The sequence below is a fragment of the Platichthys flesus genome, chromosome 2, assembly GCF_949316205.1.
Source record: "Platichthys flesus chromosome 2, fPlaFle2.1, whole genome shotgun sequence".
Lineage (NCBI taxonomy): Eukaryota > Metazoa > Chordata > Actinopteri > Pleuronectiformes > Pleuronectidae > Platichthys > Platichthys flesus.
Window position 1 is genome coordinate 8,995,785 of NC_084946.1, and position 279,125 is coordinate 9,274,909.

Here is a 279,125-nt window from a genome sequence, read left to right on the forward strand (position 1 = left end):
ATCACACGCTTGTGGCTCATCCAGCAGGAGCAATTTGGGGTTCAGTATCTTGCCCAAGGACACTTCGGCAACTGATTTTCCAGTGGCTGACATCGAACTGTTAACCCTCTTAATAGTGGATGACCCACTGAACCTTTACCTCCACACAAATTGCCCTTGCGAGTCCAGGCTATTTGGTTGAATACCATACCTAGATACAATAACTTATACAGAGCCTTTTTTTTAACCTACTGCTCTAATATCTTAGTTTTTTTTTTTTGCAGAGGCCAAACTAATATTGTATGAAAAAGTATCAGAGCATATCAGCACACAATTAAACCCTGGTGGTTCTTCATCAGAAACAGAAGTTTGATGTAATACTGTGCAGTGAGTACACACCACATAAAAGTCAAGTACTGCCACCTGTGGGACATTTGTTGTAATTGCACTCTGTGTAGGAAGTTAATGACAGTGCTGCCTTCAGTGCTGCCTTCAGTGCTGCCTTCAGTGCTGCCTTCAGTGCTGCCTTCAGTGCTGCCTTCAGTGCTGCCTTCAGTGCTGCCTTCAGTGCTGCCTTCAGTGCTGCCTTCAGTGCTGCCTTCAGTGCTGCCTTCAGTGCTGCCTTCAGATTAGATTAGATTTCTTTATTTATCCACACAATGGGGAAATTCACTTGTTACAGCAATAATAGAAAAACAGAATTAAAGTAACAGTGCCGAAGCACAATAAAAAAAAGATCACAATATGTACACTACTAAAACTACAAATAATAAGAGTACAAGTGCTGCCTTCAGTGCTGCCTTCAGTGCTGCCTTCAGTGCTATGGGAAATATTGGAACTCCATTGGAACTTTAATATCTATATCTAAGTTTTCTTATACGCCATATTCTCTATAACACGTGCACTGAAAACAACATAGCACTAAATGTCTATATTTATAACATGGTCCAGATTTACCTCAATCTTTAAGACTATATTGATATTACTGCATAAGATAGTTTGAATTTACTGCCGCTACCATCGACATTTGAAGGCAGTTAAATATTCAAACATGGCGGACGCGGATGAGCCGTAAGTAGCTACCAAAGGAGCGAGCGAGACCAGTCATTAACTGCCCGAAAGATGCTTTCACTTATCATAAACCCATGAAGGCTCAGCATGAATTCTTTTACTCTCTCTTTTTAGGGAGAAGAAAAGAAGCAGAGTAGTGGAGCTGACTGAGAAGTTAGTGATGAATGTGGCAGAAGTGCCCGAAGGTTCGAGGTTACATGAGAAAGGTTAACGTTAGCTAGTGAGCTACCCAGGGCAGCTGCCTGTAAACACAGTGTAACATATTTCATCTGCGGATTAAACTATTGGCTTCGCTGTGCTTGAGTAGCTAACTTGAACACACAGTCATTGTTTGTGTTGTATCACTCGCCTCCATCTGAAGGTAGAGGTGCTTGCTCACTGTTGACATGTTAGCTACTCGGCTAGCATACTACTGCTATGTACTACTGGGTCAGATATGATATTTTTACCAAATATCCCTGAGGCTAATTATGTCAAACATATGTTAGAGAGCAGCCGACATGTGGCAGGCATCTAAACTCAAGTGATAATTTATATAATATTCCCATTTAGTTCCTCAACCCTTTGTATTACAGCACGATCTGCTGTGAACCGTGCACCCTCACTGTGTGATCATTAATCAGGGTTGAGTTTAGGTCTTGGTGGAGTAATCATCATACAGTTGTTTGCGTGCCTGCAACTCTGTACTACTATGGAGGTGCTGCTGCATCCTAAATGTACCCGTTGTTGTCTTCAGGATGGTGGTGGATGGAGGCAACGCTGGCACCTGTGAGTGGGCTGGTCGATGGAACCATATCAAAAAGTTTCTTGAAAGATCGGGACCTTTCACTCATCCTGACTTTGAACCAAGCACAGAGGTAACTAACGGGCTCTCAATGAAGCACCCACCTAAACTAAAGCTCAACAGTCCACTAATGAAACCTCATTTATGGCCACCAGATTTTGGTTTGGAACTGCATCAAATTGCTAAAACTCATAGATTTTAGTGACCGGAAAACACCAGATATGTTTCCATCAAGATACATAAATGAGAAATTATTGAAAATTGTCAAAACATGTCAAAGTCTAACACTATTGAAGAAAGTGAAAAACTAAATCCTGGATCTGCCCCTTTGTCTTAATCCTTCCCAGAATGTACTGTTTTTTTTCTTGGCCTGTGTCCCATCCTTCTACTAAGACTCATGGAACCCTATTCAGTGGTATTTGCATATTCAAATGCCAGGTGCTAAAACATAATCTCTGAGGCAAATGTATTTATTATTTCCCCATGTGCTTACCTTATGCTCATTTTCATTTATCATTTGATCTGTCCTGTGTCATTTACTTTTACTCCAATCAGTCTTGTCTGTCGTTTCTCACCAGTCCCTGCAGTTTATGTTACAAACTTGCAAAATCCTGGTGATCGGGGCTGGGGGTCTGGGATGTGAGCTGCTGAAAGACCTGGTATGATCACTATTATCACAAGTATTTGAAAGGTATCATTTAAGCTTTAATAAATGCTCCACATGTTCTTCTTCTTATTCCTCTCGTGGCCCAGGCCTTATCAGGCATTCACAACATCCATGTTGTTGACATGGACACCATTGATGTTTCTAACCTCAACCGACAGTTCCTTTTCAGGTCAGTATCATTATTTAATACTTTTTGAGTAAAGTTTATGACCCGTATTATTAAGTAAGGTACCAAGTAATTTTTTTTTCTCCTATAATTTTGCCCAGACCAAAAGATGTAGGTCGACCCAAGGCGAATGTGGCAGCGGATTTTATCAACAGTCGAGTACCTGGATGCTGCGTAGTACCGTATCCTTCTGAAAGTTATTGTTCGTGTGTCAGTGGTTCACAAACTGTTGCAAGATGTAGATGTTGGATAAAAACGCAGTTGTTCATCATGCACAATGAATAGGTTAAAGGGGGTGGAACTATTCTTAAACTGAGACTGAACTCATGGTACAAATGTCCATGATCTTCTGGCGAAAGAGGAACCGTGATACCTCAAGTGCTGCCACTGCAATTGTGCAACTTAATGACTTAATGACAAATTTTTCATCCAGAAGTAACACTTTAACACTAAATCAAAACTTTAATATTACATATATGGTCAGGTTTGGCTGTATTTTTTTAATACTGCACATTACTTGCATTTATTTGTCAATGAACAATTGAGTTGAATCATGGATTTGGAAAATTGTTATACTCCTGATAATTCATAATAATCAAAATGGAAAGAACAAGGCAGCCTTAAAGAAAGATCTGTATGATTTTTTCCTTTATGTTTTGTTCAGACATTTTAAGAAAATTCAAGATTTCGATGAAACATTCTACAGACGTGAGTATTTTTATGACTTTAAATGTTCTCATTGTTGGGAATAATGAGTTGTAACCGTACAGGCAGTTAATAGTTTGTTTTCATGTTCAAGGTTTATTATACTCACAATCATCTTCACTGAGATAAACTACTGGAGACCAAAAGAAAAATTGAAAATCAATACTGGCCCTTAACAGGAGCCAAAATTCACTTCACTCCTTTTGCAGAACACTCGCTCCCTGAACACTTCCACTTAGAACTGCTCACATAACATAATAATATGTGCAGAATTTTATTAGGACCAATTCTTTACCTCTGAGATCCACATTCTTATTTTGTAACACGAAATATTAATCCACAAGATTTTTTTTAGAGCACTACGGGTTTAACTGCATCATTACCAGACATTGGATTTGAATGTATTCATCTCTGTTTTCATCTAGAGTTCCACATAATTGTCTGTGGACTGGACTCTGTAGTTGCCAGGAGATGGATGAATGGAATGCTGGTAAGTAATTCCTCTTCATTGCAATCTTTGTTACTGCTCTTATTTCCTTGTTACATTTGCCAACTGCCTGTGCCAGTACTCTGTCAGTATTGTTTATAATGAATTCATGGTAATGCTGTTGGTTTTTGTGTAACCGCTCTGTCTCTCTGTGCAGCTATCTTTGCTGGTGTATGAGGATGGTGTCTTGGATCCAGGTTCCATTATCCCTTTGATTGACGGTGGGACTGAAGGCTTTAAAGGCAACGCCAGAGTCATTCTGCCCGGCATGACCGCCTGCATCGACTGCACCCTTGAGCTTTATCCTCCCCAGGTAAGGTAGCATTTCACCATGGCTAAATGGTTTTACAGAAACAGTTGGTGGTCACCTCTCTATAATGTACCTGTCTTTACAGATCAACTTCCCCATGTGTACAATAGCCTCTATGCCTCGTTTGCCAGAACATTGCATTGAGTATGTGCGGATGCTGCTGTGGCCAAAAGAGACACCTTTCGGAGGTATGTAATCAGCCTGCAGCACCTGTTATATCTGTTTAATGAACTTTATGTCTGTAATGAACAGTATGTTGAAGCTCAACTGCCATCTGGTTAACATAATCCTTTGTATGTATGTGTGTGTCAGATGGTGTGGCCCTGGATGGAGATGACCCAAAGCACATCCAGTGGGTGTATCAGAAATCTCTGGAGAGGGCAGCAGAGTTCAACATAACAGGAGTCACCTACAGACTAACCCAGGGTGAGTATCCAAGGCGCATTTAACTGTCACCACCAAAACAGGGCTTTTCCTGCAGTTTTTTCAGTCAATAAAACACAAGCTGTTTTCATCTGGGTTATTTTGGATACTTGATGTTAGTCTGTACTGTCTATTTCTGAGGTTCACTCCATTTAGCAGATTTGTAGAGTTTTCTATCTTTGAATTAGATTTTTACTAAATTTTGAAACTTTTTTCTGCTTCCATTTTAACGTTGCAGGTGTGGTGAAGAGGATAATCCCTGCTGTAGCCTCTACAAATGCTGTAATCGCTGGTAAGCAACAAAGATCCAGACAACACATTGTAGTAGAGACCTTTTATAGAGGATTTTATGACCCGCTAAATAAAAGTTAATAATTTCCACTCAGTACTGAGGATATTGACTTTCAGTATACAGAAATTATACAGGACTTTTTTTCTTCTTTATTTTGACACAGCTACTTGTGCAACAGAGGTTTTCAAGATAGCTTCAAGGTGAGAGCCATTTTTTCTTGGCAGCTTTATGCATATTATGTACATTTTTATATAAACTGCATGGTCCTTCCACCATTGCTCATGATTTCACCTTTTCAATTTGCAGTGCCTATATACCTCTCAATAACTACATGGTTTTCAATGATGTGGACGGCCTATACACATACACTTTTGAGGCAGAACGGAAGGTATGTCCCTCATCTGCATCTGCCTATTCATGTTCACTACAGTGATCAAGGAGCCTTTTGGATGAAGTGTGTTTTGTGTTCACTGTTGTTGTAGGAAAACTGTTCAGCCTGCAGTCAAGTACCTCTGGACTTGCACTTTGCTCCTTCTTCCAAACTCCAGGAATTGCTCAACTACCTCAATGAGAGCACTTCCCTGTAAGTTTGTCTTCCCCGTTGGAAATCATTACTGTTTATTACAGAATCGCTAACATCTCAAAAATCCAAATGTCATTCTTTTTTTTCCAGACAAATGAAATCACCTGCGATAACAGCAACAGTAGAAGGAAAGAACAAGACATTATATTTACAGGTAACTAACCCATGGTTGAAAGCCTGAGGCTACATCCACATTACTGTGTTTATTTTTTAATGTATATCCATTGCTTTGTTTACATCTGTCATCTTTTGAGGGCCTAAAACTGATTAGGTTGGAAATGCTGCTATCCCTGTTTTATTTATTACGATGCCGGGGCTGAGTTGTGATGAACAGGCAATATCTGAGTCATTTGGATCGGATTGGATCTTTCTGTTAAAATTTGTGTGGGGTATAGTAGAAGCCAGTAATGCCTTGTATGAAAACCACATCAGAAATAATGAATGTAGCCTGAAGTTCTCATTGTAATGTGAGATGTGTCCTGATGAAATGTCACACTCAAGTTTTAGTTTGAGCTCAAGGTCATCTTGTTTTGTTGTTACAGTCTGTCGCCTCAATTGAACAGAGGACACGGCCAAATCTCTCCAAAACTCTGAAAGGTGAGCTCCTGTATTTGTGCTTCCTAAAAATAGCTTTGCATACATTTTGAATTGGTCAGACTCTAGTGAATACATGATGAAAGAATAGGAGAGTAGTCTGACTTAGTTCTGAATATTTTTTTTCCAGAGCTGGGTTTGACTCATGGACAGGAGTTGGCTGTAGCTGATGTCACCACACCCCAGACCTTGTTATTCAGACTCTGCTTTACCTCATAGGATGAAATCAAGCACTACCATGTCCAGTTTTTTTCTTATTTCTTGGCCAACTATGGCTGGATGCCACATATTTAAAATGGTCTAAAAACTGGAGCAGTTTAAAGTGTGTCCAATCACAGTATAAATGAGAACGTTATTGTTTGTATTTACTTATTGACTAAATTTAATGTTTTTGCACTGAAAAGCCAAATTACAGTTAATACCTTGTCATGGTTTGATGATAAATCGTCTACAAGCGTTGAGGATTTCTGCATTAATGTGTAATTTGCACTACAACCTCAAGTGGTCTTTGTGCAAAGAGACAAACAGTGGTCAGTCTGCAAAAGATTATTCTGTACTCATTCAGGTTTTGAATATTTAAATTATTTATTTATTCCAAGACAGCTTTTCAGTTGCAGTTACCACTGAAAATGATGACTGGACAGAAATAAAATGTTTCCTTTTCTTAAAAAACACTGTTTCAGCGTATTCAATGAATTGAAGATCGATGGATTGTTAGATCTCTTAAAAATGTAGGTCTGGGGAATTCGGAGGATCACCATCTGCTGAATAAACTTGCCCTCAACATTTTTTTTTTTTAAATACATCATTATAAAACATTTTGTCAATAAGAAACATAAAATATGACCTTCAAGCATCATTCACAAATCACTCTAAGCATGGCTCGGGACTGATACAATTATCATGGTATATTAAATAAGCATCAAGAAAAATACAAATAAAATAGTTTTACATTGAAACAATAGTTTTGGATTACGACTTAACTGTTTAAGAGGTTTGTGAAAAAAAAACTTTTCGATCAGATCCTGATGTGTAATGACATTCATAAAACAAGTGTTATCACTACCAACAAATTTTGATTTGAAATGTTTGTGCATGAGGTATAATTAATCTGCATTTGTTCATGTCGTACATGACACTGGCGTGCATCACCACATGTTTGCATTGCAGTAATGTACTTCTTTTATTTTGTTGGGGACAACAAACTCCCTTCTTCAATGAGGTGTGCATGGATTACATTACTTCCTAAACCAGGAAAGCCGAAAACTAAGTGTGAAAATATGTGTCCAATCTAAAAACACTCCGTAAGGTTCTAGCTAGGAGATTGGAGGGCTTGTTTCCCCATATAATAGGAACAGATCAGAATGGCTTTATTCAGGGAAGACAGGGATTCATCAATGTTTGAAGAGCACTTAATGTGTTCCATAACCAGAGGGGATCTCTGGATACTGCTCTTCTATCACTAGATGCAGAGATATCCTTCCATAGGGTTGAAGGGCCCTATATTTTTGATGTTTACAACAGATTAGGCAGAGGTAAGTATTTCTGTGAGTGTGTTGAGAATACTAACCTGATGGCGGAAGTTCTAACTCATAATGTGGTATCAAAGTCCTTCTCAACCTGTGGGGGGGGGGGGGCCCACTGTCTCCTCTCCTCTTCATCTCATCTGTAGAACCGTCTTCATTCAAGAGTACCAAGATCGATAGAATAAGATTTGAGTGTTGTCTCGCGTAGACTGCATTCTTCCTCCGGACTGTTCTGCAAGATCAAACAAGAGGTAGACAAGAAACACCCCCTATGCCCCCCAAGGTAATCGAAGAACTGACCATTGATATCCTTGCCCATAAGCTCTACTGAAGATAATGGCAGAATCAATGAAGGTCCATCAGATCTTCCCCTGATGGACTAGAAATTTGAATACATTTAGTGACCTTACGTGATGCTTGATGCGCAAGGGAACTTGTTCAAACAATGAATTATTTCTCATAATTTACTTTTCTCTCTTTTATGTAGCTTTAAAAAATAGACAACTGAATTGACCAAGATTACACTAATAGTCTTGGTATCTAAAGCTTAATTGTTATCTGAATTAATCCTTGACTTTGAGATGAGTCTGCATTAATTCAGACTTTTTTTTTAGTTAGGAGACTCCAGTAATATATGTATATTCAATTTGATCTGAATTAAGATCAAATTTAATATAGATTAAATCCTTAATGATGCAACATGCAAAGTTACCGAAAACCACGTAATTCTAATAATGAGGCAGTTGAATACAAATGCCCTTTAAAAATTTGAGGATTCTGAGATTGAGATTAAGAGCCTCTGGCTCTTGCTCCATACCTGTGAAACAAATAGGCTCAAAACACCAATCACTGATTGTTTCCAATTTGATTAGAGGTAATATATTTAATAAAATGTTTTGACTAAATAAACTAAAATGTTGTTTTTCTGGATTCCTGCACTTTCAAATATCGTGGAATAGTAGTATATAATGTGCATCACCCTCGGACAAGGTCTACTTTTAAGGCATGTTCAACATTGTCAGCTAAAATGTAACTGTCATTACTTTGTTTATTTCTATTTTTGATATGGTTATACCTAGTTTTTACAGATTACCTTTACCAAGTGTGCATTTCACTGTTAAAATGTTGCTACTGTACTAGTTTATTCACCAACCAAGGCTGGCAGACAATGCCAGCTTTCAGTCTGCCAATAGGACTCTGTGATTGAATTTGCGATCACTTCATTTATTACGACTTCACGCACTGCGCAACTTTCCCATTGAAGCACGTGATCTGGAAGTGAGCTCCTTTAACGGTCACAGCGTGTGACGAAAAATCTATCTTTAATAAGTCTGTATCTCCTTCTTGTTGTGATGACACTCATCTCAATTTGAAGTTGATCTGATGTTAGCCCTGGTACAAATACTTTTCACTATACACCTATGTATCGATTTTTGTGAAGATCGGTCAATGTGAACACGTTCCGTGGGTCTCGGGGGGCACCCTTGAGCCAATTTGCGACGCACATTAAAAATTCCTCCAGAATACGTACATTTTCACCACTTTTTATTTATAAATGACATTTCTAAATAAAAACTTCTTCATAGGCCCTGTCACACCCGGATCATGACGTCATGGTGCTACGTGGAAAGGAAGTAGGTAGGGAGCAGGCTAATGCTAATGCTAACTGTGCTACAAGCAGAGAGCGACCAAAACAAACGGTGGCTGCCGAGCGACTTAGTCGGGAAACGGCTTGGATTTAGCATGGGGACGCTTCTGCTTTGGTGGTAGAGGTAGATCTCATCATGTGGAGTTGGACATAACCCTGCGTGTACACCACAGGTGGACATTATGCGTTTTTGAGAGAGAAACGCTTATCCTGCGAGCTGTGTCTCGGATTGATGTTGTCCCTGTGCACCAGCGATATGCGTCGGCTAACTTACAGCGTTGCTAACTCGCTCGGTGGTCGCTAGCTGGCAACACCCGTATACGCTACCGAAGGAATTCGACATTGCCAAAGATCATTGTAGCCAGTTGATAGTGACGTTGTCGAGAAAATAAATGCGGGTGAAGTGACCGTGTTTTGCTTCGCGACGCCAAAATCCCTGTTACGTCAGCGTAACCATTTGTGAACTTGCTGGTTGGTAGCTAGCTTAATATCAACATGAGCTGGTTCAACGCATCTCACCTGTCCAGCTTCGCCAAACAGGCGTTAACCACAGCTCAGAAGTCCATCGACCGTGTTCTGGACATTAAAGAAGAGGACCAATGGGGGGACATGACTGTGATGCCCTATGATGGTGAGTAATGTTGCTCATGGTGGTAACCGCTAATGTTTCCACTTCACACAGATGGGGGTCTAGGATTGTTCTAATTGAGGGGCCGCAATTAACACAGAGTGGCCCCTATATGTTCAACATGCATGCACACCTCCTGATTCAGTAAGGTGCACGTTTAAATCGTTCCCTGTTCAGCACTATAGCTCTGAGTCAAGCCTCATATGTTTTCAATGTATTTTAAATAATTTAGCTTGTTCAAGCACATTGTGTACTTCAGAAGTTCTTACAAATAACCCTACAAATAGTCACATTTATTGTTAGTAGTGACAAGTTTATTAATAAGAAAATGACTATTTAAAGGACAGGGACACTTCAGGGACCAATCAGATTTCAGCAGCAACCAGCTCCCTCCAGTCCCCTTGTTTCTCATATGTTAATGTTGATTGAGAAATTCTTTTTGCCAGATGTTAACTTGCCTGGAAAGCTGTCGTTAAGCGGAGGATGGGGGATGACGCAGTGGGAAGCATCCCCCGAAGAGAAGACTGACACTCCGCCTCCCTCCTCTGATGCCATCACTACGCCTGTCACCCGCACAGTTGTGGATGAATCAGAAAACTTTTTCAGTGCCTTTATGTTAGCTGTCGATGAACAAGATGCCACCCAGACCCAGGTTGTGTCTGTCGCTCCTGCTAAGTCCCAAAGGCGTCCTCGGGTGAGGGGAAAGAAAAAGAAAGAGGCTGGGATCCAGAAAGACTTTGAGAGTCAGAAGTCAGCATCCACTGATGAGAGTGATGAGGTTCAAACAGTTTATGAAAGCCAGTCGTTTGAGTTTGAGTCTGACTCTTCACCAGAATCACCTCAAGCAGACACCATCCTCCTGCAGCCAGTTTCTCCTGTTTCCTCTTCCAGTGATCTTCCGTGTAACCCTGACTGCAAAACGAGTGGTGTAAAACCAAATATTGGTTCAACAGTTTCCCTAGATCCAGAAACAGAGCAGGCACAGCTGCCATCAGAACACCATGTTGAGGAGGATACCATTGACTCCTCTGAACCTTCTGCTGCCATTTCCGAACTGAAAAGCTCTACACCCACTGATTCTTCGCCCCCTCCATCCGCTAAGGAAATACTCGTGGAGCATAAAGACTCAAAGGTTGAGGACCGTCAAAACGATACCCCATCCCCTCCAGTAAGTGCTTTTTCCTCCGGAACCTCTACCACCAGTGATATTGAAGTGCTCGATCACGAGAGTGTGTTGAGTGAGAGCTCAGCCAGCTCCAGACAAGAAACGGCTGAGGGGAAGGCTGCCCTTCACTTAATGCAGGGCTCTTTCCAGCTTCTCACTGCCTCCACTTGTGGAGATTTCCCCCGACTGGAGGACTACCCCAAACTCACAGAGAGCTGCGGCTCCTCCTCAGACGCGTTCGAACGCATCGATTCATTCAGTATGCAGTCACTGGATAGCCGGAGTGTCAGCGAGGTCAATTCAGATGATGACATCCCAAGCAGTCGGACACTAGCGTCTGTCACTGCAGGCCCTGCTTCTCTTACAGTGGAATCCGCTGTTTGTCAGAAGCAGGAAGATGGAATGGTGGACAAGGAAGGAGAGGAGGAAGACGAGGAGGGATTCACTGAAACGGCGAGGGAACAGTCTCTGGATGAGATGGAGGAGAGTGGACGGAGTGCAACGCCTGTGAATTGTGAGCATCCTGAAGAGTTAGTGGAGCAGGGTCAAGAATCGGAGGCAACCGTCACACTGTCGGAGCTCTTCTCCAACGCTGAAAAACTGATCACTCCACCAATCACAGAGGAGATGAAAAGTGTCTCAACAGTTCAGATATTGGAGTTTCAAAAGGTAACAACTTACGTCAACTTACTAAGAAACTATGTGAAGACTCTCAGTCATCCTCGTGGTATTTCTAAAGGCTGTAGTAAGGCATTTGGACTAGCTTGATTTTCTTGTAGACATTTCACTTCATCCAAAAAGCTTCATCTCATAACTGAAAAACTCTTTCGGGTATGAAGTGAAACGTCTTCAAGAACAACTGCAAATCTAGGTGTCTTCATTTAGCACTAAGTCATATGTAGTTGGTAATATTTTTAAAGATGTTTAACGCACATATTATACATATATTTTTTTGTTTTGGCCTATATTTGCTTAGTAGAGGTTTTTGTATGGGCAAGAGTTGGCTAAATATGATATTCTGCAAAATGTAAGGTTACAAAGTCCATATATCTCTGTTGGTCATGCTGAATACACAAATCCTTCATATTTTAACAAATATGAAGGATAGTTGTTATAAACTAGTTTTGTATGTACACGTTTGTAGCAGTATGCTAAAGCCTTAAAACCCTCTGAAAGAATACAAAATCTATGCATTATTAATTACCAGAACGATGATTATCAAGAAGCAACATTCCAAAGGAAACAGGAAACTCAGTATTTGCATAGAATTCCTCAGAATTCTAAAGAGTAAGTAACAGCTTTATTAGACTGTAACATACATTTCAAGGACTATTGTACAGTTATCTATTTTAAAAACATTAAAACAGCATAGAAGTTTTGTTTTCCGCCAAATAATTATGTCCAATAATTAGTTTTTCTATCGAATCTGGGCATTTCTAAAAATGTGTTTAAACACTTTTTTCTTTCTGGCATTTGACTGCTGTTGTAAAACATCCAAAAATGTTGCTGACATGTTTTAGGTCATTGATGAGCTGTCAGGTCGCCTTGAGAAGAGAGAGTCTCAACTGCTGGCAGTAAGCAAAGACAAGGCCAGGCTGGAGGAGGACTGTGACAATCTCAAAGAGTCAGTATAAGACACACATCTGGTTCACACCTGAATAATGTTGATAAGGCATTTCTGAAAGACACACAGCAAAGCATCTGGAAAGCTTTAAATTGTAATTTTTTTTTTTTTAACCTTTATTTATTCAAGTATTCATTAAACCTACAGTTGAGAAATAATGCTGAGATATTAAGTGATCTGTTTGAAAATAATTCATAATTTACTTTTTTTCAACAATGAGCTCTTTCACTAATGAGTCTGTTCGTCTCCCAGTGAAGTGATACGCCTCAAAGAGGAAAGCTCCACTGTGCAGTCTCTAAAGGATGAGTTCACCCAGCGCATCGCAGATGCTGATAGGAAGGCTCAGCTGGCCTGCAAAGAGAGAGATATAGCCAAGAAGGTAACTCATACTCAAGATCAGACACAACTTTCTCCTTCTCCCACTAATTATTTTCCCCCTCACAATAATTGTTATGTAATCTTTTAAAATATATATATTTTACAACTAACCTGCATGTATCTCTTTTGAGACTCAAAAAGTGTCCAAAGTTTCTGTATCAAAGATTCTTTTCTGTGCTTCAGGAGATAAAGGGCTTGCGAGAAGAGCTTTCTACGAGGCTGAACTCCGGTGACACAATGGAGATTATCAGGGAGAAGGAGGAGCAGATCAGAGGTCTGCTGGAAGAGGGTAAGACACGTTTAAAGATTAAACCAATTATTTACCTCCCTCACCAACTCACTACCTGTCTACCCAAAACGGACTGCACAGTCAACAAAACATGCCACGTAAAGCCAGCTGTTGATCAGGTCTTGCTGCTGCTTTTATGGTATCCATCTTGGGTCATGTAGCAAATGAAGAATTCTAGGGCTGCTGCATCCATCAATATTGTTGTGTTACTATCTATTTCTGCTATAAATGGTTGATTTAAAGAAAACTGTGTGGCACTTTACCTTACTGGTGACTTTATACCCTAAAAATACTTTCCCGTTTGAAATATCCTAAAATAATGCTCAGATGTGATGGGTATTTACTTTTGTGTTTTCCTAAGTATTTATTTGTTCCACTTTTAGGTGAAAAGTTATCCAAGCAGCAGCTGCAACACAGTAACATAATCAAGAAGCTGCGTGTGAAGGAGAAGGAGAGCGACGCAAAGACCATCAAGCACCAGAGGAAAATCAAGGAGCAGGAGGAAGAGCTCAGGCAGCTCCAGCAGGTCCGAATTCAGTCTAGTTTCTCAAACGGTCACATTCAGACTGAATTGTCTTTGAGGAGGAGTTGATCCATTGTTCAACTTGTTTTTAAAGGTGTTTCTTATGCTACCCTCTTTGAAAATAATGAGCCAAAAGCATCACACACAAGACTGAAAGATATTGTTTGTGAACTGAAGCCCTAATACCTCTAGAACAAAGTTATTGCCTACAGCACTTGCAGCAATAACATGTTAAACCTGTTCTTCTAACACAATGATGACTGTAGTCAGCTTGATCATGTCATTTTTGGTTCAGATAGTGTATCAAGCCTTAAGTCAACAACTATATATCTCCTGGCAGTACATAGTTTGCAATGTACACACCTTGTTCTCTTGCAATGTCCTATTTATAGTTCAAGAAAGCTGAAGAACGAAGGGCATTTCACTGTGGTGTATCGGTGCTTTTATTATTTGTTTATCTCTGGTTTCTCTTTACCTTTCATCCTATGAAATTGTGTACTACATGCTTTGTTGACTCAGCTGTTGCTCCCTGGTTACTGATGTCATGATGAGATAATGGGTTAGTATAATATTTGACCACAGTTCTGCCCATTTTTGTAATGTGTGTAGGTTCTAGAAGGGAAGGAGGAGCTGGAGAAACAGCACAGGGAAAACATCAAGAAGCTGAATTCTGTGGTGGAGCGGCAGGAGAGGGAGCTGAGCAGGCTGCAGTCAGACTCTGATGAGCTGCAGGAAAAAAACCGCAGCGTACAGGCTGCTCTGGACAACTCTTACAAGTAAACACTGCCATGCCCTGCCATTAAAAAAATACTCTGTATTACTGTAAATTACTGTATTACTTTAGTGTCAATGTTAACAGAGTACACAACATGTTATTTGGAAAGCGATATTCTGTATACTTTGTGCACACAAGCTTTATTTGATTTGAAGTGAAGCAATGAAACTAAAGTTTAAGTGTTTACTTTCACCTGTATTTTATGGGAGGGGGTTACATCTACATTTGATGAACAGTGTAGGAACTGTAGCCATTTACATTTGATATATTTAATAATAATAATACCGAATCACTGTTTCATTTCATATCCTTTGAGCTGGAGTACAGAGCCAAAGCAACAAATAAAAATATATAAAATCCCTCTTCTACTTCTACTCTCTGACTACCCTGTAAAAGGGGTCACGATGTTAATGATCTTCTTCATCATCTGTTGTCAGGGAGCTTGCAGAACTCCACAAGACGATTGCCAGCAGAGCCAGCAAGGATGAAGTAGCAGCTCTGAGCAGGGACACGCAGGCGAAGGAGCAGCTGAGTCTGGTTCTTGAGAAAGCCCAGGATGAGTCCAGGATGCAACAGGAGGCCCTGGCCAACCAGGTAATAACATGCTCAAGCAGTAGAATCTTATCAGTCGAAGGATTATCAGACTTATTGGATTGCTGCTCTGTGAGGGACCCAGCTCATACCGAATAAGTATTGCAACATGTACAGTGTGCTGTGGTTTATACTCCCCAAATCTTTATCCCCAAATATGAGTCAGTTGTGCAGCTTTAATTTTAAACAGATTTTTTGAGGTGGTGCTGGAGCTTTTAAAGCAACAGGCAACCGTTAATTAATTCTTCAGTGGACTCACTGTTTAATTTCCTCTGCTTACATTCACACAACTATAACCAGAGATGGACAGTAATAACTATTTCTTTAAAGAATATTATGATCATTTTGTTGGAGGTACATTGGACAGAAATGTAAACATAGCATTATGTTATGACATTTTTCTCACACTTTCTTTAATCTACATATTTACAGACAGTCATTTCCTAACTGCCAAGTACATTTCTTCATCTACTCTTTTTAATGTTGTGCACAGGTGGCTGACCTGAGGCTGGCTCTGCAAAGGGCGGAGCAGCAGCAGGCAAGGAAAGAAGATTATTTGAGGGAGGAGATCAGTGAGCTTCAACAGGTAACATATGCCTGATAGAAGGTCGCCAGGCATGCAGGGTAATTGTGTCAGGGCAGGGGCACGCCTATCTATTTTTTTCATGTCACCTTCCACAGAGGCTCCAGGAGGGTGAGAGAAGGAACCAGGAGCTCAGTCAGAGTGTTACCTCGGCAACACGGCCCCTTCTACGACAGATTGAGAACCTACAGGCCTCATTGGGCGGACAAACAGTATCTTGGGAAAAACTGGAGAAGAACATTTCTGATAGACTTGGTAAAAGACTGGAGTTTATCTATATTGTAAAATTCTTGTTCTGGGTTTGTACCCTGTAATAATGTAATATAAAAGAGTCAACCAAAATACTGTATTGTGCAAAGTGGGTAAAAACTGTATCTCTTTACTTTAACAGCCGATGCTCAGACACAGCTGGCTGTTGCTGTGGAGAAGGAGCGTTCAGCAACGGAGGAACTGTTGTCCATCAAGTCCCAGCTGGCCTCTCTGGATTCCCAGAATTCTTTGCTCCGCCAGGAGAAAGCCCGCTTCCTGGCACAACTTGATGCTGAGAAGAACAAGAGAGAGAAACTGGAGGATGACAGCAGCAGGTAATAGATTACAACTTTACATAGAGTGATGATGTACGTACATGAGCTGGTCAACTGGTTCTGTTTGTGGCAGAAGGGTGTGGGATAGGGCTGCAGGACATTAGGCAAACATGCAATAACCTTGTTGAATATTGTGATGATGATATGACTTGTGATTAATAACTGCAAACACTCCCTGGCTACATGGTTATTGTGTTAATTAAAGTGGTTATTAATCACAAGTAATATTGAGCTCCACAGCCTGCAGAGAAGGCACGCAGGAAGCCATGCAAAGCTCCACTAAGTCCACTTACATTGTTAATTTTTGGTCTTTTCATACATGTAGACCGCTCTGTCTGTAATTTACTGCTCCTCTCTGAGTCTCTACTATCTGCCCTGGGTTCTGCACGGGACGGCTGATGAATGTGCGCTCTCTGAACAAAGATTTAAGTAATTTAAAGTTCTGGGATATACATAAATATGCTACACAATTCTTTTATATAATCAACCACTCATAGTGATGGAATTGATCCCTAAAAGTTTCCACAGTAGAATTTAGTCGGGAGGAGGCGGAGCAAGATTTGTCCACAATGAGGATATATTTTCTATGTATCGTGCAGCCCTAGTGTGGGATAGATGGGTTGAGTTTCATGTGTATGTAAATCTATATATAGTTACACGTGTAGATCTAAATATTACCAATGTAATTGTGTTGCCAGGAGCCTAAATGCTTTGCAGTCATAGTATACGATGTATAAAGGAGTGAGAGCATCATCGTGGCTATTAAACTGTTTTTTTCAAACTGCTTCAGAGAATCTATAAATAGCAGAATTCCCTGACGGGGAATTTAAATCAGACCAGAGTGGTTAAAGTGCTGGGTGTTGTGGTGCGACACACCGGACAGGAGCCATAAGCTCAACGCCAATGCCCGGGGGTTTTGTCCTGTTCGTATAGTGTTATGGTTAATGTTTCAAAATCAAAGATTAAAGCATGTTAATCAGGCAACTCTCATAATAGGATCTGTTTAAAAGCTGAGTAAATCCATTAACATAGGTTGGCTATTTTATGGTGTGGTATTTAATTGATCACTTGATGTGTTTTTCTCAAGTTTTGTTTCTATGGTCTTCTTTTAATTGTCTTGTGTCTCAAATGTAGATGACATTTTACTAAGCCATAACGGCACAGTGATTTCTGCTTTATCTACTGTTTATAACTATTTATCAGGAAATGCTTGTGGTCAGTTACTGTCTGTGTTTTGTGGCTCTGTGTTGCTTGCACAGTGTATATGATGAAACCCTTACTGTTTCCAAAATGTTACCATTTATCTGAAAATAAACAAATCTTCTGTCTTAGGTAAAAAATATTGCACAACCTCATGCTGTTATAATAAAAGTTATAAATGCATGAGATAAACAGAAATGTCTGTTTATCTCATGCTGTTATAACTTTTATTTGACAATAAACCCACCAGAGACATATTCCATCAGTTCAGTCTTAAATACTGTTGATTGCTTGTAGTGACTTCTTGCTTGTTTTGTCAACGAAGGGAGCATGTTGAATTGGAAAATCTGAGAGGAGAACACAGTCGGATGCTGGAAGAGACCAAGAAGGAAAAGGTACCATCATGCTTTCTCCTACAACTGTTGTCTATGTCTATGAGACGTCTTCTTCACATACACATTTTTCCTTCTTCTACCAGCTGCTGCTGGCCAATCAGCTAGAAATGGAGAAGATGAAGGTGGAGCAAGAGAAGAAGAAATGCTACTTGGCTCAAGAGTCGCTCAAGGAAAAGGTTCAGGAGGATTTTTGACATTATTATCATCAAATCTCTTGCTTTAACAAGCATTTTCCCTTTAAACCACATATTTGTTTTAGTTTTTCTCTTGATCGGTTGTACAATTATTTCCATTCAGGAGCGGAAGGCTATGACCCTCTCTGTCGGAGAGCCCCCTGCATCCTCTACACCCTCCCTGTCCCGCTCCAGCTCCATCAGTGCGGCGGACACTACATTTCTGCACACGTCTCTTCTTTCCCAGGTACATACTGGGGGAGAAACTTTAAACTCCAGAAATGAAGACCATTTTCCACATACTTGGAATCGTGTTGCTTGATTGGTTTTATACTTTGTTGTATTCTCACACAGGATGACCCTTCAGACTACTCATTAAGCACCATGGCCATGTCTGTGTCCATGAGCGGAACCAACCTGTATGAGGCCGCCAGGCTGTCAGGAGGCTCCAGCATCATGGAGAACCTCCAGTCTCAGCTCAAACTGAGAGAAGGAGAGATCGCTCAGCTACAGGTAGCAATTCAGAAAAAATCGGCATAAAGTTACTTAGAACTTAATGTTCTAATTTAATGGTTCATCTATGGCTCTACCACCTGTCTATAAAATGGGTGGCTCAATAAATGTACAAAACGATTTGATATCATTTAAAAAATGCATTTTGTTAACGCCATCTCCTGCACACAAAAGCCGTCACTAGTTTTTTACAAGCCTTCTTTCTTCCCTTCTTCTGTTGAAGCTTGAAATCTCTGGTCTGGAGAGGAGTCGCTCTGTGATGTCAGAAGAGCTGGTTCGACTCACCAATCTAAATGACGAGATGGAGGAGAAGGTGATAGAGATCCCCAAGTTGAAAGTTCATCTCAAGGTGGGCACTGTAAATCTTGAGAATATTCCCAGAGATAAGAAAAAGTGAATCCTAAACAAACAAAAGGTCCTTTCTCATAACTTGTCTGGCTGTGCATTTCAGGAACTGGAGCAGAGGCACAACACCATCCTGCAGATGTACGGAGAAAAGGCTGAAGAGGCTGAGGAGCTGAGACTGGACCTTGAAGATGTGAAGAACATGTACAAGATCCAGATTGATGAACTGCTGAAGAACCAGAAATAAACAGTTTTTACCGTACTGGGACTTCTGAGATTTTAACTTTAATCTTTGTTAAAAGAAAAAATTTAACTTTATCTCTTATTTTATTTTAATTAATGATCATATTTAAGTGGGGTGTTGGGATTTTTCATAACATCATTGCATTATTACAGAATCAGTATGAAGGATAGCTCGAGTTTATGATTCAGGTGTCCATTTGAAATCGGAGGGAGCTAAAATAAACTTTGCTTTAGACATAAAGATCATGATTGAACCGTTGACATTGTATTGTATAGACACTTTATAGCTGTAGGAGCTGGCAATGTTATATTTGCACTACACAAAACCATCCTTGTTTATTTCTCGAGGGATAATCCGAGGGGTTTAAGAAGTGTATTAAGATTTGTACAGAGAAACATGTTTTTATTCTCAACTCCTTACAAATCACAAAACGTGGTTTAGACCTGTGAGTAGTCTGATTGAAAACTTGGAAAGTGTATTTTAAATTATATAAATATGTAAATGAATAAACATTTATTTGGGCTGTGAAATGTAACTGTCGTTCTTTATTTGATTTGTGTTAAATCACACATTAAAAGTTTTTTTCCCATCATATTCACACCTAATGATACGCACAAGATAATTACATTTCCACTTAATGAAGAAGTCCATATAATTGCTAAAGCTATACCAATATTTGTAATCACACCCATAGTCATTGTGAAGTGTGATTAATACAATTTCATTCAAATTTACATTTTGTATTTAGTTAAAAGAAAAGTGGGAATCAGAGTTAACCACAAACATTTCAGATGATGATTGGCAAGACGTGTTGACAACACATCAGACAACCAACACTTTGTGGATAAGGAGAACATTTTATTTTTTCATTTTAAATCACTACTCAGGTCACGAGTAATGTCAAAATAAAATGTAAACAAACAACAGAATATAAGGTGGGCCATCCCAGTCAAGAAAAGTGGATGGAGCCAGTAGTGGAAAAAACGCGTTAAAACAACACAAACAATACAACACAGTTGAAATAAAAAAAATTGAAATGGACGGTATTCATAACCTATAAATAGAGACAAAGGCTAAGGAGAAGACTGATGGAGGTATTTAATGACAACTATATATGAGACATGAACTATATAACGTCTTATCATTCTAAAATAGTGAGGAACAGGGTGTAACTCAGACAGACATTTTGATTGATCACGTTTGGATCAGATTGATTCAGACGTTGAACTTTTTAATGGTGTATTTTTACATTTCTTAAGGTTTTGTCTCATGTTCCTGCTCCAGCTTGGTTTCTAAATTAAACATTTATTATAAAGTGGTCATTCAAAGATGGGCTGAGGATTCAGTGCAGTCTAATAGTGTGGTAAACAGCGCCTCTCTGTGGTGGGGTCTGCACACTGCAGGCCGGTGTAAGGTTTCCGGTGTCATGGCGACCACCGGCACCACAGACCATAGATATATATGCCACAGACGCTTCAGTGAGGAGAGGAGCAGCAGCAGCAGGAGGAGGAGGAGGAAGAGGAGGAGGAGGAGGAGGCTGTGTGCTTAGGTAAAACGTCCCTCACTCACACTGACAGCAAACACTTTTATACTGTCAACATGTTAAAAGTTGTTTCTTGGTCCAGTTATTCTGCTTCAAAACCGACGCGACACATTAGCAAACACACGAGTTTCTCACACGTCAGCAGAGAGTCAAGCGTCGTTTTCTCCCACGTACACCTCTCGAAAGAGAAAATTGTAAGTAATGCGTTATTACTGCCGCATAGAATCAGTATTAACATTAGTCTGTCCACTCACTGACCGCGTTCAACTTCGACTAACTGGCTTCAAGCTAGCTCAGGACACAGTAGAGGCTAATTAGCTAGCTAATATAAAGTATGCTTTCACGCGGAGGACGAACACACGAATAAAAGGTCAGGGGACTCGTTTACTCTGATTGTCTATTGATGCCCTAAGAGTTTGTGAAGCCCCTCAGCACATCCTCGTGTGGTTGAGCTGTTAAATGAGATATCACCGATGAAGCGACTCAAAGTTTATTGTTACTGAACTCATCATCCTCCGCCCGTAGACCTCAGCAAGAGTTACAAAAAACTACCCCCATACTACCTTATTAACTTAGAAACCTCAGAGAGAGCCACACGTGAGGGATCTCTGTCCCAGGGCGATCAGATGTGCTCTATAGATACCACGTGTAACTGAGATACAATAACAGTATTCACTACATTGATTAGAAGAAAAAGTGTGTAACATAGTGGGAAGTTTGTCTACGTTTAGAGTATAAAGAACATGTCAATTTCTTATCTGAATTTAACTTTGTGAAATGTGTTTTCATGTTAATAATGAGGGGCTCAGACTTTATCCTTTTAACTCCTAGTGTCACCAGAGCTGCAGAAAAGGCTGTTGACTAATTTTTCTAAATCCAGCATCACCAGTCTCGGCTCCGTCACATGTGAAACGAGTTGGTAGACATTGTTATTTTACACATTTTGGTTAGAGCACAAAGGACACACTATTTATCCATCAGTGATTTTAGAAGTGAACTAGAAGGGAACTAAGTAGAGCGCATTACCCCACCAAGGCCCAGCTGTCCTAAGTCCCCTGCAATTCAATCAAGCTGCACTAAATAACACACACACATGTCAGTGCTCTCCCTACGTTAATTAAACTTTTCTTACTCACCTACTTATATCTATATATAATACATACAAATTTACCTAGTCGTTTTGTTCCCCCCTTCCTGTTCCATGAATCATTTCCTGGGTAAACTGTGAAAATGTGACAAAATCTCAAAATTGTAATGAAAGTGAAAAGAAGTATCATTGATCTCCCCCTTAATCCAGCATGACACAGGTTCTTCCCTAACTCATAACATATCTCTCTTTTATTAATCTAATCAGTATTTTTTGCGTAATGCTATGTGCAAAATAACACACCAACAGGGGTGGAAACAGAACTTCCTTGGTGTAGGGAGTAAAGGTCACACGTTTGATCCATCTGTGATTTTAGGAGGTAAAAATATATTTAAATCCATGCTGGGTTCAGAACATAAATGCTTGAGACTTGGGTCCTGGAAATAAGAGTGTTGTATAAACACTGGTCTGGAGCTGCAGATGGCACATTAGCACCAGCAAGGAGTTTTCATGCTGCCCCTCCGGTCTCAGTTCTGATTGTTCAGACAACAGTCGAAAAAAATGGTCAGCAAGACTTCCTGCAACAGGACCTTTCCTTCTGTGGACCCCAGATCCGCCTGGAGCTACATTCCCACACTTAAGCTTGTACACACACGCTTTGTATACTGTTGTGTTAGGCTCTCTCCCAAGATCAAAGAGAGCAAGTCTGAGTCCTTGTCCGTCTCTTCTTCTTTCTCAGAGGGCTGTGAAGCTAGGCAGCTGTCTCACATGTTTGTGTAATTCCGACTATGCTGCTATTGGTAGCGCTGGGAACAATATTTTCTCAAGCTGTGGTCCCCACTGAGGAGGCTGCGGACACCAACCACGAACCAACAGCACCGCTCCTCAACTACAGCAGGATCCCCCTGCCGCCAGAGCACATACCTTACTTCCTCTACAACAACAAGAGGATCGCCAAGCAATGTCGTCTGGACCCACTCTGCCCTTTTAAAGTAAGCTATGGACTTTGTCAGTGCTTTACTGGTCGTATAATTTATCATTGACTGTTTTTTATAATATGATTAGATTATAACCACATGCACCAACTGTATTGTTGGATATTTTTGTGTTTCATCTTTTGTCAGCTGGCTCATTATTTACTCATTTTCAAATGATTTAATTTCCGTATAAGGAGGTGCACATTGCTCTCCTGTAGCGAGCTAGAAGACTCAGAAAATGGTCCCAGCTCTTTGTTTTGTGGTGTCACAGATGCTTCATAGACTGACCGATGTCTGAGCCTCCTTAGATGTTACTCATTTGTTACACATCAGTATTATTTTTTGTTCCTCTACAATTGCAATTATAGTTGTAGTAAGAAGAGTATTTGGGGGATGCTTACTGTTATATAAAGTTATTTTACTTTTAACTATGTTACCACAACATCAGCTTAATTAGAGCATTAAATTGATGAGCAAATGTTTTTTATGTATAGGTAGCCTCTTCTTTTTTTTAAAGTTTTTATGAAAATCTCTCTCTCTCTCCCTCTCTTTCTCTCTTTCTCTCTCTTTCTCTCTCTCTCATACACGCACACACACACGTGTTACAACAGGATGCACCTCTGGAGTTGTCGGCCTGTTGGGGTTATGAAAAGAGCTGTGATCCAGAGAAGCGCTTCGGTTATCCAGTCTGTACCAAAGCTGACTCTGGATGGTACTGCTCCTCACATCACTGTCTTCCACACGTCATGTTCTCACTTTGTTCTTCTCATCTGTATAATGCAACACACTTTACATAATTTACATTCTACATTCTCATTTGAGTCACCTGTGATGTGTCAGATACCATGTAATTTTAAGTAACACAAATAATAGTGCTCCTTTATTCATAGGTAGTGATTTCACCCACTTTTAGTGTGCATCATTGATGATCTGTTGCTGATGTCCGTGCATCTCTGATCTGTTAGGGCTCGTTCACTGGAGGCAGCCCAGGAGCTTTTCTGGAAGCAGGCTGATTTTGGCTACGTCAAAGAACGTCTCTCCGAGCTCAAAGGACTCTGCAAGGCCAGCAATCCGGTTAGTGTGCTCATTTCCTTAGTTCCCACGGGCCTACTGAGGAAACAGGAAGAAACATCAGGTAGAAAGAGACCCAGTGTGTAACAGAAGTTCACAGACAATGGGCCTGATGGTCTCTGGAGAATGATTCACACACTGTTCAAAAGATACAGACACAACTCTCACAATTACTTCCATATTTCTAACCTAATGTTTTTTTCCAGGGTGACTCATCATTAAGATGCAGCAGCCACACTAGATTCTGTAAGGCAACTAACCTTTATCTGGACTTACGGAGTCCACGCAGAAGTCATGAGAGGTCAGTACAACTCAAAGTGACACAAGCTTAAAGAAAGCTTGACATCAACACTGATAAAAGAGAGCTTTTAACTCTTCACGTTTATCCCACAGGTACAAGGAGGACTTCATTCAGATGGGGGAGATTGGTGGTCACTGCAGACTGAACAAGAAAGCACTCGCTGCTGAGGGAGAGCACCTGAGTCCCTTGCAGTCCTGGTGAGAGAATACAGCAAACACTCCCTCTGATGTGGGTGTTTGGGATATGCTGTGAATGTGTTCATGGGTCATTAAATGGGCAATAAGTCAAGTTCCCTGACCGGGAATCGAACCCGGGCCGCGGCGGTGAGAGCGCCGAATCCTAACCACTAGACTACCAGGGACTTATTACCTATGATCACACACATTATTTAAATTTTTCCTCAAATAAACTCATAAAAAGACATGATTTCAGCATAGACAGTAGAGGCTCCTTGCCACTTGTGATTTTTATTTATTTAAAAACAAGTATACCCTTTTTTAACACAGTTACACAATTTAGTGGCCTACTGACATGAAAAAAACCTGCTGGAGCAGTGGCCTCCCTTTTAAATGTTATAATAATAGAGTCACCACTGACTAAAAGTAAATATAAATAAAATGTGAGTCATATATATGCCATTCCAATCATTCTAAGGCAGACACGACTGTAGTCACATTTGTTGCTGTGATCATATATCTGAGGGACTAAAACAAAAACACACATGGCCTCTTAATGCAGTGGGCCAGAGGCATGGGAACATGCTCAGCCAGGAGTTTTCGGGGTTGGGCTTCCAGGGAGCACAGGGCCAGTGGCGCAATGGATAACGCGTCTGACTACGGATCAGAAGATTCCAGGTTCGACTCCTGGCTGGCTCGTTGATCTTTTCCGTCACTGATTTGATACATGATATGTAAAGCATTCTCTACCAGAGTCACAGTCAGCAAATTCCATGCAGTACTGAATGTGAAATGAGACAAATCCGCTCCATACTGCTGATCTTAGGTTCCCCAGGAGATAGGCCTGTGGTCTTATTATATATATATATAGAGTACAATATATTCCATAATTTTTTATGTATGATTATTTTATGCCAGATATTCAGAGCAACATTTGATAATCGCTATGAAAATTAGTTTGGCCTTTTTTGATGCTTTGATTCCACTTTTCAGTGCAAATGCTGAAGTCATCAGTCTGCATTTCTGTCTGATATAGTTTAGTTATTGAACAACCAGAGTCAGACCTTTTTAAATCCTACATAAAGGAGCTTGAGCACAAATCAATTCACAGTAGAAAACAATCATTTTTAGGGGTTGTAATGATTTCTATTTCCACATCGTGCCGCCTGTGCAGCATTCCCACAGTATTTCCTATGATACTACATTTATTTGCTGTTTCTGTAGGTATGCTGAGCTTCAGACATACACAGAGCTGGACTTTCATCCCATAGAGGATGGACACTGTGAAATCATCATCGAAAAACCCACTGTTTTTATGAAGCTGGATGCTGGTAAATAACACAGATTTACCTGACTCAGTTTAATCAAAACAAGTAGCTCAAACCTTACCCCAAAACGTACCTGTGTACTTTTAACTTGACATTGGATGAAGATTTCAGCAGGTAATAACATGTTACTGCCTAAATATCGCAATATGTCATAGGGTCTTCCCTGACCCATATTTCATCCTTCTACCAAGCTCCAGGGTAATCTCTCCTCTATAGTTTTTGTGAAATGCTAACTTATTAACGAACAAACGCTGATGACACAACCTCCTCTTTTGAGGTAATAATGTAGTGAGAGCTTGACTTTAGTTTATTATTATTTAAGTCTGTACGCATGACACAGAGTGATGCCAGTTCACTTATTTTCTACTTTCACTGTGTGTGTTCTTCAGGGGTGAACATGTACCACCACTTCTGTGACTTTGTCAACCTCTACATCTCCCAGCACATCAACAACTCCTTCAGCACAGATATCAACATCGTCATGTGGGACACGGTGGGTTGGTATGAGATGTGGTTGAATATTCCTGCTATTTCAGCTCGAAATTACTGCTATTCATTGAAAACAGACTTTGTGGTTGCAACTTATGTCACTCTTCCAGACTGATGCAAAAGAAGACACATTTGAAAGATGCTCATGTCACATCTTTATTTATGTGTGAAATAAAACGTGAGGCAGGGTTTTCCATGTGGCCTGCCTCTAGTAATTGGTGATAGTCTCTTCTAGCTACATAAGAAATTAATTCACATTTATAAAATGAAATCCTCCTGCTGGGCTCAGTTTATAGGACATTAAAGTCTGTTCTTGAATCACAACACAAGATTTCAAAATGCAGATGCAAAAACGATTCATTATTTGTGCATAAGGAGTGATGTATTCTAGCTTCCTCTCTCTCTTGTCTGATGAAACACAAGAATCCAAAATGAGCACTGTAACCACGCAAGAAATCCAATCACTAGTCTGGCTGCAGTTTACAATGTCCACAGTTTTAGTCGAACAAGTCAGTGGCATGAGAGCAAGATGAAGACATCAAGGGGAACCACCAGTTGAAAAACAGAATGATTAATGGGGCAAGCCTTATCCGGCCCATTGTTCCCCCACCACGCATGGAGGTAGAGAGGAAAAAGGAAAGAGAGAGAAAGAAGAGGGAGGGAGGGAGAACTGACAGGGAGAAGGAGAGCAGCGACCTTTCATCACAGACCTTTAATCACAGACTAAAAACCAAACAGGATCCGACCGTCGGTTTATAGTGCGCTAACAGGTTCTGTTTAAAACTTAATCCTCAGTAAAGTAAAAGTTTGATAACAGACAAGTGACCCCAAGCACTGCTCACATCTGTTGATGATTTTCATTTTATTGCCATGTTTTTCATTTCAGCTGTGACACTAATTTAAATGTGACATTAATCAAAAAACTTTTTTTCTCTTCTTTTTTATGTCTTTCCTCAGAGTTTTTATGGTTATGGAGATTTGTTCAGTGAAACGTGGAAGGCCTTCTCAGACTATGACATCATCCACCTGAAGACCTATGACTCGAAAAGAGTAGGTAGAACGTGTTGTAGGGGGGTTCTTGTAAAGGAGTCATTCTCAAGTATGTGTTTTAATAATCAAAGAGAAACAGGGTGTAGAGAATGCACATACAGAAAAACGTTCACGGTCGCTGGATCACACTTAAGGCAATAATCAGAAAAAGGTCCACATATCATATAATTTTTTATTAAGCAATATTCAACTAGAGATCTTTATTGTCAAATCACTATCATGAATTAGAACAATTAAATATATAGACACAAACACATTCACTTTTCATGTGATTGAGATCTGCATGACTTTACAATCATGTAAGTCTACAACACTGATGTTCCCACATTAGGGACAGAGCCGGCAACTAGGACACATTCAGATCAATATTTGTCTGTCAAGCAGACAACAGGGAGAGAAAGAGAAAGTAAGTTGCATCAACAGATGCACCTTTTTATTCATTTTTGGGAGATCTGTAATTTTATTTCAGTAATCTGTAAAGGTCAAGCTTTTCAAAAGAATATTGTTATTGTATCCTCTTCTGGGAGTTTAATCACTTTCTCAGTGTAGTAGGATTTTGTTGAAAACTGTTAAATGCTTCTAGCCACAGGATTCTCCTGTTTGTGAATGTATCTGCTTCCTCTAATGTTTCACTAAATCTTGTGACAGGGTGTAGTTTTTCCTGTGTAAGCCAAGCTACAGGGACTTTAGATAATGTCGCAATTTTTTTGGGTGTCACAAGTAATCGTACCATTAGCTTTCCTATTTTTCACCAGAATGCAGATGAGTAAATAAGACACAAAATTAAAATTATATTGTGCAAACTTGTTGTTACCATCTTGATTTGCTGGTAAGAAATATCTAAATAATATCATTCTGGTATGTTAACACTTCTGATCTGGAGAAGTTGTTTTCGGTGGAGCACTGGGTTTGTGCTAAACAGGAAAATTATTTAGATAATAGGAAATATTATGTTTGCTGTATCCATAAACAGCAACAATGTTCTGGTTGAAATATATATGGCAAACTGCAAAGTTAGCATGTTCAATCACAGCTTGAATAAGTAATTAGTACCAGGCATCAACATATATTCAAAGTCCATCAATATTCTATCATGTGAGTATTACATGATGACATATACACAAACCAACTGTCCATGCTGAATACTGTCTTCATTACTTTCTTCACACTTGTCCATAGGTGTGTTTCAAAGAAGCAGTCTTCTCCCTACTTCCCAGAATGAGATATGGCCTCTTTTACAACACACCTCTCGTAAGTTACCAGCCCACACGTATATATGTGAGTGTGTCCGCTAACAGGACAAACATCTGATCGAATTGTACTGTCCTATTCTTTCAGCGTTGCCTTGTTTGTGTCTGCATTTATGTTTATTATTTCACATTTGGTGATACATTAATGCACAAACATGCAGTCAGGCTCAAATATTAATGTGATGTATTCAGAAACTCTGCAAGAGCTCATGTCATATAAATGATAATTCCAAGGAGATGACTATAAAGATGATACCACCTAAATATGTGTTTTCCTGTGGTTGCTGCCTTGATGTGTGAAATATTGATAGGTCACACTCAGGCTGACGCTCTTGATTGCCCATGGTGCACATGTCATGATTATATTCATGTGCTCAGATTTACAGCTGCAGTGAGAAATTCTCAGACTTGAGTAATGCATGGGCTCATGTGATATTCATTCCAGAGAGATAAGGAAACATGTTTACAATTGTCCTATTCCCAGTGTATTCTTTTTTTTCAATCACAGTCCAAGTGTGGTCAGATCAAATTTACTTTCAGGTAGATATTGTTAATCTCTTTGAATGACTGCATAACAAAATTATGATTGTAATACAATATTTTGAATTGAACGTTGAATAGCATGTGTGACTGACATGGACCCTTTGTGTTGTGTGCTGATGGCAGATCTCAGACTGCCACAGTGAAGGGATGTTCAGGGCTTTCTCACAGCACGTCCTCCACCGGCTGAACATCCTGCAAGTGGGGCCAAAGGTAGGAACATGGTCATTTAGGAAACACTAATTAAAGCTAGGGATGTTACTCCTGCTAAAGGCGGGAAAGAGTAGGCCACACTTCTAACTGATATGTTAAAGGTACGCCTCCAAAACACATGAACACACACTGCATGATAACTATTAGAAGCCGACTTTTCCTTGACTCAACCCTCTTACTTCTTTCGGGCAATCATCCATACAGTTGATATTAATTCTGAATATCAATATAGGTTAGAATAACCACATAGCTGTAGTACAATACATATGATCCTTATTAAAGTGCTGTCAAAATAATATGAACTCCGATGCAGAAATCACGTCTTTTTATTCATCAATTTGAGGACAGATCTCAGTGTGTGTGTAACCTCTGAACATACTGTACGATCAAAAAAGTGTTCATATTGTTGAGGTAAGGTCCCTGTGGTCTAGTGGCTAGGAGGCTATATATGTCCCTGTCCACTCTGTTAGTATGTTTTGTTTGTTTGTCATCAGGAATATGCAAATACTACAGATTTCAACATAATTTGGGTAAAGTTCTTGAAATTGGCCAAGGAACAACTGTTACATTTTGGTAATGACTCTTGCAAAGAAGTTGATCCAGGTATTTAATAATACTTAATTTAGCATTGGGATATAGCCAATTTCTTTGTCATTTTCACTGACTTCCCCTGGAATAACCATGGATCTTGATAAAAATAAATTAGGCACATTTAAAGGACTGATATCCATGAATGTGTGCACATTGGTGCAGCTTGATTGAATTTGAAGGCAAGGCCGGGTGGTGGTGGTATGTGGTCTCCCATTTTACCTTTTGTTTCAGAATATATACATAAGTGTGCTCATCCTTTTTGCAGGATTATTGCTCAATCCTGCTCGGATAAAAAACACAGCAGATATTTATGATGTCTCATTGCCTTTTTCCAACTAACCAAACTGAGAGTGATAACACAGTGTTGAAACCAGAGCCTGCTTGCACGTTTGCACATTTGGTGTTCTTTTAACACATGTACCAAAATAGCATGAGTGAAAGGAACAACTGGCAGAGTGTTGCCAAAGAAGTCACGGTTCGTTCTTTGCCTGTTCAAATCACTCAATTAAAAACTTTTCAGCACTTCTATAGAAACATTAACGTGTTCTGTGTCTCATTAAGTTAAGACCTGCTACAAACGTTCATCCACAAATGGCTCCACTGTTGCTGCACTAGTAATATCTTCACCTACTTACTGCATTTGTTCTCTCTCCATGTAGTAGTTTAAACAGCTGCTAATGCAGACAGTGTGTGAATTAGTAGGTTTCGATCATCTCCACAAATCTTTATGTCTTTGTGTCTTGTATTAGAGCCAACATGGTATAAGTTCTCTTCAAAGTTGGAAAGAACTTTCAGAATGTTTTAAGTAGCTGGCCTTCAGTCTTATAGTATAAGGGAAGCCCTGTCCTATATCTCTAACTCTCCAACAATCCTCATGGGACTTTTATGATCCCGGGTTTGAAGTACTTGACTGTATCTTTATGACCCGTAAACCCCTGATAAGTTCTTCCTTCCTGTGGAGCAACTCATTGGGAATTCATGGCTTTCATCGGAAATATGCTAAGAAGCTTTTCAGCGAGACATGAGGCCGCTGGCGATATCAGAGCAGCTACTGAATGAAAGGTCTCCTCTGCCTTGACCCTCTCCTCAGCTCCCCCTTTCATTCCTAGATTAATGGCACTGCCAGAGACCCTCAAACCGCTGCCCTCGTCCATTGTGCTCTGTTCATCCTCCTCTCCTCCTGTCTCCTCCTCCTGTACAGCATCTTTTTTAATACCTTCTATAACGTTTTTGAAACAAAAGAAGATGGATCTGTTCTGAGTACACATACACTCACTGCTTGTAGTGAGGTGCTATCGTTGAGGGTTGTTTAATATGTACCGGTGGTCGCACAGGCTTTATGTTGCTGTAATTGTCATAAATGTCATTCAATTGTAGTCATGTTATGATCCATATTAATTGCTCCAATATGCTACAAATGGGGACACCTAAAATATAAAAATGTAAGTACTCTGTCAGAACACAAGGTGGCAGTAGTAGAATGCAGAAAATAAACATCTCTGTACTGCCTGTGCATATCAGAAAAGTAAACCTGAGGTTCCACTTTAAAAAAAATACTTTTTAATTTGACTTTGGTTAATTTTTATCTGTTCATCGCTGATGTTTATAGGCATTTGAAGAAGAGGGCTTTAAATGATTTTGAATGAACATCATGCTTTCCCAGCCACTTGTCTTTTCTGTCCTTGGCTGATTGATTATTGGGTGCATCGCCTTTTTCAGGAGGGGCGTGTTCGTGTCACCCTGCTGGCACGCAGCACGGAATACAGAAGGATATTAAACCAAGTGGAGGTGAGTCCAGCCCCACCTTCCCGCCGTTCCTCTCTGTCCCTCTCCCTCTATCTTCCTTGCACTTGTTCTCCCTTCATCCTGTCCTCCTTTCCCTTTCTCCTGTCTTTCTCTTACCCTCTTTGTGTCTCATTCTCTTCCTTCAATTTATACACCTCTCCCGTTCCCTCAGCCCCTCCTCTCTAACATTGATTTACTGCCCGCCTCTGTTAAGTGCCTATTTAAAATCTTATTTGCTATAAACAGGATGAGTAAAAAAATACTGGCCTGTGATTTATATGGTCACTGCCCATATTTGTTTGCCCTCTCATTGATCAGACAACACGTCCCTCTGTTGTTGTTACAGCTGGTAAATGCCCTCAAGACCGTGCCTTTACTGCAGGTCAATGTGGTGGACTACAAATACAAGTGAGTTATAGAGGGCTACAAGAGCTAATCAGTGCTGCTCAGTGCTGTGTAAGAATAAAGAAGGTGTTAAACTTTATGTAATGGAATAGTGAACAGCGAAGATGATCGACGTCCGACTCCCTGTCTGTCTGTCTTTCAGGGATGTTCCCTTCCTGGAGCAGCTGAGGATCACCCACAACTCTGACATCTTTATAGGGATGCACGGGGCAGGTCTCACACACCTCCTCTTCCTACCTGATTGGGCTGTCATCTTTGAGCTGTGAGTGACACTTAATGTTTGCCTTTGTGTGTGTGTGTGTGTGTGTGAGAGAGAGAGAGAGAGAGAGAGAGAGAGAGAGAGAGAGAGAGAGAGAAACAGAGAGCGTTGGGTTTGGCACCACCACTTGGTGTATGTCTGCGAAATAATGTCTAATTAACCAGGCATTCATCACACCCAGCTACCTAGTGTAGAGCGACTGATTGAAGTGTGTGTGTACGGTAGCCACAGTGTGCATACAGTGAGAGAGAGAGAGAGAGAATGAGAAAGCGAGATGGAGCCAGAAAGAGTAAAAGTGAGGCAGACAAAGGAGAGAAAGAGATAAAGTGGTTGCATCTGTCCCTCCCAGATATAATTGTCAGGATGAGAGCTGCTATCGAGATTTGGCTCGGCTGCGCGGCATTCGATACGTGACTTGGCAGAAAATGGACAAAGTGGTCCCACAGGACAAGGTAGGGGAAACTCCCGTACCAGCGTTCAGCTCCTCAGCATGAGCTCTCCCAATTCATCACACCAATCCCTCCTAAACACACACACAGACACACATACACACAAACAACCACTTGCACTCCCATTCTCACCTTAAATTATTTGCAATTATAGACACAGCAGAACAAATGTACAGTCCTAATTTCCCTTTCATGTTGTGTGTGTGTTGTGTGGGTGGGCTTTCCGCTCAGGTGTTCTGCCTTGTTGTGTTGCTTCCCTATGCTTTTACGTTCATTCACTGTACACTCTCTCCTCTTACCCCTCTCGCAGGGTCACCATCCCACCCTCGGGGACCATCCGAAGTTTACCAACTACTCTTTTGATGTGGGGGAATTCATGCGGCTTGTACTGGAGGAAGCCGATCTCATCAGACAGCATCCCAAATGGCCTCACAGAGCCCTTCATGATGAACTCTAGACACACAGAGAGGATACAAACATCTGCCTGCTGAAGAACTTCCAACATGATCCGGCCTTTTGTTGTGATTAAAAGACATTGTGACTCTGGCAGTGGACGTTTAGCATTTTTATTTCAAAATGAGCTCATTCACCAGTGGTCTGACAGAACGTTTGTCACCTCCTGTCCACTGCTTTGATGAGTATGGATGAGTGAAAGCGGTATGGCCAAGAACTCGGGTTTGAATAGCTGTCATCAGCTCTATTAGTGTCAAATCAGTTGAAGGACGAGGCGTGTGCAGTCGGAGCGTCTGGAGAGCGATAAGATGTGTCCTATGTTTCTTCATTACCTCCACTGTGTCGACTTCATTCCACGCCGACAAAGTTAGCTAATGAGCAGCTGTTGCGGCGTCCTGTCACATGCAACATCTTGTCACATTCGATCAGTGTCACCTTGATGCAAGCCGACTCTGAGTTGTTGACAATCACAGCAGAGCTTCTGAGCACGTCCAACCGCACCACTCTAACGTAATATGTCGCACCCACATGCTGGATTTTTCACATATGGCGTAGCAGCAACCTTCTTACTTTGCGGTTGTGAAATCATGTTGTGATGTTCACTAAAAACACACAAGATAAGAGACAGAGGGTAAGTGAGAGACTCCAACTGTTAAGAGGCTTCTTTTGTATCCTTGAAATATAAATATCAGTATTCGTGTTATATGTACATGCAAGTGCAGTAATACTTTCAAACATGTTAATGTTAAGTATTGCAAAAGAAACATTAAAGTACTTGCTTTTTAAAATTACCTTTAACTTTTCAGTTTGTTTACATAGTTTTCTTTACATTTGTCACAGTTGTTATTTAAACTCAAGTCCATTTGGATTATTGTTCTGTCGATTGGACAGTTCTATCTATTTTATTGGAAGATTCTCTGCACTCGATCAAACGAAGAACATTGTCAGTGTGGTCAAACGATGAGGGGGCTGCCGCCAGTTGTTATCGCTCCTCAAGCCCTTTGAGTGCTGCTGCTTTTACACTTTACAGTAAATAAGTCTGGAAGAGAACGAGCACAATTTGCATGCAATCCGCTGCAATGCACAAGAGCATTTGAGAGATCAGAAGATCATTTCCGTGTTTCTTAGCCTCTCCATGAGTTTGATGTTTTATTTATCGATGAAACCAGTTTGAACTGAATCAGACCTTCTTTGGTCAGGGCTCTGCTGGTCTTGTGGATGATTTCATATTCTAAAGCTGTGTAACATTTTGAAATAAATAATTCCAAAAATGCTGAAGCATGTCTCCTGTCTGCTCTGGCCACATGAGGCATTAGAGATTTAATTCATATTAATATAATCAATCATCTTTTGATGTCTGACCTTGGGGGGAGGGGGCAGAAGAGTGAGGCCTCTCTCTTGCCAGTTCTTGCTGATGCCAGACAGCTCAATGCGGCGGGTTTCATTATTTTAGTAAGTTCAGGTCTAAGGAGGAAAAGAGCTCTTCGCAAAAGGGCACTAGTTCAGTTTTTACTGTCACCATAATAAATCTGGATGGCCTCAAAAGCTGCCAGTAGCACATTATAGCCACGCGGGGGCAGTACAACACCACAGATGAGTCCAAATCCTCAGCTTGCGCTGTGTGATGGCCCCTGACAGACTTGTATCAAACAGAGTGGAGAGCAAGACTGAATTCTGCACAAATATATCCACTGGGTCACAAGGAGGCGATGTTTGTTAGGGTGTGTTTGCTTTAATATCACAAGTTTGATGTCAGCAGTCGTGCTCCCGGCCGCTCTTTTTGCGGATGTTGTGTCTGAACTTTCTGAGTATTGACAGACACCGGGCCTGTCTGGGATGGACACTATTTATGGCCCTGCTCGGGTTACTGCCAGTGACCTCGTAAAGAAATGAAGAATCTCTATGCAGGGAGGGGATCAAAAGCAGAGGAACCAAGATGTCTGTTCTCATTAACCTTCATGGCAGCTCCAAATCGATGGCCAAGTCCTGTTTCTGAGCGCAAAGCTCGGCCGCTGGATGTCTCTAAAACGGAGCACTAGAGTGGAAAAGAAAAGATCAGAAAAAGAAGAAAAAAAACGATAATTCAACATACCTTTCCACTAAAAACATTTCACAAAGTCATAAGTACCCAACTTTCTCCTCTCCTGTGTGTGTGGCCTCTGTTCGCTCAGTAGCTTTAACCTTATTGCGTCATTGGCCACCAGGGCGCCGTTTGTGCGCTCATGTAGTTCGAGGTGCTGCAGGCACACTTTCCCTCACCCATCATCTACAAACAGGCCCCACATTTACTGCCTTGGGCCCCGTTTCGAGTTCTCTGGATATTCACCTCTCAGACTTCTTCAACAGCCCCGCCTCGGTGGCCTTATTTCGTCATGCCATAAAAGTAATGATGTTTTTTCCTTTAAAAATAACTTATCTCTGCTGCGCCTTAATACAGGTCGTATGCTCAGGAAAATATTGGTCTTGATACGTGTGAGGACAGGAGATCTGTAATCCCACAGGAGATCTTATAACCCCCTCATCCCTGATACATGACACTCCAAGATGCCTTCTGCCCATATGCTCTTACCATTCCCTCAGTGCCGTTATATATTCGGACGATTGTGCGACCTAACATATCACTTCTGCTTACAAATGGGAAACAGATACATAGGCCTACTGTGAAACATGCTCAGAAAACGGATTGCTCTGTCAAATTTAACACCGTTCAACCTCGCACTTTTCAGTCCAGCGGAGTGTTAAAGAAAAATTATGTGGTTTCCTCTGATACTGTCTGACCGATGTGAGGAAGGATTGATGAGATAAGGGTTGTACGGCGCTTTTGAATCCATTAGCTGCCTCACTTTTAAGTTAAAGGCCTCTGGTTGCCATTGTGACACACAGGTTCAACCACCTGACAGTGCAGACAGGATCTATTATGTTTTATCAACTTTTCCGCTTCAATTCCACTTCACACAGTCAAACCACTTTCGTCTTTTCTGTCTGAAAACTGGATTAACTGCTTGACAGCAAAGTAAACGCAGAGAAAAGCCCATGCAGTGACAGGACAGCCCGGAGCTGTCCGTGGTGCTGAATTGATATGCAGCGCGGTGCTGAAAGCAGGGGTTTTATTGTATTTTAACTTCAATTTAATGTTTTCATCTGACTCCTGCAACTTACAGGGCTTCACTCCTGGCAAACCTGCATCAGCTTCTAATCTGCTCTCAGTTCCAAGCCAGACAGATCGATTTGTAACAGATTCAAGCCTTAGATGAATCGGCTGAAAATAAAATAACAACACTTTTCTCACTCTATGCACAGGGAGCAGAAGTGGCCAGAGGAGGTAGGAGACAGTGGATGCTTGGGATTGCTCTGGTTTTTTTTGCCATCACATTTGGTGCATGGCTCTTTTATTTCTAGTTTTCTATCTGTACACCCCTCCCAATGACACCTGGCCCGCCGTATATGGCACCGGCAGTGCTGCACGGCAAGACATCTGAACGTATCGGATACCTCTCACCTTGGGTCGTTAGCAGACATCGACCTCCTCTAAGCCTTAACGACTGCAAATACAGCGCAAAGCAATCAATCGCCATCAACGCACTGGTGTATAGTGAAGGGATGGAATAATTGATAGGCTGTCTCCTTGTGCGTAATGGAGAGGCGACGATGATTAAATTCTGTTTAACATGTCGTTGAGTGGGGGGATGTGTGTGTGTGTGTGTGTGTGTGTGTGGGGGGGGGGGGGTGGTAGGTTGAGTGCTGTGCACGAGGTTGCACAATGGCAGTGAAGTAGGGAAAACCCAAGCTGACCAATATCATATTTGCGCAACTTCTATATCAGTTGTAAAAAAAAAAGTAAAACTTTGAATGTACACCCTGAATTTTCCATTCGTATTTTCCTGATCCCATTCTTGTTACAAAATATAATAACTTTGTCCCTTAGTGATGTGTTGTTCATGTTTATTTGTTGTTCTTGTCACCTTTTAGAAAAGCTAATTGAACCAACGCCTTAAAAGTAGATGAGTAATAGTGAAAATTAAAATAAAATGACAACCTTGCCCCACATCTCCTCCATCCCAACAACCCAGGCTACTTGTAAACTACATGACATCAGCGCGGAAAGGGGGAGTAAGAAAAGGAGGGAGGTTTTTCTTTGGGAGCTGGTGAACTGGGCGGGCGCTGTTGCACGTGTTCTGAATGGGGAAGACGGACTCGCTTCGTATTTCCTGTGTCCAATCGATCCCCGCTCGGGAGGAGCGACGGGAGAGCAACTATCACTCCGACACCACCACACCATCACTCTCGTCATCATCTCTCCGTCGACTCTTACGCGCTCAGGTGGATGAACTTGTGTGTGTTGAGTGGTCCCCAAAAGAAAAGAAAAAAAGAACACATCGGGTCGGTGGTGTCTTTTTAGGGGAATTACGCACTTTTTGGTGACTTTCTCCCCACTCTACTTTTGAGATGCTGGGACGCGGGGAGCTCCTGCTGCCAGATTTGACCACAACACCACTTCTCCGCGGGCTCTGGTCTCTCAGCCGGCTCCATGGGGCTGGTTCTCCCCCGGCGTGGTTGTAACCATCCTCACCCCCTGGCTCGGTGTGTTTGTGCGCGGGCTTCAGGACCCATGGACACCAGGCTCAAAAGGATTGGAGATTATTGAAAAACAAAACCAGCGGAGTTGAAGTTGGAAGTGGAAAGGCTCACCTGGATCCTTTACAATTCCTAGTGATCATGCCATCGAGTTTATAGATTTGGGTAAGATGTTGTCTGTTTTTATTCAAATTTCACATATTTTACCCTTTTATTCGATGCGCCTCACCATGGCGCACGGTCGATAGACTAGTGTAAGGTCAAGGGAAGACTTGTTCTGTAGAGATTAAAACATTTGGTCAGCGGCAGCAGGGAGAGAAGGGGTGGTGAGTGGCTGACTGACTCACTTAACGCCTGGTGAGCTGAACGCAACTTTGATGTTCTTGTCTCGGAGCGCAGCGGACACCTCTTTTTTGAAGGAGGGACGCTTTCTTAAAAGGGAAGCGGGTTTCCAACATAAACCTCCCTGATCTCCAGGTGAGTCGGCTCCCTGACGGCGCGTGCTTGTCATGCGTAAAACATGGCACACATGATGCGCCGAGAGTCGGTATCACTGACCGTGTGTGTGGCGCGGGGAGATGAGGCGAGGTGGATGCAGTTTTTCGCCACTGTGAGGTTGTATAAACGATCCTGTAGCAGCTCGGAGATGCTCATGATCTTTAGGAGACGATCCGCTGACCGGGGCTCTTTTCTAGTCACGGTGCACGGATTGAGACCGGCTGGGGGACAGGGGGAAGGAGGGAGAACAGTGGAGAGGAGAGAGCGCACTGGAGCTCAGACATATGGGAGAGAGATGAGGTGCCGCCGGGCTCTCCGAGCAGATTGCGCACAGAGGGAGAGGTAGGTGTGTTGCAGAACCTATTGGCAATCTCTATTGGACAAACACGCACGAATATACGCACTTACCCCCCCCCCCCCCACACACACATTCTCTCTCCCTCTCTCTCTCACACAAATACACACACACACACATACACACACAGTGAGATGGGGGAAATTACTTGGTGCATGTTAATGGAGGCAGTAATGAGACCCAGCCCCTATCGTGTTGTAATTGTTAGTCATCCTTGTCTCCACCCCTCCCTCCTTCTCTCCCCTCTTTCTCTCCCTGTCTCTTCTCCCTCTGTTGGCTTATATCTCTCTCCGTCCCGCTGCTCGATTGTGCAATTTGTACTGTATTGAGAGAGTGTAATTATTCCCCCATTGTTTTCGGCGCGCGGCACTGGCACTCCACAGAAAGTGGTGTCATTAGTGTGACAGGGCGGCAGGAGGAGTGGGAGAAAGAAGGGGGGGGGGGGGGGGTGGAGAGAGCGAGAGGAGAGGAGAGGCCAGTGGAGGAGAGGATCGGTCCAGGGACTTAATTCTCATTGACAGTCACATTAACACAGGAGCAGCACTCTTAATCCTGGGGAGATTACTCTCTCCAACCTGACCCCCTGTCATCCAGCCACCCTACACACACACACACACACACACACCTGTATGAGGGTGGCACTCTGACGCCTGGCTGTGCTGCTTATCCTATCTGCAGTAGATGGCCTCTCCTCTGTCTTTGTCACCCTTTTCCATCCCCTCACACCCATCACACACATACACACACACACCAGACACACACACACACTCACACTTGGCAATTACTCCTCATTCCAGGCTTCTCTCTCATCTGGACCCTTTCTCTTCGCCCGCCCCCCCCCCCCCCCCCAGTCCACCTCTGAGCAGCTCCCAGCCATGGGACTGACACTATCCTCAGGGGGCCATTCGGCTCTACATGTTTCAACAGCCTCCGATCTCCTTATCCCACAGAGAGCTGTTCAGGATGCCTGGCTGGGAACGATGGGGGGGGGGGGGGATTGTGTGCATTTGTGATTGTGCATGAGGACACGTCCAAGCAGAGAGGCGACGGGCGGCAGCGAGGAGAGTGAGGGAGGCGAGAGAAATGAGCTGGAAAGACAGAAAAAATATTTGTGAGAGATGAGGCAAGGAAAGAGGCTTGTATGTGCGTGAGTAATAAAAATAAACTTTACACAATGGAATCTTTTGTATCCATGTGCTTGTTCACGTGTGTAAAGGAGAGGGAGCACTTCATGTATAAAAGGCGCACTCTGTGATATGCTAGATGAATCAGGCATGTACGACTTGAGAGGTGACTGCAGTGTGACAGATTGGAGATCACCTCACACACACACACCCACACACCCACACACACACACACACACACACACACACACACACACACACACTGGCATTAACAGATTGACTGTGATGAATTTCTACTTCCCACCTGAGAGGAGGAGAAAAGTAGAGAGGCGTTTTTTCATGCCACCTGCAGAAAGATGGAGCGAGGCCTCTCATTTTTAAACGACAGTGTCCCGGACAACTTTTCATCTCGGGCAGCCTCTTGGTGTATTGAGTCACAGAGCATGAATTAGCGTCACACAGAGGCAGTGGACAATAACACCTTCACTCATCCTCATGAAATCAGGTTGAGGGGGAACCCATTCAGGGCCTGATTTCTCTTCTCCAACAGGAGATCCATAACCCCAATGGAGGAATGAGAGATCTTAGAAAAAGGATTGTCCGAGGCTGTGTATCTGTCTCTTGTCTCAACCACAAAAACCACAGTTGGACAGAGGTCTTGACCCAGAGGGTGAGAGGGTAAAGTTCAAATGTTTCTGACATTTTGGTGAAACCTTCCTCATAGTGTGTGGTGGCCCGAGCATCCACTGAATTCGAGACTCCGTTCAGTTACTGTGATGATTAATAACCGATTGGAATACTGCAGCTCAGAGTGATTTTTATCTCTGGCTGAATCTGCATCAAGATCCCATTAATTATTGAATTTAGTCAATAAATAGATTAGCTTTTCTTCATATTTTTATATCCCAATTAACCACGGTTTTATAAAGAGCTTATAAATGGACTAGGCTGATATATATATATATATATATATATACATATATATTTATATATCCGTATATCATCTTATTGTAGCTGTATTGGATCACTGAATAATAACCTGCAGTGCACATACATTTTTTTAATAAGGAAAGAAGGCAATGGCAAAGGCAAGAATAATTTTTTACAAAAACGTAACTAAGGTATCGACATCAAGACTGATTCATTGTATTTTCGTTGGTAGATATATGGGCTGAGGTATCTGTTGACTTGCAATTATCGATACCGAGTTCTCAAACCATTATCCATATTTTCAAGTTCAAAGATATCTCAGCAGATATTTTATCATTACAAACACAGAACAATCCGTCAATCTTATGGTTTCCTTTAATTTGTATTGATTACATATCAGCAGAGATTTCTTTAAACTTGACAGTGTCAATAATGCTGTCAGGAATCCAGCATTAGTCAGGCTGCACCTAAAAGGCTCAATATTTTGTAATTATGTAATTTTTAATCTTATTCATTTAAGACTTTAGAACAATGTAGATAGTCTTTCTTCTATAGCTATATATCAATGGAGGTACTTATCTGCTCTCTGGTCTTTGTCAGTCAGCGACAGAGGCCTTGGTCTCCACCATCCGGACTCTTATTTCCCACCCAATAGGTCATGTTATGATGGGCAGCTCATTCAGCCAGATGGTTTCCTCATGTCTCGTTCTTCATGGGCTTTTAAAGACTTGTGTAATGCTGAGGGATTTTTGGGCCGATTTATGGAGTGATGAATTTAGGTTTAATATAAGTCATTTTGAATTAGGCAAGAGTTTTGAGGACGTCATGAACATTTTGCGAACACTGGAAATATCCCGGCTTCATGGGCCTCAAGGTGATTTTCTCCACAGCTCCGACTCACTCTGACCATGACGAATCTCCCTAAGTGATAGTAATGATTATAATTGAACGGGCACTGTTCCTTGCCACAGTGCTCTATCTATCACCTTGGACGCAATCTGCTGCTTCCACTCATGTGTGTATGTATTTGTGTGTGTGTGTGTGTGTGTATGTGTGTGTGTGTTGGTCCATCTGTGTGAGACAGCGAGCGCCTGTTCGCTCCCCTCTGACAGCTGGCAGATGTGCCGGTAACCGTGAGCGACAGTGTTGAGTGTGTGGGAGTGTTAGTAGGTTTGTAGGATTTATGAAAAGCTCCCAACATGCTCTGCAGCATGGGTCGACTGTGACGCTGCGGCAGGGAAGCGGTGCTGTGGCGGCCTGGGGCGACGCATCACAGTGACCCTCAAGCAGCACAGCGCCTTATGAAAGGGGGTAGAAGGTCTCGCCCTGTGGGATGCTGAACATGAGACAGGGGCTAATGGTGGGCGGGTAGAGGGTGGGCTATAGATGAGGGGGTGAGAGAGGAAGCCAGGGCCCGGTGCGGGTGTTTCGCTGAACGCGGAGCCAGATTGAATGGATGTGTGAGAGAGAGCCTTCATCAGAGAGGAGCACGCACAGTCAGGACTGGGGGGAATCTGCCAGAGGAGTGAGTGAGTGTGTGTAAATTTGTGTGTCTCTGTGCACAGTTTATGTGTGTGCATGCTGGGGGTGATGGCTTTGTAATGAAAACAGCAGGCAGCCTGTGAGCGAGGGGCCTCTTGGTGGCTGACTGATGTCAGTCACCAGCAGACAACAGCCCCTCTTGGGGATGGCCGCTGGGCTGAGGATGATTCACATGTGAGTGCAGTGTGTGTGTGGCCATTTTTCATTCAATGGAATTCTATGGAATTCATCCAGGGGGTGCTTTGAACATATTTACACACATCGTTTCAGTGAAATTATTCCTATCAAGAATTCATTTTTTAAATGAAGTTACTCACAATCTTATTTCGTTTTTTGATGGAATTGTGGTCAGAAGTGTGATTATTATAGAGTCAATCTAGGGGTGTGAGTTAATGCAAGGTCCTACCAATTCCTAAAATCAAGCATTTGTGTGCCTAGCGAGAAATTGCCTCAAGAAGCGAGAGTACATTTGTTCTAAAATGTTTTTGTGTCAGCATATTCATATTTGATCGGTGTACGATCCTTGTGTGGAATCGCTTTGGAAGACTGTGTGTGTGTGTGTGTGCGCCTGGTTGTTTGTGTGTTGGGGTGTGAGGGGTTAGAGGCCCTGCTTGTGTCAGGGGAGCTGAGTGATATGGTGTCATGCTCCAGAGACCCACAGACAAATTAATTCACTTATTGACACTGCTGACACGTCTCAGTGACTTTGTAAAATGAACAATTGATCAGGCTTCCTCCCTCTCTCTCTCTCTCTCTCTCTCTCTCTCTCTCTCTCTCTCTCTCTCTCTCTCTATCTCTCTCTCTCTATCTCTCTCTATCTCTCTCTCTCTCTCTCTCTGTCTCTCCGTGCTCCGTCTTTGTCTATCTCTTGCTCTCTGAGACTCTATATTCGCCGACCTCTCATACTCTCATACTCTGCCAACTGATCTCTCTCTCTCTTCCAGCTCCTTCTTCTCAAAGTTTCTTCCTTTTCATCCTGTTTTCTTCTTTTCTTTCCTCCTTGTAACAGGCTTTACCTTTCCTTTTGGCCGACCAGTTGACAGGCATGGCACGCACAGTAAATAATACCATCACTCGCATGCTGGTCATTAGCAGCAGAGGTCTCTGATATAATTAACATGTCGGTTCGTCTGCATGTAAGAGTCTCTGTGTGTATCTGGATGCAAAAATAGAGAATGTGTGTTTTTGTGGTGTAAAGCCAGAGGAGACTCTGTGAGTTTCTTTACCAGTGTGTCCTTTAAAAGCCACATGAGGTCCAGTCGAGTTTGAGTTCAATAAGTGTTTGTCCGGTGCTTTTCTCTAGGCACGAGGAGAGGCTACAACTATACAGAGGTCGAAGCTCATACAAAATCAAGGCAGGCTCCACATCAAGGTTGTTTGTTTTCCATTAATCATAATTTGGGCACAAAGCACAATGAATTGCCGCTGCTCTCTGGAGAGTCACTGTCAGGGACTGTTTTGTCTTTTCTTTTGGCTGTGGGCCGTCTTTTGATACAAGGAGCCAAAGATTTGATGAAGGGTCCAGTCAAGGTTTGCGATACACTGCCACATATACACCAGGCGCACACACACAAACACTACAACACACACACACACACGCCCCCTCCTCCTCTCTGCTCAGACTCACCTGTTCTCTCCTCTACACCTGTCCTTGTTTTGATCCTTCACTTCGACTGGTTGGGAAAGAAACACATTATATATATATTCGAGCAAAGAAAATATGCTTGCATTGAAAGAAAAAAATTAACCAAAAGGAGAAGGGATTTTTAGACAAGTCTGGTTTTAGGGCTTAAGTATAGACAGGATGTTGAAAGCAACTTTAAATACGAAGTTGTGCATGTAAGTGTGTGTGTTTGTGTGTGTGTGTGTGTGTGTGTGTGTGTGTGAATGGTTCCACGTGTGTTATTGCATTCACAAGTTTTGTTATGAAATCATTGTTGCAGGAAACCACTCAGTCCTTGCATGGAGGAAGAGAGAGAGTGTGCAGAGTGAGTAGAACAGTAAAGATTACAATTCACAGTTCTAAATCACAGTGTTTACTTGTTTTTTTAACTTACAAAAGCAAGTTGTCCCCAGCAAGAAAGAAGAGGTGAAAAAGCAGGAGGAAGGCATCAATATTGCAGACACTTTGTTTGTCTTGAGCAAAGAGGGAAAGAAAACCTGCCAACAAGGCGTGTGTGGGTGTATACAGCCGTCTAACAGTGTCTCCTTTTGTTTCCACCTCTCCATCCGTCTTCCAGCTACTGCGAAGGGACCCTGACTTTTAATAGCCCTTTATTGCTTTATTAGAGTGCGCTGGATTTACGGCTTGGCCGGTGCCTCAGCCTGTCAGTGACTCAGAGGAGGGTTGCTCTGCTCTACGTCGAGGAAACCACAGACCGGATCGTGCGGTCGCATACTTGTTGTGTGAGGGAGCTAATGTTTATTAGTCTGGTTTGTTAGAGTCTGTGATTTTCTTTCGTCTCCGTAAAAAAGAAAGTAGCCGAAAGCCTGGTTCATGACGTACATGGGAACTTCTTGATCAAACTGGTTCACTCAGCAAAACCAGACCATAAAACTCTGCTTCGTTCTGAGTAAACTGTGAACGAAGACTGACGAGTAGAGCGTGAGTCTGTTGTCGTGTTCAGATGTGTAAACCAGATGGAGAGGTGACTGGTCGCCTACTTTGGCACTTCAGACATGTCATCATTTCTGATGGCAGATAGATACAAAGATAGATACATGGAAAAGGAGATGTATGCTGAGAATGAGATATGAGACAGAGAGCATCTTTAGAAAACATCCGTCTAGAGACACAAAATCTGATGAAACAGCCTCCTGTACATATAAACACACACACACCAAGCTCCACAAACACTCACACACGCATTCCCATGGTCACCGGATCCCGAGACGATGGCTTGTGCAACAAGGTGGGATTAGGTCTTAAGTGCAGGCCGATCAATCGAGCTGTAATGGTACCTTAGTGCAGGGGCCATTCTCTGAACCCTGCAGTCGATAGCAGAGCCAGGTAATGGCCCTGAATTCAGACTTCAACTGTCTTTCCTCTCTTTTGGTTCCCCAAATGGACATTTCACCAGACAGAGGATCCTCCACTTGATCGCTTGTTGGTGTATTGGTGGTAACAATCCAGTTTGGGGGGTGGTGGTGGGGGTACATGGACAGCAGTTAACATATTCAGTGTTATATTGTGTGTCCCTCAGCTTTAAAAAGACTATAAGAGGCTGCTGTATAAAATATTCGAAATGTACGCTTACCATGTATCAAATATTGTAGTGTGTGTGTAAGTATTAGCATAATGTCCTATAACATATGTAGGTACACAAATGACACAAAAACAAGGTAATTTATGTACAATTGATGAGCTGTGTGATGTAATGTGTGTGTGTGTGTGTGTCCCCGTCATTTGTCTGACTCACATGCAGTATGTCCATGATTTCCTCTTCACCGCCTCTGCATATAAAGCCCCAGCCAGAGGAACTCCCATGCACATGCTGGCACAGCATCACACACCATGTGTCACGCACACATACACATTTGTGTGTACGGTGAAAAATTGTTGGCATAGGATTAGTACCTGCAGTCGGGGGTATATTGACTTTGTTCGCAGCAAACAGAAAACAGTCGGAGGAAAGAAAGCAGAAATACATTTGTGAAAAAGACACAAATACACCGATAAAGGGAGGAAAGTGGGGAAAGAGAGAGGCATGCACACACATGGAAGGAGAGAGGATATAAGCACAAAGCAAACAACAACCAGGAAAAATAGTGGCCGGATCATCAGGGGATAGAAAAATGTAAGGGGCTCAGCTTCTGAATACATGGTGTGTTAATTTAAGTTTGTGTTAGCCTCAGTGTGTGAGAGTGTTCATTTGTGTGTGGGCACACACCCGCTCTATCTGCCCAGCGACCCAGAGGAAATGGCGAGGAGCAGTGTGCTGTAATGGTTTTGAGTCGGAGGCAGACAAATATGTAGAAGCAGAACATTACACACCCTAACTGAATGTTAATACTGTGCATATCGGCAGAAATCTGAAACGCTTCACATGAGATTCCATTGGGCTTTGTGCTGTCGCTCGTTTCATTTTCAATATCTTTCCGCCTAAGGGAGATGCACTTTGTTTTACACTGATATGCTTTCTGTCTGCCTGGTCTGTGTCTGGGCACAGAGAATCAGCATAGTGAGATTTGCTGGTGTGATGCCTGTGTGGTCTTCAATCTCGTTGCCTTTCTATTTTTCACACACGCACGCCAGGGAACAAACAGAACCCACAAACCCATCCACGGCAAAAGCAATGCTGATATTTTTGCTCCTCTATCTGGGATCAAGAAATACATTTAGCTTCATTTTGTTTTTCAAATAAACCAACTGACTCACATGATTTCATTTGATCATCCATTGTTAAATATTCAAGGTTCAATACATAAAATTCACTCTTGATTCTGGCAATCAGCCAATGTATCATGTGTTGATAATGGAGCTTGACTTGTAGTTTGCACTATATGAAACACAAGAGGAAAAGCTTCGTGCTTCAAGAGAGTTGTGGACAGAAATGTGCTCAGTGAATTTCCATGTTAAATTCATGCTGCTGGTTTTGATTTGGTTATTTCTTGATCCTTCCTTGTGCTATCTTACTAAACGTGTCGCCTGTAGGTGGAATATAGTAGAACTCAGTAGGTCACTGAAATGTTTTTGTACAGTGTCACGTATGAGTGTCATAGATTCCGTGACCTTTATCCTCAAATTATCATGTCGCCGACCAATTATGATAGAGCCGAAGTTTGACCTGTTCATGTGCCAGATAGAAGGTCACCGACTTCCTCTGTGTCACACTCATGATAAGAAATATGATGTAAATTGGGCCAATCGTTGCAGATGTATCAACCAAATGACCAAAGTCTTCACTCTTCATTGGACAATTAGGGAAAAATCATCAATCTGAAAACAACTTTTACAAATTCATAACTGCTCCCTGTTTTTATCATCAACTCTGATAAACAGCTCTTTGGGAAATGCAATTACCCCGAAGACAGATAGGACATCCGTTTCAAAGAAAAGGTTTAACAAGAGACCAGGGAAGAACACAGTCACATATTAAACAGGTGACGCTGGGATTATCAGGTAATAATGCAGTTTCTATTCTTTGCAGGAGCCGAGCGGGAACTTCCCGTGCTGCCCTGACAACTGATATAATGTCTGACTGACAAACAGCGCAGAGCCAGTAACGTGCACATCATGCCGAAAGTGTCTTGTTTTACATTTTGACGTGTGTCATGTATGTTTTCCTGACGTGGCAGATAGGTCGCTCTATTTGCAGATGAGGTGTGTGCGTTTCTTACGTCAGGGATTGTGCGTGTGTGCTCGCGGAGCGCTGGCAGATGATGCTGTTAAGATGCAGGGCACAGAGATATATTTGTGGCCGAGGTGGGCTGATCTCATTGCATGTCAATGAGCCCCCGTGTCACTCCTGTGTGATTACTGCGAGAAATGACACAAATCAGCCCTTCAACCCTGCGAGACTCAGAGGGAGAGAGAGAGAGAGAGAGAGAGAGAGAGAGAGAGAGAGAGAGAGAGAGAGAGAAAGAGAGAGAGGAAGTGAAAAGGGTGATAAAGACTGAAGATAATTTTAGAAAGAGCGAGACTTGATGTTCTCAAATAGTCTTGAGCATTCCTTTGCACTGTTTGTTTTAGTGTTAGTGTGTGTGTGTGTGTGTGTGTGTGTGTCTGTGTGTGTTTGTGTGTGTGTGCGCGCTCTGCTGCTAAATCCAACAACTTTTCACAGATGTGATGACCAGCTGAGCCCCTCACACAAAAACACAAACACACGCACCTCTGCTTCCTTCTACCTCCCCAGGGAGACTTGACTTGAAATTTTATATGAAAATGTATTGGGACGTGTTTTCATGAGCGTTAGCATGGATTGTTTATTTGATTTAACTTATTCTTACTCTGTTATAACGCCACAATTGGTGTATATCTGTGACAACTAGTAGAGGTGACGTCATTTTTGTAACTGATGGGATGTTTTGTCCCTGAAGACCCAACAAGAGTGAGCTGTTTCTGGAGACCACACACACACACACACACACACACACACACACACACACGTACACACACACACACCCACACACACACACACACACACACTCACACACACAAACAAACACACACACACACGCACACACACATGCATACAAACACGAACTATGGTGCCCTTTAAATGAGTGTATTAGAGAACCAAGCTGATAAAAATGCATGCCATGGCCCAGCCTTTAAAAAGAGAATAAGAAATGGGCTACTGCTGCTATGCAGCATGCCTAAACACTACACGCACACACACACACGTTGAATACTTTCACATACTGTACTGGAACACACACACTCACAAACAAATAAACCCACAAAATGCTAATCTAAAGTAAACAAATACTGTACAAGATGACACTGATGTTGTTCTACATTTGCGTACTACTTCCTCTGCAGACACATTCCCTTTGCAAACATTATATATCATTTAGCTTAATTAAAAACAAATATCTTTGCTTTTCTTAATTTTCTTCTCTCACCTTGTCTCACTTTCTCTTTAGCCTTCTATATGATCCTATGTTGGTCATCTTGACCTGTGCGACATGCCTGGGTGTCGACAGATGATTTATCTTTGTTGTCACAAACAGTTCCCAGTCATTCTCTCTCACTTTCACCGCCTGTCTAGTTCCTCACCTCTGCACAACTAACATTCTCGTATATAGAACTTTGACTGTGGCTCTAGGTCTATTCTCCACTAGGGGGCAGTGGCACTACACTGTTGGGCCTGAGGACCTGTGAGACTTGGTTGGAGCTGACACCTTCGCCTGGAAGTTTATGAGCGTTTCCGCAGACTGAGCTGCATTTCAATGAGTCATGATGAATAATGAGGCTTCGAGGAGGAGAGAACATTTTGTTATTAATGTGAATCTGTTGTCTTTCATTTAGATTGCAGAGTGAGTCCCTTTGTAAAGAGCGGTGTGTTAAAACACGCCAGCGGCAGGGTGGCTGTTTATCCTGAGCGCGCGAATGTGTGCGTGTGTGTCAGTGCGTGTGAGTGTGTAGAAGTGCACATTAATCAGGAGCTGTCACTCAGCTGTAATTAGGGGGAGTCTCTCCTTCTTTCCTCTGACACTGTTTGAGTTTACCTTGCAAACACTGTGTAAATGTACTGTGTGTGTGTGGAGAGCATCAACTTGTGTTTATAGCTTGTTTGATCATCTCATGGTTATTATGCATGTTTCTCTCATGCAAACCCATTCACGAATCAATTTAAGTTTTACTGATTTAAATAGACTGTTTTAATGTGTCCATCTGTGCGTCTGTGTACATGACAGCCTCGGAAGAAGTGTGCATGTGTGAGTGTGTGCACGTTGGAGAGAGAAAGAGGGAGAGAGCTGTGTTTGATGATTTGATTGGGGATCACATTCATCCTGGGGGTAGGTGAACCTAGAGTAAACAATGGATCTGACTGAATCTAGGCCTTCACATCTCTACTTGTGTGTGTGTGTGTGTGTATGTGTGTCAGACCTTCATACAAGACCATTTGAGGGCATTGAGAAAACCCCTGGGCAGACTGACCTCTCTGACTGCATATCTTTGTACGTCGTCTCTCTATAGAGTCTTCTTCTGCTTGAGAGGAGGAAGAGGAGAAACAGTAGTGAGACGAGGAAGAGGAGAGGGCGACACAGAGCTGAGGTGTGTTGGTGAACGCAGCCATGGCCTTTACGCTCTGTCCATAGAGGAGCTACTCAGCGGAAGAGAGACCAAAAGAGACTGAGACGACCAACAGGTGAGATGACGTCCTGTGACACACACTCAATCACAGGGAAATAGAAAAAGATAAGAAAACTTCTTAAACCACATAGTCCAGAGCTCATGATTATTTGTTATCAGTCATTCATTTATTTTTGAATTTATATAATGTCAGAAACAGTTAAGTTCCCAGAAAATACAACCAAATGTCATTTATTGTTATAAATATGAAGGTGAGAAAATAGAAAAATATTCGCATTTTTCTTTCCCGATAAATGCCTTCAGTTATTAATCCATTATCACTGTTCTTTTCCATCAGGGGAAATAAAAAAAGAACAGCTGTCAAGCTTAGACAGTGTCAATAAACAGACAGTTGATCAAACATTATTTTTCCAAGGTATCGTTTCAGTTATTTTTCCAGCATTACATTACATTATCCTAACCCTAACCCAGCAAAATAAATTCACCTCTGTATCAACATCTTATTCAAAATATGTTTAACAGAATACATTTTAGTTTTGAACTAACTGTAGGTTGGTTGAAACAAGCTATCTAAAGACATCACTCATCAGTCTGGGACATTCTGGTATCATGTTTTTCGTAATTTTTCTACAAACATCTCATGTATCCCTCACTCATCAGATTTGAACCCTTGGGTTTTCTTTAATTATTCATGCTTTTGCATATGATGTACTGTAGTTGGCCTTGGGTGTAAAAATTAGTAAAGAAATAAGCTGCATTATAATCAACAAACAACAATGAAAATAATGAATAGCTGCAGCTTTTGTACATATGTTATTATAAGTATCATTTCAACCAGTCAGAACTCATAAAGTTCGATTGCTAAGAAAATCGTAAAACCGAAGGAGTTCATCCTTATGTAATCGGAAGTGTAAAACCCTGTGTGTGTCTGTGCTGGAGGAAAACATCTCCTCGGGTCTACCCTGTTCTCTAGCTTGTCACTTTTTCCTTTGACCTTTCCCAGCTCCACTCTCACATTGTGTCTGCTTGTACGGAAGGCAATCTTTTTTTGTCTTCGGTGCTTCGCTGTACTGTGCTGAGCTGAGCTGCGCTGTGCTCTGTGTGTATGTGTGTGTCTGTTTTGGGTGGTGGGGGTTGGTCTTGGTCCTAATCTCTTTTCTCGTCCCCCTTTGCTCCCCTCTTTGCCCCCCTCTCTCTCTCCATCCGCTCTGTCCCTCTCTCAGGATGAAACTGTGGCGGAGTTCAGCTTGGCCTTTGCAGGTGGCCTTCCTCGTTGCCTTGGTGATGCTCACTGTTGACCCGGTGTCTGCTGGCAACCGCAACCACCGGGGACCGACAGGTACACCAGGTCTCGCTCCGAACCCCCTCCCCTCCACCCTTCCCATGACAATGAGAGGTTAATTACACTGTCACTGCAGAGGCACAACACATGTTCCTTGAGCCTGTCGCAGACTGAGCCATCCCCAACCTGGAGGAGGGCTCAGAGACCCACAGTGTGACTGAACCTGATCCAGATGAGACTTTGTTTTTGGGCCTGGATGCATAAGCACAGGCCAAACAGGCCTAAGTGTCATGTAGAAGAGGCCACAGAGGCTCATGACTTCTAATCCTCAGGCTCATAATTGCATGTCTGAAATATGCAAAGCTGCAAGCCTCCCGCCCTACACTCACACAGAAACACACATAGTTACTACATGTCTGACCCTAAGACCTACCTTACTAACCTTTAAACCTGTCTGCACTTTAACATTTTATGAGTTACGTTGTTTGGACTTTTTGTTTGTCCCCACAATGTCCCCACAACCACAATGGTCTAGGTATAACTCATGTTGTCTGCTTATGCAAATACACACTCTCACACACAGACACACACACACACACACTTCTAACTGTGATTTCCATTGATGACCAGTAAAGTTTTATTACAATCATATGTTAATAATTTATTGGGGCTGGCTACTGGGACAGTTGTGCTGAGTCACACAGGATCTCAAACTTAGATTTGTTGGCAACAAAGCTCCCAAGCCACCTCTTCCTTGAACTTAATTGTGACAATTACCGTTAATTATCTCCCGGTTTCTATGCTCTCTCTGCTCGTGTTCTGCAAGGTGACCTTTGCGTGCCATGGAAATGCTACCAGCGCCCAGTCTGCGCAGTGGGTGATGGTATTAGTTTCCCTTTTGAGGGAGAGGAGGCAGGTTGCTTACGGCAGGGACACTACTAATTGCAGGCCCTGTGTATTGTGAAGGTCAGTTTGGGTACCAGCCCCATCCTTGTTTCACTTGCGCTGTGGAACAAGGGGACTCTCTCACAAAACCGACTGTTGGGGGGGTTTACTTTAATTAGTAAAGACTTTGGCTGTTGACACACAAACAGCGGTTTGAGGCCAAAACATAATTGCCGGTGCTTTACGATTACTAGATAGTAGATTTGTTTTGTTTCCCACTTAAGGGCTGTTTTTCGGTGCAGGTCAGCGAGGCATTTGTTTGGGCCGTCCTCCTGGTGGTGTACCATCCGCTGCCACATGGTGGCTCTAGAGGTCCAAAAATGCTCAGCTTGAAATATCTTGTTTAAAAAAAGCTTAGTCTCATTTACTCAGTGTCATTTTCAAAGGCAATCTGTCATCCTAAAGAAACTCACCTAAAAAAATGTTCTATAATGGGAATGGGCAGAATGAATGTCAACTAACCATTCAGACATGATAAGACAGACAGCTGTCACTTTAATTTAGTGTGAAAACGTAGCAACTGCTTTTTTTATTTTCAAGCAGGACTCTGAGGCGTCTAAAAAAATGTTGAATGAGCCAGCTGGGCAGAAATGAAACCTATGGCAGAGAATGCAAATTAACACACCTATTGATTTTTCATCACTATTCATTTAGTCCTGCGCTGCGTTTTCATAACAAGAGACTATTCATAAGCAGGTCACACAGTACATTGCATTCCAGGAGGGTGCAATGTAACGCAACACAAATTTACAAATTATGCACTTCGACCTTTCGTGTTGTTTCTTATTGAAACAGGTAAAAAAACTAAATGTGTTTTCATGGCTCTGCTTCTGAGCAAGTTTCCACTGAAATTCTCATGAGTTCCCTTCTTTTTTTTTTAATGAAATGGGAGAATGAGACCAATCGGTCGGTTACTAATGTGTGGAAATTACTTAATTTAATGTATTATTATTATTATTGTTATTATTATTATTATTATTATTATTATTATTATAATTATTATTATTTGTATAGCGCCATTGCAGTGTGATTAGAAATCCTTAAATTTAGTTTGGTGTCTTGGTTTAATATACTTTTAATCACAGCAGACGTCTTTTAGACACTTCTCATTCAGTGTTTTTGCATTTGCACCTCGGCTCATGTTAAGAATTCATAATAGGATATATCTGCATGAAAAGTGCTGCTGCCAAGGCTTTTGTCATATTTATTCTCTAAATATAAGCATGCTTGTAAAGACATGCTTACACAACACCTTCATGTATGTATGTCCATGCAAGCGTACTCGATTGCAGTCTGTTATGATCTAAGTCTCCGTGAAAAACAACAGCTCTGACAAGGCGTCAGCGAGCAGGCTTTGCTTGGAATTCGTAGCACCTGAGTACTCGGTCGTACCAGCACCTTGTAATGGCCATTTGCATAAAGCTTGGTGATGCCTGACGTGGGCCTGTTAAGCCCTGATAATGTCTGCAGGATTGATGGGCTGTGGCGGACCTGGATAAGGAGGGCATTGTGCAGCTGAGCAGTGGAAGGAAGGGCAATGAGTGATCGGTCTTACAAAGGGAAAATGAATAAAGAAAATAGGTAAAAATAAAGGTTAGAGTTTCAAAAGGTTTGGAGATTCCGGTTTGAATATGTTGCCTAATATTAGAGAATATATGTTGGACGTCCTTGTTACCTTGTCCCACGCAGCTGATCTTTCTAATTTTGCTGCCTGGAAATTTACCAGTGGGTTCCTGTCTTGGCCACCTCTGACAGATTCGCCATGCTTGTCAGATATTGACGAGGGTAAGACATGGCCTTTTGATAAATTGCACAGTTTGCCTGTGTCTGTCAGAATACATCAAACGCCTGGCTAACCCATCGGTTCAAGGTAACTAAGTTTGTTGGCTGCGTGGTTACTGTTGTCAAACACACACACACATACACACACACACACACACACACACACACACACACACACACACACACAGAGACACACACACACACACACGACCCATACCTCCCTTTTGGCTGCCACAGGAATAGAAGCGTTTAGCCATGCTTGAGAAGTCTTTTCATCTCGGCGTGTGCAGGGCTCTATTACACTGGGACGGCCATAACAGAATAATTTAAAGGCAACACTGAGACATTAGATACAATGTTATTATGTGTAAATAGCTTTGGGGTGGCTGAGTGGGGGCTCAACACAACTAGCATTAGCAGATGAGGGGGGAGAGGCTGCAGCTCTCCGAACACTGGCTGTGGGAAGGAAAACCAAACAATTTCACTGAGTTCAGGCTCTGATCAGGATTTTTGGATTTGGAGTTGATAGATATTGATCTGACTTTATGATTTTTACCCTGCAAACAATGGACATCTTGAATAATTCACTTCTCAGTAACAGTCTGCTACAGAAAAAGTCATTAGGTCCTTATATTGACAAATTCCTGTATTTCAGTATTGTTGCACTGAGCATGAAACATTTAAGAAGTTTGTTCTGTAAGATACACAGAAAACTTATTCTTTCCAGCATATCTGAAGACAGAAACAATGTACAGTAAAGATACAAACAGTATCCCTGACAAGCAGGTTTTGCAATAAAGAAAAGAAAAGTGTAGTTTCGGGGCAGCATGGGTGGATGGTTTTGAATTGATTCCACCCACATAAGATAGTTTTTGACTGTAAACTCTGTATGACTCTTCACAACCTCTGTTTATCGATTAAATACCCTGGATGCTTAAGGTTATAAATCATAGATCCACCTATGATGTGTTCTTTAGCTTAGGACGTGTCTGCTCTTACAAACTAAAAATGTTATTTTATTACCTCTACCAAGGAGGATAAGCTTTTGTGTGCGCAAGGTAGTGAGTCAGTTAGTTAGTTCGGTAGTTAGCAGGACTACATACAGACTACTGGATGGATTACCATGAAACTTTATAGAAGGATGCATTATGGATCAGGGAAGAACTCATTCATTCATATTGGTGCAAATTTTAGGTTATACAAACACTTTGGGGATGATTTCTCAGGGAACAAGTCACTTATTTTGATGAAAAATGTCGACTTATTCAGGGGACTGATATTTATGAGTTCGTGCAATTTGGTGCGTCTTGATGGAATGTGAAGGGTCTGCTGTGGGTCTGGCGTGAGGTATGAGCTCTGCTGGGTTCTAGTTATTTAATACATTTTCTGAATATTTTCACCGATACCAAAACGTTGATCATTTCTGTTACAGAGTGAAACCTTGTCTGCCTGCGAGAGAATGTCAGCTTTCCATTATTAAAGCAAACAAAAAGTGTGAATGCCTCTGATAAAGAGCGATAGTGTAACTAAACCTATGTTACTGCTAACAGCGTGCTTTTATTCTTTACTCACATTTCTCTGACATCACACAAACATTTGTCCATCTCCCCACTGAACTGGAGACGGTTGGAAATATTTAATTAATGTTTGTCTCACAGCTGGAAAACCAACAACCATCACATACAGATAAGATAAAATACAACTTTTTTACAGCTTTGTTAAATCTGGGGGATGTCTGAACTTTTCAGTTTTTTATACATCTTACAGAGGTGAGTTACTTCATATTCAAGAGATACAGCAAAAAGTACCTTATCGTACTTTATTAATCCTTTTATGAAAGTGAATGATATTTACAAGCCAACGAAACATAATCAATATGTTTCTATGTGCAGTTTGCTCTCTGATGAAGGCAAACACACACCACACACACACACAAACACACACACACACACCTTTAGAGGCTTCAGCTCAGATGTAGGCAGTATATAGCAGAGACCTGTGAACCCTCTGACCTCATTACGCCAACGGGAGTTGAGCCGCTCTTTGTTCGTTCTGCCGCCTGTGACACCGCTTCTCCTCCTCCTGCACGACTCCGTCCCTCGCTCTCTCTTTCTCACTAACAAGCTGCCTGTTTCGGAGATAGGGGGCTTTTACCCAGGCACCAGTGAATTAATTTCAATAATGATAATGGGGGCTTGAGTCTGATTAAAACAAGGGCGATTTGATAGTACTTGAACTACAATTTCTAATCTCATTGGGTTTGTTCTCGTCTATTCTAGATGTCTATCTGTAGATATAGGCTGTATGTGTTTGTGTGTGAGGGCAGGGGGTAGTGGGGGGTGTAATCTGGCAGCTGCTCCAGCCTCGGGAGAGCCTGAGACAGAGAAGTGAGGGAAATGAAAGTGGAGGGATGATAGCGGAGGGGCACCCTCAGAGAGCCAGGGATCATTGGTGGGGGCTCTCTGGAGAAGAGAACAAACAAACTTTAAATCAGAAAGGATGAGAGGGGCCATGGCCTGAAGAAATGGAACCCATTGCAGAGTGTGAATGTATGTGTGTGTGTGTGTGTGTTTGCAGCAGTGAGTGTGTGTATGTGTGTGTGTGCACGTTTGTGTCTTGCCTGCAAAGCTCATTCAGCTGAGCATGAAAAGTTTTGGAGTCTGGGTATAGTCACGTACATAAATGAAATCTGGGCTTATGATACACTATAACCAAGGTTTTTCCAGGGCTGTAAAGAGGCTTATAGGTAGTAATGTCACCAGCAGGGTTTGCTGTGCCCAGCGACCAACGCTCCGGAGTGCACCACGAGTTTTGAGAGATGAGGCGGCTGGATCCGTTCAGAAGCCATAAGCACAGATTGTATTAACTAAACATTTTACCCAACATCTTTGGTGGAGGTGTTTTTCTTTAGGTGGCCACAAAAAAATACTTCCTCCTGAGAGATTCATGGGGTTAACATGCTTGAATAAAACGTGACATTAGCAGAGACACTGCAGCACAGATTTCTAACCTTTAACACACATTATGCTCATGCACATTTGGCAGATATAAAAGTGTCAACTGCAACATACCATGAAGGTACTTATTATACGTGCAAATCCGTATTTCCGTTTTCGCACGTGGAAATTGATGATCTGTGTAACAAGAGGCATGTCCCTCTACGAGATTAATCAAGTGAGACTTAACATACATGATTCCAATTAAAAGCTCATTATCACCTTTAAATCACACACGCACACATAAAGATGAATTTGGCAACAAGGTAGACAGCGTTGGGTTCAAACTTTAAGTCAAACATGACCTTCTGTCCCGTTACTGTCGGGTGTATGTCACCATAAAAACCGAGCGAGCTCCCCGGGGAAAAGTGGAGGTAATCAAGGGAGAGAAGACGCCGTTTGTGTGTTGCTGCTGTCGGGAGAAAAACAGTTATCCTCGAAAAAAGTATTACTTTCAGGAACACACATCCAAACCACAGATATTATTCGCAAGTGGGCCACTTCTGGCAGTGATGCGGCACCTCTGGCCTTCATGTGGCCTGGACAGAATGGGTGTGAGACTAAAGTGGGCCGAATATCCCAAAACAAAAGTGGGTCACTTTTGGCAAAAATGCGGTGCTCTCAGCATGGTGTAGCCTGGTTGTGAAGCTAAAGTGGTAAATGCGGAATATGGCCAAAATAGCACAAAACAAATTCTGGCCACCTTCGACACCTTTGGTTGAAATGCAGTATTACTTTGGATTACCAATGGCCCAGGTCTGGCAGACAGGGGCGAACTGCCCAAGTGCCATATGTGGGCCGCATGTGGGCCTAATCTGGGCCAAACGATTTTACTATGTGGGAATGCAGAAGCCAACACACACAAACACAAAGACATGACGAGAAGAGCAGACATATAAATGTGTAGCGGTGCATACACACACACGTGCACTTAATAGTGATGGGTTCATGCAAGGATCTGTTAGTAGGTTGTTCCACCACATGACTTCCTCATAAAATGTGCATGTCTGATAAAGTGGCTCATTTTGTCTGAAATGAACACAAAGAAATGTATTGTTTTTGTCAACATGTCTTTTGCAGCCTCTGTGATGTCGATAATGAGGGCACTGGGCTGAGAATAAAAGCAAAGTATCAATAAAGAGATTTTATTTATGAATCAAAGAGTATGAGGCTGGAAAGGGAGGATTCCATACAAAACAGAACCATTCAGCAGATGTGTGTGATTGTCAGAGAAGCTGTTGTATTTAATTATTTTATTGCAGAACAACATTTGACTTAAACCACGTTTTTTGGCAACAACAAGCTCAAAATAGCAAAAAATGATTACAGTCTATGAATTTCTATCAAATAATGCCCTCCTTATCTTCTTTCTATGTTTCTCTCTTTCAGTCTCGTATCAGGTGAAGCAGGGGACGTGTGAAGTGGTGGCCGTCCATCGCTGCTGTAATAAGAACAAGATTGAGGAGCGCTCTCAAACTGTCAAGTGTTCCTGTTTCCCGGGGCAGGTTGCCGGCACCACCAGAACCAGACCTTCATGTGTGGAAGGTAAAAATCTCTTCATGTCTGTGTTTGTGTATATTCAAGAACATCCTTGGGTTGTATTAGCAGTCCCAAAATCCAGATCCTCTATCTATGTTTTGTCTGGCTTGAAACTACTTTTTTTCAAAAGCTAAACACTGTACATTTTATTTTGAAATATCACCTTTTTTCATTTCTGTGAAGGCAAAATTTTACAGCAGACAAAAGTATTAACCTTCCCTACGTGATGTTATAGTGGAGCTTTGAGTCTCTGGTTTGACTGCTCATTAAATTTACCCGGAAGTAGATGTAAAGATTCCACCCTGCATTAAAATATACTGTACATTCAACACTTCATTAAAGCTACAGTACATGAAACCTATACATTCAGGGAAATATTCCAACAGAGGACATTTTCATGGCTGCACCATTAAGTCAAAGAGAAATATATGAGATGCCTCATGCATTATTTTATTACACTTTTCCCCACAACTGTGCTGCAGAGTCTGTAAAGTTCTGCCGCACCTATTTTATATTTGGAAACCTGATGAACGTGAGCAGAATTTAAAACGGGTATGGACAGTGCTCGGCGGCACAACATGTTTCCACAAGGTTTGAACCAGACAGGGTCAAAGAGGCTGTAATTATTTGTTATACAGAGCATTTCACCTCGATCATTAGCAGATTCAGTTAGAGAGATAAATTGCAGGTGAGACAGGAACGAATAAAATGCTGCGCTTTATGTAAATTGGCTTCCAGGCTGGAGGACAACACTCAACACCTCACACAAAAAAGCTAAACCTTTTAAATCTGATGGGAAAAGGACACACAGGGCCTATTTATCCCTCTATTATATAAGATGAACGATTAAGAAACAGATCCAGTTTGACAAATATCAAATTTAAGATACTGTCATAACACACTTAGTATCGGCAATATCCATGATTTCTAACTTGCACTATGAAGTTGAGGTATTCTCATTTGTATGGTTTATTGTAAAGTCAGTATTAATTATGTTTATGGGGTTTTTAGTGCGTGTACCTGGTATCTACCCGAACCTTATATCTGTGCCCTGCTTGTCTAGCAGCCTGTGCTAACATAGTTGAACCCCTGCCAAGAATGTCTCCTTGCCTTCCTTATTCCCTGTGATCTATGAAAAGAGGAGCAAATATGCAACAGCTGTCAGCCAAGACAGGCTTGGCCTCAAGTCTGGAAATTTAAACTGCAGTTTAAAAGGCCTGATTTTATTTGGGACAGCGTTTCACTTCATATCTAGTCAGCTCACTGCAGAACAGATGGTGAAAGAGAAAGTGTCTTCCTCTGATAACATTAATGGATAGAGATGTAAAATTGAGGTGATAACCCAATCACTACCCAGAAGAGGCTTTGGGACAAATCCTGATGTTGACTCAGAGCTGCAACGGTGACCGTGAGCACTGTTACCTCAAAGCAAGAAGCTGGTTCCTTGTTGGGGTCTCCGCTTGGCCAAGGTCTTTCTGTGTGGAGTTTGTAAATTCTCCCTGTGTCGGCATTGGTTTTCCCTGGGTACTCCGGCTTCCTCCCACAAGGACATGCAGCTTATCGTTCGATTGACCATAGATATGGTTGTTTGTCTCTATATGACGGCCCCACGACCTGTCCAGCTGGGATTGGGTCCAGTTTCCCCCGCTGTCCTCTAAAGAATAAGCAGTACAGACAATGGATGGATGGATGTAGATCATAAATGAAGATTAGGTCGAGAAAAACTGAAGCAGATCATTCATTATCCATAGAATTCTGCCCACACGCACAGCAGACACGGACATAAATGTGTTTGTGCCCGCTAATGCATGCTGTGTATGTGTAATGATGGACAGATGAAAACCACGGGTCGCTTTCATAGACCTGTGTTCCAGACGTTTGTCCGCTCCGAGAGCTTCTGCCCAGCAAGAAACAAGCAGTGTCAGTGACCCCTATCATCCACAGATGCTCCGCTGAGATCACCACCACACACACAGTGTGTCAGCCAGCCTGATCCAATCACACTGCATTAGCCCCCTACCAGGGTAAAATATATAGTTGTCTCATACGTGAGTGATGCCAGTGAATCTCCGAAGCAACACGGGTTATTCAAACTGTTAAGGTCAGCTGGGAGGTGGAAGCTGGTTCAACTCTCGTACCGACCTGAACCACTGATAAACCCGAGCAGATGAAGACTTGTTATGAGTTGTGTGAACACGGATGAAGTGAAGTATTTTTTCAGACTTGGAACTTGACCTTTTAATTTTTTCTTTTTTGAAATAAGGATGTTCAAGAAGACGTTAACTCACCCTTCTATTATAGACTTCTATTTCTAGACAATTTTGGTCATGTGTTAACAGAATGACATGTTTATAATAAGACTGAGATGAAGGATAAATAAAAAAGAAAAGCACATGGATATAGACAAGATTTAGATTTTCTTCAGAATAATTTCCCCAAAAATGTTCTCACCATATCCCACATCAAACCTGCCTGTAAGAAAAGAGCTGAAATGCCTCGCTGTTGCAAAAACTAGGCCTGCACATTTAATGAGGGTGTTAGACTAAGGAGATCATCATTATCACACCAAATAATGAGGTTGTGCATGTTTTGTACGTCATAAAACTCTTGTTTTCCCAAAAGTCATTAGAAGCTTGGGGTTGGTTTGAATACATCACTCTTCTTGTCACAAAGAAACAAGCAAATCCGACTGTTAAGATCCACTGGGTTGCTATTCCTGCATGTGGCCAGTAGACGGTGCTTTTCCCATTCAAATGACTCAGTCACGGACACACCATGGAGTTCATTTCAACACTACTTTCCCCCAATAAACAAGCAGGGTTGTTGTTTAGCCTCTTTGATGAGTTCCTTTATGGGAACACTCACTAGATAATGATAAAACCAAGCAACCAGAGCAAAGATGATTGGTTTCTTAATGAAAACTGGGATAAGTAAGGAATCCTTCGAAACTTCTCTGCCAAAAGTGTGGCCCCTGATGCTTTGCTTTTGTTTGCTCACTTCAATAACTAAGTATCATCTGCTGAAAGAAAGAAACAACAATGACGAGCATTAGTAAAACCAGTTCCCTTACCCAGACACACATGCACACCCGCACGTACACACACACACACACACAGACACACACTAGCTCTGAGGTTTTCTAATTTCCCATTCATATCCCACCTCCGAGTCGCACCCCCTCTCACTTCTAAATCCAGCGCTCAGCAGCACTTATCTCATGAGTCATGCTTGACCTCGGAGTTCACGCTTACAAAGGATCTCACCCCATCCGACACTGTTTTACTCACACAGACACGTCTGCGGACACACATCCGCTCACACGCCTCTCACCTTAGTCGGCTGGAGCGCTGATGGGAGAGAGAGAACCCCTCTAAGCAGCCGGCCCTTTGTAGAAAAGCTTCAGTGTAAATGGAGTTACATTATTGATGCCGGCGGAAAGAGGAGTAAATGGTAGCAGGTCCCATTACTGGCTGCTGCACAGGGCCCATTACTGTCAGATTAACTTTTTCAAGTGAACTTCCTTGATTTTTTTGCAAAATTTATCATGAAAGCCATTTCTTTGTGCTTTTATTTTCTTTTACAATTATGGTGTTTGAGTGGATGAGGAGTTACTTCTGTAAACAAAGTGATTTCGAAAAATCTAAATCTGAGGGTGAAGAGTTTTCGGTGGTAGAATTATTTACAGAGGTCATGAAGTTAACTTGTTTCTCTGCAGGAGCGATGCAGTGGGTCTATAGATTTGTTTAAGTGTGTGTCCACTGTTTGGTTCCACTGTTGTGTTGTCAGGATAAATAAAATGTTTGTGTCTCAATTGAAGTTCTGCCAAGTTTGGTCAATCTCACAGTGTTAGTTAGGAAAGTGTTTGTGTTAGTGTGCACCTCCAGGGAATGAATGCAAATCTCTACAATGCTCTAAAACAAACCCATCCTCTTGTAAAATGTGCGAGCTATTGCTTCTATGTGAACAAGGATGAAGATCATTAACTTGTATAATGTGATTATGCAGTAATATGAAAGTATTCCTCATCAAGTAAAAGTTTGACTTTAAAACTTAAATAAAAAAACATCAACACTTTACAAAGGTGGAGGTGGGAATGAACAACCCTTTTTAAGGGCATCAAATTGGAAGCACATTATTATCAACACAAATTGTCAACGTATTAACCTGCAGGGAGCCGTTAAATACTGTAGCCCATACACGCAGAGCTAAATGAACCACTTTATATGTGTACCGCTGTGTCATTTTACCTTTAACATGAGTCACCTCAAATGACCCTCTGTCTGCAGAGCAACTATTAACTCGAAGTGCAGGTACATTCAAAATAAAAAAATAACGTAACAAAAATGATTGAATTTAGTCACAAATTGAGCAGAATACTTGGTATGTGCCTGCGATGCTACGGGTTGCAGTCATAAAAAAGGACTTTAAATCTTTCCACAGACACTATCACTAAAGTGTGTCCGGCAGTGGAGAGCACAGAGGCCTGATAAAAATGGTGGATGAGTGGATTTAGTTCAGTATGAGATGTGGTCACAGACAAACTTGTTTCATTATCGGGCAAAGAAATCAAGTAGAGCGTGTCAGCACAGATCAGCCTGATGTCGTTTAATGTAATGTCTCCTCCATAATACATTCTGACACCATGTTCACCATGTATAATCTCTTTCTGAACATTTTCCACCTGTTTTTTTCTTCTCATTGGTTGTGCATGTGTGTGTGTGTGTGTGTGTGTGTGTAGGTGTGTGTGTGTGTGTGTTTGTGTGACGGGGCAACATAAACTCAGTGTGTTAGTAAGTCATTACAGAAAGAGATGGATGCCTCTCCCCAACTGCTCCTGCACTACAGGAAGCCTGAGTGGAACAGTTACAATGCCTGGCGGTATTCATACCTCTGGGTCCACCCCCAACTTCTTCTTCTTCTTTGTGTGTGTGTGCGTGTGTGTGTATTTTTGTAAAGATGCATCATATTCCCTTTAAATAGTTATAATCTGGGAGCAGAGCACAGGACTGCTTGTGGCTGTGCTTTTACGCATGACACGTACAGTACAGTGGGGGACTGCATACATGTACACACACACAAACACACACACACACACACACACACACACACACACACACACACACACACACACATGCCTGCAGATGCATAGACACACATGTGCAAAGTCAAAGTAAAGTTGCAGTTTGTGTTGGTTCATTGAGTGAGTTCAGGGATTGCCTTTGTAAAGAATTAATGGGCAAACACTCCCTCACACCTGAGTGCACATACTGTATTAGTGTCCCCGGCCCCACATCAAACAGGCTACATTTGAATGATACAATTGGATACGTATTCACTGAATCCATTGTTTTTTTTCATATCAAAGGTTCATCTATTATTCTCTTTCATGTGACTCAACCGACTTTAGATGAAAGTAGGTTATAGGTGAAGAAATCCCTTTTAACCTGGTAACTTTTCAGTTTAATGTCAATAAATCTATTTACACCTCTCCCCTAAAAGCCACAGGCGCTAGATGTTCATACAGTGTGAGTTTAAACAGTTGCATGGCGAACGATGGGGAACGGCGAGTGCCTTGGGGTGTGAATGTTGTTGTGTTTGCAATCCGTGAAAATGTGAGAATTTCTTTCCAACAAAAACGATGTCACATATCAGTTGAGTTGTTTTTCTGTGAAATACCTGCAGAGGTGGAAGTGGCATGCATTGATAAAGTGTTAATTGGCTGCTAACAAGGAACGGCACCCACAAGATTATTACAATAATTGAACATTGCGAACAACAACGCTTGGATGTGGTGAGAGAAGTCTGAACTATGTGAAGTACGACTAAAAATGCAGATAAGGGGACCTGCAATTTCAACTTTGTCCACTTGATGTCAGAAACATTACAATGACAATGCAGGCGGCAGCGCAGGAAGGACCGGGCTATTGCCTGCAGCTTTGTTGGGATCGACGCTGATGTACGCGACATACTTGCTCGCACATACAAACAAATAAAAGCTGTAACCACAACTGGCATAAAGATGAGTGACACATCAGTTGTGTGTGTGTGTGTGTGTGTTTGTTTGAGATTGACATGTTGTGATGAGTAGGAGGAGAGACAGAGCTGTAGGCAGCCTCGTAGCGTGAAACCTCAACAGACCTAATTTAGAGCACCGCAGAGACTGAGCCACAACCCAGGGAATAGCATAGCCCCAGTCCCTGGTGTTGCCTAATCACCTGCACCTTAAGCAAAGCTCTGTCTAGACATTTGCTCGCATCTGATCCCGTGCTGGAAATATTAGAGGGGACTTAAAAGGGAGCCATTTTGAGTTGTAATGAGCTGATAGTTACTGTGATGAAATGCACGCCTGAGCTGTAACACTTTTATAATTAGCATATGCAGCTTTTCTGAATATAAATACAGTGTCTTAATGAGACTGATGCAATTAGAGGTAGACTCAGAGTTACCTTGTGTGTTATACACGTTTTACCTGGAGATAATGCATCATCTTTCTATTCTGAGAACTTGCCAATGGTACAGTTTCACATTTACTATTGTTGTAATAAAGATGTCACAGGAAAAATTGAAGAATTGTGCAGGGAGAGCGTTTGTTTCGATCATTTCAATCAACCAAGCTAATAATACTATTCAAAGTATTTTGAATAGTACACAACTTAGGTCGACCATTGTGAGGTAAACGTAAATGGTATATATATATATAAAGTGCTCTTCTACCTTTTCCATTCACCCATTCAGAAACACATTCATACAGTGCATCTACTTATCACACATCACTCACACACTGCCGGCACTGCTGTCAGGGGGAATTTAGGGTTCATTGTCTTGCACAAGAATTCGTCAGCATCACCCTGAGTGGAAATCAGATACATATTCAGAAGCAAGCTTGCAAAACCAGATTTTACAGGCCTTCTAATAGCTGTCATCGGAGGCCTCACAGTTGTTTTACTAGCACACAGGCTCTGCGCATCTACAACAGTGCATGGAAAAAACGTGGTCCCTGAGGGGATGATCTCACTGCTAACTACTCCAAGCACAGTAAGTACCGCTGTAATCTTTTTATCATCGATCTGTTGAGACCCGTTTCTGAGATCACAGGACATCACAGGTCGCATATGGGGCCCTTCTTCATTCTCCTACGTGACAGGCAGTTGCTTGTGTGTCACACCAATCCCGCCCTCCTGGTATAGCATGAGATAAGCTGCATATAAACTCCATAATAGCACTCACAGGCCATGCCCATTAGCTCTAAATAACACTCTCACAGTGCAAAGCACCGTTGTCGACACCATAATGGCCACATTAACAAGCATTACACAGCCATTGGTTTTTAGAACCGCTTACTGCCACTGAGCTCATGCATCATAACAGTGTGTTCAACATTACGCCTTCTGATAGCTGTGAGAGGTTTTTCTCTTTTCTTTTGTGGTGACCAATTTGGCATTGGCTTCCCTCTTCTCCTTACATGCCTTCCTGTTCCAGTCCTTGAATATGTGCTGCCTACTTTCCACTCTGCCTCAGTTCTTTAGCCTCTGTCTCTCTGTTCTCGTTGTTTAATCTGCTTCTCTCTCTGTTGGCGTCGGTCATCCTCAAACGGCCTCCGTCTTCCTCCGCCCCTTCCTTCTCTGCATCTCTTAGTTCCCTTCGCTGTTCATTTCCTCAATACAAAGATGTTTTCTTGGTGAGCACCTATTATTTAGCCTTGTCTTCCTCCTTCTTTTTCTCTCTCAGTCACAGCGTTGTCTTCTTACAAGTTACTTGAGAGGATTTGTCCGTGTTCGTTTTGCATAATGCATTTGAAAGCCCATTTTCCTGCCAATACCACCTTGTCTCCGTCCTTTGTTGGAAACAATAGTCACAAGAGATCCCAATTTCCATGTCTGTCAGAGGGTTGAGAACTGGGTGCAGTCTAATATCCCGCCCCAGATAGGAGGATGGATGGATGATAAGTTTGGAAAGAGGGACCAGAGTTATTCTCAGCCCTAAGCCTGTCTTCGGTTGTGACAGTGGGTCAGATGATCTGGGAGATTTGAGTGTCAGCTGCTCTGATTTTAACAGCAGATTATGTGTAGATCAAGTTCAGAAGCTTGTGCTTATCCATTTTTCACATCAAAATAATAGAAAATTATCACTGTATTCTTTCTCTATACATTTAGGGATAAGGCCAATAATATATATAAAACGTTTTTGAAGTAAGAATATCACCCATCTCCACAATTACAAAAACATGCCTATATTATATTATACTCAAGGACTAATAACACTATAGTGACTTATTCAAAAATCTCTGTCCGTCTTTGCAGCATTACATGATGGCCACATTTGATTGGCTGCATCGAGGAAAGTTAAAGACTTTTATTAGTTATCACCGCCTCGGCTTTAGAATGAATATCTGTGTCATATTTCCCCGGTTTCTTCTGATTTTATTTTTTTCCCTCTTGCGAACGCCAGGCCTATTCCACATAGGGTTTAAGATGGGGGATTACATTAATCTGATTATAATGAAAAAAACAGGTAACTCCTTCTGCTTTTTGAGCTCCTGTGAAAATCACAGTAATCATAATACAGATGAAAACACACACACACACACAACTGCTCAGAGATATTGGAGGATTGAACATAAGCAAAGTGTTTTGTTACAAGCGCTCTCCATGGTGCTGATCCTGCAGTAGTCCCAGCTGTAGGATCAGCACCACTGACAGCACTTGTTACATTATCAGTGTCAAAAATGGTATTAAAGCTACTTTGTCCATTCTGAAATAATTGTTTATGTTGTGTTGCTGTGTGTATGGTAAAATACACAACCCTTTGGCGGTGTGGTGGTTAGCACTGTCACGAGCAAGAAGGATCCCGGTTCAAATCCCAGCTGGATCTCCCATGGTCTAAAGATGTGATTTTTGTGAATAGTTGTCTGTCTCTGTATTTGGGCCCTGCAAGTCCTCATGACCCTCAGATATGCGGTACAGATAACAGATGGATGATTAGATGAGTAGATAACAAGAACATGTGCGTTATACCCCTGTCAAGGGTTTTTGTCATTATTCACAGCTTGTCATCATTTCAGCCGCTGTCTTGCTCTTCCTTTTCTCTAGCCTCCATTGTAGTCCAGAAGTGGTGGTGCCAGATGCATCCGTGTATGGATGGGGAGGAGTGTAAGGTCCTGCCTGACCTGACTGGCTGGTCCTGCAGCACTGGCAACAAAGTCAAAACCACCAAGGTGAGATGAGTAACTGTCTTTGTTTGTGTCTTCCAACAAGTTCAAATGAATTTAATTTGCCAAAGCGGAACATACATTATCTCGTTACACTTCACATAATAAGGTCTAGATGTTACAAAACCATAAAGAAACCCAAGATTCCCACAACAACTATGGAGAGAAATAAATTGCAGGACCAGACTCAATGTTACATTACATTACATTTCATTTAGCTGACGCTTTTATCCAAAGCGACTTACAATAAGTGCTTTCAACCATGAGGGTACAAACCCAGAACAACACGAATCAAGGAAGTACAATTTCTTCAAAAAAGCTAAACTAAAAAGTGCTATAATTAAGTGCCATTTAAGTGCTACTAAATTGTTAGGTTTCAAAATAGAGAGAGGGTAACCATCATATCGGCACTCTGTCAGACTGTATGTTACAATGAAAATGATAATTTTTAGAATATTTATATATATATAATGATATTATTAGTTATAGTAGCACGGGGTTATCCTACTACTACTACTACTACCAATAACAATAGTAATAATAATAATATTAATGCCTCTCTTTGCACCCCTGTCTTCATTGTCTATCAAATAGATGTGTGTGCACACTTTCTGCATTTCCCCACACACATGCTGCTATTTTCTTTACATTTGTTACTGTGCTGTCGCCTACATTAATATCGAGCCAAACACAATTATGGCAGTGGCTTTGATCCCTTCTCATTTGTATGTAACAACAAACCACGTAACCTTATCAGTGCGCACATAAAGAACCTCCCCTGAGGAAGACTTGATGTCTGATAAACATATGAATAAATGTTGAACATTTGTTGTAGGTGGAATTGACTTCTCTTGATCTTTATTGAACTGATTTAGCTTTCTGTAAAACAACTTGCCTCAATCAGTGTCTTGCAAACAAGCTTTCAACCACATTATCCATATTGCTGTTTTTTAATAGTGTATCTAAGAAGACAAGTCATGTAACTAAACTCAACAAAAGGTGCTTAAGGTCATTAAATAGTGTTATATATTTCAAGTAATTTAAAATATCTGGCAGCATTACATACAAAATACAAAGCTTGTAAACAAGCAACCCCCTCAAGTGAGCTCTGCTTGTTAACCTGCTGTTACAGTGTCTATTCAGACAAGAGAGAAAAAAAACAGGGATGTCGAAAACACAACACCTCTGTACACTCTGTAGCCAGCACATCCACAGCGTGATGTCATGTAAACTGACACTATTCAGATGAGATGAATTGATTTAAATGAGGGTCCTTCATGGCCCTTTGTAAACTGTTGAGGTGTGAAAGTTAATTTGCGGCACTGACATCCAGGCTGTGTGTGAGTGTATAGAGAGTGTGCTGTGGGACGGAGCAGGTGCAGTTTATTTACAGGTGAAATATACGAAGAGAAACAGTTGTGAGGGAAGCGGCGCCGGCGCAATAAGAGTAATTGCTCGAGAGATGGCATAACAGCACAACATCTGGTGCATTCATTAGAATGCATTATGGCTGGGGCCTTCCACAGAGGCTCTACAATTAAGAGTCATAATTAAATTGGTGAGTGAGATAGACTGAGGAACAGAGGCACCGCTGGGCTCCATCACGGGCGATGGAATTAATGACCCTGGGCCTAACACCAACTCTGGGACTGACAGGTGCAATTATCCTCATTCGGTCGCATGTTGCCATTCCATGTACCCCCCCCCCCCCCCCCCCTGCACACACACACACACACACACTTGTTTTGTTTCTCTCACACCTTCTGACTGGTCGATCAGCTGAGAGAGGGACGAGGATCCAATGGCTGACTGCATCAGTGGACATTAATTGTGCATTTGCAAGGTGCTTTGGGACCGGCGAGCGGTTACTTGGAGACCTGGTGGCAGATGTCACTGAAGATAGTTGCAATGAGACTTTGATTCCCTGGCAACCGCTCGCACAGCTCCGCTCGCTCGCTTTTCTCTGTGTCTCTCTTTATCCTGCGTCTCTCTTTCTACCCATGGCCTCCTTTCACCACCTCAGTGTCTCATTCACCACAATGATTTGTATCTGTCCGGCTGGATTTCACTCCCACACAGCGTAGGTGGGCTGTAGAAAGATGCATACATCAGCTGACTGAGGCACATGGATACGTTTTAACAAGGAACAGCAAAGACAATGCACCATTAGATACATGTTGTCACTTGTCCCATTTTAAAACGGCTTCAGGGACTAGAGCTGGAGCCAGGATTTCTTGATATATGAGGATATTTGAAATGCACATGGGAGGGGTTGTGTTGATGGAAAACAAGCTCTTTACATCTCCAATTATATGTCTTCAACTTCCTGCCGGAGTGTAAGCAAACCCTATTAGCTTCAAGACATGTGAAATTCAGCGTTAGCAGCTCTGTTTCCCGAAATCAGTCAGCCAGACAGAATGCAAAGACAAAAGGTTTTTAATCCAATAAAACCAGACAAAGAGGAAACCTGTTTGTGTGATGTGGAATATTCTCCCAGTGACCCCTGATGGGCTCTTTCAAATGATAACATTAGTTTTGCGAGTGGGAAGAGGGGCACATAGTCGCTCCATAAAATGACATGGTTCTCTCTTATCTGTGGTATTGCTTTTTCTTTTCCAGGTCACACGATAGCAAGAGAGCCGCTGAGCCATGAGGAAACCTGAAACTCTCCATGTGGAAAGGATGACTCACACATTTTTACTGTACGATGGGGAGGAATATCAAGGAAAGGACCGCTGTCAGGCCATCCATCACAAAACAATGGGATAACGTGTACTCATCACAAACTATGTACTCTTGGCTACATGGAGCCGCACATATGGCATATACAGTATGCTGGTTAAGACCAATGGACTACAATCATGGACACCCAGGGTACATGTGGACACAGATGGACTCTTATTTTCCAGTAAAGGACAATGTGTGGATTGATCACAAACTGGTCGATTTTAGACACAGATTAAGTATTTCAAAGTATATATTTCAACAAAGCATTCGTGGACGAGTGTGAGATGTGAGCTAAAAGCTTAGAGTGCTGCTGGATGCCGTCCAGACCCGTCTCAGTACGTAGAGCTTATACAGGAGATAGCGCAGATGATTTGGCAGAAATGAAAGCGATAGCAGCTCATAACTAGCAAATAGCAAATAAGCGTGGAATTGCTCTTGTGGGTCAAGTCACCACCATGAAGACTGTTGTGCAGAAGTCATTTTGCAGTTCTCATTAGGAATTGCAGGGTAGGATCATAACAACATATTAAAAATTCATGTAAGATATTTGCACTAGTTGAGACCGTTTGGGAATGTTTTGTTTTTCTAGAGTTCTCCCATCTTTTATTGTGGATGTCACATGGAATTGAAGGTGAGCATTTTGTAAAACATCAGACGCTTGAAGTAGATAAATATATACAAATATATAGACATCACGCCCCATTTTTTCTGAGTAGTTATTGGTTAAAAATGGCTCTGATGACTGAGCCTCACTTACATGCAGCCTGATACAATATGAACTAGAGGTTTGTGATTCAGCCATCTCATTTTTGCCCAGAAACCTTTTCCAACTCAGCCTTCAAACGTATATATCTTTCATCTATTATATTCACTGTGTGACATCTCTTATGTTAGCTGTTAAAAGGAGGCCCATAAAATGTTCCAACAAGGAGGACGAGTTGTCTTTATGATGTTTTTCACTTTAATGGAAATGTTTTCTCCTTTCTCTTTCTCGGCGCTCAGTCTCCTAATCTTTCGAGGCACTTTAAATACAAAGCGTTTGTATGGAAAGGGTCTTTTTGCACTGCCTTTATTAGGAGTGGTGAGTTTCTGTATGCACACTGCCCATGGATTGCTTACAGAATCGCCCTCCACATCGATGCTCCGGTGAGATATACTGAAATAATTGCCACGGATAATGGCAGTTCAACCCTTTGCAGGCATATTTTCTTTCCCTACAGGGCTGGATCATTACTGCACTGAGTACAATAGCATAGAGCCCAATACAACCAGCTTCAATCTTTCAATTGTGTCTGTCCATTCTCCCTCTCATACTCCCCCTCTCTTTGAATCTCTCTGGGCCTTCTATCGTCTCCGCTCCACTGCATATCGTGCAAGACAGGGGACATTTGAAATAGTTCTCACACACTGTCCCTCATAGCAAATCTTTATTTCTCTGATGTCTGTACTCATGTGCAGCTTTTTGCTCTTATTCTTTCCAGAAATCCAAGTGCAAGTCTTTCCCAAACTGTCTGTGTCTGCCTCTCTGATATGTGAATGTGTTGGGTCAGTGTGCCCAGGGGTTAGCCCGCCAGGGGCCGCTCCTCTGCGAATGAGAGCCTCTGCTTTCAGACATTCTGCTTTGTGAGCTATGATAAATCTGTGGGCCGCTGCTTCTCCAGCTCCATCTCTGAGCCGGAGGGAGCTGGGGGACAGCAGGGCTACCAGTAGCAGGCAGCTCTGCGCTCTCATTACTGAGAGGCCTGGATAGCACTGGGCTCCTCTCGGGAGCACTGACATGGAATATTTTTAGGCCTACGGTGCAGCACTGCAGTCGGGCCAGTCACACCACAATGCCCTCTTTCCCAACAGCAGTGTCTCAGCCACAATGATTCATTAAGAGTAGCGATACGGCGACATTCTGCAGACATTTGCACATAAACTAATACACCTGCAGTCACATGAACATGCCCCTTAAAGGTGAAAAGCCATAGTTACAGCCAATATGTCCCCCTTCATGTGAGCCCACCGCCTTTACTCCCTCTGCCCCTACATGGTTCTCTGCAACGGAATCGATAGTTGAGGACAATTTGCGCCGCGCTGCTCCCTGGTGGCTGGGGTTTGACGCTGCAGCTCAATCTTCCGTTTCAGGCCCATTTCAGCCGTGCTTAGACCTCCCGGGGATTGATTCACAGCTCATTTCACGCCAAGACTATTTAACAAGAAAATCTGCAAACTGCACCGTACATACATTCACAACTGCTGTGCAGGCTGGCCGGCGCTGCTCTGCCTTTGCCAATTTATGAGAACGAAGACAACCGAGCCTCAAGGTATCTTGGAGGCTTTTCACATTAGCATATTCACCTTTAATGAGACACAGACACCTAGCATGCAAATTTAACAGACATCAGTGCCTATCCACGGGACTACAGTCGGCTTTTTGCATAAAAAAACCCCTCAGACCAGCTCTCGACAGCCTTGGTATCAGCTGATGAAAAAAATTCAGCGTATGAAGCGTTTACAGACAGTGTGAAAATTAGCTCGTTTTTTTAACTGCAAGGGGCTGTGTCTGTTGTGTGTCAGCAGGGGTCTAACCTCCCAAATGTCCCATGGAGACTGGCTGCTTTTATCTTCACAGGTTTAAGCAACTGTTGGGACCCAGAGGGAGGTCACACCGAAGCAAACAAACAGCATGGAGGAAATAACTGCAGAATAACATGCTAATGAGAGAGGATAGGTTGTTGAGTACGGGTGGAAAACAGGAAATGATAAGCTATTCCTGAAAAGAAAGAAAATAAACATATAAAGAGGTATAGCTGTAGTGTTTGAGAGAGGCGGAGTGTGTGAAGAGTATTTTAAGTATGTCTCTGTTTATACACTAAGCCTGGGTGGCTCCCGAGAGGCCACTTGAGTCGTCAAACCAAGCGGCTCCAATAGTCCATCATCACACTTGTCAGCAATTCACACAGTCAGTACCTAGAGAGGGAGAAATAAGGGGATGAAGCACCGTAGTCTCTGCTTATGCATCATCTTTCGTCAAGTCCAATTTGTATTAGCCTCTAGCCATATTCAGGAAATATGGGCTGAGGATTCATGTTCAGTAAGAATGGTAATCTTCAGATGAAGTGAGTGTGTCAGAGGCAGAGAGATGTGTGACAACTTGAGTCGGCTCGAGGGAAAGAGAGAGCGTTGCCTTTGTGGAGGAAACAGGTTCCAGCTCTCTGAATCTGACACTGATTTAATAGAAGTCAGAGGGAGATTAGCTGATGAAGACGATCTGATCAGCGTTATCAGTGTCGGACGCCATCCGCTGGTCCTGTCATTGTCATTTCAAAGAGAACAAAAGTTTCCCTCAGGAGGTCAAATCTTTTTTAGCTCAATAATTTTGACACATGATTATTGAAATGCGCTCAGATGTTTGTACAAAAAGCTCTCCAAAATACATTATTCAAACTCCATTTAATTGTTTTCAGGGCCTTTTATCTTCATTCAGCTCACTCGAGAACGCACCCCAGCCAGTGCCCTTCATCCAGTATTCTGGTGAGGCGCATTAGAATTGTGCAACACGATCACATGCTTTTATTGGCGACCACAGCTGATTAGCCTCCAGGTGATGGTATGGGGATTAATTGCATTAGCTCCACTCTCTTACCCAGCGTGGTGTATGTGACAAAAACACCACAACACAGCCCATTAAAATTCAATGAAACCAAGCAACAAAAAAAACAGCAAACAATCAAAAGTGTCTTTAATATTCATTTTGCAGCAGGCCTGCAACAGCCCGATATTGACGGTGGAGTGAACGGGGGATTCATTAACATCCCCTCCCTCGCTGCCTCCTCTCGCTGAGCCGTTCCTTGCTGCGTCGTCAAACTCACTTATCTCTCTGAAGCAATTAGCCACTGGAGGCTCCATTGACCTGAGTCTTTGTCAGACGAGTGGGCTACATTAGCATGGCCGTAGCCTGGCAGTCTTGGCAGTGCATGTGTTGGTGCCAATGTGAGCGGCACTGATAAAGCAGGGCCCTGTGGTGTGCACGCATGCACATGTGTTGGTGTGTTTTTGGGGAGGATACAGTAGCTACATACATGCATATTAACCGGCCTCACCCATTGTGCCACTATTGAGCACCTATAGGCTATGGACTTTATGTATGTGCTGTTGTGCTGCTTGTGCAAAGAGGGTGAGAAAATCAGCCAATGTAAGCAATTCACATTTGTGTGTAAATTTCATTGTGCCGGCCTTTATGCTTTACAAAAGAAAATCAAGATCTGAATGCACAGTCACACTGATAATATTCACAACATCTATCAGACGCCAGCAGCATACATTTCAATACACATTATCTCCATTTATTATATGGTATGTGGTGCAGCCGTGCGGCAGAGGTGACAGATTTAATTTCGCCTCCGGAGGCTATAAGACTACACACACAATATGATGAGCTGCAGTGCTTGCAGGAGCAGAAATTTGCTTACCGTCACTGCTGAGCATATAGGGACCATAATGTGGAGCATGACCTGTGTCTTACTCGTATGGAATGGTAACTGTGCTATACAAAGTCTGTTTCTAATTTGAAGAAATTGCATTTACGTACCTGTCACACTGTGTTACTCCCAGCCACATGGCAAGCTTCGTGACAAGCCCAACAACAAAAGGAATTTCCCTGTCAGACAAACAGCCCATGTTCATGCTAAGCGGAGAAATAGCCTCCTAGTAAGTGATTCTTTTTTCACGCAAATGACAACAACAGCTAAGTGTGGATGCATTATTCATAATTAATTATCCAAATGTGCCTCTCCTTCCTTATTTACCGAATGAATAGTTTGTTTTGCTGAGAAATGTCTTCTGTCTGCTACGTTTGGGGAGAAACAGCATCCTCATAAATTTCCCTGGCAGGTGAGGTACGGAGAGAGTGATGAGACAGAACAAGGGAGGATCAAACTCACTAAAACCGTTAGTTCTGCTGCTTTTGTGGCTCACTGCTATACACCTTTAAAACCAGCACAGACAGTGACCTCACAACTTGTACGATGTTGCGACACTTGTAGCAAAATTGAGCGTCAAACTCCTGCCCCATCTGCTGGCTAACCTCTAGCATTTGAAAGGAAGCTGAGTGGAAACAAGCTTCTTCAAAGGAGAATTCAGGTAATTTCCCACCTGGGCCCTATTTTTGTGCACCAGTTAATGAATGGTATACTTACAAAAACGCTGGTAGATTGCCTCCTCCAGCCAGGACAGGATAGCTGTGGTTCACAGACATTGTCACACATCAGAAAAAATGTCAGCCATTACAGTTTCTCTCGGAGAAATAGAACCTGCTCTCTTTACCTCCGTCTCACTCAAGTTTCCAGCTCCGTCCTCCTGCCACAGCCCAAGTCTCACAAGACCTGAGAGAGAGAGAGACTCTGAGCAGAGACCCAGAACAATTTGAGGCTTTTTTTGGTGAAAAAATTTACTTTTGGTCGACATTTTCTTGACCATTGCAGTTGCCCCATAAGATTTAATTGTAAACACTGCTGTCGTGTCGCAGCTGCCGGCTGAGACGATATACTGAAGAAACTAAAAAAACTTGAGCCCAATCACAGGAAGCACAGCATCATCATTCAGACTTTGACAAGAACTACTTGGTGCTGTTCTGGTAAAATTACCCTAATTCAAAATCACTCTGCTACTCGTACTCACATAACTTGCTCATCACCCTATAATGTTAGTTTGTTGTTTGTAGATATCAAAGCAAAGGTAATAAAAGGTGATTCATGATATACTCAAAACCAAGATGGAGTAATTTTATGGGACCTGTAGTTTTTATATCCGAAATAAATAATTGTCATTGTAAAGATAAGAAAAGGGGGCAGACGGCCAACAGGAAGAGCTGGCCAGCAGATACTGATTTGTGTCCTCTGTCCACTATCGACCCACGTGGGAGAGCAGGATGATATCCAGACACTTCTTTTCAGAGCTCCCCGACCGTGGCTGCACATCTGCCGGGACTGGCAGCCAGATGCAGATGCCGTGCCCTCAGCCAGACCTCAGCCCAGACGACAAGCTCCACAGGCGGTGGCGGGCGTCCCTCATCCTGCTCTACAATGTGCACCCTCAGAGAGCTCAGGGCTACACGCCTCTACGGCTGCTGCTGTGCCAGCCTGACAGATGCCATGTCAGCTCAGATGTGATCGGTGTGGGGGTGGGGGTGGGGGGGCTGAGGGGTTGGGGGATTGCAGAATGGAGCTAAATCACTGTGTAATCAACGCGTGTGGTTGGAAAGGTGATGGGGGCTCAGCGGGCGCACAAACATTTACAATTGTCCAGGTAGTCCTTGTAAACAGGAGTGGTTCTACAAAAGAGGCTGGTTGAATAATTGATAGGGTGTAAGAGGATCTGGCTTCGGGGGATTTTGGAGCACTGATTCTGGCTGAGAGGGAGTGAGCACGGGGAAGAGAGAATGGCTTTCCTGGTGCTAACCTTTATAAATGCTTTTCTCCTCTCCTTTAGCCATTGCATGGCCCAGTCCTTTGCATGCTCCAATCCATCCCAGCTCCCCTCGCTCTCTCTTTTTCTATATTCTCCTTTTGTGAAATTATTCTTTGTGAAATGGGGGGTAAGCCATCATGCCAGCACATGACATCAACATAGCCAGATAAAAACAAAAGAGCTGCTGGCTGCAAAGAGCAAGAAAAAGAAAGAAAGAAAGTAAATGCAGGATAATTTATGTTTATGTTTGGGTAAGGAGGAGGGGGAAAAAATTATAAACAGGGAAAGGATATGTGAACATTGTTTCACTTTTTTATTGTCGTGAATGAAGTGCAAATACAATCAAAATACATTCATTTTATTTATTAAAAATAAATAGTATAACATAAACGCTTTAATTCTGAAATGTCATTTAATGGGAAATAATTTCTGTCCACATAGCACACTCTGTAATTTATTTTACAACATTATCTTTACTTTCAATTGAATGTTAGTGTTACTTTTTTAAGGAAAGACAGAGGAAAACCATTATTGCAAAATATTTCACTTTGTTTGCCCTCGGCACAAAATGTCAAAAAACGTCAAATATAAGCATGGGATATTTCCCCACTTTACCTGGATGAGAGTCTTTATTAATCTGCTCTGTCTCTCACACACACACTTGGCACACACACCCACACACTGGTAACCCTTTCTTCTCACCAGCTGCAGGGCTTGTAAAACGAACTGATATAAATAAATTCACCAGCTTGGTTTTGGAGCCCTGCTCTTAGTCGGCATGTGCCGTGCAAACATGTGGGTAACACACACAAGCACACACACACAGAAGCATGCACACACCCTTTCAGAGCTTCTTTTGACTCTGCACACTTTGCATTCCCGTCACGTCCACAGACTGAGAAACAAGCTTATCTGTGGTTGTTTCACTCGAGCTGCACTTCCCATCAAACACAATGGGTATCAAAATGTGACATTTCTCAACACTGGTCACTGCAAAAGTGGCGCTGCCGAGTTATTGTTGTGCAAGTGATGGGCACTTGCTCTATTTAAATGCAAATCACTCTTTGGACAAAGTGGCACAGCTGTAGCATCAGGTGCTGTGACTGTATGTCGCCTGCTTTTTTATCAGAACAAATCACAAACATTGCATTTGAATATTGTACAGATCGACATGGGAATGACTTGTACTTCAAAGTCACACACAGTCAATTTTTTCCTTAAATCTCGACCGACTGAACTGAGATTGCTGCAGTAATTTAAAGTCCCGACTTTGCCTTACCGTAACACTTTGCAATTAGCTATGATGGCTATGCTAATGCGTTCCCTCCTCTTGGCTACACGCTTTGGTTTCCCACAGAGCCTGTGTGTCTGGGGAAACTGAATAGAGATGAGGGCTTTTTTTGGTCTTCGTCTTGCTCTTGGATTTGCTTATATCTTCCCTTCAAATGAGGCCTTTTCTGTGCACGAAGTAACTGTGAACAGTGGGTGGCTTCTCCCCGACAAGAGACATGTGTTTATTTGGCATTGGGTGGGTGGGTTACATCATCTAGCTGTCCGCCTCATGGCCATGCGCTCCTCTGTGCCGACACAAAGACAACGCGCTAAGACCATCATCAGAGGAAATTAGCTCAGTAGCGTTGAAAGTGCTCGCCTCTCACAATAGCCAGTGGCCATGCTAAATCATTAGCCTGTCACTTTGTTGGGGTTGAGTCCAATTATTCTCTCAATCCGCCTCCAAACCAAATTGCATTATTGCAATTATATCCATTGCATGACACATTGTCGCAGCAAGGCTGCATGAGCTGGGGAGAGCACTCGGAGGAGAGGGGCTGACAAAAGCCAGGCTGATGGAGGGGGAAAGTACTTTTGGTGGCATTATCAAGCACCGAAGTCTGTCTCACTGTTTGTTAGCCGGCTCTTCCAAAGGGCATATTGATCATGTTTTCCTCTGTAGTCGATGTTTGTATTTACCACATAAACATTTCTCCCCATCACCCTTTACCTCACTTTTTCCCAATTGATTAGTTTCTGTGTCTGACTTTGTTACGGGCAGTGTTGGGCAAGTTACAGAAAATTAGTAATTAGTTAAAGTTACTAGTTACTTCTTTTAAAAGTAATTGAATTACTTCACCAGTTACTGTATATCAAAAGTAATTAGTTACTAGGGAAAGTAACTTTTAAGTTACTTTTATGCCTGCTTTTTAAATGTAATGAACATGAATAGTACTGAACAGTTAAACACAATAAACACTTTTTTGTAATCAACAGGGAAACAGGCCTTCAAATAAAGCAGTAGTACAAAAATCCCTTTTAATACTTAACTTAATACAAAATAACTGTCTCAGTCATTTAACAGTGTTTTTTTTACCACATTAAGCCCAATGAAATAAAAGTGAGGAGAAGCTTCTCAAACTTATGATCTGAGAGCCTATTTCCTCTTTGGAGAGAGAATCAGGCTCACCTTGCGTAGCTGCCTGTAGCTCTCACGGAGCGGACAGATTTAATAGACACACCAACGCTGTCAGTGTTTCCCCTAGGTCAGGGGTAGGCAACCTTTACTTACTTTACTTTATCGAAAGAGCCATTTCGCCCCCTCTTCCCCCAAATTAAATCTGTCTGGAGCCGCACAACATATTTGATAACACAGGTTATAAAGTTATATATATATATATAGTTATACAATATATATAACAACTATAGTTTGTTGCATTTATTAAATATTAGAAGGACAATAAAAAAAGCTGTTGACATTTAACTGCTATTTTTACCGCGTTACTTTGTACTGCGTTACTCCCAACACTGGTTTCGGGGACAGTTCTTGTTACTTGTTAGTACTCTTCTTACGAACCTTTACCACTTCTCCCTCTTGCTTTTCTCTCCGCTCTCTTAAGTGACCTCCCTCTGCCCCTGTCTCTCTCTCACCACAGCTTCTGCCATCACAGTGCGCTTGTCATCGGGCTGTCAGTGCTAATCAGGACATGGGGCCGCTGATCACTGTGCATCAGATCATTACGCGGAATTTCCACTCCGATGAAGTCCGAGGTGTAATTCTGTGCAGTTCTGTCGCTGCCGGTTCTGTCCGTGTCACCTGCTTTTACAGTAGATCATACTCTCTGCCAAGACACTTAGCACTGACTGTGGCTGACCGACTGCACCCCAGTCACAAGCTTGATGCGCATGCTGCACAACGTTTCATTATCAACATCCGTTATCACTCACTTCTGTTATGGCTCTGTTGCCGTTGTGTGGTTCTAGAATTCATGTTGTTGTATTTGGAGTTGTGCTGTCCTTTTTTTGCGTTTATGTATAGCTTTTGCATTAATTTTTCCGTTATTGCACTCGTGTGAGACATCTAAGCCACCGCACGACTCTCCAGCCTCTCTTTAAACAGCCATTTTAAAGAGTTTATCTCTTTAATCATTGCTTTGCTGTAGTCTAGCCTCCCCTCTCCTTGTTAACTGCACTGGACAAGTGTGTGTATGTGTTTGTCACTGTGCCCTCGTGTGTGTGCCTGTGTCTGTCTGCTGTGAGATCTCGGACCCAAATGTAATTAGACTTGGTAATGATGTGGCCTGTTTGCAGCTTAACCTCCTGATAAATGCACTTGACGTATGTAATCCGGACTCCACTGAGAACATGGTGTGGGACAATGGCTCCATGTCACTCAGTGAAATAGCAGTTATGTCTCATTCATTGGATCCCTGTGATTATGGTTTTGACAGCTGACTTACCTAACCCTGACACGAAACCTTTAAACTTTGAGTGATCATTTGTAGGAGCAGGATCATGACTTAACTGGAGGGGGGAGGGGGAGGGGAGACAAGACCAATAAGTGATGATCACATCACATATTAAATAATGATTAAGTAATGACAAGCACATATGGTTACTGATATATATACTCAGTTCATCAGTGTCTTGAGTTGAAATGTGTTTGTTCTCTTTCTAAAGATACATTTATTGATCCAAACACATGCACAATCACACGACATGCAGAGTAGGGAAATTTGTCTTCTGCTTTTAACCCATCTGGTGAACATCACAGGACATACAGAGCAGAGGGCAGCCATGCACGGCGCCCGGGGAGCAGATGTTGGGGGAGTAAGGTACCTAGCTCAGGGGCACTTAGACAGTGGGGGTAGGGAGAGTGCTCTTTGGACTTTGGAACAGATCCGGGTGTTGTCCTGGCAGGTATGTTGTATTGTCACCGCGAGGATCGAACCAGCGACCTTCCAGTCTGATTTCCGTAACTTTCTACCCATAGTCCAATTATTCTGCAAATAAAAATTAGGGTTGTTAGTTTGAATCCTAGTTAGAATGGCACTCAGTACAGCCAATACCTCTGCCAAGGACTATAAAACAGTCCCCTTATTAAACCACATTCGAATTCACTAGACCTTGGGTATTTATCTGACTCTGCACCACATTGCACATAAATATCAGTCCTCGGATCATGGCAGATTTTTTCAATGAACTTTTTTCTGAGACATCAAGTAAAAAGTTAAAAAATTAATACTGGATCAGCCTGAACACTGAATTCTTCCCTGACCCATACTGCCTCCCGCTGCCAAGTCTCATGCCAATCCCTCCAGTGGAATTCACATGATCCTGCTTACAAACACACATTCAAAGGTACAGAGGTGAAAACATTAACCTTCTTTGCAGGGGTAATAAAGGTGTCCTGGTGAAGTAATTGATTATGCATTTAACACTGGCACTGGCAGGAAGCCTGATATTATGAATGATAGATAGACAGAGAGAGAGAGAGAGAGAGAGAGAGAGAGAGAGAGAGAGAGAGAGAGAGAGAGAGAGAGAGAGAGAGAGAGAGATCCAGCCTGCTGACAACTTGCCCTCCCTCATTGCTCACCGTGCTGCCGGGGGTCACCTAGGACGCTCAGCAGACATCAACTTAAACACCTTGGAATCTGAAACGAATGCATGTCCTCCCTCGTTAATCCACTCTGCATTTGTGTGTGGCAAACTCTGCACTTACCTGCATGTAGCCAGCATGTGTGGCCCAGTGTGTGTGTGTGTGAGTATGTGTATGTATGTGTGTGCGTGTGCACGTAGGGTGGTCCAGTTCCCCAGGGTGTCAGATGGTGGGATGGCGGGATGATAGCCGCTCGTGGTGATGTGACAGCACGGGGGCAGAGCAGGGCCAGTTGGTGCAGCTCCATCTGTGGCCCTTCTGGTCCTCCACCAGCTGACCTTTGACTGTCTTTAGGTGTTACATGACAAGAATGTCTGAGCCCGGCCTATAGGGCTGCTGGTACTGCAGACTCCGGATATTCAGAGGTTAGTCAAAATGTGCATGAAATGTCTCCAGAATAAATCACACCTTCTGTCAAATGACTGTGTGCGTATGTGGACAGGTGTTTCTGGATAAAGCTGGGAGGGCATTTTGTAAGGGCTTTGATTCACACTTGACACTGTGCTAATGAGAGAAAAAAAACTGTTACTTCCCAGCACTAATTTGGGTGTAATATCCCAAAGTCAGCCAATCCACTGAGGACAGGAGAATGAGAAAATCAAGCATCTGTTTTATTTCCCTGACTGGCCATAGCCAGACTCATTAACATGAACTATGCTCATCCACTGAGGCTGCATGGATGCGAGCATCTTCACAGAAAAATGCCAACAGCCAGTTAAGGAGGTAGAACACGTTGCAGACTGTGAAGTCTGGATCACAACTTACTTCCTTTTGGAGTCACAGAATCCAAAGGAGTATCTCAAAAGGAAAAGACGGCAGATAGAACCAATACCACTTACATGAAGGAACCCTTGATAATATCAGAGGGACCCATGCGCCACTCTCAGCTGCTGACGTGAAGTCCCGGTGAACTTGAACATCCATCATTAACCTCCGTGGTGATGATTGCGAGCTGCAAGCCCGGCTTTAACAAAGCTGCCTATCACACTGCTGAGCTGCCTGGCAAGATTTCTGGGTCACTGCATATGAGAATGAGCTCATAGGAAAATGAGGGCTGTTGTGACGGTGGTGCGCACAACAGATGGGGAACGGAGACTGGAGAAAGTTTTGAGTTTAAGAGGTTAGTGAGAGTAGGAGGAATCAATTAGTTGGGTTCTTAAAATTCATTAGTGACAGCCAAATTACCAAGAAACAACGGGCTGATAATTACATCTGCAATAATTAATACACTTATTGTAACAAAAGAGGCGCAGAGAACAAAATCATCTGCTAATAGTTTATTACTGAGTTTATACAATCAGCAATTCTGTAGTGAGAGACGACAGAGCCAGAAAACTTGAGGCGTTGCAGGAACTGTTGTTAACGGATGTCCAACAACAGAGCGTGTTCTCATTAATGTTGGCAGAGAAACACATGGCTTTAACCGAACAATACCAATACCCCATAACGCAAACCGATAAATTATGAGGTGCAGACATGTTTTAAAGTTTTGTTCTGTTTTGTTATATTATGTTATATAAATTTAGGGTTAGGCTGGGGGACCAGTCTTCCTTATGGAGACAACATTTTAAGGTCAAGACATGTTTTAATGTTATGTCAGGTCAGCTTAATTTAGGTTAGGTTAGGTTAGGTTGAGTTAGGATAGGTAAAGTTAGGTTAGGATTATGGTTAGGCAAGTAGTAACTATGGTTAGGGTCTCAGGATCATTGAGACACAACTGTGTGTGTCTGTGTGTGTGTGCATGCAATCGGGGTGCTACTGTATTTATGTAATTATATTGTAATATATATAATAATTACAGAAATACTGTAGCACCACGATACATACTATATATATATATATATGTATATAATATATTACAATATAATTAAAGAGATCACACTTGAGCTGTACACCCACAGATATAGAGGACAACATGAGTATAGGAGACAGAAGTCATAATGAAAACAGCGGGACAGCTCAGTACCTTCATGTTGCTGTCCTTTGAAAGATAGACAAGGTGAGCTGAGACTCAGTGGGGATGGTGAGGACAGCAAAGGGCTCTGTACCGCCATTGACCGCTCATCTGCTGGGTGGCATGCCCATCCTAGAAAAATTGTCAGCAAGGTCCCTGCCAACTTGAGGGAAGTGCCATAATTAAAACACCCTGGAGGTGCCTCAATGTCGATGTCAGACTCCCGAGTGAATTTCACACGAGACCTGCACAAGAGACAAGGTCATCCTTGACTGCAGGTAAGTCCTAGTAGTTGTTAGGATGATTTTCTGTTAAAAGAAAGATCCCATCTGTAAGACTGACAGATGTTTTTACAGCTGCTACTGAAGAATTGTACAATGCAGCAGTTTGCTTCCTGTGTCGATTGAGCCATATCAGGAATACGCTGTTTGGCAGATTATATTAATATAAAATGTTTAGTTTATATCTTAAGGTTAAAAAAGTAATTCAAATTATTGATTTTATATTTCTGATTCAAGTAATTCAACTAAATCTTATTTACCTAGATAAAAACACTTTTCTTTTTTCATCTAGATCGATGACTTATTCCCTGGAAAGTAAAAGCTTGCAGCGTTAAGGAAAGTGACCATACATTTCTATATCCAGCCCCTGACTACATGTAAATGTTATGTGTTTCTCCCTGACCCACACTGCATCCTTCAATCAAGTTCTGTTCATCTCTTACAAACAAACAAACAAACAAACAAAAGGACAGTGGTGTAAAATATTTTACCTCTTGTTAGTGGAGGTAAAATAGTCATATTTACCATAAGCTACAATACGTATTTGTTATATACTCAATAGTCCAGCAGTTCATAGATATATCAATCAAAAATTCTAAGATGTGGTAGCAAGATTAACCACAAGAACAGACCCATTAACCTTCTTTTCAATATCCTCAGGAATCCTACCAGGGCAATTTCTGTACAGTATCCATCTCCCTGGTCATTTAAACCTGTGACAGGGAGCTCCATCTTAACTGATTATTGTATACTTGGCAGGTAGTGCATGGGAAACCCTGCGCCATGATCAAGGGAACTATAACAGGTCATTAGATAATGTAATAGCATAAGATGTCCACAGGGAAAGACATAGACCATCTCCTCATTATTACTTCTGCTCATCTATGCTTGTGTGAGCAGTCCGCAAGAAAAGCCCACGAGATCAGACTGTCTGTTCTGTTCTCAGCTGCCTTGACACATGTCAACACATAAGCCATTGTCCTTGGGTTAACCCCCTGTGGGTTGGGGGATATGTGGCTGTATATGAGTAAGCTGTAAGCTTGAGAGAGTTGCCGGCTTTGTTTTAAAAACTTGTATAGTGATCATCGAAAACAGAGGAACAGTCTTTACCTTTATAAAACATTTTCATAATTTTTTCCTGACTGAAGGTGGCCTATCATTTTTGTATATGAAATCCTGTATAACCTGATTATGCTTATTCTGTGACCTTCACTGTCATGTTTCAATCAAGGACGCTTGAGACGTTAAGTTTAATTCAATGAAAGAAATCACAACCCCTTCATAGAAACGTCTGGAATAAACTAAAGACACCTCGGGCCTCACAAGTTAATGGGGGCAGCTCTTCGACATACATACATTGCAGAAATAAAAAAGTAAGAGAGACAAGCAAGCACATAAACAATCACCCTCATACAAGGTCACAGTACAACATTCCCCGGAAACAACATCAACCAGTGGAATGACGCACAACCTGGCAGGAGAAATACACGCTTTTGTACACGTCAGTGAGGGCAACACCTGCAACCACTGCCAGGAACATCGCTGAGGTGGTGAAGGTCTTCGACTGGCGGCGGTGACCAAAGAGCATCTGTGTCCACTGCCAAGCAGCACCCCCGGTGTCCATCATCTGGGAGAGGGGAAAAAATAGGCCGTGCAGGCGGACACGTTCGGCCCACGCTCACACAGTGCAGACAGCCAGTGAGTGCAGAAAAACAGCAGCCGAGATGCTTGCTGTCGAAAAGGCTTTCAAACTGGTGCTTTCTTTTTGAGGCTTGACCCCTCTAATCATGAGAGTCCTCCGCTGGTCCAGGTGGTAAACTGCACCACATGTAGCCCAGTGTTAACCCCCGACATCCTTATTTGAAGCATCAGAGCTCTTCACTGCACTAAAATGAGTGAGTGTCATTACTTATGTCGACCTTTTAGTGTCAGCCGGCACATCTCTTGCATCGTTGCAGAAGCCTGTTAGAGGCATCGGACTGAGACATGACGAGATCGGACTGTGTCCACCTGTCTGTCTGTCTAGCAGACAGGTATATTGACTCTCATTTACAGGACATGTCTCAACGTTTGCTCTGGGTAAATGTTAGAGCTATGACTAAGCTTGACTGATGCTGTAGATCTGCTTTAGTCTTAAGTAAATATTCCCCTCATGAGGTAGCTACTGGCTGTCAGCGGGACATTCTCTGTTACAAATGGTAGGACACGACACAACATAGTGTCTGACTGCTATTTACACCCACTCACATCCTGCACACTAGGATTTCTGACAGCTTGACCAGCTCCACCTCCAGTTTCATCCATTTCTTGGGAAGAATATCACAGTATCATTATGTCTTATAAGGCTGTAACGATTCTCGAACAAAAAGCGAAGTCGGTTTCGGTTTCTGAAATGCAAAGATAGAACCCTGACACACCTCTCTGCCTTATCCCACTCTCCTAATACGTATTTTGTGTCCAATCACACTCCATTCCGTCATCTAAACCAACACTGAAGTTACTTGTATCTTCAGAGCAATGCATGTAGAAATCAGGTGAATTGTTTTTTCCTCATGGAGTTTCCCTGGAGATGCCGGCCGGCATATATCCGACTGACCAACTGACTCTAAAATTGAAAGTACCGTGAGAGCCCTGTACATATTGTTTTAAGGACATTTTGTATTATTAGAGTAACACGTACACTTCTTTTTTTTTCGAACCGTGGCACATAAACCGAGGTCCAAACAAACCATGGATTTGGACTATCATTACAGCCCTACTTAGCTAGCCCCAGCTAATTATGTCCATTTTAAAGAGCCTTCATTTTCAATTATTTGCCAATAATTGTAGCCTGTCAGAGCCATTCACCATGCCTGGAAATGCCACTGGTAAATGTGATAGAACAGTTCATGTCAGGTGAGTTGTATAAAAAGTGAATGGCATAATTGTCAAATCATTTTTTCAAGTTATACAGGAAATTAGCAACAAATCTGGAAATCTCATTGGTAATCAAAGTCACAGATGCTCCCTGGCTTTGTGATCCAACAACATTTATACTTACAATATACAATTTCTCTTCAACAGCTTGACAGCTTTGATTTCCCAATACAGGGGTAGACACAGAGAGAAGAGATAGAGAAACCAGATATTGCAGCAGTGTATGAAACTATTCTGCTTGAGTCTGATTGCAATATGCATTAGGCTGTCAATTCTAGTCGTCTTGATGTGAAACGATATTATTACAATTGATCTGGTTGGTAGAATTGGCCGATAGGTAGTACAAATAAAACTTTAAATTCTAGAAAATTCGTCAATTAAGTAAAAATTTTGCTCAAGGGAAACCTGAGTGCATTCAAGTTAACTAAAAGTATGTTATGTCACCTCTGCATACAATAAACTATATCTGAGTTTGTGAGTTACTGGTCATGGGAGTATCAACCAATCATGAGGCAGAACTGTTATAGGACTTAATAATACAAGAATATTACAGAAGACTCATTTAACTATTTTACCTGGTTGCGCTCATACATTTTTATTTGTAAGATTGCTTACAAAAAGGATTATGGTATTAATGTAATGAATGACATTATGACATCAGTCTGCTTCCTGGCTTTGATGTAAAACAGTGTTGACACTGTATGCAGGTGTTGAGTCCGGCTGCTGTGAGAGAAAGGTCTGTACATATACTGGAATATCTAGTAAATCTATTGTGACAGAGGCAGTAAGCTGGTGACATGACTGTAAATGCCCCAAGATGACAAAAAATTAACTATATACACCCAATCATTTTGAAAGACCAATGCCCAATGGGAAAAGTCCAACACTTGACTCATGGTGTCACTTAATTATTAAGACACTTACAAACATATAGGGATGAAAGGCTGGACGGTGGCTGATCCAACGTCTGGTTTGAGAATTTCTGAATGTGCGGATCTCCTGGGATTTTCACACACAACAGTCTCTAGAGTTTACTCAGACTGGTGTTAGAAACAAAGAACATCCAGTGGGCAGCATTTCACTGGACGGAAACACCTTGTTGATGAGAGAAGTCCAGACATTCTCCCTGGACTTGTTGGAACTGGCAGAAAGGCCTCTGTAACTCAGATAACCCCCTGTTACAACCGTGGAGAGCACAAAGGCATTTCAGAATGAACATGTTGAATCTTGAAGTGGGGGAGCTACAACTGCAGAAGATGTCAGATTGTACTTGCCTCAGCCCGGCACATAAATCTGCGGCTGCAGTGTGCACAGACTCAACAACAGTGGAAAAACAAAGCCTGATGAGTCTCAGTTTGTGGTTAGGCCGCAGATGGCAGTTTCAGAATTTGATGGTGTGGAGAAATGTTTTCTTGCCACATTCAGGGCCCTTTATACCAATTAATCACCGTTTGAATGCAACAGCTGATCTAATTTACCGATCTAAGTAGCTCAACACAGAATCTCACAAAGTTACCAAAAAAGTAGTTAAACTGAGTTTCTCCCGTCAGCCCCCCAGTAAAAATCCTGCATAGTTTTCCAGTCAAGGCCATTTGAGAACACAGCGGGAGATTCTCATGAGGATTCACAGCAAACAACATCTAACGTGATGGACCAGAAAACAAAGATTACAAAATCACAAATCAGGACAAAAACGATAAAAACGATTCCAGAAGACACGGACGCACACGCCCACGTGGAAAGACAGCAGCACGTCTGAGGTTGCTCCACTGCTGAAGATCAAGCAGAGATTGATGAAGCTGAAGCAGGAGATCGTTCAGTGAGGATCGTTCTGTACAGCAGGCAACATGTTTAATGAAATCTTTTTGTGAAATACCACTTAAAAGCTATGTAGTGTCCCTTAAAAGTGCCCTGTGATTGTAGATATACATGTCTTTGCCTGTTTAAGAGAAGACGTGATCGGAGTTCAAATCACAGGATAATATGAAATGTAATTAAAAACCTATCTACACAGCTCTGTCATTTTCATGTTAATATCATTCTCCTCAGTTACGTTGGTTTCTATTACTATAATTCAATAAAAACCTTTCTTCTCTGAATCACTGGAGGCTTTGATTCAACCTTGATAAATGTCCCTTCAATATAAACCCATGAAAAGACAATTACATCGTAGACATATCTTATCACATACATGAGATGTTGTATATGAAATGGATAAAGATCTGGTGTTGCTGTGCGTAATACTTCCTGCCTTTGACATCTTAATTAACAGCATCTGCACTCGTTCACTTCTCTAAGCGGGTATGATAAACTCCACCAGAGTCTGCTGGGACTTAGTTCTCAAGGCTGTTCACCACTTCTCATTCCCTGACTGGTTTTGCTGCCGTCCTGAAGGGTTTGTTCCTCAAAGTGCAGAGGTCAGTCCGTGAACCTTTCAGGCCTATATCCCCTGGCGGATGTAACAGAGAGTGGGACTGGTGGTTTGGCATTGAGAGTGTGGTGTGTATGTTTAGCGTTTACACAGTACTGGTCAGTTTTATCAGCATTGCTAACATTTTCCAGCATGTACAGTATTTCAATTTACAGGATTGAATATCTCTTTGTTTCTGTTATAAGGCACAGAGCAAGGCGACCAATTGTTTGGACTCATTCAGCCGCCCAACACTCTTCGACCTTCTCTCTACATTATAAAAATCTGCTGTTCAGAAAGTTTGTTCAACAATGTTGCAGAAGTTCCCATGTTTTTGTTGCAGGTACAAGGTGTTTCAGTCTGGAGACTGCTGCTCATCCATCATGTGAAGCTACGGTACTTTTCTTCCACTGTTTGGGGTTTCAGGAGGAATTCTTGACCAACCGTCTTTTGTTACTGGTATTTTTCTCAACATGATGATGGAAATAAACAGTACTATACTTCCTGCAGGTCAGTATTCCCTGGATAACCTGGATGAAGTAACATAGTCTGCTCCGACACTTTGTTTGTACAGACAGAGGGTTTGTCAGAACTGTTTGCATCAACTTTTAAGGCTTCTTTTTTTTTATTCTTGCAAAAAAAGCCTTTTTTCTATCAAAACTAGTAAACGTTTTCCTTTTAAGTCACATCCACAGTACAACATTTTCGTTTGAAAATGCATCAACTCTGCGAAGGACATTCCTGGCGTTCACTCTACTCGCTGGCCCCTCTTTAATTTGAAAACTCTTGGGCTGCAATCTAGTCTCGACGAGCAGAAGCAGAGATGTTTGGAACAGTGACATGCGCTCACAACTGCTGATACGGTTTCAGTCACGGTGTAGCCTTTGCTGATTCATCAGGCTCCCTTCAAATGACCCTCTTCTGGAAGAGAACAACCAGTATTAGCCTTGAGTGTAAAACACAACATAGATAATCATTTACAAGCGTTGCTGACCCTAATGTCCTTGTTGTGCGATCTACGCCAATTCTGAAACTAACCAACTGCTTCCTGTGTACACCAGCACACACATGCCCATTGTAAATGAGTGCTTACATGATTTGTGTTCTCAGGTGTAGCCGGGGGTAAAACTTATACAAAGCCAAAATGCTTGTGTGGACATTGCATTAGTCGCATAGAACTCAAAATGTACTCGTATGGATGTAACCTTAGATGAATACAAACCTAATTTTTGTGAAGGCATGGATGGGCATGCAGACAACACACACATTCATCACAAGATCAAAAACACAGAACACCATCACCACATACTTGGCCTCTAAGATGACCTTAAAGTATTTTATAAACTGCAATGTCTCTATCTATGTGGGGAGATATTGATTCAACATTGGTCGGTCAACATCTGTAAGGCCGGGGGATTGAATCCTATAATCGAACATCATATGCTTCCCAAAAATAGAATTTAAAGCTGTAGGACTGCATCATATTATACGGGCATTACTATTACCATGTCTGCCTTCTGCAGGAGATAAACACAACAACAAACAATCCATCCCCCATCAACATCTCTCACCCTCCACCTCATAATAAAAGAGAAATCAATTGGAATTCACCTGAGAAATGAATTACAGGCGGCGTGCAAACCTCCTCTCCGCTTTTCATTCAGAATCACCTGAGAGGCCAAGAGGTGACCTCTGCCATTATATTACAATGGCAGCACAGCTATAGACGGGGGCCAACCCTCCTTTCATGAAAACGTAATCTCCATGCTTCTGAATGTCCTTTGATTGGTGACCTTTGGAGCTGCAGGGCAGGCTCCGTGTGACCTTGTATGATGACTTCTCCACCCACCCTCTACTCGGATGGCTCAGTGATTAATGTCCTGCCCTCCTCTTTTACTCTATTACTGCTTTAATCTGTCACATCGTGTTCTCCTCTTCTTCAAAAAGTTTGTGTAATGTCTGGAACGCCTTATCTCATTCTGGCCATCACTTGTTGCTTTTTAAAGGTGCACCGTCCAATTATTCAGCGATAACAATAATGTAACTTCGAAGGCGCTGATTAAATTCCAGTCACTCCCCTGTCAGTGACTTTGTCACAAGGCTATCTATCCAAAGACTTCTTTAATCTGATCGCTTCATGTGGATCGCAAGTGGATTTTCGTGCCTCTCCGAGCCCCTGCTACTCATGTTTTATTAATGTCATATGCTGTCGAGTAAGGCTCTCCTAACTGACTTACCAAGTCATCCCTTTCCTTGTCACAAATCAAATTAGCCCAGGCTGTGATTAATCATCAGGCAGAGCACCCAGTGAAAGGGGGCTGACACCTTATTAATTTCCTTAATTACATCTTGTATTAGGTTTCAGAATCATCCTGTCTAATTATGCTGCCTTTGACTCCCAACTCTTTCAACCTGGCTACACAAATTATTTGTGCAACCAGGGGTATTTAAGTGGATTTCATTTAATATAGGTGAGCGTGATTAATGTAATAAAGATGTGTGTGTGTGTGTGTATGTGTGTGCGTCAGGGACAGCCTTGAAAGTTGGGTCATGAACCATTTTATACACCGTGTGAAGTTGTGAGGGTTGGGTTTTAGCTATTTTACAGCAGGAATTATTTATCAGTTTAATCTCTGATTTTGCCATATTAAAGTGAATACATTGTGGAAAATAAGAGCAGAAATATTCTTCTGTATCTTTTATATTTCACAAAGATTTAAATAAAAGGCTGTCTTGCTCTCAAGAAAAGAGGATAATTCATTTAAGGCTTAACATCGAGGGCGACGTGAAAATATGGAACAAAGTAGCGTATAATTCAGAGGCAAATTTCAACTCATCTGACGAGTCAGATTAAGTGCGATACCTTTTAGCGGATAAATAATATGGATTAAAAAATCGCCCCTTGGGAGAAGAAAGATGGAATTAACAATGGGCGTTGATTCTTTTACTTAATAAATTACAAAAACAGATAAATTCCTGTGTGCACCGAATAGTAATGAAGAGGGGAACGTGGTTCCGTTTCCAGCTTCAGGATGTATTTCTGAATGTCTGTCAGACACTTTGACAAACTGCTGCAACAGCTGGCCCGGAGATGGTCGATCTTTCTTGAGACTTTAATTTGAAGAAGGTGTTTGTTAACAGTTCCAGTTGTGCATGTTTGGCTAATTCATTTTCTTCTCCAGGAGTTGTGTTGCCTGTTGCTTAATCCCAGTCGACTCTCCTATATCCTTTAAAGTAAAATAAAGTAAAACATGAAACGATGTGACAGCGTGCATTGACTCGAAAAGTGTACACAAGCCTTATCGTTTCACATTATCATCTTCACACTTATAAAAAAATAATATTATTAAATGAACAACAGAATCTGTAAAGGGTTAATATACATTTTCTTTTCTTCATTACGTTGATAAATATCTTACTTCTGCAGCCCCAACAAAAATTCAATCAGCCAAATGATCAACACATTTCATATGAGCTTGTGGAAAGGCTTGCAGAGCTTTGCTGCCACTGTCATTATTTGTGTTTAGAATGCAATTCTGGAGGTGCTGAAATGAGAAAAGAGAGATTATGTGGCTGAGTGCACACGGTGCCTATGAATCATAGGAGAAGGACTGTGCTGGCTAATCGATGACAGAGTCCAGGCCTTCCTTTACCACGTTGTTCATATATAGGGGGTGATTTTAAATAGTTTAGCTCAGAGCACTTGAGGAAAATGCACTGCCGGTGTTATATGAGATGAGAGCTGTGTCTTGGGGAGTCCCTGAATGGGCCTGCAGTGGACTGGGGATCACAGTTTTTCTGCAGGTGAACCTTTCACAGTAAAGCTTTGGTATTCATGTGAACCACATATACCTGCTGGAATTAATGAAGCATGGTTGTCCCTGCTGTTGTGCTTATCATCAAGAGGTGGGCTACATTGTAGACAATTAGTAGCGTCACATCAGGGGTAATTTGAAACAGTCGCTGTGCAAGTCTTCAGAGTTTTTTTATAATTTCTTTATTACGTCTGAAGACTCAGTCACTAGTCAATCAAACATTGTCCATTTGCTCAAGGACACTTGAGCAAATGAACTGCCGACTTTCTGGTTGGAGGACAACCGCTCAGTCACTCAGCCACAGCCGCCAATTATATGCCTTTCAGTCTTCCATTTTCTGATATATGTTTTTCTGGTAGAGTAGGATATAATTTAAAGTTAACTTTGAGACAGCTAACAGAAGCTTATACAGACAATGATCAGAACATTTTACGAGGCTTGTGGTCTGTTGTAAAATAGGCTGCTGTAAGTACTAGTACTGTAAGTGAAAGTACTATTACCTCTACTCAGGTTATGTTTCCCTCGTGCCTGTTTTGGGTTTGTATTTTTGTTTTGTTTCTTTATCTGTGAGCAGAATTAAACAAAAAGGGATGTTTTATAAAGAAATAATGTTTGGATCTGGATGTAAACAATTCAAGCATATTTGTATAGGGGTTGAGATCTATGAGTTTGTATAATTCTCCATGTGTTGTTCTATTATAGGACCTGGACAGACCTATAGGATTGTTTGGCCATGGTGAAGGTATGCTCTACTGAGTTCCATTGTACTATATTCTATATTAGATAAGAAAACCCCTCATAGATCCATAAGGTACAAAGAGAGCCCAGGGCACTGTTTATAAAGAATCCTGGATGATGAGCCTAGCGTCTTCTACGACCATGTGTTTCCCAGAGTTATATTTGTTCAGGCATCATGACCATTTTGAATTTATGTCAACCAGATTTCCTACACTCATCACACACTGTGTCAAAGCTGTGACCATAAAGGCTTGTCATGCACGACATCATGCTGCAATCCTCCAAACTGTCATTCACGTTGACATCAAACAGAATAGCGTGCTTAGTGAGAGCCTATCACATAATATTGGTTATGTAGACTAATTATAATGGGATGTTTTTATGCATGTGAACATGTCAGAAAAAGGAGTGGGTTGTGTATGGAGCTGCTGCAACACGATTCAATGACATCTACAATTTCCAGCTCTTAGGGAAAACAGTGCAGTGCATGGCAGCTGGTCTCTAACACTGGTCCTTGTGGGCTTTTTTTTAGCATGGTCTGTCTGTCTGTCTGTGGCCTGCCGAATAAAATACATTGTGTTGATGGCTCAGGCAGTTGCATCTCACTTCCAATGTGGATCAATGGTCATCGCCTTGAGACAGAGACACCATTCCATTTGGGTTGATAGCTTGGGGGAAAACAAGGAGGAGCAGGTAATACGAAATAGAAATAGTCTGGATAGTCATACGCGGCCACTGTCATGGGAATAACATCCAAATTGATTCCTGCACCATGCCCATGTTAACATTCCACTCTAGCAGCGAGGTTTGCTATGCTGCCTAGATAAAGGAAGGCACTCTGCCCTATCGCCTGCTTGTGTGTCTGTATGCTTGTTGCTAGGTTATGGTGATTTGCTAAAGCAGGGTAGGCTGATGTGAGTTTGTGAGCATGCAGTCGGGGCCGGGAGCACATTATGGTAATTCGCACAAAATTCTGCTGCGATAGCCTCTAACAGGACTTGCGAAAATGACAACAGGTCACACACAATTGTCTCTACAACTCATGCAGGGAACGCCAGCTTGTGTTCATGGCACCGTACCGGGTGAAGCATGGCACTTAGATTTCACCTGCCTGAGTGAGATGATGGCATTGCATCTAAATGAGGCGTGCCTGGCCCCAGGTCCCAAAAACCTGTCCTTCACGATCCCCTCTCGCCCTTGTGCCTCTCATTTGCATAACAGAGAACGAGGCAGCTCATTGGCTGTGCCAGTGTCCCTGTGTCTGCATGCACTCTCTCCATGCTCTTTAACTTGCTCCCACAGTCTAATCACATGCAGATTTGTGTTAGGTTAACTGAGACTTTAAATGGATCGATAAGTGTTAGTGTGAGTGTGAATGGTCGTGATATACTGGCGAGCTGCTATAAACCATGTTTACAGACTCTGAGATTAACAGCAAATTCTGACACATAACAAATAAATTTACCATTGTTTTTTATTTTTATGTCAGCACATGTTCTCCTGTTCTATGCTGTTGTACTGTATTGTGTTTTCTTCTGTTATTTTAGTACGTTTTCAATCATGTGAAACTCAAAGTCTTTTATGAATTGATGCGATTGTGGTTTCCTGCTCGGAGGTTCATGACAGACAGTGATAGACTATCAAAGGCAACACAATGAAAAGGACTTTTATTATGAAGTCCTTGAAGTATGATATGATGTGGAGCAGACACAGACGTGACTGAATAGAGACGTTCATCTTGAAAATTTCTGTGTGAAGAAGGTGACAGTTTTGAAATGTGTGTTTTTACATATTGTACTAGTGTGGATTTGGTTGACAGCACAGTGCATCACTGTAAACACAGAGGCTTTTTTATATTCCTCTTTAATTCAGATGGCTGTTGGGATCTATGAAGCTAAACATAAATTCAATTTAAGACTTTCTCTTTGTCACCTTCATTCACAATTCTCTCTCACTCTCCTCGCCTCTTCTATCAGCTGACTGCTTGATGTTTACAGATTTTGCCGCGATTTCAATCAGCCAATTTAGTCATTGCTGTCAAATTACTTACATTCTGCACTCGTCTCTGTCACTGTCAGCTGCCACCTCCTGTCTCCATATCCACTGCCCAGGTCAAGCTCAGCGGAGTCCATTAATCTCAGCTCATTCACATCCTCAACATTTCCTGGATCCTATCGACCAACACTAGTGTCTAGACTCTAAACCCTGGGGGGGGGGGGGGGGGTTCCTATAGAATGCAAACACGCCCCCTTTCTATCTTGATGACATCACAGGATTTAGGCTCAAAATAGAATCATCACTGTTTCAGTAAAAACAGCCAGACAAAATCCGCTTCCTCTCACAGACAATGAAACTAACTATTTTTAAATTTGCACAATAAGCTACCTTTAGTTTATTAAATTATTTCTCAATGGTCTTTTTATAACTGCTGATTTGTTTGTTTTGTCTTTTCATGATTTGTATGTGCACACAGGTCCTAAGAAACACAATTTTGTTCCACTGTATGTTTTACGGTTATGCCTGGAAAGACAGAAATAAACTTGAAACTTGAACATTGATTTCTTGCTGCGCATGGCAATACATTGTGTTCATGATCTTGATAGAAACACAGTAGAAATGTTAGAACCTTGTAGTAACTCAGTGTTTACCACTGTTGCATTAAGAAGGGAGGGTGCAGGGTTCGAGTTTAACCCATTGTGTGGGGGATCTTGAACCCCCACACAAGAAACAATGCAGACGAGTTTCATGTCCTCTCTCGTCTGCATTGCTGTTGTTTTGAGCTGCTTTACTTCCCTCAGTATAAACACCTGCAGGTTAGGTGAACTGTGAACTAAATTGATATCTTGCAGCCTCGCAGATTCTCCCAGTTACTGGAACCACCATGCACTCATGCGTTGAGCCTTTCTGAGCTGTAAAGGGTAAAGGTCACATATATACATACTGTAAATATGTATGTATCTATAGCTTGTTCTCATTTAATAAACTGAATTGCTGGTGTAGAGTTGACAACCTCCGAATGAAGATCATTCTAAATTAGGATTCAACTTGAATGCATCATTCTCAAAGTTAGAAAACTGTGGATTGTGAAACAAAGGCAGAACAACAGGGACTGAAAGAGAAAGATTGCCCCAACCAGTGACATAGCAAAACTTTTCGGTCATTGCGTAGGCAAGAAAAATGCTCTAGTTATCCTCTCCTTGGTCCAAACTTTGGCTAAGTTCACTGCAGCATACTGTGTGTGTGGGCAGGTTTGGACTGACGCTACACTGCTTTGTTTCTGGCAGGCAGCCTGAAGGCCAGGCTGCTGCTCCAACTCTCCATACAAACCTGGTCAGACAATATGAAATTTCATCTGACCGCCAGTCCAGAAAAATCCTAGTTCATAGTTATTATACACATTATAAAATTTCCTTCAAATATACCCTTTGAAAAACATTCATGTTAATAATATGGAACTGATAGATGGCTAAATCAAGAAATATATGAAAGCATTAACACATTGCATGATGAGACCGTACAAAAAACAGAAAGAAGATGCAATGCAATATTAGCACTCAAAGGTGTTTGTCAGTATACAGGTATGGGTTTGCAGAAAACACATACTTCTTTATTTGCACATGTTTAAGAGAGATTTTGAGTGTTTGTTGTGTTATACGCCTGCAAGGTGGATAAGGTGTTTTTATTCCCTTGTGATAGTCCCAGCAGAGTGTTCACACCATCTGTAGCAACCACAAAGGATTTGAAGTATTTCTCTACATCTCTGTATTATTATACAGTATTTTCTTGTCCAGTTGGAGACCAAGGCTAAGCCTATGCAGCTTCTCGCAGACTCCCCTCAGCAATTGAACAACATATTATCTCCTTTCTCTACCTGATCCCCCTCTTTTCCTAATCGAACTCTTGGTCACTCATCCTCAAGTGGCAAACAACTGAGAGTGAGTGAGTCGATGTCAGAGCGGCTGTGTGGAGACACTGCTGTGAAAAATGCTCCCTGTTAAATGGGAAAGTGTGAAGTCTGAATTCTCTCTCTGAGGAGGCTGGTGTCTGTGACGACATCGGTGCCCCCTGTGGGACAAGACCCGTCGTGCTCAACACTCGCGCGCTCATGTTTATGATGATGGATCTGGTGGGTCGACCCTGTGCAAGTTGCTGCGTTTTGGTTTGAAACCGGACAGGGGGATATGAGGTGAGCAAAAAACAGTAGAGCGGCAGTGAAATAAATTATCATTATGGCAGCCGCTGACAATCACAGACTGGCAAGTCATTTGGCTGACAAGTGTGTTGGTGGTTGGCGGGCATGGTGCAGTGTCATGGGACTAAGACAGTGATGTATTGTGTACCCATCAGAGTGTTCATTTGTTACAAATAATGGCGTTGCAGCAGGCCACTGGTGGGTTTCACTTTACACTGTGTTGTATGCAGTTTTGACCTTGTTAAGCTGCACAAATGTAGCTGTGGGCGTCTTTGTATCAACTTTGTGAAGCCTTGGACCTGCTTCGTTGTGATGTCACGGACACTGATTATAATGACATGTAATTTAGCCATTTCCAGTGTCCACTGACTAAAAAAAATTAATCAAGAATCCACCCGAACAAAAGACTCTCTGATTTCAAGAACACCTGAAGTCACTGAACGCCCGTCAGTGAGACCAAGTGGTGATGTCGTTGATGATTTACTGACACTCTCAGTCGTCCAGCTCCAGTGGATGTTCATTGCAAAGGCAACACTCACTGTGACTCATGCCAGTAATGACTGTAATTATAGGCTGCAAAGCCCCCACAGGTAAGGAGTGTGCCCTTTCTTCAAATTATAGGTTGCTGTGCAAAATGATTAAAGAATATGGATGTGATAAAGAGCAGGGAATGGAAGTGCTTGTCAGAGAGCAGAGGGGGCCACTACTAAAAGCTCCTAAAAGCAACCAAGCATTTAACTCCCAAGCGGGGCAAAAGTTTTTTGCTTACCCTTGGAAGTTACTAATGCAAGTTTTCTACACAACACTGTCCAATATCTGGTGGACGCGTCTTGGTTGTATGAAAGAGGTTGTCCTTGCTGTCAGGCGTTGATTAGCCATCCAGCGTGATGTGGACATGGCTGTCTCTGTGTCTCGGTGGGAGGTTGGCAGGACTTGATGGATGTCTCTCTTCCGAGATTGCACAGCACCGCGGAGAGGGAGGAGGACGCAGCCCCTGTTATCTATTCATGCTGTGTTCCTTTCTGCTCGGCCTAAAATGGCGCAGGCCCTCCCTCCACAGCACGACACCATCACTTCTGGATAGAGCTAAAGGAGTGCATAAAAGAGAATAAGAGAAAGCACCTCTTCCGTTTCTGATCCCAAAGCACCTCTTAGGCAAAAAATCCACTTAGAACTTGCATAAGCAGGGAGGAAGAAATCCCTTGATTCTCAGCAGAAGCACTGAATTTGAGGATAATCTTCAGAATACGTCATTGCGGGACGCCTGTCTCCCAGATTCTGCGGCTCCTCTCTAAAAATACACACTTACGCATTCTAAAACAAACAAATGCACACGTACACTCACTTGTTTTCTAAGTGCGAGAGAAAAGCAGGAAGAGACAAGACCATGCTTAAACCCAAACTGTGTATCTAAAAGATTTATCTTTCGTTTTCTCGCTCATTTTCCTTTGCACAAGCTCAGTAACACTGAAAGACAGTGGATTATATTAGATACGAGAAAACAAAGGAGGGAGCGGATCATTGAAGGGGAAACAACATGCTCTTGCTCTCTCCCGTTCCGTTCGCATATTCCTTCATGATTCTGGCAAGACCATTGGGAGATTGATGTGTCTGTCTTTTTCATACCTTCTGTGACTGCTCAGTGAGGCCCTGGGCTCCATGGAACTAGCCAAATTCCAAAATGATGAATGTACACTGGTGCCTCCGCTGGGAGAAGAGACAAATCTCATATCAGTCGAGAGAGGAGGCTGATATTGAAAATCATCTGGAATTTTCGCCTGGCACGATATTGGAAATCCTTATTCTAATTGCATGAATGAATTGAATGTGCTCTTCTGATAAATCCACTCTGCCACCAAGGGAATTGTGTAAATGAAGCATCACAGATTTGTTTGTGTGTTTACGGCATGTGTGTGTGTTTGACTGCCCTTAAGTCATTTTCATACTCGCCTTGTGCCGGTGTTGATTGCTTGTTTACTCAAGCAAAAACTCTGTTCACAGTGTTAACATATCATATAAATGAAACTCTTGACAAGATCTCCCACCCACATATTACAACATATCAAATAGGGATGAGAGGAACATTTTTCAAAATATCGGTTACCACGTGAAGGAACGGGAGACAGCATATCAGTATAGAAAACCATATTTATTTCTCATAAGGCTGTCCTGTAATGTACTTATATCTACTGGGGGATAACTGCATGTTTCTCCATTGTGACTAATACTTTCTCTCTGTCATTTGGAATAAATCATTTCTCTCTGGTGTGGGAGAGCGAGATCTACACGACAAACACAATAAAGCCGCCGTCCGCGACCGCTCTCCACGGGCTACACTGGTGCTAACTGTCCGATTACGGTCCCAGATCTTCTGATGCTGTTCTATGTCCCTGCTGGATCTGAGTGGAAAGCTCAGGGGCTGTTGTCGTCGGGGCTGCTTTCTTTATTGAGGCAGTTCTATACAGTGTTTTCCTCGTCTTTAAAGATACTACAAGCATTTTCGGGCTTCACCAACAGTGTTGCTGAATGACAAAAGTGACCAATACTTATTTTCAGGATTCCAATGGGGCTGTTTCCAATGCAAGCATACACACAACACTGTATTCGGACAAGAGCCTCGGTAGAATATATTCAGGGTCTGATCAACACCCGGAGCTCTTAATAGTCTTCAGCTTCTTGGATCTGTCATCTAATATGTAATGTATTTATATATGTATATGTACACAAATGATCTTACATACAAAGAAAAGAGGTGCTCATTAATTTACACTGGGCATGCCCACTGATCAACGTCAAATGTCCATCAAGGAGTTTGAAGGTGAGGCCATGAGGGAAGCTCAGGCCCCCCCGAAAGATTCCTCCTCAACCCGTCATAGGCTGCTAGTGGCCATGTTCACGGGAAATCCAGTACATGACTGTCCTCTGTGTCCTCACGGCAAAGCCATCCTGCTGAGGCGGTGAGTCCAATACAAACACCGGCCTCGCAGAGAGAAAAGGATATCAGGGTAATTTCTCTCCTACAGTTCTGCGGATTCCCATGTTCGGGTCCATGTAAGCCCCTCAATCCATCTACCTTCAGGCAGGCTGCGCAAATGTCTTCAAATAATGTTTTAACAACCTCTAAATAACCCCCGCTAAGCTGCCTCAGTTTTCGAGGGCGAGACAGAGTGCGTTGGGAACAGAGAGCAGGAGCATGTCGGAAACTGGCCACAGCTGTGCGGAAGAGGAGAGTCACCAACATGGGGCTCATTGATCAAACAGGGGATTAGTCTGGTTTCAAATCCTTGGCACCACACGAGCAAAGCTGTTTATCTGGGTGGATATCCTTTTTGTGGTCCCAGGTAATCCAGTCAGTAGCAGTGGATGTAATAGTTTCAGTGCGTTCGATGGGAAGAGAAAAGGGGGGTAGGTGAGGGGAAGAGCCTGGCACGCAGACCTGCAGTAGGAGCTCTCCGTTAGGTCCTGGGATGAATCTGCAACACAGAGGAGGGAGAAGAGAGGAAAGAAAACACACATACACTTAGACAGAACAAAGGCATACAAGTGAGCGAGGATTAGACCCCGAAGAATTTCTCTGTTTGCATGTCTCAAAAACAAGAGGGGAGTCTTTTGAACTGTGGAGGCTTTGTACCGCCCAGTCTCCCCTCCTGGTTCCTGCTCCTACTAAAAACAGACTGCTCAGACGAGCAGAAAAATACAAATGCAGAAATTGGAAGTGTGTTCAAGTGCACTGGAATATGTCAGGCAGCCAACTTATACGAAAGGAAATAAAACCCAGATGTGTTTCCATGCTGTGTATGTCTGCTTCAGAAAGTTGACACTCATATTTGGCATATTCTGGACTTCATCTCAGACCATCTCTAGCCTTGCTAAATGGGATCGAGGCCCCCGCTGTGGAGTCTGAGCTGTCTCCCTCCGTGACTCTAGTTCAGGGACTTTTATTCTACCTCAGTTGCAGACCTGGACACAATTCAGAGGTATGTTGTGCCTTGAGACTGCTATTGAATATGCTGCTTTTCACCATCCTTCTCAACCTGATGCTCAATAAAAAAAATTTGGATGACGTCCGTGACAGTTAAAGCAGCCGAGTTATTTGCCCTCATATGATGTCTCCACAGCAAAAGCCTGTAATTTTTTGTCAGACTATTTCCTTAACTTCATTTTCTATCACATTTTCTAGTTATTCTGCTGCTTTGAGTTTCTTACAGTGAATAAATCTGTAGTCCTGTGGTCACCGTGGAGCCAATTAGAAATCCCCTAATCCCGTCCAACAAGAAATACAGCCGTGACATTTCCTGTACGCTTGGCAGGTGGTAGCCAGGTGTGTGGATTTGATTGTGGAGGGTGCTGTTGGGAAGCTGTAGCACATAGAGAGTCTTAACGCTCCGCTATGTTGGAAATGCTGGCAGGAGAGCCCAATGATTTTATTAACCATTTTTTTCCAATGGATAGTTTCGTGCACCTGTACTCACCCACTGCACCGTGTGTTATTTTAGGAAAATGCTTCAGAGAACAAATAGAGAAGCAGGCGGACTTGCAGGTATTATAATGTGGGTTTAATTTAATGTGAACATTAAGAAACAGAAGACATATGCACTGTAGTTATATTGTTGCTTGGCCGCATTAGATTTGTCATAATCATTTAAAAGTAATTATAACGAAGTCGTTTTGGAATCATACACTCTTTTCAACCAATATATATCATGAAGGAACTTGAATTGTGTTATTTGCGGCTTAGACTCTTTGTCCTCATCACAATGCATAGGTTTATATCTCTTTTCAGATAAGGTGCTCACTTGAATTATTAAAAATTAGTGTCTGTTTAAGCCTGCCTGTTTGGAATGGGCAGTTCTCTGGTCCTGTGTTAAAGCTCTGCAGCAACTTCTTCATTGGTCATTAGTGAGTCCTCCTGGAACAGTTCTTGACCTTCTAAAATGGAATTGAATTGAAAATTCTACAATGTACTGCCACTTTTTACTGTTTGCATGCTGAAGGCTGTTTGCCGATCTTTTTTATTAACAGTCTATGATGTAAGTGAAGTTAGAAGACTTCACTTATGTGTTCATCCTACCTGGTTTATTTGCAACAAAGATGTTATGGTCAATGTGTTACAAATGAAACTGTTCACATGTTATATATAAGTTATTTACTTCACTGCTGTTATTTGTTCCTACATTGCATGGACACAATCTTCAGACCCAAGTTCATACATTTTCAAAATGGCTCTGTAATTACACTTGGTATAAAGCATTAAAATTACAAAACAAATTTTGTGCTTTTACTTTGCGGACAAACTGCTAAAAAATAAATAATTTATTCTATGAATGTAATGTTTTTGTCATTATGTCTTTGTCTCAGTCTGATATGGTGAAATAAAACTTATAATTTATCAAACTTTTGAAATTTTGATGCACTGTTTGACCCAGTTGCAAACCCATGATGTACTGATATATTTATCTGTGGATGTAGAAGACATGTTCAACTTGGTCCACAGACTGACTGGTAGTCAGTACCCTATCCATTACAGTTTTTTAGAAGGTACTTAGTTGATTAATATCAATATCCTTTGTATTTTGATAGAGATCCAGATCCAAATGAACAATATCTTTACTAAAATAACATATTTGAATTATTGCGCAGCTATCTCTCAGTTTTGTGCTCTAGTTTGTCTGAGGACACTGCTGCTAGAAGGTTCCTGACACAAGGGAGGCATCACTGAAAAAAAACTCATTGGCTGCAAGAAAGTTATTAGCTTGAGATCTAATATCATATGACCTATCAGCTCCTTGAAAAAGAAACACTATTGATATCCTCTCCGTTGCTGACGATATCATTCCTATTAAACCAGTTGACCTGCCGTGGTTCCTCTGTGAGCTTGAAAATCTCGGATTTAACACATTGATTTCTCCTCCATGTTGTGTCACAGCGTCTCTCCATCTCTTTTATTTCGTGATCTTTAAACAGAGTAATCCTCTGGGCTCATCCGTCCAGCATTTGCATCTGTGTCATCTGCTGTATGACGAAACATAAAAAATGTTGGCGCGGAGAATGACCTCTGCCAGAAAAAGAGCAGTAACAGGTTACACATTACAGCTCGCTTGCTACACTTCCGACACAATCCACCGGAGGTTTGTTAGCGAGAGAAGAGGGTTTTTATGCAAATGCTGTCATTTCAGCCCACGTGCATGTGAGTCTGTGTGACTAAAAGTGTCCTCTGTTCTTTTTTGTCCTCTGCCTCTTCAAATGAACAGTGCAGCAGGTAGCAGCGGATCGCTCAAGGATTTCCTGCCTATCCCGTCGTTGCTGGCAACTAAGCCTTCTGCATTCTAATTTGCTGGCTGCATTAAATTGCAATTTACTCAGACTTCAGTTAGTAAAAGGAGCCAAGGACGACTGCCTTAGCTAAAGAATTTTGTGCAAACACAGACTAGCCTTTCCCACCTCTCTTGGTTAAGAGCTGAGCAAATCAATCATGCGGCATGAGAAACTCTTTCAAACAGCGCTAAAGAGCACCCACTAAAAACAGAAGACTCCAGACAACAAAATACACCAAGATCCATTTAATGTGATATTGACAATGGAAAGAGCAAAGAAAGGAAAACAAGTATAAATTAATTAGAAGCTCCTGGAATGAACTCCTCCTCATTAAACCTGTATAAAAATGCCATGAGGATGACAACCCGGGCCGGTCTGTGCAGCCACCTGTCAGCTCACAATTTTAAAATAAACAAGCAATCTATTATTTATCCCCGATGACACACTGTTTGCCATATGTGCATGATTTTATGTTAGTCTTCATGATGTCATTATACAGGAGTGAAGGAGAAGGAGGAGGGGTGATGGTGAAGATGCGGCATGGCCGGCGTTCACATTGGATTTGACAAATCAAGATGGGGATGGTTCTGCTGGCAGGTCACTTTTGCTCTGAAACGGTCTCACAGACGGGCCCCTTGTCAAAGTGAGTTATCTAATGACGACTGTATGTCAGTGTTTATGCTGCAGTGTGAAATCACTTAAAAAAGGCCATTAAAATTGATTTAATGCTGATGAGGGCTGTAGTATGCATGTACAGTGTGATGCTCTTGCCTTATTACGGGTGACATGTTCATATTCACTCTAGCACATAGTGAGGTTATCAAGTGAACAAAATTATTTTTCACAATCATGAGAAACAGGGACAAGAACGAGTGGGAGGAAAGATGTTCTCAATGTTTTCATTACAGCCTCCCTCATTCTGCCTGTCGCTCTTAAGGTGTCTAATTGTTTGGAGGGAGCAGAAAGGGATTGATCTATTTAGCCAGTGGAGCGAGTAATGCAGATCTATGGTGGGCGAGTGTTTTGGAAGGTGCTCCCCAGCCTCGCTCTCACTGTGACTTCCTCAAACAAAAGGGCCTGCCTTGTCTGCTGCTACAGAACAGGCAATGAAGGGCTCCCTCTCTGAAAGACATAAAGAAAGAAAAGAAGAAACATGGGTGTCAGGGACTTGCTTTGCTCGGCTTCGTTACTTTTCATGCCAATTTTTCATGAAACACGATGATGAAGTAAGTGTGTGTGTGTGTGTGTGTGTGTGTGTGTGGGTGCACACTTGTGCGTGCCGGCCTCATTGTGCTTTACTGACACTTTTCAGAGCAAAGTGAAAACCTGCAGGAAATAAAAAGGCTGCGGATAGGAAATATAAAGAAACAATGGCGCGTTGTGGGCTTGCTGTCTTGTGACGAATCAAATACAAATGAGGCAATTTGGCCTGAGAGGCAGGTGAATGAGGAATGTTGATTAAAAACAGAGAGCAGAGTGCAGGATAAAAGGCCTTTCATGTAGACTGTGGGCTAGCTGCCTCAACAAGGAGCTCAGAGGGGGATCAGGATATCAAGTGGACTCTGATAAGAAGCCACACAACCAAAATGGAAAAGACCTGCCCGGGGTTGTAGCGCACACATGTGAGCAAACACTCATACGCACTTTCATAAATAACAAACAAACTGGACATGTGCGCGTGTACATAACTAGAAGGGAACACAGAGAGGAGCAAGTAGCATGTCACAGATTAGTGGCTAATGGGATTGGCAGACCGATGCAAGGCGCTGTAATCAAGCCCACACAGTGGCCGATAGCAAAGACAGGACATGGAACAAAGGAAGCAATGAAAGGCAGAGGGCCACTACACACTGATCACAGACTGCAAGGTTCTGCTGAGAGGTGGACCTGCTTCCCTGTGTGACTCTACAGAACTATGAAAGTGCTGCTGCAGTATATGCATGTTTATTTACACCACATCTGTGTGGTATATATGACACAGTTTATATGAAAAACGCAGCAACTTATTTCTTATTTATGCGCGCTGCCTGCGCTGGGTGATAAATATTTACAGAGGGTGGTGGTGCGTTCAGTATTTGTGTCACGCCTTCCTAATCATGCACAGCATGTAAACACACACTTGATTATTTTCCACCGAGTATTTGGGTTAATGAGAAGTCATTGAACACGATTCGGTTCCATTCTACCCAACACTACAGTGCATATAGAGTGGTGTGAGTGTGTGTGTGAGAGAAAGAGAGGCGGACACAGACTCAGAGAACAGCTTAAGAAAAAGACTAACCTTTACAGAAGCTAGAATGCAGCTCAATTTCCGTGGACGCATCATCTGCATTTTGCTTCCAGAAGCTAAAAAGGGGAGTATGGCTGGGTGTTCTGCAAAGAGAGGGTCAAGCGATAAGGACATGTGTCTTTTGGGTAGCAAAAGCAGCTTAAGGCTTTCGGCCCTCTTCAATTTTATTTATAGCTATGCATTAATGCTTTTTCGCCATCTATGTGAAAACATTTACAATCTTTCACAATATCATAATTTGTGCCCAGGTATTTAAAAAAAAACAATAATCAGCCAAAACGTATTTATTTTAAAATTGTGCAATGGACTAAAGTGAGAATTCGAGATGCATTCTTTAAAGAAAACCAAATACTGCACCTTACCTTGACAGGCTGGAAAGCCCCATTCCATCAACTTCTTTCTGAAAGTTTTAAGCCTGTGGTGGCTGTTAGGGGAAGGGGGGGGCCCAGTGAAAGCTTTATGTCTATCTGCTGCCACATAAATCTGCAGAACAACCTTGGGAAGCCCCGTGTGGTCTAACCTTCACTGGCTGTTCCCTGTTTCCCTACCATCACATTAGTCTCTGCTCCGATTCAAAGTCATTGCCACCGAGCGCTAAGAGAACACTTGGGGCTGATGTGTGTGTGTGTGGGTGTGTGTGTGTGTGTGTGTGGGGGGGGGGGGGGGGGTCAAGCAGGTAGGGGAGGGGTGAGTCAATTAAATTAATCCAAATCGGGTGATCAACCTGTCACAGAGTGCTGGACTGCTGGCTTCGAGGACTTAACTCCCTTCATTATTTTCGCATGCCGCATTTGGAGTCGATTTACAGAGCTGAAAGGGAGCGCAGAAGCAACGTGGCTGTTCACTTTATCTCTGAGAGGAGTGCAGCCCGAGGCAGAGCCCACCTGTTTGTTTACTTCCTGCTTTACGCTTGTTCTCCACCACTACTGGGCCCTTACACAGGTTACTCACAACAAACGGAATCTAACTCGTTAAAACAGAGAGTTTTCTCTGTACCGTATAATTGTAAGTGTACGCATCCTTTTTTACCCACAGGTTTGACACTGTGCATGCTCGATTGTTCAGTGACTAAAGTTGAATTAGAAGTGAAGCAGGCCAATTGCAGAGAAGCCTTGTTAAAGCATCAACTTGTCCAAACAGATTTGTCTTATTTCTTTGTGACTTTCTTTGTTTAAGTCGAAGAAGGAGAAGGTTGAATTGTAAATCTAATGTCATGTACTTACTGAAAACGGTGCAAGGGTGTACATGAGGATATGTGTTAGTGTGCTTCAGTTAGAATATACACATACAGCACAGGTATGTATTGTATATGTATTTTTGCATCTTTGCACAGTAGGTGTGTGTGTGTGTGTGTGTGTGTGTGTGTGTGTTTGTGTGTGTGTGTGTGTGTGTGTGCGTAGAGAACGTGTGAGGCCTCACCCTCGTGGTCTTGATTTTATTCCCAGAGGAGCACATCCATCCAGAGTTGTCAGGCAGAGTCTTGCACTCTTCTCCATCCAGACACGGTTCCATCTCACACCACCATTTCCCAATTACAATGGACGCTGGGGAAGGTGAGCACAGACATGCATGGAGCAGGTTGGTATTTCACAGAAACAACTGTGTACATATATATATATATATATATATATATATATATATATACATATACATATACATATATATATATATACCAGCAATAACAACTTGACTTTAATGTGCAAAAGTAACAAATAATAGTGTAAAAGAAAAAAAGAAAACACACAGAAGAACCACAATTTATTATGTAGGTGGAATCATCACAAAATGTCAATCAAATGCTGATGCCTCCCACATAAACCTATTTTGTATTCATATTCTAAACAGTCGAACTACATGTTTACACACATGGGCGAATGTCTAGATGATTGTTTTCTCTTCTCTTCTGCCTCAGAGCAGTCATATCATTGCTGCATGGATACCTCCTCTGTTGACAATAATGTCTTAAACCAACAGAAATGAATCATTATTTCGTTTTTGATATAGCTACATTGCATGTACGAGCGCAATCTCATTTTTTAATCAAAACTAATTGCCTCTCATTAACAACGACTGAATATTTCCTGCAGCTATCTGACAAAAACAAATATGTTCTCATCTTCTAATCAAGATCTCGCTCTCCCTCCCCTCTCCCTCCCTTCACTCTCTCTCTCTCTCTTTCTATTGCTGCGTGTGTGTTTTAGGAGTTTGATGATACAAAATTATACCTTTCATAATAGATGATCAACCTGAGCAGAATAAATATATGAAAAAAAGCTTTGTTTCGTATATGTTTCTCTAATTAACTTTCCTCAGTTCATATGTTCAATTAATCTTATGAAGAAAGTATCCGCCCCTTCACATCCAGTTGTTCTTGATTTGAGATGAACAAGTGTATTTATAATACTAATGATGGAGTCTAACTAGTAACTCGTAATTTCATTTTCCAAACCCTTTTTTGAACCTTTGGGAAAATTACACACAGGTATTCCGGACAAAAACTGGACACAGAGTTACACCCCACTGCTGTTCGCTAAACTTGCTGCATTTGCTGACTTCCTCCTTCGTTTTCTCCACCATGAGCCCTGAGGATACTGAAAGCCAGAATGAGAGCATCCACCAACCAGCTGTGAACCTGCCCTTTGGCTTTCCCCATGGTTGTTTACTTTATCCACTAATTACCACATGTTGGCCCATCCTCCACTGCACTCCTGCTCCCCTGCTTTTTCTCCCTCCATCGTCCCCCACGGGCTGTTGTTAACCATGTTTACAATCAGCTGCTTCTCAGGTGCAACACCATAACTAGACAGGAAGTCTTTCTTAAGTGGCAAGTTATGACTTGGCTGGAGGACATTTGCTTAACTAGTTCCATCGAGTGCTCTCTGCTCAACCACTTCCCTTTGCTGCAGAGAGGCAGAAGACTTTCTTTCTCAGAGTCCGGACACATGTGCATATATGTCATATATTATTCCCTCCTCCAAGGAGTTTATGTTTCACTGGCGTTTGATTGTTTATCTGTTTATTAGCAGGATAACTCCTGCTCAAACTGTTTTTTTTTTTTATTTTGTAGATGAATGTGACATTATCCAAAGGGTAGACAATAACATTTTGGAGCAGATTTGACATTTTTTTACTTTCTGTCAAGATGGAGTATTTATATTGGTATTTGTTGGTAATCAGGATTACACAAAGAAGTACATGACAGATTTTCATGTAACCCGGAGGAAGGATGTGGTTTGGATAAGAACCCATCAACTTTTGTTGTGATCAGGGGACTGGTCAAGGATTTTTTTTTCACTTGCCTCAACATTGTGAGCTTCGGCTCTTTTCAACATCTTCATTGATTTTTGAGATTTGAAGGTACTATTTAACCCATTGGAAGTCTAGAAAAGGCAACAACTTTATATTGAAAGTTTTTAGTTTTGAACATAATCCATGTTTCTGAGGAGGGACTTAGGGAGCTGGTTGTTTCATGAAACATCTGCTCCTGTTGGTGATATTTATTTAATGACGTGGTTTTGTTCTTTTTTCCCATGATGCAGTGTTTTTATGACTCTGGCTTTTATTAAATTATTTAAAGGTTCAGTGTGTAGAACTTAGTGATATCTAGTGGGGAAGTTGCATGTTGCAGCTGATTACCCCTCACCGCACCGTCCCCTTCCAAACATGACAGAGAACCTGTGGCGGCCTTCAGTCGTCGTAATAACTCAAAAGGAGTTTAGCTTGTCCTCTCTGGATTACTGCAAAAAATATGGCGGCATCCGTAGAGAGGACCCTCTCCATATATAAAGTATTTGAATACACTAGTGAAAACATCACTAGGATTATTTTACATTCACTTTCTGCCAATAGATGCCTTTCATTAAAAAACACTGGACATTTGAAGGGACATGATTCAGACAATGGATTTATTGAGGATGAAACATCCAACCAGTGACAGTACTATACCTTCTCATTAACTGTACTTTATGCCCACAAGATCAATGATGGATTACCAGAGGCTTGACAAATAGCAGGAAATATGTCACTGCTCAGAAATTGTCAACTAGAGCTGTTAAAAAAAAACCTCTTGTTAAACAGGGGTTAAATAAGGTCACATCAAGGCAAAGATCAGATGAGGATAATTCACCATCTTTAAAAGCTACCGGATCTCTGGGTAATGTCTTGACAGCTTCTAATGGTGTAATAAAATGAGAGTAAAAGTTTAATGACCTGGGATTATTATATGCATCTAATATATATTCAAATTTGATCTTTGAAAATCTCTCTCCGTCGGTCAATGAGGCGGACAGCAGGCTCATCTCAGGACAAGTTGACAGCACAATGTAGTGACCCGTGAGCTCTGATGGCCACGAGGATATGAACCAGACAGAGTTCGGCCCTCACACAAAACACACACACACAAACACTCTTCATGTCTGTGGCTGTACCTGGGCCAGGACATCTGGCTCTGACCTTGACCACTGGAGAAGAGCCATTTCTGGGTCAGGATCCATGCATCACTCCCCGGTGACCGCTGACCTCCAACAGTCGTTTTACTTTAACTACTCCCTGAGCAATCGTCAGCGTAGAGGGTATGACCTTTGTTCCAACATGAGCAAACTTTACTCCTCCTCTGTGTCTGCCACGGAGTGAAGGAGGAGGGGGGCATTACAGCCGACCCCTGTCCTAATTCCTGCTATAGGTTCGCTATTCATTTTCAGATCCTTAATTTTTAGTACCAACATCAATTAATGTGATCTTCAGATGTTACCATAAAGAAGCTGCTGTACTCTGTCAGATATGACAGCTGGTCTCGGAATAATCCGCAAAGTGTAAGAGTGTTTGATTCGAGATGTTAGCCACGTAGCAGCCTGTAGTCTGCAGCTTTGATGGACAAACAACCGAGAGTAGGACTTGAATTGATTGAAAAACATGAAGCGATGGACCTTTAACAAGTGCATCTGTCAGATCACTGGTGAGCGGTCTCCGTGATGGATTGAACTCGCCGTCACGTCCCTGCCAGGTAGCAGAATGTTTGAACACCTTGACGGATGAGGAGCAGAATTGATTTCTGCCTGCGTCAGAATGTGAATACGCCTCTGAATAGTTAATGTTTCTTTAACTTAGAGCGGCCGCAGAGCTTGGCTTAATCATAGCAAAACAATGGCTTTCAAATTGTGTCGGCTGGAGTGTTTGCTGTTTTAAATTTTATTCACAGATGAGCTGCCTTCAGTCAAGACCTGGAGCAGAAAACAATCAGGTTTTAAATTGTTACGCCATCAATCAGGTTCAATTTACAGTTTGTGGTGAAGGATCACTGCCTTCCGAAAGTTCAAACTTCTTTTTTACAGACTGCAGGTCCTCTGGGTCTTTTCTTTCCCCCTTCACGTTAACAGTTTATATCAGTGCTCTTCTACAAGTGCCATGATCATTTATTACCCAGACAAGTAGCCAATCAATCGTTCACTCCTATAATCATGCAGGTAAGAATCATGTGAAAGAATTCCAGCGTAATATTTGTCTCAAAAACACATTTCCATCTCAATGAGACAGAGGTGTGCACCAGCAGTAAAGCACCGGAGGGGTCAAAGGAGCATGAAGCAAATGAAGCAAGTGTATAATTACAGCAGGACTGAGACTTGGACCACTGAACCCAAGGTCAGCCACAGATGTTCAATATTCTACATTAATCTTTGCCCGAGAGAGAGAGAGAGAGAGCCAAGGTTTAATTAGCTATTCAGAAAATATTTTCTCATCACATAACTTTAATTTTTGAATTTTGCAATGGATATTCCACAGACTTAAACAAGCCGTCCTGTTTTTAATTGATTATATTCTGTGTGGATGGGGAATTCAGATTAATTCTTGAAATTGCCTACAAAAACTTGGTCTGCATGATCTCAGATTCCTTAAGGTGAAACCAGAGTTTTCTTTTAGACAAACAAATGACAACAAGGTTTGTGAGGGTTGATGCACATCATCTATGCACTTATCCTTTGAGGGTGGAGCTGGTTCCCATATGTAACCAGTCTGTCTGGAGACCAAAAGAGATGAAACATGTTGACTGAAATGCATCAGCTATCTATAAGCATGGTCCCAAGATACTGGCCCGTGCCCCAAGACGCTAATTCGTGGTCAGATTACAGTTGATTTGTTCCGTTATTGGACACAAACAACCACTGACACATGTATTCACACCAATTCAGAGTCTGCAATTAACCCTAAGGCTTCCAATAAAAGCCATTATGAACATTGTATGTTTGCCTGTGGAAGTAGGATGTGTGTGTTTGTGTGGGGGTAGCATTCTTCAGATTTTGAAAGTGACTCAGGAAAATTGGATCTCCCACAGGGCGGACTTCCCTGATTCTTTACCTCTCTCTCTCTTTCTACATACAACCGCAGACTTGTCACTAGCGTGTCACTAGCTAGAGCAGAAAGAAAATATATATTTTTTGCTTTCTTAAAAAAGAAGAGAGAGATAAATAATTACACAAAAAAAACTAGGCGACCTTTCAACTCCAGCTGAGGGTCGGATCCTGCATCGGCAGGTTAGAGGTTGAGAGTCTAATCATCTGCCAAAGCTGTGTGAGCTCAGCAGGATGTGTCAAAGACGGAGGAGAAAACCTGCCTCACAATCATTATCCTCAACTTCTCGAAAGACCTGAACATCATTTCTGACCCAGGAGAATTTTGTGTGCTTGTAAGTCGCTCGTTATATCTGTCTATGTGTGTGTGTTTGTCAGTAAGAGAAAGGACTTATTGTTTTCCATTGTACATTATAATCTACTCCTTCTGTCCGTCCCCTCAGGCAGTCTCTGCAGCAGGTTTGTGTCTTGCCAGCCACATCCAGTCGTGTGAGGAGACGATGTGACAGCCCAACTGTGGGGGGGGTCAGAGATTTTATAGTGGGAGGATGAAATATCGGCTTTTCATTGTCATTCATCCAGGAAAGTACGGTGGTTAATAAACTCATATGTGCAGAAAATACATATGAACAAGCTTTACTAATAGTTCAGAAACTCTTTGCGGATTTGCATGGACATTTGTGATGTTTTGATTGATAATGTGCATCTGTTTGACCAATTGGCAGAGCTGTGGCATTTCTTGTCCCTCATCTCAAGTAGAGTCAATGTGTGTCCCCGCTGGATGTATCTCAAATGTACCATGACAACCTGTCATGCTCGGCTATATGCGCCCACAGCCAGACAGAAGGGTTCATTCCCCATCAGCGATCAGCGGCAAGCCGTCGTGTGCGTGGATTTCTTCTTGGGAATCTTTACTGCTACAGCGGCTACATTAAAGTGGTAGCATGTGTGCGTACCGTATCTGCATGCATGTAAACAGTATGTCCAAACTGTGGCTAAGGGCTTTACACGTCTCATACGCTGTATTAAAGGCAGCGGTGCAGTGACGAGTGCCTAATCTGACTGCATGTGATCGGCCCAGTGAGGCTGGAGAGATACGAGCGTTTGACTTGTTAAAAGGAATGTTCTTCACTGAAAGCCTTGTTGGCCCTGACATAACTGGGACATAGCTCTCCTTGTCAAAGCTAATAATCAATTCCCAACACGCAGCATAATCTGACAGCAGACCCCCACAGAGCATGACGCCCCCCAACGCAAGCTGTCGTCATAACCCCCTATATTAATAACAACCAAAACAGTTACCAATGGCAACTGAAATAACCCCATGTGGCCCACATTCACAAGGTGGAGAACGCTTGACAATGAGACTGATCTTCAGTGTGCGCTTTGATGTTGGGCTTTGATGCTAATGACCAATAATACAGTGCATGGAGAAGACCTGCTGTTTCTGCAAATTTTGCCAAAGATAAAGGAGCGTTAGCTCCCCCGGGCTCTGTGTTCAAACTTAACAACTGCTGAAGATATACTTCTGATTTGTTATATCAGAGCACTGGCTATTCTTTTTTGTGTAGGAACATAACCTGTGTATGGTACAGTGGCGGCAGGTGTCCCCCAGGGGTTGGCGAGATGAGATGGGTTGGGCTGCGGCATCGTTCCTTATCTGGATGGAACATTAATAACGCTGGGACCTGGGGAGAAAGCTCCATCTGGGCCAGGCCGGTGCGCTGCTAAGGGACCAGACCACTGACTCCACAAGTCTATAATCCCTCACATAGTAGCAAAGGTAGCCTGCGGCGCCCGGTTGACAAACACACACTTTCAAGTGTAGCTTTCCTAGACAATCAAAAGCTCTGGAACAGAGTGGCCCCCCCCACCTGCCTCTGTCCATTTATTTCCACATTTATAGAAAAAAATCTTGATTAAATGGTGCGTTTGCAGCATCTGACACTTCCAACTACAAATGAGCTCTAATGAATAATCACATATTTTTCCCTCTGCCCTTCAGCTCTTATCCCCTGATGGTTTCAGGGTTACATAAATAACAAACAGCCTCATTCACTTTAAAGAAAAGTGAATATTATCCAGGAGAAACTGTAAAGGCTTGCACTAATGGAAATAATAATCATTAACAGGCCAGGTCATCTTAACTCTTTCAATGTAGTGCAGTGCTTCCCAGTAGCACAGCTTGCTGCTCAGTGACTTGTCATTTCCATTTTTTCACCACACTTTCCATAAGTGCTTGTTAATCAATACGCTAACAGCAAGGATTCTCCCGCTGCAGGAGTCAGAAGCATAGAGGCATGAAGTGTTAACAACATCTTCCACTTCTTTCACCTCCACGCCTCAGTCCTTGTAATATCGCTTTTGATTCATACAGCTCTGTCCAGCTTCTGCCCTCGACTTTTGGGGATTTCCCCGCTACTGTATATTCACCTTCTATTATGTGCGGTTCACCTATAAGGACTGGGGTGTATTTCTTAGTTGAGTGCAAGAAAATGTCTCTCTTTTTTAGGTTTTTAAGTTTTTAAGGTATTTCATGAACTCTGTCTAGACAGTGCTCAGTGAAAGAGACACAAACTGAATGGATATAAGTCCAGAGTCCCTCGTCTGTTATGTGCTGCAGAGGAGACAGTGTCTGCCTCTCTGCTCAAGGACAACGCTGCCTGCTGAAAAAGCTACATCTCAAGGTCAGAGCTGTGTTAATGTTTCATTCAGGCGATGTCTCCAACCACAGGGCAAACACATCATCAGTTTTTCTGAACAAAACTCCCCAAAGACTGGAAAATTCCGCCGTTCACTGAAAAGTTTTATTGGGTTGCGGGGGATTTTTCATCCACCCGGGGGGGGAAAGTTCTTTTTTTGTGGCATCCTTGGGTAGCTAATTCATATTCTAGGGTCTTGTTGAGTGTCAGCTGTGGCTAACTAAGCCTGTGAAGCCCACTGAGCAGGCATGTCTGGACTTTCATGTAACATTCCTCGTAATGAATATATTTTTGGTGTCACTCCTCTGCGAGGGTCAGTCAGAGAAATAACTTTGATCTGTGCTGAAGGTGGAGGTGAAAAGATCAAGGCTGAGGTGCAATAAATGAGCTCCACGAGTGAAGGGGGCATCGCAGTTCTGTCTCAGTTGACTTGTGATTTCCTTCAGCTTTTTTTCCCCTTCACATGGAGCTACCTCAGCCTGATTGTTTTTCTCAGCTGAGGTAATTCAGGTGCACTAGCCTGGAGCTTCCCTGACTCGTGTTTATTAGTTATTCATTTCCATCAGCCTGAGCTGCCTTGGGCGATGTGATCTGCAACATGCTCCTTGCTCAGGTGTTCAACCGCCCGTCATCTCGCTCCCATGATGCCCAGCAGCGCAGCACTATACTGGGTTCGTAATGGTTGAATGTATTTTTGCTATCAGAGGAAAAAAATATCACAGAGAGACAGCAGTGAATGTTATATTGGAAAATGCTAAGGCTGAGCTGTTTATTAAAGCAAGTGAAGAATAAGTGTTTTCAAAACAACTCACTCAAACCTGAGGAAAATCTGGAGAGGTAGCTTACTCGTATTTCCATATTTCATATTCTACAAATCGAATATGAAATTATTGCACTCAACATTTTCCTGTAGTAAAGGCAAAGTATTATCATAAATAAGTACATTTGGTGTAAAAACTGTTATACTACTTTATTATTTGATTATTAGCATAAATGCATTACTTTAAATGTTGTAGTTGTTTGAGATTAAGTTACATGTTGACTCTTTAAGAGCTTTTGAGTAATTAAGTACATGGCAACACATTCTTTATAAATTTATCACAGTTGTAATTTGTAAACCTTATTCTAAACCTCTATATTGTAGCTGTCAGAGTATGATATTATAGTATTATAGTTCAAGTTAAGAACAGGTACCAGGATAATATGTTTAGGAATCGTTTTCAATTTCAATATTTTCCATACTTTCCGTATATGACCAAAGTAATAGTAAAATAAACCCCAACAAATTTAAATATTCAAATACCTTTACCATAATCACATGGAAACTTGATTTGAAGTTAGTTTGTTAAATTTCTTGTTTAGATTCATTTAGCATCAAATGTATTTTCATGACAGTGTCCTTTGGTTTATTATTTGTTTGACATGATTTCTATTTTCTATATCAGAGATAAAAAAAATATATATTCAAATCTAACATATATAATGTTAAATATTGGATGACCCTGAAAAACCCTTGATTATATGAACCCTTTTTTTTTGTCCATTAGTGTTTATCTCTACAAATACAGGACACAATATTTTTGCATTGTCAATGGATATCATTTGTACTTTTGTAAATAAGGAGGAGACTGAAGATGTATCACCAACAAAGACGTTTTCCCTCATAGCAGTCTTCATTAATAAACAAATTATTATTAAGAAAAATGAGTGGACCTCACCATCCACACAGGAGGGCTTGTTGCGTGTCGTCCCGGCCACTTTCCCCGGTAAACAGGAGCATTTGACTGTCTGAGAACGCTCCTCGATACGATTCTTGTTACAGCATCGGTGGGCGGCGATCACCTCGCACGTGCCTCCCTCTGCAGACAGACACAGAGGAAAACACATCATTAAAACCGAAGCAACCATAGATCTATACAGTGTTTTTAACATATAAATGAACAAGCATAAACCCAGACTGCCTCGCATCATATAGTGTGAAGCACATAGGAGTACATATATGTGTGTAACATATCAGCCCTCGAGGCATCTAAATTAGTATGTCATCTAATTGCCTCTTACTAAATGCTGGCTGTCCTCAGTACATACTAATATGCCCATCATAAAGATCACAAACACTTGGTATTCATCATTGTGCTTGCCTTGATATCTTTGAAATCTTCCGTATGTTGTCCATATGATTAGAAAGGATGAATGCTTTGTCTCAGTGAAGACCTGCCAGTTATCAGAGACGTAATGGCTGACACACGACCATGTTGCAATAGCATTTTTCACTTCCGTTAGCTGGACTTTGCTTATCGGCCGATATAGTGAGCCGATACCGGTGCATTTAAAAATGACATAAATAACATAGTGTATTTAAAAAGGTGTTTTAAATGCTACCAACCCTGAGTGGAAGGGATGATTGCTATCATTATTGTATGACCTGCCACTTACAGAGAGGGAATGCCATAGAGCTTCTTTTGTTATCTAGTTTGACAATCATAACTAAAGAAGAACACAAATAAATAAATCAAAGAACACAACAATTCCTATAAAAAACTTGCAGCCGCAGCCACAGTTTAGAAAAACAAAGTAAAAATACAGGTCTTGCAAATGGTATAGCTCACCATTTTCCTTGAGGGACTCTCCAGCGTAAACGTTTTGACGATTATTACAATTTTGAACAGCTCTGGTTAATGCTACAATAGAAATCTTTTCCCTCATCACCGGTCTAAAAACAATACTTGCCAGTGGCTGTACAGCACAACTGCTATTTGGAGCAGTGAAGAAGACACGGTTTCCAAGAAAATAAATGGTTTTGATACATGGTTTTGGATCGGTATGAGGCCTGACCCGGCATCTCCAGCAGTATCTGAGGTATTTCTGAGACTGGTATTGGAAGATCTCTTTTCTACTGTACGTTAAAACACTAACTCCAAAGCATAGGTGAAATCAGTCCGATAACAGAGGGAGTAAAGAAACATTCTGCCAAAAGAGATGGCAATTTGTGAAGATAGTGGTACTGGGTCAAAATAACAAAAGGGTGGGTTGCCCAAGAGAAGGAGAGGGGGTGATGGCACTTACTGACATCCTGAAATGAGTGAGACAGGCAGGGAGCGAGAGAGAGAGAGAGAGAGAGAGAGAGAGAGAGAGAGAGAGAGAGAGAGAGAGAGAGAGAGAGAGAGAGAGAGAGAGAGAGAGAGAGAGAGGACAAGGTGTGTCTGGCTGCCAGGGACTGGCCATGCCAGTGAGTAATGAGGGAGCCACTGGAAGTGCCCCCTTCACACAATTATAAAGCGTGGGGCTAATGCAGCCAGCGGAGCTGCAGGAGAGAGGCCCTCCATCACCGCTCTCCCCTTTCCTTATGCCCCAGGAAAAACTCTTTATCTTCCCTTGACAGCCACTGCAACAGACACCAGCATCCAACAATTAAACTGGAGCTCATCCCAGGACGGAGAAGGAGAGGAGAGGAGAGGAGAGGAGAGGAGAGGAGAGGAGAGGAGAGGAGAGGAGAGGAGAGGAGAGATGCCAGATTCCATCTTTCTTGTGCCTTATTTTACTTGGTGGCACCAAGTTCTAAAGAGGACATCCAGCTGTGGTGAGAGGAAGCAGTTTCTTCCACTGGCATGACAACAACCGGTCTGTGTTGTGCAAATGTTTAAAATGGGTCTGGTCATGAATTACAGAGCTGAGCTCACAGCAGCCTCGACAAGTTTGGCAACAGTTTTCTTCTCCCATTCCCATCACTGTCTGCATTGGCCAGACCAAGGGCTGAAGATACCTGGATTAAAAGGCAAACATTTGCAGTCCTGCTGGACCATGATGTCCTGCAGTATTAATGTCACTCTCTCAGCGCTTGTTGTTAGATTTTTCTGGGCAGGAGGAGCCAGAACATAGAGTGTAAAGTGGGAAGAAAATCCCCTGAGTGTGCTAAAACCCCAAACCCCACAACGTGTTGGTTTGTTTAATATTTTACCAACAGCTTCCTGACCTGCAGACTTGCTTTCAACTCAGAGCACAGCTCTGAATAAGTGAGGAGTTTACATTGCGTCACAGAATACTGGATTGGCTAGAATACCCTCAGCTAGTGTCAGAGCCAGATTTGCAGCTTTGCACTACAGAGGTGTATCAAACAACCATCTGCTGAGGTACAACACCACACACACCTATTCAATCCATGTCAGCTGTGTGAATGTCCTTTAGGATTTGGTTCCTCAGTGGGACTTAAGTTACAGAAGTAATTGCTGATCTGAAATATTCAAAACTGTGGGTTTCCCTAATATATTTAAAGGTACGTGAACAAGGATCTCTTCTTTGAGATTGATTTGGAATTAATTGTCTATAACATATATCTCGGTCATATTGAGATTGAGATCTATTTTTCAAGACAGACCTGGGAACAACAATCACAAATATCAATCAACACAAAACAGATTACAAATTATACAATAAACTAGGAAGCGAGAAAGAAAAGAAAACTCAAGTGACAATAAATAAATAAAAATAATGCACACACACACACACACACACACACACAAAACATAAGCGCATGGCAATGTGTGTGTCAGCTATGGGGCTGAAATCCGGCCATCAACCTGGTGACAGGTGGACATTAGGCATGAACACTACTATCCATCTGGTATGTGGAGGAGAGAGAGCAGTGTAACCGGCTCCACGATGACTCCACTTGGTCTGTGACGAGAGCCACTTATACGACTAATGGCCACTTGGACTTGAAACAATCCCATTCAGGTAGCTGGGAGCTCAAGGTGACATACATGACCATCCATTATCTGTGACTGGGTTTGTGTATTGTGTACTTATGCATATAATATTGTGTACTTTGTTTTCCATAATGGACATTTTCTGCTCAGCTACACAGTGGTATGGTGGTGTATGCATTCTGCTACAGTAGGTCCATGACCACTTGAGACAGGACTGGAGGTGCTGATGGATGCAGTGCTGGGAGCCTGTCAGGCAGCTAAAGGGGTTAAACCAACCTGGAAAGATGGAGTGGCTGCCTGTGCACTCTAGCCTTTAGTGAGAAGAGGTGAAGGGCATCGATGGGCCCGCTGACTGGTCATTTTTCTCTTGGTGGCCCACAGTGACAGCAGCCATTACATGACTGGATGAGGTAATTATGTTTAAGGAAATCAATGCTTCATTGTTTTCAGCTCAGCCCAAGGGCCAATTAAGAGCTGCTAATGAGGGGAGACTGTGAAATGTGGAGGTGGGCAGGGAAGACAAGGAACGAGGACTCAAGGTAAAAAGTCACACTTCATATTACAGTGTTTTCAGCCAAACTCAACAAGTTTGAGATTCTTGGATTATTCAGTAACGTACATTTCAGTTACAGTTTTTCCTGTTTTTATTTTCTGAGAGACTAAAAATTTACTCAACTGAGAACTGATTGTTTCCTGATCTCACTGCAACTGGAATTGTTTTTGGCACAGAGATAAATGCAGGTGCTCATTACAATGTTACCACAGAACCCCCCCCCCTCTCCCCAAACACAAACACACACACCAACTCTTTCCACTACACCTTGGCTCAGCTTCAGCGTCAACAACCATTATCTATGCAGAGTAGCCAAGAGCAGAACTCCCTTCAACACCATCAGCGAGCATTTCTGTCATCACTTTCTCTCTTTGGTTCTCTCACACGCACACGCACACACACACACACACACACACACACACACTGCTTCTCTCACTGCTACAGTTATTAAGCAATGACATATGGCCGAGGGAGGAACACAGCAGCCGGGAAAACTTAAGCCTTTCAAGGACTCATCATAACAACTTAATCTGTGCATACTCAGATGAAAATGAACAGTTTTCCGCCTGCTTTGCTGGAGTTCCTGTATTGTTTTGCCAGTCAGGCAGCTGCTGACAGCCACCGCGGCCCATTTCTTCTAGCGGCTCCTTTTTCTCTGTGGGTTTGATGCCATTCCCTGGTGTTTTCTGTGTAGCTGACAGTAATCCACTGTCTTAGCGCTTCTCATTGACAAGTTATTCTCTGGTGGCAACACGAATTGGGGTTCCTGTTGTCGGTAAATAGTTGTAGACATGCGTGGAGCTGAGAAATGTGACCTGCACCCATTTTACCCCAGAGCGGGAAGTTTCAATCGGCTGCTGATAATGACGTGCATTTGTGTGAAAAATTGGGACTCAAAGTCGTCAAAAGCGTCTTTCAGTACAAAGTGAATAAAATGACTTTGTACTGTGTTTTAGAGTGGTCCATTCAAACGCTTCTAAAAAAACAGTTCGTTAATCCGATTGGTTTAGTTCTGTCAATGTGTCTTTCTGTGAAGCCATGCATAATACATGCTAAAATGCAGCTGATTGAAAAGTTGTCAGATATGTCCAAAATTAAAAAAGCTCTATTCTGTTTGTCCCAATTAGTTTTATGTTTCTCTGATTTGAGGGAAGAAGAAATAAGCTTATTAATGTTGTGCTTCAAGTGGCAGCGGCATCAAAGTGGATGCGGGCAAGCTGCCCCACTGCATATATGTTTAATACCGCCCATCAGAATTTTGCTTTTCATTACTTAAACATCATGCTGGAACTTCATGAACAGTCCCACTGATTACTTAGGATAATGTTCAAACATGTTACAAAGCACCGCTGAGTGGCTTCCAAACGGAGGCCTTGGAGGCTGCGCCAGCGAAGAACTTTTCATGTGCCTCCCATTGGCAACTGATACAGTTTAGATATTTCAACAGAAATTACACAAGCCCCGTTTATTGCTCAAATTCCTCTAAGTTGTGTAACATGACATTTTAAAGTGAAACATGAGGAAAAATAAATCTGTGGAAGTAGCAGAATAAGACCCCAGTGCTACATTTTCATGATTGAACTACCTTAGAACACGCACACACACACCTCGTGCAGTATTGAGTAGCTTTGGTGAGGCCTGTTCAAAATGGTGCTGGTATGGCAACATGATGCTCCTCTTCCCTGTCTGTCTTTTTTCTAGCAGATGTTTTGGAAATGAAAGTGTGGTCCACCCTATCAAACATGACACATTTGACAAACCAAACCCTCTATTCAATTATCTCCATTCAGGTAAAAGACTCTGCAGGAATACACCTGGGGCAAGCTGCCTGCCGCGTGTGTGCATGACGGCTACATCAGCAAACTGCAGTGGTTTGATGTGTGCGTGTGTGTGTGTGTGTGTGTGTGTGTGTGTGTGTGTGTGTGTGTGTGTGTGTGTCTGTGTGTGTGTGTGTGTGTTGTGTCCACACCGCCAGTTTGTCTGCTGCTGCGCCGCTTATGCCAGTCCTCTTTCCAAACAGACTTTGCCTTTGATATTGGCCATCAATAATAATCATCATCCATTGTTGTTAAGTGGTCTGAAGAGCGAGGAGAAAGCAGCGAGCGACCAGGGAGCGGTCATGTGATTTTTGTTTACGCTCACTTCAGAGTGAGAGAGAACCAAAAAAAGATTTATCCTGCAAAATTATTGAAATCAAATAATTTTATGCTACTTTGGGTTTCTGCTATGACTATATCACAAACATATGACCTAGACTTTATCCTTTAATAACTATTGTAGTGGCTACAATAGGTAAATACATCATCACGTTTTGTCTGTGACTTATTCAGATATATATGTAGATATATACATGTATATGTAGCAGTAAAAAGTGTAAATGTAACGCAGAATTATTCAATTGCTGAATGGTCTTAGATGCTTACACTTCATTCAAATCTATGTTTATAAATTAATTCTTTAATTTGTTTTACTGTAATTTGACATTAAGTGTTTGCCAAACGTTACCAGAATTGTTACCATTTTTTTTACAGTGTAGACATTAAAACTACTGAAAGGTGTCATTTTTAGGTGATGTTACTGGTGATCAATAAATGATCTATCAAGTGATCTTCCCCTCGAAATATATCTTCTGGAAACTATGTGCATGGAAAAAAAGCACATTAAGCCGAAACCCTAGATGACGTTCAGGGTCATGTTGCTGCTCCAACCTTTTAAGATGGGCGCGAAAAAAATAAAAACCACAATGTTCCCCAACAACCAAACAGTGTGGCCAAGGCGTTAGGAGCAGAACGTCTCAACTGCAAGTGCCCTGAAGCAATCCGCATCCTCAATGCCTCACTGGTTGTATAAACAAGCACAGGCACTTTAATCTGGCACTCAAGCACAACGGGTGGCGCTCTCACTGGATTTACTGTTTTTTAATTGTAACTGTTTTGTGCGGTCACCTCTTGTGTGTATGTGTTTAGGTGTTTACTGTTGCTGAGCATGGAGCCACATTCAATCATATGGCACTAAATGACTGAATCTTGGAGGAGATGAGTGAAACAGCAGGAAGAGGAGAAGAGCGAAGAACAGACACCACACGATAGATAGATCGATTTTTGACACTGTGAACGGAAATTTCGTGTGGCACAGTCCACTAGAAGCATAAAATAAAATAAAAATTATAATTAAGAAACAAGACAAATAGTGCACATATCTGAGATAGTGCCACATTAGAGTTATGCTGATATGCATGCTGCTGAATGGAGGTGTTGACATGAACACTGACCGTGTGTTTACACAGGAAATGGCAGAAAAATGAACTCCTCTTATCGTGAGGGCTTTCGCTACAGCGGTGAATTCGGCTTGAGCCGCAGCCACTTGTTCTTCCTCTGAAGACGTCTCCGAGAGAGCTGACTCTCACCAATGAATAATAAAACGCAGCCTCAAGGAAGAAGGCTCCCGAGGAGTCTGCACCATTCACTGTTAAACACATCGAAAGAAGTGGGAGGAATGCCAGCTTTACAGTGCAGATTTCCTCCACACATACCAAACAAAATAATCTCATGGATTGTTAGAAATTATTTATCTAATAAATAACGACCCGTGTGTCACATATGCATCAGGAGCTGCTTTGGATCTACCACTTATCAAGTGCCCATCAGCGACCTGTTGTAGTGATCCGTGTGGCTTCTCCGACCTCAGACAGATTGAAGGCTTCAGGCTGGTTTCTTGCTGACCCCTCTGTGGACTGGATTTCACTTTCCTCCTGAGGCAGCATCACCCACAGTAATGGGAGTAGACAAACAAGTGGACACAGTAGCTATAGTAGTGCCTGAAGCTACCACAAACCTGAGGGAGGGAGGGCAGGAGGGATGGGGTGTGGGGAAGAGAAAGGGGGAGTGGGAGAAAGACACTCCAGAGCTCGAGCTGACTGACAGGAACCACTGACCCAGCCCGACTGGAGTCACACAAATCAATGTTGTTTTTCCCCTCTGTTGGTATGGCTTACTTTGAATCTGGCTATACCCTTACAGAATACTAAGCACGACTCAACAGCAGGTCCGACTTAAAGAAACCTATTGGAAACAGGTTTGAGTAAAAGAGGAGGAATCCTGGGAGAAAGAAGTAGTAAAAAGAAAAATCTTAAAATGCACCACGCATTCTTCATGCATGAAGACACGGAAATGGGCTCCACTTTACTGAATCGGAAAATGCAGCAATTGCACCACTGGTGGTAATAGTTTCAACATCTTTAACAGGTAATTCCATTAGTACGAATAAGAAATGTGAAGTGCTGCTGGACATGGCCTTGGTCGATTCTTAATCACCTGTATGGGTTTCCTCTCATGGGCCTGTATGACTCCACTGCTCACATCTTTATGGTTATTAAAGTTAACGATTGCTGCGTGGCTCATTTACTAAGGCTCTATCAATACCAGTTCAGCACCATGAAATTACCCCGGTCCAGAGGGAGCAGCGTGACAAACCGGATTAAGAAGGGCTCTGTAATGCCCCGGCATATATAACTCTCCGTGTCATGGACTCAGACCGCCACGAGAAGACCCACTGCCAAGCTCCATCCTCGGGAAGGGAGGGGCCCTGCGGGGGCTGCTGACAGCCATTATGGCTTAAATGTCAATCAAAGCTTTTATTATCCCCATGGTCGTTCAGGAAAAAGTCTTGAAAACTAATAACTGGCAGGTTGAAAAAAAACATCCAAAAAAACACTTTGGAAAGAAAACACATTAAAAGTTTAAAGAGTAACCTTACAGATGAGTGGAGAAAGAAGGATGATTATGGTAAATATATGCAGGATGTAACCTACTTATGTGGTCTTTCAGGTGTGAGCGTAACTTTGTTGGATGCTCTTTTTTAAGCACAACAGTTACATTTTGTGTGGAGATGGGCTTCATTGCATTTTAAATGTGGTATCAAAATAACACCCTGCAGTAAAGAGGAGATACGGCTCATGTCTCTTCACTCGCCGCTTATATTATTTCCATGACAGAAGGACAAGGCCAGAAATAATGTGCAGTGCCAGAAACACTATAATACAGAATTTACTGTATGCTGTCACATTCATATAAAGAGACACATTAGATAAAGCCAGCAAACCTTTATTTATCACTTCCTGTTTCTCACTTTATTGCCCTCATGCTTTGTGTCTCTCTGTGTGTGTCTTTGAAAACCAACACAACCACTGAATCTAAGCCTGCAGGTGTCGGCACAACTCTCTGTGTTTTACTGCGGTACAGTTGGTGGTGCCTGACCTCCATCCAATGTTCATATGACACGGGTCAGTGCTCGCTCTAAGCGAGAGTCGGATGGTGAAATGAGCAGCTAAATTGTCCATTCAAAATCACAAAAGTGCCTTTTTCAACGGGACCACAGAGCAGCCTTCAAAAAGGGACATTCATGGGAGAAAACAATTGGATGCTGTGAGCTCTGGAAAATGGCCTGAATATAACCCATGAGTTTCAGTTGACCTCTTTTAAAGAGAGGAAACAAAGGAATGGGTAAAAAAAGGTTCACGGGAAAAAGTTAAGTTAGAAAGTGCACCATATAAGCAGTGCTTCACCAGTTAAAGCCAAGAGTAGACGTTGATTATTACAATCTTAAAGGGGAAACGATACCTCAGAACACTGTTTGGTCCTATAAAGGATCCAATGTAGCCGTATTGCATCCATTTTGTAATATCCTTGCCTCTATTGACTGTCATTTCTGCGGAAGTGGCCAAGCCCATTGATAAAGTCTGACCTGTCAAGTGGGGGAGGCAGAGTTTTTGAGACTTGCAAAGACAAATTGTTAATAAAGGCTTATTGACTCAATATTAGAGATAGGGACAGAGGATTCTGTCAAACGAAACGGAGCACAGTGAAGCCAACAGTTCAAGCAAATCAGCAATAGGACAAGAAGAAGAAAGACTGCAGTAGAAACTACAGTATCTCTTGAGAGGTACTTCCTCATAACTCATCCACTGTCGCCATGTTTGTTGTTTTCAGGAACTGTAGAATCTGCACTGCTTTCTGGTGAATGTATGGCTTAACATCCATGCCAATGTAAGGATGTGGGCATGTGGGCGGTGATGGTTACATTGAATAAAACAAAAGCTGTACTTTTCAAGTAGAGACAGCATAAATGAACCGTAAACATGATATCTTTGGTAACAAGCCATACCTAGCTATGGACAAATATGGTTTTCAATCTATTTACGAAACCTCCACTATTTTGAGATCAGATATGATACTGGACACATTATTATACATGTGCAGCTGTGTAGGTGTACATGCACATGAGACTTCCTAAGCCTTACAAATAGCTGTATCCAGTAAATGATCACCTTAATCAGTAGAAGTTATGAAGATAGTAATCACCTTGGTCAAAATTTGTGATGATGATGATGATGATGATGAGTGTTTTGTGGGGCAACTTTTACAACTTTAGCTTTCTCAGGCATATTTATTATATTTTCAGACTTTTAAATCTCTTCTACTTATTGTTAATCATATTAATATATCCTTTGTATGTTTTTGTTTTTTGGTGGGGTTGGATCTTTAGCTCTACTTTTCACTACACACTACTGCGATATAGGATTGTTTGGTATGACACAGGGTTCGCTCCTGTCTTGTCTCAGGCCCAGTCTGAATATTGTGTGACACAAAATGTCACATTGGAGGAGGTGTGATGCATGGTGGCTGTCTCAACCAGCAATCACGCCATACTGGGGCTTCTGCGTGTGGGGTCTGAAATGACATGTCATTCGAAGTTCAGGGGAGGACTGCCTGGATTACACACAATGCATTATGTGACATGCATAATGTATCAGCAGGCACTTAACATCAAATTATAGATGCATGCTAAACTTCCCAGAGCACTGTATATGTAGAGATAGGGCACTTTGCTGTGCAGATAATCTGCCCACTTTCTGTAAAGCCGAGCTATCAGCGAGTGGCATGATTTTGTATAACTGGATGACGTCAATACAAAACCAAAAGCTAATCTAAATCTGAACCATCCCATCCTGTTTACTGAGCTGATATACACAGTACCAATTTTTTATATAATTTTGGTTTTATGTGTTTTATTTAGTAATTTTTTATTTTACAAAGATATTGAAATATATTTAATTATATTTCAGATGTACGACTGAATATTTTCTTAGAATTAAGTTCATTGCTTTTTCAAAGAGTGTCATAAATGATTATGCTATAATATTATCATTATACCAGTTGTTTAAAAGGGTTTCACAATGATGACAATAATATGATTCATCACAATAATTTCTGGGACAAAATATCAACCTAATTTGATATCATTACAGGTCTACCTTAATATTTTTAATAATGCATCAAGTAAGAAGGTTCGTTGTTCAGCTCAAGGCTTTAGTTCTCAGAGAATTTCTTTCATATCCAGGCAAAATTGGTATTGAATCCAAAATGGAATGGAATTGTGACCTTTTTAATTGGAATCTAATTATTTTGGCAAATCAGTGGCGATACCCAGCCTTTACGAAATTACCGATGTATTAGCGGACTGTAAAGAAATGGTGTAATAGGTGTGTTATCGCCGTGCCAAAGGTAGCAGTGAAAAATGTCGGGTGCACCTAAATGAAAAAGTTTGGTACACCTGTGCAACCAATATAGAAAGATAGTCTGGAGCCCTGAGGAAACTGCTGATGTTCCTACAGCCAATGCTCTGTGTTACAGAGTGAGAAAAAGTGCAGCTCTACTACAGAGAGTGGGAAATTATACAGCTACATTTTTCAACCACATCATCCTGTAGAGTTTAACCTCTACTTCCCAAAATTGATTGAAGAAAAGAGAAAGGGCCGGCTTGATAGATGTGCAGTTCTGCATACAGCAAGACAGGAGGGGGGAGCCACCAGTTCCACTTTTATAACATCCTGGGAGGGCCCATACTGAATTATTAAACATATTGAACATTATTCTCCATCCACTTATCTTTTCTTGACGTATGCCACTTGTCAGCAATAACACGCATGTGTTTTATTCACCCTGAAAAAAATGTTATTTTACCTTTTCATCTTGTTTATTTACAGCCCAGAGACAACTCTTGCCATAAGAAAAGCAATTACAAAACATAAAAACCCTGTATTACAATGTGTGTGTCCCACTGCAGCAATATACAATATACAGTAGATATTAAATTACATTTAAATTAAAAGAGGACTCAGTTATGTTGGATAATTAAGGTAAAATATATATATCCCCAGCAGTGTTCTGGAGTGTATCACGGCAAGTTATCACAATGGTCACTCCTTAGTGGTTACAAGCCATGTTTACAACTACAGTTAAAACAACTACAACAGCCACGTTTATTGGAAACACATTAGCTGGTAAAAGCTGGAATGATCCTTCAAGCATTTCACAGAATGATTTGTCTTACTAACTAAATTCTACAGAGCTGTCAAATGCACAGGCTCCATTTAGAAAAGCTTACAGCTTCTGCACATGCTGTATGATTCAGTGTCTACATTGTCTATTTAGGTCCAGTAGCGTTGCCTGACATGAACATGACTAAGTATTTTCCACTAAGCACCCTATTAAAACGGATATTGGCTTGTAAATGACGCATTCCTGAGATGATAATTGTGTGGCAGAGCATTGATCACTTTGCCAAAGACTGACTTCCAAGTGATGATCCATCTAAGTAAGAGCAAAAAGGGAGAGAAATCAATGTGCTAAACACTCGGCTCCTGTTTGACAATGCAGAATAACGATGTCAGATTCGACATTTAGCGGTTGACCTTGCTCTGGCAAGGACAGGAGAGTGTTGTGGACTATGAAGAGGACAGATAGTGAGAACGCTGGAATCTGTCAGGACTGAACACATGTGATTAATAGTCTTCTTTATAATATACTGAAGAATAACTTATAGTAATTATAAATAATCATGGTTTTTATCATTATATTCATTCATTAATCAAACAATTGGCTCATTTGTCATTAGTTTCCCTTTATTTCATTAGTAAACATTTTCTCAATGGTTTTCGGTACTTTTGCTGTTCAATATAGTGCATACTAAAAATATAAATTACGTATACATTATGCACAGTTAAGTAAGTAGGAATACATTCTCAATACCTGTACAAGATGTATATTTAGCAGCTATTTGTACTTATTTTTTGACGTATTACATTTAAATTACATTTCTGTTATTTATACACCTTAAATTTTGAAAATAAGCTCCTTACTTTCATTATAATAATTTGAGAGGAATCATTAGTTTTTGCAACTTTGAATTCCTCCTTCCTAACATAAAGACAGATTTAAACCGAAATTAATAATAACAAAGAAAAGACCATCACTGCATAACACACAAAACATGCGTAACAAGGTGTGTAGGACGTAACAAGATCCAACAGTCAAGTGACGAAAAGCTGACGCTCATATGTCAAAGATGTGGAGGGAAGTGAAGAATCAGCAGACATCACTGACAACTTCAATGACAGAGAACTGCAACAACGCATTCCCCGACTCTGGCCTAGTTTAAAATTAAGAATACTTCATTCAATACATTTTCCTCCTGGTCTATTTTTAATGCTCACTAATCTTTTCTAACCGTAACCCCCCTTTTTGTTGTTTCCTCCTGTTTGACATAATTGTTGTTTAAGTTAAATAATCTTCCAACTATATTAATGTGACATGAGTCTCAGTTTTTCAATTTTCAGATACAGTCTCTAGAAATGACGTTCAAAGAGGAATAGTTTTCCTTTATACTTTGAGTAAATTTCAGAGCTTGTATTTTGTTGGACTTTTACTTGAGTAAAGAAGTTTAATGAGTGCTTTAATAAGGTTGTGAAATAAAATCTACCTCTACTTCAACTTTAGTCAAGAATGTGTTTTCTTTTTTCACTTCTGGTTAATTGTCTGGAATCACAATGTAAGATTCATATACTTAGCCTTTCACCCCCATCATGGAGTGTGGCGTTTTACAACAACTATTAATACTGTCTGACATGGTTCAATTTCCTGGAAAAAAGGATTTTTAACAGAGAGAGCTAAAGAAAAGCTAATTATCCTCATCATAAAGCAGAGCTGACACCTTTAGAGACAGGTTCTCGGTCTTATCACAGAGCAGAAAGGAGCCTGCTGGAAATACAGCACAGTACACAATGTACAGCAGATTAACTAAAGGCCAAATAGACAATGGACAATGATAATCTATTTTTGTGTCACAGAGCAACAAAAATTGGTTTTCAACCCATCTTCTCTACCTTTGGGGAAGAATCGCAGCCATGACAAATGGCTGTAAGTGAGACGGGAGGATTTGACAGGGCAGAGAGTGAGAGGAGACGGCGAGCGCATTCTCTAAAATCGGAACAATATGAGAAGTGGAACACAATTTGGCATCAGATTACTCACAGGGATATCCATCAAAACACACAATTCAGTCACTCAATATCATTACGGTCGGCTTGATAAGCTTTTAAGCTGGAGATAACATCTTGATGTGGCAACACAAATGGGAAAAGAGTCTCGGCCCTCATCTGTGTCTATTGTCGAGGCCACAACGGAGAAAAATGAATCGCAGACCGTGGCGATGAGAGAGATGATTCATTATCAAAATGATTGACGAGTTTATCATTAACAGTGCCGTCCCCACTGACACGGAGTCAGCAACAAACTTCCCACACATCTCATCATCACATCGCACTGTTTGAATCAATACTTTTATATTCTTTTGTCGCATGTTTTCACATATTGCAATCAAATGCTTTTAAAGTCTCCGGTGGGTTTCTATCAAACGTCATCACGATGGGGAATTCAGTGAGTCGACTGTGAGAAGAGAGACGCCTCAACTTTTACTCTTCTGTCTCTTGACTGAGAGTGATTACTTCATCTTCCACAGCAATCCTGTGCGGAGGGGAATCAATCACGACTTGAAATATGCCATCATTCAGTCACAGAAACTATCCCCCATCTACCGGATTAAATATCAGCAGTAATGAATGACGCAGGCTCTTGTACCCATTAATTATAAAGATTAGAAGTGATGACTTTGTTTTGAACTCGTGCTCACGCTGAGACTCAAGGTCACCCTCCTTTATAACGGGACTTAATTGCAAAGACACACAGAGGCGGAATGAATTCAATATTTTCTCCATTCAGTTTTCAGTCATAGCCTCCTAACTTGTTTATGGAAAGATGTGGTAAAGAGAGAGAATCTTGTGTCAACATTACAACCCAGTATTCAGATACAGAGCATGTATGTATCTATGTTAGACATGATATTGTCTCTTGTGAAACCGTTAAATAGAGATGAAATGAAAACTCAAATCTCCTCATCAATCTTGCCTCTGCCTACCTGTAAATTTGATCTGTGCCACCGGGATGGACTGTGAAATCGTGTGGCTGCACATCAAAGTGTGACTAAATTCAGCGTGCATACTAATGCCGGAGCAACACACGCACAAGAGCTCTGCCACGGAGAGAGAGAGAGAGAGAGCCAAGAAAGGAGAGAGGGAGTGGGCAACCAAAGATCCCTTCTCTTCAAAGAAAATATAAATATATTGGAAAACTGAATTATGTTGACATTTGGAGAATATTTGATGGGGGGGGGGGGGGGGGGGACTAAGGTTAAACACAAATTTGCGGGTACATAAAGCTCCCCTTTAACCACATTTCCAAGCAGGTTTCTGCCTTTTATCTATTGATTGTACTTGCAAAAAAAAGCTCCCTTCCTTGCATATCATCAACGTGGGAAGAGATACGGCTGATGTACTGCCAGAAAGCAGCCGTCACTGTGTGTATCCTCTTTATCCATCATATCCCCCGCATCATTTCCCTGGTCATTGCCTGCGTACTGGTGGCGCTCTAACTTGTGACTGTGGGATCAGAGGAAGATAAGTGATTGTCTTCTGACAGACGGACGAGCTGCTGTGACAGGCTGTGAAGAAAGGAGCCCGAGCACAGCACTTCAGTAGATGCTCTCCCTATTTCTCTGTGTTCCCTCTCCCACCATCCACCCATCCGTCCATCCATTCGTCCGTCCATCCATCCATCCATCCGCTGCTCTCCAAGGTAGGTCAAAAGAAAGATCCCAGTTGGCAGCTCATTGCTCACTCTGATGAAGCTGCTTGTTAGAGACTCATCAACTCCTCTGTGTCACCCCCGCACGACATACACTCACTCACTCACGCACACATACACGCACGCACACCCACACACACTCACAAACACACAGCAGCAGCACTATCTTTCACTCTAATACTTGTCTTAGAGTGTCTCCATTTCATTTTTCTCTCCTCCTGCCTTCCCCTCTCACAGCTCTCTGTCTCAGGTCTCTCTCTCATTAGACATCTCCAGCAGTTGAGTGTACAAGGGAGGTAAAGCATCTGAGCAGGCTGAACCGTGACATGATCCAAGATGGCCGATTGCACCACGTATGCGCTCTTGTTACTCCAGGTCACTGACCTCAGGTCATTGAGGCAGAGTGTTCCCACTGGCTCGCAGCCGCTGTCATAAAAATCCATCTTTGCTCTAAAAACATATGCTTTGGGATGAGAACAGGTAGAATTCAGTATGGGTTATTGGAGCACATACAAAAAAACAAAAAAGAGATTAGACTCTTCCGGGCTGTAATTACTGCAATTAAGTCAATCATACAAAAGAGAAATTAAGTGCAAGATAATATTCCTGAATGTCAACTAACGGCATTGTACTTGCTGTCGTTTGCCTGACACTGTTGCTGTGTGTTTTTGACTGATTTCCTCCTGGAGTAATTTGTACATTCAATTTCACATTATTGCTCTGATCTGTCAACACCTCTGCTCTCTAAATGGAAGAAAATGCAATAACGATATTTGCCAGCTGGTTGTCGCATACAAATTGAATTAGAGTGCAGCTCTCAAGGACAGCAACAGATGGTTGATCACAACAAGAGGAGAGTAAATCCCCAGTAGTTACTGTAGTATGACACTCCAATGTTTATCTCTGCAGACCCCTTTGGTAAAGCTCCATTAATCAGCCCTTTTGCACAACCACTGGCATTTTGGTAACGGTAAACTGCTGCATGTTCTCCAGCAGACAGACGCTGCAGACAAAGGCAGCGTGTTCCAACGCGTTTGGAAAGTCTTCTATCTTTCCCCCTCAGAGTCACCGTGGCCGAGGCAGATGCCAACTCCTCAGAACACAAATGTCTTCAGACCCGCCCGTTCTCTTTAGAATTTAATTAATCATCCTTATATTTGGCATGTGGCCTTCTGAGAATAGTGCCGCTTTTTTATTGTGACGTCAATTAGGAGAGGAGCTCGACACGCCCTCTCTGGCCTGTGTGCACACCTCTGCTGGCATCAGCTGGAGGGCTCCGATAAGCCGAGGGAACAGGGTTGTGATGCATTCTTCTGTCGGGTTTCTGACCAATCCATCTAACCTCTCGCTCTATATGCTCTGCATTTACTCTCAACGGGAGCACAGCAGCAGCTCTTATAGAGGAATCTATAGGAGGCATAACCAAACGGAATCATTTTGCAATCATCTTGGAAAAAACGTTATTAAACATTTGGTGTCAATTTAAATGCGCTGACTCTCTTTTATATCCCTATATGACTATAAAAATTATTTATTTTCATTCAATAAACCAATTTAATATCTCCACGATAAAGTGCTGCAAAAAAATATAAAACATAATAAAAAATACATTATATCTTATTAATAAAAAACATGTGATAATACTAAGCAAATAATGCAGAACCTTTATCTTTATTACCAAATCTGCAATAATTGTGTCGCTAAAATCGTATATAATTGACCAGACTGAACATAATAATAATAAGTTAGGTGATTTATTAGTCCACATAGAAAAAAATCGATAGCATCGCGATATTAAAAATAATCCTCAGCTGAACCTCCGTGAGAGCTGCAGATGAAAAGGATGAAAAGAGACGGAGGAACAGCCAGTCGGAGGAAAAGACAGATGGAGCAGGTTGCCAGCCAGCGAGCTCGCCATACTGCTGTGTCTCCTTGTATAACTCATCACAAAGAAACCTTCCGTTTTTCCCCTTTCTTCGTCGACACCGGGTCCCCCACTGACCTTGTGACAAGGTCAGGGGGGGTTTAACCAAAACTTTTTCTTCGAGGACACGGTTTAAACAGATTCTTCCAATGGTTTTTATTTTCTGCTCCTTCTGTATACAAACAGTAATAGCCCTAGCTGAACACCTGAAGTTTCAAAACTACTGATGCTAAATCTGGCTGTGAAGAAAGCCAGCAGAAGAACTCTTTAATCAAAATCCCTACCTCAGATCAACACTTGAAGAAACCATTAGGTTTTTTTTTTTCCCGAAGACAATCAAATTGAAGTAGGGAGAAAAGCCCTGCTCTTTTCTTTTGCCTTTTTTTGTGATACAGCTTATTTAGACGTTGACATAACAGACATCTCAGGAGGAGGAGAGGGAGGCGGGGAAAACCCTCAACATTAGCTAGTGTCAAATCAGCTGTCAAACCTCTCTTTAAACACACCGCTAAACACATCAGGCCTGTCAAGCACTTCAGGAACGCTGCAGCTTTTAAAAATGACACAAGTTCCCTCATCAGAGCGCACACACAAACCTTGAGGAAAGCATGGAAAGGTTAATACACAGTAATTTTCCAACTCAGTCAAGCAAAACCATTGATCACTGCGTATACTGCACTGTGCTGCACTGAAAAAGGCGTTCATTGCTGGCACATGTGACTCAGTGTAGGCGAGGGGAAGTCATTCTGTACAGGGCACTTTGCAATGTCGCAGAGAGAAAGGTTCAATATAGGGTCAGAAAGATTATGAGCGGGTAAAATTATTTTGTTATGTTAAAAGTTTTAGTTGCCAATGAACCTCTATAAGGAGAAATAAGGTGATAGAATATGTTAACGAAATCTGTGTTAATTAGATCTATAGAAGGGAGTAGTGAGGTTACACAAAGACAATGTGAAGGGAGAGGTGCTATGTTAACATCTGTGTGAAACAGCAGTAAACCTTCCCACCATGTGTGAAACATAAGCTAATTTCAGATGAGCTCCGTAACAATTTCCGTGGGTCTGAACCTTCTCCTAGGTTTGTCTTTCCCATGTGAACAACACAACAGGACATTCTCCAGATTATCGGCCCCGGTAAGGAGATCACACCTTGTTGTTTACAGCACACTGACACCAGGGTCGGCCTTCACCACCAAAGGCTCTGGACTCCCGTCATCCAAAGTCCACATCTCGGTCTGCGTTTTCTACGTGTAAGGTTTGTATTCCTATATTTCTTTTCAGTTGTGTGTGTTGGAAACAGCATTGCTCGCTGTGAATGCTCCCAATAACCCCCTGCTGTTTCCTCACATGGGTTCATTCCGACTATTTTTGAATTTTTTACTTGGTGGCTGGAGAAAAAACTGAAATAATGTGAGAATGTCCAAACCAACTGAATTAGACAATCGTGCTCTCACAAACAGCCCCTCTGGATAAGTCAGTGCATGTCTGAAAGCACCTATTAAATTACATGTAGATAACTCCCCTGTCTTTTAACCTGATGTGACTGGACAACTATAATCCAATCACAGAACAGGGTCCAATCAGATGGCGGGTGGTTCTGTTACCTTCTAATTCCGCCGCGGGTTCTGAAAGGTGCAGTTGGTTTTCACGATGAGGCTGTGACCCACAGGTGGGTTTACATTCAAACAAACCACATTACATGTTCATTAATATTTTCTACAGCATCATCAAATATTAAACCCACCTATGGGTTGTGAAAATGGAGACAATTTATTTTACATGCTGACAAAGGTTGATTTACTAAACAGCTCTATATCATATGTGTACACCACTTTACTTAAAGTCCTTTTGACCCTAATTTGAGCCCATAGTGAACACCTTTTCGTATTATAAGGCAATCTCCATTATGTGAGTAGGCCTGTGGACGAACTAATTAGGAAGCTTCTCTTCTTTGCCACTAAGTGCTGGCTCCCAGCTCTGTGCCACTGACCACACTATCCGGTTAATTAGCTGAGCCGGCGACACCGGAGTCCCTGTGTGTCGCACCAGGCGACACCCTGCTAAGAACTCCATACTGGAGACGTGTTCTTTTAAGACGTACAGAGGCATGTGGCAAGGTATACGCTGCGCCGACCCCACAGCAAAGCGCTATTCACTCAGTGTTAATGATCAATCAATTCCTCCCAGATAAATCACAGTGAAAGCATCGCAACGAACGACTGTCACCATGATGAATTCCTTCATTTCATGTAATAAGCTGGCTGGGAAGTGATTTATCCCTGGTGCGCAGGAAGCTATATACAGCAGTGGACAGAGGTGAGAGATACAAAATGAAGTGTAATATGTCATTGAAATATTTCCCAAGCAGTCTGTGAATAAGGTTGAGCTGCAGGAAAAACGCTTCCGTCCACAAGCCAGTCGATACCGAAAGATTTCACTCAATCTCTGGTCGAAGCAGCCAGTTTATATAGTATCTATAGTACATTTGGTCTCCGAGTGACCGTGGGCCAAAACACATCTCCTGACATCACCATGACATCTGGGTTGAATTATACACCAAGTCCTTTCGAGGCTCATGTTCTCTCCACTCCTTATATTACCGACCGAGGCTGTCAGTGGGAGTAAGAACTAAATTCTAATGCTATCGATCGCCCTTGCTCTGCCGCCCTCATTCAGGGCCAAGATTAAGAGCTGTTGTGATTTTTTTAAATGCAGACCTCTTTTCTGGCTAAGTGGGAGACACTGCGTGCTAATCAATTTAAACCACTGCTGGGCTCAGAGCATCACGCCGAACAATCCCCTCCCAGTTTGTGTAGAGGAATTGATGTGAGCACTATGGGTTGGTGTTGATCCCAGATAAGTGATGCTATTACTAAGCTCAAGTCTATTTGCCATACGACCCACACAACTTAAAGAGCTACATAGCACATATCGCTACATATTATTTTATTCTTATAATTATTATTATGTTTTCACAAAGTTATTTTTTAGATTATGGATTTTTTTTCGGATCTATGATCAAAAGCGTGGTCCTTTCAGTTTGAGAGCGGGCCTTATTGATTTCCCATTCAGATTTTGTTTTGCTTTGCACTCGAAACCCTGAACTCAAATAGCCCCTGCTGCTTGTGCTAAGTTTTTCTCTCCCAGTCCTCAAACTGTGCACTGACACTACCAAATATGTTGCTGCTTGGAGAGATTTCCTGCACTCCTCCAGCTTCAGCTCTTCTCGCGCTGCTTCTCTGCACGCGTGGATCTTTTTTCCGCTGAAGCTGGAGCACTGGAAGCCGAGCAAGTCTAAGCACAAGCAGGGCTATTACAGTGCGCATGCATTGTTTTCAGTGCAAGCATAATACAAAAAGTAACATAAAGTTCTGCCGTCAAAATGAAATTAACTCCAGAATAGGAAAGTTAGGAAAAATCACATCAAATTGAAATTATCATTGACAAAAGAAAATTACAGTAGAAGAGAAATGAAGTGAATTTAAGTGAGCACCATTAAACTATGGACTAACTAAGAATGGCTATATCCATAATCATGAATCACATTTATATTAACATTGCTAAAAGATTTATACAGACCAACTCCATTGAATATTCTTCATTATTAGGAATCTATCATAGTGGATGTAATATTGGTATTCTACATGGTGAAATAACTAGATCAGACATTGGGTTAGCCTGACGTTGACAGACTCACAATTCTAGTCAGAATGTGAGTCTGAGACCGCTCCATTGGGATTTCATTATGGGGCGTGTTTCAACTGACCAGGAAGTAAAGTTATTTACTAACCCGGGTTCACACCGGACGCTTCAGTGCAGCGCCAAGCCTTAAATAACGGCTGGCTCCCATCCACTCCCATGTTAAAACTTTGTGCCGGTGTGACCGGCACAAAGCCGTGCAGCGATCTACTGGATCAACAGGTTATATTATTATCGCTGCCCGGCGGTTCAGCGTCGCTTCAGTGTCCATTGTGAACAGCCAAGCGCCGGGGCGATAGGGATTAGCGCGGTGCTTTGGCGTCACCTCCACGTTCTCTGTTCCTCTTTCAAAATGAATGCGCTGTCAATGTCTTCTAAAACAGACTCAATGGCAGCATCTACACATCTCAGCTCGCCAGCGGCAGGCATGTTTGTTGAAAACAAATTCAACCCGAGGGCACTGTGATGACGTGGTTGATTACGTTACCGTTGATCATCTGTCAATCATCGTATAAAGCCCGCCCTGACAATCTGATTGGCCCGGTCCTGGCATAATTTTTTCCCAATGGAGCGGATCCAGACCGAACTGCCCGACCAAAAATGTTGTGGGCTGGGCTAATTTCGTCTGGCATCCAGGCTAACATTGGGTAGCAAGAGGTAAGTAAATGGAAATAATATAAGTCAGTATAAATATGGTTCAGAAGCTCTTAGAGTCTTTGCACACCAAGTCCATATTTATTCTAATGCCAGGAACCAGGAGAATTTCATCATCTGATCAAGGAGCTGCGAAATGATCTCGATCGCTTCCAAGTCCATTACAGGTTGTCAGTATTCAAGGTTGATACCAGCACTGAGGCCGCATTTAAAAAGATGTGATCCAATTGATCCCAAACAAATCTTTGGAACTTTGATAGATACAACATATACAACAAGTCGAAACCTGAAAGATTTTCTCTACCAACAAATATAATGTTTAAAATAAACTGATATTTTCGTAGTAAACACAGAGTTCCTGTTTTTACGATTCTTCCTAACCCCAAATTCCCAAATTAAGCCTCCGTGAACTAGCCCCTTAGGAGCAGTGTGCTCCTATTCCTCATCATTACTACCAACTTTATAGGCCAATCTCATAATTAATTAAAAATGAATTAGATATTCCCTGAACTTATGGGCTGTAGAAATCAAAAGGTGATGTAGGAGGCTACGCTTTAACGACTCAGGCAGCATGATAATTAAGGAGCTGTCACCGTCTGTTACCTTGTCACGTGCCTGTATCTCCATGCATATGTGTGTGTGTGTGTGTGTGTGTGTGTGTGTGTGAGCGCGTGTGTGTGTGTGCATGTGAATAGATCCGAGTCCCCTAATCTCTTAATATGTGTCTGAGGTCTCTCCGAGTTCAAAGGTCGTCATTTAATTATACTGCAGCAAATACTTAATTTTCAATTATGATGGTGCTGGGGAGCTCACCTTGAAAAAAGGACGACTCGCAGACAGGTGGACGGCCCCCCTCTCACCTTTTCAGAGGTGATTTTGACCTTCTTTATTTTTTTTGAAACAGTGGAATTTGCCAGTGTGGTTGATTTGCATGAGGGCTGTGGCATAATGAAGGTCTCCTGTGGGTGAAACGTTTTTAGTTGGGACTTTGGGGTCACAATGCAGGGATAAGCCCTGGCTGCAAGGGAATCTGTCTTTTGCTGGGGCTATTAGCGCGCCCTAACACAAACCCACACACACATACACACACACACACACACACACACACACGACTGAGAAACATTGATGCCTGATACTGAGGATAAGTCACATGCAATTCCTCCATACAGGTAAGTTAATGGTGAACAATCAAACCCTACATTTTAGGCGACAAATGCTGACACGCAGCGTAAAGGAAACAGGGTCCTGAAACAGTTGGGAGACTATTCATTCAAAACACAATGGGAAATTACCTGCAGCGGACAAACTACTTTTTAATTATTCTGTTCCATGTTTGAACTGAAGTCAAGTGGCAGGTGTGACAATGTTCTTTTAACTTGAGTTCAGTCAGAGGTTCTGAGCCACAGTAGGAGAAACCTGTCCAAAGGCAGAAAGTGGTCGTTGGCAGGATTTGATTTCAATACCTAAGAAGTTTAGACAGTTTAGCATAATTCAAAAAATTTCATTTAATGTCGCCTCAAATTTCCTCAGAGTGGCAGCCAATAGACGGCACTCTGCAGGACGCTTTCCTCCGAGCAGTTGGCATCGCAGAGCCCGAGCAGTGGGACAGTCTCACTACACAATGACTGATGAAATGGCTCCCGAACAACACTCACTGCCTCACTCTTCCTCCTCCCTGTCTGCCTCTCTCTCTCTCTCTCTCACACTCTCTGTCGCTTAAATACTCCACTTGAGCTGAAAGCTTCCCTTGTTCTCAGCGTGGAAGAGCGGATGCAGGTTCAAAGACTTTTCTTTTTTTCTTTATCTCAGCGAGAAAATGAGTCTGTGTCTGGCATCGGTAGGAAAACAGCTTCTTCCACTGAGATCAGGTACGGTGTGTGGATGCCAGTTTTTAACACTTCTGTTTTGCCAGGCACACAGATGCTTCCCCTGAAACACTGCACACCAAACTATGCACCCTATCTTATTCAACTACGGCTAAAGGAATAAGACTCCAAAAAAAGAGTGATGGTGGAAAGAACGATAAGAATGAATTTTCCTGTATTTTTGCAAGTGATTCCTCTGTTCTGCCTCTTCGATTACAATGCTGCTCATTTATCACAAAATACTACCTGCCAGATATTGGAGAAAATATACTTATTGCAAATTTGTGGGGATTTAGTAAATCCCCACAGAGGAGCAGAGAGAGGGGGAGGAAATAAAGAAGTATTGCAGGAAGGAAGGAAGAAAGAAAGAAAGAAAGAAAGAAAGAAAGAAAGAAAGAAAGAAAGAAAGAAAGAAAGAAAGAAAGGAAGGAAGTCACCAACTAGCCCATTCCCCCATGGATCCAGTTTTCCTCTCTCTCTCATTTTCTCTTGTCTTTGTTATTTATTGTTACTTAAACTTTTGTATTCATACAGGATAAACATACAAACACACATCAGGTAAAACAAACCACGTAAACATCATTCATACCACAACAATCAGAGATACAATAAAATACATAAACTCATTAAACAACAACAAATGGTCATTTTATAATCAGGAAGCATGTTTATAAAACAAGCGTATGGCTGCTCCTTGACTGTATTTTTTGTAGATACACATTATGTGATCAGCCACTCATTAAACTCATTCACCAAGAAGGTCAAGTCAGCGTGCTTCTTTTTAGAAACACTTTGGTTCATGAATCTTTCAGTTTATCAGAATCGCTCTTTTGGCACCAAAAAGGCTAAAGCCTCATAGTTCCAGTTTTTTCTTCCCTTAGCTGTGCTGCCCCCTCCCCTAACAAAGCATCCACCGGACATGGAGAGAGATTAATATTCATTATCCCTGAGATCCACAGCAACACTTCTGTCCAAAAGCAACTTGACTGCATTCCAGTGCCATAGCTTATGAATCAACATCCCCTCCACAACCATGCCAGATTAAATTAGAAAAACTTTGGTCTATTTTCTTCTATTAAATCTGTAGAGGTTGATATGAACTCTGGGAAGGATGTCCAATTGTATAACTGCATCCCTCTTCTCTTTCAACAACTCCTACACTTGCACACATCAGTCTAGAGGTGACAGCCGTCTGCATCATGAATGTAACCTGAACGGAAACCGGAAAATACCGCTGGTCACTGAGGCTGACTAAGAGTTTATATTTTTAGGCTGTGCACACCAACACACAGGGTGGGTGTTTTTATCTATGACATATAGTGTATATATTAAAAAATGAATATCAATTATTGTGTTAGGTAAACATATACCCAGCAAGTTCCTAAAGGATGGTTTTCAGATAGTTTTGAGTCCTATCTCTGTTGTCATTCATCATCAGAAAATAGCTGATGGGCTGCGAGATTGGGGCTCGTTGAATTGGAGACTCTAAATTGACCGTGGGTGTGAATTTGAGTTTGCATGGGTGTTTGTCCAGGGTGTACCCGGCCTCTTATCCAATATCAGCTGGGATTGGCTCCAGCTACCCCCTCCGACCCTCAAAGGATAGACTGTATAGATGTGTGGATGGATAAATAGATGGACAGTCACTGGTACCATTACTATGCCCTACTGACCATTAAGTGATCCCCTACTAGTGCAACGGCAGTGTAAACAAACAAAATACCATGTACTGATGATTTCAACTGATCAGTTTCATTGAATTCTATTTCCCAGCTCTGAATGCTTTTTCAAAGAGTCTTTTGCAAAAAAGCAAAGTACACTAAAGCTGCTGTTCCAGAAAAAAAACGTGAAACAGTCAGAGTTGTTGACGAGCTGGTGATTCCCATTTAGCAGCTAAAGACCGGATATATTCTCAGCAGTTAGTGGTGACCCAAAACTGACCAACACATTTTACAAGATATAGGCTACCTACTAGTCAAATTATGAAGAAATCTCTTCATGGCACCTCTGCTATATGCAGTTCATGCAACTGTTGTTTACAGAAAATCCAAACCCATCGTTCTTCATTCAAGTGAATCTCCTTATCGGAGCTGTGTGCCAGCCCTCATTTGGAACATATTTTCACATTTCATACTATAACCTCTGTTTTGCTTCACTACTATAAACACTGTGTTTTTAAGCCAAACAATCTGGAGGATGTGTGTACTCTATGGGGACACGGCAATTGCCAATGCGTGTGTGAATGTGAGACCGAGCAGACTGTTACTAATTTCCTTTTTCTGTTTTCAGGGAGCAAGGAAGCGGGGAGAGGCATGAGTGGAGCTGCCTCTTTCATTCACCATTTATTGAGGGCATCAGCATCTCCATGCGTCCTCTGAGGTTATCATGTACATTAAAACAGCCCCCCCCCCCCCCCCCCCGTGCAGCTTCTTCCTACTCACACAGGCAAACCCATAGTGGTGTGAAATTTAAAGAGCTAGGGGGGTTCGGACGGGGTGTCAATTTGGCCGCATACTGAAGTGCACTATTTAATATAATCAAAGCAAATAGATTCTGAGACTGCAGAAGTGAAAGCAGCGGGGAAGATGACGGAGAAGAGCGTCGGCGGTGGGGTTCTTGTTAGTGTCCCACAGAGGTTTATCGCTGGGTGGTCAAACCATCCCAGGGTGCTTCATTTCTCCTCCTGTTAGCGGTTTGATTAGAGAATAAACCCCGTCGGCGAAAAGAGTGGGATCTGGGCCGATGTGGGATGAGAAAGAGGAGGTCACTGAGCGCGGAAATGCTCTGTTCTTTTTTTCAATGCCTTACTCGTCCTGGATTAATCAGCTATTGTCCTACAATTGAGAGCTGGAATATTTATTCTGCAGACGAGCTGATAGCACTAATGATGATAATAATAAAACAATAACAACAGTCGAGCCTCTTGGGAAGGCCTTGTCTGTGGGCATATCTTTAGTAATTACATGCTGCACACCCATAATTCAGCGCTAATGTGTTGTGAAAAATAGCGGGGGCTGAGAGGTAGGTTACACAACTGTGGGAGGATGAGGTCTGAAAATAAAACCAAGCAGCGCTAACATGAAGCTGCAGTACTGTATGACTCCATGTATCTGTAGAAGAGATAACGCATCTGAAAAGTACAAATAATAATTGCACCGAGAGATGGCCGCTCACTGAAAATGTAAATGATATGGTTAGTTCCTAAATGGATTCCACTGTGAACGCCCATAACCCCCACGCCATCCTCGCGGGAAGTCCAAATTGCTTAGACAAGGACGCTTATTTTTATCTCATGCTTGGCTTGTTCGGGCCTGTGACTGATGCAAGCCCTCTTTTTGAAGCAGAAGCACTTATTGTTTCTAAGACCAGATACCTGAGTTATGAATGTTTCATACAGGAGACTAAATATGAACCGGTCAGGTGAATGCCTCCACAAGAACATGGAAGAACAGAAGACACATGCATGCTGATAAGGGCTCCATGAGAGGATGGGAGAGAGAGAGAGATGTGATAGTAAGACAAAGACATACATTTACTTAATTTTCATATTGTCTTCAATCCCTTTTCATGCATACATTTCTTCCCTTCAGTCAATCACGACCAACCATAGGTACCAACAGCAATAAAATCCTTCGACGAGCTTTCGAAAACAAAAAGAAATCACACAAACAGTTTTGACTAAACCAGCTCAGCAAAAGATCCATCATGTTGACTTGGGAGACATGGGGAACAGGCTATTTTGCTGCAGTGACATGCTGGCCTGTCGCATCTGAATTTCGGGCAAGATTTATCAATGTAACATTGGCTGCAGTCGAGGTTGACAAGTCCTGCCGTGTCCGACGGAGCGGTCTGCAAATCCACAGAGTCAGTAAGTCACACCCACATCATATGTGATCCGACCCCCCCCCCCCCCCTCCTGCTGAGGCGAGGAGGAAACCTTCCTTACACACTCCATCTGCAGAGTCGGGAGCGGAAAAGATTGGAAAAGCACTCATCCATGTGCCAGCAAATGTCATGTCCGCAGCAATATAGCGAAAGTGATACATACTCAAGAGCTTCTATTGGTTGTCATGTAATGTTGGGAAAGCAGCTGTGATATGAGTGCAAACAAACACAAACATACACACACACACACACGCACACACACACACACACACACATTTAAACTCAATGTGACTCTTAGACGTCAAGTCCCATCCATTGCAGAGAAGTTCCTCTCACCATGAGCAGATTATGATTTGTGGTGAACTGTGGCACACTAGCTGCTTAATGGACTTGAACAGGATGGAGGAGTCTCATTCTCATCTGCCACTAAGAGGCATAGTCGTACACACACAGACACTGATTGAAAGAAAATTAACACAGGTGGAGAAGGGAGGAAAGAAAGGAAGAAAGAAAGAGAGAATTGGAAGGGGAGATCCACTGGGATGTGTCAAATGCTGGATGAATCACTAAATGCTTCCTTCTCTAATTGGCTCTATTGAGTGCATCAGCATCCCCTGTGGTGGGGGCCAAATGCCTCCCAGTGCATGTGAGTGTGTGTGTGTGTGTGTGTGTGTGTGTGTGTGTGTGTGTGTGTGTGTGTGTGTGTTTGTGCGTGCGTGAGTCTGCCTCACATCTCACACTCAAAGTGATGGGGATCAAAGGATTGCCACTGTGCGTACAGTGAGTCATGAAGTGATATTGTCAGCTCCACTGAGGCACAGATCCTTGTACGCAAATGTATGGCGGGGCTCAGGACTACTGTGCAGGGGATCTACTCTGCTTTATCCCAACAGTCGAAAGGCTGACATCAGTTTTGAGCAGACATTCAAAGTGAATACTAAAGGGTTAGGGTCCCGGTCTATCAAATCTGAGGAGCCAATCTCCACAGTGCACGTACGATTTCATCCAAAGGCGCTTGAGCATTCCAGACAGGAGTCAGACGAGCCCACATTAAACCACACACTGATTGTATGTACACACACCACTGAGGCATAAAGAAGACTCAGACGAGGATACTACCAAATAGGTGAATTGGGGCAGGGTAAAATGCTCCAGGTTCAAATTTTCTGACTAGTGGCTTTCAGTGGCTTACATCACATTTACATCATCTTTACCAGACGAGTATTAAACATTCATAGATTCTCCATCCACTACATTGCAAGAGTAGCCATAATCCTCCAGCTGCATGTGCAACAATTGAATCCGACAGAGCAAAATGCAAAGACACACACCGCGTATCTCTTACCATTTACATTATATTTTATGGAATGTGGGAGATGGAAGAAATAACAGCGTTTATGATACATTGTAATTAAATAACAGCATTAGACAAAAGTGCATTCATCTTGTGTGTAATATATTCATGAATATATATAGCGAGTGTTGCTTTCAATGAATTTTGCATCACTGGCCTCTGTACGGAGTTGGACAGTGTTTACTAATGCCCATTTAAAAACAGAGAACCCAAGTGATATGTAATAATTTGCTTCCGCACTTTGATGTTAACATCTTGTTATGTGCAAGTCTCTTAGTAAAGGCCCGTGGCTGTCACCATGGCTAGCCATTCGCTTGCTGTTTGTTCACAGCTTTCCTATGGTCTTTTTCTGTAAATATTTAAACACAATTGCTACATGCGTTAAATACTTAAATTTGCAGGACTTGCTTGTTGTATCTATAACTTTGGACTAATCATGTATACGCAGTACAAATTGAGGTAGAGTCAGATAATGTAATGTTATGGGGATCATTAGGTAGTAGCTTTGTTGACTCTTGCGGTAAGAGTCAAGGGTCTTTGTTGCAGGAGATTTCAGAAACTGATGATGGTTTTAAATGGATGTGACCTAATATTTAAGGAAGTGGACTGTTCCTCTGATGCTCTGTGGGATGTTAAGCTTCTGTCTCATCCTTACAAAAGCACAGAGACTCAGTAATTGCTGTTTTTATAAACCTGCTTGAAACACAAGAAAAAAACAGTAATTGCCAAAATATTGCACTAAAATGTGTCTCTGAATGAATTTACCTAGAATATTACCACACAAAAAATGTAATTCCTATTTATTCATAAATTTCCTTCATTTTTATTGCTAAAAATCCCACGCACACACACACACCAGAAAACAAAATAAGCAGGTTGTTCGCGTTAATAGACTGTAAAGGAAGCATTGTATTAAAAGATATAAATTCCACAGTTTATCTACAGTGAAAATGATTCAATCAACCAATAAAACATTGATGGCGACGTTTCTGTTCTTAGCTTTCTCTGTGTGTTATTTGAGTATGAAATATCATGACTTTTTAGCTTTTGTCAGTGATATGCAAGCTGAAATTACACCATGTAACCTATATAATGCTCAGCATCTGTGTGCAGGGTGTACATGGATTTAAATATTGAAAGAACAGAGGTTGAAATAAAAAAAGCTGTTGTCTGGATTTTAATTAACATCGTAATAAATTTGTGGATTTACAAGAGGAAGTGTGGAGGAGAGCAAACCAGGGAACATGCAACAAAGGTGTTTAACCCCAAATTGAAATTTGGAAGATACCTTGGAATGTTGTTGCCACTGAAATCGACACTATGCTAATTTGACCATGCATCCCAGCTGCACTCATAATCGGTTATATGCTTGTAAATCATCTGTTTAGAAATATTGTTATGGTCCTGTTTGTTTCTCTCCCCTTTCCAAGTTCTCTGCCAAATGGCCAGGGGGAGTCAAAAGGTACTGGTTCCGACTCTTGGGACTGCTCAAGTGCAAAGATAACCCACTGATTGATAGAATACAATTCTACCAATAGAGGGTATGTACACAGACACACACACACACCGTCATATGCTGGAAGATACACTGCAGAAAGAGGTCAGAAAGAACGTATGGCTTCCAGTGAAAACATCCTTTTCTCTGAAACTCTGTGCAGTCTCGACCCCCTGACCTCTCCCCTCTCTGGTACTCTTGAGGCTGCTGAAAATAAACTGAGAGGACCTATGGTGTATTCTGACCACTCTGTCTTACCTAAAACTGCCAAGCGTCTCCCCAGGAGAGACCTAACACCCTCAGATGTACAAAAAACTCAGCCCTCCAGGCTTTTGGCTCTCCTGTACCTATCTGAAAGTCCCTACCATCATCAAAAACATTCACTGAAAACAGCCTTCCAGGGGAGAAACACACCAGCAGCAGTAATCACTGCCAAACCACATGTGTGCACAGTAACCAGGAACTGTTTTCTGACCGTGAACCTCTAAAACTCCATTTAGTCTAACTTGGCTTCCCTCAAGCCATAAAGCTGGGGATGATCAGAGTGCAGTCATTAAAGGAATAACACTCAGGGAACATCAATAAATGCCCACAAGGCTCTTGGTTCAGGTCAATCATTCTAGTCAGTTAACGGTCTCCAAACAACAGGGCAAATTCATCATAGGGTATAATCACATTGGGCAAGTCCACATTCCGCCTCAGAACAATATCCGCTAACGACATTAGCGAAGGGCTAGTAATACAATGTGATTTGCTGCCATCGCACAGAGGTGCTGATCGATGGCAGGGAGGAGTGGAGCTTAATTTCAGGAATCCCAGAATTCCCATTCAAACGTTGTCTACCTGCTGAACACACAGGTATAAGTGGGGCTGCATGCAGAATGTATGTGTGTTCTGCTCAGTATGGGAATAATGCTAAAAGGTATTCTCATTATATGACCAATAAATTGGGTATGCAAACTCTGTGAGGCAACACTAAAATACCACTCTTGAATGGCTAAACACTGTTTTTTTTCCTGGTTCAACAAATTCAATTAACTTTAAAGAAGACAAGCATGATACAGACAGAAAGAAGGTCATGGATGTACTCACAGGAACACAATATATGTAGTATACAATACAAGTTCCCAAAAGATCGGAGCCTAGTCACTGCATTTCCCTCAAATGAGAGATTCATAAGCTGCGTATCACTCTGCAATACAATTATCCACACACTGTTGCCAAAGCCAAACCTGAATTGTAATATTGTTAAAACGTTAAAATCCATGTCAATGAGCATGAATATTTTCAATCAAATAACTTGTTCCAAAGCAGTGTATATGACCAATCTACTATAACTGGAAATAATGTGCTTTTCGGGTCAGCAATTTGTATGGTAAAATCTAAATATTCAAATGTGGAGGCAGGGATTTTTATTTGAACTGTGGTTTTTAACAAAGAAAGCAATTTAAACAGTGTCTTGAGTTTGTAATAGGTTGTGACCACATTTATTTATCTGCTGTATTAGTTACACTTCACTGTGCTGAGCCCCTGGGCTGAGTTGTGTCTCCGATGTGTAGTCCTGTGCTGAGCAGTCGCTGAGCGGTAGCGTTTCTGGATGTTCTGTGGTGTTTAAGCGTAACAGGGGCTCTTGAGCGGGAGCTCAGCATAAGAAGTGTGTCTGCTCTGCCACCTCGCTGACAGGGGAGCAATGGTCCCCGGATTCAGGCCTCTGTGGCTACCCTCCTCCTCCTCTCCCTCCTCCTCTCCTGCCAAACACCACCTACGCCTCCCCAGCAGCACCTCCATCCATATTCACAGCCGCCTGCTCCCTGTCATATTCGCCTCCCTGAGCCTCCGTTGCTGCCCAGCCTCATTGTCACTCAGCTGGGGATGGGTGGCGAGGCAAGTTGGGGAGGAGGCCAGGGCCTAAATAATGGCCCCTCTCTCTCCTACCATGAGAGACCAGCAGTCCGTTTAGAGGCAATCTTACTGTGCCTATGAACACAGGCTCCTAAGAGACAAAAAAAATAAAAGTGTGAAAACAACAGGGGGAAAAAGTAAACTGGCGCAAAAGGAAGCCAGCAGAGAGATGACAAAGAAAACAAAGGAAACTGTGTTTCTCCTCTAACAATCTCTGCAGCTGTTATTATCCGTGACTCCATGCAATTACCAAATCATAAAAAAACAACACCACAATGCACGACCACAACTTCGACAAGTACACTGTGGTTCGAGCACAACACAGCCCACGTTTTGTAACAAATCAGCACAGACCGATCCTAATAAATACCCCCCCCCCCCCCCCTACAAAAAGACCCCACACTTTAAGGGGGGTTCCTTACATCTTCTTGCTCAGGAGGTGCTGAAGCAGTGAGCAGCGTGGTGCAGCACATCCCAGCAGTACTTGTGTGAGTACAGCTGCCCTGTGATACTCGTCCCATGCTAACTGGTGAGCATCCCTGACTGGGCTCCGGCTGATGTGTCCCTTGAGAGCCTCTGATAAAACACGGGAGCTCATTACCGATCACACCCCCTGTAGACTACTGTAGGCGGTGGGGCGCCACCTTGGAGTCACATTGAGTATTTAAAGCAACTGTTCACACAGCCTATACGGCAGCCTGCTTAAACTCCTCCTGCTGGTAAATGTTGTTGGGGATTTTATTGAGAAACAGACAACGCAGAGTTTTTGTCGTAAGACTCGTGGTCATGGTTCAAAAGGCAGCTGGCAACTCTCCACTGTCTAATTCAGCTTTCCGTCCGAGCCAGGAAGCTGTCAGCTCCAGCCTGGTCAGCTGGTGGGCTGGCAGCTAGCAGAACCATGGCAGAGAGGTGCTCACCTTAGGTCACCCATGAGGCTCACACCAATCCCTCCTCCGCACCAAGTTGTGAGGCTACGGTGTGACAGAAGACCTGTCACACCTCTGGCGGAAGGTCGGCCTTGATGGACGGTGCCCTGCAGCAGATGCTACGTGAGGATGGACAAGGTTAATGTGCTTGGATTCGCCCTGGGGTACATTTCCTCGTCAAAAATTAGCAGAGGACAGCTCCATTGAATCTCAGAGCAGGCAGGTTATAGAAGGGCTTTCAAAGTTAGAAAAGCCTTAATTGCAACCTCTGCTTCAATGAGCCAAAACAGTATGACTACTGACAGATGAAGCAAATTCTGTTAAGTCAAGGTCTGTGATATATTAGACATTCATCAGTTCTCATAGTCAGTAATTCGATGCAAAATAATTTAAAGACCTGAGCGACTTTGATGAAGGTCAAATAGTCATGACTGGATCAGAGCAAGGCTCACTGGGGGCTCCTGGTCAGCAGTGGTGAGCACCTACTGACAGAGGTCAGGGGAGGGTCACGGCCCGAATCTGTGACAGGGTGTTGGGGCATTTGTTGGTTCCATCCATGGCGGCTCCACCTCACAACTGACAGGACTTAGAGAATCTGCTGCTCACTCGTACTAACATCCAGAAACCACAGTGCAGCGTCAGAGGCCTCGTAGAGATCGTGCCTTATTGGCTAAGAGCTGATTTGGCAGCACAGGAAGAACAAACAGCATGTTAGGCAGAGGTGATTGTAATGTTCTGGCTCATTAGTCATCAGTGTAAATAATTGTTTTTGTGTTTGCAGCACATCTGTTTACTCGTCAGGAAAATGAGAAATGGCTCAGGAATAGTTTGTTGACCTAAACTTTGCATCTTCCTGAGCAATTGGAGGAAACTTTAAAATCGTAAATATTAGCCAGAACCTTTATTTACACTCAGCTCTTAAAAAAAACGTGTTGGAGAAATCTGCCTCAACATGACTCAACTATGATGAGCTAGAACTACGCTTGCCTGAAGATGATGAATGGCTTTACCCTGCTGCTGCTGATGATATGTGGCCCAGGTTGAGCTAGAACTTTAGGTTCCGAATTTACAAGTTAAAGTAAGCTGTCACTGCACTTCAGATAATAGATACTACTGGACAGTAGTGACCAGTTTGAAACTAATTTTAAAACCTGGACACTGATTATAGAGTTCATTGTATTGATTGCATTTTGAACAGCTGGAGGTGTTGCGGGCACTTGTGACGGTGCTGTCCTTTACCCGATGCTGAAGCTGAGGGACGTGCACTCGGCTCTCCCTCGCTCTGACATACTGCATTCTTCACTGTTGACAGGATACCTATACACTGTAGATGCAGTGGCAGGGCCCAGTTTGACTGCAGGGCTCTGGGGGTGTACTTTACACAACAGTATTGCTTTTGTTGTTAATTTAATTTGAGGGAATTGTTTGAACTGCTTTTATGTCAGCTGATACCTTGACTCTTGTATTCTAGGATAGTATTTGCTGAGAGGGGTGGGGCTTTTCATCATTCCAGAGAGAAACATGTCTCCTTGTTCTGCTGATGATCACCTGCTTGCTCCTCCTGGTCTCTGCCACACTTTGCAAACTGATGTGGATCTTTGCAGACTCTGGATTCCCTTGCTCCTCCAAACCCCCTGGTTTGATGGTCATTTTTCACATTTTTCAGCCCCTTGTTGTAAGATTTCTTTGTAGATTGTCTTTTATAGACTTCTATTTCTGCCATTGGGTTGTGTTTATATATGAACCTTTCATGTATTTTCTCTTCCCCTTTTTTTACGGGGATAAGGCATCCCGATAGCTCTTGTGGTGGGCACCCAGATGCTTGCGGCTGCTTGTCTACAAGATACACAGATGTGACATCTGAGCCCATCATTGAGCTCTTAATTGAAAGCATGCTGGGATCCAAATTGTGCCACTGACAAATCGAGAGTTCACCAACAATTATCTCAACAGAGCATATGGAACCCAATTTGATTACAGAACTGGGAGAATTGTGAAACAAATTAGTGCTGACGTGTTTGGGTGAGGAATAGGGAATACACAGACTGACGCATAGATATCATTTTAAATCAATAAAAGAACTATGGAGTAATGTTAGTTCATCGCAACAACAATTAAAAAAGATCTGAATCAAGCGTTATTAATTTCATCTGGGACTCTGAGCTTGGCTTTTTCTTCCACTTCCTTGCTCATTGTTTTGTCATTCTGTTCTATTCTGGGACTGTCGATCTGCTAATGTGTGTATCAGCTTGTTTATTAATATTGCTGCCAAAGCTGGAGCCATGGGTTTGCAGTTTAACAAGAGATGCTACTGTCACATTCCCAGCATACCGCCCTGGGACATTCACAGTAAAACAGGCAGCAGGGTGTTCCACTTCTGGATGGTTTCTCCAGAGATAGATGGGACTAACAGCATTATCATTATAGAGACATGTGCTGATGGAAATGAACACAGCTGGAATGAAAGAGTTATGGGGATATTGTTATAGTTAGTTCATAAATGTCGATTTTCTTCATCTTCAGAAAATGCTGGAGACAAATACTGGACAGGGTGTATTTTTATCAGTGTACTGGAAGAGAATGGTAAATATTGCAGCACAAAGTCAATGAAATGGATGTCACAGTTGGACCTGTGTGTCCACAGCTGTAGCCTGAAGGTACAACAGTGGAGTTCAACACCAAACGGAATTCCCGCTCTCGCTCTCTCCCCTCTTAAGTCCAGGCTGCTCTATATAAAGCACCGTGTCAGTGAAATTCACTTGGACAGCTACACGATTTTTCTATTTTTTTTTCCTAGGGCTGTATCATACTCTCAGATCATTTATAAATGAGTTGGCGGGAAGGCGGCATCATGAGACATGCCTGAGCGTGGCGAGAGCATGATAATAGACACACCAGCTCTGGCTGGAGGACAGCTCTCTCTAGCGGAATGGGTTACATGGAGGGATATTATTTAGAATCATACTAAGAGCCATGTTAATGTGTCTCCTTGTGCTGGTCCTCTGTGACAATTTTCAGTGTGAAATGCAACGGAAGCCCAAAAAAAGAGCAGGCAGGAAAGATACTTTCACGCTCACGCACTTATTGGCACACACTTCCTGCATGGCCATGGAATTCATAGAACATTCAGACAGCTAACAGGTAAACCGTATCTGAATAATCCTGGCAGTTTCTGGGGAAGTGAAGAGGTGAAAAGAGAAATGTGGCTATAAAATCAGGTCAATAGTTTGCCTTTCATGGCTCACAAAGTATTGGATTAAGGCAATTAGGCACTGTAGGGATTATCAAGATTTACTTATGTTAGGTTGTAGTCTGAACTCCGAATCACACAACCTGATGCTCCAGTGCCAAGACATAACAGTGTGCCTGGTATGCGGCTGGAGAAGGGTCACGTCTGTGTGTGGGATGGTAGGTCCAGTAACCTGAAGGTTGAACTTGTGCAGGTGTCAGTCATACAGTGCTTAGGGGTTTTGGTGTGCATCGCTCCCATCGTCAGTGACCTCCGCCTGCAGTTCTGTCACGGCATGTCTAATATCTGTCTGTATTCCAGTGAGCTTCAGAGTTTTCGGAAGTCAAGGTCATCTGTGCTGCAGGGGTTGGTGGGAGCCGCACAGCACTTCTCCAGGGTCTCCAGCGGTGGCAAGAAATATGTTGAGTTTGCCTGAAAAGGCTGCTTGTCAGCAATTTCTGCACAGAGGGAGGGTCATTGGATGTGGACGTGTTGCCGCTGGTGCTGATCGCAGGGGGACATGTCAGAGAGCCACCATGAAGGGCGCACGGTTAATCACAGAAGCACAGAGGGCCTGACCCCCGACATCCATGTTTGAGTAGTGAGGTTTGACTGCAAACATCGTTGCCTAGACCTGGGAGAAAAACACCATTCCAAGGCTGCATGAGTTATTTCAAGATGTGTTTTTTAATGTACTGGTATTACAGTTTAGCAAAATGCTGCGTTAGAACATCCAAACAAACCCTGCAACCTTTCTCAAGCTGCAGCAAAGTATTTAGCTCTCGTTCCACAGTTAGCTCCAATAAAACATAGTGGAAAAAGTGAAACAGTTGCATAACAATTGATCTGCCCCCTCAATGTAAATGACTGAAAATTGCTGTCTTGCCAAATTTAACTGGAGGCTGAGGACGGGAGTTGTGGGTGGACATAGGTCTTGCTTCCTCCTGGCTCTGACAGGGGCCCGTGGGCCGCCCAGGGCCACTCGACATCATTTCCCTTTCATCTCCATTATTTATAGACTTGGAGCAGAGGCACACTCTCCCTTGCAGCAGCTCATTGGGCTTATGTCTCCACTCTCTCCCTATTACACAAGACCGCTATTTACACAGACATCACTGGTTAAGCACTGGCCTCACAGGGACAATGCTATAAGCCCTCCATCTTTTCCTTCTGTGTAATACACTACAGAACGAGGTGGGAGGGAACGGGAGCTTAGCTTCTGGCCACAAGAGAATTTCTAAACTTTTGAGAAACAAGTTTTTGGGCTTTGTATCCTTGCAAAAGCTTTCAACCAGATGTCATCATCTTGCAATGTCCTCGTGTTTTCAAAGTCTATTATCCTTAAGGGAGAGAGAAATCAACACCGGGGTAGCAACTTCAAATCTGAACTAATTTTGCGTTCATTTGAAAATTTCCATCTGCCACATATAGATATCAAGAAAGAAAAGAACTTGAAAAAAAAAGAAAAAAGAAAAGAGCTGAGTGGGGTGGGAGGATGAATTGAGGATGGCGTTGCCAAGTCGGTCGGGAATACTTTAGACAAAGCAGACGTTTGAAGCCAAAAAGTGTGATGATGGAAAAATAAAGGAGAAGGAGTAAACAGGCTGAGAGAGAAAACTGCCAGTTTGTGTGCGAGTACTTGTATGTGAGTGTGTGTGGACTTTATCTTACTCAGAAATATGAAAGGGAAGAAGCTTTTGTCGTCCTAGAATGTAATACAACGTAGTATGGCTCTGCAGGACAGCAAGGAGACACAGTTGTCTCCCTCAGGGTGATGCATCCAACGCTAGCCAATCAATCTCCTCTCTCCAATCTGCATCTGGGTCTGCTGCTGGGGGACCTGCACGTACGGGATGGCCAACACTTGATGAAACCTGATGCCGCCCAATTCTACGTTTCTACTTTGAATAATCAGGTGAAATTGCATGATGTATGGCGTGTCAACGTAATGCCATATGACTGTGTATATGTCTGCTTGAGTGCCTCAGTGTGTGTGTACATACTGTACGTGTCAGTGGCACCACATGTTAAACCATGTATGAAAGTAATTACATCCCTGGAATGAACCAGTGTAAAAACTTGAGGATGCAATTATGCTCCCATTGAATAACTCATCCTTCCTGGCAAGAGCTAATTGCATTAAAATGGATTGTGTATAGTCCTCTAGCATGAGGCATTAAGATTAACGCCAGGAGAGTTAATAGTGTGTCATCTCCTGAGCAGCCCCCCCCCCCCGCCAGTCTCTAATATAAGATTAGAAGCAGGGAGAAAAAGAAGCGAGTGCAAGAGGATAGAAAAACTTGTTCTGTTTCTCCTCTCAGCATCTGCTCTCCCAGCTGGGAAAACACCCAAGCTATTCATCAGGCTCCACGCCGCTGTCTGCATGCATTCAGCTCACTCAAAGGTCACCACGTTAAAACACCAATCTGAAATCCTCTGGCCTGATTTTAGAGCGCCATGCCTTCAAAGTAGACCAACCCTTTAGGCCAAACTTATTTAAATACAACGCAGACGGGTGTGGGTAGATATATGTATTTCTGCATCATTCATCAACCTCTTTTTTTCCTCTGTGCTTCGCGGCTCAGTGTTGTGTTGACAATGCGTCTTCTCCCGTCTCCCATGCTCAGTTTGCTTTGAATTTGAAATTTTACTTTTAAAAAGGGTGTCCTACTTGCTAATGCCACAGAAAGCTGTGTCATGCGTCTAGACACAAGTGTCCTCTGGGTGCAGCTACCTGTTCTGTCTGAGGTACAAGCATTAGGAGTTTGATCCTTGTGGCGTTTTACACTTCATTCAGACTGGAGGTCCAAGAAAACGTGTGTGTGCTCGGATGTGGCTCAACGTACTGTGTCATAGTTCCCTGTCAGGCCCTCAGCGCTCCACCAGGCAGCTAATGCCTTGAAGAAATGGGCTCCCGAGCCCGACTTTAATCCCTACAGCCTTTCTGTCCTCACTTCCCTCCTTCCCTTCCTGTCAGAGCAAATTTAATGTGACACATATTCACAAGAACATGGGCCCTTGTAATTGTTTGGGCTCTGGTGGATCTCAGGACGTGATGATGGCAGTTAGCCATTTGAATGTAATGCTGGCTTGCCGAAGCAACCATCAAGCAGGGGCAATTGCTCACTAATGGCTGCTGAGATATGTTGAGAAAGAAACACGATTTCTCAGTGAAATGACGTGTAACACAGATCCCACACAGGGGATGTTCCTCACTTCTTTTTTTTTGTTCGAGGGGAAGAGCCATCTTAAAAAGCTCCTATCCACAAAGCATTTTCTCACCCATAAATACTGTATATAAAGTATCAAATATAAATTCCGCAAAGCATTAAATTCAGGAACTGACGCTTTTTGTGATGTCGTGAACACAGTTAGCTGTTTCAATCAGCAGTTCTAATCTTAAATAGTGGAGATAGTGTTAACATTTTTATCATGGAGGAGTCTAGAAATCCAAAATGATAAATGAGTGATAAATATTTACTGGTTCAAAGCGTCTGACATTTTGTGATGACAATTTAGGAGCTGATTTTCGGGAATGATCATCATCAACAATAATGCTATAATGTGATTTATTGTACTCCTTAATTTAATAATCATAGGCTATATGAATACAGATATATGCTCCAGTGTGAGACAGTTAATAAAAAAAAAGAAGAATTAAAAAAACAATGATTCCAATAACTTTACAAATCATTTATTGCTTAAAAATGAAGAGTGAAATAATACATTCGCTTACTGAAAATCATAACTTTTATATAATGGTCACTCCTAGATTTGTTGAAATTACTGCAGTCATTTAATATTGTTTAGTCAAATTCCCCTGGATCCTGAATAAAATAATGAACAATAGGCCTCTGAGTGACCTGAGAACACTGAATTGATTTGACGGAGAATTATTTCCCAATCCTACATTTTTCTCCGTTCAGTGCATACACCGGTTTCATGCTCGTCCTCCTGTGTACTGTACAGAAGTATTTCATTTCTCATTTTCATATTCTCCTCAATTACAGAACAAACAGTTGAGCTCAGAGGTCTTGATGAAGGTCACTGTCTCACCGAACAGAACAAAAGTAGAGTGTGAAATAGTTTGGGTATTACAGTCGTATGAATTGTCACGATGTTCAGTTTGCTTGTGTCTTTTATTTCATTTCAAAAGGAACATAGTCGGCTTCACTGCGTACAGACGCTTGCGTTTTCCTGCAGCCACCATGGATTCGGATCGGAGCCCATCCCCCATTCTTCCCCATTGCCCCATTCTCGCTCCCCATTTCACGCTTGTACAGTCCTACCATTAAAGGCAAATGACCGGAACTTACTCATGATAATCATTAAGTTGACAAAAGTGTAAACCAAGCTAACAGAGTTTAGCTTTCAGTAAATGCTGGTACTGATTGGCTGTGCAATGACTCATTTCCACAAATGTATTTTCAGATGCAACTGATGGATTTGCCATGTAGGTAATAATGTTATTGTTGCTAGTCTAATTTGGTCATAATGGATAAATATGTTTTGTATGTTTCCATTTGAGGGGTTGCTCGATTTATTTTAATGAGGTGCATAATGTTATATAGTTATAGACTTCTTCAACGTCATTTTAAATAGGCTGCTGCAGAATAATGTTATTAATGACACATGGAAATCAGTCATGGTGAGGGAAGGCGTCAGACACTATTACTATAGCCATGTATTATGAATATGTTTATGATCTTACAGCACACTCCGCTGTATTATTCATCAATTCTTCATTTACAATCAGAATGACTGTAAGACTCTCTTAATGTTACAGTGCTCCAGGACGAGGGCTGACTTGTGATTGCTCAAGCCGTTAGGTCGAGGAAACACCAATCAGTGGAAATAAGGACCTTGAACCCAGGTGCAGCTTTTACTGGAATCTATAAGGGAGCCATCTATACTTGGTTAAGATCTCCTGGCCTGTTGATTGCTGCTGACAGTGGGCATCTTTGAAGTGTGAGGGTGGATGAGTAACATGGATTCTGTTCTAATATCTGAGTGCATGTCCCTCTTGAGAGAGAATAGAGAAACTGTCAAGGGAAAGCACATTTCTAGCTATGGTAAAATAAAAATAAAAAGGATGCAGGGGGATGTAGAAAACTTTAATAATGGCTATAAAATATTTTTTTTCAACAGCAACCTCAGGAAAAGGTTTCTACAAATGTGCAGTTATACCCTGGCTATTAGGTAAAGAGTACATTAAATTAAACTATGCGAAGGAAAGAAATATTATTGTAGGTTGCCTAAAAATAAACCACTGAAATTGGAGTAGAAATCAATCAGTAGCCCTACAAACTGAATGCAAAGTTTGAATCTCATTTCCCATTTTATTCTTCCAACAATACTGTGCTGTAAAACCTGAGTTGGCCTCTCATATTGCTGGACGACTAACAGAGATTGTATAACAGCCCCAATGCCTTATTTAAACCTATTGTTATTAAAAGATTTATTTGATATCTTGTCATCGTGTGGGTGCCAGGTTCATTCTAACAGTTGGCAGTGCTCTACACATTGAATTGACCATCATTCAGTTTAGACCATCTTTCGACTTTACTGTATCAGGGTGCCTGGCACTTAGCAGGCGCAGGCGCGTTACTCTGCAACAAGAGATTCTACACCTCTGCTCTTTTCTAATCACTCACACTTAGAGCTGATATTTGTAAAAATCCTGGATAAGTGGGTCGTCGCTTCTTCTGCAACAATGAAGTTAAAAAAAAAAAGTGTGTGTGTGTCTGCCCGTCTCATGGACTCACAAAAACTGGTAAGCACATGCATTTAGTTATTAATCGACGGTGTCGGATCATGAATCGGGATCGTTCTGGTCACTTTAACCCTGATGTCCTGACTGTGTGCGTCTCGTGTTGTGTGTAGCAGAGTGCACACGTGTTTAAGTACATGCCTCATAAACTCTGAGGCGATTCAGCAATCACAAAGTACATATAAGAACTGTTTAGGTCCAAACAACTTCTGGTTAGTGTCTCTGCTCATTGTTCAAGTGTAAAGTGGGCAGAAGAGTGGAGGGAGGACACTCAGATGGACACTCTGACACGGTAGAAGACTATCAGACCTTTAATGTGCGTCTGTCCTGATCCTGAAGCAGAGCTGGTTATAATTATGCAGTGGCGGGACATCGCTGATAAAATTAACACAGCAGAAAACAGGAATGGATTATGTTCTGCCTCTGCATCGACGGCGGATCGTCCATGTCTACATTGCGAAGAGATGTATTTCCCCACCTCTAGTAACCACATGCCTCGATGCATTTGAGTTGACTGTGAGTCACTCAAGGCTCCCTCAGCATTCATCCAACTGACTCTCCACCATATTTGGATGCATCTATTCCACTCATTTCCAGTCGTGGAGGAAATTGAAGATTTAGCAAGATGACATTCAACCGATAAGACGTAAACACTTTCCATTTGAGAACATTGCATGCTACCAGATAAAATGTTACTGGTTCAGTGGATTAGATTAAACAGCTTATACACTGGGGGAGAGGAGGCGCAGGGGGGAAAAAGGGCTGTTTTTTTTTTTTTTGCCATGCGTTGATTTGAATGACCTGACAGCAATCACGCCCCAACAGATACCGGGAAACAACAGCTGTAGTTTTGGGCGAGCGTACCGAGTGATGCCGCTGTTCCCAGAGAAGACATTTACAGCCCACGGCGTGTCACTTCCGTGTCGCCCAGGCGGAGGTGCATGTGAATGTTCTGCCATTAGCATAGTAACGGACAAGTTTTAATGTGATTATGAAAATCACTCAGCCAGTGCGGGGAGAACACACGGCCACACTATCGATTTGGCCCTGGGTTTCTCCTGCTGTGGTTGTTTATTGGCCCTTAACTTCGCTTATGTGCTGAGGAGACACCTGCCGAGTGCTGACTGCCAGCTGACATACCAGATTCCTGAACTCATGGCTGGATGACGGCCCACCCGATAATAAGCCACAGGAGCGCAAATGCTCTTGGAAGGTGTGAAGCCTGTGCGTGCACATGTTTTTTGTGCATGTCCATGTTCATATACCAATTGTCTGTGTGTGTGTCACTGGACATGTTTCTGATGTGTGTGTTCAGAGTGCGCAGAGTTCATATCGACTGGAAACAGTGTGATGAGAGTTAAACCTAAGCAGCCTGGGGAGGTGTGGATTAATCGAATGAGCTGGCAGACAGATTCCTCATTGACCACAGACAGAGCCGGTCAGACAGATGGTCAGTCAATGCCTATTTTTGATTACATATCTCTCTGTGTGTGCGTGTTTGTGTGTGTATGCATGTGTGTGTGTGTTTGTGTGTGAAACACCCTCTACCTCCACCCTTCCATATCCCACACACCTTCGGGGTGTAACTCAGTGTTTCAGCGCAGTTCAGGCAGCGTTGCTGTGAATAAATAATGCCGTCAAAATGTATCTTTTAGTTGGGAGCAAAGCGGTAACCCAAAGAGAAGTGAAAGTGAAAGAGTTCATTTAGAATTCACCTCTTTTATAACAAACTGAGGCAGGAGGCATCTGGGTTGAGGAGGAAAGCCCAGTTTTATTTTGCGTTTTGATTTTTTTAAACCTCAGGAAAAAAAACAAAGTAAATTCCTTCCCATCTCTTACACACACACACCAGCTTTTAGAGAAGAAACCCATTAGGCCCGGGACAAATGGCTGATGGCACAGGAAAGACTCAATAATTCAACAACCATTGTTTCCTCTGATGTGCACGCCGTTCTCAATTGACCTCTGCTCCGCTGTTGTTTTTCCTGCACCGGCTTGATGGATCTCCTCTGAAATAAGTTTAGGGAAGACTCCGTGGACCTCAAGAGTATAAATAAAAGCATAGCTAGAGGCGGCGAGTTCAGTGTACAAACACGCACTTTGCGTGTCAGCCAAGATGAAAGCAGCAGATAGAGAAGTGCACATGCCCCGGACCTCTCCATACATCAACTCCTATCTGTTCATCAACAACCGGCGAGCTTCTGCCCCACAGCTCTTCAGTCACTCAGTGATAAATTAATTACTGTGGCGATGCTAGTCTCTCTGCTGTGGCTACAGGCTTATCTCCACCATATGATGAACTTAAATGTGTGCATACGTGAAGCTCGCTGAACAGAGGTCCAGAGCACCATAACCCCCAGATGAGAAGTCCTAATCAAATCTGCTTCTCTCCTGTTTAGGGCTTAATTGACTTCACAGGATTAATGAACACATCAACAACAAGATGTGTGGGTTTGTGTGTGTGTGTGTACTGCACTACGATACAAGTTCGGTGACTATTAATAAGCACCGCAGTCTAACGGCGCACCAGAGGAATGTACTGTCTGGGTTAGTGGGGACGTGGCAGTGCATTTGGAAATCGCTCACATTTCGCAGTCAATTATCCAAGAGCCATAAATGCCGGCTGACAACTTTGACCAATTTAGGGGTTTCTGTACAAGATCTAGCTCTAATTACAGGCCGGACGATTTGTGCTCGTAGCATTTGGACCCGTCCAGCCATCGACTCCACAGAATGATGATGAGGAGATCACTGTTTTCATTGAGACCTTTGCATTGCTTCCATTTCCAAATGGAGATAAATCCAGATGCTTTGGTTGGATTCAAAACTGTTGGTCAACCTGAACAATACAAATGTACAATGAGTCCTGCAACCTACACAAACATATGTTATAACTAGAGTGGCATTCAATAAGAAAACACTTCCATCAAGGCCAAAGAGTCCTCTTATTAAATAAAGGACCATATTGCAAACATTAATTAGATATCAGTCCTTTAAATATAATAACTTCATCAAGATTCATTGGTTATGCTTTGAGAAATCTGTGAACATTTCAAAAAACCTCTTGCAATGTTAAAGAAAGTGAAAACAAGATTTGTGGAGACAAACAAACAACTGCAGATGAAAATATAACCTCTATTTGGTTGGGTTAAAACACATTAACTGTTTTGTAACGCCTTAGAAAGAGATTGTGGTTTGGGTTAAGATAAGTTAAATGAGTCATGGCTTTATTAAAAGCCCTCTATTTATATTTGGCTTTTCTGGTCTTGATGCTCTCAAAGCTTTACACCTTCTGGTCAGTGGAAAACCGCTCTACCCCCTCAGCCACAGCTGCCCACACTCATTCTGTATTTAAGGATTAAAAGAGTGTGAAACAACAGATGACCTGTAAAGTTCTTGGCTTGTCCTTCAAGGTGTGTGTTATTCACTTTGGATACTTTGACAATGACATCTTATCTACCGGCTGAGCGTTGAGCAATTCAGCATGGGGCTGGTGTAATTATTGCTTTGAGTAATTATTTCTTTTCTCCAGTCGGCAAAGACTAATCCATCATATTGATAGTCCACATAGATCCCTATGGGGGAGTGCACGTTCACTGAATATTTAAATGTGGTGAACCACGTTTTACAGAGTCAATCAACGAAACAGCGTGAGGTGTTATTCTTCAAAGCAAAGACTTCCAACAGAAGACTAAATCAAATAGTCTTTTTCTATGCTACGTACGGTTCATTGACTTCAACTGTGAACTGAGAGTTTTACAAAATCCTCCATCTGAAACATAGAATATCTGTTTGACTTTTTCTTTCCCTCCTCTAGTTTTTTAGGGGGAAAGGGCATTTTGGAGACAATTTCAAGTATTCCTCCAGTTCCTTAATTAACCAATGCCATCGCTAGATGTAAGCAGACTCTCCAACAGAACCCCGACTGAAAAAAAGTTCAGAGCCCAAAGTTCTGCGAGACATCAGAGAGATGTGCTCCTGCTCCTGTCTAGCCACGGCCAATTGGATTAGTGGAACTGCTGATACACTGGAAATGTGGTCTTTCTCTGTGCAGCACCAGCAGATTAAAAGCATCTTCCTCTTCACAGAAATGCAAAAAGGCAAATAAGCGAGACAGATAAAAAAAAAAAACCTCCTTTCAGTAAGAGAGGCACTGGCTGTATCTGAAATGCGTCTGCATAAGAACACTTGGCTCATGATACATAATGTAGAACTAGCTGGCTGTGGATGGGATAAGCTATCATGGAAAGGTGATGCATGACGGATGGAAACGCAGCTCTTCCTACAAAGGTCTTTTCTTCATTGCCTCTGTGAGGAGGAAACGCTTAACTCTCATCTGCTGCATTGTGATTGGTTGTTTTTACTTGTTTTTACTTAATTCCTGAGGCGAAGTCCGAGTTCAAAATCGTTTTAGTTGCCCCAATCGGCGTGAGGAGTAAAAAAAAAATATGCTCCTTCACACACTGAATGTCTGTTAAATATTCAAACAGCTCTTTCTCCTGATCTTTCCCACTGGGTAAATTATATGTTAAAAAAAGCCTTAGTGTCATAACAGAATTCTGATTAACTTAAAACCTCATACACAGAGAAAATGGGCATTTATACAACAGTCATTATGAATCCTAACACACAACACTGTATGTTCATATCACTGATAGGATTTTACATCACAGTCTTGTATAATAATGTATCTTAATACTTCACCTAGATACCAGTAAAGGAAAGTCTGATATAGCTCCAACCACGCAGCTCAGACACACAGCTACACCAACGGGTTCACCCACACGCACGTAGGCACTGTGTGTTCCCATTTTCAACTTGTGGTCCCATCTCCTGTTTTGTTCTCCACTGTAATTGGAAAAACCAGTGAAGGCATTCTGGGAAACATGATCGTGCAGCCACGGGAAGGCATCCAGGCAGAAGTTATAAAAATTTATAACTTTCAACATTTTCAAATTTCCGATGTACAGTTCAGTGTTGGGTCTGTGTGTGTGTGAGTGTGTGTGTGTGTGTGTGTGCGCGTGTGTGTGTGCGTGTGTGTGTGTGTGTGTGTGTGTGTGTGTGGGAGGGGGTTACGCCTTGTACCTTGGAGTGAAAGGGGACAGTCATCCTCTCACAGAGCCCTCCGGTCTCTTCCCACGTCTGTCCCAGACTAGCATCTCGTGGGCTCGCTAAAGTTTAACGCTGATGAAGGCTGACTGACATCATGAGAAATTAATGTTACACATCAGCCGGAGTGCTCCTGCAGCTCAGGGTGGAGACATTTAGATCTTTTACATTTCCTCTTCGGAGGTGGAGGGTGGTTTGACATTTGTGTATTTGTGTGAATGTGTGTGGGAGGACAGTGGGTATAGTGTGTAGTCATAGTGATGCGGGTCTGTACGCTTACAGGGCTCAGTCCTGCCTCTATCAAGTATGGCACATAGGGTCGGGCGATTTGACCTAAAATGAATAACAGTATATCTTTCACTTTTTGGATGGTGAGTATTATATCACATTATTACATTATTCTAAAAGGAGGAGAATGCTGTTCTTTAAAGTGATATCATTGCATCTCTTACTCTTGTATATGGAGCGGCGGTAGTCAGAAATGAAAGGAGGGACACTGGTGTGGTTTCGGGGAACAGATTGTCCCCACGCTGGTTTTGGCCCAGTTAAGGGTTGTCACCTCAAATTCACGTGCACATGTTTTTTGTGTTTCGACCTTTTGCTCACATGTCACAGCAATAAAGACTCCATAACAGAGTCTGGCTCTGACAAAATATTTGAAACACTATTCGCGTTGGACTATTTCATTTTTTACACAGCACAATTGTATGTGAAGACAATTAGTCAGCTTCAGAGTAAGAAAAACTCAGAGCAGCTTTTATTAACTGCAATGGGCTTGAGTCTGGTTCGGATAAAAAAAAAAAAAAAGGCTTGGTTACTTTTCTTTGGACTTGGACCTACTGTGCTGCATGACACTGCAGTTTGCTCCGTGTGGGATGATTTAAAACCGAGCCAGAAGAGGTGCCCTGTTTTGGAGAACGAGACGTTCCTCTCTTGTGGACCTCAAAGTGGTTCCAACACTATTTTTGGCGCGACCTCACCAGGCTTCTTATTGATCAGTTTGGGTGCTCCCTTTTGACAACTCACCTTGCATGAAGACAGCAGCTTATAAGCATGTATGGTGATTCTGTTTTACTTTATAGACTGCAAGTTTTGAATCCACAACTGAGCAGTTGAAGAAAATTAAATGTTATATTTTTTTTAGAATCGGGCCACTTATTTATCCAGGTGATGAAGGTTTAGCACGATTCATGTCGTCGTGCACCAACACACCGCTGATGATTATATGGTGCCGTGTACTCCCACCGCCCCCCCCTCCCCAGCAGCAGCACACTATTTAACACTCGCCATATGCTCATAAGTTGGACTAAAAATTGCACAGCCTCTTTAGCAACATTGTCCACAATCATGCCAATGGTCTCCACAGATTAATTAGTGCATAGACATCCCAACCTTCAGACAAACTCCTAAATCTGCTCTCATTATGTGCCGGTTCTATGATTACCCAGGAGGCTCCCTGTTCGATGCTATTTTTTTTCATTTCTTTTTTCAGACAAACATCTTTGTCTTGTATTGTTAACCCCTCTTTTTATGCACTGTCAGCATGCACAGAGGCTACACCAACACTCAAACAGTGAGGGACTCGTGCCAAAAATTAGTCTGAACTCCTATTGTGTGTTTGAAGAAGAAACCTCATTTCATTGAGGAACATTACAACTCATGTGCTGGACTTAATTGGTGTTGTAAGTGAGCTGCCCATTGTCAGTGCGCAGCAGGAGAGATCAGAGAGTTGACTTCTTTGTTCTTACAGCTAATTATGCTGTTTTTAAAACCAGCAGTGGAAAAAGCAATGCCGTGAAAATCATTATCACAAGGAGCAGAAATCTCAGAATATGTGCAGATTTTACACAGCGCCCTCGTCGTAGTTTCATCATCACACTACACACTGTGCAAACATTGCTGTTTCTCAAACTGTCAGTGTGCCTTTTTACAATTCAGCTCCTTGAAACCACTTATTAGAAGAAACGGCTGTAACCCTCTTTTTACCTTATTAATTCATGCCCTGCTCTTTTTCTGTGGCAGCTTGTGAGACAACAGGGTGGAGACTCTCTCCTATCTCCTCTGCTCATTGTGTAGCTGTCTGTGTATTACTTTGTAATCAGTTGGGTTTTTCACGCTATCTACTGCAGGGTGGGGCGGCGGGGCGACAGCAAGCTCGGGGGGGGGGGCGGCGGGCTAGGTGAAAGCTGCTGGGACAATTTATCATTCTGTTTCTTCCTTGTCAAGTCAGAACCCAAGACTGTTCTTCTCTTAGCCCAAGAGCAGCGATAACCATAAGCAAATAGTGGAGCCATTTCTAACATCTGTATTTCACACACAATCCCCCGCTGACTGAGGTTTGAACATTCCCCCCACAGCCCCTGACACAGCAAGCTGCCTGCCTCCGTACTTTGGCAGTTGCTGTGCACAGACATAAACGGAGCATGCACATACCCCAGCAGAGATGCAGATAAACAGTTGAATAGCTAAGGAGCCAACAAGATGAAATGTAAAAACAATTTGACTTGACATGCCACATACACACAAACACTCTTCTTCTTCCTCCTCCTCCTCCTCCTCCTCCTCCTCCCTCTCTCCCTGCAATAAGAGCATCAGCTAGGCTGTTGTCTTTGTCAAGCTGCAGTGTTGTGAATAGATGCTTTGATGAGTGATCACATGTAATTAAAAGTGAAGACACGGAGAAGGAACTGTTGCTCCACTTCATGGTCATGTGCTCAGCCGTCTATTTTTGCAGAAGGAGATCAGCAGAGCCGTGCAGGAGTGGAAACACATTTAAAGACACACACACACACACATATACTTGTCTCTCTACAGTTGTGAAGACACTCAATGGTATTCCCTAGTACCTAGCCTTAGTACTTACCCTCACACAGTCCTTTAAATTTGTGAGGACCAGCCAAAATGTCCTTAAAACATCAGAATATCCTCACAATGTCAAGATACTGAGCCACGATTGGCCCTCATAACTATAAGTGCTTGCACACATCACTGTGGATTAAATGTCAGACAAGCACCCTGCATCCTGCACAGAGAGAGAAATACTACTTTGCTTCGACTCAAGTGTAATTTCTGCTCACTATGCAACTATATCTTTCCTGTGGGCATCATTTTATCATTCATCTCACAAAATACGCCTGGAGACATTTCTTTCTCCCAGTTGAGCACACACACCAACACAACTTCTTTTCAATGCTTTCTGCCACTGAGAGTAGGAGGACTGTTTGTGGCAACTTTGCCCGCGTCAAAAATGTACTTTCCGGGGAAAAGAAAAAAAAATATGTCTCACTAAAGATCTGTCATTTATTGAGACTCTGGCTTTTGTAGGAAAAAAAAAGTGTTTTCTTCAGTGGGGAATTGCACGACCGTCCAAGACGTGAGTCAGAATAAAGTTCTGCTCTTGGTCGGGCTTTTATGCACAAAGTCTGCATTTCTCGAAGCCCCAATTCAGTACCACGGTCAAACACTAAACAATAAATCCTGTTGACTTCAACAACCATTTTAGTAAAAATATTTTAACACAGCACTTACTTTACCGCAGACACTGTCCCATATGGCGTTTCTCTGAGTTAAACGTATATTTCTTTGCCGCAGCTCACCAACATGTTTGTTTGCCTCTTCATGGCATTAAATATCCCTGTTGCTTTCCGTCACTCTGCTCTCCGTAACGCAAAACACTGGATTAAATACTTCTGCCTCTACCATGTTTGCACCTGTTATCATTTGCGCAGTATTTTTTGTAGATCGCCCGCAAAACGGCCACAATCCAAACGTGCAATCTGTTATAATGCACACGCAATTTAGCACTCTTAATTTGGGATATTAGTAGATCAGGCCCACGATGTAATAACACACGCACACACACACTCACAATATACCTGAGTGCGAGGCTGCAAACAGTAAGTTACTACACTAGCAGTGACAAACATTTAAACATGTATTCATAATGCTAGTGTTTTGGCTAGGATTTTTGTTTTGCAGCGGCGCCGGTCAACAAGTGATTCTTCTCCTCTGCTTTTCTCCAAACACCCACATGCCGAACCAAACAATAACTCGCCGAGCTCACATCCATGTTCCTGTATGAAAGTGGCATCGCTGCTACTGCAACAACGAAGTAAAAACACAGCGTTGTGTGTGTGTGTGTCGGCTCATCACTCAGACTGTTAAAATATGTGTCTCTTAAACTCCAGAGCCATCCAAACAAACACAAAAAACATAAAAGATAAAGACTACTATGACGTTTTTAGAATTTTGGCTTCAACTTGTTTACCGTAATCGGTTCGCATAACATCCCCAGTTAGAAGTGACCTCCCGCCCGACACTTGCATTTGAGGATTTGTGGATAAAAATGTATCAGAATATAATTGTTACCACTTTTTTCCCAATTTGTACAATATTTACTTCAACTATGACACATTTGTTACATATTCATTGATTATTTGTTTTGCGTCCTGGAAGTAAAGCGGTAATCTGTAGCATAAGGTAATCCTAGAAATCCCTCCCTGACTGTATGTGTCTCACATAACTCTGAAACCGTTCATCTCATCGGGTTCACACCTCACACAAGCTTTTGTATTATTAATGGCAGAAGTGCAGTGTCCAATTTGCTTTGATTTGGACACAGGATACTTTCAATATTAATAAACCTTGAACAAAAGGGTGATCTGTGGCAGCGGCTGCCGGGTCTTATCAAAGCAACAGCAACAACTGATTCTCCAGTTCAGGGGTTTTCAGAACGGAGTCGAGCTTGTTGAACGTTGAACAAACAGGTGAAGAGCTTTTTGTGCAGCATCGGTGGAGCAGGTTTACTCTGTGGTTCAGTTACTGCAGGTCACTTTACAGTTTCAGAAAGAGGTCTGTAACCAGCACCACCTCAGGCCACACAAACAGCTCATTCCAAACAGAAGGGTGCACAAGTCAAACCAAAGACACACTCGCAAAGTCCCCAATTAGCATGTAATCAACAGAGAAATGGCAAATAATTAGCAATATGTAATTATTTTTAATTGATCATAAATATCAGAAGATAATGTTAGAAAAACTCCAGCTCAGGTGTAAGATCTAAACAAGACAAGTGAAACTGCTCTGATGGAGTGAAGCAAAATAAAACATGTACATTCACTCATGTTATTGATTATCATTGATTGCTTACAGTGTTGATAATACTCTTCTTTACTACATTAGCCCCTTTTAGTTTAAGGAAGTAATAGTATTACTATTGACTGCACTGCATGTATTCATGAGTTTCATTCATCATTGGATAATTTATGATGCATTGATATAGATTTAACTACCAACAGCTTATTAATTTGTTAGAATGAGCTGTACCTGGAGGGCATTAAAACACTGCTTACATTTAAATTCATCAGCTGCACACAAGTCCCTTAATGTATAATACCACTATGAGTGGGGCTTGTTTTCACATTGAGTGCACAACTTTATTACCTGTGTGTTTGTAACTGCTTTCATTACTTTGATCAGCATCACCACGTCACTCTGAGGCGGTTTAACACCACTAGCTCACGTCACTGCTGGATGTACGATCTTCCTTGCTATGTTGCACTGCTGTGATGTGATCACCATGTTTTGTGCCTAATTTTTCCTTTATTCATTTTTATCTGATTCTATTTTTACTCCGTACTTTTTAAGCCTATATTTATTCTGTACCTCTGAAATTGAATTGTTGAATGTTGGAATGGTAGCTGTGCTGCTCCCTATGATCCAGGTCTGAACTGACTGAACCAACCACAGCTGTCAGAGTGCTGCTGCAGTAAAGTGAGAACAAGCTTAAGTCCTTCTAACGACACCTTTGCCTTGGAGTTAATATGGCTCCTTAAGAAACACAACCCCAAAGCTGTAAGTGAGCAACAAAGATCCTGCAGTGTTTTCACCTCAGGTTAGACCTCATCCGCCCGACTTCTGCACCACATATTCCCTGTTTAAAGTGGTGGTGACAGCACATGGGTGTAGTATAGGACTCCTCCACTTCCCTTTTTTCACTCTGCCACATCCTGCCAATACCACAGACCCTCCCCCTTTGTTGTGTTATTTTCCCTTTCACACTGTTTTCATCAGCTACTTATTTATTGATATTCTTTCTTTATTTATATTTCCCCGATAGCAGTCAGACTATACAAACACTTTTCTGCCTCTGTTTGGCTGGAGTTTTCCTCCTTTTCCCTAAAATGATTGTATATTTAATTAATTATTGAAGCTAACGCATTAATTATTGACACGTTTTATAAAAATAAAACAATCAAGGTCAGTGGACTTTTGTGATTTATGATAATTCTTCAAGTTGGATCTTTTGCAGCTTTATTCACAGTCTCATCACAGAGACAGTTTTTACCCTGCAGGACACATCATTTTCAATTTACATCAAACTCAGTTGTATTCTTTTCTATTCTTCACATTGCTCCATTAAGGTGATAAATATGCATCAATAAATCAAGACAAACTTTCAGACCTTCTTCAGTCTCCTCTGGCGCTTTTATTTATTTACGTTTCCACTACAATGCGTTACACTGAAGTCGTATAAATTTGCGCAAAAACCTCCCGTTCTTTTTGTGAAGTTGTTCCATCAAGTGGAGAAGCTGTCGCTGCCAAATAGATAGAACAACGCAACTGGTAGAAGTTTCTGCCAACTTGCATGATGAGAAAATGATATGCTGGGCAATGGCCCTGGTGTTGATGAAAAGAAATATGGAAAATAGTTTCTATATTTAGCATCCCCGCGAGCATTCAGTTGGGGTGGCTCTGGCTCAAATTCGTGCTGCTTTCTGTGAGCACTGGGATGAAACATTAGCAGTGGCTGCGTCAGTCGACAGGCATGGTAATCTACAATTTCAGGAATTGCTTTCTTGTCCTTAAGTGACACGGAATCAGACAGCAGAGGTATCTCAGGGTGTACAAAATGAGAAAGGAAGGTGTGTGGAGCACGGAATACATCAGTTGGGACTTTTATGACGGCTGTGGTTGTACACAAGGGGTATAATGCATTTCCGGCAGTGGGATGCAAGGGCCAGGAGCTGAGGCCTCAGTGGGTCCCTGCACTTCCATCAGGTAGTGATTACTGCTCAGGCAGTGTGATAGGGACTCACAGAGATACCTCGTCCAGCCCTCTCTTCAACCCACACCACGACAGAGCTAAGCAGCTTGACTATAATGTAAACAGGTACAGGTGCAGTGTGTGTGTGTGTGTGCGTGTGCGTGTGTGTGTGAGAGCTCTCTTTTTAGACAGATTACAGTGTATACTCTGCAGACATATATACTGCTGGAGCCTCCACCTCTCATTAACTCAGTGGGGGTAAAACGACTGAGGGCCGCATGGGGACTGGGAGGAAGGAGACCCGAAAGGAAAATAATAGCACAGAGAGGAAGAAGTAGGGCTGGATCGAGGAGTGGGAGGACAATTTGATGAGATTGTCCCCTGTGTGTGTGTCTGAGCTGAACTATGCTCTTTGTTTTCAGGTGTGTAGATGGAATAAACCTGTTTGTCTTCCAGAATGACATAACTGAAAGCAAAATAACTGAAATACAACAAATGCATATGGTGGTGCAATGTGTAAGAATTAAAAAACAAAATCATACAGACCCTGGTTGAGTGACTGCAGCTCTTTCTATTCTCTCCTATTTTCTGTTGCTCTGGTTGTGTAAAACCATCACAGCACAACTTGGCATTTCCATTACAGCTTGACAGCTCTCTGAAGTCGGAAAAAACATCGCCTCATATCTTTCTCAAGCCTTTTGGTCCTGTTTCGTAACCAGGGCAGGGAAATCCAAGGCAACAAGTTGAGCCTAATAGGCAATTAGCTTTTCAATGAGCTTGACTCGCTGTGATTACTGGACGACATTAGTCAGTGATTCTGAGAGGAAAATGTTTGCAAACTGGATAATCACGGCCATTTTTGAAAGCAATTCAAGATTTAGCAGGTGGAGGTTATATTTAAGGAATATGAGTTGGTGAAAGAAACATGAATTTAAATTTACCACTCGATCACAGGCAGAGCATTTCTCCTGGGGTGCTCGGTTCAGGATCACTTCACACATTTCATCTCTGCACAACACTCGCTGACACGGCCCTTCCTACTCTCGTTCTCAAAGACTTCATAGTGCGTGCCTCTGCTTCTAAGTGTCCCTGGCCTCTCCTTGGCCCCCTCCATCTCTTCCGGCTTCCTTGCATCAGCTCCATTTTTGTCTCAGAGTCTACAAGAGCTCCAGTCGCTCAGCCTGAGCTGAAAGGATCGATGAGCGACGGGGCCTCTTACTGTAATCACTGACCCGTTCCCCAGCCACCGTTTGGCCCCTGACCTCCTTTTCCCCGGCTCTGAGCACAGAGCTTTATTTCTGCAGAGCCAGGTCCGAGAGGTCGTAATGATTTCAGTTCACTCGGGTTACAGCCCCTGAGCCAACTCAAACTACAAAAGTCATGACAGACTTTGCTCCTATTATTATCCGGGGCTCTGACTTCACACCGCTGGCATAACTCAGCCAGATTATCAGAAAGTATACGCCAAGAACACGGTACAACGTGTAGCCAGGTTGAAGTAAAAGGTCAAGTGTCAGATTAACAATCTGCTCCTGACTGACATCTAGCTTTTGAGCAGCTAAGAAGTTTGTTCCTCCGAGAGCCTCAAGTATCTAGGCTACATACCTGGGAGTGTTTTGATAAATCATACCTTACGTAGTCCAGATATCTGTCTCCATGGCAACCCTGAACCCTTGTGCATAGAATTTGCAGATCTGCAAAACCTGGCATGGCTCTCAGCATCCGAGAGCAACGATTTTCAACACACTTCCGTAACAACCAGTGGTAGAGGGATGAGACTTTGATTGATGCCCAGGGTGAAGTAAAGAAAGAGCTGGATTATTATGTGAGTCACATGTTTGCACTCTCTCTGTGTGTCACTGGACCTTGCCCTGCTCCGAGCCTGGCAATTCATCCTCTGAAGACCTTCTCGGGGTAATGGTGAAGTATTCGCTCAGGCCCAAGGGGGCACTTCTGAGACGTTCGCTGCTCGACAGCTGCTTAAATCAGACGGCAGACAAAAGATCCCGGCTAATTAATTGTTGGGCAATAAGGGCACGGCTGTCGGAGGAAGCTTTATTTTCAGCAAAGTGACAGCGCTACTGATGTTAAATAACATCGGCGGTCGTGCCGTAATGTTGGAAGAACAGGTTTTGTGCATAATGCGGGAGGTTGATAGGGTCATTATTTACAATAACAGCACTCTCCCTGAGATGTTGAATACTTAATCCATCATCTGTGAATCATCTACAGAGAGTGATTTATTCCTCAGCGCCTGCTGCTGCGGTTTCTCCGTGGTCGGAGCTGATAGCGATGATGTCAAATCCAGCTGCCTTTCCGAACGTACATTTCAAAGGCATGTTGATACTCCCTATATCACTCATGCTGCTTCCATGTGTAAGTTGAACCATTTAATCATAGTGTGAAATGACAGGAGCAGTAATATGTGAAAAATGATCAGTGATATCTGAGTATGAAATCTTCAAACAGACTGAGAGATATGTGCTAAGAGAGGGAGGATTGAGTTGAAAGACTTAACTTGACTATACGTAATGCAAAGTCTGATTAGCTCACTGCTTTCCAAATGTTACATTTGTAGGGTTTTTGCGTTATTATCGTTAATGTCATGTTCTATTGTTGCAATCATCTCCTGCAATCATGCAAATGTGAAGTTTGCAAATAAAAATCAAATGGATCATGATATAGATCTATTCAGATATTGAGAGTGAATGCCTATTGTGTCCGTTCCCAGGTCCTGGTAGTTATAACATTAGTCAGTGGTTTTGTGATTCCACTTGTTATTAGCATCACCCAGTGTCCTAAATCATATCCTCATCCAAAGTTGAATCAGAGACAAAGCTGCCATATCTCACTATGGCGCCAAGAGTCAGTCAATAATTTTTTTTTTCATTTCACTCATCTCTTCTTTGCTCTTCATCTATTTTCTCCAAGTTTATCTTCCTCCCCACATTCTTATAAATAAGCACATGTGTTTTTTGAGCCTAAAGATTGCAGTGAAGAGCAAACACAATGGAAGGAATACGCAGAGATTGGATGCCGGAATGGAGGCCTGAAACCATTGTTTACTCTCCGAGGAGCATAGCTACGAGGTTGCATTAGGTGCTTTAAAAAATAATTTGTTTATTCCAGTGCATAGTCGGTAAATAATACATAATGAATTAATTCCTTTCTTCGCGGTCCTTTGCTTTGAAGCAGGTGGGGGCTTTGAAAACTTTGGCATCAGAGGGAGTTTTTCCAGGTAGCTGCCTAATTACACTTCCAAGGCCTGGCTGTCTAATGGATTCTGTTTTTTCTAACTATCACAAACGCAGCAGTCTAGAGTAGAAGTAGGAATTAATAACACTATTGTTTGCCTCTGAATTATTTTTAAATTAACCTGTGACTACACAGTCACATGAAAGTCAGGGTTATTATGACACTGTTTTGTGAGGCGGTAGAGGTGTATGACACATTGTTATCTCTTTGACCCAGCATGCAGTTCAAGTTTATAATTTATAGTGTGGATGTCAAATAGGAAGAGGATCAGAAGCAGGCCGCAAATGCAGGGTGCTTCACGTTTATAATCACATTAAGTGATGACTTTTATGCAACATAGACAAAAAAAAATTTGGTCAGTACCAATTACTCTGAAAAACATTGTATATAAACAACATTCTTGTGTCTTATTTATCGTCTTTCTCTCTTTTCATCAGCAATATTCGACTCTTGTAATTCAACATGGGGTATCATTCAAAACACTTATTAAGCTCCCTTATCTCCAATGGGAATCAGTTCTAAAGAAATTCTTGATCTTAATTTTTACAAAATAGAGATCAACAAACAAATACAAACCCTCAATCAAGCATGCTGGGTCAGTAGGTGCCAACATCTACTATCCATCAAATCACAGAGAGGAACATGCTCACTGAGCTTATTCTGCTGTCAACTGGTATGTAGCCAGTAGCCACCATCGATGTGGTTGTTGCTGGAGGTGTGCTCATTTCACGAAGCAGCCGTGGGCAGGTGCAAAGTGATGTGGGACATCATCTGTCTGCCACGTCTCTGTTTAATCGTACACACTGATACACACACACGTTTTCTGGAAGTCCTTGTTAAGGCGGTTGTTTGCTGTTTGTTTGCGGACAAGAGGAAAATAAGGGGAAAGTTTGTTTTGCAAAATATCCACATTAGAGTTGACAGGAGTTTAGCATAATGAAATCAGGAAATTCCTCTCCGGATAATCAAGGGTTATCTGTGAGTTCTCGAGTGGGGGGATTTGTCAGTGTGACCGGCCTGACTAATAAATTGTGACATTCAGGCGCAGTGGCAGGGCCTCAAAAAAAGATATGTATCTCAACAAGTAATCATCAGGGTGCTCTTAAGAGGCCAAGGTCTTTTACCAAACATCGCGGGGTCAGAGCACATGCCTCTGAGAAGTAAAAGCAGTTGGACAGTTACAGGGGTTTGCATAGATTACAGATGATAACGAGGAGGCCGGCGATCAAATCCAATGACTGTAATGTGAGAATAATCCGACATAATCACATGTAGATGAGTCATTATTTGTGTGTTGCTCATCTCTTAGATAACACTACTTGCGAGGCAAAAGAGACCAGCACATTTAACGAGCTGGGAGGCGCAGACAGACAGACAGGGTGTTGCCGACTGAACAAGAACAAGCTCCAGGAGGTCGGGGGGGGAAGGCTTGTAACCGGAGTACTGCGCTGAAATGCTGCAGTTACAAAGGATGAATGCATGGGTATGCAAAACTGAATGGCATTTAGCATGAATATGCATCTGTGCAGTGGCGCGCAACCACGCCGCACTCACACACGAGAGAGCACAGCATGTCCACCTGCAAGGAAATGAACCAGCAAATGCCTCAGCGTGCACGCATGGATGTTAAATGCCTCTCTTCATTGTGAAAAAGTTAACTTACACCTCCAGGCTGTCGCTCAGACGGAGGGCTTCAACTGCATTTCCACTTTGAGCGATGACAGTTGAAAAAAAAGTAATGACGTGTTGCTGCATTTTACAACCGGGCCAGACATTTCATTCACACTAAAAAGCTTCTTGACTTTCTCTTGACATTGCCCAATTCTCCCATCTGAGTCCCGCTAATGTGAGCCATTGTCAATATGCCAGTGTGGGTGTGATTAACGTACCCGCAGTTAGTAGTGTAAACAGGCAACCCACAACCATCTGTTTCTTTATGATGCCTGGTTTGACGGTGTCTAACGTGCCACCTCCTTCTTAATGGCGGCTCTGTAGAGACGACTCGACAGCCGAGGCTTCCCTTTTCAAGAACCACATCCACTGCCTCATAAAAGCTTAAACAGTCTCCCATTATACCCAGTGTGGCCTGTGGGTTCATCCTGTAAGTGGCAATGGATTAGCAAGAGGACCAGCATGTGGTGAGCCTTCTAAATTAACATTACTGGGCGTGTGTTGGTCCAAACTTGCATTATTTAGAGTTTGAGTGTTAAATCACTTGCTGTGATGACGCTCCAGCAGAGTGCATTTCTTACTCCTGTTGGTGTCTCTCTCCCTCTCTCTCATCATGTCTCTGATTCAGATTTCACTCACAGATCTCTTGGATCTCCGCAAAACTCTCTGTACCACCGAGAGTGTCCTTGTTTAATCTATCATTTAAGAGCATTACTTAGAGAGGGGGCCTATTAAGACGAGAAAAAGAAACCTGGCCAATCCTCCCTGGCAAGTGTGGATTTTTACTCGAGGATGAAAGTCTGCGGTAATCTCTCAGCCTTTCCAGAGGTGCTAGGTTAAGTAGGTTAGCAATGATCTGGCATTTTAGAGTGAAGAAACAGGAGACATTAAAAGCCCTCACTACTATGCTACATATTAAGATTAAATTACTTTGGAGTGAGGCTTATTGTAGACAACAAAGGAGCAGGGGGAAGAAAATGTGGAAGTACGATAGAGCGGTGAAAGAGGAGCCGCGTACCGGGGTGTTACTGATAATCCTGTTGTTCCGTTCACATTTCTCATATCAAATGGATTTGCAGCTTACAAGCCCCGATAGCTCTGTTACTTATAATACGTGTTAGAGGATGCTTGGGTGGCGGTGTGCACTTTGCCTAAACAGGAGTGCGTGTAGGTTAAATCTTTGTTTATATCTCTAAGGGGCCTCACCAGCTCGTATGTCTCAACCATGACGGACGGGGCCCAAGCGGTTTCCCCAGCGCGCTGCCGCTCCCGTCACATCAACGTGAAATGTTGATAGTGCGGCAATCGGGAAGTCGAAGACTGCTTGGTTGCCGTGCTCCTTACAGGCAGCGCCGCTCATTGATTTGTGCTGGGCTTTTTAAGGGTTTGGGTTTCCTAACGATTCACCTGCGGTTCTTCTCCTCTCTGACCAGAAGGAGCGCTCCCTCGGGATGATACCGTATTCGATACCGGACAAATTCCCTGGCCCCCGTGTCTGCTGCAGCGAGCAGGAGACACTCCCCGACACCATTAGATACAGATCTGTCTACATATGAGTCTCAGCCCCGGCATCCCACAGGAAGGCCAACAGGCACAGTGAGCATCAGCGTTCTACACCAGCCAATGAACAGATACAAGCCAGTGTTGCAAATACAGGTCAAGTGTGATGGAAGGAGAGGAGAAACAAATTCAGAACCACGCATGCCAATCATACCAGGTGTTCCCAAGTCTTCTGGATATAAATGCTAAGTATCCAATTACCTGATATTTTCTAAGCCTTTTCCACACTTGTCAGATTGAGAAGAGCGACTATTTTTCATAAGAGGCGCCTGGTGTGTTTTAATAATGACAGACACAATGTCCAAGTTCAAAGAAGAGTTGTTTCTGGGAGAAGAGAGAGACTGATCGACACGGAAGCAAAGAGAAGTCTTGATAATTGCATGTGACTCCCTCAACACACACAAAGAAGACAAAGTGTGGAGTGGGAGGATAATGGTAGACAACATCAAAGCATTAGTGGCAGCTCTGCAACTACGTACACGGTGGTTTCGCTGCCACTGTTATAAGCACCTCGTGTCGCTCACGCAATTTATACTCTTAAAAGAAAATCCCACTCTAAGCAGTGCTCTGATTTCTCCATGGAATTACCGACTTCAAGATAATCATAGTGGATTTTTTTCCCCATACATGTAATCATCTTCTGGTACACAACAGCAGAGCAGCAGCACCCTTTAGTCGACACGACCTCTATCTGAGACCACATGGCTTTTTTCTACTGCGCTATTAGTTGAACAAAAAGGAGTCTGCTGCAGGTCCGCCTGGTTTCGTAATGGCTTGCTGCCACACGGACACGGGTTTGTTCATTGGAAATCTTAAACAAAGCACAAGGTCTTTTGGCCCCGTCTGATTTGGGAGTGGGGAGAGCGGGATTGGCTATTATCTCTCGGGGGCCTGCCGCTGAGGAGCATCGGGAGGCTGCAGCCAGACCCCAGGTGCACTGTCGTACACAGAAGAAATTGAGCAAACAGGAGATAAGTGAGATGGAGGGCTGTCCCTCTCTCTCTGTAGGGCTGTGTGACCAGACCATCCCTCACTATTAGGTTTCCGCTCCTCATTGCCCCTTGTCTCTCGTTTCCAGCCCGCTGTCCTTCCCCCTGTCCCTCCTGTACTATCTTAAACATGAGGCGAAATATCACCAGAATAAGTGGTGAAGGTCGTCTCTGGAAACTGGTCCGTTTAGAATGCCTCTTCTATACATATAGCATCTAATTGAATTACCGTGAGACACCAACCATTATTCCATACTGTGCATCTTATTAATATGACATATTGACATGGGTGGAGGTTGCAATAGGAAGAGTAGGGGAGGATTTTACAGTCTATGCAGCAGCTCATACAGAAACAGCCCCAGGCGAGTAAATAATCAGACAATGCTCAGTCAAGGCATGCGTTGGCAGAGCAGAAATGGGGCAGACAGGCGCGTCAGAGAACAAGACAAGTCACATTACGGCGGTCCGCCACTGTCTGGTCTGGCACATGAATGAACCGAACACTAGTTGAGTCAACACATACATAAACGTTCTCAGCATCCCTGTCAGTTGGACGAGGTACACACCCAGCCACCCATAGGAGACAGCAGCGACAGAGACGGGGGAGGAGGCGCATAGCCGGTGGTGGTCATCACAGCCGCTCACCAGCCTGATGGAACAGAGCGGTAGTGGCAGGCTCCAGATGTGGAAGAGCACATGTCTCCACCCGTCACGACATAACCCCGGAGGGGGTCGAACAACGGAGTGGAGGTGATCGCTTCTGGCTTAAATACAACACTTACATCAGATTGCGATGGAGAGAGATGGTTCGATGCCTCGGAACGTAGAGCAACGCAGTTTCGTAGGAAATGTGGCTGATCTGTGGGTTATCTGAGATGACTGCTGGAGAGAGAAAGCTTGTGTTTCTTTGGTTCACATTAAATGAAGGACAATAGAATGAGTGAAGAACAGAGAAAAGTTTGGTGAGCTATCACACTAAAAAAAGAGAAGAAAACTGTATATACAGTTTTCAAGAGGAGAGAGAATAAAAATATCCCCATGCTGTATCGTGCTGGTGGCCAGCCAACCTTGACTTTTGTCCCAGTGATAAAAGCCATTTGCTCTCTGTGCCAGATGCTGTTGTTAGCCTCATTAAAAGTAACTCTAATTAGATGCATTTTTAAAAGACAATGCTGTGTAAATGGAACAACTCGATTTCTGTGTCCAGCCTCCCTGAAGGAAATCAGCTGTGTGTTGGATGCACCATATGTTATTTACCCAATATTATTTTTACTACCTCACTGTCAGTGGAAGCGCGTCCTTTCACAGCGGCCACGTTAACTTGTCTCGCTCGTGTGTGGGTATCATATCGTTACCATGAAAACGCTGAACGAGTGGGAGGCTGCTTGGTCCTGCACTGACACCTGTAGTGTAATGACAGACGAGTGATTTGCTCATTATAACAATTTCGTGAGTAGACTCCACGTCAGCATGCCAAACCTTGTCAATATTCCCTTTCAGGCTGTTTCTTTTAGAAATCTACTTTCCTTTCAAACCCTGCAGTAACAACCATCAGAGTCTTACATCACATGGCCCTGGCCTCTGACACACAAAACTCCATTATATCTCAAGGAAAACATTGTCAGCAGGAGGACAGAAGGACAACAACAACCACCACCCCACAGCTCTCTCTTTCTGCTCTGGCTTCCCCTTTTCCGTGTGCATCTCTCTGTCCCTTTGTCTCTGTCCGACTTTGTTACAGCACTGGCAGGATTTAGTAGCTCTTGGAACATTGTATATGCCCCAAAAACATCCTGAATCAATCTTCATTAGTCAGTGGTCAGCATGAGCTCAGGCAGAGGGAAATAAGAGGCTCCTGTCAGCTGCAGAGATATCTAGGGCCATTTTGATGGATTCTCAGAGGAACTGACCTTTGTTCTAGTTGGTACTGGCTCGCTCTGTGACGGAGAAGCCACTTGGCCGTGGTTTATTGAACGCTTCTTACTCAATCTTTCTTCTTTTTCTCAAAAAAATATAAATTAGATGAGCAGTAGTTTGAGCCTTCGATAAACTGGCGACGAGGAAAATAAGATCCAGTTACAATCCGAGGTAAGGATGATTGATGGCACTCTCCTCCTTAATGAGAGCACTGTAGTAGGGAATTCCAGTTGTACCGATTATTTCTGATTAATCCTTGAGTGAAGGTGATCGTGACTGATCGTACACATGCAAGACTTTGTACATGTCCTTGTCTCTGACCCACTAGGGGCTGTGTAAGTCATCCACATCTGATTTCTCACACTAAGGGCCTATATATGTGTTATTCTAAGACTGGCAGCCCACCTGCTACAATAGCAGATTATCCCTCATCACATGTGTGCATATGTGCAATGAGGGGTGATTATATTAAAGCTAATCGAGAGCATAAATGTCTGTTCTCGCTGCGTTCACACTAAAGCCTTTTACCTCTGAGGTCCACTGACACAGGCCAATAAGTAGAGATGTATAGTTTATTACTTTGCCTATTATTGCAAACAGGCATCCAGCTGGTCCTGCAGATGAGCCAGTTAGGCCCCTGTGAGTGTGTGTGTGTGTGTGCACGTGTGTGCGTATAGTGGTGAGAAAGCATCTAAAGCAGCCCTCTTCTTCCCACTGTAGATTGTCTCCTATCCTAATATTAATGTCCCAATCGTATAAAGTGTTATTGAATTCCAAAAAGTGCAGGGTGAAGTCTGGGGTAACGACAGGAGTGGCAGATAAAGAGCCTATAGAGTGAGAGGCTTATTTTCTTTTCATTTACTCCCGAGTGGTGATTTTGCAGCTCCGATCGATGGCCGGGTGATAAATAAATAAAACAAACACAATGTGAATCTGTTGCTTTCAGATTAGCACACATTAGAGTGAGGCCTCACTCACATATCGTAATGTGAGGAGAAAGAGAGAAAAAAGGAGTCCCTGCTGATAATGGAGAGTTTATTGCAGTAAATAAAGCAGCGGCTCGTTTCCTATCTGCTATAGCTGATACTCTGTAAGGTGTCACTGGCAGTGTGCAGCAGTTTTCCTGACAAAATGAACAGCGCATGTCAGTGCTGGTGTGAATGCTAAAAACACATTCCCTGGGAGAGCATTTGTTCATGAATACCATTTACTTACATTATGTTCCCTCAGCACTTGCATGGTGCTCGCTGAAATGTGTGAGGAAAACTTGATTTCTTATCTCATGCTCAACATCTCTCTCTGTACTCTCTCTCTCTATACTCTCTATATACTCTCTCTCTCTATATACTCTCTATATTCTCTCTATATTCTCTCTCTCTCTCTCTCTCTCTCTCTCTCTCTCTCTCTCTCTCTCTCTCTCTCTCTCTCTCTCTCTCTCTCTCTCTCTCTCTCTCTCTCTCTCTCTCTCTCTCTCTCTCTCTCTCTCTCTCTCTCTCTCTCTCTCTCTCTCTCTCTCTCATTTTTTGAGCAAGCCAACAGTCCAATTATAAGGAGTGGAAAGTAGCGAGGAGAAGCAGAGTTGTGTGTATCGGAATACAATTTATGAATCATTAAGAGAGAGGGGGCATTACTATTTCATAGCCCTTAGACCACCAACAAGTGTTGGAATGGATTCAGTAAACAGTCATGGGTACTTCCATGTGTGTGTGTGTGTGTGTGTGTGTGTGTGTGTGTGTGTGTGGGTGTGGGTGCATGGGCCAAAACCGCCAGCCCTAAATGCATTTATGCAGCACTGTATGAATTCATGCACAGCCGCACCCTGCACCATAATGTATATACACATATGCTTAGCCTCACACACACACACACACACACACACACATACAATAAACACACACTAAAATCCCCCTTGAGGAATTTTAATTGCTGTCTGTGGGGGTGACATGGTGGGGAATCTGAAATCAACCCCCCAGCACAGTCTTCTTACCCTCACCCTCCTCCTCCTAACCTCAACCGCCTCCTTTCATTGGCTTTTACTCCAAAACGCTCTCTCCTCTCAACCCTTGAGCATAATTACTCCTCTATCTACAGACAGAGTATTGGTTTCCTCTAACTAAAGAGCAGCAGGCTCCTGCTTCCTCCCATCACTCCAGACCTTAGCTGGGTCGCCTCTTCTAATCAACGACAAAAAGCTTATATCAAAAGGGATATGTGTGTGTGTGTGTGTGTGTTACCGCTTGCTTGTGTGTATACCTATAGAAGTCTACGTGTTGGTATGAGCATTCGAGGGTGAGATGTGCACTCATTTGCTTAAGAATGTGTGCGCACATGCACGCTTCTTCCCCTTTCTCACTTGGTATTGTGTGTTAGATCAAAGCCGTAAACCCCTTTGGGCTTGACACACTCTAGCAAGACTGCTGCAGCGCTGAAGCTGAGCCTAGCTGCGGTAATTCTGCTGATACTGTATGCTGACACCCCCCCCCCCTCAAAAAGTTGAGGGGGGGGGCTTTTTTGCACGATGGGGGATCACAGAATTATTTCATTGTTTTGCGGGGCTGGTGATTGTGTGTGTGTGTGTGTGTGTTGACAGGATAGGAGAGATGTCGGGGGACTGGGGAGAAGAAAGTGATATGTGTAGAGCTATAGATCTCACCTCTCATGCTCCTTTCCTGAAACATTCCCGTGAGGGGTGAGGACATCACAAAATTCTACAGAGGCTGGCCGGTGCGGGTCACTGTTCAGAGAGAGTTCTGCTGAGAGCCAGTGCTGAGCCAAAGCCAACGACTTACAGAATAAAAAAAATATATATAAAATAAAACAAGCTGGAACAGCTACAGCCATATGCTCTGTGGGGAATACAATAGCTGAACAGAATGTACAACAAGGGGCCCCAGTCGTATTTAGATTTCACAGGGAAAGTATTTTTTTCTCCACCCTATCTCCAGCTTTGTGTTTTTCAGCTCTTTTTCTATCCTTGACAGAGAAAAACAGGTACTTGCTTCACAGAAAATGTGTGCGATGATGCAGTGATTGTCGGCTGTCGAGGGGCTGCTGCTGCTGGTGTCGGGGGAAGGCGCGAGAGCATTACAGGGGAGCCTGTACCCAAGGAATATTCTCTGTGTTCTTGGCAACTCCACTCATCTTGGCCAGTGGTCGAGGGTCTCGGAGCGAAGTGACGCTGTGAGACCACCGACATCAAGGTGGCACTGTAGGTGTCATATTTTGTTTCACTTTTTGTTTTGGTCTTCTATCTCAGCGAGGCGGCGGTGGTGGTGGTAGGGGAGCGATGGCTTAATCAAGAGCGGGGGTCTTTGCGGTAGAGGGGTCGGAACACACAGGAGGAAGGTGCGCTCCCTCCTCTCCATCTCATTCATTCTACCTGCTTCCTTTGTTTCTTGGCCACAGGAGAGCCGGGGCTTTTGGAATAGCAAAGGAGGACACAGAGGTCTCTGTGGGTGGACAGGTAAAGAAAGGAAGACGCTCCTCTAAATCAATCTCTCGATCTCTCTCCCTCCCTCTCTTCTCTCTCTTAATACTCCCAGGCTTTAGCATGGGAGCCTGATGAATAATGGAGTGAATCGTGACCTTTGCAGTCGGGTTCAGGCCTGCTCTGGCTTCCTTCTGATCTGATGAGCGCTTTTGATCCAGCCTGCACCGGAGTGCAAAGAGACCTGGAGAACTTAAAGCCCTCTGATAGACTATATTGTACATGCTTTGCCACTCTGATCCTTAAAATGACAATATTTAAAACAAAAAATCAGCTCCTTTTACAGAGAAGGGGCCAAACAATAATCAACAAAGACCTTTTTAGCTCCAGCTGTCAACTGCGTCAGCAACGGCTCGTGATGTGGAACAAAGTTTGTTTTTCTGTGCCTCGGAACACTTGGTGGAAAGCTAATATGACACCTTGCACCACTAAGTGAGGTGTTCAAACGACACGTGTGATTGTTTCAAAGTCTCATGCAGGGAGGATAATAGAATGAAAACTCTATCAACAGGGTTAAAATAAAACAGAAGTTGTGATTCCGTGATAATGAGTTTGATTTGCTCAGTTCAATAAATGTGCATCGCCCCGAGCACAGCCTGCACTCGGCATCGTACAATTATCATGCAAGCTCCCCCTGTTTTTCTTCACACCAGACACCTTCTCTCAGCCTATGCCCAGGGGAATCCTCCCACATGGAAGTCTTAGGTGACACCGCACAGGGAGAGGTAGAGGTGTGAGGGAAAGTGTAAGATAAAGATGATAGAGAGAAAGCAACCAAAGAGACAAAGAAGAGACGGTACACCTGTCTCAGCAGGCCCGGCTTGGGAGATGATATCCTGATTAAAACGAGATGTAGAGTCTGGAAAACATCGATCACACAAATCACACTTCACCTGGGCCACAAGCGTCCCCAGATGTGGGAGATATTAAAAAATCATGAGGAGTGGATCCCGTTGGTTGTGTCAGGGCTGGGAGCAGGGGGTGGTGGAGGGGTGAGAGAGGGAGAGAGGGTATGGCGATTGATGGAGAGAAGTGTTTAAGTAAGTGTTCCTGCCAAGCGAAGTGTGAAGTAAGGTCAGGAGAGCAGAATGTGAGAGTGCTGAGGAGGCGAGGAGCAGACTCCCTCGGTCTCACTCCCTGATCCTCTAGACTGACACATTCAGAACAATCCAAAGGGCAGGACTAGGCTGATAACAGAGTCAAAATGATGCGGAATGAAAAGTTTAGTTCACCACCACCTAAAAGGTTTCCCCTTTCACTCCTGTGTTTGATGATGAGCAAGAAGACTCCTGGGCAGATTTCCATGAAAATTGGTGAAATGATGTGGTATGAGGCAGGAAAGAAAAACTATAAAGTGTTCTGTTTCTTTAACATACGGAGAAACGGCAGGCTTCAACATCATCCTTGATATTTCAGGGAATATTTAATGGATCTTGACTAATGGCTACATCCATAATACATCAACTCCGCTCTGGATATGCCTGACGTCCACACTAATCTGGATTTTCAGAGCGGCTAAAAACCAGTGTTTCTGTATAGATGGATGACGTAGACGAGCGCTCGCTGATTGGGTCTTTTCTGTTGCAAAACGGACTTTGCCGTTTCAGCTCCTATCCCTCCTGGAAGAAAACTGCCAGCATTAGCCTGAGCTACTGGAGTGTGTCGCATAATGGATAATCAATTACAAGCTGACCCTGATGTCTTTTTTAACAGCTGTTGTACAGTTACATTCTGTAATTTCCAATGATACAGCTGCTCACATGCATAGGAGACGAGCTATTATCTGAGCAATCTGCGATTATTCCTGTCGTTGTGTACATTAGTGGTTTTCAGGCGTGTTTGGATGGACAGGATTAAAGCTGATACGGAGAGATTGTTGAATTGTTTATATTAAAAACATAGTAGTATGGATGTATCCTAAGTGCCGTTCTAGCTTCTGTAATTCTTCCGTCCGTCAGCAGTACTCGGGGGCCCGCTTGCTCTCCCAGATTGTTAGGGGTTGTGTTGTCAACCTTGGAGAAGGACTGATGAGTCATTTTGGAGCAGATGGGTTCATTCTCTCCCACTCTCCTCTCCATTAAAAAGACACAGAGAGCAAAGTAAAAGAGACAAAGAGAGACAGGCGACCACCTGGGTTACTCTTCCCCCCAAACTGCACTAAGTAATCAGCTGTAGTGCAACAAGTCAGAGAAGTGGTAATGCGACAGCTGGAGAGAGTGCGAAGAACAAAAAGAGGAGGCGAGAGGAGGTGAGGGTGTGTTTGCGATGCGATGTCGACCGCGAAATGCCCCGGTGAAAGAAGCTCTGGTATTACGCACCTTTTCATGACGAACCTGGCCTCTTGGAAAGTGTTGTTGCCCCTGAGTAAACGAATGAAAACGTACCCGGGTTGTTGTTGTTGTCGCCGCTGTTGAGCCCTATGAGCTGTGTGATCACGTTCAAATGCTGGGAAATGGACGGAACAAATGGATTGGAGTAGAAAGGATGGCTCTCAGATCTCCACCGCCAGTCACTGAACATTAGCCCGTGACAGACAGTCATTGCCACCGAAACGTGCCATCTGTAATTTCCATTGCAGGCGCGTGCGTGTAGGTACTGGAAAAGTGAGCCCTGACATTCAGCCACACAACGATGGTAACACACGTATTTCACGCAGCTCTTCCAATAACTGCAGTGATCATAATAAAGAAACGTGACAATAATATATAATATACTGTTAATTTCGAGAAAACAAATGAAAGCTAATTGTTGGATTCTTCTTTGTTGCTTGCTTCAAATTAAGAGTGAAGCTCGGTTTTCTGAGGCAGTTTTTTCTCCCGAGCTGCAACTCTCAAATTTCACATTAAATTATGGATATCAAAACTTCTGATGTTTGCTCATGTTAATGATAAGCTCCGCAGCCTTTTCATTTTACGCTGTACATAACAATACGCACAATATGTTTCCACTCTATTCCTGCTTAGTCCATCCATTCCTCGAGTTTAGATCCTGGAGAGACAATTTGTGCAGTCCATTAAGAGCTTATGAATTGGATTTAGACCAGCGGACTGGTGTGAATGGAGGGTCGGAGCATACGAGCTGACAGCCACTACTCCCCTCCTGCTTTATCACTCGCCCAATTGTGTTGGCTCGCGTCTCAAACGCACAAAGGGTAACTCATTACTGTCGGACAGCGCTCACAGCTCTATTCACACAGTAACACAATTGAACATGTCTATGTCTATCAAGTGACATTAATGCTATAATGTGCACAGGCCTGTCCACAACGAGCATGCTGTTATGTTAAGGGGAGGGGAAAAAATACACTTTAATCATCGTCACCCCGATTGACTGGGTCTCGACGAAACATGTCCACAGACGACAGAAAGTCGAGTCATGTCGCTAATGTGATCTTGTACCTCCCGTGAGCGGCTTTTAATCTGAGCTCCGGTATGACACCTCGCTGCTTTTCATATGCAGGCGTTACATGCGGCTTGGAGGTATTAATAAGTGACAAAGTAGAAAGGTAATAAAATACCTGGGCGGTGTGGGCAAGGGGGTAGAGCGGGCGTTTCTCCAACATGAAGGTTGGCGGTTCAATCCCCACTCTTCCCCATCTGCATGCCGAAGTGTCCTTGGCAAGATACTGACCCCTCATAAATGTTGAGTGTACTAAAAATGTCAGTCGCTTTGGACAAAAACATCAGCTAAAATGACATGTAGTGTAATATAAAATAAATGTGGAGGTTTGAGTTTCATATTTTCTTTTCTTCCTCAAAGTGAAACTACAAACGGAAGATTCTAAATGATTAAACTGTCACTGTCAGACGGTGGCGGGCGGTTCACCACACAAACCACACTTCTGCAAACACATGTTACGCACGTGCTCACGACATAGAGGTGTGCGACATTTTCACACCTCTGTGTGTGATCATTCGTCCAAACTGAAGAGGTGCTGGCTCGGAGTAATCCAACTGGTGTGGTGGTGATTAATTAATAAGGCAAAGTTTCTTGATGTCAAAATTCAGAACCGATATTGAATTATGACACCGTTAGAAAGCTAGATGCTAATGAATTGGACATGCATGATGAATGCAGAGCAAATCCCCCCTGCAGTCCGGCCTTTCTTTCATTCAAACAGAATGAGCAGTAATTACTCCCTTTAAATACAGAGGGTGTGTTTGATGCCGCTGACATTATCATGGTTGCAAAGTGCAGCAGCCGGCGGAAAAACTGCGATTCTACTTTCAACAGTTAATGTGGTTTCTTACACAGTCTAACAAATAGGTCTTAATTACAAACAACTGGAATCATTTCCCTTTTTAAGTAATTTAAATAAATATTTCCACTCTGCTTTATTGGTAACATTCCCTATCAGCATGATCACTTGTCATTGCGTCTGTGAATATTGCTGTTTGTGAAGCTATTAAAAGCAGCCACTTTAAACTCTTTCTTTCAGGACTAAGTGGCTTATTTAACAGCAGACCCGGCTGTGCCGAGTCGCAAAATTGAACCCATTAACCTCCACAATAAATAAAACATAACGAATTCAGGAATCCTGTGTGTACTAAATATAGGAATGTGCACACTGGAGAAACTGGACCATAAATGTGAAAATAGGGAAATTTGGATTTAAACATATTTTTGATAACGCTGCTTGCTGTAAGAGGTGAGTCAGAATAACGTTGGTGTGATATAGTCAAAGCCACTGCCAGTTTGATGCAATCACCCCAGAAGTGTCTGTAGCTGCCGAAGCATCAAATATTAATTTCTCCACTCAGGATCCACTGATTCAGAGAGGAGGTGGAAGCCATAGGGCACTTAATGGGATACTCATCACACTTACTCTGATGGGCCCGGTGCTTATCTTGCTACATTTATCGTTTGCTACACTCAAAATCTCGCTGCATAGTTTTTTTCCAACACAAGGCTGAGAGATTTGGGTCGCTGTGTGTGTTTGTGTGTCTGGAAGTTCAAGTGTTTACATTTGTGTGTTGCAAATTTCTTCTTTCTAAACACACGGCTGGTGCAAAAGCAAACGTGTGTGCTTGTGCCTGCATCTGTGTGCAGTTCAGTTGTTTTTTTAAACAGTGGCCTATTAAATGCCCAATATCAAAACTAGGCCCCGCAGAGCTGTCAGCCGCGCGGCGAGCACAGGCCGAGTATCTCGCATGGACGGCGGATTAGTTTCTGTCTGTTGCTCAGGGTGAAATGTGTAATCTTGTATCTGAGAAGTGGGAGGGGGAGGGGGGCGGAGGGAGGAGGGGATTCTCGCCATTAATGTTTAACCTTTTCAAAAATGGATTTGCAAGTGTGACGAGATAAGGGGCCGAATGTGATCTCGAACAACGTCTCCTCCCGGTGACAAGAAAACGGGGAGAATGCAACGGGAAGACGATGGCAGGGTTCAATGTGAAATTAAACCCACTGAGCTTAAGATGTCCCCTTTCATCTCACTTCAAATGTGTTTGTACAAAGTATTAACATTGTGTGTACACAGCATATGTTCTGTGTTAAACTGATTCGGTAAAACAATGCGGCGTGCAGCTTTTTCCCATTAAAATCTAACACATTGAAAAGCTGCTGGACACCATAAGTGGTTGTGCTAAAAAAGAATGAAAACAAGCTGGCTTCTGTGGCGTCACCAAACACTGTCAAAGCTGACAAATTACTTTTATTTTAAATCTGGTTAGGAATCATAGCAATGGTTTGAAGACCAGCAGGAGCTCTATGATGATCAGTGAATCACATGCAGTGGTACAAAAACGCTGGCTTTATTTTATCTGATTTTATTACTAACATCAAATGCATCAGCTCATGGGTCCATGTCGAAACGTGCTTTGTAATAAATGCAAGTGTCACTGCTAACATGTTGATGTGTAGCCCAATGTTGAATATATTCAACATGATATCTGACTGGTTTTTGGTCTGCATCCAAAGTCCTGAAGAAATTCTAATTCTGACCTGAGGAATCTAAACCTCTGAACCAATTACCATGCAAATTCATCCAATCGTTTTTGAGAAATCTCGGCAAAAGCAAAAATGTCAAGCCCGTGGTGGTAAAAGACGAAATGTCAGGGGATCATCAAAGTCGGGACTAATAACAGAAGGTGCAGTGGCAGCACTAGAAAAATTACACCACACAAAATTCGCCATTCACTTAGCCTTCGGTTGAAAAACAGACGGATAAGTGCTTCTGACTTGGCACAAGGATTACCGGTGGAAATTGACGTTTCAGTGACTGAGACACTGAGAGAGACAGGGAAGTCCTCATTTAATGGCCGCGTCCAAAAAGGAAACTAACTCACAAAACTGCAGAACAAATTAAAGATTTAACTTTGCCGAGAATGTGAAAACGATAGTCTGATGAATAAGGCACGGAGTCTTTCAATAGAGGTAACGATCAGGTGGAGTCCAGCATATTTGATGTGGACCAAATTAAAAAGAGAGTATAACAGTGACTGCATTGTGTCGGGTGTGAAACAGGAGGCCACCAAAATGGGACTGTGAGTGCACAAAATGTAAGGGAGATGATATTTATAGATGGAAATATAAATTCAAGCTATATGTACAAATACTAAATGATAGATAACTCATTACAAAAATAAAGGTTGGCAGTGGAGATATTTTCCACCATGATGAAGGGGCTACTGACTTTTTTGCAGCTCTTAATATGGACCTCTCATTATAATTGAATTAATCATATACTCCACACCAAGGCAATTTCCTGTATGTGCAAATATACATGGCAATAAACATAATTCTGATTCTGATTCTACACATACTCCATTAAGAATGACTGGAAAATATGCATTTATCTGTTTTTAAGACAAAGTTTGACATCTGTGACCATCTCCATTCAGAGTCAAATGAGACACACACAATGATGAAATGCATTGTGATTTTATTAAAATTCTAAATGGGAAAAAAATAAAAAAATATTTTTAGAGATGTCATATTGTCTTTTTCCATAAAACAGTTTTTGAAGTCATACGTCTGACATCTTTAGCAAAATGAGTCTGAAGCAGAGTTACGTGGATGAAAACAACTGACATGCTAGACAAAGCTCAGGGTAAGAGACGTGTTTGATGAAGAGGACGAGGAGGAGGATGAAGAATGCGACAAGAACCAGCTGCAGCATCACCTCAAGCCATTAGGTGGAGACTGACCTGGTCCATCACTGTTACAGGGTCAATAAAACCTTTATTTCTCACCATCTGAAGTAGATAGAGACCTGGAATAAAATCCTTTATGGTTTAATTTGGTGTTTGTCTGAGGCTGAGAAATAAAGGTTTCAGTAATTGTCAGGTTTTCAGAAAATCTCAAGGGTTTTAACGGCTCTTAAGTTTCAGGCCCTAATGGTTTAATTGGCCTTCTTCTTCTTAGAGAAATAACTGCATTAAATGGACAGCATTTATATAATTGCTACTGACCAACGGTGTGCATAACCTTTGTTCGAGGCTTCATTGTACAGAATCATTCTGCTGAATCTGTGGGGGGTCATCACTTTTGCAACGAATAATACAGACATGCAACAGTTACCACATTAAACCCTACAAGGTCAGGATTTGTATTTGTATCTGCACCACTCATAAATATCAATCCCCCAGACAAGTCGGACTTGTTCCATCAAGATCAATTAATGATTCTCTTAGAAATCTTGAAAAATTTTGAGAAAACAAAAACATGCTCTCTCTCTTTTGAGGTTAAAAAAAATGTTTTTCCTGGATCTGCCCTCCGATCTGGATCTGCACCAACATTCAATGGGTTCTTCTCTGACACATTCCACATCCTTCCACCAAGTATCGTGGTAATCAGTCCAGTCGTTTAGGTGTAATCTTGTTTACAAACAAACAAACATACCAACACACAGACATATTTTGTGTGGTTTGAATATTCATGTTGAGTTTCTTGACAACAATAGAAGACTGTTAGAACAACCGTTTTAACTTGTGACTATTTGGACAAATGTGGACCGGTTCATTTTATGGTGGATTCAGTCTCCTTAACAGGTTTTGCAAATAGTAGTTAAACAATTGAATAACAATACAAGTGTCTGTTAAGTTTGGAAAGACAGACCACATGCAAACACTGTGAGCTCTGAGACAGTCGGGATAACGAACCAGCACACCAGCCAACACACCAGCGAGGCTTCACAGGAGAAGAGGGTTAGGTTTTTAAACAGGTTAAACTTTCCACTGCCTCCTCCGTGAAGAACCAATAACAGCCTCTCTTAGCAGCTCCTGGCCCACCATTACAGCGTCTCTCTAATCAAATGGATACCATCTGTCTGGCCGGGCTTCAGCAACAGCAGCGCAGCAAGCTGGTTGGCTGGCTCCGGCGGCCACATCCTATCTTGTTCTTTTTTGCATACACAAAAGCTCATTCTCTTTTCTCCTCTCTTTTTCTGGCAAACACACAAACAGGTGGACCCCGCCAGACACGCAAGCGTACGGTGGAAAACGATGCAAGGCGGCAAACCAGCATCTCGTCGGGAATGAGACGTACCAGTTAAACGATGATCGATTGGTGGGGCAGTCACCGGACGGGGGGACAGGAGATTGATCGGACAAATTCTCTCGCTGTTCAAACATGTCGCCGCCTCTTCCAACTGGCAGCGGGGTTTGAACAGGCTCCACAAGTACACAGAAAACGTGGTTTTAACTGTCTTGTCTTTCATTTAGACACAAAGTACAGGCACAGGCTTTATTCCTAAGAGATTAGAAAGTGTTTTGAAGTTGTGCTCTTGGTTCATAAATGTTTTACCCAATTTACATAGTACTCTAAATATGTTCAATACTGTCCATGCTGAACCTACAACTTATGCATTTCTTGTTGATTCGTATTCTTTGCACAGTATGAGAGTCACAATCCTATTTTAAGACAGCATAATCCCCTCTGGCTCATGAAGAGGGATATGAGGCGGCTTTATCGCTGCAGTCTCATATGTAATTCACATATATTACGAGTGCCCTCGAAAAGGGAGCCGAGATGTGTACGCCTCCCTCATCCAATTCACCTCTGGATGAGATGCAGTTTTCACAAGAGCCTGTATAAGACCTTAAGAGGGGCTCGTATTTACCTTCCAATATCACCGACGCTGCTAACATTAGCACACGGCACCCCTGGCAAAAAAGAAAAGCGATCCCCTCGGCTCCAGCTCCGGATAACATCTGTCAGACACGGCCGCGGGGCTCACATCTCCTCGGGCTGCAGACAATCTCCCCTCAGTGACTCCACACTGAAGTGGTACTCAGGTTAATTCCAGGTTTCGTCATTCCATTCAGACAGTGGCAGGTGAAAGATTCATCACACAAACTGCTTTGGTTTTGAGAGGATGATTCTCAGCGTGGAGGAACACTGACACCATCAATTATCTCGCTGAAAAGGTTAGTGAGAGTCTGGGATGTTTTGTTCCAATTCATGCAGTGATATAATCAAGTGACAAATCACGAAACAGGGTTGAAGTTTTGTCAAAAGGTTCTGCAGTTGTGTGTTCTGCTTTTTCAGTCTTACCGACAACTCAAAGTGTTTCACAGTACAAGTCACATTCACACACATGTTCATGCAGCTCGACAACATCCTCTGCTTGTCCAATCACACACCGTTCAGCACACTGCCATCAGGGGTAATCTGAGGTTCAATATTGCCCTAGGACAAAATGCAGATTGGTGGAGCCAGATATCAAACTACAGATCTTCTAGTTAGTGGACGACCCGCTCTACCTCCCAGATAAATTCGGAAGTCACTTTAGATATCAACATAAAGTGAACAGTAGATAGACCAACATGGGACTAGACCAGGTTTTCTTCATTAATCTAAGATCTCGATCGCAAAATTCTTCCATTTAAGAAGAACAGTGTAAAGCATTTGGCTTAAAATATTATCATTTTTATATTGATAATAAAAATAGTTTCTGACTGATATTCTGTAGGTCAGAAAATCAATGAATTACTAACTATAATCAGTGTGTTATCCACTCTAACCATTCCAAGTCAAAAATCAATATTGTTCAGGTTTTACTCAGACTGAACCATTTAAGTGCTTCATGAGCATTTAATGACTCACAGTTAAAATAAGACTGAATCAAACTCCATTAATCACAGCCAAAAAACAAACAACAACATACCAACATAAAGTCAAACAGGATACACACAAATTGGATCCTGTCCTGGTCCAGGGAGCCGGGAGAGACCGGGTCAAAACTATACACTGACTGTTGACATAATTTCTAATTGTAGTGCACTGAGTCTCACTTGGTCTATAACCATCAAACATGCTGCCATAAACGTCCCTTTATGTTTATTTGAGGGCAGAGCCCCAGTTCATTCCAACACTGATTTGACATTGTAAAGTTTGTCTCGCAAAGCAACTACGGACAAAGTAAATAAAGATAATGCCACTGTAGCTTGCACTGTAATATTAAATAGACATTAACAGAAATACTTTTTTCCGCGACAGCAAAATAGCATCAATAAACCATCAGACTAAATGACCCTGCTACTCTGCACTTAGACAGAATGATTGTCCAACTGGAAACTGCTGCATATACAAGCTGCAAACTTCTATTCACACCCAACCAAGCCCGAGAGAAAATTTGTCAAACAGATATTCGGCTTCTCAGCCTAAACCCGGCCGGAGCCCGATGCACGGACAGTGTAAAAAAAATCAAGTATATATCCGAACCAACGTGACTGAACCGACCTGAACCCAAGTACAAAGCACCATCAGCCCAGTTGGACTAGAGCCCGTAACCAACCAGGAAAAGAGGGTTTTGCAGAAACAACAAAAATAGCTCTCTAAGATTTGCTGAGGTGATGTCACAAGGTCAGAGCAGAGCGGAGCCTGTCAGACACAGATCTTGTTCCAGTCACACTGATACTTCTAGTCTCTAATGAGCTTCTCCTGGCGTGTCCCTCCTCTTCACCTCTCCTCTTCAATGGCTTAAGCCTTCACCCCTCTACCCTCCAGTGTACACCACCAACTGCATCACACCTGTGGAAGAAATAGTCAAAGCTCTTTGAATATGTGGCCCCTTCAGCCTGCCCCCCCACTGCAGCTGTGGGTGACGTTTCCCATTTGCAGATAAGCCAAGAAAAAAAAAAAAATATATATACTATGCTATCTGCTCGCCTGTCTGCCCTCTCATGTGAATCCTCCAAAATTGTAATAACATCACTACAGCAACATGTTGGTGCACAGAGACCCGGCCTGGCGTGTCTCCACTGACAGCGTGCACACAAGTTCCTTCACAGCCCGACAAGCTCAGAGAATGTGCAGCCAGCTCTGAGTGTCATGCTAACAGCATGTGTGAACATCCACCCTGCGATCAGAGAGCAGATAAAGGTGTGGAATGCAAGCACTGCATAAAGGACTGAGATAGCGAATTAAATAATGCTGGTGACTGAGGCTGTGACAGAGACAGCGTCATCTCTTTCTCTCTTCACCTCGGAGAAACATTCAGCAAAAAAAAAAACAGGGTAGAATGCTAAACAGGCGCTGCTCACTCCACTGGATGGTTCACAAAACTCTTCTGTATTTTATTCATGCTTGAATCAAAGTCTCACGCTCTGATTGTGCCTAAGAGAAGAGGGGGCGCTCAGCACAATGCAAGGCTTGCACTCAGCAACACAGGGGGAGAGGTGGAATGTAATACTAAAAGCTAATATACAGTAAGTGAGCCAGAGGTACTTCTTCTCTCTTCAGCGAAACATCACACTGTTACTCGGCTTCTTTGCATCTGCTGAGAGCGAAACTAAAGCCCTTGATCCTGACAATGGAAGAGCACACTGACTCAGCTCTAAGCACACTTTTCATTACCAGCTTAAACCAAGTGTCACACATACAGGAACCCAGGCTGTCAATAGAGAAAACAAAACAAAACACGGAATTGCTTTTGAGAAACAAAGAAATAAAGCAGCATTTAACTTCTATAAGGAAATCTTTTTTGCAGCTTGAAACATGTAGCGAAATGCATTTTAAGATTTTAAATAAATATCTTGTATACTAATATTGCTGCTTTTCAATTTACTCTGATACGGACAGTCGGCATTAACCTGCATACTTTGCCTCAGGGCTGACTGCTACGCCTGGGCCACACTGGACCCATGAGCACTGCGTGTGTAGATTGGAGTTGCTTTCATTTTGGTGCTTGTTTCATGAGGTTAAAGCAGCAGCCACATTGCTCAGGCCCTCGTGGAGAGAGTCTGGGTTTTGCGTATTTCACTGCGTGTCACACAAAACATACATTTTGCAACACCTCCTGTCTGTCTGCTCTGCAGAACACACAGAAGACATACTCCAAGTGTGAACAACACACTCACAGAAGATGCAGCAGATCAGCGACGCCTCCGTCACTCGCCGCACCCAGTGCAGTCCGGGCGTTGCTGACAAATACTTCTTTGTGGATGTGAGGGATGAAACCATTTTGCATCGTGACCGGGTCTCAATCTCCCACATGAGTTAAAGCTCAGCTGCACATTGTAAAAACTGATCTTTTTGTTTGTCTTTCACGAAGGCGCTGCGGCTTGATGTGGATTCAACTCCACGAGGACAGAGAAAGAAAAAAAACATTAAGATAAAAGATGAGGTGAGGGATCCAGTTATACATCAGTACAGTTCCAGCACTTTTTTATTCAGAATCCATGCGTGCCGTGCAGTTTTGTTCCTTGGAGAGCACTACAAATCCACAAGGACGGCAGGAAAGCTGTTGCGATCAAACACGGCATGTGGAAAGGTATTCAGCTCTATCAGCTCAGTTCCAATAGCACTCCTTTTTTGTACACATGTCTGCCATTCCCATATTTCCCTTTGACACCTTCAGGGAGAAAGGCTACACAAGTTGCTAAGAGCAGGCATTAATCCTCATTTGAACTCAACTCACAAAACTTACAGAAGGAAGGTCAAAAAGGTCTTTTGTCGGAAAAGCATTTCTCATACCACTTAAAACCTCGGGGAAATGAGAGGAGGTGGAGGAGAAAATCCTACATAGTCTGCCAGGCTGACTAGTAATATTATCTTATGAATACTCACTGCCAACTTTTTTCAGGTTCCCAAGATAATTGAAGTTAAACATGTATTTTTTTGGCAATGCCACAGAGGAAACCCTTGAGGAGTCTATGAACAGAACTTGGATTAAAACCCAGGCAGATGAGTATGGCGGCTAAAAAGCAGACAAGGCTGCTGTGGAAAGACAAAGACAAAGAACTCACAACTGAGGAGGGAGATGGTTTATGTGAGAGAAAGCTCCAGTGGGTCCATTAGGCTGCAGACGGACACATGCAGGTGCCACCTCATCCTTCATTCTCTTACTCTCCTGGCCAACCGGCACAGAGCACAAAAATGAGGGCATTGAGCCATGTTCAGTGAACCTGACATTTGCTAGAGATACTGTGGCAAATGAAGATACATTGCAGGTCCAGTGGATACTAATTGTCATCCTACATTTTCAAGAGTCTGTCACCATCCTCACCGTGTACAGTACAAGTGACTGGCACATTCAATACAAAAGTGTGAAATCCACAACATGCTGGCTGATCCAGATCAAAATAAGATTTCCTGTCTATTTATTCAGGGATTTGGCGGTGTCCACTTTATGTGTCATATTCTGCACGGCAATGATGAACAGTTAACTGTGACATCTCGACCCGACTTCCATTATTAGAGCGTCTGCTGTCAGATAAGGATACGATAAGACAATACAGTGCTGCCTCGGCAGAGCAGCCATATAGATTCATCCAGACACATCAGACAAGACAAATAGTCCTCAGCTAATGCTGACAGAGCACCCTGGGTGGAAAACTTAGACAGACTTTCAATCATACCTTTGACAAGTGCGGACATATTTAAGCAAGAGGATTTTTGTTTCCATAATTCCAAACCCCATAATCCATTTTTGGCCCCTGCCAGGGCTCGAATGAATGATTTACTGGGCCAAGCAGAAAAGGGAAGTCACCTTGGCAACAAATTGAATACATGCATCTCAAATTCACGTTATTAGGAGTGTGAAAACAAAACTGAAACACAAAGATGAAGAGCTTTTCACACATTTTGTGAATGCATGGGAGGGAGATTTACTGAGATCACATTGCAAGAGAAAAAAAAAAATTCACTACAATTTACGCAAAAATATCATATAAATTGTTAGGGTTCATAGGCCGAACTTGTAGACAAACAGATTTCTATTGTCATCCACTAGGTTAGCTTTTAAAATTGAACAATACTGCAGAGTTTGCAAAAAAGTATCTTTTATCACTAAGAGCATCATGTCATAAATTGCACACATATGATTATATTTAACATGGCCACTTTAGAGCAGAAATGGATTATTTTCCTTCAAACAATTAATATTTCATTGACTAAAATACCAGTTTAAAAATAAAAGAACAATTCAAACCTGAGGCCTGAAATTCAGAATTAACTCACACATGTCAGAAGTGAAGCTAGAAGGGGGAGGGAAATAGGAGCAAAAAGATTATACTTGCTACTGGCACACTGAAAGCACCAGCTACATGGCAAAAACAATGAAGTCCAACGTGTTTCTTTAGATTCTGTCTGCTCATCCTGAATAGAAGCTAAAAAGCCTTTTTCTTAGAAAAAGCTAATGCTTTACATATCTCACTAAAATATCTTTAAAAAGCGATTGCAAAAAAACAAATAAAAAAAAACAGGCAAGCTTTGGAAAGTAAATTAGCAGTATGATTACAACAACGTAATTTGACCGCCACTGGGTAAATGAGTTCTCTGCAAACAAAAAACTCAATGAGTAACATTTGTCCCCCGCAGTGGTTTTAAATGATGCCACGCGGTAGCTCCGCTGCATCACAATTATCTGGCAGTGTCTCTCTGCTCCATTAACATAAGCGAGCTGTTTCACTTCAGTCAATGCAGCTAAAGGGCTGGAGGGGCCATGATGTGACAGAGGAGCTGCATAAGATAGTGTTTGATTAAAGATGATAATGGTCTATGCTACAGTAACTTGCTCTTGCTCTATTTATCCGTCCATTGGCTTCACATATTGCTTAAGGGTCACAGTGGGGCTGGAGCCAATCCCAGGAGGCGAGGGTTACCAGTCTATCTAAGGGCCCACATAAAGAGAAAAACCATTCATTCAAACCTACTGGCAATTTAGAGAACCCATTCAATCTAACATGCATGCCTGCGAGGCACAGTGAGAACATGCAGAAAGAACAGAAATGGCTGCTTATAGAAGACAATTTAAACTCAATGAGAATAGGCTGACTCCAAGGTACTGCTAGACAGTTGGGTTGTTTGGACACTCTTTGCATTGCGTGACTGGTTTGTCTATTTTCATACACTTCAATTTATTGAAAATAATTGGGGAAATGGGCCACCTGTTGTAAATAGCACCCGCACACTGTGCCAGGCATAATTATCTGAGATCAGACTAATATAGCATCTAATCTGCTGCCATCCAACCTCACTCAAGGAGGCAGAAGCTGAACTGCCTCATCCAATTGGAGGCCCGTGATGAGAAAGACCGCTGAGTAAACAAATACTAATGGTAACACTGCCACAGGTGAAACTCAATTGGTTTGCCAAGACACAATATGAAACTGTGAGAAAAAACGAGGTAATTCTGCTCAAAGAAATTCCTAATTGGCTGTTTACTAAACCCCGGCCCCAACCGCAGCTTAGCAACAGTAACTAATCGGGACAATAAAGCTTTGTCGATGGACTTTCTAAAAGGAGCTTCAATCTGTAGGATCTATAGAGTTTGGACAATGGCGTCTTGCCTGAATGGAGTGAAAAGTAGTTGTTCACTGGAACATAAGCTGCAAATGTTAGCTCACTAACAAGCGTAATAACCACATTGGTTCAAGGGCAAGAGTCCGTAGTACTAACAGTAAACAAAGATAGATGACACGGGAAATGGGCGCCGCCATCTTGCGCTAGGTACATAATTCGGGATCTGTGCAGTGTAGTTATCTTGGAGTGGAACCATCCCGCCCATAACTGTGCGTGACCAATCTCGTGTGAGTCTCAGATGTCAAAATTATGTCTTTCCCTGGCTTCACTTTAGAGGAGCTGACATATTGTTCGTCTTTATTTGCAGTCGTGGGTCTGTAGCTAATTGTTAATTGTAGGGTTATAGGCAGTTTTCCAGTACAGAACTGGAACAATTGCATATTTGGAGCTTTAGCATTAACATTAGCTCAGGTAAACTAGTTCTAGCTTATAAAATCCCTTGTTTTAATAATTGCTAAACTTCCGGTGGTAAATCTCTCTCTCTCTCTCTCTCTCTCTCTCTCTCTCTCTCTCTCTCTCTCTCTCTCTCTCTCTCTCTCATCACTGTACACTGTTAATGTGCCGTGAGAGAACTGTGGGCTTGGCAGGTATAGCCCTGGTAACTAAGGTGGCTGGGCTTAGTGAACAGTCAATTAAATAGAAACATATGAAGCGAGCGGTGAATGGAGAAAGAATATATAACCTCTGGTCTAGTTACTCAGTGGAGCTCACCTCTAAGTGAATATCTGATTATGTGTGGAGGGAAAAAGTCAAGGAACGGTACACACGCCATAGAAACTGCCAATTCAACCTCCACTCTGCCCTCCCCTCTCACTGGCCATAAAACGCAATGTAATAGGATTCCTAAGCTTTTCCAGTGACTGCTTCCACTATCACACAGACATTTAAGTGCACTAATCCATGACAAATTGTCTCATCTGATCCATGACAAATCGTCTGAGAGGCCGATAGAGACGAGGAGATGGAGGCAGGGAGGACGGGGGGGTGGACGGGGGGCAGAGGATGGAGGGCTGAGGGAAGAGGCCAGGCGCAAAGAGAGTGCTGCTCGGCACCTGAATGATCAGGCAGTTATTGCCTAGTTTTATAGAAAGGTTGCTTTCATTACCTCGAAGGACATGCTGTGTGGTAGAGGGAGCGAGATCACACAGCGCTGATGAGCCCTCTCGACTGAGCCCACAGTTTTCAAAGCGATTATAATCCCATGTGGAGGTAGATTATAGGATTTCAGCTCCTCTGTTGGCAAAAGGCCGGGTTTGTATGTCGTGTTTACAAAATTAGTGTTTCTAATTAAATTTGTGTCATATATAATTTATGATTTTCATCTGCCTACAATCTAGTTCTCGCGAAGGTGGTTTAATGATACAGATAAAAGTCAAACATCGACATGGAAATGAAAAGAAACTCACAGTGAATGCACGTAGGATATTGTCTGCTGCTAGATTTCCACAAGAGCCATTGCTGCCAGCCAAATCAAACAATTCCTTTTCATCCACTTTACAAAAATATGATTACCACGTAATCCATTCAAGTGACGGTAATTTAATTGAATATTCTTTCACCATCAATTCTCAAACTAATTAGTCCCCACAGTTTAATGGGGATGTAAATTAAGCTGATTTAGCGGGAAAACAAAACGACTTTATGGACAGCTGTCCGTGTGGATACCAAGGATGGATCTGCCACTCATACTGCAAGAGCTTAGACGTCCACAGAAGAAACAAGGAATTAAGATTATCGCTTTGAAGATGACTGTGTAAAAAAATGGCATGTTCACTTCTGTGTTTCTGCCATGAACACTGAGCTATTGAAATGAGAAGTCTTAGAAGTGTTGAAATGAGTTCCAAGTTGGAACAGTGTCTGCATTCAGTTTGTGAGCCAGTGGCCGGCATTAACATGCGTCCTGGGTGATCCGATCACATGTGGTCCCCACGTATGTGAGTTCGGGCCTGGCATTAGAATGCGTCTCCACATGCGTCTTGATGAAAATCAACACAAACATCCTTTTCATTTGCAAAGACCAAATTTGATGGTGCCTTTACTGGCTGGAAAATACGTTCTGCTTGCATCGCCTGCTGGTGATGAAACTAACACGGGCTGAGTCTTTTCCTTGGTGTGATCCGTGCAAACCAATTTGTCAGATGTTTGCAAGATGTTTGACGCACTCATAATATATTTGTATGGGGTATTAAAAATGTTATGTCATGGATGAATGTCAGAATTGAGACCCAAAAGAATGAGTGCTTCCTCTTACGCCAATGAGTTGAGTAGCTGGTTCTTTGATGTGGCCCATGACACTTTCTAATACACACTGCCAAGAGAGTTTGGTCATGTGCAGCCACCTCCACGAAAATGGCCTGTGTGAAGGTATCTCAATGCGTCCTCGATGCATCCATTCCAGAGTCCAACAGTGCCAGTGCAGTTTATTTCTTAATATTACCAAACACCACCAGAAAAATCATCAATCTTCTGCAGCTGTCCTCTCCTCTGCATTGTACAGAAAGAGTCAGACAAAAAATCAATTGATACTTTGTGCATGTATGGATTCCAGTCTTCCACCCTCAACAAATTTAACAGCTAGGCGGCCATCCTGAATTAGGTTCAAGGTTTTGTCAAATTGTCCTCTCCTCAGAATATCCTTAGATTTCAAATACAGGATTTCAAATACAGGAGCTTCAATAGAAACATGAAGCTGAAGTTCACCACGACAGTTCTTTGACAGGTTTTGAACTCTTAAAAATCCTTATGTTTATCAAGTGCATCCTTGTTTGTGATCACGCTGCTTCTCTTGTTTGACCGGCTTGGCTAATCCAAGTAATTACATGTTTTCTTCTACCTCAAAGAGCTTCCTCCACTGAGGGAGCTTCATGGACGATGAACAAGGAGCTCATTAAAAGGCCTCCCAATCCTTTGTGATCGTCCCTTTCTAATCAAAGGACAAAAAATATGAACGCTATAAATGAACCAGTTATCAGCCTGTTCAGCAGTTCAACATCCATTTCCTTTCCGTCATTTTTCATGGACATGCTAAATCAGCATTTCAGGCTTAAATGGCAGATCTAGGATGTTTCTAAATCAGTGGCTATTAAGGGCCCACCAATTACACAGAGGGGCCAATTATACGTCCAGCATCCATGCACTACTTCTGATTTAGGCACTGATCATTGAATATACGGGGGAAATCGATCCTTGTCCCGGCACATTGTGCACTTCAAAAGAGATGAGACAAGGAATATATTCTTAACACATTATAATATTTATTGTTAGTAACTTTTTTTTAATAGAAGGACAGGGTCACTTCACTCAATGAGACCTCAGCTGGAGCCAGTTGCCCCCCTAGCCGAGCCGCTGTGTCCGCCCCTGTGATATTCTTTCTAATTGCCATCTTTGTCATCATCAGATGTAAACAGTGTGTAGCAGGCGAGTAGAGTGGGTTTTACAGCCGCACCTGGCACAGGAATCCTGCTGTTCTGTTAGGTGTGAGACTTGTAAACTGCCCCGTCATAGTCATAATAAAACAAAGCAAGTGTTGTTGTGTTCCCACGGCCCCTCTGGGTATTAGTACGATATGAACACGGCTGCTGTGTACATACTTCAACTGAACAAGAGTCAATTTATAGGGGAACAAGGGGTAACTTATTGATAATACTGTAATACAGTCAGTAGACATCACATTAGGGAGCACTTTCATTTTCACGATAGAAGACACCACATCAACTGTAACTACTGCCAGCGACGCACTGACAGTGTGAATTGGTGGCACTTTTACTGACTTGTTGATGGAGTCCAGCACGGTGCACTGTCAGGAGCGGCCTGGTTTATGCGGCAGCGGTCTTGGCAGCGAGCGCTTGTGTCGGCTGCGTTGGCAGGTAGGGCGAGCGCAGAGCCGGGGTTTGTGTGTGTGTCCTGTCACATTCAGCTCATCTGTCATCGTAGTGGATTATTTCTTGAGATACCAGAATTGGCTGCCCGGTATCAGGCCGCCATCAATCTTCAGCAGCACGAGCACGTTGCAGAGGAGACTGTGTGAAGCAGGGGCTCATGGGAAACGGAGCGGTGCCGCTTCCTGAAGCAGGTGACGAAGCAGTCAGGCAACTCATTACTCAATCTCCGCCTCGGTGGTGACTATACCGATTTGTCATGGAAACGTAAAAAAAAAAAGACACAGAAATGCGATCTTGAAACTTTAATCTCCGCAGTCACCATTTTTTTTTTTGTCAGCTCAGTGTTACAGGAGGCAGATGAGCTGATTTCTCAACCATAGTTAGATGCTTGAACAGGCTGCAGGATTACATCTGAACTTAAATCAACATGACCTTCACTTCCCCTCCTCAGACACCCACACAGCCCCTTGTCTGTGTATCTTTGTCGATGCGGGATGGTTTGTAAGTTTTTGTTCCACTCACACTCTCACACAGTCGGCTGGGCTGCGTGCCAAGATCCACAAAAATTTATCTCAGGGCAAAACACAGACCCAGTATTCCACTTAAACACTTGGACTTCGAGACTCGTGAGTGTCCAGAACACAATGCAGAGGCCGTGCACATCCACAATAAAAGGCTCGTTGAGGCAGCCAAACTTATTATCAACATATTGAATAAATATCTCAGCAAATGTATTTATATCAAATGAAGCAGAAATGATTGATATCACTAAGAACCCATTCTACATCTTAATTAACAGTGTGGCAGACAGTACATAAGACACGTTTTCATCATCTCATAGAAACCCAGACATTATTTGATTACAGTAAACAGCAGAAGCATGAAAAGCGATGGATTCTTAAAGGCGAGACATCTCCATTATGACACGTCCTACATATCCATCTATTTATATCTGAGGGCTCTGGCCTCAATGCAACCGGAGAGCTCCTCAAATTATAAAATCAATTCTAATTCAAATATTCATCATACCATCTCAATTCTTAGAGAGCAGTTCTGGTTAAATCGGTTACCGCCACTCCGCGGATGAGTGAGATTGATGTCGGCTTAATCCTCTTCAAAAAACATGATATACAGTAAATTGTACAGTCGCTGAACAGGAAGTTAGAAGATAAGAGAAATGTTTTCTTTATGGGGGCACCCGCTTGTAAAATATCATAACATGTCCCCGGCATTTGATAGTCAGCACCAATTACGGCTGTAATACATCAGAGATTGTTTGATTATTTAAAAAGTTTCCAGGGAGGACTAGTGCCAAAGTAACACTATTACAGACTCACTGTAGATACTGGCATATTAGATCACATCCCTCTCTCTTTGATAATCTCCTGGCGTTGCTAAATCAGTCCAATAATCACATCAAAAATCAATTTTTGTGTTTATCATCCACCTCTGCGACATGAGTTTGCATCCTGTCAGACCTGACGTGTCCTGGACACAGCTCCCGTGTCCCCGGAGGACCCATGAAAATGCCACGCCATAATGGCCCCGGTGAGTAAATGGTTTGTGAACGTCCCAGCATGTAAACGTCCGCTCCCCTCGCGGTGTTGTATGCAGTACGCGTGAGAGTCTGACTGGATAACCTTCAAGAGGACTCTCAGTCATAGCCATCTTTTGCCTGGATGACTCTTCTGGGTCTACACTTGTGGTGGTTGGAAGAGGGAGTGCGTGTGTGTGTGTGTGTGGGGGGGGTATTTCTTTCCCCCCCTTCATCCCCTTTGGGAACACTGCATTATTCAAGAGACACTTACTGAGCCTTGCACTTCCTTGTACATCTTTGGCACCAAGCTCGACTTGCCAACCACTCAAAAAAAGAAAGGAAGAAGACAAAAAGACACAAAAAAACAAGAGAAAAACCGGGAGATAGCCTTTAAAAATTCATTCGGAGCTCTCCGTCGCTCATCCCTCACCGTCCTGTTCCAATTAATGGGACCGGGAAGCTTTGAAAACTTTCTCTCATGGTTGGGATTTTCATGTTTCAGCTGTTACAAAGCGAAAGTAAGCCAACACGCTACCTAAGGATACCAGTGTTGAACACAAGCAGCAACGATTCTATGCTGGGGTTTTTTTCACTTCCTGCAGCGCTTCAATTACTGTCTTTTAGCTCGGCAACGCAACACAGACAATGAGAGGCAGGCAGACGATAGCATCAATGTTTAACAGCCGCTTGGCTTCCGGAGAGAGCCCCACTCTGCGCGAGGGTTCAGCATGGGAGTCACACTCATTGTTAGAAGCTTAAAGAAAGCCTTTGCTTTGCTCAAAAAAACCTCTGCCGTCCCTGTTACACTCCCACATACACCATAAGCAATGCTGGTAAGCTTTTCCATAATCAGAGAATTAGAGCCGCCTCAGCGTATACCCTCCCCTTATGCCCCAACAGTGCAGAAGGCGTCAGGCTTAATTGCAAAACGTTTCCCGTGCAAAAGAGGGAAACATAATTGTCATTTCCATCTAAGCTACAGTGATCAAAGCTCCCTTGGTTGCCAGCACAGTAATGGAGTTCCTTTGCCTTCAGCTTGTGCTCCTCATAACAGTGTGTCTGTGAGATCCAGGTTGCAGCAGTCAAGAATTCCTCACCGTGCACAGGAAATAATATCCCCACCTTCAGGCTCACATAGTTGGAAGATACTTTTTGTCTAACAGGACTTCCGAGTTCAGATTTAGATGCAAGCATCCCGCTCAGCAAAGTTGCAAGGTCTCACAGTTCAACTATCTCACGACCATTAATAGCAATAAATGTACAGAGATAGACAGATTCAAGTGTGACTAAACGTGTGTATGTAACATGCAATCAGACGCACAATTAATTATCTCCCGCTCTGCTTATCTTGTATGAGTGCGAGCATGGTGAATCATCACGTTACAGTACAGCGCTGGGGCATCGTTATTCAGACCGTGCAGCAGCAGTCTCTCTACAGAGCTGCAGACGTGAGAACTTCTCCTGTGAAGCTGAAATCTGTCAGAGAGACGCACGTACCCAGGGTGAGGATTTCTGTGCGCCCGGGCCGGGCCACGTGGTGCTGCTGGATGGTCTGGTAGAGTGTGGCGTGGCACAGCAACAGGAAGCCGAGGCTAATCCACATGACCAACAACCAGGACATGGTATGGCCGATTCTGCAGGACGACACACAGAGTTTTATTACAGCCTGGGTCCATACATCGTTACAACACACGCCTAAAGACACGGACAAGCACTGTAAACTGACACGTCTTCACTAATCCTGTGGTATCAGATGATAAATTTACATTTGCTTTAGCATTTTTTTTATAATAAAATAAGGAATGAAAAGAAAAAAACTAAACTACAGCTTAAATGAGAAAAAAACCTGCAAACAGAAAACACAAATGAAGATTCAATTTAGTTCATAAATCCATTTTTCTGTCTCGTACAAACCGACTGGAGTCTCAAAGGACTCCCACCAAACTGAAATAACAGATTAGCTCCAGAAGAAGGAAAATAACATGCCGCGATCTCTTTGTCAGACTAATTTCATAATGAACCGTATAATAATTTTATGAAAGCGACAATGACATTAACGGCTACACAAGAGCCCTGAATATTCTACAAAAAGTGAAAAAGATTGCATTTCTCAGAGCAAACATCTTTTTTGCTTTTTATTTGGAGATTTGCTCAGCGACTCGCCTAATGGCTGACGAGGGCCAGCATATGGAGACACGCCTTAGCTCCTTATTGAATGATGAGACTCTCCTCCTTTCCAGGTGCTATTAGCACCTCTCTCCATTCAGAAAGCCACATTGGGAGAATTTAAAACCACCAGATGCCCTCCTCTAAAACAAACAGGGGTGTGTTGTGTTGTCGGACTTTTAAAACTGCATTACTGCACCGGGAAGACGGTTTTAATGGCAGTTTGGAAAATATTACGAAACCTGATGTTCAGTTTTTAAGAGGAATATTTGGACACACTCTCGTTTGCAATCATTTCTACATTTCTCACTTATCCTCGCTGCGATTGCGACTTGTGAACCTCGGGAATGGTCTCATGTAGCAGCGGGAGTCTAAATCTAATGTTTCGAGTCTACCACATCTGAAAACACAAGAGAATACAAAGAAGACTCCGAGCCCCAGGGAGTCTGCTCAATAAATACTTCAAACAGAAAAGGAAAAGGAGTCTGTGTGGACACAAATGAAGAAAATCAGGCCACATCCACCGGGCAATAATCCAGACAGCAGCGGGGCCACTGCTTGTGTCTGCTCTGCCCAAACTACACTTTGTGTTTTGAGCATCTGTGCATGTGAGATTAAAACCATTGAGGCTACTAAATGTGACCCGTGCGTCCTGTGCCCCCGGTGACATTGACAGCGCTTAATATTCACTGAAAATTAAGCATATAATTATGAGCAGCACATTGTGAATCCCTCCAACCCTGCGCTAAATCCGATATAATCCGCGTTTTTGTGCAAATGCAAAATGGTCCCATGTGTGTGTTTTCTTATTTTAACCGCACAGTATTGTTCCTGCTCGTCAGGCTGCCTTTCCCTATATTCAGCTGGAGCGTTACGCGCGCACACTTCACTGAACCTTTGCACAGAGAATCCTGAGCTGAGCTCCTGCCGGTTATCGGAAAGAAGCATCCCTGCCGAGAATAGTCCGTGTTGCTCACCGACAGCGTTTTACCAGCGGTGCAGACTGCGCGGTAGAGTTGGAACGACACGAGCAGTCACGGGCGTCACGCTAAAGCAACTTCAGAGGACGAGTAAGCAGCTTCTTTTTTCCAGAGAAGCGAAAGCGAGCTGTTGTTTGCCTGGAGCCAGCGCGAGTGAGCTTTTTTTGATGTGTAAACAGACAAACCAGCTGGTTTTTCCATGCGTAAAAAAAAGGAAGACGCGTTGGAAGCTGTTTACCGAGGAGAGAAAAGGATCCTGAACCCGTGCGTAATAGTTTGATCCAGCCTCGTGGTAAATGTGGCGGAGGGGAAGTTAAAGCGCAGACACACCTGCAGGTACATGTGTGTGCTACGTCGATTTAGATCCGTTTTGTTTCCTGCAACTTCAGGCATGACTCCCACAAACTTGCGTATCTGAGTGTCATGCAACAACATAATAATATAAGCTTCCATCAGAACTTTTTATTTTCTTAGATGCACTCGCTTAGTATTTACTTTGGGGTTGTCATCGAGATTAGTATGACATGGTTAAAAAAAAATAATGATTTAAATATTATAACACAGTATCAGTCTAGTCATCTTGGCAATTATTTTTCTACCAGCTGTATTTATTGCTAATGATATCACTCCGATGCATTTGTCCCCACCCAGCCTACCCCCCCAAACACATGCACAGGTTCCTGGAAAGTTCCACACCCTTACCTGAGCAGTGCGTCCAGGAGGAAAGGGGCTCAGTCACAGTAAGCGCCTGCCTGCCCAGCAGACTCACTCTTCTGTCTTAAATCCATCCATAGTTTGGAGCCACAGGGATTCCCGCTGAAATTCCAGTCCTCATAACACAGGCACCAAAAAAAAAAAAAGGAGCTTCAGTGCTGTTCTTTTTTTCCTCAATATTCCCTTCTGCAGCCCAGTTGCTTTTGGAAATCCTCGGCAACACAAACAGTCAGGGGTCTGTGTCACACACTGGTCAGGATGGTCAGGATGGGAGGCTGATCATGTCACTGCTGTACCAGCCACATACGTGCAGATCTCTCCTCCTCTCCTCCCTCAAGTCTGTGTGTCTCTGCTCCCGTCTGTAGAACTCCTCTGTTGTGATGACAGGGGAGCTAATTTACCCCCCTCACTGATCGTCTCTCTCTCTCTCTCTCTCTCTCTCTCACGCGTGCAGCGGAAGGCTCCAGTGGAATGACTGCTCTGTCTGCTCTTGGCTGCGTCCCCCCATTGAGAAGCTGCGCTGATAGTGTGAGCCTCAGTGCTCTCTCCAACGCACTAAGTAGAGTCTGTGTCAGAGAGGTAGAGCGGGTGTGTGAGTGAGAATGTGAGTGTGTGTGTGTGTGTGTGACAATGTAGCCCAGCTGGAAAGAGAGAGAGAGAGCTGAGAGTGAGTCAGATCACATGTCTTAAAGCAAGACTGCCCACTCCTGCATCAAGACTTCATCAGCAAATGAAGGATACTTTATTAATCAAAACCCTCTTCACGTCCCAGCCATGCGGGTTTCGCCTTCAGCTCACTCTTCTATCTTTCAATGAGTGTAACCATGTGCACGTGCACACATTGTAAGTGGTCTCACACTTTACTGTGTGTGTGTGAGCTGGAGAGGGCAAGGAGGGAGCTTGACTGAGCGCTCCTCTTTTTAGTCATCAGCCTCGAGCGTTCAACGGGCGAGCGTGAGACTTGCTCGGAGCACAGGACTTTTAATAGAACGCAGAGTGCCTCATCAGAACTCTGAAATCACCATATTACACATTTCCACCGTTTTTTCTGGCGATGTGTAAGGGTTTGCTTCTTACGGCTGACTCCTCTCGTATTGTTTCCCACCACGGCAACAAACTTGCACAAGCAGTGGCAGCCTGAAAGAGTCTGCGAGCCTCCCTCTGTCACCTCCTTACAAACTGAATCCGCCGGCTCTGAAGGGAAGACATTCACTGTCTTTTGCATGTGTGTGTGTGTGTGTGTGTGTGTGTGTTTGTGTGGGCGTGCACCTGCGTGTGTTTCCACTGTGCCTGAGCCATGCTGGCAGGTGGAAGCAGCCGGTATTGTTTGCGTGGAATATGTTTTCCTCCAACACATTTTCTTTCCATATAGAGGAGTTCGCCTTTAACTCATTACTCTGTTAACCAGAGATTTACAGTATATGCCAATCCCACGCACCTGCCATGGCTGACTCACTCACTGTCTGACATTTCACAGAAAATGAACTCGATCCTACTCACAACAATACACAGCTGAGGGGCTAAATAAACTGGCAGACAGTGAGGATGGTGTCGTTGCTGCGGGGGAGTACAGACAGATGAACAAAATGATGAATATCCGGATAAGCTTTGTCTCTGAGCTGATAGCTGCACCCTGTTTTCCTTGCATGTTGTGATTTGTAATAATACAGTACATCCACAAAATGATCAGCTTCCTGATTGGCTCTCGAGATGGTTAACATGCCCCTCAATCGCTGGTCACTGTGCCGATCACTGTGCCGTGCCACAGGGCATCCTGGACCATCCCTGCTGCTGCTGAGTTTGCTGCTGCCCCGTTTTAGTTTGAAAATTCCGGGGCTGCTTTTTAGTCTGGAATGGCACAAACGGTTTGATGTTGGGAGATGACAATGTAGACACTCACAATCTCTTGCTGGTACTTTGGGTCAAGACATAGCCTCTCCTGATTCCTCAGACTCCTGTGACGTGACCACTGTCTCAAAGAAATCTTAGCCTCGACTACCAGTGTAGAACACAACACGGATAATTCAAGTATTGATCATACTTTTTCGCCATTGCTGCTTCTCGTTTGCAGCATAGCTCTTTCGACTTTAACAACCAATTGCCTTCCTGTTTACACTGGCCGGCGCATGCCCGGTGTAATGCGTGGTCATGTGACTTCCTGCATGTCAGTATAAACAGGGATTTAATGAATACAGAGTAAAAAGCTTGTGTAGACAAAGATAATTTTAGTTTGAAAATGCCTTTTTCAGACAATCCTCTTGTAAGTGAGAACTGGTGAAAGCTAGAGTGTCGCTAGAGTAGTAATCCCTAGATGACTTTTTGCCTTTGAACTCTGTCCTCTGTATTTACCTAGTTCGGTAATAATCTGATGCGACTGCGGTTATGAATTCTGAAGCTGCCATCTGGATTTCCATTGGGTAAAGCACGCAACATGTTAAGCGGCCAGAATCACATTACGCAGGAATTGCAGAGTAATTACCACATTGATTAGTGTTTCAACACTGTCAAGCTGCATTTCTACAAAATGGCTTGATTACCAATAAATAGGCTTATTTGTATTTGTGCATATTGGTTGATATTACCTTTTGTGAGGTGCCTTAATAGCATGCACGCTTGAATTTCATTTTGTTTTCAACGCTTAATGTCTTTATGATCTGTCCCATTAGACTAAGATGAAGGCGTGAAATGGAACAGGACTACAAACCAGCCTCAGAGGAGAAGTTAAGATTGAAGGCATCCAATTAACACATGTTTTCCTTTCAGCAATGCGCAGCAACAGCACAAGCCTCCCATTTGTACCTCCACTTTTTTATTCGGCGATGTTAATTTGTTGTGGTCTCCTGTGTTTTCCTCCTGCATGAGCGTGAGCTGTGTTGGGAACATGGACTGGAACAACAGAATTTCACACTAATGCTGGAATTGCTGCTGTGGTCCTGCTCTTCTCTGTCCCCCCTTCTCGGGGGCTTCCATCATTTCCGAGCAGCTGTTGCCGCGGCTCGTGCCAAGACCTAACCACAACCGACCAATCGCTGGCCAACTCTATGTTTGGATCCGGGCAGCCCTGTTAAGCAGCAGCGTTTGCCAATATTTTCTGTCCCTCTCCTTGTCTTTCTTTATCATCCTGTCATTCTCTTTCTTTCCATCTCTCCCTCTGGCTAATACAATTCTTCCATCCAGTGCAGCCAACAAGCTTCAATATGCGCCCACGAGCAGTCACAAAATACCAATTTAAGCCCCACCAGCAGCTTTCTGCCTCCCCTATAAAAAATGAGCCTTTGTCCACTATTATTCCTGTATACTCTACATCATTTCTCAGTGGAGCAAACCAAGCATTTCTTCATCTGATGAGGAGAGTTGTGTTTGTAAACCGACGGTCGCTGCATAAAACATTCTTGCAGACAGAAAGGCAGACTGACATCGAGAGGAGGAAGACAGCAAGGAAAGGAAAAGGGAAAGATTAAGGCAGGCAGAGAGAATTCATCGGAAGACGTATGCAGCAGCAACTCTAGCTCACTCGTGGATGGCGAAGGGAAGAAGATGATGAATGAAATGCAGGAGCCTGATCTATAGTGGTAATTTGTTTCACATGTATCACAGTGTTAATTTTCTGCTTTGGCTCACAGGTGTTCATAACTAAGGGAATCTTGCTGCGTGGATATGATCTATTTGCAGAAGTGACATTTCAGGGGTAAAAGCTGGGTTAGTGGAATTAAAGTTCTCCAGACATGAACCGCTCAGGCTTTACTGTCAGCTTCCCTCTCCCTTTGCTTCACGTCCTGTGAGAATATATGCTTACATGTCAGTATGCACTCCTCAAGAGCAGATGTAGATTTTGATGTGGTCACAACTTGAATTACTTAAAATGTTCATCCCGAGGCTTAGTCAGTGAGTCAGTAACACACGCCACTATTTCGTGAATTAGCCGTTTTCATTCATAGTGTTGATGTTCAATACCAGGTCAAACGTGGTGGGACATATACTGCTCTATATCGTCTAAGAAAGGATATTCAGATCATAGACTCTTTATCAAGATGGACGAAATGACCGCTCTCCAAAAGCGAAGCCAAAGGGTCTCTATTGCCATCTGGTAACTGGCTGCTGTATAGGTCATAAATCCGTCCCCCTCCATGTCAGCGGGTGGGACATCCACTGCAGAGACAAACTTAAAGGTAACTTTAGCTTAAACAAAAAATGTATTAGCACTTAAATGGCACTTACTTATAACACTTTGTAGTTTGGCTTCCTTGAAGAAAATGTTACTTTCTTGATTCTTGTTGCTCTGGGTTCGTACCCTCATGGTTGAATGCACTTATTGTAAGTCGCTTTAGATAAAAGCGTCAGCTAAATGTAATGTAATGTAATGTCAACATGTTAGAAAATGGTTTCTGTCTGTTTCTTCTGTTAATTTTTCCAGCATTTAGCGTGTGATGATAAAAACAGGGTAAAGTGTTATGATTGACAGCTGAGAGTGACTCGCGATTTGCTCCAGCACGTATAGGGGACCTCTCTACTGCAGCTGTGCTAATTTCACATCCTGCCTTGTATAGCCCTTTCAATTTTTTTGCCTGCTCTGACTGCGCTCACACCGCTGATTGTAAGCCTGCCTTTGTACAGGAGAATCACTGCTTTTACTTCACCTGCTCGGCCCCTGCTGAGTCTCTCATTTTGTTTGCATCACTGTGATCAACTGATATAAGGCCACTGTTTATAGTCTGCACCATATTTATTTCCCATTTCCCAAGCGGCTTGCGCTGTGCTATGTGTCCAACAACAACAATTCAACTGTTTCCAATTAAAGATGGAAGGATCAAACACACATCACCTGCATTGAGACTTCAGTCAGTCGGACCACATCCAGGCTTCAGTGTTGTCCATGTAAGTGTGTCAGTAAAAGGTTGATACGTGTCCAAGTCCACATGCAGCTGCCACTGTGTTGCTGCAGTGAATAGCATTGTGCAGCACAACTCAAACACCACAGAGACGTTTTCAGACATGAATTCCGGAAAATTGGATCTCAACCTTTTTTTTCTGGAGTTTGTCTTTCACATATGAAGAACCAAGTAGGAGATGATCCGGGTCAGATGCATTTATAATGACAGGAACATTTCCGGGAACATCCAAACAAACACTGACTCATGCACGAGGCAGGACTTTCATATTCCACTTTTTTTGGGGATCTACAGGTGTCAGCCCTTTTACCACAAAGCTCTTATTGACGCATACTTTGGGTGCTAGAAAAGCTTTCCACATGACAACTAGCTCGCTGTGAATTTTCCTCCAGCATTCACAAGCGGTCTCGGTTGGATATTTATTTCAAATTGTTTAGGCGGATGGAATGGCATTTTCACATACAGCCCCTCTACAAACTTTCAACAAAGTGTTCGGCTTTACTGCATGTCTACAAGTAGTTCAGGAGAGAGGAGTCTAATGCAATGTTCTGAGACAGTCACCGGGTTCACAAATCAGGATTCAGTAGGGAGGCAAACAAAACAGGAAACAAAACAAATTCAACAAGCAATAGGCAAAGGCAATACCACATAACTTACCATAAGAGAAAAAATTGCTGGAACAGTTGGGGGATTTTGAGTTGGCAAAATATTCTAAAATCGAGTGCAGTAATATTTAATGCACAAAGAGTAACTGAGGGGAGGGAACACAGAATAAATACACTAGTGAGGGGAGGACAATGAGACGCAGGTGGAACTATTCAGGTTGGGGGAAACAAGCACAGAGGTGGGACACTCACCAGGAAGGAAGGAGAGGATCTGAAAAAGAGAGGAGCAGCTATAATCACAATAATAAAACAGGAAAGAAAAAATGATGTAGAAAACATAAACTGAGAGAGTGCGACATGATGCTCACCTGCATGTGTGGGAGGCAATAAACGTTGTTGCTCTGCCTCTGCCTTCAGCATGGGGTCACGGCTGGTGACTTTGTCTTGCCTACAGGGGCCTCAGGGCAGCTGCTTCATGCCTGAGAGTCTGGACCATGGTCCAAACCAAGGAGTGTATCTTTGATACATTGTTGCATTTGATTAAAAAAAAAGAATAAAAAAAAAAAAGTCTCTCCATTTGAATGGAGGAAATAAACATCCTAGTCTTTCAATCCTTATATCCTTGGAGGTGAAGCCTGCAATCCTGCAAGCAACTTCTATTGGAACATCTATATATATATACATACACACATATATATATATTTATTTTCATTTCTTTTTTCACACTGCAAACGATCTGATTCATGGACAACCTTTTGTTTTCTGGACTACATATTGGACAATTCGTCCGGATCATGGTTTGAACCTTTGAAACTTATTTTCGTTCAGACTAAACTGAAAAATTAAACCGAGCAAGACAGATGAAAAAGAGCCCAATATCCCCCAAAAACATGAATAAAAATACATTGCAAACGCAGACAGAAAATAGAACATGCAATTTAAAATGCAATGGTGTTTTCTGTGTGCGTAATTACACCGTTCTCTCACTTAGCTCTTCCATTTATATACAGTGTGAGAGTTCTTATCACAGCCCGGCATGTGGGCATAGTTATTCTGATAAACATATGACTAGCACTTTTTCCTGGCACACAAAGCAGCATCCTGCTGGCTCTAGTGTAGGCGACTGTTCGTCTACTACTCTCTCTATACCGATATATATATTTATATAAGTCCAGGCTTCTACATCAAATGAGAGCATTAAAATTCATAAGTGAACGAGTGAGCAGTTTATTTTTGACATTGCCCATGTCAGTCAGGTAAATCATTTGTAAAGTGCTGACCCAAGACACATGGGATCCCTCGGCTCACGACTCATTTTACGTCTGGTCTATTTCATGATTACTTTCAGAACAAAGTCACAGATTTGTGTAGATGATGTATACTCTTACATAGGGTTGCAAAACAACCCTGCGAAGAGAGAATAAAACCAAATTGCATGCATATAAAACTTGAGTCCATGAGTTCATTTATTTTCTCTTTTTTTTAATACAAAGCACTTAAAGGGGTTCGTTTTGTGAAGAGCTACACAAATCACACTTATCATTGCTATCAAATTGTCTTCCATTTGTTTATAACTGTGCACCTTTGTCACCATTTATTAAGTGTGTCACCATCGCATTCAGATTTATTTAAATGCATTTTGTGTGTTTTATGTTATTGAAGAGTGTGCATGCTCGGGCCTCTCTGCCCAAACTCCTGGGGAGAAGCAGTCACCGCATATTCAATCATAACCTGTAGGTAGCAATGAATATAAGTTGTGGGGTGAGGTTTTGTGTTTGAAGTAGGTCAGAAATTCGGTGCGGGTAATGCGCTGGGACTCACCAGGTCTCAGCAGGGGACGTTTCTCTCCCTTGCCGGTTCAGGACGGAGGAGTAATTGAGAGCTAGACGACCCTACTCCTGCAGACGATGGCAGCCATGGAAATGTCCCCTCGCAGACCAATAAAAATGTCCTCTCCTTCTTGCTGTAATTGGACTAGGGACAGTGGGGTTGGGTTGTGGCCCGAGGAGACCACCTGTGGAAATGCTTTACTCAATACACCACTATTAACCTGATGAGACAGGGGACTTGCTGTGGGAGAAAGTATGATAAAATAAGAGTGATGCTGCAGAGAACAAGGAAACAAAAAAAACTGTAGCTGTATGCTGCTTTTCAGTTTCCAGACTGGAAAGGAAGCAGACATGTGGTTGTTCAAGGTTTCCTCTGAACATCAGCAGTCAATCCTCCTCTACATGACTTGACTGATTTTAGAAATTCATCTTGGATTCAGAGTGAGAAAAAGGGATCAATGTGTCGTCTGCTTGATAGGACAGATAGAGAGTGGGGAGGAACACTATTGAGGTTTCTGATGTGATGAAAGGTTGGATGCTGCAAACATGAAGGTTATTGTTGTGAGCATTTCTCTTTATAAACATCCATAGGCCACATGTTTATATGTCTCACATCTACTTGTATTATCCTGTATTAATTGAATTTCTGGCCACCTGGGGGGCATCAAGACGAGCTGTAAACAAGACATTGACATATTTCTTCCTCATTAAGTTTATATGCTGAACATGATGGCAAACAGTTGTTTATTTCCTCCTCTGGCACACATGAAACAACATTGCCATTCATTTAACAACTCCCGCAGGAAATATATTTCTTTAGCAGCTAAATACCCCTCACAACTTCATCTGTCTAATAAGTGGTACAGGCCAGCTAGTGCGGAGAGGCTTTACCAAAGCTCTTGTGCTAAAGCTGACACCTGCTGTGTCTGGAAACATCAATGGAGGAGTGAACCAAAACAGTAAAGTTATGGCAAAAATCCATCCATTAGCTAAACGGTTTATCCCTGAGGGTCTTGTTGGCTGGAGCCAAACTCAGCTGACACTGGGCGAGAGGCGGGGTAAACCCTGGACAGGACAGGTCGCCTGTCTGGCATAGGGCTGACAAACATACAAAAACAATTAGATCAGTAATTCAAACCACAAACCACTACACACAGAACCTACAAACTCTACACAGATAAACGCAGGAGATCAAATTGAAGTAGAAACCCAGTGGTTCTAACCACTGCTGCACCGTAGTGTGTATTGCAGTAGAATGTTGCAAGAGGTAAAATGTATTTTATCTCAAAAAGATTCTTAAAACACCATGACTGCACATCGGTCCACCAAACCACTACCAGTTCTACTGGATTTTAGAAATGATTAGTTTTCTCATTTCTTGTTCTCAAAGCCAAACATCACATGATGAACGACATTTAGTTTATAAGAGCTATGCACAGTGATCACCAATAACAATGTACCAGAGTAATTACTAGGCTTTTTAGCAGCTAAATGCTTCACTGGTTTCACCATGTGAGATCAAATCATAGGAGCATCAAAGGTTTGTGGTGAGAAAAACAGCCTGCTGCTGCAAACAGGGTTGATCAGAGCAGAGTGGTTCAAAACCAAATAAACACTAAAATAATAGGTGTAAAGAATCTAAAACTGTATCTAGAGCTAGGGGCTGCCGAGTGTAACCATAATTCTCCGTGGGGTCCTTCCTTCCCTTCCACTTAGCACATAGTAATTTATTCCACGACTAATATCAAAAATATGGATGAGCGCAGCTAGAAAGGAACCCATTTGTCAGTAAGTTTTTTTTTTATCTGCAAGGCTAAACTAAAAGTCACTTCAACTGAATGTAGGAAATAAGAGTCTTAGAGTCACTCAAATGTTCTCTCAGAGCAGGTTTGATCCGATACCACCCATTATAAGAGACCACGATCCCTTTCAGCAAGACTCACTCTTCACTCAGGTCATCTTAAAAACACAGACGGATCACAGACAACAGACGGATTGAATTCCTCACACGTAGGTTTACTGAATTTGTGGAAGAACGGGCTGCGATAACCGTAAGAGAGGGAAACAAGAGATAGAGGATCGAGAGAAGCCGGCAGCAGATGGAGTGAAACAGGTAAAGCATTCACACTCAGGCTCCATTCAGACATTCATCTGGCTCCTCTCTTCTGCTGCATTCATGCTGCAAAGCCAATTCCAGGGCGATAAGTCTGCTGTATGCTTCTCAAGGTAAGAGAGTGAATAGAGCGGTACAATCTTTGGCTGATGCTGAGCAGGGACAGAGCCTACACACTGACCTTCCTTACACCAGCTTTGCTTCAGCAGGGGAGGACGGTTTCATAAAAGGATTATTCTGCTCTGCCACCTTTGACCTGTCTGGCCGCCTTCCATAACAGCTCAAGCTGACTGTCCATCACTGCAAGAGAAGCACACAGAGAGGTGATACGAAGAGAGATGGTTTCAACCTGTGGGAAGGGATTAAACCCTCCATTGCTTTGCAGGGAAAGAAAACGGGCGGTTTGGACGACTGAGTTGTCAGCAAGTGCCGCCGCTGCTGCATGACTCAGCAGGTCAGGGTAATATGGAGGAACTGAAGTGACCTCTCTTCCATCTGCCATTAGATAAGGATGTTCACCGTTATCCCTCTGTTGACTGTTATGATCCATCAAAAGTGGTGGTGGAGCCCTGAGGAAATATTCGGGCGCTGAATGCCAAACACCTGGAGTTCCAGCCACAAGGGATTGCTTTTTCCATTGCAATTCACTGGATCAGACAGGGACTCCCAATGAAGAGTTGGGAGGCTGACTCACCATTTATGGAGCACACATCTGATAGACTGACTCACCAAATCTGGATAATCACATCTGCAATTTCATCCAGTATCTGAGTACACGTCTTGAGAAACCTCCACAAGTACATAATCACTTGTTATATCACAAGTGTATGCGGGGGGGTGGTGTGATGGGAGCGTGTTTGTTGTCTGAAATGCTCTTAAGATCCATGGTTGACCATGGCAGACGGCTGATGTGTTGGATGACGATGAGCCGGTGAGCTGTAAACACTCACTCCAGCAAAACAAAATCTTCTACAAGTCTCAAAGGAAAAGCGCTGCGAGGGAAGCATCCAATTCCACCTCTCCTTCAGCAGTCATCCGCCAGGCACACAGTGCTGAAAGAAGCAGGATTGAGAGGCCAGGAAAGCAAAGGGGACTGAGACACAGAGAGGAGAGATAGTGAGAAAAGGCGGATTGGTGGGGTTGGTGGTGCAAAAAAATTAATGCATGAAATAGTGGAAGCAGGGGGCAGAGAGAGAGCAGGGCATTTTTCTCTTCACATCCTTTTCTGTTATTTCTTTTTTTTTAACATCAAGCATGAAGGATATGGTCCATTCCATCAGCAGAAACCATAGTGACCAAGGCCTGAAACATAAATGCAGGAAGAGGTAAATATTAATCAAACAATAAGCAGGTCAATAGAGTTTACCGGTATTTTGTTTCCGGTGTAGAGTTCAGAGTTGTACCACATGAGTAAGGCAAGACTCAAATAGAGCCATCACACAAGCAGGTGAAGTGGTTGTCCTGAAATATAGTATTTTTCATGTTAGCTTGTATATCTGACTTCAAATGCAGACGTGTGGAGGCATTACACCGATTAACCTGCTATCGTATGCACAACCCGTCACCTTGCTCTTTGATGCATCAAGCGGCAATAAATGCTTCTGCTGAAGACATCAGAAGTCAAATCGCTCCTTCAGTTCAAAAGATTTCCATCACACACTCCTCTTCGCTCTCTCCCTTTAACCAACCCCTCTGGTGATGCATATCGGTTATTTACTATGGCCTTCTCTCTCCTGGTAGAGTGGGAGGGTAATGAGCTCTTTACTGGGTTTCCATAAATCACCTACTGACAGTGCTTGTTGTTTTGGAGAGCCTACATCTGATCTTTTAGGTCAATTATTTACTGAGTCTTTAAAGAGTCACACAATACATCACCGCTAAATGCAGTGGTAGTAGAAAGTGAGCTGATCTATTTACCTTTCATCAGATATCAGGATATATTTAAAAATGTTTGCACCCACTTTTCTCTTTCCAAGAACTGACTTATTTGTCGTTTTAAACCTTTAACCATGATTTAATTTAGATCCGGCAATAACCTTTCAGTAGCTGTACCAAAGCAAAAAGGTGCTTCAACATGTTCTAACCTTTACCAAAGGGTGTCCGATCAGAATTGTGTACTTGAAGCATAGAGAGTTTACCTATTCTCTTCTCTTAAAGGTTCCATAAGTAAGGGTCCTTTGCTACCTTGTGCAGTTTTCTTGAACAGTGTGTGGTGATAGGAATGGTTTCTCACCGAGAGCTTCACAGTCAATGAATATAAAAGACAAGAGGTTAGAAAACGCCCTCTGATCAGCGCGACATGTTCATCCTGTCATGATGAAGTGAGAGCAGACTGAACTAGAGTATCTTCAAGCCCCCAAACCAGGACCTTCTAAGGCACCAAGTGTTCAGAGCTAACACCATATGTTCAGCACACACCATAGACAGTCTCGTCAGGACAGGGGACATTTGAGTGATTAGGTCACCTAGTGGTGTGGGGTGGTGTGGCCTAGTGGTTAGAGTGGTGGGTCTTCAACAAGAAGGTTGCTGGTTCAAACCCCACTCTCTCCCATCTGCATGCTGAAGTTTTCTTGGCAAGATACTGAACCCCTAAATGGCCTCTCATGAATGTTTTCCGCAAGACAGCGACCACTCATAGATCAACATAGATTAAATGCTTTAGTGATGAAATACTGCAAAGTTGTATAGCTGGTTATCGTGCTAACTTCTTAGCAAATAAAGTAATGAAATCTGAGGCTGAAATCAAAGTGTTTCTGCTATTGAAAGTAAAGCTGTGATTCATAACACTGGCTATGTATCAATGGCAAAAACAAAAGTAAACCCCCAGCCTTTGCCTAATAGTTCAGCTAAACTTAAAAATACAGACATAGTCAAAATCAACATGCTTTCTTCTTATGTCTAGTAACACAAATGAAAACCAATGATGACTTTCACTTGCACATGGAAGCTGAGGGCACCTGTGGTGCACAGGGTGGATTAAATTGTCATCCATGGTGGAAATATGTTTAATTTTCTCCTCATTGTGCCTGCCCCCCAGCCAGAGCTTTCACAGTCTGATTGCTTTTGCATGAAGCTAATCCAACAGGATTCCATTATGAGGCAATCCAATAACTATATTAACCTTTACAAATCAAAACATGTCATCTCCTCCGAGCTGTTGCTGTTTACCTGAAATGATAGGATTAACAAAAACATAATTATCGTGGTTGGCTTTTACTAGACTGTTCAGTGGTTATTCAGTCATTGGACTTGTTTTGTCCTTCCTAAATATAATTAACATATACAATATTGTGTTTATATCCCAATTTTAGAAAGGCAGAGTGTGTTTTATTTGAAATTCCACATATATGTAGCATAAAACACGAACAAATACATCCTCGGCAGGTTTCTATAGCAAACATTACAATGAATTGATTGATATTGTATGTACATGACCTTCTCTGCTCATCATTTTATTCAACCTGGATGGAGCTCATGTCAATATCTTGATCAGGGGCGGATCGAAACAGGAAAACAAGAGATGGGGTTCATGTAAAAGGCTGTAAGAGGAGGCTGTAAAATTGGAAGTAAGGGCAAGGTGAATGATGGAATGATGATCATGGGGAACGAGGTGAGGACAGCGGCAAGAGATGGGGACGGATGAGGGGGGGGGGAAAGAGAGAGGTCTGATTGACAATTTACATCCTCTTCAGAGGGTATCAGGGGACATGATTGAATCCAGTCAGGCTGAACCCATTAGGGGAGCCCTGCTGTCAGAGGCCGAGCATAAAGCCATTGACCGGCACCCGGTCCCTGCTCTTCACCGGCCGGCATTTATATTCATGCAAGGGCTGAGTTATTGAGGAGGAAGAGTGAGTGAGAGAAAAAAGGAGGACTGAAGGCTCGTCCAGCCATCCATTTACTATTTGTGAGCCGTAAAGTTCTTATACCCTCTGCCAGGATCGCTCACTTAACCTGTATCGACTGATCCCATTTGCATGTGATTTTCCTGGGTCAATATATCCATAAATTGGATTCAAATTGTCGACATGTAACATCTAAACCACTTAAAAATACAGCTATGTTTCTTGTTTGGCTGAACCGAGGCAATCGTTTTACTGCAGGTTTGTCTTTGTACTTCTCTGTCGATCCCGGGGCGTGATGAGAACACCAGAGGTATAACACAGAGGGCTGCTGGGAACAGTTGCTGACAGCCGTCCCACTGTTCATGTCTCCATCCACACCCTCGCGACAGCCAATCCAGGGAAGCCAGAGTTTGACTAGGTGACAATGAAGGTGGAGAGTCATTCACGTGATCACAATTTATCTCACAAACACAGCACATACGCCCAAAGCTACAATGCTGCCGCAGTCTTGGCTTGTACCAGCCAGCTGTCAGAGCGGAGAGGACACGATCACAGACCCCTCTTTCTCCTCAGGAGCGAAAAATCTGGAATTAGCAGAGAAGACTGCATCCTCCGGTGTGGATGCTTGTATTGGACTGTTTGTTGCATTCAGCGGTTGTGTATGACTCAGAGTTTAGAATAGAAAAAAGGTTGTATTCATATTTAAGTCTGTACTTTGGAAAGGCACTCAGTAGGACGCCACATTGCCTAGGCGGATTTCGAGGAAGCTGCCATGGCGCCACTAACCCAGTTTTTTCGGCATCTGCTTGTTGCGTCGATGTTATTATCAAAACACAAATTTGATAAGCCCATTCGGAGTATTTTAAAAATCAGGCCGTAGCAGGAATCATATTCAAACGCATAACTATAAAGGTCATTTGAAGGAAAGGTAATTGGATTGATAGCTCTTGGGATGACTAAAAAATTGACCTGTTATGGAAGTATGGCCACTTTTCCCTTTACTGTTCATTTAGCAATACATCTCTTCCTAATGGGACCCTTTTTTTTTCTTTTTTTTTTGAATCTCTCTAAGTCTCCCCGACGCTTTCTCTTCGTCTGTCTCTTGTTCCCCCTCTCCTCCCTCCTCCTCTGCGTCCCTGAGGTTTAAAATAGTCACAGAGGGATCATGTTCAAGTTATGAATGTCCCAATTAGCAGGAGGGAGTCTTGAAAGTGGTGCTCAAGTGACTGGTGCAAAAACCTCGCCAGGCCATTGTTTTATTTAGGCTGGCTTAATGCAGGCTATTGACTTCTCTATGAGCACCAGGATTAGGGCAAATATACCTCGCTCACTAATGCATGCTTAATGGCTCCACTATAGATTTGCCATAAAAGTGGATGATCATAAATATTGCTGGATTTTAAAACATTAATGAGTGAAATCCGATGCCCTGCTTCTAAAATTGTGAGTCACCAGCAGAGGCTCCGGGTCTTGACTTATGTGCTCTGTGTTAAAAAGGAGCGTACAAATATTTGGATTCGGCACAACTGCAGGACTCGTTACTGGTTTGCTTGTTGTGCAGTTTAATGTGTGCACTTTTCTTCTGCCGTCTCCAGTGTAGAGTAATGACAGAGGAGGAACAGTGGGTCTCCGGGCTTACACAGCTGACATGCTCGTGCTGGATTACCATGGTTACTTCTGTTTCTGTGGCACAGCCGCTTCACCTGTCACTAGCTCATCCGTCTCCTTTGACCCCTGGCGGAAGATTTAAGCAAGGGAGCTGCTGGGCTCAATCTATGGAATCCAACAAATAGCCAACAAAATATCGTCAGTGATGTATGATATGTTTTCTGGTTGAGAGCAGGAAGGAAACCTACAGCGAATTGGGGTTTGACAGAAAATGTCAGTAAAAGAGATTAGGTGATTTCCCCTTGAACTTGTTTGGTTCAGTTGAAATTGACTCTGCTATTAAGGCTGAAGAGTTCACACAATATCTTTTGAAATTCTTGAATCTGTGCTGATTTTTCTGATAATGCTGGTGTGCTTCCCTGGGGTCTGAGAGCAAAATATTTGATTCTGGTACATGTGTGATTTTAGCACAATTCACAAGCTAAAGTTCAACTCAATTCTTATTACGATGGTGATCGGTGAACTGTTTTTCTCAGACTCTCCATAAAAGCATTGTATAGCCTTTACAGTGCGTCACAGCATGGGAGTGCAAAGAAATCCCCATGTGGGTCCCTGAAGCACTGATGCAGAAAGCAAGTGTGAAATCAGCTAAGGTTGCATGAATCCTCCACATGTTCTCCAGCAGATATATCCTCTGTCCATCGTCAGAGAGTTTAATGTGTTCATTGCATACCCCCCCCCCCCCCCCCATAACATTAGAATCGCTGCCTTACATGAAGCACACTCCACTATCTGCACAACCTCTCACCTCTCACCTCTCATCGTCCCGTGACTCATCCTGCACATTATCCCTGCAACAGATAATTACATCTCCTCGTCTCTCCTTCGGCCTGTTTTACACACAAACAACTCCCTGCACGAGTGTCGCAGACAAAAAAGAAGCAGTTTGTTTAAATGAGCGCTGCTCTTTTGTTCCCTGCTGTCAGCGGGGTCAGGAACAGGTTGGCAACAGATAGTGTGTGTCCAATGGATCGCTGCGCAGGAGTCAATTAACTGGGGTCTGTGCAAATGAACAGAACAAGGGCGCAATCAGGTCCAATCTCCTGCTGAGTCCTGCCTCCTGACTCATCTATTAAAGCATGCTGGTAAATTGACTGCTCTGGACTTTAATGGGATGAATCTTAAGTGGTGGAGGTTGAAGACTGTTAAGAATCCTGGCGGCGGATAGTAAGGAGAAGAGATACAGAGGCCGGGACTTCTCTGACCTAATGACATGAGTTCTGGGCATGTTCTGCTCTGATAACCTCCTCCTCCACTACAGCGCTTCACAGCCGGCATTATGAAGCCGAGCAGGGTGCATTACAATTGTTTTTAATTAATTACCTTGCCGTAGCCACAAACACAGCTTCAGTCACTCTGCACCGCCACCCCCCCACCCAAACACTAATCCAGGAAATCCATGCTGACAATCCTCTCGAGGCTGTCCCTCTTCCCCTAACACTCGTTTCCCCTGCACACTGTGCACGTGGAAATCCACTGGTGACATTTTAGGTCAAGGATGATTTCCCAAGTGTTTCAGCCATCCCTCTTCAACAAGTGGGCAGATCAATGAGTCCACCGCTGCACCACGTGGGGAGGTTGAAATGTGTTTACTGCCTTTTACCAACCAACTCAAACCTCTCTTTCCCTATACATTTATGCATCACTAACCTACTGTATTGTGTGTATAATGCAGGGCCCCTAGGCAACGCTGCACAACGTCTGCTGCCCTCTGAATAAACTGTGTGTATTTACACAACGTGAGGTGTGAATATTTATCTTAATATACATAATGTAGCATGTCATTAGCGGTAACTTTGAAACCGCTTCCCTCACCTCCAAAACAGTAACTAAATGTAAGTGTGTGTGTGTGTGTGTGTGTGTGTGTTACTGGCAGCTTGTCTGCACTGAATCTATATCAGGTCGTACTCTATTTCCTGCTGAGACAAAGTGACTGCGTGGCCTTGGTGCTTTTTATCCAATTAATCTGGAGAAAAGGGGCGAGAGGAGAGCAGGCGAGAGACCTCAGCAAAATGATCAAAGCTCTTTATTTATTCAAAACTTTTCAAAACATGTCAAAGCCTAGTAAAAGTCAGAAAAACAGTAAAATGTATTTTTAACATCCTCAGTCAAATAAAGCTTGCAAACTAAAACAATGTAAGTGTGACCCGGCGTCGCGTGGCAGCTGTGACATTAGATGCGAGTAAAACTTTCAAATAAAATATGTCTGCCTTGTTCTTCCTATATTTCATTTCAGTGGCGTTCGGTTCAGGGAGCAGCGCAATAAAAGTTTGAATCATTTTTAAAGGCCTGTAAATCGAATCTGTGGATTGGACACAATGGGGAAAAGGAGAAGAAAGGGCACAGTCATCAGCGAGCTGCGAGATATTAGATGCTCCTGGTAGAGGAAGGCTCTAGGCTTCCGTCAATGTCAGCAGGCACAATGGAACTGGATCTGGGCCAGAGAACTCACCAGTTATTTCATCGTTATTTGGTCCAGCCAATGTTCTTGTTCTTCTTCGGCTAATATCCCATAAGAAATGGAATGTGCTGCCGACATGTCTGTCATGGTCACAGTGTGTGAATGTATAAAGAACACCTTTCCTGATGTGTTAACCTCCACAGTTTGTGGAATTAGAAAGTTCTATCTGATATTTTTATCTAGATTTAGTTATTAACATGAAACCGTTCTTTGACTCTTTAATATTTTGTGGTGTTTTATTTTTTAATTCAATTTGTTATTGGCCCTATAATCCCTATAATCCCGAAGTTGATCTGATATCACTCTCAACAAAAAAGCCTCACTGGGCAATGGACAATGTTGAGGGCTTTTGGTGTAGACAGCAGATACCTGGGCCAGGTTGAACGTTTCTCAACACAAACAATGATCATTATTGTAGGTGTTGTAGGTCCAGACAACATTTTGATTACCCTCATTGACAGCAACATACTTATGAATGCAGTTAAATTAAAAAGCGGACAGCCGATATATTTCAGTCAATGTGTTTCACCTCTTTTGATCTCAAATTGACTGTGGCAAAAAGTCTGAAATGTGATTGGTGAGATTGGAAACAGAAACCAGAAGGTTTTATACATCTTCTGAACATTCACATGCACATGTCTGTTTATAGAGCTGTCTCGCCCTGTGATGTGGGAAAATATCAGCAATGTCATTCTCTTGGTTCTTCAAGGTTCTACCTGCAGTACTGTCAGTGTTTGACATGTACAGAGGAGCACCATTTTCTATATTTTAATGTTCTAGCTTTGATATTATTTATCACCTGCAGGATTAATCCTAAGTGGTTATTAGACACTTAAACGTTAGAGATAAAAGCAATAACTGACAGAGTTTCCATCCATCCATTAGCTCTGTTGTTTATCCTCTTAGGGTCGCAGGGGGCTGCAGCCAAGTCTGTCAGACACTGGGCAAAAAAACAACATCTTTCAAAATGTAGAAATCTGAGAGTTTTTCTTCTGTTTTTTGCTACTTGTTGCTGCTCTGATGTTGTTGTGCTTTGTTCCATCAGGGAACATTCACTGCTTACAGGCTCAGACAGACAGAGATAAAGAGTCCACAGGGATAAAGTAGATGCAAATCTGAGAGCAGCAAAAATTCAATGATTATGTTGGTCAAATGATATAAGTCTAGACTCAATGTTTAGGACTTTCACCCCAACATGTAGAAAATGTATAACTTTTATAAAATGTATGGTCTTGCACTAGTTACCAGGGAAAGGGGCGTGGCCTGCAAAAGGGGCTGAGAACCTCCCATTTCTTCCCTTATTGAGTCATACCTGAAAGCATGCTATTGTTGCTGTCTGATCTTGATTTTTTTGATTTTTTTAATAAAGATGTTAAAAAGCCTGACTTTAATATTGTAACTTTGGAATATGAAATATATCTATTTGCTAATTGTATCAAATTATATAAAGGAAACGTGTTTTGTTGGATTCTTCATGTGTGGTGAGGGAAGAAGACTTGGAGTGATTGCTCAGGTCCACATATGCTCAAGCACATTGGAAGTGTGTAGATTTTTACTCCCTTTAATGTAAACATGGCCATTTATAGACATAGAGTCCAGTCATCTGCATGTCTCAAACTGGGCAAAAGGCCTGTGTTCCAGTTTCATTTAACTCTATCACAGCATCCTCACTGAGTAGTCTGGTCACACACTGTTTATTCTGTTCAGTTTCTATATTTTCAAATGGATTTTTGTGTAATTCCCATTCCTCCTTTATCGTGGCCTGCATGTACGCCTTCTATTGCTGCTGTTCACTTGAGTGGAGACAAGCTTTTTATTTCATGCTGTTTTAATAAAATCTGTATTTTGTGGTACAGCATTTTCTAGTTCCACTTTATCCTGGCCCTTGTGCATTTTGTTTCACCCGGGGTCACACTTTATTATCTATTCAGAGTGTGTATTATTTAGAGAAATGAAAGATACGTTTCCTGATGTGATGTAAAACCTTTGAAACTTAATATCTGAATATGACTCAAAAGATCTGACAGGAAGAAACAGTTCCATGAGTCCTCATCGCCGTTTTCACATTGTAACGGGCTGTTAAACACAACTAGAGCAGCAGTGCAGGAGCATCCAGAGCTATTGAGCTCGTCTGTGTTGGACTTGTGTACATGAACCCCACAGGATCCATCTTTCTGTTACTCCAGCTCCCAGACGGGCTGTGCGTCTCCAACCCAATAAAAAACTCGCGCAGCTCCGCTGACAGCTCTGTGCTGCAGAGGGCTCTGATCAAAAAGAGCTACAGTCGGTCTAATGGCCACATCTCATTGCATTATATTTCACACAGTAAATATGACAGTGGCCCCGTGAAATTTAGGGCACCGAGCCGACAGCCCATTCTTTAACCCTGGCGAAGCTTTTCCATGTGAAAGCGGGACAGAGTGATTGATATGTACTCACTTGTTGTACTTGTAGCGACTGTTTGAGGTATTGAGCTGCAGGTTCAGGAACTTTTCATTCTTTATTTACTTGCTAGTTAGACTCTGTAAGGCACGTGTTAGCTTGGCATTGATACGCTGAAAAGATGCAAAACAGTTGCAAATTTCAGCCTAATTTTAGCTACAGAATCTGTGTACGCTTTTCCACATAAATTATGGCTTTTGTTGTTGTGTATAATGACAAGGACATGTGGCATTGAACAGTGCATACGATTTTGTGCTGCTGGTGTCTTTGAGCAGTCAGCACCAGCTGTTTTGTTTTATTTCCTGGAGGAACGTTTGAAGGTATTTATCTTTACACCTTGTGTAGCACCAATCTTCAGCCCGTGCTTCGGCAACAGCAAAAATATCTTCCTCCTGTACTTTTATGTGCCATCATCAGTTAACTTCACCTTGTTTTTCTCTCCCTTCTTTTTTTGGCAGCTGAGTCAGTCATAGCAGATATCAAGGGCATAAGCAGATAACCAGATAATCCCACTTCAAGCTTCATTCCTGTGTAGTAGCACACAAAAGTGTTCAATTGTCTTCAAGAGATTCGACTCTGAAAGAATCCACCTGCTCTTCCTGACAGCTCGGCTGACAAAGCCCTCTCGTCGCTGGTTGGGTTCATTTACTGGTCAGACACATAAAGACAAGACGCCTTTAGAAGCCTTGAGCAGGTCTATGTGAAATCAGTTTTTTTTATATATATATGATAGTGTATCAGAACTTTCTAGGGGTCTGATTATTCATGTTTCATGTATTTTATAACTTGTAAAGGATTCACCACTGGAAATTTCAAAACCATGCGAGTGAGGGTCTAATGATTTCTTAACTGAGGTGAGATGGGGTGTTATGCTTTAATGGTTTAGCTGTGAGGAAAGTTTCTCTCAAACACGGCAGTTGAGCAGGAGAAGGGGATGATTGAGAAGTTGTTAGGTTTCTTGAATCTGGTTATAGTCTCATATGAGAAGAACAATGTTAAATATTAGACAGATGTCTTAAATAGGCAGTCACAATATCTTCCATCGAATATTACCTTCTATGATTGTGGTGAAAACTGTTTGTTTCAAAACCATCAACTTCAATCCTTATTTTAACCTCATTCTCCTCATTTCCCCCTGCTGCCCACTGACCGAGTTTAATCCTTTTCTCTTTTTTGGACCTGCAATGCAACAATATTTCAGACAGTGCTGAGCAACGATTGAAGCAGCCAAGCTGATTTCATTACTCGCAGAGAGGATATGACAGACTGAGGAAATGCCACTTTAGGAATCCCTCGGGTGCCCCGTGTTCTGCCGCCACGCACCCTGCACACTTAATGGAATCTGTGCACTGCTGGTTTCCATATCAGTGGAGCTGAAATGTCAGAGGAGTAATGTGGACATCGCCTCCTGACACCGCTGAGTTAATTAAAGAACCCGGACACGTCTCAGCGATGTACCTAGAAGAAAAACAGAGGGTTGATGGGGGTATTATGAGGTACATGTACGTTCCTCGGCCACACGGTTGATGTTAATGTAGAGGAATAATATGTTCATTCTATCAGTAATGATTTCTCAGGGACACAAATGCCTTAACTTATTTTGTTGTTGTTCTTTAAGTGAAAAAATGCAATGTGCCGTACATTGTGTAATGTGCCTGCTTTTCAGCGCTCAGTAATAACTAATGGTAACAACATGTATTCATGAGATGTACCCACACAGTTGTATGATGTTGTAAAAAGTTGCTGCTTGGTATACAACAAATGAAAATAAAATGCATGAGCCGCCTCCTCATGCCTTCTGTACACAACCTGGTTGTTGTTCACATTCTGGCCCAAGGCTCCAGAATATCATTTATTGACTCACCCAGTCTCCTCCAATGCACGTGCGTGTGTGTGCACACGCACGTGCTGAGGGCTATAGGAGAGATGGAGTAGCAGCAGGAGGCTTATGTTAATATCAGTTTTAAACATAAATCAAGCTCAGAGACAAAAGTTGAATCATTTTTAGATTGCTGAGGTTTTACTTCGTGATATTTGTTCCCTGATGTACTGCAATGGAATAAGCTATGAGTCACCCATCACTTCAGCTTCAAAGAATGGCTCAATCAGGTAGCCACTGCTTGACGCATGCTGGCTACCTTTAGTTTTTTTTACTTTGGCTATTGGGCCAGGTTTTAGCAAGGCCCAATAGCAGAGAGCAGGATTGGCTGACCTGATGCTGGGCACAGCTGCAGGGACACACCCATACGTTTCTATATCCATTGTGCCAGCTGATAAATTTGCAGCTACATTCCTATTTTTCCATATAGAGCAACCACCACACACTGGAGCATCTTATAACATATTGTGGGTGACAAGGAATAGTGGTGACCTAGTTGGAGCCTCTGTACTTGCCATCAAACTCCCCATCCTCTATATTCTGGGATCTATTGCATTGGGTTCCACAGACAAATGTATTTTCTATCTTAGTTCTTATGTACTTTCAGTGGTAGAACTGAGATTTTTCTAAATCAGGGGGCCACAGTTTACTCAGAGGGGCCAATTATATGTCCAATTTTTATTCCCAATTTCAGATTTGATGTCATTCCTTGTTTACTGTTAGCTCTATTGCTTTAAGCCCAGTCAGACATCACTAAATATATTGTGAAAATTGCTCTGTGTTCACGCAAATTGTGAACAAAAAAGATTAGAAGAATTCTGACCAAATGGTAGTAGTATAAGTATTATTAAGATACATTTATTTAAGATACATTTATTTATTTAAGATACATTTATTAGTCCCAAACACATACACAGACATGCACAGGCACACTCATGCAATGGAAGGGAAATTTAATTTTTGCTTTTAACCCATCTGGTGCAGGACACACAGAGCAGTGAGCAGCCATGTACGGCGCACGGGAAGCAGATGTTGGGGGATTAAGGTGCCTTGCTCAGGGGCACTAGACAGGGTAGGGAGAATCCTCTTGGATTTTTGGACAGATCAATCCAGGTTCGTCTTTTGTTGTTTCTCCGTGGAGTCGAACCAGAGACGAACCAGAGACCTTCTCTGCCCATAGTCCAAGTTTCTGCCACTAGTCCACTGCCTCTCCCTTATTAGTTAGTGACTCTGTCAGGACAGGGGGTTTAGTTCCCAAGACCTCCTCCACCCCTCCACTCCGCTCAGAAGGCTGTGGTCCTCAAACTCAGGTTTGCTCTCCAGCCTTCTGAGCCTTCTGTGTCACAGCCCCCACCCTCTGGAACTCTCTACCCGCCGAAATCTGCAACGCTACATCTCTGGACAGCTTCAAAAAACTCTTCAAACACCACCTGTTCACTGAGGCCATTGACCTCAGTGAACGCTCCAACCTGCCATTAGGGCTGTTTATTTCTACCCTGTTTTGTGCAAATTACTCTCTATTCTTTTCTCTTTTGTGTCCATGGGCATATGTAGAGCGTCCTTGGGTCTCTCGAAGGCGCTATATAAATTCAAGCTGTTATTATTATTATTATCATCAATCTTAATTTAACACATCATTTTTTACACACCCCTGATAATTAAGAACTGCAACTTGAAATAAGCCATGTTTTTATTTTATAAAGGGCTTTGCAAAAAACATCTGCCCTTCTCAATGTGCTTAACAAAATATCTAAAGCCAATTCATTTAAAGCTGTTTTTCATTACTTTCTGATGTCGATCGAAAGATCCTCATGCACTTTTGACCATTGATTGACCAGAGCATGTATAAAGGGGTATGAGTGGAAATAACGCATGCTGGCTGTACTGAGCGTACTGCCCATTTATACACATGAAGGTCAGTCAATCGATGGTTGGTATTAAAACAAGAAACACAAGGTGATGCTTCTCAGATCAATGTGCGAGTGAAAACTCTAACTCAACAAAGTTCTGACCTTTTCACTTAAATTCAAAATCTCCTCTGAACACTCAACACCTTTTTTCTCCTAGTGCCTTTTTTATTTATCTTTGAACAAATTCACTGCAAGCATCAGTTTTAAAGTTCGATGCATGAATGCATAAATGCAAAGACTCAACACGTTTCCACATGCACATGCATGTGGATAAAGATCCAAACAAAAAAAGTTGAATTACTCGTGAATCTTAAATGTAGCTGTTAGAAAACAATAGTAATAGTAATATACTATCACCTAAAGTTTGAATTTGACTTTTGTTTGTTGCCTGTGAAAGGGCAACTGTGTGTGATCATTCAGCACCATGGACAGCTCTCCACTGACTGCTGTTCATGCTGCAGCTTGAGTTCAGATCCATGGACGGCTGCACCACTCAGACCGTCTGATGTGAGAAGTGGCCTGCACTCCCATGGCCTGTTACATGACTCGATAAACACCAGCGAAGCTGGAACAGTTTGGCCTTGTGCTGTGGTTTTGGCCAATCTCTGCTTCTCTTCCATTTCGACCTTCCCTTTGTGAATAAGACACCTGTACGCCGGCCTGCACATTAACCCTTTTGAGACTCTCTCAAAAATGACATCTGTCTTGTGAAATATTTGACAGCATTCATAAAATAAAACCTCAAACTAATGTCTGTCCCTGCGTGTGTGTTCTGTATTAGAACCGGAAGCCTTGTCTGATTCTGATTCACTGTTTTCGTAGACAGTGTGAGTCACTCAAACAAGGCCACAGTGGGAGTCCACCCTCATGTGTAGATCAAGCCTAGGGTGAAGTTCTTAAGGCACTTATTGTGATATAGAAATGTGAAGTTCTCGTGCAACACAGTTATCTATAAATTGTAGAGAACGTCTGTCTGTGTGCCTGAGTTTAACGTGTCTACTGCTAGTCCTTGGAAAAACTTCAGCAGAATCACTGCCACATCATTTTGACGATTTGATTATTTTCATTTAATTTCATCGGACTGACACCGAAACTCATTGGTGTCGCGGATACTGATCTTCATCATGACAGCAAGGTTCATAGTAATACTACCTGTTTGGCAAAATGTATCCAATGTGAAAGCACACCTTTCGTTTTGTTGCTGCAATACATTCTATTGAGCTGAATTACAGTGCATTTATTTTAAAGGGTGTGAACTTGGGTCATTAGATTATATTGATTGCTTAACAGACCTCTGGAATAGCCAACACGTAATGTATGAAAACATAACCGCAGTTCAGCAAATTATTAAAAAGTGGGATGAACACAAAGATTTGAAACCTAACTCTGCATACAGCCTGCACTACTGCATCAAACGCTTACATCTGTGGAGGGCTCCTACAAAGTATTCCGGATAGACATTTAAATATCCAGGTGGAATTCTCGATCGAATGCTAATGAAGTTGTTCTCTGGACTTGTAGTTAAGGAAAGTACCCGTGTTGGTAAGTGACCTGGAAAGGTGAAAAGAGGTCTGGAAGTTGATGTAAACCCCAGGTGTAATGCCTGCTGCAGCGATAAGGCTTTGTTTGCTTGCCCCCCCCCCCCCTCCTGCAGTAAGCTAAAAATTGACTGCCACTATCTGAGCCCCTGGCGATTATCTGACGTGCCGGAGGGTTCATGCTGCAAAGACTAATTAGTTTCATTAACTTGCACTCAAGATAAAAAACAATTGCTTTCATGTAATTGAAATGCTGATTTTCCTATCCCTCAGCTCCCCCCCACCCTCACCGCTGCCTTGTCTCATTCTTCTCTGGATACTATATCTGTACCCCGGCCCGCCCCTACGCCTCTGTACTTCTGGCTGATCTCACCATCACCTCTCTTTTTTAGCTTTTTGCTAATTAATTTTGTCATACACTAACACTTCATCAGGTGAAAATTGCTTAGGTGTGTGAGTGTTTATTTTTGGGGGTGTCACATTCCATTTGTTGATCTCGGCAGGTTCAAAAGCTTAACTCCAACCTGTTTATCACTGTATGCTAATTAACTCACAATATCAGGTCATAAAGAAAAAGCGGAGTAAGACAACTCACAATCATTGCAGGGCCTGTGTACCACAATGCATTGCTGCTTTGCTGACAGAATAAACAATCTAAGGCTACATCTGAACTACTGCATTGCCATTATGCATTTATAAATGCATCAACTCAGTTAAAGTTGCTCAGTTACACATTCCTTTTTACAGACCTTAAAACAGAGAAGTTTGGAAACGCTGATGGCTCTGTTTTATTTAGAACACTCCAGCGTTGTAATGTTTACAAACTATGACGTAGATACAACACATTACACTTGCTGACTTGGTGTTTTTGTTCACGCTGTAGCTTTGGCTGTTTCTTCAGGCTCCTATCGCATCACCCTCTTCCAGAAGATAACAACTGGCATTAGCCTTGACCACTAGTATTGAACGCAGCATGGATAATCAATTACAAGAGTTGCTGACCCTGTTGTCTTTGCTAACAGCTGTTGTGTAGTTAAGTTCTGTATTTTATAATCGTACAATTGCTCTTACTTTTTTGCCATTGCTGCTTCACGTTTGAGGCCTAGCTCCTTCTGCATCTAACAATGCTTCCTATGAAAAGGTTGCAGATCTTTTGTTTACCATGATTAGAGACAGCTTGCCACTCAAACAACTTCGTCTGCATATTCAGTCATTTCAGTTTTGTAATACTTTTCCCATTTTTATATAAAATATAATCAGCATCGTTTGTATTAAACCCTTTAATTAATAATTGCTGTGTTTCCTATGAATCTTCTTCTTTGTGTTTAAGTGTCAAAGCTTTCTCTGTGTAGGCATATGTGCATATACCATTTTGATTCGACAGAGCACCAAACCAAACGGTCCCTGATCATAACATGTCACGGATGGTAAATTGAACGAACAAAATCATGTAATAGAGTTTGTATGAAAATAATGATTGTCGCAGCCATTGCATCTATCAGCCCCCCTTCCAGCACCATTATCATCAGCGTCATTAATCAGCATAAATATTATCGTCGCCATAATAAACAACAACAGCAGAAATAGTTGTAGCAATAACTACAACAGAATCAAACATGGTGGCTGATGCCAACACCTGGCATCTCCATAATGAAAAGGGTATTTTTCATTCAGGAGGACCTCGAGTGAATCTGGTCGGACAGCGATCTGATAAGACAGCCTGGGCAGTAACTCATGGACTTGAAACACACGCACACACAGGAAAACTGATATTGAGCCCTCAGCATACGACACTCTCTTTAAATGTTGAAAAAGTGTCACATTTTCAAATGATTCAGCATTCATTGCCACACTGCACATTTTATGTTCTCATATTTTATTTTTTATGTGCTCCCCATCTCCTCTTCCCTGCTCTTTTACATTTCACCACTTTTCTGCGATTTCTCATTTTTCAATTATTCCTTTCTTGTCTTTGGCCTCTACTATCAATCTTTAACAAACCAGCATGGATTGTGTACGTGTCTGGAAGTATTTAATGGTTACATATCAGCATAAGTATAACAGCATTTAAAACAAATTATCTCTGTCTGTTGCTTGGCCCACTTGATGAACTGATAACACACACAGTCTAACAGAACTTATTTACTTATAAGTACATTGAGTCTGGCCAAACAGTTTTTAAATCAGATTTAGTCCAGTTTTATTCTATACATCCAAAGATGTGACCCAAAGAATGGTTGTAACTTATGTACGCCAGTCCAAAAATGAAATTGTTGAATCAATTTCCCTGAAATGGAAATTATATTCATGGTCCCCAGCGGATGTAGGTCAGAATTTTTACCAAACCCATGAAATACTGTAACTTGTATTTGATGGACTGGCACACCACTTGGTCGAAACTTTTGTATATACATTCTATGGTAGAAACAACCATAGTTCCCAGAGGATAACCAGTTATGGATGATCCCTTAACATAACTCCAGTACCATGAGATGATCCTCACTGAGATTTCTTGACAACAAACTATTGGATTATCAAATACATCCTTGTCCTTGTAATGAATTATAATAGCTTGATGATCCTGTAACTTTTTATTTAGTACCATCAGATAAGAATGTTCTTTTGTGGGGACAATCCTTGGGTTGATTCTGACTGGTAATATAATAAATGCATAAATGACCCCACAAAATAAGAATTAAAATGTGCGTTGTACAGTGCTTTGGTTTATGACTAAATACTTACAAATCTAATTACATTCCCATTAGTCTGAGCTGTGCTTCATGTTTATTGATAATTAGCAACTGTTATCAGGCCAATACACTTGAAAAAGAACATGGGCATTTTTAACTTAACAAACATCAGCCTGTTAATGTAGGATGCTTTATTTTCATGGTTATTCATTTTGTAGCGTACCTTTAACCATTAACATTTACATAATTCAAATATTTGTAATTATATCTGGCACGCACGATATATATATTGTATTCTGCTCTTTAATTTAGAGCTTAAACTATAAATTGAGGCGCACATTATATGCAGGTCATGTGATTGAATGAGGTGAGTTCAGGCGCCCACGTTGTGAATCTGGACATTTAACATGTGTGGAGTTACACGGAAGAGACTGTCCCCGTGCTCTTACTTTACCCACAGCCCCAGAGCAAGTTTATATTTGTGGTTCGGAGAAACCCTGCCTTCCATTATCACAGTGAGCATGTGAACAGCCTTTTGCATTCAGCGCTGCATAATTCAGACCCACTAATATGGCTGTCCTCCAGTTTCACCTGTAAATTACCCAAACTCCTCTAAATAGGTGGCAGACCGTGGCACCAACCCTGCTGCTGCCTCCTCTCCTCGCTCCCTTTGCTCTCTTTGTCCACTATCTCTCTTCAAACATGGAGTCATATTGTTCGCTATGGAAATAAGGTTGTAGCTCACTGAACCCGGCTCCCTCTACTCCACTGACTTTGCATAAAATCTACCCTTTACCTCTCCTCTTTAGCGGCTGTGGGCCTCTGTTCTTTTATAACATAGATGAGGGATGACGTGGGTGATTTTGTTTGGTATTGTTTGGAGTGCAACACACACCAGGGTTTGACCGAGCAGCACAGCGGGGACCTGCTGAGGCCTGTTTGCCCTATGATCAGATATCGGCATTTCAACCAGAGGGGTCCGCGGCCAACGTTAAAGATCTTTCCAAACACACAGGCTGAATACATGGTATTGAGGCTGCACTGCCAAGACTCTTGATAGCCCGGGGCTGCTTTGTTCTCTGAAGTGTTTGGGGCTGCACAAATCAAAGATTTAAAGATTTTGATTTGCTGCCTTTTAACAACGACACAGAAAGAAATGACAAAAGTGGGCATGAATAGGGAAAGAGGCATTGTGCGGTTTCTGACATTTAATATGTGTAATTTGCCAGGAGCCGTTAAAAAACAAATACACATACAGATTTTCTTGAGTAGCTTGAGAGGCAATGAGTCAGTGTTTATAAGCAGATACACTAGCTTTACAGGTTTATAGTCATCATTAAGAGGCTTAATAGTATGTTGTTAACATTTATGATCTCTCTCTGAGGCTGGCTTCATGATGATTATATAGTAGCTGTTATTTTGGCTCTGTTTTCTTAAGCGTACACAAATAATAACGACTCTTTCAATTAATCTGGGCAGCCGCCATAACAAGCCCCGGCTACTCTTGACAAAAATATACCTACTAATTCTGCATCTGAATGGCTGTCTGTGGAACACATATCTTGTGAAATGCTCATCTAATCCGCTTAACACATGAATTTCACCTGTTTACATGTTTTTGTACATGTTCAAAGTGTGGCTTTGGAATCTTTGGGGTGTGAAATGTGTGAGGTACCTGTAAATACACATTCCAAGCATACAGGCTCAGAATGGACACTGCATTTGTTTAAATAACATATTTGAAATAAAAAATGTGGATGCTCACATGAGGGTTTCAGAGCTGAACACACAGAAAATGTTTAATTGTCATGACTGATTCAGTGTTAATATGAGCAGGGCACGACAGTGATAAAGCACTGCAGGTTGAAGGAGAGAGGGAGAGGAGAGTCTCTTCCTCCCTCTGAAGCATCACTTCCTGAATTTCCATGTCAGTCTATGGCAGCGGCCCCAGAGCCTGGGTGGGAGGAGTCAAGGCCCCTCATTGCCACCAGTCATTAGCGTGAAACAGCAGGGTGACGTCTCTGCGTCGCGATCCTTCTGCTTCTCTCCTCTCCCACATCTGTGAGGAATTGTAGAGACTTTAATATGCAGCACAGTCTCCTACTTCCCCATCCTCCCAGCATCGCTATCTCTCCCTCTCTCCCCCGCCCATCTTCCTCGGCAAACACCTCGCTATCTTTTAAATGTTATAACACAAAACTTTCCCTCCGTGCAAAACAAAGACGTCTTAGTAAATTTCACTTTCACTTTCCCGTAGTCATCACTATACTAAGTGGGAAATAATTGAATGCCTCAAACTATAAGGACAACACAGTAGCTTCTTGTCTTGCCCCCGAGGCTTGTTTTCCTCTCAACTCAGTCACGCGTCATTAGAGCGTCTCCTGGCCTTGGACGCGGAGATCCTATTTAGTGGGTGTAATCTAGTCATTTGGGTTTAAAGGTGGCTGCAGCCCTCTGTACAGCGAGCCTGTTTCCTCTACGTATGTGACATGCAGCGCCACATAAAGCGAGGTTGTGCTGAGCAGTCAAAGCACCACGTTCTGTCTGTAAGTGCGATGCACTGATGCTCGCTGACATAAATAGGTCCTGCATATTTGGTAACACATCGCCTGGATATATTTGGATGTGTTGCAATAAAACCTCTATTTGCTCTCTCTCCTTCTCCTTCTCTCCGTGTTTTATATAAGACTGTCACAACAAAGATGTTTTTATCTCTTCGTGCAAATGAATTGTAGTGGAGCAACCTCTTAATGTTCACACCATTAATTCAGATGCCATCATGCATAATATTCTCTTGAGTGTAGATTTGCTTAAGAGGAATGTGGATAAAGACGGGGGAGGGACGAAAGAGGCTCTGGAGTCAGTGGTTCTCCGTCTCTCACTTTCTTAGGTCTCTTTCTCTCTCCTTATATGCTGTCGATATTGCAAGTAAGATGAAAGAGCTGTTTAGATGAAATACAATAACGACATTTCTGCCTCCGGGTCCACTGGCCTCAGCTCAATGGCCACCAGGCATGTTCTCCTGTAACTAACATAGATGAATACCATTAGAAGATTGATCTGTAGTTAGAAACAAAGCTCTTTTCTCTCTCTCTCCCATGATTTGAGACCATCCATGCATGAGGAGAATATTACCTCACCGAGCTCAGTTAAGGGTCAAGATTAAGGGTGTTTTCTAAATGTCAGGGATGGTTCTTCATATTGACACACACATTATATCGGATTATTTTTGTTTGCTATATGAGCCCATGCAGTGATATCCTCAGCTCAGCTCCGTTGAAAACCTATTGATCTTCCCGGCTCAATATAAAACAATGAGAACCAGTGGCTGTTCTCTCTGTCTAAAGGAGGCTTTCAGGGTTTTGAGCACGGTTACATTTCTATCCTTTAGACTTGAATGTATATTCCCGTCATGTTGACTGCAGCATTTCTATAAATACGTGCCACAAGTGTCTTTAAAGGCCAAGCATTAAAAATAAATGACATAAGCTTTCACACCCCTTGTAGTCCATGCTGTGCCTCTGGAGTGAAATCAATATCAGCACTGAGACAAATGGCTGAAAGATGCACATAGTTTCAAAACCCATTACCTTTAAAATGTCCTGTTTAATAAAAAAAGTGTGTTTCAACAAAGACAAACTATATTATCGGACATTGAAATGCAATTTAATCAAAGGAATACATTTATTGCAGTTATTCTTTAAGGGACACAATTTGCAATGCATTTAACTTAATTCTCCAGCCTGAGAAAATACTGTGTAACCAAGCTCACCCTCCAAATGCAGCTCATCTGTAACAATCTGTCCCACTGGGCACTTCATTTCAATTTGTTAAAATTCATAGTTGACTTCATTAGTAACACTTGTATGGCCGTATTAATTAACACGCCATAATGCATTCATTCATTAACAAAAGAGCTATGGATGAACGGTCTTCATGTAAACAAAGTATTTAACAAATGCTTGTGAAAGATGTGGATGTGTTTAAAGAGTCATTTCATTGCCCTCCGTGTCAGAAAGTTTACTTGAAAGTGGGTTTCGTGTTCTGACCTAGTTGTGTGCTCTGTTACACGTTTAACCACAGCCACAATGATGTCCCAGTACAGACACCCCCTTGAATACTCGTGTACATCACTGCAGAAACAGGACCCTTGTTAAATTTATCTTTAACAACTGCACACCTAAAGTAGATCGAGGATTTTGATCTAAATTCACATTTCTCTTGTATTGATAAAACCCCCCAGGAATTTTAGATATTTCTGTCTAGGTGGGTTTATTGGACACATGAACATGAAGCGTCGATATTTTCAGAGAGTCTCTGATAAGCAAGAATATGGTGCTCAAATTCCATTTGCCATAGTAGTGCTGTGTTCGTTGTAAGCCTGCCTGATTGGAATGAGCGGTGTGCTTGGCCTGTGGTTGCAGTTTTTCTTCCTGAAACTGTAATAAGTGACCTGCAGTGACTGAGCCGCAGCTATCTAAACCCGGCTGCAGGACTCAACTACACAGAACACTGAAGCTGCACCACCGCTGCTGCACGTAGAGCTGTTCACCTGTTCATTCGGAACTCAGTGAAGCTCGACTCACGACCCCGAACCGGAGAATCTTAGCGAACTTGCTGTCGTTAACATGGACGGTATTCAGCCCCAGCCACTCGCTACAGAGCGCTGGTGCTTGTTTATTCAGAGTTTATTATTTTTGGAATGTATCACTTAATCAATTTGCATCAATTTCAACACTGCACTTCCTTCACATGTAGAGTGTGAAACAGGTTAAATATAAGAACCATATACAGACAGAAAGACGGATAGATGTTGACAAAATAAATCCAGGCCAAATGAGTAACCGTTAGCTTTTGATAAAAGATTCATGAAGAACAATTAGAATAATGGGTTTTAAAGAATCCTCTACACCTATACTGAAAACTGTTTTTATCCACAGGATTACACAAAGCTTCAGTCCAAATTGTAATATTATGTCAACAGGAGATGTTACCATTAAGATTTGATAGTGGTGTGAAGATGATTTTTATGTATTGTGCCAATAGATTCTATCCTCCGGATTTGAGTTTAGGCTTTTTCCTTTATCGGCTGTCAATTCAAGTGCCTCGACAAAATAGAACAAAGGTTAGTATTTGTTTGTCTGTTGTTGTCAAGTCGAGTTTATTGTGTTTGTGTGTGTATCTTTCTATGAATATTACAGGACACATTCTGCTCCTGTGCGCAAATATGCCTATCAGACAATATTCCTGTTTTTATTTCCCTTTCTGCTGGCAACACAAGACGTCTTATGAGAGCACATGGCTTTTTAAATAAGCGAGTGTTTGATGTGTAAATGTGTGTTCCAGACAAGTAAATAGAATGCTATCAGCTCCACGGCAACCGTCTGTCAGAGTTTTCAGTTGTCACCAATGTTCCTCCTCTTCATCTACGCACACTCCCCTCTCATGTAGGTTTCCTTTTCTGCCTTGAAAAGAAAGCAAAATGGCAAGTCTTGCCTGAGGCAGCGCAAGCGTGCCTTTGTTTGAAAGGTTATACATTTGTGCTCATGCTGATAGAGCACTTACAAACCCAGTGGCACAGCAACAATTTGAACATGTTTCATGTAGGACAAAGTGATCACAAATGATTGTGGATATGACGGTAAAAGTAGATGCTGAAGATGTTCTTCACAAGGGTTATATATATGTTGTATATTTTTTTGTTTTTTGTTGTTAAAAGAGAGTCTCACAAGTGTAACACAACACTTACACATACAGATGCATCTACATCCACACCCATGAATGCTCATATACAGCACATGTGTACATACAGTACATGCATTAATGTTACATAGCAGAAAAATATGCTTGGCTTTATAAAAATAGTACGATTTTTAAAATTACACTTATTTAAACATTACAACTAAATTCTATCACAGCCTTTTGCAATGTTTTCACATTGATAGTTTAAAACAAGATTCAGCATAATCCACCTCTGTGTTCCATCTATGCATTAAATATGGTCCAAACACAGACAGAGTAGTGAAAGAGTATGAAGATGTTCTAAGATGCACAAAGTAATACACAAACCAGTTCAGAAATTGCTTCAAAAAATGTAAGGTTTATTAACAAATAAGATATAATGGAGTAATAGTTGTTGTTGTTATTTCGTTTTACGTGTTTGTTGATCTTGAAACATGTTGTGTAGGGTAGACAACTCTTATCCCATTTTATTAATTTTAATTTAATGATTTAATTTCTTAAATTAATATTGAGATTTCATATGTTAGAGAGGTTATTTTGTTATTTGTTGTAGTCATTGTATTGTGTTTTGAGTCTTTTTTAGTATATGTGTGTTAATGCCTCTCTGTGCTTGAAGTAGTGTATAGAACATTTGCAGAGACCCAAGGAACATTAGTCACAGTTGTAATAACTTGGTTGATGGGAAACTACAAATTAACAGAGCACGGACAGTTTGGTGTAAACTATGGGACCTACTGAGAACATGGATGCACAGAGGGATGGTGGGTGAAGGAGCGATGAGATCATTTTCATCAATGCTTTTATCCATTTCCTGCCTTGAAACCTTCAATAACTCGCAGATGCAGTTTAATATTCTATGTGCAGCAAAGCGTCAACATTCCTACATACACTGAGAGATATTCACTATTATTGTGCCAGCAGGCAGCCAGACCTAGTTTTCAATATTTTAAAAATTACACAGATGTTGATGTTTCCATTTTAATCTTGAGGACACTGTTCTTTAGTCTCTCTTTCTCTCAATCACTCACCTACACAAACACACACATTAACACACACACACACACACACACACACACAAACACACACACACACACACAGTTTACATTTAAAAGAACTTGTCATCCTGTTCAAATCCAAATTCCTTATTGGCATCTTTCTGCAAACAACAATCAAATAACAGAATTACTTCTGCAAGATATTTTCAGATTTTTTCAGGTTCTCTGAAAAACCTGATGCTAGTTAAAATAATATGTATCACCGACAATAGAATGAATGTTCTGACAATTCTCTTAATGGTCCAGTGTGTAAGGTTCAGGTGAATGGGATCTATTGGCAGAAATTTAATTTTAAATATTCCTAGTGATACTTTAATTTATGTGTTTTATCTAAATTGAACAAACTGTTGTTACCTTTACCCTAGAATGGGACCTTTATATTTAAAGACTGTATATTTGTATCTGGAGCAAGTCCTCTCTCAGGAGACCACCATGTTTTTAACAGTAGTTAACACACTAAACACCTCTTGAGTTTTATAAAAACGGAGGCTACCACAGGTTCTCTTTCATGTTTAGAAATGTAGGAATCTATACACTGAACCTTAAAGACATGGATTATGTGTGTGTGTGTGGGTGTGTGTGTGTAGTTCCTGAAGGACAAGATTAAAAAACACATGTGTGTCTTTTGCTCTTGTATCATTTCAAATTCTTTCTGTTGTAGAACCAAGTCTTCAGAAATAGCCCCACATGAGCGGAGCCCAAGCTGAGTGATACAAAAGCCATCTAAAGGTCACAGTCCCACTCTACGCCACCACTGCTGTTTACTGCATAACCCAAAACATTTGTTCATTTCATTTGTGGCTTTTAGAAGAGCTAAATATCCCAGAGATATTTGGCCCTTTGTAATGTCTGATCTTACCATGAGCTCATTAAAGATACATGATCTGCATTCCAGCTTTGGCTGTTGGATAACTGCTTTGTTTATCTCCCTCCCGCTTCAATTTGATGCAATTAAAAAGTTGTAATGAACATGACTAATTCCACCCTGCAGGGGATTTACATACACACAGCATGATGGCAGCTTGTCAGAACACACAGGCCATGGTATGCAAAGTAAACAGTATGTGCAGCATTACATTTTCAGCAGAGTGACATCTTGTCAAATGTACCGTGAGCTTAAATCAGGCCATTAAAAAAATGCAATACCATTAATATAGTAGGTCATCTTCTATATGTTGGGTTCTCTGGGTTTTAATAATCTTGCAGAGCTAATTTAAACCATTCAGAAATTGTATTAATTTACATAGCATATTTAAATGCAACGAATGGTGCCACACTGCATCAAAGAGCTTTTCAATATACATTAAAAAAATAAAAATAAAAATAATAGTCATAGAAATGATGCAGTCATGTTAAATGTTGGAACGCGGGTCTTATAAAATAAGATTTTAATAAATGTGACTCGGTTCTTATAAAATAAGATTTTAATAAATGTGACAGACCTGTCAGTGAAATGAAAACAACCGACAAGCCAGAGAGCAAGCGTGCCTTCAGCTCTATAACGCTCGTATTAGGCACAGCTGAGCCTTGAGCTAAATGCTAAAACACAAGCTCATTGACATGCTTATATTGATAATGTTGACGTGCTGATGATAGGTATAATGTTTACAATGTTCACTTGCATGTTAGCAAGTGAATATTGGAATTGCATCACCAAAAAGTTAAGCTTGATGGGACTGTTAATTCTGCAGGTGTTTGGACTCAGCCCACAGAGGACAAATTTAAAATGTTGCGAGAAAGGGATCACAAATGAACTCTGCAATGTATTCAATTTCTTTGCCAAATTGAATGGTGAGGGAGCCAACAGTTGGGGATATATTTATTACCAAAACATAGGGGAATAACTTTGATCATTGTGGTTCATCATCTGGGCACCGTGTGGATATCTGTGTCAAATTCCATCACTGTCCATCAAATTTCCATAGAGACATCTACTGTAATTAAAACCCCACAAGGTTAAGATGTTGTTAGCATCCGAGGAAAAGAGGTGATCAACAAAGCAATCCAGGGATATTTCAATCTGGACCAACGATGATAACATTTTATCCCCATAGAGCCATTTTTCTAGTCTGGCTAAAAAAAACTACCTAACGGGAAAATTATTGCTACTGCATTTTATAATTGTGACAATCTGCTTTGAATAGTGTTGAAATTGTAAACCCAGGCAACAATTGAGGCCCCATTCAAGGTTCAGTCCTATACACAACATCTCTGTGAGTATTTATCACAGAGAGACAGGAGGAGAGACTCCGATTTCAGTATTGATATTGTAGATTTCACACACCAGGCACCAAACTGTCTGAACACTTTACAAGACGCCGCTTGCAGTAATGAAACTTCTTACTAATTCTATGAAAAGATTTTTCTGCTGGGAATTATTGTTTCTGGCAGATAAACCTGTGTCTTTGGTGACCATGGCTTGTAGATTGTCCCCACCAGCAAACATCTCTAAAAACATCCCAGGTCAAAGGTGGGAGATCAAATGCTCACGGATTAATAAAACAATGAAGACCGGGGAACTCTTTCCACTTCCTCTTGCTCTAGCATCCATAATAGATGACCCACTATCAAGGACCATCACAACTGAGAGCGACAGACTTGGTGCAGCACACCGGCCATTCAAGGTCGCAAATCCACTAATATATATTGCAGGAGTCATCTGGTGAAAGCGAAGCCCCTCTGTTCTTTATGATGACTTATAAAAGATTCCTTTTTGTTTTCCTCTATACTTTGTTAATCTTAGTTTTAAGTGCCTCATCTATCTTTCATGCCAGCGGTCTTCCTGTCTTTTGTATGATGGCTTTGATGTTAGCCTGCACTCTGCCTACCTGAAGCCCATGTATTTTTCATATCCTCTCTGACAAGCAGCAATACATTCACAATGCATTCCACATTGTTCAGTCAAAAGTACTAGTTTATGATAATAAAGCTGTGCTCATATCTAGAACAATAACATAACAATAACAAGGGAATCAAACAGTCACAATTAGAAATCTGTTCTCTTCTGTTACAAGAGATATAAAAGATAAATCCGATAAATCAAGGTCAAAAGCCCCAATTACAAAGCACTTGCTAATTAGAATAAAGAGCTATTTTGCCAGTACGATAATGCTTCAACCCTGTTGAGGCTGATGAGTTATTGCATCTGAAGGGGGGGATCACAATGCGAATAATAGGCAAATATTGCGGCCGTAAATTTTGCTTCATTTGTTCAGTTCAAGGATGGATGCGCTAAGTTCATGCGGTGCCGTGGCAGTTCTCCGCTTGAGGTTCACAGCGCTCCGGCTGTTGTATGTACAGCAAAGTAGTGCAGGGTCATGTGGGGGTGTCATTAATTAAAACCATGTGCTCCACGGAAGCGCCTCGCTGAAATGCAATAAAACATTTTTATAGGCCTCCGCTGCCCACATTCTTTTTCTCCACTTTTCATCTCTATGACAAAATGCCCTCTCCCCGATCAGAGCATATATCTCCGCCCACTGACAGCTCCAGGATTATGTCGTGAAGAGGCTGGAGGTGAGGGGGAAGAGGAGAGGTAACAACTGGGCTCCTCAAAGTCATCATGGCAGCCATAGATTACTGAGTATCCTCTCCCTCACTCTTCTTGGCAGGCAGGGAGCGAGCGACAGCGTGCATGCTGATCAGTTGTGGGAGAGATGAGGGACGAAGGGCAGCAGGAAAAGGATCGTATGGCCAGGGCCCTGGGAAAAGAGCCACCTGATGCCACAGCTACTGGTGCAGCCCAGGCGCCTCTCGCTCCACAACTCAATAGGTGGAGACAGAGATGTGACTGGAGCCTTAGCTGTGTTTCCATCCATTTCTGTGTGTCTGCCTTCACACCTCCTATCTGGTTGTTTCCAGAATAGCTGCTCACATCAATTCTGCAATAGACAGCATCACTGATAAGGCATCGCACACATGTCATAGTGATCCCCCTGTCTTACTTAAGCAGTGGCAATTTACAGTGAGGCTCGTGATTTTATGTCTGTACAGTAGTCTTTCCTGAACATGTCACACATGTCACAACCAACTGTGAATGACAACACACGGTTTAAAACTACAGAGCAGATTATAAGTCAATGGACCACAATTATTTATGGCTTGACACTTGTGCTTTCTTACTGGCCCAGAAGTGCAGTGCTGAATATGGTTTGATTTGGAGACACGATACATTCAAAACAATGGGTAAACTACAACAGCAGTCGGAAACTAGGTTAAACCATAATTGCAGAGCCTTCATTTTAACTGCGTAACTTGCTCCGCAGACCCACGGAAATGGCCGACATGCAATGTATCTAAAAACACAGCTTGGGTCAGTCATTCAAACGCATATATTAACCACACACGTGGATCATAATTAAGAAAATGTATTCGAATTTTTATGAAAAACAACGATTATAAAATCTTCATTGCAGATAAACCTGGTATGATGAATACAACGGTTTCTGACCTCACTCTGCATCACATATTGTTTATAAAAATCGACAATAACTATAATTTAATTTCAACATGAATCACCGTTGACTACTTGGCAGATCAAATACCTGGTTTTACCTGGTGTCCGATTCCTGCAGTGTGAAGTTTGATTTATAGTTTACTGTCTGATTGAACTGATCATTTTTCTACTTCGCCATATATTCAGTTGCTTATGGGTCAATAACTTAAAACGGGTTAATCAAAGATGTATTTGTATCATCAAATCATGTCCAATAGCTCTCTGAACCATCCTTTTTTAAGGAGCAATTATCTTCCCACAAAAAAAAAGGTTAAATAAAAAAGAACATTCTATTCAAAATGAACTGTAGCACTGAAATCCTTCTGTGTGCTGAAATGAGCCAGGGGGCGTTATCTCGCTCATGTGTTTATCTTTTCAGTTAAAAGAATGAATGTGCTATTTATTCTCTAGAAAGTTTTTTTTTTGTAAAGCTCAGCCAAGCAGGCAAGGACAACAACATTATGTCAGCGCTCTCAGGTGAATTGCGTACCTTACTGATATTGCCACGACAGGGCTGTCAACCTGCATGTCTGTCACAAGCACAGATTGTCTGTGGTCCCTCGGCTCAGACCAGAAAAAAAACCCATCCGATGTCAGGCTGCTCTTTGCATCACACTGACTGGAAGATATCAGATCTTGGGGGGGAATCTAAATGGGAGGCTTTTCAGTGGCAGTGAGGATATGCCCTTTTCTTTCCATCTGTCTATGGTGGCTCTCTGTATCTGTCCCGTCTGTCTGCCTGCCTGTCTGTCTGTCTGTCTGTCTGTCTGTCTGTCTGTCTGTCTGTCTGTCTGTCTGTCTGTCACCTTTCTTTCATTTACTCCTCTGGTCCCCCCCTTGTCTGGTCTCCTTCAGCATACCATCTGAACCACCTCTCTTCCCTCCTCTCTGCCCTCTCTCCCTCTCTCCTCCCCTGTCTCTGTCTCTCTTAACGCTATCATTTTGTCCCTTCAGTACCTGGTTCCCCTCTTCCAAATCCCACATGGATTAACATATATTACAAATTTCACAGGCGACTCCGTAATAAAGGACTGTATTCAGCTTGTTTCTCCGAGAGCAGTATGCACACACCCCCAAGGTCAGGACAGACCTGAATAGCCCACCATAATTCATTTTGGGGGTGTGCCAGTACTTTGGCACGCTGTTTATTTTGCGTCGACTAGTGGCCCAGGTGTTGCTTTTAGATTACACTGTGTGCTCACACAGGCAAAGAGAAGGCCTGTAATCATGTTAGCTGAATAAAGAGACACAGTTCCTCACCCTCTTCATAAAATAACAGCCATTGTCAACACTCTGGACTTTTTATCCCTGAGAAACAGGGAGCCGTGTCTGACAGGCCAGGTGTCCAGTTGCAGGCACGACAGAGCTGCAGGTTGAAGGTTGAACGCGACAGGACGGCAGGGTCAAAGGTCGGGCTACAGCTATCTGGATCACCACCGCAACATGCAAAAGACACGCTATGAGACAACAAGTCTGAACACTCACCCGAACCCGTCTCCCACCCTCCTACACGGGTCTCTTTGGAGACATTTGGCAGACAGCGGAGCATCTGCCATTATCTCCGAAATTAGTTAGGATTCCCTCGATCCCTCATCACAGATCCATCTGTCGGGGTTATGCAATCGCTACAGCAATACACATGCATGTACTGTATATTACAATTCACGCCGCCGCCTGTCCGTCTATTAGGGAAATAACTCAAACAAACTGGAGCTGTGTCATTTCACACCATGAACTCACCACCCACGGGCCTAAAAATAATTAATAGTGTTGTAGGAAGACCGGGCGCACATCATTAACTCCCCTCACTGTGTTTCTGTTGGGGAAAACGGAGCAATCAATGAGAAATGCCACATAAAATCAGACCTGAGGACGATATCCTGTGGAAAGACTCACATATCTCTCTCTCTTTCTGCTGAGGGACTGCAAGGGATTAGAGTTATTGATGTTGGACCTGAGCTTGTACTTGCCATTCAAAAATATACAGAAATTGAATTGCAAAGTGTATATTTGAGAAAAAATTATTTAATGAACACAAGGGAGGCACAGGGTCTTGGATGACAAAAATGATGAGGAGCAGATTCTGTCACATTAAAACATAAATTATAATTCCAGTTTATTCCAGCTGGGGTCTTATTTTTCTAGTTTTGTACATTCAATATGTTAGAGTATTAGAACATTTAAAACTACTGTCCTCATCCGAACATATCAAGAAAGAGTTTGTTCTTGCGAAAGTGTTCAGTTCCAAGACTGGATTTAGATTTTTCAGTTTAGTTTGAAACTGTTACAGATAAGAAGATGAAAGGGATTTTCCTCTTTCTAGAACAGAATGCAGAGGAGTTGGTTTCAAGTCACTCTTATTTTTTATATTGTTAGCAGCGTATACAATTAGAAAGAAATGGGGGCGAGTGAAGGGAATCGACCCGAATAAAACCATGGATTTTTCTAGAATGTTATGTGTTTGTGAATAGATGGCTTAGGAACTCTCTTAACGTCAAAACTAACATTATTATGTAAGGTTCTGAGATCATGCAACGATACCAGTAAGAAACATGAGTAGTCACGTGATAAGTCAAAATGTCTGTTGTAAAGAAACCATTGTATTTTACCAACTGCCACAGTGTGTCCTTGTGTGGGTTTGTGTATGTGTGTACCTATCCTGTGTCACAAGGAGTCATTACCAGCATGTCATGTGCTTTTAGTGCAGAACCTTTCAACATGTGTAATCTGATTGTTAATTAATTTGTCTAAACGTCTGAATGCTGGATTGTTTTTTAACCACAGTTTAAATGACATGGCTCTCAGCAGTTACCTTCATTAGTGTGATTTCATCACTCTAAATTAATTTAGTCCCAAGCTATAAAAATAAGAGCACCGTTTGTCTAAGGTGAGTTAAAGACAGAACGTGAGCTAATCGCATGTGAGGTGAGTGTAGAAATCAGACAGAGCAATTTGAATGGAGACGAAAAGACAAAATATTGGCCCCTTCCGACAGCTTTATGATCAACCTCACATCAGAGACAAGATAATTATATGAGTTCCTGAGAGTTAAACACACACACACAAACACCCCCCCCCCCCCTACACACACACACAGACACACACACACACTCATTCAATGTTTGCACAATGTGTAAGCTATGTTACAGCTTTCATTTGTAGTTGGTCAATGTGTTTGTTCAGAACCAATAAACACAGACTGGAGAAATACAGCAGTGGTCAAATGAGTTTGTTATGTGCGGTGTGAATATACCATCACAGAAAAATATAAAATAGATATAAAAGGAGCATACTGACAATATGTCTTTGTGTCGTTTAAGTTTGGAAATATTGTCTCATATAATATGTGCTTTTTATATATTTAACTTTTTAATTGTTCTTTTCCCCCACTGGTTATGGTTGTACATCACTGAGCAGGAGACGTGCGTCTGCATCATTTGACCTCATTAAACCTGGAAAAATGCAAGAGACGTCCCACAGCTCTTACCTATTCTCCGCTATATGTGCATCATACAGCATCTTGATTATGCATCATGAATCATCTACATGAGCTCAATCTTTGTATGCAAACACACAGACCAAAAGTAGCTCAGTAATTGGTTTTATGTGATAAAACTTTTTTTTGGCCAGTATTTCCAGTGAGTATTCCTTCCTGTGTGCGTTTGTGTGTGTATGTGTATGTGACCCAAAGTTATCAACCGACAACCAGACTGGATCGGGGATTTAACATGAATAACACAAATCAGCTTACTCACAATAACACAAAAGGTCTTGCTGAATGCGGAGAGGCGCTGTCAGCACTTTGCGAGAGGCGGCGGGAGGAATCGAGCTCCACCGATGGTGTAAATCATAGATCAGTTCATTAGCAAAATGGCACTGATGGATTTACAATGGGGGTCAGAAAATTACCGTGTGCCCGGAGGATCCCGACTCTTTTCTACAACCTTGTGTAATGTTCCTGCTCTGTATCCTTTTTTGCTGAACATTTCAAATCTATGTTCCCCCCGCAGGCGCAAGCGGAGGAGATATATGTGTCGGGGAAAAAGAAGGCCAGGCATTAAAGTATCTTTCTCCGATTCAAAGCATGACATGCAAGCTCAAAGCACGGAGAAGATAATTTATGTAATGACATATATCTGTATATAGCGGTCTTATTTGCATTCTGTCACATAATCCTCCACATTTATCCACCATGAGAAAACCTGTTATTGACAAAACAATTCTGTATGTCAGCTTGAACATGCAACACATGTTACCAAGCAACAACATGCGTGTCTTTGAACTGACCACAATAACGTACGTACCGACGCCACACAAAGTTGCTGCCTTTCTGCCCGGGGCTTGAGAAATGTTCATGTTCTCCCTTTATGTATATCAATGGGTGTGGATTTGAATGTGAATACGTGCAATGGGATAAACTGTCAGTTCTTCATCCCGCCTCTTTTGCCCAAAGCATGCTGATAAATGGCTCAGATTTTCCTGAATGGCTGGAAAAAGGCAAGAAAAGGGAGTGAATGAATAGAGAACTCAGGACCAATCTTTTAACCCACAATCAATCACAATGAGTAGTTCAGATGGAACAGGCCAGTTGCGATCCTATTATAGAACACACAATTGTTCCTGGGTGATTTGTGCCCCGGGTAAAAAAAAAAAAGCCCCAGTTTATGTGACATGAGGCTGAAGTAGGCACCGAGTCACAGAATACTTTCTCCTGCCCACTCAAAGGTTTCGTTCTTTTCTTCTCAGGCATGAGTCACTTTGGCCTAGAGCCCTGAGTTTTGAAAGTCAAAAAGGGTTTTCATACTCTCGAACTGAATTACATTTCTGTTGTGGAATGGAGTGTGAGTAGCCTGGATGCCAGACGAACTTAGCCCCGCCCTCAACATTTGAGGTCGGGAAGTTCGGTCTGGAGTCGCTCCGTTGGGGACCAATTATGCCCCGACCGGGCCAATCAGATTGTCAGGGTGGGCTTTATACGATGATGGACAGATGAGCAACGGTAACGTAATCAACCACGTCATCACAGTGCCCTTGGGTTGAATCATTTTCAACAAACATGCCTGCTGCTGGCGAGCTGAGATGTGTAGATGCTGCCATTGAGTCTGTTTTAGAAGACATCGACAGCGCATTCATTTTGAAAGAGGAACAGAGAACGTGGAGGCGACGCCAAAGCACCGCGCTAATCCCTATCGCGCCGGCGCTTGGCTGTTCACAACGGACGCTGAAGCGATGCTGAACCGCCAGGCAGCGCTAATAATATAACCTGTTGATCCAGTAGATTAAAAGCATATACTTACTTGTTGCTCCAACATTAAGCAACAGCGTCCCAACATTTGTCCTCCTTGGTGTTGTCTTTATACAACATGTTCCGAGGATCATACAACTCACTGTACTTCTCCACTTCAATTATTAATTTAATGTCATCCATGTTGAAGAACTTCTCCACTGTTTGCTCCGTTAAATGTCGGGTGTCGGGGGTAAATTACGTATTCTCCACTCAAGCCTATGTGGAGAATACGTAGTCCCCCCCCCCCTCTCTCTCTTTTTATCTGTATCACTGCTTGTGTGGCTGTAGTGGATGGGCAGAGGGGGACATTTAATAATGTCATTGGTCAAATTAAAACTCCAGGACAACAGAACGGGACTTCAAAGTATGGGATGCAAATTTGATCATTTATATCATATAAGACATGTCATCAATATAGTTTAAGATAGTTTTTCAGTGTGTTTCCTGGTGCGATATGCTCGCGTCAAGCGCAAAAAATAGACTCAACGCCGAAACGATCGCTGCACGGTGCGAGACAGCCTTGGCGCAGCGCGGTGCTTCAGCCTCCGGTGTGACCGGCACAAAGTTTTAACATGGGAGTGGATGGGAGCCAGCTGTTATTTAAGGCTTGGCGCTGCGCTGAAGCGTCCGATGTGAACCCGGCGTTAGTAAATAACTCACAATGCTTCGCTTATCATACGTCACATACTACGTTGCTCTGATTGGTTGTAGGTCTATCCAATTGAGCGAAGAGGAATTTTATTTCATGGTTCGGTTGAAACACGCCCCATAATCACAGCCCAATGGAGCGGTCTCAGACTCACATTTGACTAGAATTGTGAGTCTGACAACGTCAGGCTAAAGTATGAGCTTAATTGATCTTGGGGCAGTTCATTGAAAATGTATTTCAATGGTCATATGTAGGGAATGTCTGGAGGTGATCAGTGACTCCTTTAACAGCTGTGCTTTCAGACGCTTACACAGCCACTGCGTTATTATCATTTAGTTCTTCATAACAGCCTGTAACCCATCTGACCCCAGTACAGTCAGCTGCCTCGAGGGGATGTGTGTGTGTCATTGTCGTTGTCCAGTGCTGACGGTGTAGGAGCTCAGGCGAGAGTATTTCAGAGGATTTCATTTCAGAGCTGCAGTGCCCTGTCTTCGCCTGCTGACCGATATTTAGTCCATACAAGGTCAGGTAGAGGTGAAGCACTAGCCTCTTTGGCCCTGGTGTACAGTCTCCCATGCTGCTGTGTGAGAAGTGTATTGTAGGCTCTGCTCACACTCACATAGACTAGAATGAGTGTAACTCCCCTGAGAGGAGCTCACATGGGGGGGCAGTGTGCTACGAGAGGAGGAAGCCACAGTTTCCGCAACCGCCAGCCCACAGAGGATGTGAATGGGAGTGTGGACTGGAGCGGCGAAGGCAGTGGCTCTTAATTACAGAGAGTTAGCTGAGAGGGTTTTTATCAAATCTTGCGGCAGGTGTTTATAGAACATGAAATAGATTATGTTCAGAGTTGAACAGTCCCTCTGTCAGGACCCTGGAAGAGCCGCAGAATTACAATTACACACCTGGAGAGGTCTGCACCGCGGCGATGGGTGAAAGTGATTAAAAAGCATCAAATCTGAGGTGGTCTCCTGTGAATCTTGGCAGCGCTGCCGTGCTGTGACTCATTGTTTTATGATCTCTAAGTGGCTGTAAATATTTCAAATGCGATCTGGAATGGGATTATTGTCACCATTATCAATTTGATATTATTTGCTCAGCTTCACATTTCACACTCTGCTCAGGATTGTTCTCTGGCTTTAATAGAAAACGCTGATCCTGATGCTCTTCCACATTAACACTGGTCACCGCTAGTGTAGTGGACACATGTGAAAAGACAGAATTCACCAAAGACTGATACTTTGGTTTACACCAATTGATTGCACTATGCAGTTTACACGCTTACATACCATATAACGAGCTGTGGGGTTACCAGGGTAACAAGGGCACTGGGAGTGGTTAAAAGCGGATGTTTTGGTGACAAGTCCTCTGTAGCGGTAAAATGTTTGTGAAATAAAACACATAACGAGAGGTGTACGAAACTAGAGATCTCCTGACTACTTCATCCCATCAGCTCCTACATTGGTGACCTTGATTTTCTCTGGACGTATCCAGAGACGGACATGGTGACGAACGCAGTCTCGCTTAAGCTCCCGGAGTTTTAGGAATTGTTTGCATCGGCATGGTTTGCTCAGACAGAGACGCAGTATGCGCACAGAGACATTACAGCAGATACCACAAAGTATTATTATGTCGTCGCAGCTCTCAATAGCACAACAGCAGGCATAGTGTTGAGCATACTGGAGAATCCTGAAACAAAGCCAGCTAGTCTTAATTGAACAAAATTGTGAACTTGTTGCTTCTTATGACAGAGTTGGTCTAAGATATGGATGAAATCTTTTCTCACACACTCCTAAAAGTGGGAAGGAGGAATATACTGTGTACCGCGTAGAGCGCTCTAAAAAAAACACCAGGTGGAGTGTGTGGTTTCAGTTATCAACTGTCTAATGACAAAGTGATGGTTTGAAACCATCTTTGTGTCACAGTCTGCTCATCTCCTGTCTGCTGGTATTTTTCCATTCACCTGTCTCTGCTCCACGCTGCCAGTCAGCCACACCTCCTCATCAGGGCAACTCTCCACTGATCACCTGTTGCCGACCTGCCTGCCTCGTCTCTGCCCTGGATGTTACCTCAGCCTTCTGTCTTCGACCACGAGTTTCGCCTATTCCCTCTGGATTACGCTCCTGCTCTGCTCTGTGGCTACACAGCTCAACACTGGACCTGTCTGCCAGCTAGGTAACCCATCAGCTGTTGACTTTACCTTTAGTCAGCGACACCAGGCTCGCTCCTGCTCAGATCTTGCAGATGATCACTATGAGCAAAGACTTTTCACCCTGCAACTGTTTGAACTGTTACAAACTGGAAAGGATTACTTCTTTGAAGACAACTGTATTGGGATGAGTCATGTAACTTTGCCTTCTGTGCTTCTTCACAGCTCTATGATGCAGCCACTCTCTTTCTGCCACAGACGCAGGTTTTTAAATGTTTTTAACCAACTGTTTTGTGAGTGGTAATTAAAAAATTATATTGCATGCAGGTCCCACTGTTGGAAGACACATTATTCTTGCTAAAGATTACAATCATAAGCTGGTTAAGTTGAGATAAAAAAAGGTTCAGGAAAATACATTTTTGGGGGATAAAATTGACCCTTGCAAAATGTGAACCATGTGCAAAGGCTTTCTGGCAGAAGGACTGAAGACGAACCCATGTGCCCAGGTCCTGGGGTTGAGGTCACTCATATCCAACATAATCCACTGCAAAAACGTTGTCGCTCCAAGGATGTTGATTGTGGCTCCCTTCCAAAATGGTGTATCAGAAAGAGGAGAGAACAACAAGAAACAGAAACTCAGCGTGTGTTTTTTTTCCCTGCAGGACAAGAGAAGACACAAAATCAATGGAAGCGTATTGTGCAGGCGTGAACGGTACAAACGTTTGCAAGTGCAGGCAAGAATGGACACACATATTACGGGTGGGCAGTAATGGTCAGAAATCCAGTGGGAGCGGGGAGAAGGAGGATCAAGAAAACAGTCCCGTGCAGCGTTTCTAGACTGGGGCTTTCAGCGTGAGTCAGTGGTAACAGACAGAGAACTGTGTGCTCTGTAGACGGGAAACACCAACTGGCTTCAACCAAAACATTTCCAACAGACACTGAGTCAGAGGGAGCAGTGCGCAGGATCTCTCTGTGTGCTCGACAGCGCTGGGGAGTCATGAGGTAGATCATTTAAAAGGTTGTTACAGTTATGGTAGCTTGGATTTAAGTCATCTGCATTCATATTATAATGCATCAAGAAGTCAAATCCTATGAGACCTACTCAAGGTTAGCACGTACACACATGCTAACATGTCTCCCACAAACACAGATACAGTGTGATGTAATGCATGGTACCTGCCTCTCAATCCCAAACGTGGGTATTGTGTAGATTTTGTCACAACAATGTTTGTGTAGTGCTTGTGCAAAGTACAAATATTAAGGTGAGTGTAGTAACACTGACTTTTCTAGCCAATTTTCAGGATAATTTCAATAAGTTACCCACATTCTCATTAAATAAAATCTGTAGCATCATCTGGCAATAATTATGCTCTATCAAAATCTATCATGTCACTAACTAGCTAATTGCAGGTAAGGCGAAGCAAACATCAACTAATGTCAGCCAAGCTAGTCAAACTATTCCAGTTATGTGTTTTGTTGCCCGTACAGTGAGGCACAATAAAGGACTGGTCTTCCTTGATTCACACCTCCATGACCGCTACCAGGCTCCTCACCTGTGGAGACAGATTCCACTCTGTCTTCAGGGGGCAGACACCATCTCTACATGCAAGGCCATTTTCAGTGCCCAACATATGGTTAGATATGGTTGTTAGAGCTGTTCTAAAACAGTGCAAGCTGAAGACTGTTTTGTTGTTAAGATGTTCAGATTTTACAAAATTACAGCAGCCCCATATTAGACGAGTGCTCCCGTAAAATAAAAAAAAAGCAGATAAATCTAAATACATCAAACTTCACATTCCTTGAAATTTCATTTTAGTCTAAAAATAAAGATGATTCAAGGTATGTTGATGGTCAGTTATAAAAAATATATGTTTATCAATAGTTATTTAATGTGTAATGTTTTGAACTAAACATGTAAATATAAGATGTTAATTACTAATGATTATTGTGTTCAGCGTGTTGCTATTTCAGAAGCTACCAGGCTGACTTTTTCATTCTTAAATGTATTTATATACAAATGTATTTATTTTCAGTTTATGTACAAGCAGGTATGTTCTGCAATAAATTCAATCAAGTAGCACTTTTTGCTGGAATTTTCCTTTTTTCGTTTCAGACTTAATGCAAATTATGTATAACCTGCCAACCTGATTGTTTTTCACTAAGAAGTTTGAAATAGTTTTTCTAAGTCACTTAAGTTAACCAAACTAAATTTCTTCCGGGGGCAGATTTGCTTTAATTCAACTTCTTCTAGGGTTGAGTAATTGGTATCTTGCTAAGCTCTGCTTCCAATGTAGTTTCTCAACAATAGCTCTGTTTAATGCTGCCTTGTAAAGAAAGTGGTCCCAGCCAGGACAAAACCCAGTGTTTTGGTCCAAAATATTCAGCATGAGCGATAAGAATTTCCTACCCCTGCGGGGAGGGAGGACTTACCTGCTAACCAGCATGACAGTAGAACCATGTTGCTGCCAAGTGACACTGCTGCATAAGAAAGTAGATTTCATTTGCATATTATTTTCATATCTGTTTATTGCACTGCTGCTGGAGAGCAGTGCTCAGTGCTTGCTCATTGTAATAACTGTTGGGCTTCTGCCTATGAAATTTCAAGGTTTGAAGGGTACATGTAATGCGTAATGTATTATACCATGATACAATATATAATGTGATTTAGTGTTGTGTAAATAAAACTGAATTGACTGGAATGAGCCCTGACTCTCCTGTGAGCGTGTTGGTCCGAATGAGGCGGCTCAACGGCTTCACTACAATCCATAACACTCCAGACCTTTCGCTCACCAGCAAATCGATGGAGGAACCTTGTAGTCCAGACAGCCAAAAGGGTCCAAACCACACACAGACTTACAAGGCTGGCTGAGGTCTTCCCGTCCTCCTGTCCAGCCTTGAGCAATTCCTTTTCAGTTTTCTTTCATTTACATCTTTCCATTCACCTTGGGTGCATTTGGGCTTCCACGCAATTCAGTATTTGCCTCAATTTCTCTCAGGAGTCCAATGGTTTAATCAATGGTTGAAACTTAATTCAAACCTAAAGTTTGCAGTCAAGGACAACTTCACTTAACATCACGATAACAATAATATCTCTAACAACAACCATTAGTTTACTTATAACATTAAACTTAAATCTAAAGCAACTATAGCGGCATAACTCTTTAGAACACTTTATTTACGATGTTATGTCAGAGTAAATGCATGTGTGAGGCCATAGATGCGTGTGTGCTTTATTGGTCTGTGTAAATTTGTCTATTCAATATTTTCTCTATATATGGGTGACCACTCAGAGGTGGACTCAGACTTTTGCTCAGCTGGTGACCCCACACATCACCGACCTCCAGGCTCTCCCTCCTCAGAAAGAATGTTTTACTGCGCCTCTCTAAGCAGTGGGCTGTGGAATGGCAGCCTCCCAAGAAAAATCCCACATGTGCACACTTAATAAAGTATGCGTATGTGGGAGAGCTGGCAGATATGGTCAAAATAGAGGCTTTGGGTGCGACATTTAACGCCATCAGAGGTTTTGAAAGCTTTGTGTCAGTGTGGGGGTGTGGGAATGGAAGGAAATCATTTACATTATACATTTACATCGGGCCGCTATTAACACCGATGTTATGAAATACTCCCAGTGATGGAGATGTTAAAATCATGTCTGACATAGAATCATGTGGCCATTATGCTATAGTCCATTACGAATGCCAATCAAATACTTTCAGATATTCGTAAAGTAACACATTGGTCTATAGAAGACAAGTGATGGAATAAAAAAAAGAGAAGATTATATTATTTGTGTAGCCTACCTTGTCAGAGGAGCAGTGATTTGTGTTTCAATGTAAAGGCCTATATGCCTTTTCAAGAGAACTGCACCAAAGGCAACTGATAAACACCAGTTAGGCACTTTGCAGCCTGTGCATGAGACTGAGAGCTACAAATGTAGTTTATCATAGACATCAGGCCAAAACGGATAGAATCTAATATAACAGTTTTTCAATGAATCCCCCCTTAATGAAGGTTAAAATGTTCAGTCATTACTAATATTGTTTTTTAGAGGGTTGATGATCATTTTGTCAGGTGTAGTTTGTGGTGCTGTATCGCATTATACACACAGACACGTTTCATCACTGATATCAATAGTTGCAAAATATAATAGATACACCTGAACACAATGGCCGAGGTCCATAGACTTTATGTAGTGATTAAGTGGTGCATTATATCAGTGATTAATTAAGGCTAAATGCAACCTATTTTATCTATGCCAAGGTAATGCTAATCAACCTTAACCACGGCCACATAATGACACCGTCTTTAACTTTATTGCATAATTAGACCTGGCCAATGTGCAGACACACCCCTGGCATCCCCTGACGCTCAGACATTAAATGTAAGATAAAGTTAAGTGAGAGCGGCTCCTCCCTGAATACTGAGCTCTACTTTCCATTGACCTCAGACCATGATTCTATAACTAACAAGCAGTTAGTCTAAGAATGTCGTTTTTTTCTATTTCTTTTTTTCCTTAAGATTACAGAATCATAATTTATGGATCTTAATGAAAAATCACTCATGTTAAGGGGACTAATATATTCGACGGTGTGGAATGTGGTGCAGATCGAAATAAAAATTTGGATTGAGTGAATTTGAATGTGGTTTCATAGGGGGACTGCTGGGTCTTGGTGGAAGTAGCCTGTCTTGGCTGTCCCCAGGTCAAGGCTGGCTACCCAAGGTGAATGGGGTTTTCTCTGTCAGGGTGCCGAGGCTCTGGAACTCCCTGCCTGATGAGGTTCGGCTCGCAAACTTAACAACAATCTTACAGGAAAGCATTTCTGAAATGCGACTTGTGACAATCAATCTTATATAGTTCAAGTGTGATCATCCTGACCATGGCTCAGTTAACGGGAGAAAGAAAGAATACAACAGCCACTGGCAGTCTCTCTGAGGACACATGCACAGAGAAAAATGAAAGGATTCATGTAAATGTGGTAGATGATGCATTGAGTGAGAGATGAGATGCTGTTGTTAATAAACAGAGAATATCTATGCCAAATGACTTCAGGGAATGTTTAGCATGGGTCTCATTCATTAGAATAGTTTCTTATTTTGTATCTACCTCTCCAGTGAGCATGTTGGGTACAGATGCTTTATGTGCACTGTTTGCAGTTATTTACTCTTTACTCTAATTTCTGTACATTCAACTGTGTTGCAGTTATATTGATAGCCAGCTCAATCTCAGGATTTGTCTTCTACGTTGATGATGCAGAATGTTCAGTTTGTCTAAATCATATCCAGCCTTAGGACACACACACACACACACAAACACACACGCACACACACCTCTATTAATTTGACTGTTCTACATTTTCTGCAATGACAAATTATACTGGGGGGATTAACAAGATATCTATCTATCTAACTCTCCATCCATTTAGATAGATAAATAGATAGATTTCTACATCTGTTCTTTAGCACACAGTATTTCAGCCCCAGCTTCAAGCCCTTGTTTTATTTTGCGAGAAGTCAAATGAAAGTGCTGGTATAAAATAGAGAAGGCATTATGAAAAGAAAGGAAGACAATATAAAAACTAATTTAAATAGGATTGAAGAGGATATAATAAAGAGGTACATTTCTGCAAGATCTTCAAGAAATGTATGCTATTTTGGTTCCTTCAACACCCAATGAGCCTGATGTTATTTTCATTAAGGCCTCTTTACCACTCAATTTTCTGTTCCATAAACTGGTGAAATTGTGTTCAGCTTTCTTTTCTGTTCCATTGCATCCTAAATGCCAGTATCTCTTTGCTTTCACCTCTGAAGGTCAGAAACATTTATGGTAGAGAACTGTCCAGAGTTTCAGAAAATGTATTGCAATATATGCCACAGGGAGTTCTTGATTATGCTCCCATGTTTGAAGTGCAATGTGTCAGTATGTGAATGATCTCCCAGTGGTTTCCTTCTGCGGAAACATGCAAATCCATTTCCATTCCCCTCCTAAAACATTTCACCAAACAATGTCAGAGAGTATTACTTGCTAGGCTGCTGCTTAGTCAGCCAAGGGTACGTGGGGTACACTTTGTATGCCCTGAGATATGCCTCGGTTTTGGCTGAGATGTAAACTCAACAATGACACCTCATGGAGATACCCTGATATGGATAGAGGCCTCCATAACTATTTGCTAACTCTAACTTATATTTTGAGAAAGTTTCACATACAGGTTTTTGCTAACTGACCAGTACCTAGTAGCTATCCATCCTTTGTACCAAGAGACATTGGGTTTGTAGAATAACCAAAGTTTCTCCTAGATGGGAAAGAACATATCAGGAGTTGCTGACCAAGGTGAGGGTGGGAGGGAAAGCAGAACTGATCAAAGCCACGAGGTGCCAAAAATAACAGAACAAGCGTAAAAAGGTTGTACTGTGCAAATTGACGGAAGACAGAGATTTCACAATAGTGCACAACAATCATCGATGGACATTAAGCTTACACAGTTTTTATAATTTGGCATTGACACAGATCAAAACATAGCGAATTTCAACATTGTCAACAAGTCAGCAATGTCACCTCTAGGTACGACTGTTGCAACAAGACAACAGAGCAAGAGGAGTCATGATCCTAAGCACTCAATTGATAAAAGTGTTTTGGCCTATACACACATTGATCTTTTATGTTTAGATTCCTTCCAAACAGTTTCTCCTGGATGATAGCTGTTGATTCTAATAACTTGCAAATAGCATTTGAATGTACATGTAGTATCAGTTGTAAATCATTACAAAGCCAATTTCTGAATGCCTTTTCTAATAAGCAGCCAAGATTGTTAGCAAGAGTTTTCAGGATCATCGAGATGGTTCACTTCTGGAGAAAAGCAATGCCTACTGACCAATCAACTCTCTCGCAACATGGCGTCACTATTCATAGAGGATGAACGGCTTTGATCGTGAGAGGGTCTCTTCAGAGAACAATTTGTTCAGAGACCAACAAACCTCTTTGGCTTTTCCCTATTTGTATAAGAGGAACCCTCATTATTGCAGAGGACCACATCATCAGCAGGAGTGCACGCCTGTGTAGGAGGGACTCTCCTGTCTTCTTCATTTAATTATTTTTTTCTTTTCGTCGAAGCAACATCAAAGTCATTTTATTTTGCTTTGGTACACTGACTACTCTATCATCCTACAACAGAGACTGATTGAAGAACTAAAGCCCGTTGTACTTATAGGATATGAAAATAAAGTATGTTTCATATGTACCTGTTTGTCTGCCTCAACGTGGTTTTGATACTGCATGTTTTGTAGCTGAAAGAATACACAAAAAATGTTCATACAAAGCCATCAGAAAATATCTAAACAAAATTATTGATTGGAATAGAGAAATATTATAGGTTGCTTGAAAATATATCATCGCAAGTTGACTTGCACATATATATGATTATACTGAAAGAACAACAGCGTAACATCTTGTGGTTCTTAAAGGAGTTTCAGGGTTGTTTTATTCACATAATTTTCATTATTTTACTTATTCAGCTTCATTTGAAATGTTTTTGTGCTTAAGGTATTGTAATTGTGATCAGTCAGTGCATGAACAAGTTTGAGTGAAATGATTCATGTTTATGTGACTAAGACATCGCATTTAGTTGGTCGGAGAGGCAATTAGAGGTTAATTTCTCTCCTGAGCTTTTACCCTTTCCTTGGAAAAGTTAAGTGTTGTGGGGGCCTAATGTATGTTCATTGTATAACCTCTATCAGGGATACTTTTTGGCCAAAATAACCACTGTTTGGTTATGTTATATGGAACTCAGACTGCTTTTCAATTTGCTTTTGTAATAACGCATAAGGGCCATTGTTATCTTTGAAGTCAGACTGGCTAGTCATTAAAACAAATTGTGTCAAGGTATCCGAGATATCATTGTCAACTGGGCTTAGTGGGAGCTGTTATTCTAAGAAGAGGCCAACTATAACCTTATCTTAATTGAAGTTTGGTTGGGGAATAATGGTTAAATAGATTAAATTGTGGATCTCACATGTGGGTCTTTATAAACATATATCTACATTCATCCAAGTCCACATATAGTGTGTTGTTTTATCGTTTGTTTTCATGATCAAATATTCAAGCGTAAAACTCACTGCCTCCACAGGGACTCACTGTGAAACTAACACAAATCTCGACATTATCTCACATAATGGTAGAAATTTGTTCTGCTGTCACATCACCTGAACTTCATGGAAAAGTCTTACAATGCTGCCGTCTCTCAGCGTAACTAAGGCTGAGTTTGCACAAACAGAAACAGCAAAAAATCTGAGGCAGATGGAGTAAGAGGTGGGGCATGAGTCTGAGAGGAAGGGGATGGTGCACAAACACAAAACAACATAAGAATGAAAGTATCACACTGGAATCCAATTTGGAGGCCCAATCAGAGCAATGTGAAAGGAGTGTCAAGCTGAGGTGAGGTGGAACGACGTGTCTGATGAGACTCTGTGAGCGCACATCAGCAACCATCTCGCTTCACGGATAAGAGAGAGATTGTATGCTTGGCTGTGAAAATCTCTGAATGGTGGTGAATCTGACATAGTTGTTTAATAGAAAAGGTTGATCTATTTGAATCAGGGTTTGGATCATGAACTGTCAGAGAAAGAGTAGAGCAGAACTGTACCTTTTATAAAAGCTTTTTGCCAGAGAAACCATACGTATGCTAACCTTTTCCTGCAAGTCCGTTTCTTTTACTTTGCTATTAGTGCCCTCAAGAAGCACAGTGAAAGTGAAAATCAAATGTTGAAGGAGATCATAATGGATGAAGCAGCACTGAGAAGATAAATGTGTTATATATAGTCCTATTTATTCCTTTATCTCACTTACAAGTCAGTTTCTTTTCCCGTTCTTCATACCGAACTAAATTCACATTGGATCATTCTGCACCATTAAGTCCAACGCAAATGTTCACTGCACAATCTTTCTCTGTTGATTTAACTCAACCATACCTCAACACATTTGGTTATTTTCCAAAAAAACAATATCTCCCTTAGCTTAACCATTCTGTGTGGCACAGACACTGCAGAAGGTCAAAACTTTTTCAGAGATAGTCCACTAATTATCTACTCACGACTAGGAGGAGTGAGTACGTGGACGCAGATCCAAAAGAGGATAACAAAGTACATTTACGCTAAAAACATGGTGTGAATGACACCATTTTTAGTCAAATTTGAATATCTGTGCTTTTGTTTCATATGTTTGTATGAGAGCACAGTACGGAGGCATTTTCTGTTGTTTTTCTCTGTTGTTCTTATACGTTTGATGAAGTGGTCACCATTTATTTAAATTGTACTGGATTCGACTGCAACGCTTATTACCCCAGAAACGTGTTTTGTGAACTCAAACACTTCACCAACCCCTCCATCAGCATAGTGGTGAGAAGATAATGAGGGGATTTCGATTTTTGGGTGTACTATCCCTTTAAAATATTGGCGTTGGATAAAAATCCTGAAACAATTGTTGGTGGCGGTTCCTGGTTCTAATGCCAGTTGTGCCGGTGTCTTTCTGTGTGGAGTTCGCATGTCTTCTTCATGTCTGCCTCGGTTGGCTCCACGAAGTCTTCATACCAGAGCCCAAAGGCATGCAGATTGTTGTGAATGTGTTCAAGAATGGTTGTTTGTCTCTGTGTGTTGGCCTTGCAATACCATGATGACTTATCCAGGGTGTACCCCGCCTGGCCCAATGTCCGCTGGCATTGGCTCAAGCTCAATCTGCGACCCTAAAAAGATAAGCGTTGAGATAATAGATGGAAGAAACAATTGTCTGGTGTCCACATCCTTCATCTTGGCTCAGGATGGATTTTGACGTAAGTATGTACAGAACAATCAGTGGGGGTTGCAAGCACTGCAACAAGGTCATGATTTCACTGAATTCCTACTACACCATCTTTGTTGTATAGGTTCTCATAGACACTGCGGTCCAGCATTGAAGCCTGGTGGATGAGTAACTTGCTCACCTACAACATTTGCTGTCAGATAAGAGAAACTATACCTTTAGCTGCACTGTTTTCAGAATCAGAATCAGAATCAGAAATCGTTTTATTGCCATGTATATTTGCACATACAGGAAATTGCCTTGGTGTGGTTGGTGCACTGTACAAACAAGATTATAAAAACACCAACAATATCGAACAACAATATATACAGTAAGAGAGTTACGTGCGGTTCTGAGGTGCAGAGATTGGTGATAATGGCGATAATATAGAGTTATAAATTATGTGCCAGGGGGGGTCAGCAGAATCAGTGTGATGTAGAGTCAGTGTGATGCAGGGGGCTTGTTTGTGAGACCCACTGCTATGGGGAAAAAACTGTTCAGGTAGTGCGAGGTTTCAGCCCCGATAGCCCAGAACCTTTTTCCGGATGGAAGTCTCTGGAACAGGTTGTGACCGGGAGGGGTAGGATCAGCAATGATCTTGCGTGCTCTCCTACTGGTCCTGGAGTGGAACAGGTCTAGGAGAGCCAGCAGGTCACAGCCGATGAACTTCTCAGCTGACCGAATGATCCGCTGCAGTCTGCCCTTATCCTTGGCAGTGGAGGCAGCAAACCAGACGTTGATATATGAGGTGAGGATGGACTCAATGATGGCTGTGTAGAACTCAACCATCACTTTCCGCGGCATGTTGAATTTCCTCAGTTGCCGCAGGAAAAACATCCTCTGCTGGGCCTTCTTGATGATGGAGTTGATGTTCTCCGCCCATCACAGGTCCTGTGCGATGACAGTCCCAGGCTCACTGTTTTAACCGGGGATTCACACATGGTGAGGGGAGCTGTTTGGGCTGGGCTCCTCCTGAAGTCTGCTACCATCTCTACAGTTTTTAAAGCACATTTAAAGGGCATTTATCAAATACCCAACTCTTTTCAAACATAAGGAGCAATTGATCCTGAACTTATACGTTGGAAAGTAGAGATGCTACTCGTATATTTTGAATTGCAGTTCTCTATGCTTTTTTTAAGTATAAGTATCTCACTGCCACTAAAGGGTCATAGCTATAAGATGATTAAAGATCTTTCATGGCCATATGATGTTTTCTTAAAACCTGAACTTGTCATGACTGTCTTGTAACCGCTGCCTAACCTCAGAGTACACCTTGTTAATGTTCTTGTAAACGTCTCTCAACTCTCCCGAAGCCAGATCACATTTAATTTTTCTATTGAAAAGAGTGCACATTTGAGTTCATAATCGCCTCTGCATTACGCCAGGGGCCCATTCGTCTCTGGCTCCTCTGATTTATGTTTCACTAATCTCTGCTCGTAGGCTTGTACAGAGTGTGAATGGAGCTAGTGGCTGACCTGGATATCTGAGAGCATTATACAGCACTGCAGGGACTCTCCAGCTTTGGGAAATTGTGAGGATGGCACAGTGCTGTGAGTACACATATTGTTAACACGTCCTGTGCTTTGAGTGCCACCTCCATGGGCAAGTGTCTGCACTTATCAATTAGCTCCAACTTACTGTAAGGAAACCACTTTGAGGAGTTTTATTTTCTATGTATCCTTTATACATATAGAGGATGAGCTGCAAGACTTTTTTCCAAGGGAGTCATTAAAATGTTGCACTAACCAACAAGCTATATTTGAGATGAAAGTATTTCATAATTTCTATGGTTTGTGTAGGGTCTGTGCAAACTGGTGTGAAGGTTTGGGTTCTGTGTTGAAGTGGACTAGCTCAGCTTTGGCTGTGGTTGTGTTCTGGAGTGTAATTTGCACATCAGGGAGAGCATTCCAGCTGTGATGAAAGGAAGCTGATTCATAATTCATGGAGTTGTAAATGTGGGTGCAACGGGCTAATGGGCAATGTGCTGTTATGTTATGAAACACAGTATAATGAAATTTAGCAATATTGTCTGACCCCTGTCATAGGAACTGGGGTTTTCTAATGAATTTAAGACTTATGGTTTATCATGTCAAGATTAATTTAATTTCTCCATAAAATACGGCAACCCCCCTTTGTATGAAGGTGAGTCATTATGAAGAATATATATCCAACTCTCACATTCTCTCTATATCCAAATCTCATCTTCTCACTGTAACTGCAATATAAATAATTGACTAGGGTCTCACTTTTGAAAGTGACACTTTAAGACTCTGTTGGAGCACAGGTCAGACATTCTTGAAAAAATAAATCATTAAAACGGAGAGATAAAAGAAAGGCAGGAGGACAGATTATAGAGGGAGAAGGATAAACAGAGAAAGGGACGGCAGCAGCATGCTAAAGAACTGCAGATCCTTTGTTCTCATGCCACACGCAGGAAAAGGCCACATCAATGCTGTTGGCTGTTTCCAGTGAATAGCAGGGAAATAAAAAAAAAAGAGTGGCGAGAGAGAGCTCGGTGAGAAAGTGAGCATATGAGATTCTGGAAGGGACTCAGTCCTCCCTGTCACTCGACCACCCTCCCCAGAAAACACAAAGAGCATTATGCATGAAGCCCAGAAGGTCTCTGAGCACGCACCATGCTGTCGCCCAGCTCCGCCGTCACAAAGTCCCTCCGACAACATTCCTCCAGGAATTCACAGTGCTGCATAACACAATGAAATATGTTCAAATCAATGAGGGGGTTAAGAGGTGATAATTCTTACAGCTTTCTGCCTTGACCACCTCCTCGCTGCCCCTATTGAAGTGTGACTAACAGCCACCTTTCATATATGACATCTCCTTCCCTCTAGGTGGAGGCAGAATAGAAATGGCATGCCGGAGCCATTAAAGATATTCAAATACATTGTGTCCTTTTTCCTTTTGAAGTCTCAAAGTGCTGTCTTGGATTTTTCAGATTTTTGTGGATTTTCTCCTGGGTAGAGGAGCATAACTGGCTTATTCTGCAGTAAAGTTTATAGTGTTTGGTGCCAGATACGGGTGTGGCATCACCCAAACGTTGTGCAGATATTTTTTAGCAGACACAATTAGAAAAGGAACAAAGAAAAACAATAAAAACCTGAATCAGACTGAATGAGCTATGTGATGGCATGTGCTGATAAAAAGGCACCTTATAACACAGCTACTGGCACAAATCCCCCAGGGTGTCAAGGAGTCTCGTGGATAAACCCAGTCAAAGATCTTTACTTTCAGCTCGCTGATATGCATGTTAATGCCGATTTATTTTTGGGGTTTCCTTTACCTGTATTCATCTGCACGACTCAGGATTTGTTCTCATTATTCCTTTACTTTGCTGTTATAGGGTAGGAAAATATGACTTGAAATTCATATGATGACACAGTCTTGACACTTATAATTCATTTATCTATATACTTTTCACACTATTCATCGGAAATTAATACATGTGTAACCAGGACGTGCGCGACACCATTCAGCATGTTCTGAGACAGTGAACTCTTCCCCTGAAGACTTTAAGAACATCTTGTCCTGTTAAAATTAGCAAACACATACTCTGTATTGCTGTCTTCAAATACACACAGATTTTCTCATTGTGAAGATTCGTATATTCTGGGCAGCCGAGAGTTCGATGATGGTGAAGTTGATGTTGAAGGAAGAATTCTCCCCAGACTCAAAACCCTGCTTTTATAGTTAAAGTTTATTACAGAGAATCTTACAGGTCAGAAGGGACTCTAGAAATCCGGAGACATTCACACGCCAATAATGAAGCCTGCTTTGCAGGGGTCAAGCCCACATTATATAGAGGTTGCCTACGCCCATGACAACGTCCCACATCCCATGGTTGAGAGGTGCATGACTGCATGTGTCTGAGAACATAACATGTAAATGAAATGGTGTATTCATAAAGACATGCCTCGTGCTTAAAGACGACAACCCATGTTCTGTACTCATCCATTTACAGGTCAGTGATCATTCCCTAGGGGAGAGAAATGACGAGAAATACATGGAAGAATCACTGAGAATCTGAAGATGAGGGCCGCATGCTTAAACGTGTGATTCTTGTTTATACCTAAGTTGAAGGGATCTATTTAGCTGAATATACCACATAAGTAAATATTTTGAGAAGCTGCCAACAATTTAAATTCGAGAGCCTACTCCAGTCATCTCTACGTAATCTATACGTGGTCGGGATTTAGGCCTGAAGATGTTGAACCTCTTTCATATTGTTAGGCCCTATGACAATGGATGGATACAGAAATCGAGTTCTAATCAGACACCAGGATATGAAGCAGCAATAGCCACGAACCGAGTGCTGGGAGAAACAGCTTGAGTTGGTGGCGGTCTGTACTTGTTGTTTTCAATCCGTCAGTAAACCAATGGAAGGAAGGGAAGAGCATACTGCTTGTGTGGCACCTGCACAACAAGGTCATTTGCCGTTAGTAATGGGGTCCCTGACCCGGCTGTTTGGAGACAACGGATGACGAATGCTAAGCTGAAATATTTTTCTGTAATAACAACTGAAACTCTTATTTTGTGTTAAATAAATGTGGTCGGATTAGGTTTCATTTAAAACTGTAAAAACTGAATCTGTTAAATTTTATGTTCCAATTTGCCTTAGCAATAAAAAAGCCACTTTTTTCATAACCCATTGTTTTGTTGCACCAGAATTGGAAAAAAAACAAATGATACCCAACCTTACATGTGATTTGTGAGAATGGACCATACAAATATATCTGGATTTGAACCAACATATTCCACAGTTAAAATGAAGGAAACGGCAGCATTTAGCATTTGGGCTTCTGTATGTTGACCCTGACTCTAACGATTCAAGAAGACGCTGTAATAGCATGGACCGCTCTGATCAAAACTACATCTCTGGAATACACATTCTGTTCAAAGAACTTCACAGAAACCCTTTAAGAATAAGGCCAACATGAAAAGTGCAGTGTAATGGCTGAGCTTTGTGAGGGCCAGAAAGACACGTGTCATTTAGAATTCAGCTGTGTCACCCGAGAGTCCGAGCCAGTCGAGACAAATATTGGTTTTGTGTCAAAAAGCTACTTGAAAGTAAGATGTGATAATCTTTCTGCTAATGGCCTGGCAAAGGCCTCCTTATTATTCTGGCCCGAGCCTCCCTCTACTTAGGGTGTCTCCACAAGGTTAATTAGTGGAGGGTCCCCTGAGGTTCCCCACGCGATGTAGGCTTAGGATAGTGGAGGTGCCTCTACACAAACAAGGTTAATGGAGCCTCAGATAACTGCCCTTCTTCTATTCCCCTCATCCACATGCATCCACATGGAGAGTGCATGCTACTGCTGTGCCTGGGTTATTCATCAGCCTTTAAGGTGGAATGGCTGGCTGACTTGGGAGTTTGAACTGTAGGTATTAGCTATTGAGATGACGTTCACATCTGCTTGCGGTCATTGCATTATTTAAGTAATTCTTCAGGTGGCCATGGGGAATGGCAGTATGGTAAACAAACAGCTCCTATTTCCGGCTATAATGTGGGTTGAAAACAAAGAGGTTTAATCATCATGTGTCAGGGTGCAGGAACAGCAACAACAGGAAACATTTTCTCTAATAAAAAATGCAGTTGGATATCATTTCGCTGGGAAAACCATTTTCCGAACTATCATCCATCAGCGATCTTGCAATGTAGCAGCTTTTCTGATGTAGGCAATAACGTCCTATTGAGCTAATCTGGAGCCCATGGATGTATCTGTCATCATTTCCCAGGAGAGAGAGAGAAGGAGAGAGAGAGTAGGAGAGAGAGAGATGCAGTAACACCAAGCCGAAATCAAAGAAATAACACACAGAGAGAGAACGGGGCCCTCCGAAGGTCAGGGTGTCACAAATGATTTTGCATCAGGAGTCACACTCCGAATCGCACCCTTGACTAAAGTGTGTCTTGGAGCCACTCCTGAGATGTATGGTTGAGCACATTGCACCTTCACATTCACACCTCGCCTGCCCCACCTTCCTCCTCCTCCCACCCCGGTGACCTCCATCAGGAGCAACATGATTTATCACACCAATATCCCCTTCAGCACCATGCCGATTGCTTTGATTTCTCTATTGACATTTCCCACCGTCCCACCCGCATGCATTTTTCATGCTCGTCCCAGAACGCTGGAGATGCACCCAGAGATGATGGTCATGAAGACCCTTTGCGTTTCAGGAGTTTTATGCACATCAGTCATATCTACTTTTTGATCTGTAGGTTAAGACGCTGGCCAATGCAGCTCAGTCCGCCTCTGCACATCTTCTTGTCCATGTGATGACATCCCCTTCAGAGGGAAGGGGATGAGAGACATCCTGCTGCTTCTTCAAGGTCACAGGCAAGGAGGGCGCTGATGTGCTGGAGGTCTGTGAAGGGAATGGAAGGCGGGAGAGGAGCAGCTAAAAGTTTTAAAGCATGACCCAGTCTTCATTTGGTGACGAAGGTGGCACAGCGTGTGCCGAGAGGCTTGTGAGGGAATCTGGCTCCTCTTACTCTCCTATATGCATATCTAAGCACTTTCCCAGCCTCTGCTGTCCCTGCCGCTGTGTTTATGAGTGATTGTGTTTGTGCGCGTGAAGATGTGTGTGTGTTTGCGGCCGTCTGTGCATGCTCCTGTGTTTATCAGGTGCAGTGCTTGGTTTTGTTTTGGTTGTGAATTCCATGCGCCACAGTGCAGTCATCCATGCTGTGTGATACTGAAGCCAGAAATAAAACGGGGGCGATATATTGAAGCCGGCATCTCAGATGACACCTCTCCATGCTGTTGAAGTTTTTCAGCATCCGTTTCCCATTGTGGGAATACGAGGCAACTCCATGACTCCTCCGATTCGCAGAGCAGCAAAAACTCTTAAATGGATATGATCTGCCTGGTATCTCCAGTGTAAAGATGTTCTGCAACGTTCGCTCATGCATCCGCTCGTGTGCACACATGATTACCAGATCGATCATCTTCATGAGTGCTTCTCTAATGTGACATCATAATGTGACATCTCTCCTGTTTGATCCAAGCCAGTTATTTCCATCCAGGGAACTGCTGCAAAAACCGTCAGGGACATGGCTCACATGTAGACCCAACACTTCACAAGCTCTTTTTGATGCGTCCGTCTCCAAGAATGGAGACCCACCGACTGTGTCCTTCCGACGCACGTTAATGGAGGGCCTCCAGCTGAGCATGGCTGACAGACATCTGGAGGAGCGAGATAGCTAAGATGTGGCAGCTCCTGTCGCTGTATTGATTCACTCTCCAGCACTGACATCCAGAGCGGACACCAGCCAGGCTTTGGCAGTCTTATGTTCTTGTGCTGTTATGGATTTAGTGAAAGTTATTGCAGGTGATGCTGAGGTGTGTCAGTCAGCACCGGGGGCAAAAGTCGTCCCCGCTTTTCTGCTGGAGTGAAAATTTTTTTTTATTGTGTCATAATGTGTCCGAACTCTCAGGGAGCAAATGGTGGGATGAAAGGGTTGGCTGGAGCTCATACATATGCATGGCTGTGACATTGTGAACTCCAAAGGTTACCACACAGAAAATGATGACTAATTATGGTTGCCGTCTGTCATATCAAAGGATGTGCTGAGCACGGGGTGGCAATGACCGTCCCCTCCTCCGCCCATCTCCTTCACTTTCTCTCTTTGTCCCATCTCTGTCAGTCCTGTGTCTATGTGGTGTCTCTCTTGCCTGTTTTAATTTCCCTGTCAGGCAGTCTGCTTGCTGTCTGTGTGACTAAGCTGCTAGATTCCTGGCTTGTTGACTCAGCAGTTAAGTGCATTAATTTCCCATCTCTCTAACTCATTTTGTATTCTGTTGGTGAAAAAAAGAAAAAAAGAAAAACTATTCCCTGGTTCGCTAATGCCACATTAATCTATATGTAAACATATAGTAAAACAGTGTCTAAAAGTGCAGCTTTTTAGCGGGATCACGGCCCTGTAACCAAGCCCAATAGCTTCTTTCAGAACTTGCATGCACTGACGCCTCCTTATTCTGGGATGCGCCGTTTGTACGTCTGGCCTCAGTGTGTCATATGCATATATTCACAGAGGTCAGAGTTGGTGCTTGGCAATGTCTGGTTTTCTTGGAATCTGACAGACTTAGTGTGAGTGCGGCTGAAGTAAATTGACCAATCTGGATTCAGTAGGAAAAAGGGTCATTAAAGTGTCCAGACTATGTGTGTGTGAGTGTGTAAAAAAGTGTGAGGCAGGCAGGCACGCAGGCAGGCAGGCAGGCAGACAGACAGGCGAAAGCAAAACCGTTGGATTGCTTGCAGGCCCTTCTCTCTCTCTCTCTGGTGATCTGCTACGCTATGCTGTCACGTTAATAAGATGGGCAGAGCCGGGCTGTAATTGCCTCATTGACTTTTGGGGAGGGCCCTGCAGTCAGGAGCACGGTACAGAATTCTCCTGAAGTGGCTTACATCCGTACGATATCTGGGATCTGAGGGTGACATCTGAGACTGAAGTGGAAAAAGACAGTGGGATGACAGATAAATAGAGATAGACAGTGTGGTCTAGAGTCTGGGCAGGCCTAGGGTGTTATTTCCCAGCTGTGGGCCCTGTGGGTTATTGGCCCAGCACCACGCCGCTGTGTAAGTGTGACATGAGGGTCGGACCTGACCACACATCCTGTTGGGAGCTGTGGCTCTCCCTCTCTGCTACTCTGACAGCTTGCAGCTCACTGACTGTAAACTGCCGATAGATTATTGAGGGAAGCCACAAATTAGTCGATCTGCCTCCAAGTTTGCTTGCATTCCTCGGGGGAGCGGAGCAGAGGGAGGAAAAGATGATAGATGGAATGTGCTGATTACCTAGGGGCCACTACGACTGGTTACAACTAGGCAAATGATCTAAAGTCTACAAAGTCTGACTTATCACATATGTTTGGTGACTGAAATAAACATTTGCGTTTCCACAGCTACACAGCCATATGTGCTGTATCTGTGAATTCAGATGTTTGTTATCTACTCACACATGCCGTAAAAAGTAGAAGTTTCAGTCTCAAGAATTTCAATTTGTGTCTACCCGAAATATTCAATATGTTTTTTAACTCCATGTATTTTAGTCATTTTCAAATTCACGTTCACTCTCCTTGAATGATGGAACAAATTGCTGTTTTGCTCTTTATAAGTGATTTTTATTCTGCTTTTTGATCCCTTATAAATACATATTTTTTTCATTTAACATAAATTAAGCTTAATTCGGTGTCATAAAGCTATACTGGAAAAAAATCAAAAAACCTACAAGGCGAAATAGTCCAAGATATAAAATCATATAATCACTATGTAATCTTTTAAACTGTAGGAGGAACACATAATTGCAGCGGTTAATTAAATATATCTTTATAGCGAGTAGAAACTAAACTAGCTAAAGCTCTAAGATTTAAGTTTGGTGTTTAGTGTGTTGGCTTTTATTCTTTGTATTGATTTAAGTTTTAATTAAGCCTTTAAGGCAAGTAAGAACTAAATACCCGGCTTTTCTAGTCGTAGGTTTTACAAAGCTGCCTGGATTGTTTTATAGAGTTCATGAATTCTGAAAGTAAGAGTATCTTGATTGAAGCAATTCTGAATGTTTGGGTGAGATAATGTAAAAATATACGGGATAAGCTTCTCCTGTAAAGGGCCCACTGAGCTTTCAAATACAAAATGTAAGATGGCTTGTAAAGAAGAAACACCAGTTGCTTTATATTCTGATAGAATAATGATATGAATGGGATCACACTGCAGATAAAAAAAAGAGTTTTTGTTCTGCGATAAAGGACTACATCCCAAATGAGAAAAAGTTGAATTGCATTAGTTAGGGACGTTGATATTCTGACAGTCCTGTCTGAATATCAATTCCCTCGGTAAGATAAAACATCCCTAGAGAAACAAGAAAATGTTCAAGCGAATCATATTTTAGTCACTCTGCTCGGCTTTGATTCTTAGAGGATTCTTAGACTTAAGTTGCTAGTTCCACTCTTCACTGAAACGTGGAGACAAGGACAGGCGTTTTATGCATGCAGAAAGAATTGTTGACATATTGAGATCTTATGCCTGTGCAGCTCTTTTCACTTCATTTGTGCTCTGACTCTGTTTTTACATTAAACAGCAACCAAAGAACATTTCACTAAGAAAATGGATCACTGACTGTCAAAACCACTCGCTCAAAAGAAGAGAGTTAAGAGCAAAATATCAAATAAACATGAGGAAAATTCCCTCCTCCTTGACACTAAAGTGCTTCATATTCACATTTTGAACTTGTTTCGAGGTTCTACGCTGGAGATTTAGTTATTTGACCATAGCAGGGCTTAGAAAGAAGATCTATTGGCTGTAACTGTTCATCATCATCATTTCCTCCCCTCTGACTTGCATACCTGCCAAATTTTTTCCCTGGAGTCTCATATTCAAGGTCACCACCTGACACCCTCCTGTTGTGTAATTTCTCTTGGGAAACTCAATTAATCTGCATGGCCCTCAAACTGTTTTACAAATTATCATCATACATGGATCCATTAGTTCTGTAAGTCTGTCTGATGTTATAAAGGAGGCAAATGGTGCATGAAACAGAAGCAAGACAATTTTAGCCTATGTATCCATTAGTTAGTGACATCCTGAAATTCAAGTGGTGAGCACAGTACAGGCAAGGCTTTATTTTGCAGAATGGAAGCTACTTTTCCTTCCATGGAAGGGCTCTTCCACCCATGAACTTACTATTTCCCTCTGCAACTCTTTGTTAGCCCCCACTCAGACCACAAAGAACCTGGTGTGACAATCGACAGTCAACTCTCCCTTACCGCCAACATTGCCGCAACAACCCACTCTACCCTCAACAAAATCACAACTGTTTTCTTTCCTGGCCTACCAATTGGTAGAACGAGCTCCCCATTGACATCAGGAGAGTAGAAAGTCTGCACATCTTCCACCTCAGGCCAAAGACACATCTCTTCGGACTACACCTTGGTTAAGAAGATGATGTCTAATAAACCACTTTCAACTCTGATGATGTTGCACTTTGTACATTGCACTTCAATGTAGCACTTTGTAGGTTGGCTTTTTTGAAGCTAATTTACTTGCATGATTCTTGCTGATTTGGGTTTTTCCCCTCATTGTTGAATGCACTTATTGGAAGTCCCTTTGGATGAATGCGTCAGCTAAATGAGAAATAATGTAATGGATACTTACAGCGTATGTAGCTCAAAATATCAGGGCAGGTAAGGACCAGTGGACAAGAATTTTGTAAAGTGTTAATTTGAATATGCGGAAAAATATATATGTATTGCGGGTGTTGGTTTTAAAACCGCCTAATCTCTGAACGTGATCGTACATTTAGAAAATGTAATTTTCATTTAGAACAAATTCTGATGTTGTCAAAGAAACTACTGTGAACTTTCATCCTGACGGAAAAATTGCAAAGAATACAGAAACACATGTGAACCCTGATAATAAATAAGGAACAGAAGAAACAAATAAATATCGTGTAATACCAAACTTTAATGTTGGAGGGTATGGTCTTGTCCTCCTCCGCTTCCTGACCCTTATGGCTTCTCAAAGAGAATCTGTTCCCCTTCTCTCTCTCCCTGTGTCATAATCACAGCTCTTTATGATTGGTTTGCCCTCTCTGCCCTTTCAAGGCGCGGCATGTAATGAGGGCTCTGGAGGTTTGTGTGAGTGGGCTATTTAGTTATTCAGACAAGATCATCTCACACATCCCACGCTCTCTAACTTGACTCCCTACCAATACCTCTCAGCTGAGCACAGTGATTCTCTGTGCCGCTCACAAGGTCACATGCTGGATGAAGCTGCTGACAATTAACATCTGTGTCTGGACATTAAGTGTCTGAAGAGTTTGTAAAATCACATGGTTAAAAGTATCCATTAGAGTATTTAACTCCAGTGGTCAGGCGTGTTGGTTTATCCTAAAGATGAGAAGATGAGCCGAACTCGGTTTGTTCAAATCATTATTTAGGAAGCAATGAAAGATAACAATCAGCAAAGCAATGGGCATCCAACAAGTCGCATCAGAACACGAGACCCATCAGAACGCATCAAACAGCCGGCGCCTGTCTTTTTTATAACTGTAGATCTTGGTTCTTCCTCCTCGAAAGTGCGCAGGCGTAGGCCATCCTCTTGGTATTGGAATAAGTAAGTGACAAGGAGCCGCTCCCAAGGCCTTGCCACATTTGATGGCATGTGGG

At 42.3% G+C, this 279,125-nt stretch overlaps 5 protein-coding genes and 2 non-coding genes across 11 annotated transcripts; 5 read left to right on the forward strand and 2 right to left on the reverse strand.

The window, feature by feature from the left end:
• The first annotated feature begins 1,011 nt into the window (after positions 1-1,011).
• uba3 (ubiquitin-like modifier activating enzyme 3) lies at positions 1,012-6,727 on the forward strand. 2 transcript variants are annotated; one of them, XM_062397007.1, is made up of 18 exons: positions 1,031-1,050; positions 1,165-1,203; positions 1,787-1,907; positions 2,413-2,493; positions 2,588-2,670; positions 2,769-2,849; positions 3,332-3,375; positions 3,798-3,862; positions 4,017-4,172; positions 4,255-4,357; positions 4,482-4,595; positions 4,831-4,884; positions 5,048-5,084; positions 5,191-5,272; positions 5,367-5,467; positions 5,558-5,621; positions 6,010-6,064; positions 6,192-6,727. In XM_062397007.1, the coding sequence occupies exons 1-18, from the start codon at positions 1,031-1,033 to the stop codon at positions 6,278-6,280; spliced, it is 1,389 nt and encodes a 462-aa protein (XP_062252991.1). In that variant the 3' UTR covers positions 6,281-6,727. The 2 variants fall into 2 exon arrangements, with proteins under 2 accessions (XP_062253000.1, XP_062252991.1); XM_062397016.1 differs by lacking the exon at positions 1,165-1,203 and having other exon boundaries at positions 1,012-1,050.
• A 2,517-nt stretch (positions 6,728-9,244) lies between these two features.
• On the forward strand, positions 9,245-19,775 carry tmf1 (TATA element modulatory factor 1). The gene is made up of 17 exons (XM_062397030.1): positions 9,245-9,866; positions 10,310-11,697; positions 12,549-12,652; positions 12,905-13,031; positions 13,214-13,319; positions 13,703-13,845; positions 14,452-14,618; positions 15,055-15,211; positions 15,702-15,794; positions 15,890-16,046; positions 16,183-16,375; positions 17,901-17,970; positions 18,054-18,146; positions 18,268-18,390; positions 18,498-18,656; positions 18,880-19,005; positions 19,108-19,775. The coding sequence occupies exons 1-17, from the start codon at positions 9,731-9,733 to the stop codon at positions 19,246-19,248; spliced, it is 3,483 nt and encodes a 1,160-aa protein (XP_062253014.1). The 5' UTR covers positions 9,245-9,730; the 3' UTR covers positions 19,249-19,775.
• A 935-nt stretch (positions 19,776-20,710) lies between these two features.
• Positions 20,711-33,305, forward strand: eogt (EGF domain-specific O-linked N-acetylglucosamine (GlcNAc) transferase). Its single transcript, XM_062397043.1, has 16 exons — positions 20,711-20,794; positions 22,615-22,867; positions 23,464-23,564; positions 23,818-23,926; positions 24,130-24,224; positions 24,317-24,421; positions 25,625-25,731; positions 26,118-26,221; positions 27,175-27,267; positions 28,447-28,518; positions 29,184-29,270; positions 31,581-31,649; positions 31,993-32,054; positions 32,194-32,313; positions 32,660-32,762; positions 33,070-33,305. Exons 2-16 carry the CDS (start codon positions 22,664-22,666, stop codon positions 33,214-33,216), a joined length of 1,578 nt encoding a protein of 525 aa, XP_062253027.1. The 5' UTR covers positions 20,711-20,794; positions 22,615-22,663; the 3' UTR covers positions 33,217-33,305.
• trnae-cuc (transfer RNA glutamic acid (anticodon CUC)) lies at positions 24,514-24,585 on the reverse strand. Its single transcript has one exon. It is a non-coding gene; the product is annotated as a tRNA-Glu (tRNA).
• On the forward strand, positions 25,027-25,099 carry trnar-acg (transfer RNA arginine (anticodon ACG)). The gene has a single exon. It is a non-coding gene; the product is annotated as a tRNA-Arg (tRNA).
• Positions 33,306-49,916: 16,611 nt separating the features above from the next.
• Positions 49,917-71,406, forward strand: tafa4b (TAFA chemokine like family member 4b). The gene is made up of 5 exons (XM_062411726.1): positions 49,917-50,053; positions 51,222-51,337; positions 58,393-58,548; positions 67,632-67,756; positions 70,370-71,406. The coding sequence occupies exons 2-5, from the start codon at positions 51,223-51,225 to the stop codon at positions 70,379-70,381; spliced, it is 408 nt and encodes a 135-aa protein (XP_062267710.1). The 5' UTR covers positions 49,917-50,053; position 51,222; the 3' UTR covers positions 70,382-71,406.
• Positions 71,407-100,322: 28,916 nt separating this feature from the next.
• Positions 100,323-210,443, reverse strand: LOC133962077 (chemokine-like protein TAFA-1). 4 transcript variants are annotated; one of them, XM_062397520.1, is made up of 6 exons: positions 209,863-210,443; positions 207,512-207,648; positions 117,536-117,676; positions 108,191-108,315; positions 106,763-106,854; positions 100,323-101,639 (listed from the first exon to the last, which is right to left on the reverse strand). In XM_062397520.1, the coding sequence occupies exons 2-5, from the start codon at positions 207,633-207,635 to the stop codon at positions 106,828-106,830; spliced, it is 417 nt and encodes a 138-aa protein (XP_062253504.1). In that variant the 5' UTR covers positions 207,636-207,648; positions 209,863-210,443; the 3' UTR covers positions 100,323-101,639; positions 106,763-106,827. The 4 variants fall into 4 exon arrangements, with proteins under 4 accessions (XP_062253504.1, XP_062253517.1, XP_062253525.1 ...); XM_062397533.1 differs by lacking the exon at positions 209,863-210,443 and adding an exon at positions 209,399-209,478; XM_062397525.1 differs by lacking the exon at positions 100,323-101,639 and adding an exon at positions 104,735-105,603.
• Positions 210,444-279,125: the final 68,682 nt, after the last annotated feature.

Coding starts and splice junctions, on each gene's coding strand:
- LOC133962077 (XM_062397520.1), bottom strand. CDS start 207,635: ATGTCCTGGTTGTTGGTCATGTGGATTAGCCTCGGCTTCCTGTTGCTG. Junction 108,316..117,535: donor CAAGCCCTCCTGTGTGGATG/GTGAGGTCCACT, acceptor CACCTTCCCCAG/CGTCCATTGTAATTGGGAAA. Junction 106,855..108,190: donor ATAAAATCAAGACCACGAGG/GTGAGGCCTCAC, acceptor CTCTCTTTGCAG/AACACCCAGCCATACTCCCC.
- uba3 (XM_062397007.1), top strand. CDS start 1,031: ATGGCGGACGCGGATGAGCC. Junction 4,173..4,254: donor TTGAGCTTTATCCTCCCCAG/GTAAGGTAGCAT, acceptor CTGTCTTTACAG/ATCAACTTCCCCATGTGTAC. Junction 5,468..5,557: donor CTCAATGAGAGCACTTCCCT/GTAAGTTTGTCT, acceptor TTTTTTTTCCAG/ACAAATGAAATCACCTGCGA.
- tafa4b (XM_062411726.1), top strand. CDS start 51,223: ATGAAACTGTGGCGGAGTTCAGCTTGGCCTTTGCAGGTGGCCTTCCTC. Junction 51,338..58,392: donor CAACCACCGGGGACCGACAG/GTACACCAGGTC, acceptor TCTCTCTTTCAG/TCTCGTATCAGGTGAAGCAG. Junction 58,549..67,631: donor CAGACCTTCATGTGTGGAAG/GTAAAAATCTCT, acceptor CCTTTTCTCTAG/CCTCCATTGTAGTCCAGAAG.
- tmf1 (XM_062397030.1), top strand. CDS start 9,731: ATGAGCTGGTTCAACGCATCTCACCTGTCCAGCTTCGCCAAACAGGCG. Junction 13,032..13,213: donor AGAGAGATATAGCCAAGAAG/GTAACTCATACT, acceptor TCTGTGCTTCAG/GAGATAAAGGGCTTGCGAGA. Junction 17,971..18,053: donor AAGAGACCAAGAAGGAAAAG/GTACCATCATGC, acceptor TTCTTCTACCAG/CTGCTGCTGGCCAATCAGCT.
- eogt (XM_062397043.1), top strand. CDS start 22,664: ATGCTGCTATTGGTAGCGCTGGGAACAATATTTTCTCAAGCTGTGGTC. Junction 23,927..24,129: donor TCTGCAAGGCCAGCAATCCG/GTTAGTGTGCTC, acceptor GTTTTTTTCCAG/GGTGACTCATCATTAAGATG. Junction 26,222..27,174: donor ACATCGTCATGTGGGACACG/GTGGGTTGGTAT, acceptor GTCTTTCCTCAG/AGTTTTTATGGTTATGGAGA.